Source organism: Wyeomyia smithii, chromosome 1 (genome assembly GCF_029784165.1).
Source record: "Wyeomyia smithii strain HCP4-BCI-WySm-NY-G18 chromosome 1, ASM2978416v1, whole genome shotgun sequence".
NCBI classification, from domain to species: Eukaryota; Metazoa; Arthropoda; class Insecta; order Diptera; family Culicidae; genus Wyeomyia; species Wyeomyia smithii.
In genome coordinates, this window is record NC_073694.1 from 195,036,424 (window position 1) to 195,324,781 (window position 288,358).

General features: G+C 38.9%; 5 protein-coding genes across 13 annotated transcripts; all 5 read left to right on the forward strand.

The window, feature by feature from the left end:
- Positions 1 to 368: 368 nt before the first annotated feature.
- On the forward strand, positions 369 to 51,253 carry LOC129717855 (prion-like-(Q/N-rich) domain-bearing protein 25). Of its 6 annotated transcripts, XM_055668078.1 has the most exons (10): positions 369 to 853; positions 920 to 979; positions 43,512 to 43,810; positions 43,879 to 43,996; positions 44,067 to 44,345; positions 44,442 to 44,681; positions 44,740 to 45,288; positions 50,480 to 50,521; positions 50,892 to 51,041; positions 51,113 to 51,253. In XM_055668078.1, exons 3-10 carry the CDS (start codon positions 43,700 to 43,702, stop codon positions 51,214 to 51,216), a joined length of 1,593 nt encoding a protein of 530 aa, XP_055524053.1. In that variant the 5' UTR covers positions 369 to 853; positions 920 to 979; positions 43,512 to 43,699; the 3' UTR covers positions 51,217 to 51,253. The 6 variants fall into 6 exon arrangements, with proteins under 6 accessions (XP_055524053.1, XP_055524052.1, XP_055524050.1 ...); XM_055668077.1 differs by having other exon boundaries at positions 369 to 979; XM_055668075.1 differs by lacking the exons at positions 369 to 853; positions 920 to 979 and adding an exon at positions 15,473 to 15,764.
- A 26,294-nt stretch (positions 51,254 to 77,547) lies between these two features.
- Positions 77,548 to 100,399, forward strand: LOC129725602 (uncharacterized). The gene is made up of 3 exons (XM_055681617.1): positions 77,548 to 77,990; positions 88,194 to 88,337; positions 99,057 to 100,399. Exons 1-3 carry the CDS (start codon positions 77,840 to 77,842, stop codon positions 99,374 to 99,376), a joined length of 615 nt encoding a protein of 204 aa, XP_055537592.1. The 5' UTR covers positions 77,548 to 77,839; the 3' UTR covers positions 99,377 to 100,399.
- A 1,085-nt stretch (positions 100,400 to 101,484) lies between these two features.
- LOC129727847 (serine/threonine-protein kinase greatwall) lies at positions 101,485 to 104,434 on the forward strand. Its single transcript, XM_055686070.1, has 6 exons — positions 101,485 to 101,808; positions 101,861 to 101,971; positions 102,031 to 102,897; positions 102,955 to 103,118; positions 103,187 to 103,282; positions 103,340 to 104,434. The coding sequence occupies exons 1-6, from the start codon at positions 101,701 to 101,703 to the stop codon at positions 104,268 to 104,270; spliced, it is 2,277 nt and encodes a 758-aa protein (XP_055542045.1). The 5' UTR covers positions 101,485 to 101,700; the 3' UTR covers positions 104,271 to 104,434.
- Positions 104,435 to 115,817: 11,383 nt separating this feature from the next.
- LOC129730383 (sodium-coupled monocarboxylate transporter 1-like) lies at positions 115,818 to 143,406 on the forward strand. Of its 2 annotated transcripts, none has more exons than XM_055689681.1 (4): positions 115,818 to 116,047; positions 141,367 to 141,731; positions 141,791 to 142,101; positions 142,164 to 143,406. In XM_055689681.1, the coding sequence occupies exons 1-4, from the start codon at positions 116,000 to 116,002 to the stop codon at positions 143,288 to 143,290; spliced, it is 1,851 nt and encodes a 616-aa protein (XP_055545656.1). In that variant the 5' UTR covers positions 115,818 to 115,999; the 3' UTR covers positions 143,291 to 143,406. The 2 variants fall into 2 exon arrangements, with proteins under 2 accessions (XP_055545656.1, XP_055545660.1); XM_055689685.1 differs by lacking the exon at positions 115,818 to 116,047 and adding an exon at positions 129,512 to 129,993.
- Positions 143,407 to 154,727: 11,321 nt separating this feature from the next.
- On the forward strand, positions 154,728 to 223,928 carry LOC129717947 (sodium-coupled monocarboxylate transporter 1). 3 transcript variants are annotated; one of them, XM_055668249.1, is made up of 5 exons: positions 154,728 to 155,226; positions 221,475 to 221,830; positions 221,901 to 222,211; positions 222,276 to 223,033; positions 223,095 to 223,928. In XM_055668249.1, exons 1-5 carry the CDS (start codon positions 155,224 to 155,226, stop codon positions 223,641 to 223,643), a joined length of 1,977 nt encoding a protein of 658 aa, XP_055524224.1. In that variant the 5' UTR covers positions 154,728 to 155,223; the 3' UTR covers positions 223,644 to 223,928. The 3 variants fall into 3 exon arrangements, with proteins under 3 accessions (XP_055524224.1, XP_055524225.1, XP_055524223.1); XM_055668250.1 differs by lacking the exon at positions 154,728 to 155,226 and adding an exon at positions 191,220 to 191,483; XM_055668248.1 differs by lacking the exon at positions 154,728 to 155,226 and adding an exon at positions 210,312 to 210,818.
- The last annotated feature ends 64,430 nt before the right edge of the window (positions 223,929 to 288,358 follow it).

Below are 288,358 nucleotides of genomic sequence, written 5' to 3' on the forward strand. Positions count from 1 at the left end.
GTTTCGATGGAGGCGCGTGGTCACTCGTCGCTAAACAAAACCACTTTGATTAGGCTCCTGCCACACCCGTTAAGGTTCCCGGGCTGGGCACCTCCTTCGTGAAAATGAACAATACCAAAGGAGCAGGTTGCAATCTAACAAACCGGCAGTCGAAAAACAATCGATGAACTTTTGTGGGCACGAGAGAACGAATGAAAGAAAGAGTGATAAATAAATTATCATTTACGATAGTCACTGTATTCGGTTTGCCGCGAGAGTAGGTACAATCAATAGGAGAGAGTAGTTATCGTACGGCTAGATTCCGTTGCCTGCGTGCCAGCTTGGTGGATATTCCGGGTTTTAGTCACTTTTTCGTCTAGTTTCGGAAAAACCGCTTGCCTGTCGATAATATAATACTGGCGCATCTGCATAATGACGAGCTTCAACGGTTAATATATTCTGCCGGTTTTATTCGAGATATGATAAATTATTGAAATAAAGCGGAAACAAGAAATTTGTCGTCGGTCTCGGGATTCTCTCCGGTTAGCCGAGATGTATTGAACGTGGAATACATACACTATCAATCAACGGAGCAGTCGCACGTTTGAAGCGGTAGAGTAATAACGTTATAGTTTTTCCACTAGTTCGTGGAAGGAAACCGAACGAAACTCGGTGGTTTTATTGGTATCAAATCGCGAGTGAAGCTAAACTAGAGTAAAGCTAATTTATAAGATTGGTGATAAAATCGTTACCGTCACATGAGAACAGTTTACCAGTGTCCAATAGCATAGATTGTGTTGTGAATATGGTGCTGAATGTAGTGTGGCTTTGATACAACTGATTGAAGTTACGATTCACGGTACAATTTACGGCTGTACGGTTCAGCGTGTGAAAAGTTATCAACTAGTAGAAAATTTATTTTTCATTTCATTGCGTGCAGAGTAGCATCTCCATAAATGATTACCTTGTTACACGGGAACTTACTGCTTTAGTGAAACAGGTGAGCTAGCATTTTGATTACATTGCAGTGTTTTTTTTTTCTTTTACACTTTCAATTGGAGAAGGACCTTGAAAATACTAAATTTCAACTCTCGCTAGCATTTGAAACTAGTAACATGATGTTTTTTTTTTTAAATTATTGATGGTCAAAGTTAGATATTTTGTGAATTATAGCACTTACTAACGAGTTAAGCTTAAAAATGCGATTAAAAAACTATGGCACGTTCTCCTATTTCCGTTCAGAATGATTGAGTATTTTGAAGAGTAGCATTACAAAAGTTTAACGTCACATCTAAATTAAAAATAGTCTAGTCTAATCGATCTGTCATTTAACGTGCATATGTAATGCCTTATATACTTCACACGTGTTTTTGTGTTTGCTTAAAATCTCCGAGACCATTTGTTTGATTTATAATATATTAAATCAAGGTTTCGGACAAAATTACCAACGAAATATTTTTATCAAAGTTAAAAAAAGTGCAAAAGTAAATGTTTTAGAACGTAGTTTTAGAGTTTATTCAGTACCCCCCCAGAGCTCATTCCCCCTTACCTTAACTTCATCAAAGTATGTTCAAGGCTGAATATGAAATATTGATGTTAAAAACTTTCGGAATGGTGACATGGCAGCTGTTATAGATAGGTACTTTGAATTTGCGCCAGACAACGCCCATGCAGGAATAAATGATGGGATGTGAAAATTTCATTCTCATTAGTTTGTGTAAACCGTGTACCGTAATTTCACTACTCACTCAGGAAACTATCTAATGTGTATTACTTTATTATTTTTTCCAGTGACAATATTTATCCTAGGTGAGGTTGAACAGCAACGTGTTCCGACATCTGACGCTTATACATACTATAAAATTGAAATCTGAAGAATTCTTTTACGATTTTACGATGCTTTTTCTTCATTTTGGTATCATTTTGCGCAACTTTCTAACGAGTTTTCTGTATACATGTTAAGTTATGTCTGAAACACCCAGCCTATATTGTTGCCGCAGTCGTTGGTATAAGATTACCCTATATAAAACAGTAACGTAAAATTTATGTCGAAGTTTTACTCTGCAGCGCAAATTGGTTCGTTGGTGTAAAAGAAAACTTATAATTCCTCAACACAGTGTTTATGTCTTCGGCAATATTGTTCAGCATAAAAATATCTTTTAAAAATGTATTCTGGTAGCTTTAATTTCTTTCCTACAGATGATGGTGACTTCCATTTTCTAAATATTTTTTTCTGACCTTTTAACATTTGTCATTCGGGTCCTATTTTCTGAATATGGTGCTAGATAATTTGTTTTTTTTTTTCGGGAAAGAGGTTTTTATCTTCAAATTGTAGGATTGACCGTTAATGAGATATAGTTATTTTAAATATTCATAAATCCGAAATTGCAGTAATTAAATATAACTAGTAATTAGGTACGTATGATCCACTTTCAGGTATTATTTTCTTTCTCTGGCATTCCGTCATAATGACAACTCTCCTACTCGCGTGTACTTCTCGTTAGTTGCGGAGGGACAAAAAATATTTCGAAAAGGGTATTGGACTACTTCGGCAGCGGTTTTCTTCGGCTGGTTATGCATTAGATTGCAAAGCTTACCAAAGCAGTGCGATCGGCTGTCGGAGCACGAACAGAAACCGGGTAGATGAAGAAAGCCTTTTCGTTTTCGAGCTTATTTTTTCAAGGACTCCTCCTAATCTAACAATTTTAGTCGAGCACTCCTACTCGCAAGCAGGAACTCGCGTACTCTGTCACAGTCGCTGAGTAGCAAGACAAAAGAGTTTTTGTGAGCCGGTGCAGCAGTAGACTTGAGAAGCAAAAGACTTGAGAAGCGTAGCATATATCGCGTTCTCAAGCAGAAAGTAGGCGAAAGTTTTTGTTTCTCGCTCGCTTTGCAACGCTGGTATCAACAAATGGTTGACAAAAGCTCTAGTGCAATTTTTTTCGATGTTTTTCTGGTAGTTTTTGATTTTTTTTATTGTTTTACTTTCGTTTCCATCTAAGGAGAGACAACTGGGTATAGATTTGCATCCACTTTGGGAACCACTCACTGATTGGTTGAAATCAAAAACCCCGAGTGCGTTAAAATTTATCATCAGGCTTGCTGGCAGTGTTGCTGAACAACATGTTTTGTTGTTTTGATTTTTATTTTTTATGATGTCACCTGTTATATTCTAAAATAATTTCAAGTGAACATTCAAAATAAAGTATAGAGCGTACAAATACGGGTGTAGTAAGAGATCCGACTTTGATCATCACTTATATCAATTACGGTTTTGCGTGAAGCATAAGAACAGCATACCGCTGCTCAATGTCGTGTGTAGTGCGAGCTTATTTCTACTTTTGAATCCGTTCTGGATTAAGTTTGAAATATACCTGTTGAAGCATATTGCTTGTGCGGAGAGTACAATGCAGTTGGGTCAATGAATGATTCATAATCATTGATGGATGACACTTTCGATTTCAAGTATATTAAAGATGCAGATTCTCCGCTAACCCACAGACGGTAAAACTGTCGCCTGCAGAAGGAATTGTGCATGATGGTGATAAAAAATTAAAAACATTCAAGCATTAAAAACATTCATGTATTTTCCGAGTGAATGGCATCACTTTCGAAAAATACAACAGTGATCATCGAGGTGGATGAGGAAGAAGAGTAAGAAGCCAGATGTCGCCCCTTAGGTTTCCATGTCGTTTCGACGTTTGTTGTAGTGTTTGTTTACGTTTTTTTTTTCATGCTCTTTTAGCCAATATTTGACATTTCAACTTATTTTAACATTTAGACATTTTTAGCAGAGTAGGCAGTGTGACTTTGTGCTCGTGTCCAAGTGAGTTTTAATACTTGCTTGCACATTTATTTTCGGTTGCACATAAACCCTACTAACAGTGCAATACACTTAAGTTAGATTTGAATTTTAATCCTGCATAACAACAACTGCATGGAAATTAAATTGCGTTGAAATTCGCGACGTGTCTGCTGCAACAGTTTGTTGCATTGTCCTTTGAAAGCAAAAATTCGACGTGAAAACTGAACTCATCGCGTCACATCATCGCCTTCATCGTTGAATACATCGTGCACTGCATGCATTGCATGCACTTGAACTCAATCGATCAGAGTGTGCGGTGCAAAAAAACTCAAACTATTGTGAGGAATCAGATTCAAGTTGATTTCAAATCTGGAAAAAGGTTACTCAATTCAACTTTGCACGAGTTTATGCCATCATTGATTTATTGTGTTTTTTTTTTATTATTTGGGTGCCCTCGAAAAAACACAAACTTTGACAAAACCATTACAGATTTTGCTCGAAGTTGCGCAAATTATTCATCCAGTTTCACTTTAAAAAAATCCCAAACACATACTTTGTTCGAAACCTTCTTTTTTTTCTTTACAATTTATAGACGTAAGATGTCCGAAATATAGTGTAAAGGTGATTTTTGGAGAAAATAAACCGAGAACTTCAGAAGACTGCTTTAAGCAGTGTAGAGCAGTGCTGATAAAAGTCATTTTCCTCAGCAAAATTCTTCGAAAATTACAGCCAATCATTTTCAATTTTCACTTCCAATGATCGCAGCGCTCTTTCAGATACACTAGATTTTCGTCCTAGTAACGTGCTGTTATACTCATATGAAATAGATCGCGCGCATCGTTCACGGTTACGGAATAAAATTTGACGACAAATCCAACCAAATGATCTTCACTTCAAAGCGAAAAAGAAAAACAAACAGTCGACTCAACCAAAATGAACCTCACCGAAACACTTTTTCACTGACACTGACCGATGCCTTGACAATCTTCGTTAACTGATAAACTGATTTTGATGTCTTGCTTTCGTCACATGAAATATGATGAGGTGTTTTGACAGTTCACTTCCATGCAAAAAGCGGGAAGGGAGAACTCTGAAAGGATTGTAAAAAAATAACGTTTATGGATGCTTTTTTTCACTTTCACTCAAGAGTGTCAACAAATATCAACCCTGGTGTAGAGTCAATCCTGTATCGGCTCGTGAAAAAACAAATTTTAGTGGTGCAATCGGGACTACGGAATCACGTATGATAGAGGAACTAAAACGATGCTGCTAATGATAAGTATAGTGCACATGCGGGAGGTAGTTTAAAAGTGATCTTTTTGTTACTTCCAAAATTGTACTTCATACATAGCAAGTGACAATTGAAAGGAGCTTGCATGGAAGCTTGTGTGCAGGTCCGAGTGGACAGACAGTGCTGTTTCAATGCATTGCAAATAAATATCTTACATTTTTTAATTTGCAACTTTTTTTTTATTATATCACTGCCAGACAGTGGGATCTAGAAAGGTTCCCACACACACACAAATAAACGGAGAAGTTTAGAAAAAATATCATGTTTGACCGGAAGTGTTGCCAAGTTGCCAATTTTTGTAATTTAACACTAAACTTGCATTTTTCGGCAAATGCAGTTAATTCATTTGAAATAAGACAGTTTCATCAGGTTACTCGGGAAATGGTACGTCAACAACACCTATCACTCCGACACACATTGGGACGAAATCAAAAATAGTAGGACATTGGTGTTTGTGACGAAACGCATGATTTTAGCTTTTCGATGTCTTCTAGAAAGTTCCTCAGATTTATGAGTACTTTATTTGGGTGGTAAAATTTTTTGTTCGCATATTGTAATAACATAATTTCACGTCCAATTTTTCTCAACCAATTTTATTCTGTACCAATTTCATAACATTTCCCTTTCGCACTCGCGAATCTGACTTAAACCAGACGTTTAAACAACTCGAATTTTGAATTTTTTAAAGTTACACATTTCAACACTTCGCTTATATTTCCGAGCACCTGTCAAATCACCAAACGTCCATGGCTTACTCATTTAGGGCACCGATTGTCCGATTAAAAAAAAAAAGTTGATTAAAAAATGCTCAAATTCCATAAAAGTTGCAACTTAATTTCCGAGAAAATAATTATGAATCCCCTTTGATCCCAGTACGACATATATACACAATTGGAGGGAATAAGTATCCGAAAAAAATGAAACTAAAAGTAGCTGCCAATATCTGCCTTTCCTCGAGTTATGATCTCTTGAAAATTGTGTCACAAAATTGCAAAAACAGACATAACTCCTCCAAATTAAGAGATAGCGATACACTTTCTTCTAAAAAAAATGTGGCAAATAAAAGCTTTATCACCTAAAAACTCATTTTAAGGGGGTGGTTAACTTTTATACCTTATAACTTTGTCAGGTTAAGAGATAGAATTTTTTAATCTTCTACAAAGTTGCTCGAAATAACTAGTTCTACAATGTGTCGGAAGTAAGTTTCCAGGTTCATCAAGAAATAAAAAAAGTTATTATTTTTATTTTGGTGTACATCCCCCTTAAACAAATAATTTTACCACCCATATAAATTACTCATAGAATTGAGGAACTTTCTAGAAGACATCGAAAAGCTAAAACCATGCGTTTCGTCACAAACGCCAATGTCCTACTGTTTTTGATTTCGTACCACTGTGCGACATAGGTAATATGAGCCACCATTAGAACAAAACAATATAAAACCAAACAACGGACACTGTTTCCAAAGCTGCAAAAACGTGATCAAAATTGTGTTGACCTAGAAAAACTGTAGCAGAGCTACAGTGTTTTCAGTAAAGTTGTTCCATTATTTGTAGTAGAAATTCCATTGTTTGTTGTAAAAGTTTCAATTTTGTGTTTTTTTTATAGGGGGGGGGGGGGGAGTTTGTAATGATTTATTTATGTACTAAAATATCTATTCAGAATTAGTATTGTGTGTTCTGCCACAAATGGTGACATTTCAACACAATTATATATATTTGTACGCTTTTTAGTATTATTGAATGTTATTAGCTTTCGCAGTTAAGATAATGTAATTGTAGGAAAATTATTAAACCTACTTGTCAAGAAAAAAAAAGGAATAAAGGGAATAAAACGAAACTTAAAATAAACTTAAAACTATCTTACTGACTATGAAGTGAGTTAATCGTTGCAATTGAGGATTGCAACGATTTTTGTCGGAATTTGTTAATAATTTGGCTTGACATATTTTCTAATGTTTCTTCATTAGTGAGCCTATGTAGCTCGTTCGTGCTAAACCAGGGAGGACGCTTCAAAATCATTTTCAAAAGTTTATTCTGAATCCTTTGAAGTGTCTTCTTCCTGGTTGTACAACAACTTGTCCAGATGGGAACTGCATATAACATTGCTGGCCTAAAAATTTGTTTGTAAATTACCAGTCTATTCTTGAGACAAAGTCTAGAATTCCTGTTGATAAGAGGATATAAACATTTGATGTACTTATTGCACTTTGACTGGATATTTTCAATGTGCTCCTTGAAAGTAAGATTCTTATCATAAATTAGCCCTGAGTATTTAACTTGATCAGATCAATTTAAGACCACACCGTTCATCTTAATAACGTGGTTATGGGTGGGTTTGAGAAATGAAACTCTTGGCTTATGAGGCAAAATAATTAACTGTGTTTTAGAAGCATTAGGGGAAATCTTCCATTTCTGCAAGTATGAAGAAAATATATCTAAACTTTTTTGTAGCCGACTGCATATAACACGAAGGCTTTTTCCTTTTGCGGAAATGCTTGTATCGTCACAAAACAAAGATTCCTCACAACCTGGTGGTAAATCAGGAAGATCAGAAGTAAAAATGTTATATAAGATTGGGCCCAAGATACTCCCCTGAGGCACACCAGCTCTAACAGGCAATCTTTTAGATTTACCATTTAGATAGTTAACCTGGAGAGTGCGGTCAGTTAAATAACTTTGTATCATTTTTGTAAGGTAAAGCGGAAAACTGAAATTTGACATTTAAGCTATTAAACCTTTATGCCAAACACTGTCGAATGCCTTTTCTATATCTAGAAGAGCAGCTCCAGTCGAATAGCCTTCAGATTTATTAGTTCGAATCATATTTGTTACTCTAAGTAACTGATGAGTAGTGGAATGTCCATGGCGAAAACCAAACTGCTCATTTGCAAAAATTGAGTTCTCATTATTATGTGTTATCATTCTATTAAGAATTATTCTTTCAAAAAGTTTGCTAATAGAGGAAAGTAAACTAATTGGTCGATAACTTGATGCCTCAGCTGGATTCTTTTTGGGTTTTAAAATTGGAGTGACTTTGGCATTTTTCCATTTCGTAGGAAAATGTGCTAGTGCAAAGCATCTGTTAAAAATTTTTACCAAGAAATTTAAAGAGTTTTCGGGAAGTCTTTTGATGAGGATATAGAGAATCCCATCATCTCCTGGTGCTTTCATGTTTTTGAATTTTTTGAGAATAGTTCGCACCTCATTCAAGTTTGTCTCCAATACCTCTTCGGAAAGAAATTCTTGGGTGGTGATCTGAACATACTTTTGGTTTACTTCATTTTCATTAGGACTTACTACGTTCAAATTGGAGTTATGAACACTCTCAAACTGCTGAGCAAGTTTTTGAGATTTTTGTTCATTCGTTAGAAAAATGCAATCACCATCTTTAAGGACTGGAATGGGCTTCGAAGGTTTCTTAAGAACTTTCGAAAGCTTCCAACTTCTCTCATGAAATTCTCATTTCGCAAGAGAGTGAATCTATGTTTAATTTCCTTTTGTAATTCTTGAAAAATAATTTTCAAAGCAGGATCACGAGATCTTTGGTATTGACGTCTCCGTATGTTCTTCAAACGTATAAGAAGTTGAAGTTCACTGTCAATAATTGGTGCATTGAGTTTCACTCGAGCCTTAGGAACTGATAAATTCCGGGCATTAAGTATTAAGCGGCTAAAATTATCTAATGCTCTGTCAATGTCAGCACTATTTTGTAAAATAATATCATCATTCAAATTTTCCTCGATCGTAGAACGATATCTATCCCAATTAGTCTTGTGATAATTAACTACAGATCTAGTGGGATTTAAAATAGTTTCATGGGAAATAGGAAATGTTATGGGAAGATGATCAGAATCAAAGTCAGCATGAGTTAATAAATCACTGCATGAATGACTCTGATTTGTTAGTACCAAATCAATTGTAGATGGATTCCTAATAGAAGAATAACATGTAGAACCATTTGGAAATAAAACTGAATAAAATCCAGCCGAGCAATCATTAAACAATATTTTCCCATTGGAATTGCTTTGAGCATTATTCCAAGATCGATATTTCGCATTAAAATCACCGATGATTAAAAATTTAGATTTATTTCTTGTGAGTTTTTGCAAATCTCCCTTGAAATAATTTTTTCGCTCACCAGTGCATTGTAAAGGCAAATACACTGCGGCTATAAATAAAATGCCAATACTTGTTTCAATTTCAATTCCCAAACTCTCGATAACTTTGGTTTCAAGATGGGGTAAAACACGATGTTTTATTCGACGGTGGATAACTATTGCAACTCCACCACCGGCAACATCAATTCTATCAAACCTATGAACTATAAAATTTGGGTTCTTTTTTAGTTTGATATTTGGCTTTAAAAGCGTTTCAGTCACAACTGCAATACGCACATCGTGGACTGTTAAAAAATTGAAAAATTCATCCTCTTCCGCTTTTAAAGAGCGAGCATTCCAATTTAGAAAATTTAAAATCATTGCTGAATTTCAATTTCATAACAATATTAGTTGTAAATTTTATACCTTCTTGAACAGCCTCGTACATCGAGTTACAGTTCAACAAAACGGACATTAGCTGCAGCATGGATTGTTGCAGGTATTCAATCTTTTCGGGAGTTGGATTACCTAAATCAATACTGGCTGATTTTTCAGCACCAAACACGAATGGTTTGTTACTGTTTGAATTTGAAATATTACCTGAAAGGACACTGGCATATGAACAGCCTGGTGTTGCCTGAACAGGATTATTTTTCTGAAATTTGTTATCTGAATTTAAATTATTACCTACAGACACACCTGCTAATGAAAGTGCTGGTGATGCCTGAACAGTACTGAAAATCTTTTGATTACCCACATTGACAATAGGTTGTTTAGAATTCCTACGTTGTCTAGAAGCAATAATTTTTGACCTTACAGGACAATTAAAGAAATTAGATTTGTGATTTCCCCCACAATTTACACATTTGAATTCAATTTTGTGATTAATCAACTCAAGAGTGAGATGAGTTTTACTATTCTCATTTTGGAGTATAGAAAATCACTTTGTTCGGCAAAACAAAAATTAATTGTTTCAACTGCCGCAAGAAAAGAAGAATTTTTTCTGTTCCTTAAAAACCAGAAAAATGCTAAGAATCATTTCTTGGGTTGTTCTTTGGGTTACAAAGTCAACAGGCTTCTTCAAATGAATATGCTTGTTTGGTATAAATTAAGAAAACTGTTCCCGTTGACATGTAATATCTCAAGATTGGCTCATATATCCTCGGAGTGATAGGTGTTCCTCACGTAAAATCGTTCGACGAGCACGATAAACTATTGAATTTTAAATAAAATTTGCTGCTTTGCCGAAAAATGCTCATTTAAATTTAAATAACAAATAAAATATATCTGGCAACACTTCCGGATAAAAATGATGATGTTTTTTTCTGGATTCCTTGGCTTTTTTTCTTCAAGAGTCACCTATCAGTACTTCTTCCCCAACTTTCAGTGAAATCTGTGATGATCGTGCCCATGTAATATGTAAGTGTACACTTCGTATGGAATGACATCATGGAAGTTACGTATGAAATTTACATTTAAATATAATATTTTTGGTGCTTTTTAAAGTTTTCCAAATATTTGACTTTTTAAATATTTTTTACGTTTTTGACCCGTTTTCGACGTTTTAGACTTTTTTGCGGTATTGGAGCGTTTTTGACGTTTGTTTTTTTTTTACGTTTCTCCAATCTTAAAATTTCATTGAACCTTTTATTGTTTTTTTTTTATATTTTTACGCTTCATGACGTTCATTGACGTTTCTTCGTTTTTTATTTAGGGGTTTCCTATGTGTTTTGGCATACTTTTCTCTTTTTTTCTTTTTCATCTCAACACGCTTTTTCAAGGTTATTGACGCTGAGATTCTTGATATTTTTGACATATTAGGCGTTTGTGACATTTTAATAAAAAACGAGGGACGTTCGAACTTTTTGAATTTTTTTTTTCATTTTTCAACTATTTCTGACAGTTGTGATAATTTAATGTTTTAGTGGTTTTCGTCATTCACTGCGTTTTCTTTTCAGACAAATCTTACATTTTGAATAATAAATACATTTTTGATATTCTTGATGCTTCTGGATGTTGTTAAAGGTTGTTCTAAAGTTTATGACACTTTTGAAAACATTTTTCCATCAGAAATTTTCGACTTGCTGCAACATTCAACATTTTTGAAAACTATGCTTTTTATAGTTTCGATACTTATTCAAGATTTTTAACATTTTAGTTTCTCAAAGCTCTTAACGCTTTTTGTTTTTTGGTGTCTTTAAAATCTTCGACTTTTTCTCAATAGTTTTTCAACGTTTTTTGGCGTTTCCTGGTGTAATGCTCTTCTAGAGCGCCATCCACCCCCTGGAATTCGGAACAATTTTCAAAAGCCAGTGGAGAAATCCGAGCTACCTGTAGCTTAACTCCTAAGTACAAACTCGACATAGAAGTTAATACATTTATCTAAGCTAACAAAATCAGTTCTAAATGCAAAATTAAGAAAATTGCTATTTATTGACACCACGAGAGTTTTTTCTCTTATTATTATGTACGCAATTAAGATCTTCCCTTTTTGCAACTCCTAATACCAAAGTAAGCTGTGGGTAGCAGTCGGGGCAGTCATCAACATCGCACGTTGTTTAACGGAGAGCAGCATTTCTGTATACTTTTTTTTTAAATCTCGGTGCGCTTCATCTGCCAAACATTTGCACGCAAAAGTATATGACGCTACAATAAAATCACTCGAGTGTCAAACCGTTACGTTTAAATATGTCCCAAGTAACAATTCTAAAGCTACTTGGTTTTCTAACAGTTTTATCACAGCAATGTATATTACCAACGGTTTTATGGCGGTTAAACCCGTTGCCAAAAATAGCAAGTCGTAATGAACACTGATAGCTGTCAATAAAACGCTAATAAAACTTCCAATAAAACCGGCAAAAGTCAATGCGATTTTGCTTTATTATTGGTTTTATTATTACTATCTATTGCCCCTTAAAACTACTCCAGCTTGTTGTCATATAACATAAAAAACCAGTTTTATTGCGGTCATTCAAATGCCCAGTTTTAACCTGTCAAACTTGTAAACAAATATATGCAGGCAATGATATACATACAGGTGAGGCAAAAGCGGCTGAGTTGGTTTAGTGTCATGCAGAATTCTGTCGCGGTCTCCGTAAGATGTGTGTAAAATGCTTTAGAGCATCTTGCAGCGCATTTGTGAACATTGATGACGTAGAACTCCAAAAATCTAATAAAGTAACACAGCAAACTTAGTACTTTTCGGTAGTTTTTTTTTTTAATTTTATCGCCAGTTTGTCTTGTTTTGGTGGCAAATAATTTCCTATATCGTTAAATTATGCGTCCTTAAAAATGAGGTAGGGGCAAGACACTATTGATATATTTCGAAATATATTCAATATTCAATTAAACTAAGTATGTATCGTTGCATTTTTCGTGCACCTTCCTATTTATATCAAAATTTGTTGATTCCTCATTATCGTCGGTCGATTCCTCATTATCGTCGGTGTGATGTCAGATTTTTCATAAAAATAAAGTTGTCTAGGCCTCAGGGATTTACCATATTTTTCTCTAATAATGCAGGCATCCAACCTTTGCCGCACCTTACAACATATATATCATTGAACTAGGCTTATTGCGGCTACGATTAATGCCAACTAATTACCAACCGCGCCATATTGATATTTTTGAAACTTTTTATAATCTTGAAAGGAAAACCGAATCGTCGTCTGACTAACAAATAAATTGAACGTCCAAAGTTGATTTTGATCTATCTCTGTATTGAAGAACACGGCTAGATTTTTTTCTGAAAAACTGAGCTGCAACAATCCAATTCATTTTTGCTAACAATGAGGTCATTTTTGTAAGCCCGTACTATTTTGATGGCGCATAAATTTTAAGCGCCTATGATCTCAAAATGCACGACAAAATTTCATGCGCATATGCTTGAGAGCTACAAAACCTACCAAAAACCCCTCCTTATTCCTTATCTTTCTACAATATCACCATCAAATAAAATCGATTGCACGATGATAACCAACACAGGTGAAACATTTCTCCCGCGACGAGAGATTTCCTTATTTAAAAAAGTGGCGTGATGTTCTGGTGTGTGTGCAGGAACGGCACAACAAATCAACTTATAACGGCTGTCAAGCAATGAAAAGTTGATTTGGACTTATTGTGGCAAGTAGCAGAGCGCAATAATGCAACCAAACTTATTGCGCTCTTAAAGAGGTAATGCCAGTTGCTTATAGTATGCGGTACTCTTTCCATGTGGTTTTAAAGCAGTTTTATTGCCATTTTTATAATTGATTCAATAAGCTTGGCAAGAGTGGGCCACCTGGCTGTAAAGCAAACTTATAGCGGTCATCTGGAGGTTCTGATAGTATTTTCAGTTTTAACAGCAATTTTGCGAAATTGGTCATGAAAACCGCTAAAAGAATGCAATACGACTTAAATTGTTACTTGGGGTATCAGCTTGATTCATCACACTTTAGATATGTTATAATCGACTTGCAGTTTGCTCCCTCTATTGACTAACAGCAAGACGTTAGTAACGCATCTTGTTACTCGTAAAACTTGTCTTTATTTGTAAATGGTCTTAAGTAACCTCAAAAATAGAAAAAAAAAACCTAGTGTAGGGACTTTCTCCCTTGTATGATTGTTTCTTTAAGTCAGTCATGATGCCCGTTGGCGCAAGTGTTAAAATCCACAAAAATGAGTATTAACGTCTTGATAGAATCACTTCTAATTCATATTTAGATCTACCACATTTGTGAACTCAGATACATGTAAATTATCAATCGCGCTCATTTTTTTAGTAAGCAGATAGCTCATTTAATAAGCACAGTTTTTTGTCGAAGTGAGTTTTGCTCGTACTTAAACACCGGAGCTGTGAGAGCACATTCTTGCAAATTATCGCGATTATTATCACGATCGCGAAAATTCGCGACTATGTATCAAACTATGTTCCGAGGAATTGAAAATTGAGCCCAAATAGGGTACGGCACCAATTTTTAGCAGCTTGTGCAGTCTCCTGTGTATTGAGATGAAATACTCGAAATGTATAAGGCGACATACAAACAAAACTATATGAATTTGTTAACTATTTCTTTTTTTTTCTGTCAGAACTTACTTTTTATATAATGAAACTGATTTGATAAACATTTATAATAATCCGTCAAAGTTTCCAATCGACTATTACAATCCCTTCGAACGTATGCTAAGCGATTTGCATCTGTTTTGCAGGGGGTTTTCTTCAGATTTTTCCTTTCAATTGGTGTTTATTCAAAAATTTTCTTTGATGAACGGTATTATGCTTGTAGAAAGGGTTTTCATTCCCGTCTTCGAAATTTTCGAATTTGAGGTCCGTTTTTCGCGACTGATGAAAATAGTGAACCCTGGTTAATCCATTCCTTACCCTAATTTGGAATGTTCGTGAAATTTGACATGTTTGACTACTTTATGATAAATCACAAATGTTGAGTTCTTCTCCGGTTATTCTTTAAAAAAACTTTGAGATCATCCAGCATCGAATTTCACCACCAGCAAAGCGATGCGTGGGTAATCATCGGGACAAAACAACGTGGCGTGACGATTGTAACGCATCGAAACAAGCACGTCATTGATATCGATTAAATCTATGACAGTTTTCTTTCGAGGTTTCGATATCAATTATTTATGCAATAGGTATTGGACGAATTTTAAAACTTCTCACTACACTGTACAAAAGTGCGCAGTTTCGTCGTTAACTAGGTTTATTTTACAATCCTCTCTAAACGTATAAAAGTGAAAAAATAAATTCTCACTCAGCATGTTGACAATAACGTTCTAATCACCGCCAGCTGAGGATTACCAGGCGATTTTAATCTGGAATTAACGGTAACTACACTCGAGACCGCTTCTAATGCATGGATGTTAGCAAGCAAATGCCGTACCGTCCGTGTTTGATTCATTGATGATTTAACGATCAAATAAATTTACTACCTCGTGCGTTTACGCTGTTGTTGTTTCCCTCAGGCAGAGAATGGCTGTCTGGTTGATTCGTCAAAAAACCGTAGGATTATCGAGCTGCTGGTTTCATTATACACAATTTCAGTCAACTAAAACGGTAGAGGTGGCTGCAGAATTCTTAACTACAGCAACTTATAGACTGTCGAACCATCGACGCTGACAAGAAGACTATGCGCCACTCGGGAAAATGGCACCCACCAATAAAAACAATGTCGAGCTGAAGGCAATTTGCTGGTTGTAATCATATTTATGTTGTGGTTTCTCCTGTTTACTCGGGAGTCGTTGGTTTGTGTTCGGGCTGAACATCGGGGTATCGGGTTTTTTTTCGCTTCTATTCGTTGTCTAGTTTTTCTTTCCTCGCGCGTGTTCGTGTGGAAGTGACTACTCATTTTCTGCTGGACGGTTATCCGCGTTTGATTGCCGTATTGTGTGTTCTAAACAGTTGAAGAGTTATCTTCCTGGCGCATGGCCGATATCGAATAGTAGACACAGGTGGAGCAATGTAACCAGCAGAGGTCGAGAAGGTTTTCCGCGCCCTGAATGAGCACCGCGGAACAATCGAACGACAGTCGCCGTGTTAATGCTGATTTACTTAAAGCCGCCCGAAACAATCGGTGTCCGTGTTACGCACGCAAAAGGTTTGTGCTTGTACATATTACTATTTGTTTCGTTGAAGTTATTTTTATCAATTCGAATTTGGAATACGTTCAGTTATCTTTTCGATCGCTCGATTGAGTTGTGATGATGTATGAAGTAGCGTTACACGCGGCACGGAAAAGAATTGTCAGCTCAGAGGATTTCAAATTTGTGATAGATAAAAAATCAATTCGAAAGCAGTAATCGTATGCCAGTGGGCAGCTGTTGGACACGCAAATGCCGTATTGTGTTGCCCTAAGTGTATGAATAATATTTGTTGTAATTACTGTAAACTGAGCCGTTTATCTATATAGTGCTATGTGAGTACCTACTCGATCTTTCACAGGATTTAATATCTTTAGTCCAATTTAATCAATGATAATGGAATTAATATCAGTTTAATTGAAGGGAATGCTGCCCCATTGTTCTCACTATTGGAGTTGCACCGCCTCCCTTTACATAAACCCTCACTGTCTTGCATCTAATCCGGATCAAAATTGGATTTGTGGTTCGCTTTTCGATGTAGGTAAAACAGATAAAAATTCATGTAAAAACTGAAGTCATTTTCGATTTACCCCCTCCCTTTTGTTTTTTTTTTCTTTGATAACCAACCTTGGCATATTGTCTTGAAAATTTGGGCAAAGCCTCTAACGGAAGGAGAAATGCGGTCGGAATGGATGTTCTTTTAGCGACGTTCATTAGTATCGCGTTTACGCGGAATCTTGCTTCGGTCGAAATGTGGCCAAAAAGTTGATTCTGTCCAAGAGAGCTATGGACCGGGAGGGATTACATACGCACGAATAAGAAGTCTCCAAATGGTGACGAACGGCGAAATACGGTGAGAATGTCACGGGCCCAGAAACTGTCCATCCAGATGCTGACGAAGCCTCATTGTCTCATCATGTATGATAAGAACTATGTCAAGGCGGTCTTCCGGCAGCTTTCGGGGATACTGTTCTTTACTGGCCAGCACAAGTTTGATGTTCCGGAGGATCTACTCATGTGGCACCTGGAGGGCGCCGTTCGAGACTATCGGGGCTGTAAACAAGAAGATCTACCTCAAGGAATATCTACGAAAGCGTCTGCTTTTTCTGTTGAAGCAACACGAGGGACCTGCGAGCTTCTGGCCGGATCTAGCTTCGTACCACTATTCAATATATGTTCTGGAGTTGTACGAAGCCTTTCGTACTCAAGAAGCCTATCGAAAAATACTGGACTATTATGAAGCAGGAACGTCGGAAGCATCACAAGGCGGCCAAATCTGAGGAGGACAGGAAGAAAAAGCTGCAGTCAAATGTTGTACAGAACCTAATGAGTGAAGTTAAGCGTAAGGTGCGAGCGTACGGTTATGGCATTAAAGTAGAATGAAATAAATATGTCAAAAGCTTACTAATTGGTTATACTCTATTGTATGGAAGTTTGAAAAGGATCGGCCAATTAGGTAATTTTATAAAGCGTTTTAATCAGTGTGCACTGTCAACACTCAACTCCTGCTTGGGTAGTGTTTGTTTCTGTTGTGGTAGTGTTTTGATAAAAGCGGCAAGTAAAAGGAAAGGAGCGGATATTAACAGTGATAATAGTTATGTGTTGTTGCGGAAAGTTGTTGCGGATGGCAGCGGCTGGTGGAAAAACCCACTCTGCTGAGTAGAAAATCGTCACGATGGAAACATGAAAAATCTGAAAATTTTTCACAGATGGCTCAAAAATAGGCACAAAAACTGGTGCAGGAATCTTCGATCGTGGAATTAATGTTTCAGTGGCAATGGGACACTGGCCAACAGTGTTTCAAGCACAGATTTTTGCAATCATTGAATGTGAGAATGTGTGTCTGACTAGAAAATACAAACATGCATTCGTATTTTCTCTGACAGTCAGGCAGCGCTAAAGGCAATTGATGCTTATAAATGTACATCCAAGATTGTCTGGGAATGGATTCTCACATTGCGTGGCATTGCTGGAAATGAATAGGCAGACGAACTTGCAAAACAAGGATCTAACTCACAGTTTATCGGCCCAGAACCTTTCTGCGGTATATCAAACTGTGCAGTGAAAATAGAGCTTAAACGCTGGGAGGAACAAAAGGTGATAACCAATTGGTTGGATGTCAAAAAGTGTTGCCAATTTAAAAAATTTATAACACCAAACGAGAATCATTCAAAAAAGCTCAACAAAAGAGCTCTTTGTACATACATCGACCTAGTAACGGGGCACTGTCCGAGTAGATATCATTTGAGAACATTGGCCGGGTTCAGGATGATATCTGTCGCTTGGTAATATGGAAAGCGAGACATCGGAACATCTGCTGTGCGGTTGTGGTGGATTATTTAAACGCAGATCAAGGTTTCTTGGCAGTGGCTGTTTACAGCCCAAAGATTATCTCCGGGCCTGAGAGTTAGTTTCCGGGTGTCAAGGTAAAAGTGAAATTGCTGCAAGCCAGCGAAATTATTCTCAACTCGTTCTGGAAACGACAAGTCATAAATTTGGACAGTTTGTTTTCAACTTCTTGCGCCTTATTAGGTTGTTTAGCTAAACTAGTTTTCTATATCATCTGTAAGAGCTGCGTTTTCTAAGCAAAACGTGATTTTCGAAAATTTTATAACGTTTTTCGGTTTTTAAATCACGAATTAAAACTGTCCGAAATTCGCTAGAAATCGCTACTATGACAGTTCGCTTACATACCAACTGTCATTCAAGCGATTCAGACCGATTTTCATACTTCATTTGAAAATCACGTTTTTTCAGAAAATTGCACTCATTTGGCTGAGACAAAAAATCGGAAATCCGTTAATAGCCAAAAAAACCAATCGCTGAAAAACTCAGACATTGTCACAAAACTCATCGAGATCGATAGGCTGTTGAGAATTGCTATTTTGTGCAAATTAATTTTTCTTTCTACAGAAGAAGAGTTGAACCCGAAATTTAAGTAGCCTAATTACTTTAATTTTGAAACCATTTTTTTGTATCTTTTCATCAACAAACAAGTCAACGAGAATACCCCCCTCTTTCCGCTTTCTAGATTTCTATGAGGATGAAACAAAAATCAACCTCTACTAAGGATGGTATAAAGAAAACCGGGATCAGTTTTCTCCTTCCCCTCCTTTGGCCGTCGACACCCGAACGTTCAACTCCTCCGCAATTGATTCCTCCTTTTTAGTGAGAAATTGAGGTCCATAATCTAATTCCTTCTCCATCACAAAAATGGATGAAGGCATTTCCTTTAAGCTAACTAAATTTTTTCATATTAAAAACCTTTTCACTTTTTAAATCTATTGTATTCGCGAACGGGCTCTTACATTTTATCGTCGAGGTTTCTCCTACGCGTTCATTTAAACGTCTATATCCGTTTCTATTTTTCGATTATTGTATTGAAGTCCTTGATTAGAGAGGCTCTGGCAGCATGGCTATCGTCAGCACATGTGAATTCTCTGGTTAGTAAAAATTTACATTCCAAGTGTTTTTTCATCAGTTTTTTTTTTGCTGAAACTAATGTGTTTGGTGTGAGTGGTTGCTGCAGGATGTAGAAGCGTTCAAATATGCAACAATTTCAATGGGTTCAGTAAGATAAGTGTATAAATTATCGTTTGAAGATAAATGACATTTCCCGTAGGGGAAAGAAGGTAAAGACGGACAGTATGGGTAAGATGGACTCTTTCGATATTTTACAAACTAGTATGCATTATGATTGTTGAGTGATGCAAATACCTACTTAGTAGTGTGACAATACTTTTGAGATGCAATGCTGGCTTTCAGCGAGCTAACTGCCAAGTTTGTAAACAAAACAAAAAATATTTTCGTGAACGCGCTTTCAAATGTAATTTTTATTCCACAAAATTCAAACATACAAACTTCACGACTTACTGTACACAACACTAATGTTCCGATAGAGAGCTACGATCGTTTAAAAAATTTGCAACCAGGACGGGCAAGACGGACACACTAAGATAGGGAAAGATGGACACACAGATTTTCCAAGAATTCTCACATGTAATATCGGTTGTGCACTACCGAGGTTTACCAAGTACACCCTCAAGAGAAATCAGCAGATATGGAACACTTAGAAGTTAAAACAGGCCATATGGGCAGTGAGTTTTTGTCTTCTTCTAGCTTACCCTACCAAATTGTTCAAGCAATGTATAGATAAACTCTAACAATGTAGAATGGTGTAAGTTTATCATCTAACACATAAAACACAAGAATACGTAACGCACTACATGTTTTTTTGCGAGAGTACACCTTTACCATCGTAGTGTCCATCTTACACACCCCAAGTGTCCGTCTTCCTCAACCATGTCAAATTTGTATGACTACGGCGATCTAAAACGCATTACCTAAGTAATTATTTAGGTTTAGCCTTATGGCGTCCGTATTTACCTACATAGGGGAGAGTATGCACTGGTAAACCTGCAGATCATTTTACAAACTGGTAGGGAAGGATACACGGTATGTGCTGTTCCATGTTTTCTGCTAAAATTTCATACATGAATTGATTTCTGAAACGTCTCGTAAAATGGTCTCAAGCCGTGTGAGGTCGTTTCTGTTTCGCTCAACCTGTGAATCGTCGCATCTCGGTGCTCCGGTTTTTTCACTTTTTGCTGATAACGTTCGTGGTTGTTGTAGATGCATGAACATGTGGATGATCTGCTTGGATGACTTAATGCGGTGAATGGCTGTAGAGAAGAGCGACACGTTTGTGCAAGCGCTGCAATTTTGTTGTAATAATTTATATCAGTTCATGTCTTCAGCCGCAGAAAGGAGCACATCTAGTCTCAATATTCATTTTGTTTTCTACGTTGAAAATTGAAAGTTGAAACCTACCGTGAGAGACTGAGAAAATCAGGTTTCCATGAAAATACGTACTTTGGTGAATTTAAACTAATTTTTTTTCTAAATATTTTCATGCTAAAATAAATATTTCATCGCGTAACGATTCAGGAGACCTTACTTCAAAAATGTAGATTTTAAAATTTGAAGAACGATTTTCTTATTTGATTTTTCATGAAAATACGGAGTTTTGTGATTTTGTACTGAAATAATTTGGAAACTCCAAAATTCACTCTCACATACCATACTTCATCTACTTGACATGATTTAATACATGGATCAATTGATACGTATGAAAATTCCCAGTGTTTGCTCAATCTGTTTGAAAAATTAGAATAAACACAGACATATTTGCGTTTCACAAAAACAGGGAGGGGTCCAGAGGGGTGGCACCTTTACCAAAACTTAGAGCAACTATTTCGCTTGAATAAAATTCCAAGTTTTCCCAAATAGACCGTTCCAGTGCTGAGAACGAGCATTTTCAAATCATCAAATCATGAATGTTGTTTTCCGACAGAATCATGACCTATGACTCATGATATCATGATGTCAACCCCGAATATCATGAGCTATGAAAAGCGTTTTCAAGAACGTGACTCATGGCTATTATAAGCGTAACACATCGCTATCGCATGGACTCATAGAATCATGAGTTATGACTCATGATACCATGGGTTGGACTCTGAATATCATGAGCTACTCAGAGCGTTTTTATAAATACGACTCATGATTGCTAAAAACGTAACACATATCTGTCAAACTGTGCGCCGGTATATTCAGTGATTGCAAGTTTAGAAACCGTGATTAATACCGTAGGTGGACTAGCGTATTTCATGTGCAAAACAAGGTTTTCGCGAGTGAACGTGTTGATAAAACATAAGACGAGTGTCCGGTTGCATAAATTTACTCAACACAGTATTATCAAGTGCGGTTGAAACTGAAACAACTGTGGCAGAGAACATACGATTGCTGCTAGAATTGATGGATAAGAAGCTGTGCGGCGAGTGTCATCTGCCTATTAATGATTTGAAACCAGTGTCCCGCGGTTTCTGCGATGCCTTTCGTCACATCGGCTGGCAATGTTGTGAAATTAACGGTCGTGCCCACAAGGATTTGTTCGCACAAGGGAAGGCAATGCTTATTTTTCCCGCCTCTAAAGATAAATTAGGCGGTAGAAGAATTCGTGCCTTTTTTGCCGAAAAACTAAATAATGTGCCGGTTGTGCCAACGAATGCTGTTCAATTTAAACAGCTATGTGTGTACCGTAGTTCTGCAAGCCGCGGCAGTAACTCGATCGATTTGAATGATCTTTCGGTTGCATCTATCACCCCCGCTCCCCAATCAGTTAGGTGGTGGTTGTATTCGCTTCGCATGAAGTGTTAACTGCAGATTGGTGAAATACCTGTGTGTTCTCCAACCAGGTTTTCTGACAAATTTCGCTAGCGGAAATTTGGAACTGTAAACTATCTTGACACATCACTAAAGTTGAGCATAATAAAGACTTGTTTTTTTTATGTGGAACTACATTTCTCAGGAAGATCGGCTACATTGGGGTGAAAATAAAAATATAAAAACGGAAAAGGGGACAAAATTTGTGTTTTTTAATGCTTATAAGCCGCTTAGTTTCCAACGCATTCCCGTCGTTTTTGTAGCAATCAATTGAAAATTATCCACGCATGAGCCCCTAAATACAGACAATTGTAATTTGATTATTTGAACTATTGTAGGTAGCGAACGGCTTCGGCAGTGGCTAAGATTGCTGCAGAAAACCTGCCGAAGCCTTTCGCTACCCTACTATTGAAAATTGTTATTGAAAAGTGTTAAAATTACAAGAAATAGAACAAAATTTATTAAAAAGTCTTGAAAAAGCAATCAGTTTACTAATGAAGGATGGGTGCTAACTATGTAGCAGCGGGCAGCAGCGATAGCGAGTACCAGTAGCGGTAGTAGTAGCAGCGTCAGCGGTAAGTGTAACGGTATTACCTTTTCTAGTAAAAAGCTGCTTATGTGCGCTAGCGACAATTCTTCCAGTGAAAAACTGCCGTATTTTGGCAACACACAAACGGGGGTGTTGGTAATCAAAATCTGTCTGTCGTCAAATTTTTAGTCCGAAAACAGCTTTTAATGTCAGTAATAGCACAGAGATGGGATCAGCATCATATCCTAAATTGAATTAAAAAACTAATTGTCCTTTTGAGGATGAACTAGTCAATTAAAAAGTTAAAACTTTGTCGTTCATACATTACACCTTCATCAAAATGTTGGTGTGCCTTGATATAGACGATTGCAAATTTGATATGATCTTCATGTCTCAGTACGAGTTCGAAATTTAAATGTGCACCAAGGAACAAATAACTGAGTGACCAATTTTTTTATAAGTAGACCCTGTTGATGTTTTTCACAATAATGCGAAGGAGCCCAGTTTAAAGCAACCATGATGTTCAACATATTGATTTCTGACAGAATTTGAGGCGACATTTTGACGACAACTTATAAACATTTAAGCATCTGATAGGAACAGTTTTTAACACATTTACACAGTTTACCTAAGTATAATCGATCCGCTGCATCACGCCACGCCATTTCGATGCGTCTTGAAACAATTATTTTTGGCTGATCGTGCTCGTGAGTAGGGGAGTGCACGCGAGTAAGACCGTAAGTAGGAGTGTGTGTCCATGGTTTCGGGAGCGAAGAAAACTCGCAAGCGTCAACAGTGTGAAAGAACGAGTGACAGTTCGAATGGTGGAGGTACTCCATTGTGTGTGTGATTTCGGTAGCGGTGAGAACACTACTTGGAGTATCGCATGCTTGTTTAGAGCGAGTTTAGCAACACTGGAGCATACAACCATAAACCATTTGTAGTTTAAAAAACTTTAAAACAAGTTGTTTTCCTTGTTTTGTGTTGCAAAATAATTTTTTTGTTATATTATATGTAACTTTTATCGGTAAAATAAAACTGTTATCTGCAACTTTTCTGAAGAAGTCACACCGATTAAACAAACCGTTCTGTCTCTAAAAATATTTTTTAACCATCCATAAGACAATCCACGGATGACGTTTCACTGCTTGTACGTTTGTAATTGTTTTTTCAAGTTGCAAAACCAAAACACAACCAAACACAAAATCTTTTAATGCCGAAAAAAAAATCTAAAGTGATATTTTATTATTGGGTAAAGGTTTGTCACAAACCATACTGGAGCAACCGATCGTTTGTTTTTCGTGCTTTTCGATCCGGGTTGCATCCAAGTTGCGACCGTTCGAACATACCTAAGGCTGTCAAAAGTTGAAAACTAACTGAAATCAACTGACCGCACCTGTCTCGTCGATTGTCTTAGCAACATCCATAAATTACGTAACGCTAAAAACCCAATTTTTGGACCCCCACCCCATATGTAACGAAAAGTAACGCCAAAACCTACCCCCCATAAAAATTACGTAACGCTGTAGAAGAATATGCCAAATAAAAATGCTCATATTTGGAAAGTCTCCCCATGGATTTTTTGTTACGTAAGGCTGATCTTACCTCCCCCTTCCCTATATAACAAATCGTAATGCCAAAAAATATATCCCCTCTCCCTCCTATAGGTATTACGTAATTTATGGATGCCGCCAAATTATTCGTGACCAAAAACAAAAAATAATAATAGCACAAAATGACATCTTCAGCCCATAAGAACATCTATGCACAAGGCAAATGCAATGCTATGCAAATGACATTTAAAAAAAATAGATGAGAAACATTTTGTGTTCTCTAATGTCATCGATAAAGATTTACAGTACTTTTTTCAGAAAAAATGAAATCCGTTAGGAAAAACGATCAAAAATGGTTGAAATGTTATTATAAATTGATTAGGGTATCGAACGTCTTTGGCAGGTTTTTGCATAATACTGCTGCAGAAAAGCTGCCAAAGAAAACTTATTAATTTATGTTTTACTTTGTTTTGCCGTGCAAATCATAAATAGCACTGACTGTCGAACTTGTTACTACAAACGCAAATCCTCAAACCCGTAACGGTTTGGCATCTAAGACCGTGAACAAAATCTGATCTTTTACGAGTTTTAGTTTTAAGTTGAAAAATTGTAATTTCAATAATGCATAATCATGAATCAAGTTCCAACTTATCAGAGTGATGAATCCAATTCAAAGTTAATGAACTTTATCCTAAGTTTAATAAATTTTTATTGTAGTTTCATGCAATAAATTACTGACTTCATAAACTAAAACACGAATTCAAATATAATGTCTAATTTCATTCGTGGAACGCTAGATCACATGAATTATATTTTCAGTTTCGTGATCGATAAATCATGACATTAAGATTTAATGAACCAAAGTGAAGTTTCATAAATTAAATGTACACATGTTAGTGACCTTTAAGAGAAGATTAATATTCGTATTAGGAATATGTTCTGTAAATGGTCAGGAATGCTGAAAAACCGTCGAGATGGCGGGGCTTAGAGCCTTATACAATTTTCTGCATTTACATGTTTTCAACTGTGTGATATTTATAGGAGAAACCAGAAACGTTTCTAATTTTGTTGTCATCGCGTGTCGTATTTTTATCAACACATTCATGAATATTTTTCGTGACAAAGTTCTAAAATAAAATATACTTTTCGTGACCAACTCCCAAACATTGGTATTTAATTTTTTTTATTTCGCCGATAAAATTTCGAAATGATTGAACGTGTACATATTAGCAATAACATAGAACAAGTTGAATTTGCGATGAATGCCAAAAGCTATTTTCAAATGCAATCCCATTTTCATGGAGAAAGTATGTCGCCTACCCCCTTAAATTTCGCGCGCCTTCCCAAAAATTAGGTTTAGGATAGTATTCGTAAAATTATAAATATTTTAGAAACACCAAAAATGAAATTTGTTTTTTTTAAGCGTCTGTCGGTTAATGGATAACTCTTGTTGTAATTTTGTTACAAAATATATGAAAATTATCAAGAAAATCTTCTGAATCATATTATGGTGTAATTTTATAATACATGTACTACTTTCGTCAAGCATTGCCTCCATTTTAATGAGCCAACAACCTTTAGCTGCTCGTCACCAATTCTTGGTGACTTTCGTAAAAAAGATGCATCCCTTTTAATAACGGTTATGGATCATTTCTTTATTCTTCAATAAACATCAATTAATACGGGGACTCTTTTGAGACTAATCGAACGTTAGTTTCAAGAAATATGTGACCTTATTAATTTCAACTAATCGTTTCGAAGCTTCTTGATTAAAAAGGATAGTTACTAAAATTCCGCGAAATTTTTGAAAAGATCACATATTCATAACAACATTTGACATATTCTTTACGAAAGTCACGGTGACTAAAAAGTAACATTTGTTGATTGAAGCCCGATGTTCACTTTTTCTGATATTTATTTAAACTAGAAGAGATGATTACCAAAATCACTGCGACAATGTTAATAACATAAAAGTTTTTTTTCAAAAGGTCACAAATTCTATTGAACGAAACTTTTGACAAATATTCTCTCACAGAAGTCACAGTGACTAACAGGGGAAACTATTCCTATGAAGGTCACCATGAAGTTATCAGAAAAATTTAAATGTACCTTTTAATGATTTAGTGACTATTCTAAGACAACATACCATTTGTACTTCAAATTATCACCGTGACTACTTAATGGAAAAAAAATTTCGTTTCACAAGTGGAATAATTTTGCCTGTGACCCTTCAAAGAAGAATAAATAAATTCTAGTTCAATTATCACAGAGACAAAATAAAAGAAAAATTTGTTTTATAATCATAGCGCTAGTGGTTAGAGGTTACTCGCGTACAAAAACTATTTCCATATTATTTTTAAAACATTCGGAGGATAATTGTAGGAAAAAAGTCTTATTTTATTTGTGACTCTCGTGCGGATTGGGCAATTTCGTGAATCGGATCGCACAAATCATGATTTCATGAAACTAGCCCAATCAATCATGAGTTCAATTCATGGTTTCCTAAATCAAAGCAAGGTTTTATAAATCGAACACCCGATTCAATGAGTCAAATGCTATATGCCCTGACTCGCAACTCATGATTTCATAAATCAAAATCATGGTTCCAGTAGCCAAAGCAAGAATTCATAAATCGAACACCCGATTCCTGGAGTCAAATGCTAAATTGCATGACTCGTGGCTCATGATTTCACGAGTTCAGCTTATAATTTCATGGGTTAGAATAAGCCAAAGCAAAAATTTATAAAGCAAACACTCGATTCCCGGAGCCAAATGCTATATTTTATGACTTGCATTTCATGATTTCATAAATCACAATCATGGTTCCATGAGTCAAAGGGAGATTTCATAAATTGAACGCCCGATTTCATGAGTCGAATGAGTCAAATATCATGACCCATAAATCATGGTTTCAATCCAAATTGCTCATGATGTCAGCAAAACAGTAACGCACGGGGTGCGTTACGAACAATTGGCTCTTGATTCCATGAGTCTTTACTCATGGTGTATATTCATACCATGAAAATACATCCTAATCATGAAATCATGAGTCATTTTGCCCGTTAGCAAGATTTTATTTCTACCCGTGTACGGGTTAATCTCACATTATATGTACATGATCATATCTATATTGTTATAATAATCCAATTAAATCATGATCATATTATTATCAAAGTGAATCCTGATCAAAAACCCACCTTACTAACAAAAACTCCCTTCCGTGGTGTTTGTACGGATGCAGAGGTATACTCGGTCTCTAATAAAGCAAAGACTACATTCTCTAATGTTTATTTCATATTGTAGGTTTCGTGCGGCACTGGCCCAAATCAAAATTCATATTTCCAAGAGGAAGTGGATTATTAAACTAGCGTTTAAAATTACCTTTATCACATTCACGAAAAGAATGAGCAAATTAAAATCTCGTTTTTACCATCGTTGAAGCATGTTTTTTATTTGAGTTCCAAAGACACATCAGCTTATAACTCAGGATGTTTTGAGAATTTTGAGTTAAGTCTTCGTGAAAAACTTAACTGTACTTGGTATTGTTTGACATCAAAATTTTAAAATGGAAAAATTTTGAGTTGGCCCGGTGTTGACCACCGACGATATCCCCACCTGACTGTGAGGAAAATCGGGCCATTGAATGATGCACAGTAAGAAGAAATTACCACTTCCAGTCGATAAGAGATTAAACATAGATTGATTAGAAGATAGAAGCACCTGGCGACGATGGAATTTTTAACATACTAATCAAACATCTTCCCGAGAGCACAATAGAATTTTTAGTAAAAATTTTCAATTGCATATTTCACCAAATTTCGGAAAAATGCAAAATTACTCCTATTTTAAAGCCGGATAAGCATCCAGCTGAGGTTTCAAGTTATCGACCAATCAGTTTGCTTTCTTCAATAAGTAAACTGTTAGAGAGAATTATTCTTAACAGGATGATGTCACGCATCAATGAAAATTAAATTTTTGCAGATGAACAGTTGTGATTTTGCCATGGGCATTCCAGTACTCATCAATTGCTCAGAGTTACTAATATGATACGAGCTAACAAAGCTGAAGGTTATTCCACTGGAACTACTCTTTTAGACATAGAAAAAGCATTCGACAGTGTTTGGCATAAAGGTTCTCTCTGAGATCTTTCTGATTTGCCTGCAGGATGCACAAAATCATTGTCCTGCGATGACACAAGCATTTCCGTAAAAGGAAAAAGTCTTCGTGTCATGAGCAATCGATCGCAGAAAAGTTTTGATATTTTTTCTTCCTACTTGCAATAGTGGAAATTTTTTTCCTATGCTTCTGAAACTCAAATAATAATTTTTCCCCATAAGACCAGGGCTTCTTTCCTCAAGCCAAACAATAATCAAGTTGTCAAGATTAATGTTGCTATTTTAAGCAGGTCTGACAAGGTTAAGCACTTGGGACTAATTTACAATAAAAAAACTTATTTTCAAAGAGCACATTGAGAGTATACAAGCAAAGTGCATCAAAAATACGAGATGTTTATGTTTGTTTCTTCCAAGCTTTCTATCAATCTGTCAATGAAATGCAACTTCAATAATTTTGATCAAACCGTATAGCATGATGATAACATTACTGTCAAACATGCAGAATTGAGATAGGGCTGCCATTTCCTTGGCAATGATCTATGGGACTGAGTTAAACACCAGCAATCTAACAGCACGGAATGTCGGAAATATTTACCCTTGTCCGTGCCATCAAATAATTACCACTATCCACTATTCACCATTATCGCACGTGCAAAGCTAGATTTGTGTATTCGCCATTTGTCGACTCTATCCGATAAAACACTGTTCTTTTCTTCATCCGCGCAAGTCTTATGGGTGTCCTTGCTTCAACCGAAGAAACACCCATCATTGTCAGGCAGGAACGACCGTGTGACAGCCTGAGGGTGAATGGATTAACTACTGCCTTATTCGAGTTATCATCTTCCACTAAACTCAAACCTGGTTCGTTTGTGGAGCTGAGTTGAAGGATGGTCATTCTCCCTAGTAATTAGTCCCAAGAACATTTCGTCGGATTTGCATTTGTAGCTAACCTGCCTGCCCGCTTAGTTTCCCCACTGTGTCAATTGAGCACAATTAGGGTATGAGCAGTTATGATGGCGAGATTAGCATCAGATTCTAGGCGAATATATTTGCCTAAGTAATTCATTCTACTATTTATTACCAGCGAATGGTTATTTTTGGAAGAAACCGTGCAAGTTTTTGCTCGATATTCCGGAATTTCGGCTGAGTGCAGGCTGAATTCTTATTAAAAATTCAAACTAGTTTCCACAAAATATTATATGCGGAGTGACGTAGAAACTATTATTAGGTATAGTTCTATGCATTGTAAGCATTTATTGCGTCAGGCAGTGTTTTCTAAATTTAGGACAATTTTGGTACCGTAGAAGAGTGACGCGTTTAACCAACGTGAGGTAGGATGGATCTCCGCTTTCGCTCCTTTGTAAAACGGGTGATTTAATAAACGAGCGGCAAAAGTTTTGTCATTCAATAGGCCTTTTAAAACGATTTATAACTCGTCTAATCTTATTTGCGGGATCTCGTTCGGCGACTTTTCACTAACGAATGCTCAAAACCAAGCAGAAAACCGAATAGCTAACTCTCCTATTCCAACGAATTGCCCCAGAAAACATTCACATGCTTCGTACTGGTTTTTCCCATGAAAAAGACTTTCGCTGCAATTCTTCTTTCTTGTCCGCATGAGTGTATGAGTAGAAAATAGCGCATAGTTTATGATTCGAATTTTATTGCCTCGCGTCCGGTGTGTGGCGACCTCCAGCGACAGGGTTATTCCACCCATGTGCTCGACATTCTGACTCGGAAGGGACGAAAAGATCGTGGTACGGGGGGAAGGTGTTGCATTGTACGATAGGCATAATTACATAAAAGTCCACTTTTGCTACCACATGCACATACAGTTAGCATCAAGAATGTTGATTACCGTGCAAACAAATTATGTGTTCTGCACTGGATCAGTGAAAAAAAAAAACTGGATTGAATAAGGGTTTTGTCCTCCTTTGTACTTGCCGGCGTCAGACGTGATAGAGGGTTTTTATGCATGTCCTGATGGAAGCAGCTTAGAAGTGCTTAGGACACCCAGCTCTTCACGGTTGTTTTCCTTTGCAAAATTTACATGCATGCTTATATTCGGAGCGACCGGAACGGATTTGCAGTTGTTATGCCTGCGGCAATCGTGAATGAGGCGTTCGATTTAGTGATATTTTGACAGCGAAGGATCACGTGCGCGTCGTCGTTCCGATCTGACTTTTTGTTAAGGATTTTCGGGCGGTTTGTGAGAAAAAGTTTACGATGCATTAGAACAGTTGATTGGGTGAGAGAAACGGAAAAGTAATGCACTGGCTGGCTGTGATTTGCTTGGCTCAGCTTTACTTACTCAGCCATGATTTATCTCCGATTGAAGCCGTCGTTATCTGCGTCCGGAACAAACATTACGACGATGGTACTATTAGTAAGTTAAACTTGAACACAAATCTCACCAGTCATCAATCCCACAGCATCGAACTCTTATCAGCTTAATCCAGAGGCATGTTGGTTACACCTGCGAGAATTTCGCACAGGTGATTGGACATATTAAACACAAAGTCGTGAGCCCCATTGCCGCCGAAGCAGCTGGGATAATCTGTACAAACTGTCCCTCATTTACTGATAACGGAGTGCTTCATTCATTCGATAACGTCCGAACGACGGTGATGAGTGGAGCAATTATCGAACTTGTTATGTTATTTATTCGGCCAGTATCGAGCAGGTGTTCGGAACAGTGAGTCGGTTCCCGGTTGTAAAAAGACATAAAACGAAGTATGAACCGTTCACTCAAGTGGTTACTAGTGATTCTAATTGTGAAAGGTATTTCCGGTTACGAAGTGGAAAACCATTGGCAAACATTCTAAGCTGCATGAGTTTTCGGATGCGGTGTGAGGTTCAATTGGATAGAGCCTGTCATATTCTTATCATTATTCATCACGATTGTTTGCTGTTATTGACATTTCGTGTATCATTCTGACTAGCTATACGCTGCTGGTTTGGTAATATTTCTTCACATGGAAATTAGTTTGTGTCAATTGTGCATGTAGTTGCTGAGTAATACGAGTTTTTTCGAGATAAAATCTGATTTTTCTCTGCCGGGAATGGGTTAACGTTCATGGTTTCAACTGCAGAGTACCGGATCAGTCATGCCCAACAGTAACCAACAACCAACAGTAACTACATCAAAACTGATCGAGAGTGTCGGGCTCCGTCGGGTGTTTATTTGGTGATAGTAATAATGTGGGTCGAAGAATTTAATGGCCTAATATTGTACAGCAGCTATGTGAGTCGAGAAGTTAGGAGACGGAAAGCTGCCTTTGCGGTTTCGCTAACCTGAGTGCTGGTGCTGCTGTAGAGGTTCGGCTATAAGCTTTGGAAGTGAAAAATAGGTTTTTGGAAAAAAAAATCTTTATTATAATGATTTTTCAACTCTCCGATACCATTGCGGTTGCCGCCTTTTTCATAAGAAGTAGTATTTTGATTCGGCAAATATGTACGTCCTCATTAGCGTTGAATCTCCTTTCTGCAAATCCCTTCTCGTGCATATTCCACAATACTGATGCTACAACCTTTTCTGCTGCATTCTTCCACGTCGTCCGAACGTTGTGAAATTTCATCATTTCTCGATTGAAGTTTGGTGCTAAATAAAAATTAAAAAAAAAAACTTCTAAGAGAGCCATCTCTTAGAAAATCCCTATATTTTCAGTCAATCAGTTATTACCATGCTAAATGTGTTTTTGAGACTAGAAAATCCGATCGTCGCGTGTTTGAAGTGAACAGATAGGATTAGCTGATAACAGCTGGATGGTTGAAAGTATTTTTTCGTTTCTCTGAATCCCAATACAACTGGGAGCGAATTGAAGAAAAGATTCAGTTCACAGTCTAGTCGGAACTGAATCTTAAAAGTACGATTTTTTGTTGAATTGGAACGTTTTGAAACTCGAATTACTCGATAGAGTAATTCCTCTAGGTTCTGGAAATGTTTGGTTTAGTGTTGACAGTAGACCAATGCCCTAACAATAGGTTCTTTTCTGGAAATTCGTCCCAATATTTCACATAGAATAGTAAATCTGTGACTATAAACTGTACTAAGATCCTGTTCTGTTTCGGGCACTTTAAACTAATTGACAAGAAACAATTTTCTTTCTCTATTAATTTTGACAACCGCACCAGTCGATGATATTTTCCGAATATTCAGCAATCGAAGCAAAGGTTGCTGAATGCCGATTAAGCAGAACGAATTGCTGGATTTTCTAGTACACATCGAGCTTGCTGAAATTTCAGTTTTTCCTGATATTCCCTGAGTTTCCAGGTTTTTTTTAGGTTTTATATTGTTATTCGTGTTTGTGTGTATGCCTTTCCACCCTTCCTTTTAACGCATACTGTCCCGAGCCTTGTTACCTTCTGCCAATATTATCGCCAATTATAATTCTTAAATATACTCAACATGAGAAGATTTTAAAGTTTTTCCTTTAAGAGTACACCCAAAACGAACGGAAAAGATATTGTTACTTTTGAGCATTTTTTTTGACTTTTTGTATCTTATAACCGCCCATTATTTCCTTCTCTCACTTATATACAGAATCTCTCCCGTAGGGTTCCAGACGAATCGAATGGTGGACTCAGATTTTTTGGTTCATTTTTTTTTACAATACGGTATGTGGGAGCACCGTGCGTTTTTAAAAAAAAATTCGCACCTTCATTATTCCTCCCATCAAACGATGAACAACTCGGGAGTCAACATCCTTGGCACATTTGTTCCACATTTTGGTCATCTGAGTCGTGCCCCGAGCCGTTTTATCCATTTTTCTAAAGCTTCCGCTTCTTAATTGCTCAAGATCTTTCGATGGGCGGGAACTTCGGGCAGTTGGGTTGATTTATGTTTTTATCGATGAAATCTACGTTATTGCGATACCATACCGTACTGCGATACCACTGAATGACTTCTCGGCTGTAGTGGCAAATCGCCAAATGTGTCCAAAACTTCACCTTCATCAGCTTCACTGCAAGGTAGTAAGCGATTTTTTAGCCATTTTTGTACAGCTACAGAGTCCATCCTCTTATTCGTCACGAACACTTTGGTCTGTGCTTCGCAGCTGCATGTCCCTTGCCGAATCATCAGTCTTTTGGCAAATATTTCCGTAAAAGAAAACTTAAACTTCGCAGGAACATCTTCTTGTGCCGCCACTATGTAGAATTTTTGGCCAAGAACTTTGGCACTGAACACCGTGAAATTTATATTACAGAGAGTGGGCGCCTGGTAGCGGTCACTTTCCGTGTCGCTGCAACACAATAAGTGATTCCGGATTCTAACTAGACAGAACTTTAGGGTATCGTACTACTTTGACAGCGGTTTGCTTCGGCTGGTTTTGCATTAGACGATACCTTACACGTTCCTTATACTTTACAAATACTTCGCCCACTGTTGGCTGTCGGTGCACGAAGCAAAACCGAGTAGATGAAGAAAGCATTATAGTTTTCGAGAATCATTCGAGCAATTTTACTCGCAAGCAGGAACTCGCGTACTCTTCTACAGTCGCTGATTAGTAAGACTAAAGAGTTTGTGCGTGCCGGTGCACATAAGCTGCTGCTCTGGCGAAAGCATGAAGAATAAAGAGTATTTCAAAACCGTGTGTCTCGTTCTCAAGCAGAAGGGGAGTGAAAGGTTTTGTTTCTCGCTTGCTTTGCAACGCCTCGCACTTCTATTATTAGCAATACCGCTATTGAGCAGTGGCATGCTTATTGTTTATCCGTGCTTTTGTGTAATGTGATTTTACCCTTCCTTTTACACGCTTACTGCTCTACTTTATCACGGCCTGTTCCTCTTGCCAAGTACCGCTACTTATAAATTCTCTGGCGATGTTTCGTTGTGCGTTCTTCTGGTCAGTTTTATTTATAAGACCATTAAAATTCGTCGTAAAGGAAAGGTAAGTGGTTGGGAAGCCTGAGTTTAAATACACGCTTAAGTACATTTTGACATCGAATGGCCTGATTCTACTAAGATTCGAACCCACGATCATCCGTTTGACAAAGTGGACTCTGTGATCTTGCGACTACACAGCTCCATAAATTGTGTATCTAAATAATATAGAAAATTTTTTGGTAACCTTTTGTGTTAAAATCATGTTTGAAGATTTTGGAGTACAGTCATACCTCGATATAAGGCAACCTCGATATAACGTAACTCGATATAACGTAACTTTTTAAAATGTATAGAAATTGAAAATAAATGATACAGCAACTGTTTTTGGGCTATAAATTGCTTCAAAAAATGTTTGTAGTAAGTTTTGAAGCCAATGAATTTCAAATGGGCATAAAAAAAAAGTTGCCTTATATCGAGGTATGACTGTAGTAGTTTCCTTTACAAAGATAATTTCAGCTTATTCTTATTTTACAGTTTTTTTTAGTATATCTGGACACTGAGTTAATTCAAAGCTCTTTTTACTTGTTTATTTCTTCAAACAAATCAATTACACTGTGTGTATCGAATATCGAAATAAAAAATTGAGTTAGTTGTTTATAGGACACGACCGCAAGTAACGTAGAATTATGACAGTCTGTCTTATGTCAATGCATGTTTTGGAACAGGTTTGGGAATACACTCGATTGGAGTTAAGCAAATAATAGTGAGGAATGGTGAATGTCAGCGATAATTCTCTTTCATCTCTCTTTTTTCATTAGTTGATTGATAAACTTAAAGAGAAGCATTCATTTTGGATTACCATTTACCGATTAGCAGGTTCCAATGGCTGACACTACCGGACAGATCTGGAAATTACTAACATGTCCAGACATGTTCAGCAATGCGGTGCAGTGCTGTGGTCCGCCGGCTGGTCCGTCTGCTGTGGTATGTCGCATTCGAACGAATCGCCTGCTCAGCTTAGCTGCGCTAAAATCAGCTGCTGCTCTGCCGGCTGCCGGTTGCGTCAGTTTCCAATAAAAGTCAACCGTCCTTTTGCTTCAGTGAACGATTATACAATGAAGACTAAATTTCTCCATACTAACTTTTATACGTGACTACTGAGAGTTAAACTTCCGGTAGACGTATCTTTATGGACTAGAGCGAATAAAACAACACCAAGAACAACAAATTGGTTGTAAAGTCAAATCGTTTATATACTCTAGCGCCGGCAGTTCTGGGGAAGAAGGCCATGTTTCAGCTCTGATTTGTCGAAACATGCGTTTAACAAGTCTCTACATTTTCAATAGACCAAAATTTAGCATCACAAAATCACAATTTTTCGAATTATGGTAGACGCACAGCTGATTTTCGAATCAATTTCTGTAAGAACTAAGGAATTTGGCTACAGACTGACTGAAAGAGGACAATTTTATTTTCATTGTTTTTGGGTTTTTCAATTTGTACCCTTATATATGTTGCCGTAAGACGTAATTCTACGTCAAAAAAAAAAAAACAAATATTGAAACAGTTTTACATACTACCATAATAGATGGCTAATTACAATGAAATTATTATCAATTTTTGACAAAATTGATTGCAATCGTCAATTGCTACGATTAACTCCTTTTTATTACCATTTCACTTTGTTGACGAGTAGGTTTATATCTCTTCGAAAGATAAGTCCTAATTGCGAAGACAAACCCATTTTAACAATTATTTAGTTCAATATTGGTGCGTCAGTCAATATTTCGCATGAAATACTTAAGTTACAATCATGTAGAAAATCAGTGGAAATGGAAAGAACCAGAGAAAAAGGCTGTTAATGTAAGGTTCCCAAGTAACAATTTAAGTCGTATTGCATTCTTTTAGCGGTTTCCATGACCAATTTCGCAAAATTGCTGTTAAAACTAAAAATGCTATCAGAACCTCCTGATAACCGCTATAAGTTTGCTTTACAGCCAGGTGGCCCACCCTCGCCAAGCTTATTGAATCAATTATAAGAATGGCAATAAAACTGCTTTAAAACCACATGGAAAGAGTACCGCATACTATAAGCAGCTGGCATTACCTCTTTAAGAGCGCATTAAGTTTGGTTGCATTATTGCGCTCTGCTACTTGCCACAATAAGTCCAAATTAACTTTTCATTGCTTGACAGCAACCGCAATAAGTTGATTTGTTGTGCCGTTCCTGCACACACACCAGAACATCACGCCACTTTTTTTTTAATAAGGAAATCTCTCGTCGCGGGAGAAATGTTTCACCTGTGTTGGTTATCATCGTGCAATCGATTTTATTTGATGGTGATATTGTAGAAAGATAAGGAATAAGGAGGGGTTTTTGGTAGGTTTTGTAGCTCTCAAGCATATGCGCATGAAATTTTGTCGTGCATTTTGAGATCATAGGCGCTTAAAATTTATGCGCCATCAAAATAGTACGGGCTTACAAAAATGACCTCATTGTTAGCAAAAATGAATTGGATTGTTTCAGCTCAGTTTTTCAGAAAAAAATCTTGCCGTGTTCTTCAATACAGAGATAGATCAAAATCAACTTTGGATATTCAATTTATTAGTTAGTCAGACGACGATTCGATTTTCGTTTCAAGATTATAAAAAGTTTCAAAAATATCAATATGGCGCGGTTGGTAATTAGTTGGCATTAATCGTAGCCGCAATAAGCCTAGTTCAATGATATATATGATGTAAGGTGCGGCAAAGGTTGGATGCCTGTATTATTAGAGAAAAATATGGTAAACCCCTAGGGCCTAGACAACTTTATTTTTATGACTGATAACTGACTTGATAACTGACTTAACTTAGTTTAATTGTATATTGAATAGATTTCGAAATATATCAATAGTGTCTTGCCCCTATCTTATTTTTAAGGACGCATAATTTAACGACATAGGAAATTATTTTCAACCAAAACAAGAGAAACTGGCGATAAAATTTAAAAAAAAAAACTACCGAAAAGTACTAAGTTTGCTGTGTTACTTTATTAGATTTTTGGAGTTCTACGTCATCAATGTTCACAAATGCGCTGCAAGATGCTCTACAGCATTTTACACACATCTTACGGAGACCGCGACAGAATTCTGCATGACACTAAACCAACTCAGCCGCTTTTGCCTCACCTGTATGTATATCATTGCCTGCATATATTTGTTTACAAGTTTGACAGGTTAAAACTGGGCATTTGAATGACCGCAATAAAACTGGTTTCTATGTTATATGACAGCAAGCTGGAGTGGTTTTATGGGGCAATGGATAGTAATAATAAAACCAATAATAAAGCAAAATCGCATTGACTCGTGCCGGTTTTATTGGAAGTTTTATTAGAGTTTTATTGACAGCTATCAGTGTTCATTACGACTTGCTATTTTTGGCAACGGGTTTAACCGCCATAAAACCGTTGATAATATTCATTGCTGTGATAAAACCGTTAGAAAACCAAGTAGCTATAGAATTGTTACTTGGGTTGTTACAGCGTCGAAAAAGCCAAAGAACTGTGGATTGTGAACTGTAAGCTGCATTCTTTTAGTTGGTAACAAGAAATTTTTATCTTGCTAGATTGCATTTTTAATTTGGTGAATTTTTTGAAGGTTATTGGTTTGTTTTGATCAAAAACTATAATTGCTATAATCATTTCATACCAGCCGAAGATGTTCGGAAAATGTTGAGATTTAAACAAAATTCAATGATTTCGACGTTCATTATACCGTACTGCATCAAATTTCGAACATTTAAGCTTTGATTGAATTTCTTGCACTGAAAATTAACGAAAATATAATTTTCTCGTCAATCTTAAAGGTTTAGCATGTTGGTTATTTTATTGTTGTTGCAATTAAGTGCTATTTTTATGGATTTATGTTTTCTTTACGAAATTAACGAGAATTCAGAACTCGGCTTTGATTCAAATTCCGAACACTTCAATGTAATCACAAAGAAACCGTCTCAACACTGACTGTCACTTTTTTCAACGCCTGCTGGTTCCCTGGAAGTGGTCCTACAGTAAAGAGCTATACATCACTGGATGAAGGACATTCTAAGGAACGAAATGGTATATACTGCCGTGAGATGACAATGTGACGTAGATCCAAGTGATCAGTTTTTCAGTATGGCCCAAAAACGAATAAATTTTTTGTCACTTTTGTATTGAAATGAGTGCCAACGTCACTTTGTATTTTTTTTTTATTTTATGCGTATTTTTTACGTATGACTAAGTAACAACGAAAAGGATGATACCAAAAGATAGGTCTTCGAATAATGAACAAATTGGCATAAAAACCTATACACGAAAAAATGGCACTTACGTCACTTTGTCACCTCACGGCAGTATAGTAATCATACCTTCGATTACTTTAGCTATAATAATGTGATTTTTATTCAAAAGTATTCGAAGTTTGAATCGTAACGGTAATTATTTTACAAATCCAAAGGTTTCTGATTCAAATAGAATGTGTGGGTATGCTAAAGCAAGGAGCTGCGTAAGGTTACAGAGTTCGCTTCGACAAGCGGGTTGTCTTCAGATTCCTACCCACTAACCCTGAATTCTACAAAACATCGATGGATTCTTCCTGGCAAAATAAGTCCCTTCTTATAAGAAACATGGACGGAGGGACACATGGTGGAAATCTTTACAGGGAATTATGATAGGCGATTTTTTGTATCGTACATTCGGTATAGTAGAGCAGTAAGCGCTAAAAATAAAGATACCTAGGCAATAGTTTACACACACGTACGGATAAACAACAAACAAATCGCTTACTCTTAACAGATTTATGTTACTAATAATAAAAGTGTGGAATACAGTAGACACCCGGACAATATCACAATAGATCAATATTTCTGATCGCAGTGAGAAGTTCATACAACGAAAAAGTGAACACACCCTGTTTTCCCGGAGTGGACTCATCACTGCGACCAGAGATATTTGATCTATTGTGATATTGCCCAGGTGTTTTCAGTACTCGGCAGTGCGCACTTCTTATTATGATGGTATCACTATTGAAGTAGATAGGTGACACATTTATCATATCAGCATCTTTTCATATCACCAATTTTTGATTTCCTGGAGAAAGACTTCACCTAATCTTTCTCTCTGGCCAGGTTTATTCTAAGAGGGACTTATTATGCCATGAGAAAGGAGTGTTATCGACACCTCGTTTCGCGTGCCAAAATCGCCTATTACAATTCTCTGATGGATAAGAAGGTCTCATTATGTCAGGAGGAATAAGTTTGTCAATAAATAATAAATAAATTTTTCTGGCAGTTAAAAGATAAAGCGATGTGGTGAAGCTTCATCACATCGCTTTATGATGAATAATTATCGCCAATAAATCTTTTGGCTTCGTACTTTCTGAAGAATATTCGTTGATCGATTTTGAGCATAAACACAAACAAACGAAATCCTTTTCTCCTTTCTTCTTTTATGATAAGGCGATTGCTTGCCTAATTTCTCTATTCCATCATTTTGCATGTAAGCTGTCACGTCAGCTACTATAACTGTTGTCAACGACACGTCTACGTAAACACAGTGGAGCAGAAAATTGTGAATCTTACAACTACTACAGTGAATGAAGGCGCTGCTTATTGCTTTCAAAGTGAAATAGCAGCTGAACTAAAAGAGTTAGATGCTTGGTGTCAGTGAACAACTTGTAGAGTAGCCTTCAGCGTTTGATTAGGTTAAAAATAAAACCCATGTTCATCACACATTTCAGATGTGTTCAGACGTCATACCGATCAAACAAACCGCTATGGCCCTAAAAATATTTGTAATCATAAATACCTTCCCAAAATAGCATTTTCAGTAGCTTCTCAAAAATGAGTCGTGCTCCAAAAAATTAAACCAATAGCATAAAATGACATTTTTTGCCAATAGAAACGTCTATGCAAAGTTCCAGCCAAATTAAAAATGACAATTTAAATGAAATATTAAAGCTGGGACATTTTTTGTGGAACTGCTCAGTATTAAAAAACCTATCGCTTTGTTAGTATCACACATGCTAGTGTTGTATGTACTCATTATTCTCACTAAACATAAAAAAACAGTAGTGGCGTACTAGTTGTAGCATCAATCGATTATGATATATGGACATATATGGACATAACATGTGTATCCACTTGGTCTCAGTAGACAGGTTACTACGTTAATCGCGCGATGTACAATGAATATTTTGAAACTCAGCTTGGAAAACAGCTACAATTGATGGGTTAACACTGATGCTCACCAAATTTTTTTCTTGCATCTTATAGAACTTTTTCTCAGCTTTCCAATGCTGGTCTCAGATCGAAAATCGGTAGTTGCGAACACGGTCAAAATCGTATTTTTCTGATATAATCCAAGATGGCGGCCAAATTCAAGATGGCGGCCTAAATTATGATCACTTCAAATGAAAGCCCTATCATTTCTCTCTACAGAAAAGTGCTACTTGTAGTACTTTACATTACGAATTTTAGAGATATAGCTCAAATAATACATCAAGAATTGCAAAAATTTCAACTTTTCTGAAAACTGTTTCGCCCCTTGGTGACCAAGGGGTCAACAAATTCGATCAAACAAAAATGGCATTATCATTTTTTCTCTATTTCTAATAACTATGTGCATTTATATCAAATTTGAAAGACCTTGTGCACCTAGTGGCCTAGTTTCAGCGAGAATTGCTCAGTAGTTAAATTTTGGCCATATGTGTAGAAGGGTTTTTTTTATCAAAAAGGGTTCTCTATTACCTCTTGAATAGGGTGGCGACTACCGGGAAAAACCGGGAGAATCAGGGAATATCAGAAGGTTTAATTTTTCGATCAGGGAAATCAGGGGATTTGAAAAGTCATCAGGGAAAATTTCAGAGGCTTGGGATTGTTTTACAAAGTTAGTTCTGAATTGAATTTATTTCAGAGCATTCGATGTGGACGCTCACCAGCAACCCTACAACAACACTCAATAATAATTAGGTTACTAAATTTGCTTTTTCCGACGCGAAAACGAGAGTACCAATCAATGCCAAATGAGTTCAGAATCTGCAAAAAATAATCGATCTTTTTTTGATTGACTGAAACTATGTACTCGTACTTGGTTCAGCAAACTAAGTATTTGCTCTTGGTAGAAGTATTTTCCAGAAAAGTAAATTTCAAGAAGAACGTATCCATTCTAGCACAGGCTTCATTTAACCCTATTCCCGCGGAGTGTTAGGGTTTTTCCTCGCTAAATGACCTTCAAACTCTTCTTACTCAGCAACCACATGCACAATTTGCACAAACTTGAAGATCTGATCTGAGTTCCAAAAATTTCAAGTATATTTGTTAAACTGCAATCACAGTTCAAATTTCAGTTGAATTCCCGCGGGGAATGCACGGGAATTTTTTGTTGTACAGTAAAACTTTCTGCGAATGAATTGCAAGGAACTGATGATACCTTGTACAGGGCTCGTAGTGACCAAAATATCAAGGAAAAGTCACTTTAAATTTTTCGAAATGTATCCAAATAAGTACTAACAAGTCATTCAGTAGTGCGCGCATTTTATGCTAATTACTACATTTTTTCGTTAAAACCAGTGGTTAGACGAGATTTTTTTCCAGTTTCTTGCACTTCATCATCATCACGTTTACAATTCCTTCAGAACTATTGACACACCTTCTAATATCGCCTGAGCAAGCTTCACTATCGCCATTGTCATATTCCAGTAATCAAAAATGGTGATTACTTTCTTGCAATCAATTGACAGAAGACTCAAAGACTTGCTCAATAGTTTGAATGTGTTCATAACTCGGAATATAGTGAGTCCAATTAAAGACGAAGTCACACATTGATCTTTCAAACTAAATTTCTATTTTTTAACAACGGCTTTTACCCGTTCACACATAAGTTCATCAAGTAGACAGTATGTGCAGTAGGGAAAGCGAAAAATAAGCGAACTGGAAATATGATCACACGTTGATGTTATCAAATTTCTATTAATTGGATTTAATTGGAACTAGCTTCAATGAGATTAAATCTATCATTAAAATTTTGAAAAATACAAAAGCACCTGGTGACATTCTAATTAAAGTTCTTTTTGAGAAACTCTCAGAAATTGTTTCAATATGAATATTTAGCCAAATTATGGAAAAATGCCAAAAATACTCCAATTTTAAAGCCGGATAAGGATCCAGCTGAGGTTTCAAGTTGTCGACCAATCAATTTATGATGATACGAGTTAATAAATTCGAAGGTTATTCACGTGGAGCTGCTCTTCTATACTCAGAAAAAGCATTCGACAGTGTTCAGAATAAAGGTTTGATTGCGAAATTGTTAATTTCTTATTTTCTAATTTTTACAGTCAAGATTTTAAAATAATTATTCAACTGATCCAACCAGAATTCCAAATCTGATTGATTTTCTTGTCGAAATAGGTGTGTCACAAAATAGTTAATTGCCCCTCAGAATTTTAGTGCCCTTAGACGTTTCAGAAATGCTTCAAGTCTTCAAAGACCTCCATAAAGTTTTCCCGTAAGTAAACGTAAAAACGACGAACACAGCGAGTAATTACCCTGCGGCCTTTTGACGCACTTCTGCGTTTACCAGAAGCACCAAATGAATAGGAATGGTTAAGAAACTATAATTTATAGGGTACTTTTTTGAACTTTGGGACAACTTTTTTTCTCTGTTGTCATACAATGCAATTTTTATTTTCAATTTTATCAAACTGGACGTGTTTCTCAACAAAAATATATTTTTGTTCAAGATTCAAGTTAGTAAAAGCGAAGCTAAACTGTTTTAATTACTGGTGCGAATTTTGGCAGGAACCAGTTTAAGTCTGATACGTTTTAGTTTTGTGATTTAGGTGAAAAAACCTATGATAGGGAAAAAAATTTGGATCAGGGAGAATCAGGGAATATCAGGGAATTTAATTGTGGAAATTGAGCCGCCACCCTGTTAAAGAATTTTAAGTGAGTTCGCTAACCTGTATATAGGCTTTTTATGTTCTGAGTTTTATGAAAAAACTACAGATTAATGAATTGCTGCAGTTACGGCAAGCTTTGAGTTCTTCTGTTTTAACCTTTCCGGCATTTTATCTCGTTTCTTGACGAAAATCACGAAACCAACCGTACAAATAAAATAGTACTATCGATCAGTCTTGAAACATTTTGTTCTTCATGGTTTTGCTACCCTAGCAGCAGAGCACCAATCTGACATGCTAGCGAAAGGCTCAAGGTCATGCTTAGAGATAGTACCGGGTACCGGTGGAGCCGAAGTTCTTGGCCACAGCACCGTTGGTATTTCCCGCACCATAGCCAGACGTATGGCGGAGTTAGCGTGTCAGGATCCCATAAAATTCACCGAAACGGCCGCATTCACTAAATTTATTGCCTTTTTCCTTCGCGTTCTCTTAGCATTCCGGATGAACAAAAAAAAAATCTTTCACTTTCCCAATCACCCAAATCCGCACGGAATAATAGTGCCGCACGTGGTTTCTGACAAAGTGTTCTTTTTTTTCCTCCTCCAGGATCCCGCAGTGTGCTGTGGCCATGCATCATTGGGTCGGACGACTGCAGTAAGGTGCCCAGGGCGCAGTGCTCAATTTACGGTTTTTGCCAGTGTCCAGCGGGCCATGTGTTTTCCACCGATGTTACGCGCTGCTTGCCCGAATCGCTCTACGGGGTAGCGTGCGAGGAAGCGGTGCAGTGTTCTCATATGCTTACCGGTGCCAAGTGCGATGGTGGCTTCTGTACCTGTGACACCGATTACACCTACGTTCGTGGACGATGCCGTCAGCTGGCAAACCTGCACGAACCCTGCACTGATGTGAGTTTTTATTTGATTTCATTCCAACGACGGAACGAAGCTTTCTTCTAATTTGTTTCCTCTTCTAGGACATTGACTGTTTCTTCAGCTACAATCGCGAAGCAGTTGTTTGTCGGAATAATGCTTGCGAGTGCGCACTAGGTTTCTACGAAAGAAGTACAAATGTGTGCCGCCGACGAGTTTCTCGTGAGTACACACTAGACCATTTATTTCCGAGTACAATTGTATGCAATCGACACATTCGGTCCCATTTCAGTCGGCGACGCTTGTCTGGTGAATGAAGACTGCAGTGGAGATGAAGTGGAGTGTCTGGCCGATAAATGCACATCCACCGCAGAATCCAAAACATTTCGCGATGTCGGTATTCAGGTTAGATCACTGGAAAAAGTGGAGACGAAAGAGGCTTCTTGGAATAGTCAACAACAGCAGCAAACTAGTAATAGCCGACAGAGCAGTTTCAGTGAAGAGCATGGAGGTCGCAGGGATAGCAGCACCAGTGGATCCACCGCTAAGAGATTTGATACCACCGCAGCATGTATGTTACGGCCACTCATCGTTCGTAAAACATCTTAAATTAACAAACCACGAATCAAACATGAACGTGATTAAATACTGTCAATTATTTTCGCAGTTGGAGATTCTTGTGCGGAGGAAATGAAGGAGTGCACCGGCTTGCGCTATTCGGTGTGCAAAGTGGGGCAATGTCACTGCCGGGAAGGTTTCTACAACGTTGATGGTGCTTGCAAGGCGGAACTTGGAGAACACGTTGATTTCGCAGAAGATTGTGGAGGTGGAAACTTTTCTCCGGAAGGTAGATGCGTGTGCGCGAACAATCAATTTTACAACTATCATATGAGAACATGCTTAAAAGGTAAAGATAATTTGGTTTAAAAGTCGAAGCTGATTAATTGACGGTGCCGCGTTTGTAGGTGTCCTCGGTATTAACACATCCTGCACGGCTAGCAGTCAGTGTTCACCGTACGGTGAAGCGTACTGTACTTCCGCACCGCCGAAGCGTTGCACCTGCTATCCGTACGCCGAATACGATGCAAAGCGGCAGATGTGCGTACGTAAGACCGGTTACGAGCAGTACTGCGAAGCAGATCAACATTGTCCGCTGGCAAATGCTGAGTGTAGTGAGGAAAATACGTGCGTTTGCAAGACCAACTATTTCTATGTCAACGAGCGTTGCAAGGCAGCGAAGGGTGGCAGCTGTGATGCCGCGGATGACTGCGGATTCGATAAGGCAAAATGCGAACCGGAAGCCGAATCTGAATCGAAACAGTGCGACTGCATAAAGGGACACATCTATCATGATCAAACCTGTTTGAAGGAAGCGGAAGAGTACGAGGAGGAATGTGTTACTAACGAACAGTGCAGGCCGCTACTGGGGTCTCTAGCCAAATGTATGGACAACAAGTGCAAGTGCGATGAGAGTGGCACGCACTACAAGGATGGACAGTGCCAGGTCAAGAAGAGTGAGTATTGATGTTTTTTGCGCTGTAATCACAAACAGCTGTATATTTCCGTTGCTTTTTTAACGACAAAAAAAAAACATCTATGATGCAGATACTTGAAACAATAGAACCACCGGTTCAAAAATGTTGTTCAAGTGGCTGAGTACTTTAGGGTGATGATCTGTTGTGAAGGAATTTTCTCACGACGTAGCACTACTGCAAAAACATCATATCAAGAAGACTGGGAACTCTGCCTGAGATTGAGCGACAGTTTCGGTAGTGCAGTCTTTTGAGTAAAAGTGGAACTGACGCATGCTAGTGTGTGCTGGCGATGCGAGCGCAAGCCGAACCCACAGACTGGACCACCACATACGCACACTCTGTCTTCGCAGCGATGTAATTGGCCCTGACGACTCTGTTGATATTGGTTTGGTTTTTACTTGCGAAAGTGAAGGAGGGAAATACTTTTGCTTTTGTTTTCACACATAAATTGAAAATTGCATATGATAGTTCGCGTAGGTGCGAACAGCCTTGAAAATATCTTTTACTTGTGTCAGGGCCAATTACCAGCACTTTCATAGCAACCTTCCACCTTTAATAGATGGAGTGCGCTGTTTGATTTGACGCTTGTCGTTTATATGGGATAGATCCAGAGATGCCAGTCTTCTTGATATGATATTTTTGACTACTGTATATGTGAGTATTTTGTAGCAGAAGGGTTTATATTCATTTTAGACCGACTGGGGCCAATTCAAAAGGTAACACCCTGATGTTTTTGGGGTAGTTATTGTGTCGATATATAACTACACACTGGATCCAAGTTCAGCTTTCGGTAGACTACAGGTAGCCCTTCGGAACCAAAAAAACACAGTAAAAGAGTTCAAATTTTAAAAGCGGTCTGGGAGCTTCCGGTTTTCTCTAAATTATTTCAGGGTGATTAACTATGAGAAAAAGGTTCTTTTATCCGAAACATGGTTCATGGTGGTCACCAAGTGATCCTTCGGAAGATTCGGAACTACCATAAGAAAGATCCACTTTCAAAGGTGGTCCTGGAACTTTCCTTTTTTCCGAAACCTCTCCTGGGTAGTCAACAAGACGAAAATGAGCAAGTGACCTATAGGTGAATCAAATCAAAGAGAATGAATTGGAAGCTTACATGTGAGCAAGTTGAAAAATTGCCTGTCGTAGCTAGACTCCATAACGCCCTCTCTAAAGATCACACTAATGGACTTGGCCGCCTAAAAAATGAAAATGGTAAATTCACAACAAATTCTCAGGAAACACTTAGTGTCATGATGGATACACACTTTCCAGGACTTCTATATAGCTCATCCTAGCTCAATTCATGACGAGGGTGATGCTCATGGATGAGCCAGTGTAACATTTACGAAGTCAAGAGTTGAATGGGCAGTGCATTCTTCAAAGCCTTTAAAATCGCCAGAGCCAGATGAGATTTATCCAGTGCTTTTACAAAATAAGCAAGGGTTTTATAGTCCACTTTCTAGTGGAGATGTTCAGGGCTAGCATGATACTAAGCTACATTCCTGGTAAATGGCGAGAAGTCCAAGTCATATTTATTCCTAAGGCTGGAAAACGTGACAGGACAAGTCCCAAAGCATACAGACCAATCAGTCTAACTTATGTCATTTTGAAAATGATGGGAAAAATCATTGACCTACATATCAAACTATTATATCCGAACAGTAGACCACTGAGTAAATACCAGTTTGCCTATCAATCTGGTGAATCAACTGAAACAGCACTTCACACAGAAAAGTCTTTTGATGCCAAAGAAATCTCACTGTCCGCATTTCTAGACATTGAGGGAGCATTCGGAAATATTTCCCACGAATCTATAAAGAAAGCGTTGCGAAAACGTGGTTTCGACATGTGCATTGAACAGTTACTATATTAGCAAACCGGTTAAAGAGCAAAGCCTTGGTGCTACATTCCGATTCGGAACTCGACCTTCTGTTTATTATACACAGACTTCGCAGCCAACTGTTAAGTGTACAGGACAATTGCGGGGCCAGCGCTACGATCCTACTAACACTAACAGTCTCTCCCGAGCCGAGACTCGAACCTACGACAACTGGCTTGTTAGGCCAGCATCGTATCTCGAGACCAACTGGGAGCGAACCGGTTAATCACAGCCAAATTAGATAGATCAACTTTAACGATAGAACCTACAAGAGGTTATCCGCAAGGAGGGGTTTTATCTCCTTTATTCGGGTCTCTCGTAGTCGATGATCTTCTTAACTACTTAACAAACCTAGGATACGAAGTCATCGGGTTTGCTGATGACATTACTATCTCCATCAGGGGTAAATGAGGATCTACTCTAACTAATAGAAGGCAATCCACCCTAAACTACACACTCAAATGGTGCAAGCTGGAAGGACTAAACGTTAATCTCTCTAAAACAGTCTAAATCCCATTTACAAGAAAGAAAAAGTATAATATGGCAACTTTTAAGGTGGAAGAAACACAGTTGGTGCTAACTGTGTTTCTCCCACCTTAAAGGTTGCCATATTATACTTTTTCTTTCTTGTAAATGGGATTTAGACTGTTTTAGGAAGATTGACGAACTAAGTACCTTGGTGTAAAGCTCGACCATAAGCTCAACTGGAACGACCATCTAGAGTATGCAATCTCAAAAGCAAACAACGCTCTTTGGGGTTGCAGCGATGCATTTGGCAAAAAGTGGGGACTCAAGCCGAGGATGATTCACTGGATATACTCGGTAATAGTGAGACCCAGAGTAACTTATGTTTCGCTAGTGTGGTGGCCCAAAACTACACAGATATCAGCTCAGAAGAAGCTGGATGAGCTACAACGTCTGGCATGCTTATCAACAACAGGACCAATGGCCAGTGCACCATACAAAGCATCAATATGTACAACTTGATGCTGAAAAAGGTGCTCTAAGGCTCAAACGTGTTGAAATTTTTCAGGAAGGGGTTTCCTAAGGATCATTTACGAATCCTCAAAAATTTCCAACTGAACATCTTAGTAACCCTGAATGAAGACTAGATGGACTCTAGGACTAACTTCCTTTTCTTTCAAAGTGATTGAATCCAACCGCAGCGAATGGGAAGAAGGAGCTCCTAAAGTTCGTCCATAATCAGTCATATTTTATACAGATGTCTCTAAAATGGACGAGTCTACAAGCGCTGGGGTCACTGGACCAGGAATCATATCAATTCCAATGGGGCAGTGGCCCACAGTTTTTCAAGCTGAAATAAATGCTATTTTAACATGCACAAATATTTGCTCAGCAAGGAAATATAAGTTTGCCAAGATCTGTATTTGCTCAGATAGTCAAGCGGCCCTCAATGCATTAAAAGCATACACATGTCAGTCGAATTTGGTATGGGATTGGATTCAATCCCTACGACAACTAACTGCAACAAACGTTGTTAATCTATCTAGCCGATCTATTAGCAAGAATTGGTTCTTCAACTGCATTCATCGGGCCGGAGCCATTCTGTGAGGTATCTTCATCCTGTTTGAAATCTGAGCTCAGAGGCTGGGAATCAGTGATGATTGATGCCCACTGGAGGGAGGGAGTTTACGCGGTTTTGTTACGCGGATTCCGGAGCTTACGCGGTATTTTTTACTCACGCGGATTCGGTAATTTTTTCACTCGGATTCGGGAATTTACGCGGATTGGGTATTTTCTTCACTCGGATTCAAGAATTTACGCTGATTCCGGAGTTAACGCCGTTCTTATACGCGGATTCGGGAATTTGCGCGATTTTTTTTACGAGGATTCAGTAATATCTTCACTCGGATTCCGGAATTAACGCGGATTCGGTAATTTCTTTACTCGGATTCCGGAATTTTCATTCTGTCGACTTTGTTAGGGAAAGAAGCATTGTGCGACCAATCGACATTTGCGTTTCGACAAGCCTTGACAATTTTCAATAGTACAATCGTTCGAACAATCAGATTACAACTTTCTGCATTTGGACGGGTGCCTAGATGGTTTTCCAATCGTTTGCTGCAAAAATTACGGAAATCAGTTAGAAACTGACTGAGTATACAACGTTTGAATTTGGACAATTTTCGTGACGCTCTCGATGTTTTCGGTTTTCGAAATTGGATCCTTGTATTGAAATTGGTCCCTTGTATATGTTGCCGTAAGACGTAATTCTACGTCAAAACAATACTACTTGAAAAACGCGATACCTCAATCGATCAGTTTACCAGAATAGCATACTGCCCCTTTATCACTGCCTGCTATTTTATTGGAACTTGATTCATTGCCTCTATTTTTAAATAATGGTTACATTTCTTCAATACTAAGTATGTTTCCGGCTTCTTCAATGTTTCCCATAATCTGCCTGTTGATTTTGGTTTTTTCCTCTGCCAATTCTAGTGCACAGCAGTGGAGCGCTCAAACAATTTTGGTCGCATTCGTTCTGCTGCAACCCATTTTTAATGAATGCTGACAAATGACTGCCGAAATCATAATGTCACGCTTCTTGCCAAGAGGAATCGTTCATCCTCGTTTTGTCGTTGAAGATGATCGAGATCGACAAAGTGACAATTTTCTTCTAAGGTCTGCTCTCAATATTGCCATGGACTGTAACTCACTGTCCACATTCACCTGCGGTTGCGAAGACTTGCACTTCATTGATTTGATTGTGATCAGTTTTGACGTTTCTTTTCGTCGCGGTGGGAGACAAGTAAATATATAGCAGAGCAGAGGTGCCAGCTGATTTGAAAAAAAAAAAAATTGTACAGGAATGTTTGAAAATGGAGAAAAATGTTTTATATGGATGGTGTTTTATAAGTATTTCAGTTGAAAAGTTATTCATATTTTGCAGTTATTAAATATGCGATGATTTGTTATTATGTGAAGAAAAGTGACGGTGGTGGCGGCGCACAGGATTACCTAAAATTACCGAAAACAATAAAAAAAAGATATTTTATGTTATAATTGATTGTGAAATGTTGGCTGTGCAGAAGGGACTGTAAAACAAAAGAAATTATTTTCAATTTCAAACATATTAATTTAAGTTGAATTATTACTAATTACGCTGGTCAAAACAGGTGTACTCCAAAAGCTCAAGTAGAAAAAAAGAAAGATTATAGCTACTCAACTATTCCTGTGAATTTTGGTGTCCCTAGCCATTACCGTTTTTTCAAAGACCTAAATGAGTTTCCTCGTTAACATAACGTTCTTTTGTTTTCCACCACTGATTAGAATTCCGCCGTCGTAGACGTTTTAGAAAACCAAATCCAAACGGTACGTTTTTGCTACGGTTATATAGCATGGTTGATTTTGTCGTTAATTGTTTTTCAGTTCAAAGATGCAGTGCTTCTGCAATTGTCGTGGTTCAACAATTATAAAATTGGCTCAAATTGATCAGACGTCTTTTTAATAAATTATTTTGTATTCTCGAAGCGTGTAAATACTTCGCATGTAATTCGATTCAATATATAAACTTAGGGCTAAAAAACTCAAGTTAATTTTATCAATAAATAACAGATTTTTAGTTTTGTTCAACGTATACCTGACAACAGTCGTACACGCTCAATGATGTTCAATGCAAATATCCAACAACAAAAAATGAACCGAATTTTCAACTTTCTTTTTTCATTCTCTCCCAATTAAGCTTTGAACGAGCGTTGCGATCGATCCAGCCAATGTTACGTCGAAGAGGGTGACGAAAATGTGGAGTGCCGGAACTCGTCCTGCCAGTGCAAATTTGACTTTACCACGGACGTAGAACGGCAGCGCTGTGTCAAACCAAGCCGAGGAAAAAGTAAGTTAGCATGATTTCCACACAAAAAATTTTTGAGTGTCGAGAAACATCAAACTTTTACACTCTTTTAGATGCTTCTGGGCGACCCAGTCCGCTGAAGGTAATCACCCTCGCACTGACTGGTGCGGCGATTCTAATCACAGGATCAGCTCTACGGGATGCGTATTACATGTAGATTTTTTTCCGTGCTAAATAGATTTCAATCAGTTGCCTTGCATTAGCAATAATGATATTGAGATTGGGAAACGGTTAGACTGCGAGAGTTGGTGTTGAGTTTATTGTAACGGATTGAAGAAAAAAAAGCAATTCACTACGCTACCCATCGCATTGGCTGCATACGTATAGTTTTAGAGGACGCAGCAAACACGAGCTACCAAGAAGTTATATTACTCGAGTAGTATGCAGCAGGCACGATTACCAACTAAGTTGTTAGACTGCACCTGTAGATATATCTTTCAATATTCGCAATATCAGTTAAATACAATCGAAGCTAATTGTAAAGACATTGAACAATGAGACTATACATATCTGACATAACATAATATGATAAGCCTTTCTATGAATAAAAGCAATAATTAAATAATTTTGTTTGAAACTAATTTTTGGGTGTATCAAAAAACAGGTATTATTAGTAAAAGGCGGCCATGGTATCTGTTTAAAGTTTGGGTTGTTGATTGAAATTGATTACTCACTTTACTCGCTACTCTTCTCCTTTTTTATGCTCTTAGTTTGTCCTTGTCTATGTATTCTGGTAAACTAAGAAAAATAACATCCTTTCGTGTTACTGATAATTGTTGCAGTGATAATGTCCAAGTTACATTCTGTCATGAATGTGTTATTATTATGGTGGTTTGAAACAAAGTTTATTGCTTGTTTCATATATTTTGGCACATTCACTGATTCGTTTTCTTGTGGAAATTAACATAAAATTCCAATTTGTAGAGCTGTCTCGCAAGCCTATCTTAAGAATAAAATAAAAGTTCAAAAACACCGTAAAATTTGGCAACACTGCTAAACAATAGTGAAGTTTGTAAGCTTTTTGTGCTTTCACATTCGATGAACTGTGAACACAATTTTCGTCTTAAAACTGCTCATCAACTGTGAGCAAGCTTTTTTGTTTACTACCAAAGCTTTAGTATCTCTACCTTCGTTACAGTATGACAACAGGTCTAAAATTTAGGATTTTTCCGTAACCTGAAGGGATGACCCATATGTATTTTCGACGTAGCTTGTTATTTCGCTCGAAGAAATAATACGACGCATTCATCGTTCAGGTATACTATACACTCGCTTGATAATTGAAACTTATAAAAATAAATCTGGTGGTAATTTTGTTAGTTCAGTATATACTAAAAGCTTCTAGGTTCAAATTATACATGAGGCCTTACCTTTTCGTATAGTTAGTGTTGTGATGGGATAGTTGTATGAATATGGCTATAGAAATAGCTGATTAACACTACTCTCCATGTAATCGGAAGCCTAAATATAACACCATGATGATGTCACGCAGGTGTCGCTTTTTAAGTTTCAAGCTGAGAAAGTAGAAATGAAAAATACTAAATAAATTAGATTACTGTCTCGCGATGTCCTCCATCTGATTAAAACCGGGTGACTTCACGGTGAAAGTTATTCTCCTTTGCTTTGCTAGGCGAACCAAAGTCCAAACAAATTTCAATAGCCGAAAGGTTAAAAGGCCCGTTCGGATGTCCTCTACATTGCGCGCTGAAAATAGAACCGCGCGGTAAAATATGCAACGCATCGCCTGAGTGGCAGTTTTCGGACCTCTTTGCCCACTATCCTCTGACGACGTCATCGTCTTCCGCTAAGTTACGGCTTAGCGAAGGTGTGCGTATGTGTGTATTAATGACTCCTTAGCCTGTTGGACATCAAGGTCATTATACGACGTCACACAGCGGGCATGCAGAACGGTCGCCATTAGAAGGGATGATAAATGGATTTCGCTCCGCGACAAGCAAGCAGTGGACTTCCACAATCACCATCATTATTTGATTTGCATTCGCGCCAAAACGATTACCTCCAGCAGTTTAAGTTAATTGTATGGTTTCGGCATAAATGACTTGCGGCGAGGAAGGATTAGGTCGAAGAAGCTAAATACCTGCCCGCACTCCCACTCTTACGCTTTTACGATGACTTACATATACTAATATGCCAAAAATATATTTTATCTCTCTTTGAGTTTTTTCTAGCCTACCATTCATACTACAATACAAGGAACAATTGGAACTCTTTTTTATTCAATCCGGTTCAAATCGAGCCTTCAAATAATTTCGCTAAGAAACTGTCAATGAATTGTTCATTGCGCTTATGCAGTGTTCTTCGTAAATGAAAAACTAAGGGGGCTTCGTAGCCGCAAGGTACCAAAGTCCGCTTGGACAAACGAGTAGATGTTGGTCCGAATCTTAGTAGAATCAAGGCCATTCGTTGCAATAAAACTCGCCAGAGGAACACAGAGAGCAGTCATACACCTCTCCAGGGAATTGTAATTGACGATAATATTGGCGAGAGGCAGCGAGGTCACTTACTCTCAACAGAGATAATGCTAATAATAAAAAGCAAAGCCTTTGTGCTACATTCCGATTCGGAACTTGACCTTCTGTTTATTTATACACAGACTTTGCAGCTGACTGTTTAAGGTGTACAGGACAATTGCGGGGCTAGCGCTACGATCCTACTGATACTAACAGTCTCTCCCGAGCCGAGACTCGAACCTACGATGACTGGCTTGTTAGGCCAGCATCGTTTCTCGAGACCATTTGGGAGATACAATGCTAATAATAGAAGTGGAGAATAAAGCAAACACCTGGGCGATATAACAAAAGATCAATGTTTCTGGTCGCAGTGATGAGTTCATTTAGGAAAGAAGAGAATGAATTCGCATATCGAAATTAATAGAGTTACGCAAGTACACTGTTTTTAAAGTCATTCTTTAAAGCCATTCTTTTACTTCGCCTCTGAACCATGGTTCTAGAAAGATTTCATCGCAAGTGTTGAGTATGTCCTAAGTGTGAGGTTTAATAACGTTTGCAGTAAAAAAAGGACTTTTTTCGGATAGCGGTAAACAAATAACTAAGACAAAAAATTGAGTTTGATGAATTTCCGATGGGAGGTAATTATGTTAGCCTACCTGCAAAACAAGTCTACACTCTTGCGAGCTGCCTACCGGCAGATAACCGGAACAATCGCCATGGCGAACGACAACATGCGAGTAGGCATGTATTTGAGTTCTTTCTTCGTTTTATTTATCAATTTCTCCTCGGTTTACGCGACAAAATTGTTGGAGTAGATCTTACGCTTCAGGTTTGCCCGGAAATCCTCGATGGGACGCAACCTGAATACGTTGGGCGGGCTCGCCACCTTGGGTACCACATAGATATTCATTTAATGTTGTGTCTGAATTTAAGACTTTGGTATAACCAGGACTGCTTTTAGATCTAGAATAGGTTAATATTAAAAACTGTCTGTACGATTTTATCGAAGACCAGTGAATAAATATAAATAAATATAAATGCTCCATCTCCTCCAACGATTGCTTCGAGTAATAGGCCGATGCCAGATGCGCCCAAAACACCGCGTCTTCGGCGTTGTGGTAGTATTTCTTGGTGAACGACGCAACTTACGGCAGGCACTTTGTGACATAAATTCCCCCGTTCACGGCCAGTCCGGAGCAAAAGGAGAGTGGCATCCTCTTCTCACTAATTTACTTCTTTCGTGGAGGAAGTAAAATACGAAGTGCCCTGCCAGTCGTTGCCATCCAGGGTGAGAAATGGCTTGTCATCACCGCCACATCGCGATTTGCCGGGAAAATATACCTGACCATCTTATTCGGGCGTCATCGCTTGCAGCTTCGAGACCAACGGACGCTGCTTCCTGGCATGTAAGTCCATTATCGCCAGGACCTTTTTCATCGTTTGGCCGGTTGCATCGACCTCCCGGTCAAGCGCACGCAATGATGTAGCCACTTTTCTCTCGGTCTTCTTCTCCAGCATCCTTCCCGCTGCCGCTGCGTTATTGCCTGAAATAAATTACAATAGAGGTTAGTGATTATTTCGGTAAAGTGTTATGAAATACATAATTGTGTATTTAATTTCATTATACTTTGAAATTTCTAGGTATGACGACCAATGATGAATCACGTTGAACTAGAATAAAATATGATGGAGCTAAGTGGTGGTTAAGTACGGTTGAGTAAAGGCGTATATATATATATATATATATATATATATATATATATATATATATATATATATATATATATATATATATATACCCAACGCAAACGGGGAACATTTTATTACTTTAGGGCTATTTTTTATAACTTATTATGTCTTATGACTGCGCATTATACACAAAGAGTAACAAACAAAAAGTAATAAAAATTATGACGGCCACACGCTTGTATGTGTTTCTGCAGGAGAACATACAGCCAAGCACCGCAATGCATGTGTTGACAAGACTTCACTCGCTGCATTTGTATTGATGCAACGATCAGGTTCATTTTTGTCCCCTTCATCCACACATAATCATAATCTCAACCGTCAACCTCAAATGTCTAATTAGAAACACTTTCGTTTCGTCCCCCAGTGTTTACTTAAAATGGAAAAATGTAATACTGTCTGACCAGAGTTGCCGAAGTTGCGAATATTGTCTGGATAGGCACGATTATTGTATTTTCAAACAGGTGCAAATGAGTTTCCATGAACCAATGAGTATGTGTTCTAGATATCTTGCAGGAAAGCGAATGTTTTTGTTTTCCTCTAACGCAGTTTACAGATCGTGATGTCATTTCGAGACGCATTTCAATACTTTGAAATCATCAACGTTTGCATACTCTATGACGGGGAAAATGCTGCTTGGCAGCTCTTGTCATATTTTTTCACTACTCCGTATGCGAACTAATACACGCACACCGGATGAATTAGAGATTGAAGAAACTTGTAACATGTGCAACATATGCGACGGTGTGTGATTTTTTTTTTGCTTGAGATGGAAAGGGAGCAGTTTTCGACAGAAAAAATCTTGCATGTGGTTGAAACGACCATTATTAGATAGTCGTACTCCCGTAACACGTGCTAAATATATGGCAGTATGTGTTGTTACTTGACTGGGGAAGAATTTTATTGCCTTTTTAGTAATAGGTTTGTTACCCAAAAGGCAATTTTGCGCTATTGCTTCTAGAGTAATAAGGAAAAGTTTTGCGTGTATATATATATATCAAAACTTAAACTAAAATAGTGAAGCATGATGACGAATAAAAATCACGAAAAAATCGGTCATAACACAGAACATCTTGTTGGGGTTTAAAACGAGTTTTATTTTCCAAAGTCAGTGCTCACAATTGACTAGCATTCATTAGTAGCTCGAGATTCGGGGATCCGAGACAAACTCATATTCTGGAAAACCCTCTGTAACTCTTTTTTCGCTGATCCACTGTTGAAATTTAATAGTTTGGTAGTGGCAGCTTTTCTGGCCGGAATAGGCAATAGTCATGCTGTCCTAGAAAAGGCAATAAATTTAATGTTGCATGATCTCAGAAGTAACGAGAGTTTCGCTTTTCAGTCTTACCAGATAAGGACCTTATAGGTATAGCATTGCTGCCCAGAAATTTGATTAAAAAAACGGGAATATCTGCCCCTTTCACTGTTTCTCTCGATGAAAGATTAGGGTTCCGTAGTAAAATCGGCTTACTACATTAGCATGTGTTAAGGAGCTTGCATGAATGACATAGCTTTTTTAGGTGAAATAATTTTATTTATATCAGGATTAACATTGTCACTGTTAATAACGTTGATTACAGGTTTCTTTCCCACTTGGTGTTCATCGATCCATTCCAAATGAAACTAATGTCTGTTTTAATTGACAGAATGACTGGCGCAAAGTATGACTCCTTCTTTTCCTTCAGTGTGTAATTTGAATTACCACCACATCACGTCATTTGATGATGCTTTTCAAATGCGTGAGCAGCGTTTTTTAGTCAATCAAATTATATTATACATACAGTGGAAGGGCAAACCTGAGGCAAAGAACTGGCTTCTTACTCTGATTCATCTCCCACCTCTGTGATCCCTGTTTTATTTTTCGCAGTGATGTCATTCACAATTTCACCTGTAGGCGGTAAATTTTCCGTTTCAGGGTTATTGCTGATTGTGGTTCATTTATTGACCACAGCGTTGTTAAACTCGCTCGCAAAAAGCATGCGATACTCCAAGTGGCGTTCACGCCGCTACCAAAATCTCACACTAGAGATACTCCCGTCGTACTGTTTCTCGTTCTCTTTTACTTTTTCCATTTCACACTACCGAGCGTTGATGCTTGCGAGTTTTCTCGGGTAATGTAAGCCGTAAATGATTTCATCGCCATGAGATTCAAAGTACGGCAATCCAAATCGATTTGCACATTTATACAACTCACAGTTAAAGGTTTCGTAGACGGGGTTCGAAGCCAGGCTATTTTTCGAAAGCCTAAAATAAACGTCGATAAAGTAAATCAATATGAGCTTTCGTTTTTTTTTTATTTTCCGCTAGGAATATCAGGGAGTCGACAGGAGTCCTCCCCAGCGTCCGTCGGCAAAGTTTAACGCCTGGCGCCCTCAACCCGCCCATTACCAACAACCGTCATCGACCAATTTCCAATTAGACAGCTCCTTGTTGACGACCAAGTGGTAGCTAAGCGACCATCCTCGTCGTCGTGGGACCCAGCAAGAAACCAGCAAACAGGTTAGATTTAAAAATACCGCATGTGCGATAAAGTTTTACTGGGTCGATAAAGCAGGGAAGCCAGAAATAAGAAAGCCTACCGTTCCGCTTTAGACCTATTTACGTACGAATGTGTTAGTGCCACTCGTCGAGGAAAATATTTACAAATCGCTGTTTTGTTTGCAATGCTATGTTTTCAGCAGCTGGACAAATAATCAATTGAACACTTATTGTGAGTTCTAAACTCGTTTCTGAATAAATTTTTCATTCGTGATCATGAATCGGAAAGAGCTGCTAAACATAATCGACCAAAAATGGTAAAAAGTGATAATAAGTCGAAGCAACGAGCTGCGATGATTTACAGTTTGGAGGAAACAAAAGCAACTCTACACGGGTTTACATGTTTACTAGTGTCCGTAGGTGAAAAGTCTTTTATCTCTATTGGTACCGTCCTGTAGATTTTCTTAGATTTTCGCTTTGACATTAGTTAGTTGTTTTACCTGCCCTGCCCTGAGAGGATTAGCCGGGCCGGTACAAAACACGCTTTCCCGCAGTACAAACATTTGTCGGTACTGGCGCTTAAGCGGGGAAGTTTTCAAAGGGTAGTCACGGAGGAGAGCCTATCGTTTTGCGGGCACAGTGATAGTTACCGGTAGGTAATATCGGTCCGGGGACGAAGGTTGCTCGCCTCGTCTTCTATAACATAGACCTATTTACGTAAAAATATGTTAGTGCCAATTGGTGAGAAAAATATATATAAATCGCTACACGCAAAACTTTTCCTTATTACTTTAAGAGCAATAGCGCAAAATTACCTTTTAGGTAACAAATCCATTACTTAAAAAGCAATAAAATTCTTCCCCAGTTAAGTAACAACACATACTGTCATATATTTAGCACGTGTTATGAGAGTACGACTATCTAATAATGGTCGTTTAAACGTTTTTTCTGTCGAAAAATGCTCCCTTTCCACCTCAAGTCAAAAAAAATCACACACCGTCGCATAAGTTGCACATATTACAAGTTTTTTCAATCTCCAATTCATCCGGTGGGCGTGTATTAGTTCGCTCGTTGTATGCATACGGAGTAGCGAAAAAATATGACAAGAGCTGCCAAGCAACATTTTCCCCGTCATAGAGTATACAAACGTTGATGATTTCAAAGACTTGAAATGCGCCTTAAAATGACAATACGATCTGTAAACTGCGTTAGAGAAAAATAAAAACATTCGCTTTCTTGCAAGCTATTTACAGCACATAATCATTGGTTCATGGAAACTCATTTAGACCTGTTTGAAAATGCAAAACTCGTGCCCATCCAGAACAATGTTCGCAACTTCGGCAACTCTAGTCAGACAGTATTACATATTTCCATTTCAAGTAAACACTGGGGGACGAAACGAAAGTGTTTCTAATTGGACATTTGAGGTTGACGGTTGAGATTCTGATTATGTGTGGATGAAGGGAGACAAAAGTGAACCAGATCGTTGCAACAATACAAATGCAGCGAGTGAAGTCTTGTCAACACATGCATTGCGTTGCTTGGCTGTATGTTCTCCTGCAGAAACACATACAAGCGTGTGCCCGTCATAATTTTTGTTACTTTTCGGTTATTACTATTTGTGTATAATGCGCAGTCATAAGACACAAAAAGTAATAAAAAATTGCCCAAAAGTAATAAAATATTCCCCGTTTGCGTTGGGTGTAGTTTGTTTGCTTGCTACGTTTTTGGCAGCTGGACAAATATTCAGCTGATCACTTATTATATGTTTTGAACTTGGTTCTGAATGAACTTTTCATTCATGACCAAGAATCGTAAAAAAATTGCTGAACATAATCGACCAAAAATGGCAGAAAGTGATAAAAAAAAAATTGAACAACGAGGTGCGATGATTTACAGTTAAACAAAAAACAAAAACAACTTTACACGGCTTATACACGTTTACTAGTGTACGGAGTTCCCCATCTCTTTGAGACTCGGAAGCTGTAGCAAAAAACATTTGTTATCAGTTGGACATCGGGCCTCGTTCTATAGATGAGTATGAAAATGCTCGAAACCGGTCGACTCTAAAAAGGTAAATTTCATAATTTGTCCTTAATATTAAGTAAGAGCAATAAGTGTTGTTGTCTGGTCACGTTTACGTATCCTTTCTATCAGTGTTGTACTAGTGTGTGTATGTGAAAAGTCACTTATCTCTATAATAGGGGCCATAGTAAACATGTCATCCAGCAACTTTGGCGATTAACTTTGGCTTTCAGCTGAATATTATTTTTTTCCTTTTCAAGCACTATATTTATTTCTTTTTCAAGCACTTTCAAGCACTTCAAAATCAATGCAAGAGTACTCGTGTAGATTTTAAATAACCTAACAAGTGCTCGAGAAGAAAAGAAAAGATTTTCAATTGAAAGTGTAACTTCCCTTCAGGCCGGAGGTGGACAGCCAGCTATTCCTGATCGTGATGTCTTGGCGAGCTACATGTTCCTTATATACGTTTTCCTCAAATCCAGCCATATCCTAATCTAATCCTACTCCCTTTCGCCTACATCAAACAAAACGGCAAGAACGGGACTGGCCCCGGTTACGCTAAAAACACTTGGCGATAAGAGAATATCCCAGCAGGAAGATCACCATTTTGGAAACTTTCAGTAGTGGATTGCATTCAGTGAGGTGAACATAGGTGGAAAGTGCTAAGTATCTGTGAAGACAATTACAGACCAAACAGAATTAAGGGTGTTCCGACTCTCGATCTACATGTTTTCGGGCTCGACATTGCTGAGAATTTGCTGTCTCATACTAATGGACTGTAAACAGGTAAGGCAAATGGTTTAAAGTGTCCTTCTTTTGTCAACATTGATGACGTAGAAGTCCAAAAATCAATGATCGGGACATTTTTCCAAGAATTTTTCACAAGTTATGACAGTTCACGGCTAAAAGGGCCTTCCTGTGCCAATCAACAATACGGAATACAATTTCAAATGGCATTTGCTTCTTTTTTTTTTATCTATTTTTCGCTACATATACAGACGAATGTCTTCTCTTTTCTCATCTATATATACCTCATTGGTCTTATACGGACTAATGCGTCGTAAAAAATTACGTAACGCTAAATTTCGGAGCCCTCCTCATTTATGTAACAATAAGTACCGTTCTATATAATCGTCCCCCCTCCCTCAAAATGCTGTATATCCTAACCCCCTCCAAATTTTCAATTTTGAGCAAACTTCGCAATTACGTAACTGTCTCAAATACCCCCCCCCCCTTCTCCACCTTCCCCCCAATGTTACAATAAGTAACGCAGACTCAAGCACTTTTTTTGCACCGCACACTCTGATCGATTGAGTTTAAATGCGTGCAATGCATGCAGTGCACGATGTATCCAACGATGCAGGCGCTGATGTGACGCGATGAGATTTGTTTTTAGATCGAATTTATGCTTTCAAAGGACAATGCAACAAACTTTTGCAGCAGACGCGGCGCGAATTTTATCGCAATTCGATTTTCATGCAATTGTTGTTATGCAGGATTCAAACTCGAATCTAACTCAAGTGTAATGCACTGTTAGTAGGGTTTACGTGCAAACCGAAAATAAATGTGCAAGCAAGTTTTAAAACTCACTTGGATACGAGTGCAAAGTCACACTGCCTACTCTGGTAATAAGAGTTTGGACTCATTTTTTGAGGTTAAAACTGATTTCTCTCCGCCGGGAATGGGTTAACAAAGTGTTGCCATATTTTCTGCTTTTCTCTTTGCGCATCTGTACATAACACCGTCTATAGTACACAACATGATGGCGGACAATGATGTATGACGAAGTTTACACCGGTTTTGCCCTAGAGCTCAAACTGGAACAAAAATGGAATATAATAGCTTTTTAACCATTCCTGTGAAGTTTGGTGCCCTTAGCGAAGATAATTTTTCAGAGATTTTATTGAGTTTTCCCGTAGGCAAGCGTAGAAGCGACAACCCTGGCGAGCAATTACTTTGCGGCCTTCTACCCTTACTAGGTGCAATAAAACTTACTGTAGTGATTGAAAGCTATAATATTTCATTATTTTCCAGCTTTAGAGCAACTTTCAACATTACAACAATTCGAATTGGATTTCAATTGCGCGAATTTCGAAGCACACTGCTTATCGTACTGTTGAGCTTTGACCATAGAGCTATTTGTGTAAAACTTGTTACTCAGAGGGTTGTGGAAATGGATAATTCAAAAGCAATCTATTGCCTTTCGAAGCCCTGACATCCTCCATACCGGACTTGCACTTTGCCAGCTGGGCAGGGCTTGCACGTTAGAATGCAATTTATTTCCAAGCTCAATATTACACAGTTGTACTACGGTCAACCCCCTTCCAATATGGTGAAGGTGCAACCTTGCCTCGCTAGATACAGGTGCGAGCATTGTGCATATCAAGATTATTCAAATAGAGATAGAACTGGTTGGTCAAGACTGTCGAAAGGTCATACATGTTGGATTCCTCAGGAATGTAATTTAGGTGAAATCCGCACGCAAGTGTATGCATGGAAACTAGACGCAAGGTCATTTAAATACCATCTGTGTAGTCCTGCGGCGACTTGAATGCCTCCAAATGTATGCAAAGATAGTAAGTCCTGTAAGCTATCATTCAGAAGAGCGTTCCTTATTCACTTTTCGCCGAAGGTTTATAACAGAAAGAAGGCTAAAATCAAGTTATCCATTTTAATTTTTAGCTGAAAACTTCTAGTTATCAGCTCAACCGTTAGTTCCAGCGTGCTTAAAACTTGACATATGCGAATTCAGTCGGCACAACTCTACTGAGGCAAATAATATCCGACCCATTAAATGTTAACGACAAATCGTCCATCTAGTTAATTACCATGGGCTAACCTTTACGTGATAGTCCAAAGTTTCACTGCAGCACTGGAAGCCACCATAAACCGCAACCAACAGGCGACGACGGACGCCGACCGGCAGGCACATGATGGGTTTTCACGTACTGGCCGTTTGGAACTCTTCCGGTGCCGCACTTTCAGTGTTCTTGTGCTGGGCAGGACAGTACGAACAATGCCTTCGTTAAATTAGGAATGTCACGCTTGGTTGGTGTTTGCCTGCTGAATTATCCGCATATGATAAAAATTTAATATGGTTAGGATATGCTTTTTATCTTTACTGGATATAATAAAAAATTCTCAATTTTTATATTGAAGATTTACTCATTTTCGTGCATTCAAATAGAAAAGCACCTCTATTTCTTGCCTCACGTTAACAGTCCCTACTTCATGGGCTGAAAAGTCTTTGGTCTAGTAATGGGAAAATGATTTCATGGACAAAATTGTTTTATATTTAATGTCATTATATTTAAAATTTTTAGTCACATTTCGTAACCAGTTTTGTAGTGTTGCACGTCAAGTCCTTAAAAAAAACGTTTTTTTTTTCAGCTCTACCTATTTTTTTGAGGAGTTAAATCTAGCACGTACGGATGATGTGGAACCATGTTTGTATCGCAATTTCTTCAGATTATCGGTTTTATCTCGATCAAAATGAGTTAAAGCGTTGTTTTGAAGGAAGCAAAAATTCTTCTCTGGTGCGCTTAATTCGTCAAAACTTTGACACGATGGTCATTTGTTAAGAAACGCGGCACAGCTTTTTCATGTATTCATCATTCATGAATGATATCACTAATGCGTTCCTTTGAGATGCACATGTTCTTAACTAGCGCGCTCAATTTTAAAGTAATTTAGTAAAATTCCATAAGCAAAGCTTCTCAAAAACCGAAAATTACTTTTTGCATGGCAACCATAACAACAAAGGTAGAGTAACAGCAACTAAAAATGAGTTAATAACATGTCATGAAATGTTGACAGCATTCTAGTTAGAGTTGGTACAATCAGGCAACTCCAAAGAGCAGAGCATCACAATATATTTCTTACTATTCACTAACATGAAACGTATCCCGCGAGGAAATATGATAAGCAAAAGTAGCCCAGTAGCCTAGTACACGATGAACAGAAGAAAAAAAGACTGGTGCTTGATCATTGTTTTTTGCGTTTTGACTGAAGGTTTGCATGGAAAAAAATTGCTGAGAAACTTTTATTTATTGAAATAAAACTAAATAAAAAAGGTTAAAAACAGACTATTACCAGTTTGAGTAACATTGTACTCAACTGCTGAATGACTTGTTAAGCGTACTTAAGCTTTTAAGAACCTTCTTAACATCAGAAGACATTGAGTAATTTAGACCTAAAATTTTCTAAACAAGCTGATAGTAAAGTGAACACCCGATTCATACACTAATAAAACATAAATGCTCATGATAACAACAAGCCAGCATTATTTGTTAGCGGGCAAAACTCTGATAGGAGAAAATGGCGGAAATTGCCTGCTGACTAATCTACGGGCATTCAACGCTAGAAAAACGTTGACAATGCTAGGCTTACAGTGACGAACAGTAGCACAACTCACAAGGACTGTAGGCTAATTTTACGACTCCATTCTCGAGCTGCCCATATGAAGTAACTGCAATCTCATCCAAACAGTACCCTGTAATGTTCCTATTTCCATTTCCATTCCCATGCCATGACTGTGTCTTTGGGCGGTACGTGCCTCAGAAGCGCAGCAGTGCTTTCTGTGCTAGACCAAAGAAGGAAAAGGCTATGGGGCACCTTTTGGGGCGTAACTTTATATAGCCACAACACGCAACTGGTGTATTCGCATTACATACCGCCAAAACGTGTGGTAAGTTCTAGGAGTCCTATAACCGAGCCCGCTGTGTAGTCGGAACAAACTCATTTTTAGTGTCACCGATAATCTAAGAAAAGGTTGGTTTTGACAGCCAAAAAACTGACGAGGTGTGTAATATTAGTTTTGATATTTGTTTCGCTAGCGATTGAAATTTTCAATCAGTTGTCGATATCAACCGCTTTTTTGTAATGTGAGAAAGAAAAAAAATATAGCAAAGCGTAAGCGATTCATAAATTTTCCATTATTCAAACTTCGATCATGTTTTTTTTTTTTTTATAAACTCTAATATTTATTTAGGCCCAACCGCAAAGCATAACGGGGCCGAATATCTTTTGGAGTAGGGAAAAGCCAGCTTGAGTAGAGCCTGTATCCCGACTGCTCCTCCTCAAACAGGCATAAAAACCCTCTCATCTTTTCTCTTTTATAAATACAATTTAAAAATACATATCATTTAGACCTACGGCTAACAATAACAATAATAAATAAAGTTCTTCTCTGTATGAGTAAATATCAATTCTTAATACTATTCGTTAAGGTGTGATCTATATCTTTAGAAATCAAAACTTATATCTATGTTTGGTGGATCATGTCTCTCAGAAAGAAGCGATGATTCTTGTGTCTCTAAAAAGATCAATAAAAGAAAAAAAAAAAGGAACAGAATTAGTGTGAAACTTTTTGATGGAGGTTGTGTTGGAAAAATAAGAAGAAGAAGCAAGGAGATAATCAAATTCGATACTTGATATCTCTTAAAAAGTCATAAATAGGTATTACAAGCGCTGGGTTGCGGCTAGCAAGCGCATCCCGTACTTGCATTGTAAATGTCACTTTCTGTTTTCGGAGAGAATCAATAAGCTTGGTCCTTGCTCTGTGGTACTTAGGGCATACGAAGACTATATGATCTATATCTTCGTACCCTCCACATTCGCACAGATTACTATCGACTAAGTTTATTCGATAAAGGTGTGCGTTTGCAACATAGTGATTGGACATTAGGCGCGAAATAACTCGAATGAAATCTCGAGTTAAATCTAACCCTTTGAACCAAGCTTTTGTAGACACTTTGGGCGAAATCGAGTGCATCCATCGCCCAAGATCGTCTTTATCCCATTTTTCCTGCCAGTTTGCCAGGGCCAGTTGTCGAGGCAGGTGAAAATACTCGGTATAGATGATCGGTCTATCAAATATATCTCCTTCTATGGCACCCCTTTTCGCTAATAAATCAGCTTCCTCATTGCCTGGGATTGAGCAATGAGAGGGGACCCACACAAAGCAGATAATGAAAGACCGATCAACCAGCACTTCTAATATCCGTCTAATTTCCGGAAGGAAATAGGACGGGTGCTTGACCGGTTTAATCGATCGGAGAGCTTCGATAGAACTGAGGCTGTCCGAGAAGATGAAATAATTGCCTGGTGTCTTGAGCTCGATAATTCGCAGCGAATTGTGTATGGCAGCTAATTCAGCTACATATATGGAGCAAGGCTGTGCCAGTTTGCGGGATATGTGATGATCTGTGTTAAAAACGCCATATCCGGATTGTCCATCCATCACAGATCCGTCCGTGAAAAAGGAGTTCTGTACTGGGAGGTGGCCGAATTTTGCCGAAAATATTGATGGCACAACTGTTGGTTTAAGGTGTTCGGGAATTCCATGGATTTCTTGTTTCATCGTCAAATCAAATACAACAGAAGAATTGTTGAGCGATGTTGAAATCTCACGGGATGGAGCAACAACCGAAGGGTTTATCTCCATGGTCATGAACCGCTGGTATACTGACATACAGGGTTTCTGAACAACTTCCAAACACCTCTCATAGTTCTCGATTATCATTGGGTTTGCTATCTCCGATCTGATGAGGAAACGAAGAGCCAACTCGAATAGCCTCTCTTTGAGTGGTAGTACTCCCGCAATGACCTCTAGGGACATGGTATGTGTCGATTGCATGCAGCCTAGAGCGATACGCAAACAACGGTATTGTATCCTCTCTAGCTTCAGCATGTGTGAGGCTGCGACTCCTCTGAAGCATATGCTGCCGTATTCTATTACGGGGAGAATAGTGGTTTGGTAGAGTCGTATTAAATCCTCTGGATGCGCTCCCCATGATGTTCCTGTTACCATCCGAAGAAAATTAATTCTCGGTTGGCATCTTTGCTTCAGGTAATTGGCATGTTTTTCCCATGTGCACTTAGAGTCATACCATACTCCTAGATACTTGAAGCTAGGTGACTGAGTGATGGGTATTCCGGACAGAACTAGCTCGAAGCGAGGTGGTGGTCGCTTTTTTGAAAAGACTACCATCTCCGTTTTTTCAAGCGAGAATTCGATTCCAAGACAACTGGCCCAACCGGTCAGATTATCTAGCGTATTTTGCAGGCTGTTTTTCATGTCTACAGCTAGAGTCGCCGTGACTGATACAACGCAGTCGTCAGCTAACTGGCGCATTGTACAGCCGTCCGTCAAGCATGTGTCGATGTCACTGATGTAGAAGTTGTACAACAGCGGACTCAGACAAGAGCCTTGGGGGAGACCCATGTAGCTTGTTCGTGTTATTGTTGAAGAACCGTGGTTGAAAAGTAAATGCTTTTCAGACAGCAGGTTGATCAAAAAGTTTGTTAATATAGGGGAGAATCCTCTCTGATGCAGTTTCTCGGAAAGAATTTCGATTGAAACTGAATCAAATGCGCCTGTGATATCCAGGAAAACCGAGGTCATTTGTTGTTTGCTGCCAAGAGCCATTTCCGCTTCTGTGGCTAGCAATGCCAGGCAATCGTTAGGGCCCTTGCCCCTACGGAAGCCGAACTGAGTCTCTGATAGTTGGTTACTTCGATCATGTTGTCAACGCTACTGCCATAAAAAGCAAAGGCTTGGTGCTACATTCCGTATCGGAATTCGACCTTCTGTTTTACAATACACAGACTTCGCAGCCGACTGTTAACTGTACAGGACAATTGCGGGGCTAGCGCTACGATCCTACTGACACTAACAGTCTCTCCCGAGCCGGGACTCGAACATACGACGACTGGCTTGTTAGGCCAGCATCGTACCTCGAGACCAGCTGGGAGATCGGTACTGCCATAGACGTCATATAATTCAAATGAAAATTATTACGACTGTCAACAGAACGATTTTAATCGACAATTTTTCATTTGACTGGAACTCTGCACAGATAGGCTATTCTGTCATTTCGTGCTATTAGATTTTTTTGAAACACAATTTAAAAATGTTTTTAGAGCCAGAATGGTATGTTTAATTCATAGAATGTCTTCTGCAATATTAGTAGTTTTGTCCCTTGGAAGGAAATAAACACTAAGGAAAAATATTTCAAGAAAAAAAAAATTGGGCTCAAAAATATAATTTTTAATGGTTTTAAAGGCTCATCTATTAGTAATGGAATAAATTGATAAAATACTGAAAATGATGGAAATCTGCAATGACGAGAGATTGAACAAAATTTTACTATTGCATATACTAATGGCGTTTCGAAGGACCCCAAAAGCATTTGAATGTAAAATAGTTAAGATTTTTCTGCCACTCCCCTAACATTGCGGACAGTGGTGAAACTCAATTTTATCCACAGTACTGCAAAAAGGTATTTTTTCTTCGCATGTATTAAAATTTAATTTTTATCTACATATTGCATGACTAATACCTAATAGATCCATGCTAGTTTTGTGACAGTTTGTTCGATATTCGTTTTATAAAATGACTGCAAACCAATACGAGAGCTGTATGAAGGTGATCCACAATCTCCAATGCGCTTTTATATGATTTTTTATCTCTGCGCCTGCGAGACTTCTAGTCGACCCGGACAGTCGAAATGCCAACACGTGGACTAACTCGATTAAAAGGCCTTTCCGTTCTTTGTTTCCGTAGACCGATTGCTTCTTGGTTCGGGGACCGCAGAAATGCTAACACGTGTACGAATCGGCACAATTCAACATCTCTAACCTTGAAGGTGGATTTTTCAGGGGTTTCTATTCCTGCGAAATAAAACTCGGAAGATTGTTTCCAAGAAGCGGAAAAAGGGCATGTCAGACCTTTTAGATTTTATTAGATGACTTATCGAAATTATTTATTTTTTTCACGGTTGCAATACAACAATGACATTTAATATTTTTAACATTTTTACTATACCTTTCATTTTTCGTATTTTACTTCGTGATGCGTTGCACGTGTTCTCTTTTGTTCCGTGTTCCTTAGGTGAAAACTTTATTCAATAAAGATCACTAAAGCCTCTGGCGTAGCGTGGTGGGGGCAGTCCGCCCCGGGTGAGAGTATTTTAATGCGTATCACCTTTAAAAGAGTGAGGTCCGCGAAAATGATTATCGCTTGTCATACGTGTCATCTTGAAGAGGTGACACCCACGAAAACTGTATACATTTTCTCCTATTGGTTGCGAAATAATTTTATTAAAATTTAGGGGGGTGACACCCAAAATTTTCCACCCCGGGTGTCGCCTAGTCACGCTACGCCACTGACTTAAGCCATTTTAAACTGTCTGTAATAACTAACCTTTGTGCTCACTTTTACGGAACTAGTGTTTACTGAGTTAACCATTGCTAGTCTAACTTTTAATATAACGTCTTCTGTGATTTGTTAAATAGTTAACAGACTCAAATCGTTTATATACTATAGTGTCGGCTGTGTTGGGGAAGAAAGGTAATGATTGGTTGTTTAGTTTTTTATAAACTGACACTGGGAGTTTCGCTTAATGTTTGGCCTTGTTTTCATCTCTGATTGGTCGAAATATGCGTTTAAATGAAAATGTTCTTCTCTTTTCAATATACAATAGTTAGCAGCACTAAATCACACTTCTCCGGATTTTCTCGGACGTCCAGCTAATTTTCTAACAGAACACAACGGATTCCATTGAAAACTGACTGAGTTCAAGGTTTGTAATTAGGCAATTTCGTAACGCTCTCGATGTTTTTCAATTTACACCCCTGCTGTTCAATTTACACCTCTGCTGTAAGACGTAACTCCACGTCAGAATATTACAGGAAAGGAATAGTTAATATACACCATAAATAATACACCTTCGAAGCTTTATGTCCAAAGTATAATCTCTAGATGAGGAAGAAAGTACTTTTTTCCTGTGTGGGCTCATCACTGCGACCAGAGATCAGATCTATTGTGATATTGCCCAAGTGTTTTCTGTACTCCTCACTTCATATAATTGGCTGTATCACTATTGAAGTAAGTGATAAGCTCTCATTCATATCCGTGCTTGTGTGTAAGTTTTACCTTTCCGTTTCAAGCTTACTACTCTACTATACCGAGCCTCTGTCCCTCCTAACAATATCGCCTAATTACAATTCCCTGGAGAGAATTTTCATACGTTACTCACACTAGTTTTATAATAACAGGGACTTATTTTTGTTAGACGGAGAGTCAACAGAGGTACTGTAGAATTCAGATTGAAGGAAAGGTAGGTACTTGGTGGGAAGCCTGAGAATAAACCCATGCTAAAGTCCATTGGCAACCACCAAATGGCCTGATTATACTAAGATTCGAACCCACGACCATCCGCTTACCAAGGCGGACTCTGTAACCTTGCGGCTACGGAGCTCCCCCAGGAAAGTACTTACTTACTTTACTTTGTTGGCCGACGGGTCGATTACCGGGCCAACAAATTAGAGATTAGAGCTTCTTCTGTTTTGGACAGCGCTTCTCCAGCCACCTCGTACACCAGTAGATCGTGCATCTTCTGCTACCGCGCACATCCACCGTGTGCGAGGCCTACCAAGGAGTCGACGACCTCTATTTGGTTTTCTGTTGAAGTTTTGGCATGTTTGGCGTCGCTCAAAAACTCCGAGCACTTGTCGATCAGCTTCTTTCAGCGTCCATTCTTCATGCCCTTAAAGAGCCACCGGAAGGATCAGTGTCCTATACAGCGCTAGTTTTGTGCGAGTTTGCAAACTATTGAACCTTAGCTGGTTACGTAGTTCGTAGAAGACCCAATTCACAGCTGCAACTTCATGTTTCAGCCCCTTCAAATCGTTTTCCATCAATTTCCATTTCAGCACTAATACCATGGGTACACCCATGCTCCCTGCTAGCTGCCATGTACTTTGTTTTGGCAGAGTTAATGCTGAGTCCTAACCTCGTCGTTTCTCCCTTGCAAAGTCTGAAGGCCTCCTCCGGTCGATACATTAATCGCCTTGTTATCCTCCTCCTGTGTTGGTGGCTCCACAACTTTTTCGTTGCTCATAACCCTCATCCTGTCCTTGTTTTGCTTATCTTGCCCCTCTTCGTTCAATAGCGTCTGACTTCCAGCTGGCTGCCGCCGTCGGTCTACTCACATGTCTATTGCACAGAGTTTCTTTTCTCCTGAATTCGACCATCGAACCTCCTGAATCGCTGCTATTTCGACAACCCCGCTGCAGTTCTGAAGCAAGCAAACCAGCTTGCACGGGTTCATTGAAGATCGGCGCATTCCAAGTACCCAATTTCTAATCGTTTACCGTTTTCTGTGTCCGTGTTTGTAGCCTAGATCTTTGCCGATTGTTCCGTTCCAGATTTCTAATTTCGTTGTTTGTGGTTAGGAGAGGTTTAGGTATGCTATCCTACTGATGGGTCAGCCATCTAAGGTGGGGATGGCAGGATACAGCATTTCATGGTTCAGCCGCTCGCTCCGAGCTAGACGCTGTTGTACGTCGCCCGTAACATGGGGACACAGCCGCGTAAGATCCCACTTCCCAGTCAGCATACGACCAAAGTTTCCACTGGGGTTGGTTACCCGATCTATGCTAAGGTCACTCGAATCCCGGTCGGCACTTGTTTGAGGGTAGGAGTTGCTGGACAGAAATCAATGACCACATAGGGGTCCAATAAGGCGAAATGTGGAACTTAATTCCATAGCGCCTTTCACCTTTATCCTAGATTGAAAATGTCTTCGGAACAATTATTGTTTGTATGAATGACCGGCATAATCGCAAATTGTCAAAAAATATGAAAAATTTACTATACTAAAAATAAAAAAAAACTTTTTTGTGTTAAGAGATAGAAGAATAGTTTATTCAACAAGGTTGTAAAAAATATGAAACTTTCTTGAACAAATGAATATCTTATCTTTTTTCGGTACAAAGTTATAAAGTGTATTATATGGGACTTACTTAAAATTTAGTTTTTTGTACTTAACTTTTGTTAGTTGCATTTTACACGAACGTGTTGTTCGGAGGAATTGTTAGATCACACAAAACATATATTTTTGTCAGAGACTATATATCTCTAGGACTTTTCCTTATAAAGTTATATCATTATTAAGCTTATTTTTTCGATAATTTCAAGAACGTATAGGTTAAAAAGGGGCAACTGGAGTCATGATTTCAATACTTTTCCCTAAAGTTAAGCTGAAGTACTATAAACTTCTTCAGGTTCCATTTGCCCAATTCCTCATATGGGTGAATTAGTACGGCGTGCATATGTTACAGTAGGTTTTCATACACTACCCGTCATAAGTTTGGAATCGCTTTACTGAGTATTGCAACACCCAGTTTGAATATTGCAACACCTCCCGAAAAGTTTAGCATCACCTGGAATAGGCGGATATCGCGTGTTTTTGACAACCTAGAAATTTGTGGTTTTCAGCCAGTTTTCAGCAAGCTTGTTCAGAAGGTCAAAGGCTACTGTATGGTAGCCAATTCAGTGTGAAATTTTACCGCTATGTGACGCTAGTGGGCACACAATGTGTCGTAACTAATTAACTAAACTTTACTAATCTCACGATTTCGACCTGTTAGAAAGTTGCGGTGTTTAGCAAACTTGTTCAGGATGCTAAAGGCTTCTACATGGTAGACAATTCAATACTGAATCACCCCGCTATGCGGCGCTAAGGTGTATGCAGATTTTCGTAATTAGACTTCAACTTATCGCGTGATTATTACTACCCACAAAGTTGCGATCTTCGGCTAGTGCCACCAGTTTTGGTCAGGAAGTCGAAACACAGTATAACGCCGCATGTGTGTTCCAAACTATTCCATCGATTCTATTTTCTTTACATTCAGTGTCAACACAAATCAAAAACACCCAGTGTTCTAAATGAAACACGACTTCGACAACTTCGGCAAACAACAGGGCGAATGTTTTTGACTTCGTGAATACATTTCGGGTGTCTGCTCGTTGGATGGGGCTTACACGCGCCTTCTCGAACGCGTCATGTACTGAAGTCACAACCACTCAGCTTGCATATAAGCTGACGGCGTTGCGTGTTCGGTCTTCAGCTTGCAGCTTGGGTGTTCAAATCCCTATTCATCGGATTAGAGGCATATCTACTGCAGCTGTTTGCAGCCGAGGTAATCAATTTAGTCGCGATATCGTCAATTTTCCCCATTGTAGAACGGGTTGTGAATGTTGGTGATCAAACGTGTCAACATACCAACACAGTCGCATGGTACATGTTGTAACCTCCTCAAATGAAAGCACTTCTATATAATCAACAAACACAAGCTTACGTATTGTGTGAAGTGATCAAACTGTCAACATTCAAATTGATTCCACTTCGTCATGTGTAAACAATAGATGCTTATAGAATTGCGTAAATAAAACTGTTACAGAATATTGCAACTATCTAAACAGTGTTTAAGATAGAGTAAGTTGAAAACACTAAAAACTTTATGCACACTAGCAGCACATTAAAAAAAATCCGAACTAAACTGTAAGCCAACCAGAAACTCTTGATCTTTTGAGTAACTTTGCTGAAAATCGCAACTCTCTAAATGATGGGATTATTGAGCTGAATTACGTTCAAAACACGCGAAACTACATGCACACTAGCGCGGCGTTGAGGCTGAATTCCGCACTATACTGTCTGCCAATTACAAGCCCTTGACCTCCTGAGCAACTTTGCTGAAGACGGCAATTCGCTAGGTTTCCAGAATCAAAAGATAGAGTTACATAAATCTGCCTATTTTAAGTGATGCTAAACTTTTCGAGGTGTTGCAATATTCAAATTGGGTGTTGCAGTACTTAGTAAAGCGATTCCAAACTTATGACGGGTAGTGTATATCAAAAATACTAACTTTTTTGTGTTGAGAGATAGAGGAATGGTTTATTCGGCGAAGTTTTAGAACGTGAAAAAATATGAAACTTTGCTAAACAAACAAAATTCCTATCTTCATCGTTACAGAGTAAATTCTATGAAAGTTACTTAAAAGTTAGTATTTTGTACCTAAAAATGTAACTAACTTTTGTTAGTTACATTTTACAAGAAAACTTTGTTCTAAAGAAGCGTTAGGGCATTTGGCACGTTTTTGTTGAAGGTCACACATCTCCAGAACTTATCCTTACAAAGTTGTAACACATTTCAACATATTTTTTCGATAACTTTAACAACGTATAGAATAAAGATTAGGTCGATTGGGACGGATGGAACCTATAACAGTTCTGAGCACTCGAGCTAAACTTCAAGAAAAAGTATTGACATCATGATTCTGCTTGCCCCTTTTTACTTTTTACGTTCTTAAAGTTATCGAAGTTTTAACGTTCTCAAACTTATCGGAAAAATAAGCTAAAACATGCTATAACGTTGTAAGGAAAAGTCCTGGAGATGTGTGGCCTTCAACAAAAACGTGTTTTGTATGTCCAAATGCTTCTTCAGAATAACGTTTTCTCGCAAAATGTAACAAACAAAAGTTAAGTGCAAAAAATTAACTTTTAAGTAACTTTGACAAAAAATACTATGTAACTCTGTACCCAAAAAATTTTTATTAGTTCAGCAAAGTTTCATATTTTTTCACGTTTTAAAACTTTGTCGAAAAATTATTCCTTTATATCTTAATACAAAAAAGTTAGTACTTTTGATATATGAAAACCTACTGTAACATATGCTCGCCGTACTCTTATATGGGTGAATTGGGACAAATGAAACCTAAAGGAGTTTATAGTACTTCAGCTTAACTTTAGGGGAAAGTATTGACATCTTCCACTTGCCCCTTTTTAACCTATACGTTGTTGAAGTTATCGAAAAAATAGCTAAAATATGATATAACTTTGTAGGGAAAAGTGCTGGAGATTTATGGTCTTTGACAAAAATGTGTGTTTTGTGAGTCCTAACAGTTCCACCGTACAACACTTTCGTGTAAAATGCAACTAACAAAAGTTAAGTAAAAAAAACTAACTTTTAAGTAAGTTCCATGTAATATACTTTATAACCTTGTACCGAAAAAAGATAGGATTTTCGTTTGTTCAACAAAGTTTCATATTTTTAAGTTTTCTACAATTTTGCTGAATAAACTATTCTTCTATCTCTTAACACAAAAAAGTTATTTTTCTTATTTTTAGTATAGTAAACATTCCATATTTTTTGACAATTTACGATTATGCGGGTCATTCATGCAAACAATTGTTCCGAAGACACTTTCAAGCTAGGATGAAGGTGAAAGGCGCTAAAGAATTAGGTTCCACTTTTTGCCTTATAGGACCACTGTGCATTGGGGTTGCAAGTTTTACGTGTCCCGCCGTTCACAAACATAAAATCTTTTAAGTTCTTAAACAACAAGACTTTGAATCAGTTTGAGCTTTCGCCTACATTTTATGATATTGGCTGAATTCGTACAAATTTATTCAATTAATATATCGTTCATCGATTTCGGCGATTTGTTCCTGAATTAATTGTTATAGTTGTTTAACTGACACGATCAAGAAAAGCTTTAAGTATGAAAAGTTATTGAAGAAGGAGCAAAACTATTCCCTGATGAAGCGTTTTTTAGCAGTGGAAAGCGACAAAATCACTTGCTAAAATAGATTTTCGATTTGGCTATGGAGATACATTTTCAATCACTCTTATTGGACCTCAGCTTCATAAGAATTGCTGCTAAAGCGCTTATTCAGCAACGAAATATTTCTTAGGTTATAGAGCTTTATTGACAAATTCGAAACATTTATTCGCCAATTTGCAAAATTGTCGGTAAAGCTGTCCGCGAAAGAGGAGTAGCTTTTACATACCATGCTCGTTGAATGTCAGTCACAGCAGCACCTTCATGGGTAACTTGGTGTGTGAACTGAAGTTCAACTCAGCGCTCACTTCCTTCGTGGGGTAAGTAAAATGCGAAGTGCCCTGCCAGTCGTTGCCGTCCAGAGTGAGAAAGGTCTCGTCGTCCATCATCACCACCACATCGCGATTCGCCGGAAAAATCGACCTGACCATCTTATTCAGATGACTGTATGACTGTATGGAAAAAAAGACTTAAAAAGACCTAATTTGGAATATTCTAGAACTGGCTTCTAAAACGACGATCTTAAACTTAATTTTTGTTAGGGTGGTTAATTTTTTTTGACTGGGGTGGTTTCAAAAACTATTAAAATTAAATTTATTGTTATTGAATTGGAAGAAGCAATCTTAGTAGAAAACTTGTCTTTAACATTGTAATACTCGTGCAATAACTGGAAACGTTTTTATTTAAATAAAAAAATACAAAGAGTAAAATGTTGTAAATCTAAATGAATGTAGTAGATTTCAATTTTATATGAATCTTAGTTTATATGAATCCCATATCCAATACGGTTCGGTTGTAGTCATACGTTAAGCCGTCTTCTTTTTAATATGAAACCATTTCTATAGTTGAAGCAATTGTTTAGTTGTAAGCCAGCATCTCCGATGTTTCGCAAGCAAATTTGTTTTTTTTTTCGAAAAAAAATCATTGTCAGAAACGTTCACCGTATATAGATGTATACTAGAAGCAGGAAACTTTCTTGAGCAGCATTGATGTCACTGCTTTGCAACTGTTCGGTTATCATATCTTTCTCAAAATGTAAAATTTTCTTAGCATAATGGCATTAATAATACCTCGCTGCTCAAAATACCGAAGGGACATTAACCTCCTGTTAGGCTTTCGTTTTACAGAGTTCGTGGATCCTCGAAGCATTTCCTCTTTTATGCAGTAAGAAACTGCAAAAAAGTTGCATTCTACTTTATCAAGTCAAAATGCTAACATTATTAAAAAACTGACTTCCTTCATAATTGACATTCCTGCATAATAATATATGTTACTTACCCTCCGTCCTTTCACTCGCTCCAGCAAGCCAGACATAACAGAAAAAAAGAACTAACGTTCAAGCTCAATATTTAGTGTCGTGCGAATCGCTCGAATCCCCCTTGTTCGCTCGATAAATAAACAGCCAAAATTCATGAGCTCCGAAATTGCGGCATCAAATAAAAACAACAACCGTAACGCGGGGGTGATTTCTCGAAACATGGAAACGAATGATGGGTAATGTGAATTGGTGCATAAATATAGTGAGGAGTACGGAAAATCGACAAAACTTCCGTGTCACTCACTGACAAAACCAGTACGGGATTGCTCGATACTTGCATTTCAAATACTGTGCAAGAATTGTTTATGATCATTTAAATGGGAAATAAATTTCATGCAACGAAAGTCAAACCACTGGTCAATCTGCGGAATTTCGCGTAAATTTCACACCATGAAGCGGGTGCACGGTAACTGGTACGAATGTCCCGAACAATGCGTCTTCGTAAATATCCAATCTGCTCGTCGCAATAATCAGCCACGCACAAGGCAAGGTTGAGTTGACAAGCTCGGTGTGAAAGTACCTATACCTCAACTAGAATGGAGGTTAACAGGGAGAGAATGCCGTCCTGCTGCTGCTCTGGTCAGTATTGTGAGCATTCCAATGGGCCATTATTGACCACTCTCGAGTAGGCAGCCTACGAGACGGTATGGGGATATTCTCACAAGGATATGTATGAACTTGTAAGAAAGGCTGCCTGTCGCGTTGCAGCACGCGGTAGAAACAAAATGAGAGCGAAAAATATGGTTTTTAACACGCAAACCTTCCGCCAGTAGCGTGCATACGAATTTTACGTTTTCGCTAGGAACGGAACCCTGCAATCGGGATGTTTGTGAAATGTTCTAACTTGGCGTTCAAACACAAGTTTGGTAGATTTTTCTTCTGAATTTAACTGCTAAATTCTAAAATGAGCGTTAAAGGTGAGGAGATGCTTCTAGACAAATTTTAAGAAAAAAATCTCGTTCTTCTATACCGCTCAGTACCGTCTTGCGTTGACGATTTCAGGCACTTGTAGCTCCTGCCGACGAACAAGTCTGAGCTCATTTTAAAACAGCTTTTGCTGCGGCACGGACGCGAAAGGATTTTGCACTGCTAGTAATTAGTCGCTAAAATCGGAGTGGATTATGTTTTTCATAATTTATCCAGAAATTCACAAGGACGAGTAAGTTCGGTTTTACAACACCTGGAAGAGACTGCAGTGACAGCCAAGTATATCGTCGATATCGAAAGTTTTGTGATTTTTCACACGGAAACAGAAGAAAAAAAAGTTCCACTTTGCTGTGTTCTCGTTGGATACGTCAAGTAGCGAAATACTAAAAATAAAAAAGAAGTGAAAAATGGGAGCCCTGAAGAAAATGACACGTTGTGGTAGCATAAGTACCTTGTTTGCTGTGCTAATAGTGCTGTTCGGCGTCAGTTCGTCGGCCTTAACCACTTTCGGAAAGACAAATACAAATCAACAGGCACCACCGCCAACGCGGCCTCCAGGTATTTCTATCGTACTTTCGGGAATAAAAATTCCTTAAAAAGCCCTGCTGTGTCAAGTTTCAACTCATTTTCAAAATTATAAACTTTCATATTGCTTAGTAATTGTTCAACATTTGTGCAACATGTTTTACCCAATAAATTCGTACAGTTTAAGACGGATCATGATAGATTTTATACCCTCTCTAGCAATACCAAAGCCGATCGAATACTCCTAGTACCGCCAATCCTCTGCCCAGTCAAGAAGCTTTTCGCTTCAAAGTTGCCATCGATTAAAAGAGCCGGCTTGACCAGAGTTGTGTATAAGCAACGAAATGTACGGGGACATAAGCATAATGAGCACACGGAGGCGAAACGTTCACCCATTAATTTCACAAAACAATCAAAAAGCATATTTAACTAGAAATGTGAAACATTGTTACTGATCAATTTACAACATTACAACATTTAAAACTGTTTCCAAACGAAACACATCTTTATTTACTTTGGTATCGTACCATTTAAATTTTAATAAATAAAAATGATACTAAATTCGAAAATACCAGTGATGAAATAAAAATCTAGCATTCCTATTCAGAAGACTGCGAACTACCACTGAATTCGTTTACAGTCACTGTATGTTCCACAAATCAAGTCAATTTAGTTATGGCGTGATCATTAGAGTGTATCACACTTTTAAATATATTAGGGACTTCCAATCTTATTGTAAAACTACTCTCCTAGTGTGGCACATTAGTTTGTATTGGTAAAAGCAAAACCTTGGTGATACATTCAGATTCAGAACTTGACGTTACGTTTTTGTATCAGATTTCTTGTAAAATTAATGATAATTATGTTATGAGAAGATAAAAACATCAGATAAATCATTTGTCTATTAGAGTCTTTTCGATTGTTTCAATGAAAAAAATCTTTTGCATGAAAATTTTAACTTTATCAAATAACTTTGTTATTTCTAAATATAGCGTTTTACAATCATCAGCAAAAATATAATTCCAATAAAACCGCGTAATTTTTTAGAAGGTCATAAAAATATAGAAAATCATGGGAAAGAGTTATAATGAAAAATATGAATTTTTAGTCACAGTTATTTGTTCTCTTTGCTATCTTCTTCATCGGTTGTTTCAAATTTCCTTGTAGAGTTTATGAAGCTTCTGGAACCCTTATGAGCGGCTGTTGTAATAAGAGTATAAATAAACTGTTGATAATTTTAAAAAAATTCTCGGTTGAGTCGCGGGAGAAAAAAGACAAACAAAGTTTGAATAACTCGGAAAAATTGTAAAAAAAAATTTCGAGCGTCTTAACAGAATCGCTTCATATCATTAAGAAGAGAAAAATTCAGTTAGTTTCTATTTCTACTCTTATATTTCGTATTTATTTTTATAACGATTTTTGATTCACTTTAGATGACGTCATGTGTTGAACTTTGACCAAAAATTCATATTTTTCATTCTAACTCTTTCCCATGATTTTCTATATTTTTATGACCTTCTAAAAAATTACGCGATTTCATTGGATTTATATTTTTGCTAAAGATTGTAAAATGCTATGTTTAGAAATAACATAGTTATTTGATGAAGTTAGAATTTTCATACAAACTGTTTTTTTTTTTTTAAATTGAAACAATGGAAAAGACTTCATTAGACAAATGATTTTATAATCTTTTGAAAGTAGAATAGACGTGCTTTCAGAACATCAAAAAGTAATTTGCGTATTTTTGTGTACGGCCGTGTAATTTGAAATTAAACTAACCCTAGAAAAACCGTTAACGGTTGAATACCTTTTTTTATTTTGAATCATAGCTAGATCAAATGTTCAGCAAAAAAGTGTATTTCTGTTTGGCTAATAATTTTCTAGAAGGTATAAAATATGTAGAAAATCCAGGAAAAAATTATATTTAAAATTATGATTTGAGTGAACTTTGCATATAAAACTTTTTATATCTTTTTTAACATATGAGATAGAAATCCGACACCTTCGACAAAGTTGCTACTAAAACTATTTGCCACAACTTTTTCGAAGACACTAGCTGTCTATCTCACTGTCCTGAAAAAATAAATGTTCCATATCACTTCTAGGTGAATTAATCACAAAATCGTACATTTTAAAAGAAGCACAATAAAATACATAGAAACTTTTCCGAATAAAGTAGGGGAGGAGTACCAGTTATGGCATGAACCAGCCTATGGAGTTTAAATGGACTATTGCCATAACTGGTACCATTGCACTTATGCGATATATCCATAACTGGTGCACTTGCCAGTTTAGCGTATCACGCAGATGTGTTCAAAAACCAATTTTTCAATATGTCGGAAACAAAAAATAATATATTCTAGTAGCTTCCCATCTGTACCATTTTGTACCGTTCACCAATGTTTCACGCTCGGGCCCACTGTATGCAGTGTAAAACGATCAGTTAGAAACTCGGTTGTGGAAAGTCGAAAAATTTGATTTGATTAGTACAACGCATGCCTGCATCATGAAAATCACGTTGAAGAGAAATCGGGATCTAGGTCCGGTCCATAATGGGTTAATCAAATCAATGGGAATGCCTTTGCAAAAGTGTAATAAATTGAAATATAGCAAATTCTTATTGGATTGCTACTTACAGAGAACGGCCCAAATATAAATCCATATTTTTGATAAAAATTTGATTTATATTGGGGGAATTTTCCATTGTGCCGATCACTGTGTTAGTTACAAAGGTAATTTGAGCGTAAAAGCGTTTGGGAAATTCTCGCTGAAACCAGGCTAGTGACACGAGGTCTTTGATAATTGATTGTTTTGTGTCAGTTTTAATAGAGTCAGTAAAAAAATAACAATTGCACTCAAACTTGTTCCAGTTGGTTGACCTCACGTCTATAAAAATAGTTTTCAAAGAGCTCGTGTATGGTTTCAGCGAGTAAAAACACTTTTCGGTGATTCTGAACTCAATTTGGAATCATTTTCTCTTTTGTCCTTTTCTGGCCTTTAGAAGCATTTTTCGGCGATTCTGAGCTCAATTTGGGATCAGGTTTTTTCTGCCTTTTCTGACCTTTAAAAACACTTTTTGGTGATTCTGAGCTCCATTTGGGATCATTTTCTTTTTTGGCCTTTTCTGGCCTTAGAAGCATTTTTTGGCGATTCTGAGCTCAATTTGAAATCATATTTGTTTTGGCCTTTTCTGACCTTTAAAAGCACTATTTGGGAATTCTGAGTTCAATTTGGGATCATTTTATTATTTGGCCTTTTCTGACCTTTAAAAGCACTATTTGGGGTTTCTGAGCCTTTTCTGGCATTTAAAAGCACTTTTCGGCGATTCTGAGCTCAATTTGGGATCATTTTCTTTGTTGGCCTTTTCTGACCTTTAGCACTAGTTGGGGATTCGGAGCTCAATTTGGGATCATGTTTTTTTCGGCCTTTTCTGACCTTTAAAAGCACTTTTTGGCGATTCTGAGTTCCACTTGGGATCACTTTCTATTTTGACCTTAGAAGCACTTTTTGGCGATTCTGAGCTCAATTTGGGATCATATTTGTTTCGGCCTTTTCTGACCTTTAAAAGCACTTTTTTGTGATTCTGAGCTCAATTCAGGAACATGTTCTTTTTTGGCCTTTTCTGGCCTTTAAAAGCACTTTTCGGTGATTCTGAACTCAATTAGGGATGATGTTCTACCTTGGTCTTTTCTGGCCATTTCAGCGATTTTGAGCGCAATTTGGGGTCATGTTTTATTTTGGCTTTTTTTGACCTTCAAAAGCATTTTTAGCGTTTCTGAGCTCAATTTGGGATCATTTCCTGTTTTGGTCTTTTCTGGCCTTTAAAACCACTTTTCAGTGTTTCTGAGCTCAATTTTCTGTCCTTCAAAAGCACTCTTCGGCGATTCTAAGCATATAATTCCTGCAGAAGGGTGTACTTTTAACCTAATTCCTTTAGTCGTCGTACACGTATCTCGTGAAGGGGGGGAGGGGGGTTTAGTCTGCGTTACTTATTGTTACGTAGGGGGGAGGGTAGGGGGGATAGTAGAGACAGTTACGTAACTGTGATGTTTGCTCGAAACTGAAAATTTCGGAGAGGGGCCTGATCAGCGTTACGTAATTTTAGGGGGATGGGGGAGTCATGACGAACGTTACCTATCGTTACATAGGGGGGAGGGGGTCTGAAATCTATATTTTTAGCGTTACGTAATTTGTGTACGACGCCTTATGAGCATCTTCCGGTGAAACTTTTTTCTTATGGTAATTTAATAATTTAATGTACCCTACACTAAAGAAAGGCTCAACAGAAAGTATCGCGTGGCTTTGTTGACATTCATTCATTCTCTTGTTAGCTCCAAAAATAACCTCTCAACTTCGAACGTAAGCCGAGAGTAATTATTTTACGATTTGAGCAGTTTCTGAATATAAGATTTTGAAGAGCCTGTTTACCCCACTAAACCCTTTTCCAAAAACCTCAAATTCTGCAAGCTATTGCATTAGTGCATAAACAAACATAGCCTGAAAATGATAGCTCAAGGGAAGAACAACGACACAAACGGAGTTTCGCTTCTCGCACAATGGGCTCGAAATGATGGTCAATAACATGTTATAGAAAAAATGGATTTTCTCAGGCATCTTTATAACGGCGCATTTTTTGAATATATTTAATTAAAGCTCTTGAGTTGCACTACAAAACGTATTATTTGGGTTTTAAGCTTAGATCTGTTGGCAAGAGAAAAACTTCTGTGAAAGTTATCTCCTTTTTTTTAAATGCGAATATCTCATCATGTAGCCTTGATAGCAACTTCCAATAACTCTCATTTTGTTCCCTTTATAGAGTAGGATTAACATGCCAATTTTTATGACAATCGATTCAGTTTACACAAAGTTATAACAATTTTACGTTTTAAGCAATTTTTGGACATCAATTTTGGACGTGCTTTTTTACCCCACTTGCCCCTTTCTAAATAATATGGCATTATGCAAAACATTGTTCTATTATATAGAAAAACAAACCCTGGAAGTTTTAGTCAGAGCGGAGAACCTCGATCCAAGACCTGGTTGCGGTCTTCGCGAACTGGCTTTTAAAAGCACTGTTTGGTGATTCTGAGCTCAATTTCTTTTTCTTTTTTGGCCTTTTCTGGCATTAGGGAGCACTTCTCGGCGATTCTGATCATTTTCTATTTATGCCTTTTCTGGCCATTAGAAGCATTTCTGGATGATTCTAAGCTCAATTCGGGATCATTTTCTTTTTTGACCTCTTCTGGCCTCAGGAAGCACTTTTTGGCAATTCTAAGCTCAATTTAGGATCATTTTCTTTTTTGGGCTTTCTGGACTTGAAAAGGAGTTTTCGGCGATTCTGAGCTCAATTTGGGATCATTTTCTATGATGGCCTTTTCTGGCCTTAGGAAGCTCATTTTGACGATTCTGAGCTCAATTTGAGTTTATTATTTATTTTGACCTTTTCTGGCCTTGGGAAGCGCTTCTTGGTGCTTTTGAGCTCAATTCGGGATCATTTTCTATTTTGGCCTTAAGAAGCACTTTTCGGCGTTTCTGAGCCTAATCAGGGATCATTTTCTTTTTTGGCCTTTTCTGTCTTTAAGAAGCTTTTTTTGGCGATTCTGAGCTCAATTTGGGCTCATTCTTTATTTTGGTCTTTTCTTGTCCTTAGAAGCACTTTACCGTATTTAGGATGCCGGTTTTACTAATAAGTTCTGGATCATAAGGCTCGGGCTCTGTAATCTCCTCTTCTCGACTTTTTCTTTAGCAGTCAAAATTTTAAAAATTCGGAATACATTTCCAGTTTCTGCATGTTTTATATAAAGTTTCTTGTTTCGAATTACTATTTGTTCTTTCATTGCATTGTGGTTTATATTTCTAATTTATTTGGTTTTGACCTTGGAATTGTGTGTATTGTTTTCGGAACTTTTAATTATACTTTCCGAGTTCTAGAAAATAAACATGGATTCAATCTTTTTGACTTTCATTTCAGCACTTTTGCTAATGGTTATACAGAATTCAAATTTTCATTTCAGATTGATGAAAAAACAGACTGTAGACTAAGGATTTCATATGGTTTCAATGTTGAATGGGATTTAAAAGTTTGACGACTTTTATGAAGCAATTAAACATTAGAGAGAGGCATTCAAATTCACAAAGGAATGGTTAATAAGCTTTAATCTTTTAAGGGCAACTTGTTCGAAAAGGGATATTTATGTGTATTATATTGGTAGAAAGTAGTGAAAAAAATAAGAAAAATGCTCTGTACAGTTCAAATTATTGGACGTTACTGTTGTGAGCAATTTATCTTATTATTATTGATATTTATCTTTACAATTTGTCATTAAATCCTCTTCCGCCAAAATGTCATTTTAAAGAGGAGTGATAGATCTTTCATTTGAAGTAGAAAAAAAATCCACCATCTTATATTTGATTAGAAAAACGTGTATTTGAGCAAGTACGCAACCGCCGGTTTTAAATTTGACACCAGGATTGGGAAGCTGAAAAAATGCTTCAAGAAACATTTATAAAATCAAATGAGGCGAATGGTGGTGTTCATAGGCGCCAAGGGGAGGATTTTCAAAATATTCCAATTTTCAAATTCGATAGAACTTTTAGTATTATGTATTAGAGATGGTCGGGTTTCAGGTTTTTAAATCCGAAACCCGAACCGGACCCGCACCCGTCGGGTTCGGGTTTGAAAATTTTTGAAGGTGTCGGGTACGGGCTGGGTTCGGGTTTGGTGAAAAAAAATATTTCAGGTTTGAAAATGTCGGGTTTAGGTCTGAAAACCCGAAACCCGGCTATATTCTGACAAAATCCAAAATGGCGGCACATTTTTTTTTTACTTCAAACGAAAGCCCAATCATTCCTCTATAGATCAGTAAACAGATCACGATCGTACTGCTGGATTAAGGATTAATGGCAAGCTTGAGAATACAAATAATAACGTAGATCACTGAACAAATGGCCTGATTCCACTAGAATTCAAATCCACTACTACGCACTTAATAAAATAATACTGTTGTCTTGTGACAAAGAAAAACATTGTTAGTCCTACGTCACCATTTCATACAACCTTTAGGGCAATATACACCTTGTATTTTTAACACGAAGAAATCAAAAAACTACACAATCACAAGGCGTAGCACAGTGGTTTAAAACGCGAAAAACGTGATCGTCAGCCTTTTGAGTAGAAAAATGCTATTTAAACGCTAAAGTGTATTCGACAAAGTTTTCGTAGTTCTTAAAAAGCATCTTTTGATGTAAATAGATTTTTGATTAGTTCACCTAAAAGTGAGATAAAAAATTTATTTTTTTGTTTACTTATCAAATCAAAACGAAGTCTTCAGCAAAGTTGTAGACAATTTTATTTAGAAAAGCTCTACTGAAGACACTTTGGTTCTACCTCTTGAAAATCGACCACATACAGGTAATTTTATACACAGACATTCTAAAAGATTCTGAAAATCGAAAAATACTAAATAACTCTTTCTGATGTGTTTTAGAGGCCTACAATGTTCTAGATATTTCTTCATATTTAAAAACACATCATTCTGCCGAACATAACTTGGGCACATTTTCAAATTTTTCATAGGGTTTAGAAATTTCTCTAAAAGCTGCAAAAAACTGCAAAACCAAATTTCATTTTGAAAAAGTGCATTTTTTCATCTTAAATGTTCTAAACCCTATGAAAAAGTTGAAAATGTGCCCAAGTTATGTTCGGCAGAATGATGTGTTTTTTAAATATGAAGAAATATCTAGAACATTGTAGGCCTCTAAAAGTACATCTGAAAAAGTTATTTAGTATTTTTTGATTTTCAGAATCTTTTAGAATGTCTGTGTATAAAATTGCCTGTATGTGGTCGATTTTCAAGAGGTAGAACCAAAGTGTCTTCAGTAAAGTTTTTCTACATAAAATTGTCTACAACTTTGCTGAAGACTTCGTTTTGATTTGATAAGAAAACAAAAAAAATTGTTTATCTCATTTTTAGGTGAATTAACCTAAAATCTATTTACATCAAAAGATGCCTCTCAAGATCTACAAAAACTTTGTCGAAAACACTTTAGCGTGTAAATAGTATTTTTATACTTAAAAGGCTGACGATAACGTTTTTTGCGTTTTAAACCACTATGCGTCGGTGCAAAAGCCATACTCCATTGGTCAGTCATTTATGGTTAAGTGAGGTAACAATTTTCCAAGCTGACCTGTCTAGTGGGGGTAAACTTTTAACAAAGGTTGTTGACTACAGCGTCACCAAGGCTCATATCGTTGCCGTTAAACCCAATCAAACGAAACAAGTTTAAACGCCGCCTTTTGGAGTACTCGTGTCTTTTCTGTTCAGTCCAAAATGAATGTGTTTAGTGGAGTGCTTTAAAAATGCCTAGTAAACTCCCGCCCGCTATCGGCGGTCAGTATGAGCAAGCGTACTTCCGGTTGCAAACACGACGAATGGATTTCATTCGCAAAGATAAGGTGGTATAACGGTATTCAACGGAATCACGCAAAACCTTAACCTACATCGGGGGACCGGGAAGAGCCTCGCTGGGGCTGCGTTTATCGACTATCAGGCGTACATTAATCGTGGCGGTTATTTTCATGCTATTTTTTAAACACGCTTATTCCACTCTACATACCTTCGAAGCCTATTAATTAAACTGCCCACCAGGGCTAGAGTTCAGATGTCGGAGAGATCCACTCGCAGTAGAATTTCCCGTTTGAAATATTAGTATGTGTGTTTGTACATGAAATGAGTCCTGCAGGGACTGTGGTGTGCATGTGAGCAATAACATATTCTGATTTGCGTTACCTGATAAGACTCAACGCCCAGTGCGGGTCCTTTCTTTTGCGCTTCCTAACGGTTAACTAACTTGACCCGGAGGATGAATACTAATGAGCTTAAATTTTCTTTGGAGGACAAATTGGAGCGTTCGTGCTAATTGGAGGTTTTTTATGCGGTTGCCTTGGAATGTACTGGGCCCAGGTTTCGCGTTAGTAGTGTCGCTGCAGCTCTAGCGGAAATATTTTCATCAAGTGCAAGCAATTACTGCCAGTTTCGTTCAAACTGTAGCCACCGGTTTTATATTCGGCGAGCTGCTGACGACTTATTGAGCAGGTAAAATTGTGCGAAAAACCAGTGGTGGCACGTGTTTCGAGGACGTTTTCGCTTTTCTCGCTAGTTTGTTTCTGTCATATAGGCGGAGAATATTTTGCATTTTTTTTTCTAGATTCAAGCTGAACATGTTTTATTCATATTTGGATTCTCCAGAAGTCGTGCAGTTTTGAATAGGGACAACTATGTTCAATCAACTGATTGAGCAACCTTAGAGGGGGAAATTCACGAGCAGTTTCATGGTAAATAAGTGATCATAACCTGGGTCGTAGAATAGGAGTGAGAAAAGAAATGGCACCAACACGTTATGTGCTAGCCGATTTTTCATTTTCTCTAGCTAATGAAAGTCAGAAGGAGCGCTCTTGCCCGATCATTTGCTACAAAACTGACAATCAATAACTTGAACAGCGTTTTACCAAATGCTAGAAAGGCAACCTTATGACTCGGATATCTTCCACGAATATTGATGTTGTATGATTGAGAGTGTGGTTAGGTGAATGATTGTCTAAGCGAAATTGGAAAAAAATCTAAAAACACTTACAGAACATTTCTTTGAATGATCTTTGCAGAGAGGTTTGATACCATGAAGATTAGGACTTTCATTGGCCACCATTTTCTTGTTCAATTTGACCACCAGCGAATAAAGGATAGATATCAGCTCAGCGCAATTACTGCTGACCGTCAAGTCAAGGCTTGGTCGGTTGCATGTTTGCAATGAACGTTGCTGAAATTGGCATCGCGAACCATAATTAGCAGGTCGGAACATCCAGCGGTTTGAGTTGAATTGATGGTGCCTAGACATGAATAATAACGTCATGCATTCGCAGTGATTTATTGCTTGCATTCTAACGGCGAAAACGACTATTTATCAAACTAATTCGATCAAAAGCAAATTTTCCCCCTTAACCCACACTCCACACATTTTGGGACACTCCTATAATTAAGATGTTGTTAGACAGGGCACTTTGAGTATGTAGTTCATAAAACATGTTGCAAAATTGACGGCGTACACGAGCATTATAAACTTTCTTATCACAAGATCCGATTTTTTACAAGGGCTATTTTGCCTGTAAATATTTCCTTCTAGTGTTACTTTTATTGTGGCAATGTAATCTCACTTGCTTCCTTTTTTTCCTACTTCCAGTGAAGGCAAAGGAGTGCACCAGTCACGCGGAGTGCACGGCGATACAGAACACGAGCTGTGTTATGGCTGCAGATGATCGCATGCGATGCCTCTGTGGAGACTTCGAGGCGCCTGACAACGGCTATTGCCAGGCCAAATTCAAAGGTGAGGCCTGTCGAAAATTAGGTGCCTTCAAGCGTGCACCCGTCGATGCTTGAACCGCTCAGGGCAGACAGGAAATTCGCGAAATTGCTACGAGCCAACAGCTACCAATTCTATTTAGGCTAGGGTAACTTTTTCACCACCCTCGGCAATGGGTGCCGCTTCGAAAGCACTAATGTTCTATAAATATACAAATGCTACCGTTTGCATGGAAAAGAAAGAACCGAAAATTTCAGTTTTTCATGTTAGTATTTAACGGCGTTGCCGTGGGAAAAATTGTTGGTTCTTAAACCATTGAATGTTCAAGAAATCCGTCATATTCCAACACTATAAAATACATAATTGTCAATTGTTCGTTAAAATGGAAAGCTCTACCCAGGTCCGTTTTGAGGTTTAATTTTTTCTATTTCCAACTGGTCTCACAATCGAATAGATTAACGACACAATATAACATTACCATAAACATTGGTACTACATCTAGTAATACCTACCTATCAACAGATAGGCACGAAATAAATCAATTGGTCATGCTGTTCACGTCATTCAATAGTTGCTTTCTCTCGTTAGCCTTTATTATGGGGTAAGCGGATTGAGTATTTGAATATGCATTAACTGAGCCTAGTTTGTTCAACATTTCATGGCAAATTACAGTTCGTCGAAAACAAAACCAGCGCTCTTCGTTTTGGACTGTTAGTAAAATTTCCGTCAGATTGTCTAACCAACTTTTGGCGTGTAATAGTGTGTTGTATTTAGTTTTTTTTCTCTGTACCTCGTAATGGCGAAAGCTTTTCACGCATCATAATGACATTAATCATCCATTTGACAAATCTGCTTACGTCAGTTCCCCGAAACTGTCGTCTACAGTATGGTTCGCATAGTACGAACGCACATTATATCGTACAAAAGAACATTCTTGATGCTTTTGTTCGGCACGCGCTGTTTAAGTGCCGAAAAAGGATATTAAAGAACTAAATTTCGAAAAATTGTTAGCGGATTTGAAAAAATGTGTTCAGTACATTATGCTGAATCTTCAAAACAGTTTGTTCTGTTTTTCCTCGTAAAAAATACAAGGGAAAAGTAAATAAAAGAGTTGTTTCCTTTTACTTGTTCCTCCTATCACGGCATATTGTTGACGTGCTTTGCTTTGGCTTATTTCATTTTACCTCTGAAAATTAATACATAATGTAAATTTTTGATTGAAGTTAAAAGGCACTTCTGTAGAAGGTTTTTTTACAGTCATTGCCAAAATTTTAACAGAAAATTGTTTGCCTTATTTTCAATCTGATTCACACCTTGTAAAGAGTACCATTGAATCGTTACAAATCTTTATACTTGCGCAGCAAAATGTCAATCTCTCCCAAATAATCAATTTATGGATTACTGAAGAATTCACCTTGACAAATTGATAACGCACATTTTGCCAGATACCAGAAATTTTTCTCACTACATATGGCAGAAAAAATCACAAGAAGGTTGTATGCAAAGCCACGACCGCAAGGTTGAAGTAGAATACTTTTACAAGAAAGATAACCCGCGCGTGTCAGTCATTTTTTCTAGTGAATAAACGTTGACTGTTCATTGGCAGTATTGTAATTTCTTTTTGTCTGATATTTTGGATGAAGTTCATTAAATATTTTTAAATTTTGTGCAAATGAGAAGTTGAAGTGCTGCCGAATTGTAATATGCACATTTAATACGACATCATTAAACGGGAACGGAACAAAGGCTACGGTTATGCAGAACGCGAATGCCGGCGCGATGCGATTCGCCTTACCGTGGTGAAATGTACAGCTCTTTTTAAGGCGAAGTAGAGCTATACATTTCAACAGATTTCGTCTTGCCGAATCGCATCGTGCCGTTATTTGCGTTCTGCATGACCGTAGCCAAACACTAAGCGACGCAAACACGTAACAATAATCAGAGTATGCATGTAGATGAAGATAATTAACTTTGGATTATAGCGCAAAACGAGAAAATATTAACTCTTCAAATAATCATTTGTGTTCTCCAAATTTCAGTTGTTCAATTGAATATCCGATGAAATGTTTGTTTATTATCTGATGAAGCTCTTATATAGGCCAAATGATGCATTCCCAATTTACTAGGTCCATAACTCTGCCGACCATGCTTGCGAAAGCGCGGTATAACGACCAATCAGAGGTCGAATTATGTTTTGCCAAGGCTTAAGAATTTTCAATAGTACAATATTTCGAATGATAAAATTGCAATTTCATGCATTTGGTTGGAATCTTAGAAGATTTTCTAATCGATTGCTGCAAAAAACGAAGGAAATCCATCGAAAACTAACCGATTTATTAGCATTGGAAATTTTTCTCACTATTTTCAGTTTTAGATTTTCATTTCACATCCTTATGTAGCCGAACTTCCTAAGAGAAGTATTCTACTTCAAAATTAAATCTTTATTAATTCATTTGTTGTCTTTATAAGGACAGTTTTTCAATTTATCATAGGATGTAGTGTTTATCTTACATCTCTGTGTTACCTTGACAGTGAGGACTAAGGCGCTAAGGTGTTTTCACATTGATAACTAGACACGGCTTTACTGGAGGATGTGTTGGCAAATTCATCTACCGCTAATACCGCCGCTATCATACGAAAGCGCGTCGTTTCATGTGGGGAATATCAACAACGAAAAATGACGCGCGTCTAAGCATAACCCGAACTGTTTCGCTGTGCTGCTTCCATTTACTTCCACATCAGTCTCAGGGAAGTACCGGCTGCGTCTATCGTTGAGGCTGTCACTATACTGCTATTGGTACCAAAAGCTATTAACTCTTCAAATAAGTGTTTTATTTGTTCTCAAAAGAACAATTGTTCAATTCAAAATCGGATTTACGCAATCGCATCTCTGTAATATTACCGACAATAATATTCTTCTGAACAAAATGATACAACTTTCCCATTAGGCCTCTGCCATAATAGACGCGAAAAGCGACGCGAACCGATTCGCTCGGCTGTAGGTTAATGTACAGCCATCAGTAGAGGTGTACATTAACCTACGGCCGAGCGAATCGGTTCGCGCCGCTTTTCGCGTCTACTATGGCAGAGGCCTTACAGAAAGTTGCTGGCTGATGTATTCACTTCATGCAAGCCTGCTGCTGATGCTTCCCGCTACCACACTGAAACAGCATTTTAGTGAAGGGAGTGTCGTTGCATCAGCTGACCCTGCTACTATCGATGCTGATATACCCCCTGCAACAGCTACGCTATGCATAGCCATGCCACAGTTGTGGCCGCTATTGGTATCCGCTGTACCTGCATCTGCTGGCCCTGCTACTATCGATGGTGAGATCCGCTGAAACTGCTACGCTTATCCACAGCCATGCCACAGTTGTGGCCGCTATCCGCTATCGATGGTACCCACTGCTCGCTCCCGCTGCTGCTAAGGGAGGACTGCTGTCGTCGCTGTTCAGAACTATTATGAGCGGCTTCGACTAAAATAGGCTCTTATATAGGGATGAAAATAGGAATGAATTATTTTTCGTACGTGGTGGAATGATATAACTTGAAAAATATGTGTCACTTCATTCCGGCTCAGAGCGATCATTTGATAAGCTCCACCTCTTTTTTCAGTTTCTATAGTTTTTCCTCAGTTTCGTAGCACGGATGCACAAAAATGATTTCTTGTCGAGCCGGACCGATGGCACTCTCATTGAAGCAACAAAATAACATGTTTTGTGTCGTGTTGTGCAGCTGGGTTGAAGAAAATGTTCCCGTCCCCGTGTCGCATGTAAGCAGATTATTGCGTTCAGTAGACAGTAGATAGTGTATCCAGCGAATAAACACCGATGGTGCTCTCACACACGCAACGGTTTTAACCCGTATCCAGAGTTGCCATTTTCACAGATTTTTCTGTAAAATCACAGATTTTTTCCCTTTTTCAAATCACAGAATCTGTGATCACAGATGACAGATATTTTTGGAAAATCATAGATTTTCACAGATTTTTCCCATAAATGCCGGAAATAACAAATTACCTACATTTTTCTACAGGTCAAACTCATTAATTCGAAGGTACGATTTTCCGGAAGCTCGAATAACCATCCGTGTAACCGTTTGCGCTGCCCCTACAGTGGGGGGTTTACTAAATAAAGTTAAAATTAGACAACTACAACAGAATTAAAATTGCATCCCGCACAGAATGTCTGCTTGTGTTGATGCCAGAAAATTATAAACCTTCAATTATTTTTTTATTTGCCTTGAAAAAGGCATGTTGCGGTTCAAAATCGGTTGCTAATTACAACCTTTGAGCTGCCCTAATATTGGGGGAATTAAGATACACGGACAATATGCACTGTGGAAGCTGTTTCACATTCAGTAAATTAGACGGGTGCGACAAATTTGAATTGCTAGGATGCAACACAGAATGCTTGCTTGCGTTGACAAAAATTATTACCTTTCAATGACTCGTTTATTTGCCTTAAAAAAGGCATTTTGATTTCCGAAATTGGATTTCCTGATGGCAATCATCATGCTGCCCCAACACGGGGGGAATAATGGCTGTCTGGCGACACACGCTGAGAAAAACCGCGCTGCTCCTGAGACGTGGTGACCAACCACAGGGCTAGTGCTGCTGCTAAGGAAGGACGACTGCTGTTGTCGCTGTCTAGAACTATTATGAGCGGCTCCGGCTGAAACAGGCTCTTATATAGGCCAAATAGCATGTTTTCAATTGCAAGGTATATGATCCTGTCGACCGTGCTTGGGAAGCAAGCATATAACGACCAATCAGAGGTCGAATTTTTCGTTTTGACAAGGCTGGACTATTTTCAATAGTACAATAGTGTGAATAATAACATTACAATTATCTTATTTTGGGAAGAATCTTAGAAGATTTTCCAATCTATTGCTGCAAGAACGAAGGAAATCCATCGAATACTAACCGATTTATTAGTATTTGAAATTGGACATATTTTTCACTTTTTTCGGTTTTAGATTTTCATTTCACATTCCTATGTAGCCGAACTTCCTGAGAGAAGTATTCTACTTCAAAAAAATGCGAAAATGTTCTTGGGGGCCATCCACATACCACGTAGACAGATTTTCAACGATTTTGACACCCCCTCCCCCTCCGTGGACAACTGCCCATATAAATTCTAAAAAAATTGTATGGACCGTGGACATTAGCCAACCCCCCCCCCCTCCAAGCTGTCCACTTGGTATGTGAATAGCCCCTTGTTAGTATTAGGTTAGTTTGCATAACTAATGACCTGTTTTTCTGGACAGTGGATTTGTTTACATTTATTTTCAAGAACATCGCAATCGGTCAGTGAAAATGTACGTCAAAGTGATTACAAGTTTACTGTTCGCCCAAAAGACACCAAAAGAGATTGCCGAGGCACGATATCGCTCGCTTAGCCTTAGGGCTAATAGCGGTCTCGATCAACTAAAATAGTTGAGAGAATTCGTTATCGATATTGTTTTTGGCACATTTTGCATGTGTAGGACAAGCACAACGATACACCGTGCCCCAGTGCTGAGTCGAGCAAATTTTCAGCTCGAAAAGTTCCTCGACGCGATCGGGAATCGAACCCAATATCACAACCGTGTGGGAGAGCTAGCCGACCGACATCGCTAACCACAGAGCCACTGGGACCACACCAAGATTGCCGAGGCGTTGGATGTCATTTGGCCACAATTTATCTAGAAGTCGCTACAGGATGACCTCAAGCAGCGAAAACCGGGAAGTGGACGTCCTCGGTTTACACGCACGCAAATCGTGATCAATTCGGTCCGTGCAAGAATTGTTTGAAACCTGGATGACTTGCACGCTTCTTCCAGAGTTAGAGTGAAACGCCATTTGATCACGGAGTGAATAAAAGAAACTACAAGTGACTCGTTCGAAGAAAATGTTACCTTTGCTAAAAAGAAAAAAAAAAAGATAATCCTGTTCTCCAATGAAAAGCTGATCAGCATCGAAGCAGTGTCCAACAGCCGTACAGACAGGTTAATTCCAGCGAACAAAGTTGAGGATGTTTCTGAGAAAACTGGTGTCCGACGGTTTGAAAATACCGCCCTTTTCCATTAATATTGGTGGTAAAACCAATACCGAAGTGTATACCGGTATTTTGATGGGCCGAGTGCATTCCTGGGTGAAGGCCTCTGAGGATCAATACGTTGTGCTACAAGGCCTCCTAGTAGCCCGGACCTTAACTCGTTGGACTGTTTGATTTAGACGTATGTTGAAGCAAGAACCTGCAAAACATCTAATCTATCTAATCTATTGAAAAAATCGATTTCGGATTTTAACAACTGTAAGTGGTTTTAAGACATACCCTACCGTCAAGAAATCAAGACACAGGGAGGCCAGGTCATTTTTCAAATATCTTCCCACTCTACAAAACAATGTCTTTATACAAAGGAAATCTCTAAACACGGTCTCTGTTGAAAGCTTACAAATCTTCCAGTGACACATTAAATCGAGTGCGGTTAATCAACCATGTCTTCACATCTGGCATCCCTGTCATGACACGTAAAGCCAGCAGCGGAAATGTCACTTTGCTTACTATCAGGGTTATATTCCCCAAAAGCCAGCAACAGTAATGTCACTCTGTGCACTACTTGCCAGTTAGTGAAAATTTAAAACAAATATAATTTTTCAATTGAAAAATCAAAGAGAACTCGTAGAGATCTTAGACAAATTACGTAATGCCTACTGAAAGGTCGGTTTTCGATTAGTATAAGAAAAAGCAGGTATTTTTTCAAATTAAAACCCGCATATTCTGTTATCTAAAACATACACTGTATCACTTATGAACAAGGAAAGACCAGACAGTAATAAAAATTACACTAAACTAACGAAACAGTAACTAAAAAAAACAATTATAACAAAAACATTACAATATCAGCATGAAAGCTTAGATTAACATTTGCTACGTTTACCCTTCCCTCGTTACATTTCATCACAAAACTGCAAACCCCCCCCCCCCCCCTTCGAAGGCTACGTCATTAATAGCGGGACAAATATGCAGTTGAATACTCATTATGTGTTTTAAACTTGTTTCTGAATAAATTTTTTCATTCGTGATCAGACATCGGAAGAAGCTACTGACCATAATGGATCGAAAATGGTGAAAAGTGATAATAGTCGAAGCAACGAGATGCGATGTTCTACAGTTTGGAGAAAACAAAAGTAACTTTACACGGGTTTACACGTTCACTAGTGTGCGTAGGTGAAAAGTCACTTATCACTATGTGTTTCATCCAATGTGCATGAAAGAAAGGTGAGGAAAAGGTATGTTTCAAGTATTGGTAAAGCTACGTCACTATTTGGCATGGACTGTGGGTAGAGGGGAACGTGCAACTGTTAGTGACCCGCACAATTAATAACAATAAGCGGATGATAATCCATATGGTTTAACGATACCACATACAGTCGAAACTATTCCCCAAACTAGTTATTAAGCACGTTTAATGGTTATTGATTATGCGGGGAGTTTCCTCCTCACCTTCCTTTTATGTTCAATGTGTTTCATCAATAAATATATCTGGCAAAACTGTGCTGCCAACCCTAATAAATAGGAACCATGAACGGACGATAATCTATATGGATTAACGATAACCCAGACAGTTCGGACTATACCCCGAATAGGCTGTTAAGCATGTTGTTATGGTTATTGATTATGCGGGAATTGGGTTGTTTAGCTATATCAGTTTTTTATATCATCTGAAAAATCTGCGTTTTTCTAGTAAAACGAGGTTTAAAAAAAAAATTCTATCATTGTCCTTCGCTGTTTAAATCACGGTTTAAAACTGCTCGAATTCGCTACAATGACAGTTCGGCCATGTACCAAATGTCTTTGTAGCGATTTAGAGGAAATTGTTATTCTTTATTTAAAAATCAAAAGATAATGATATAAAGTTTTAAAAAAAATACGTTTTGCTCAGAAAATTACACTCTTTCAGATGATATATAGAAACGGAAATCCGTGAATAGCTAAACAACCCAATTCATTAGAAATCCCAAGACTGGCGTGTGCAGAGAAATTCGCGTAGTACGAACTACACACTTAAAATTTACTGCCGGGTCTTGGTAATTTTTGCCAAGAACGGCACCACTGAGTGCTCGGTTTAAGAAATAATGACAGCTGTCACATTTTTTCGTAAATCTCTGTTCAACTTAACTGAAATGATATGAAAAACCGAAGTGTAAGACAATTGATTTTGTGCTGTTACTGAAACGCAAAGCCACACGCTTGGCCGTTTTTACTCTAAATTGAGTAAAATTTGACTCAATTTCGTTAAAAGTAGATCTACCCTAAACAGAGTAACCATGTAGTCGCTCATTTTTGAATGGCATGGATAAATATCAAAAACTGAGTACTACTTAAAGCAAAGCAAAGCTTTGGTGCCACATTCCGATTCGGAACTTGATCTTCTGTTTATTTATACACAGACTTCGCAGCCGACTCTATAGTGTACAACACAATTGCGGGGCTAGCGCTACGATCCTACTGACACTAACAGTCACTAACACTAACACTGACACTGACACTAACTCTCCCCAGCCGAGACTCGAGCCTACAACGACTGGCTTGTTAGGCCAGCATCGTACCTTGAGACCATCTGGGAGATAACTGAGTAATACTTACTCATTACAAATACAGCATGAATTAGTCAAACTGAGTAACTGTTACTCACAACACAAAATGAACTACTCGAATGGTACCACACTCTGAATAAAATCACTGTTTGAGTTGTTTTTGAAGGCAGTGTACCTTCGCAGGCCTGCATTTGTCTCGTTCCTACTCGAAAAATGCTGCATTGATTTGTAAATAACTTTTTGAAAGTTCCTTATGAGATTTTCTTCGGGGCTCGATAAAGCCGAGAACAAAGAAATTCATTTTGTCCATTATTTATCAAGCAGTTTGATAGAACGAGGTACGGAGTAGTGTGGGGCAACGTGTACCACAAAAAAACGCCAGTGTTACGTATGTCTTATGTATGTGGTACAACTGTTGCGTTATGCGTTTCACACATTTATTGTGTGATTTCTGGGCAACATTTGTGCGAATCGGGAAGACACAATGATTGTATAAGACTTCAACTTTTGCGTGAACGTTGACTGGTTTGTTAAACCGGCATCGTACCTCGGGACCAGCTAGGGGTGTCGTATTCATATCAATTGTTTTTATTTTTAACAGCTCATTAATACTCCCAAACCGATAAACCGGAAAAAAATTAACACCTTGTAAACAAACCTCCCTGAGCTGTCAAAAAGGTAATAATCACTTTTTTGAGCAATGATCATTGCACGATGACGTCATTTGGCAGTTCCGGAAGCTAAATTTTGCGGACCTAGATTTGTTTTCGATGGAGCTGAAATGTGTTCGATAATAGTTGTCAATGATAGTTTCTAATGAAAAAATCACACACACTTAACTGCGTAATGTTCTCTCGGTAAAGTAAAATACCGAATTACCTGAAAACATTTTAGTTAACCGTTGTTCAGTAAGAAAATTACTGAGAAATCGGAAACCGTAAGTGTTTACCGGAATACCGTAAATTTTTATACCGAAAAAATCCGTAAAACCGAAAATTTCCGAGTTCGGTAGACTAAAATCACATACATAAGACATACGTAACACTAGCGTTTTTTTCTGGTACACGTTGCCCCATAGTACTCCGTACCTCCTCCTGTCCAACTGCTGGACAAATAATGAACAAAATGAATTTTCTTTTTCTCGGCTTTTTCGAGCCCCAAAAAAAAATCTCATAAGGAACTGTCAAAAAGTTGTTTACAAAATCAATGCATTTTACGAGTAGGAACGAGACAAATGCAAGGCTGCTCAGGTACACTGCCTTAAAAAACAACTCAAACAGTGATTTTATTCAGAGTGTGGTACCGTTCGAGTAGTTGTACCAACCAGTTTTGTACCAACTTTTCTGGAAGATTTCTTCCTGAGTGTTACGTATGTCTTATGTATGTGGTAAAATACTGAACCTCGGAACCCTGGCATCATTTAACCGAGATTTCGTCCAACAAAAAAAAAACCGTACTGAGATTCCGAAAAATTGAACTGTCAAAATAATGAGTGCTTCATTCATTATGGATCATTATGGAGAAATCTGCAAAGTTCAGATTAACTAAAATATTGATCAATCTAATCAATTTTGTAGGTTACCAACTCGCTCGCAGGATGAAAGTTGCAGAGTGATAGATGTTACTTTATTTCCTGGAAGCAATACAACACTCCAGTTTTCACCAAAGCTGTGTTTAGTTGATCAGTTGACTTAGTAATTAATAAATTAATTTGTATATTTAATCGTCTTAATCATATTCTGGGTTATCTGACGAACAAATACCGCAAAATACGTACCTCTGTAAATTTTACCGAAGTTCTCGTAATACTTTGACAGTTGAACATTACCGAGAATCTCGGTAAAGTTGACAGGTTTTTGATTATTGCTTTTACAGAATCTCGGTGTTTTGATGTATTACCGAGATTTTTACTGAGATCTCAGCTGTTGAAATCTCGGTAATCTATTTTACCGTACTCGGTGACAAAATCTAAGTGTGCAGTCTTCGTAAGAACGAAGCTGTCGAAAAAGTGAGGTTAGGCCGCTCCTAGTAATGATCTATAGCTATAAAAGCAAGAACATATTGCGGCGTGCTCACGTGTGACTCATTTTTGTCTCTAAAAGAATAAGCCCATCTCAATTTGTTTATTTTCAACTGATACTATATACTTTCGATTTCAGGTCTCCGTCACCTGTGCGCGGACACCTTGCAATGCGACATCGGGATGATATGTGCGGTGGAGAACGTAACCAAAACTACGACACTGGTGACCAGTAAGACGTTCATGACGAGCAGCATGATGAACAACAATAACAGCAACTACAAGCTTTGTCTCTGTGATAAAGAGCTTGGTTACTATGAAGATAAGCATGACATTCGCCACTGCAATGGAGCCGTGTCCTTGCTCATATCAGGACCTCTAGTCCCAGCGTTGCTTCTCGTAATTATTTCTTCGATGCTTAGAAAACTGCTTAACCACCCTGGCGGAGAGAGCATGTAAGCGTAGTCGATGTCGCTAGGGCGTCCTACAACCTTCAGCAGCTAATCACTATAAATTTTCCAACAACCTCTAGATATAGTAACCTTTTATGATTCAATGTATCTCGTGTTATAAAAATCCAACATGCTGTGCAACTTTTTTGCCTTAAAAGAACCAAGCCAGGTCATTGAATTTCACTGAAATTTCCGTATAAAACTAAGCCCATTAAAGTTTACAATCGCGTTAGAATAAAGTTCGGAGAAATAAAAATGCGTTTGCCATCGCTATGAATCTAACTTTAAGAGTAATACATGGTAGCTTTCGTCGGTGATCATTTGTTCTACGCACGATCGCAATGATATACTCGTACTCTATGATATAATGAATCGCCTGGGATGCATATCAATAATTGCTATATTTTATTTTAATATTTAGGTTTGTGATTTAACAAATGAATACGCGAGTAACTCGTGCGACTATGTACAGCTTCTATGTTATACTAATTCGTCTCGTTTTTTTTTTGAATGTTTTTTGATGTAAGTTCTGTATTTTGCTGGTTTTTAAGCACCAAAAAAGTTGGTTTTTAGGCACCACCTTAAAAGCTTAAAATTGTAATATCTCAGTTAAAAAATAGGTAAAATATAACACTCATAGATGAATGTTCTTTTGCAAATGCAGCTACGCTGAAACTAAAATTAAAAACTTTGTTTAATAGGATGTTATTCTGCAACACTAAAGCTACTGTATGCACTAAAAAAAAGGAAAAAAAAACACTCATTCATTCCCCGATGTTTATTAATGTAGATTGTAAGACATACATTATTTTTCCCTGCTATTCGGAAGGAAACGTGAAATTCATTTTTTGCATGAATATATAGTATTAGAAACATCACTAGGAATGAACTCTGAAAACTTTATATGACAGATCATCGCTACAATAATCTCAATCTCGTACGAAATTCGGAGATAAGGCAAACAAGGAAGGTTATTATATATCAAAAAAATATTCTATATTACAAAATGTATTTTCAATAAATAATTTCAGACCAAAATAAGCGTTTTCATTCCATATTTCTGAACTTGAAGATCTTAAGAAGACTCATATACTGCAATTTTTTTTCAATGAAACTCAGTATCAAAACTTCCATAAAACATTACCATTCGCTCAAATGATGCCTTTTAGTATTTCAAAACTAATCCTCTTATATTTTTCTTTGGAGCTTGATACTATTGAAAAACAAGATGACAAACTTCAAAATACATATTTTATCCCATCGCGTCGAACACAAATAGGATTGTTTAGCTAAACTAGTTTTTATACCTAATCTAAAAAACTGCGTTTTCTAAACAAAAAGTGATTTTTAAAAAAATAAATAAAATTGTTTGTTGGGCGAACAACCCAATTGAGTGCGTTTCATCATTTTGGCTCTCATGTTAACAATTTCAAAAACTGTCAGTGGTGGATTTCGCATTGTGACGTGCATATTAGTTGGGATATAACTTGAGAATAGTGCTAAGGCTGCAAGTATGTCGCCATAGTATTTATTAGAACTTCAACCGTGTTGTTCGATTCAGTTTGTTTTTTTTTTAAGGTTTACGTTGTTGAGGATTTGCTGTTTAATGCTGACGAAGATTTTCTAGTGTCGATGTCAAAATTCAATTTCACAGAACCATTTTCCATTAAGTTTTACAGAACAATATTCAAAACCTGAACCACTCTCCTCATTCATTTATGTTACATAATGTATAAACGGTACCTCCATTGGCTGCATGCTGAATCCCATGTCAGCTTGCTTCTCGCGCTCCTCGCGTTAGTTATTTAGCAGGTTCGGCAGACACACGAATGAAGCACCAGTATCACTATTTTCCTTCTCTTATATATTTTGTTTTGCGTTACATTTATCTGCTATGTGCATTTAGCTGTATCTCTTCAATTTAGTAGTTAGAATAAATTTCAACATATACGTCAGCACATGTTCCTACAACCATTTTATACAGTTGACCACAACAATTTATGCTGGCTAGAAATCGCAGAAAATTACCGAGCCTGTTTCAATACACGTATTTATCAAGCGTCACGCAAACGTCACTCGAAGTGTTTTGTTATCCTTTTAAATGGTTTCAGTGACAGCCGCGAAGAAGAACACAACAACGACGAAAGCGAAAAGCCAACTGATTTTTGGAACGTGTGCATTCTGTGATAAAATTAAGACCCTATATCTGGTGATAATTATAATATATTTGCTAAATGAAATTATTCGGTGCCATCAGAGGGAAAGGCTGATTGTATGCGACAAAGGCGAAGATTATAACCGGCGTTACGAACAATATATAATTTAACGGTCATGGGAGAACATCATACCACTCCGAAGAAAAAATCTGTCTGCATGGAGAACGATGCAATCTTTAAAACTTTAGAGAAACTCACCGCCCCAGTCAGCAACAGTCCGAAGGTATAATTAGACACTTTTGTTAATTCAAAAGCTAATAACGAATTGTTTCCAGATACCAACCATCAAAGATTTCTGCATTTTAAAACCTATAAGCCGCGGTGCGTTTGGGAAAGTTTTCCTAGGCTACAAAAAGAATGATGAAAACAAGCTGTTTGCCATTAAGGTACCGAGTGCTAATTTAAATGTTGATTTGCGTTTCTAATCATAACATTTCCCTTACAGGTAATGCGCAAATCAGAGATGATCAACAAAAACATGATCTCTCAGGTCATTACAGAACGCAATGCTCTAGCCCTTTCTCATAGCCCATTCTGTGTGACACTGTACTACTCGCTGCAATCGATCTCGTCGGTGTTCCTTGTGATGGAATATATGGTGGGCGGAGATTTGAAGTCCCTTCTAGCTATGTACGGCTTTTTCGAGGAACCAGCGGCCCGTTTTTATGCGGCCGAGATTTGCCTAGCACTGCAGTACTTGCACGGACACGGCATCGTACATCGTGACATCAAACCGGACAATATGCTAATCTCGGCCAATGGGCACGTGAAACTTACGGATTTTGGCTTGAGTCGCATCGAAATGAGCCGTGATTTGGAGATTTCCGATTTGATCAATTGTTCGCCGAATCTGAATGCTCGCACACCTGGTCAGCTGCTTTCGCTTACATCGCATCTATCGTTTGGGTCGCATGAAAAGCGCCAGAATGAACAACTCGATAAGGAGCGTCTGCAGCGATCATCCGAGAATGAATCGGAATGTTCGTTTTCCAACTCACGACAGAACGAGAGCAAAATGTCTGGCGTGAGTCCATTCTTTTCAGCGGAGCAGAATGCCAGTCTGGTGGAGGGTCTTAATAAGGGTGATAGAGGGTCTGATTTGACATCATCGTATTATACGTGCAGTTCTAGCATTGATGGGAAAATAAGCAGCGGGAGCTATGAGTCTATTGGTGATGGTAATATTCAAATCACATTTGGCAGTCAGAGGGAGGAGCTGGTTAGTAAGGGCAAAGAAAACTTCGATGGTAATAAGGTTAAAAATGCAGAAAAATTTGGACAACAATTCAAAGATTCGTTTGAGTTTCTAGCGGTAACATAATATTGCGATTAGAAAACGTATTTGATTATAAAAAAAATATTTCTTTAGGCTCCCTGCCACAGGTTTAAAACGGCCATCAGCAACGATTCAGGCGTTTCGAGCCGTAAGAGCGATATATCGAACATCCCTGCGGAATTGTCCTCTATTGAGAGAGTAGAATGTTCCAACAACAGCAACAAAGATGACTACACGTGTTCTGATTTTTCACGCAGGTGTGTTTTCAGGCGCCACTTAAGAGCTTAAATAATTTACTAAGCACCGGTTCCTTCTTTCGTTACAGTATGAGCAACATTAATGAATCCAGCAATTCGAGACACGACTGCCATTCGCCTATTAAGAACGGTTCACGTTGCTTCAAGAGGCCGGAATATTTTAGGTGAGTGTATTTTCTCTAAATTTTATTATAATTTTAATCTTTTCTATGATTGCTCAGAGGAATCAAACGAAAGCGGCATCTGGTTAGCCGGGTGGACTCACTGACATCCGATCCGGACGGCAGTACGACTAGTACCGGTCTAACGCAGGAAATTGACGTTATGGACATCGGGAGTAGCACGCCGAAAAAGCGTAAGGCAACCTCCCCGATCAAAGGCGTTTTGAAGGTGCGCTCACTGTCGGACGATGAAATGCCAGTTAACGGACATTTGGGAAATGTGATGTTCTCAACGCCGGTCTCCTCGCAAAAGATTCGCCGCGAAGGAGGCCCTCTCGAGAAGTTGAAAAGTACTCGTTTTACTCTTCCGTCTTCGGTTGATAAGCCGCACAAGGTGCAGGCATTCCTTAAAATCAATGACGAATCCGTGATGTCTCCAATCTGTACTGGTATTTCCCTGACCAACAATGTAGAAAATACACCCAAAACCGTAAAGACACCATACCGTACTCCGAAATCGGTAAGACGAGCACCGCTCGGTTCGGATGAACGGATCCTGGGAACGCCAGATTATCTCGCACCGGAGCTTCTGCTCCAGCAGGGCCATGGCCCTGCCGTGGACTGGTGGGCACTGGGAGTATGTTTGTACGAGTTCATGACCGGTGTTCCTCCCTTCAACGACGAAACACCCCAGAAAGTGTTTGAAAACATCCTTAGTCGAAACATCGAGTGGCCCCAGGGCGATGAGTCGCTCTCGAACGAGGCTGTCGAAACCGTTGAGCAGTTACTAGAGATGGACCCACTAAAGAGACCCCAGGCTTCGCAGATGATGGACATGGCCTTTTTCGAATCGATTGAGTGGGACAACCTAGAAGCGACCAGTCCACCGTTTATTCCTAACCCAGACGATCCACAGGATACCGGTTACTTCGAGGCGCGCAATGTTATGCAGCATCTGAAGCTCTCTAATTTCGATATGGAGTCATACTAACTAGCAGCCGGACACTGGGGGTCGCGTGGAGACTATTGGTACTTTCGTTAATAATTTAGTGTGTATGAACATTGATTATAGAACAATCGGAAAAAAATGAAAGCTCACAATATTTTACTAGTAAGGCATATAAGGACATCATTATAAGTTGTTTTTATTATTAGAGATAAATTTGTGATAAATAAATGTCTAGTTGGTATGTGATGTGTTGTAGTTATTGTTGATTGTATTTTCTATCAACATTGTTCAAAAGTTCCTATCTGTTTTGATCGAAAATAATACTTTAATACCTTAGAGCACTACAGCGGGCAAACAATTTGAGCACTAAATGATATTTTAAGGTAAACATTTGTGTATTTTTAGAGACAATGGTGTCAAATATCGCAATCGTCGTAGATGGTGTTTTGCGAAAGTTTCTTTTGGCAGCATAAAAAAATGAATAATCTGAATTTGGAATGCATTTTCGGTTGAAAAACAACATGCATGTCGAGTCGAGTCTGATGGTAAATTATTGTAGCGAGTTTACAGCGGTAAAATTTCGCAACTAAACTTTTCCGGATTTTTTAACCAGCATTAAATTGCAAAACATTTTTTCTCAAGTCTGATTGTATGATGGAAAATACTTCAAACCATGAAGGTCGCTAGAATCATTCAAACGACGGCTACATTATTTTCTATTTTCACTCCAACTGCAAACTGCCCCGCAGTCGTTGATAGAGTCAGTAAGATCACTAAATGAAAAGCTTTTCATTCGGATGAAGGAAAATGTCCGTTTTGCGTAGTGAATGGATTACAGATCGTTATCGTTCCTGGAACGTAATGTGCTGCAGATAGGAAAAGGAAATCAGAAGTGGGTTAATCTTGATAAAAATTCAACATTTCTGCAGTGTGCTTACAGTGATGATGATGCGTTTGTTGAAAAAGTCATACCCGTAAGCATATGCTGCTTACGAAGAGACTGTTTTGATGATGCATTAAACTCAACGATTCATTGCATAGTTTTAATATTTTTATCGCCCTGGAAACAGTTCAATTTGAATCGATTCAATGGCATCAAACCTAATACGTTTAGAAACGATATGAACAATGTAAAAGACATACCTGATGTTTGAAACAAATGTATTAAAAAAATTTTATGTCATAATCGGTACTAAATCCAAGGTTTTGAGGATCGAATTAATTTATGTGGCGGGCGTTGAAAATAAATCAGATTTTATTATCGCTTAGTTTTATTATACTTACTGTTGAACTCCCATAATTCGAAGTAATTTCGCTTTTCAGTAAGCTTTCGAAAATCGATGCGACAGCTTTATCGAGGTACAATGTAGAGAAATGCAAATAGAAAAAAAAACTTCCTGATTTCAATTTTTTAAATTTCTGTTGCTAGTGAATAGAATGCTGTTGTTGTTAATAATAAAATTGGCATTTGTTTAAAGGTGTCAACTATATTCAAACTCAATAAAGTCATCGATGAGTTTTGCCATCAGTTTCAACATGGGGTCGTCCACATTCAAGTGGACACAAAAATCGTTATTTTAGATCCCCGTCCACCCTCGTGAACAAGCGTGGACATTCACCAAACCTTCTCCTTCTCCCCTTTTTGTCCACGTGGACTTTTGGAAAAATCAAAAAACTGTTCATTTCTGTGGTTTTATTTAGTGAATCAAAAAATGTTAGCAAAAAAATAACAAAAAAATTAAAAGCAACCCAAAACCGCCTAGACCATTAAAGCCATAAATAAAAAGAATCCCATCAAAATTCAGCATGAACGAATAGCTCGTCTGTCGCTCAGCTGTCACCAGCGAATTTTCACTTGCGTTCCCCAATACAACATTTTGCTCGCCTCGTTTACTTTAATAAGCGCCTATGCTTTGAATGATTGAAAACACTTTAAAACGTAAAAAAAAACAACAACAACACACTATATTTAAAAATTCACTCATAAAAGATTTTGACCAAAAACAAAACGGATTCAATATGGTAAAAAGCTTTTGTAGAAGCCGGAAAGACAAAATCTTCTCTGCAAAGTGGAAGAGTTAAAAAAATACGCAACATACTGATTGACAACATTTCGACTACAGAAAATAAGAAATAAGTAATTTTAATTTCAGGAAAACGGGTTAATCATAAAAAAAGGAAAACCCGAACACATTGAGCTCTAATTTATCTTACGTCAGGAAAAGGCCAAAAACTACTATCCAAAATTTATTCAAAAATTAACGTCAAAAAACTTTAAAACGTCTCTAAAAACTAGTAAGAAAGCATACAAAACATCCCTGATAATCAGAAGTAGTCGAGAAGAAAATAATGCTGAATATAACTACCTTCGAGTGACTAAACACACGTTAAGGAAAACAGAACAAAAATTCAGTTATAATTTTTTAAACCTTTTCTAAACAAAAAATATCTGACTTTAATCCAATAAACGAAAATTACTTCTAAAAACAGTTATGACCAAAAACGAAAATGATATGAAGAATAAAATTTACATGTGATAAACAAATGGAAATCGATTGTCGTTTCCAAAATTTTAATGCATATAATCGCACGCATTGGAACAAACCAAAAAATAGGACGCGACCTAAAAAGCTTGACAATATAACCATCTCAAACACATCTCCAAGTACGATCAGAAATTTACATTATCAAAAGTCTGCCAAAATGCCTATAAACGTAAAACAGCGGAGAGGCCCCAACTGAATTGAATTCCGAATTAAATAGAAAACTGTTCGAAGAGGGAGAAAAACGCCTCTAAAACAGAAAAAAACAGCTTAAACATGAATCTCAAATTAGTATCTAATAACTTAAAATGCAACTATAAACCAGAAATAAATAACAAAACTCAAGGAAAAACGATATCAAGTTTAATTCAAAATGCATAAAAACTCTAGTAAGTGTAGCTTGAAACATCTGAAAACACTTTCTCCAAATGTAAAAGATGAGTGCTGAATTTAGTTCAAAATGATTAAAAAACGTCACTGATCTCTAAACTGGTCAGTGCGTACCAGTAGTACACTCGTGTGCTAGTTGGCATAAAATAGACCTAAGTGTGGTCCAAAGCAGAATGCCCATAACTCCTATCCCTACCTCCACGTGGTATCGTCTGGGATACGAGCAACCAAGGGAAGATCGGTAACCCGGTGGGAACTTGGTTTTATGCTGACAGAGAAGGGGGAGCCGCTTGCCTGAGCGTCTGTTCCTCATGTTAGGGGCGGCTCAAACAGCGTCTGATCCGGAGCGGACGGCTGGCTTACGAAATGCGGTGTCTCGCCTGTTACACCCAAGACGGCAACCCCATCGCGAGACTAGACATCCGCCCTAGTAGCACACTGCCCTCACGAAGGAAGACCCGATGTAGAGAAAGAAGCGTTCCAGCTGTGCTTAGGAGAAACTCTACAATAGCTGCCCGCGTAGAGACATCAAGATCATCATCGGGGACATGAACACTCAGATCGGTAGGGAAGACATATACAAGCCGGTGGTTGGCCCTCACAGCCTACGCACCATGACAAACGACAACGGCCAGCGTTGCGTCAACTTCACAGCTTCCCGAGGACTTGCAGTGCGAAGCAGCTTGTTTCCCCGAAAGGGCATCTACAAAACCACCTGAGGATCACCTGACCGACGTACAGCAAACCAAATTGACCATGTTCGACGGCCGGTTCTTCTCGAACATTTGGCTTGGACCACTACCTAGTTGCGGTAACTTTGCGCTCAAAACTGTCGACCTTATACCACGCGTGAAACCGCCGAATCCCGCGGCTTAATATCAAGCAGCTCCAGGACCCCCAGACTACGGAGGAACAGCTCGAAGTGGTACTACCCACGGCAGAGAGGCTCGGCGCATCGCCTCTCGAATACGGCTGGGGCAGCATACGCACAGCTATCGGGGAGACCGCAACGACGACATTGGGAGTGGAAGCACCGAGCGGCAGAAACGACTGGTAGGACGAGGAGTGCGAGACAGCGATGAATGAGAAGAACCGGACCTGGGCGATATACCTGGGCAGGTCAACGAGAAAGAACAAGGCCAATTATAAAGGGCACGCAATGACATGACCATGATTCTCAGACAAAAGGTCGTAGGACTACGGTATTTTTCTATATGTTTTATCTAATAGTGCATTTTTATTTGCTGAGACATTAGAGCGCTTTGAAAAATAACTAAAATAAATAAAATATATGAATGAAACCTTATCTATATTGGCACCTCCATTTCGCAGATAATCGAATTAGAAAAACATTTGTTCGTAGGGCGTCGTACACAAACTACGTAACGCATGAAAGGGGAGGAGGGGTAGTTGAGACCGTTACGTAACTGTGACGTTTGCTCAAAATTGGAAATTTAGAAGGGGGGGTCTGAAATCTAGGTTTTTAGCGTTACGTAATATGTGTACGACGCCTAGCTTGTAATGACAAGACAAATATTTGAATTAGCGAATTCGGTAGATTCTTCCTTTATCAGTAAACAGCAAATACGAACCTATTCGATATTCAGAACGATTCACTGCACCGGCCGCTGTCCAAAAATGAACACTAAAAAAATATGCTTATTTGCAAGGCTTTCTTCGCTATCAGCAACGTTTTGTAAAAGAGAAAATTCAACTAGCCACTTCAATTACAACACTTTGAGGCACCAAACGGTGCCAGTTGTCGATGATTGTTGTTTTCTGGTTATTCCGGGCAGAATTTCAGCCATTTAAGTACTTTTGCAATAACCATGTACTACTAACAGCCACCAGTATTACGGGTGAAACCGGCACTATTTTGCTTTCCTCCTTTCAACGGCTAGCACCTAGCGTCCGTACTTCACTGATATGGTTTTAGTATGAAAATGATGGGGTGAAATGTTCAAATGTACCTTTTATATCAAGGTTTGGTCAAGGTTTGATCAATTGGAAACAGGGAAGAGTTAAGGAGAGAAGAGAATGGCAAGGGAATTAAAAAAGAAAATTAAAAAAGAAGAAAAAAAGAAACAGAAAGTGACAACAACAAATCGTTTACAAAGTCAGATCAGTTGTATCCGTTAGTGTCGGCTGTGCTTGGGAAGAGAGGTGGTGATTGGCTGCTCGGTATGATTTAGACAATCGATGTTATTTACCAATTTTTCAATAGTGTATCTCAAACAATAGGTAGTTTTTGTCACATAAATTTAACCGTGAAAGAATTTCTGATCGATTGTTGCCAAAACCTCGATAACCTGATTTTTAAAAGACTAAAATACAAGCGCTTAAAACCTGACCGCTTTTCTCTGTTTTTTCCTGGTTGAAATATTAGATTTTCAAATTCAGGTACCTAACTGTCGGATTTCTCCATTTTTGATCACTTATTCAAATAAGTTTTAACTGGTCACTTCACAACGCGTCAACTCTTGTTCACGTCTGTCTCAAAAACTGAACCGGATTGCCGGATTTTCTGAAGGACTTTTGATGGTTAAGAAGAAACCCAAAGGACACTCAATGGTCAAGAAGAAATACAGTGCTGCCACCTTGAAAAGTTTCGTTTATGAGTTTATTCATACTCGCATATGAGCGAGACGATTGAATGCCGTCAACGCGACTTGCTATTCATTCACTTTCACACGATTGATTTATTCAATCGGAGGGCCGATACACGCTTATCGAAAACGTTTAATCCTAATTTATTACGCAGATTTTTTAAAACATTTTATCGTACCTCTTTTTTAATTAACCGCCCTATATATTATCCGCAATATTATCTACATCTTTCTCCTCTTCTACTCTAGCTAATTCTAGCGAACAGGGTATTACCAGTATCTATCTTGTAATATTTATATATTTTGGTTCCGTTTGCATTTCGAATCCACGTTATTGTTGGTCAAGAAAAAAAAAGCGGCTTTCTATAGGCCTGGATTTCAAGCAATGTTCTGTTTTTTCGAGCAGTTGTAAAGATTTTAGAAAGAAGAAAGAAAAGAGCCCCTGGCATCTCTGCGAGCTGATGACAGGTCTTGTTGTGATATTTTCTGAGCACGATATCAGAATAAGCTTTTTTAAAAGTTATACTTGAAAAATATGATTAAACCGATCATAAGCCTCACGTTGAAAATATTGTTGATCGCTTTGCGTAGGAAATTAAATAAATATACCTCCGCTCTGGGACGTAGTGCAACAAGCAAAAACTAGATTTCCAAGAAAATTTGGTCAAGATTTTGCTCGCAGTCGCAAAAATGTTATGTACAACATTGGAAAAATGAAGGTAGAAGGATTAGTCTATCAAATGACGAAATAGGTACCTACGTACTGGAAGATTTGCAAAGCTAAACGCCTTTCTCGCGATCAATCAGTAGGCCGGAAAAAGAATTTCGTGATTATACCTAAACAAAACAAGGTGAAAAAATCGTTCCAAAAATGTTGCATTACAGAGAAGAAACCCATAGAGGTTATGTCGTTTGTTGACATGAATTTATTCCAATCCTAAAACTAGAGGAAGCTCTTTTCAACAGACACGCCCGACTGCTAAGAGCGAGAAAAACATTTTTCATGATGGTACTGGATTAAATGATATAAAGGAGCACCGTGGCTATGATGTGGACGTTTTTCTCTCATTTTTTTGTACCAACAATGCTGAGGTAAGTGGATTGACGATTTATATGTGTCGATTGTTCAAATACCTGCCACAACGATCTTGTTTGAAAGCTATCTGTCTACCCTTTCCACGCTGGGTAAATCCCCTTCCTCTAGCACCTCTCAGTTTCGATCTCAAGGTACAGTTAAGCTTTCTTTCGTCTTCATGCTTTTTCGCCAAAGATACTGCATATTTAGTCGTTGCTCTGGTCATTTTCCTGTAGAAATATAACATAATATTCATGTTGTGCATTACTTCATCTGATTTCTACTAATAACAAAAAATTTAACATTAAAATTATATTCTTCACTTTCAATTTTGTTCAAATACAAAACACATATTTATATCTTTTATCGTTCATTCATATTATTATAAATTCCAGATATTAACTACCAGTTCGTTCAGATAGTTCACTCTATTTTAAACCGTAATATCGCACCAACCCGGTTGAGGATTGAAATTTCTTCTCTTGGCTCATTGGATCGAATGAATGTGGAACGCATCAACCCTCACGAAGATCGGAATATGTCAGGTGATTCATTGAGTCATATCCTCAGAAGCATTGGGTCGAACGTTCCTCATGGAACGCACCAAACCTCTCAAGGATTGGATTATGTCCTGCGACCCACCGGGTCCAACGCTCTTTACAGAACGTACCAACCCGCTCGAGGATTGGATTTTCTCGACTAACCCACTGGGTCGAACGTTCTTTATGGAACGCACCAAACCTCTCAAGGATTGGATTGTGTCCTGCGACCCACCGGGTCCAACGCTCTTTACAGAACGTACCAACCCGCTCGAGGATTGGATTTTCTCGACTAACCCACTGGGTCGAACGTTCTTTATGGAACGCACCAAACCTCTCAAGGATTGGATTGTGTCCTGCGACCCACCGGGTCCAACGCTCTCTACGGAACGTACCAACCCGCTCAAGGGTTGGATTTTCTAGTCTGACCCACTGGGTCTACCGTACCGTACTGGATCTCATGGATTGGATTATGTCCTTCGCCAGGTCAATTCAAAACATATGTAGATCGCAGCTTTGAACTGTTTGTTTGTCAATTATCCGGTAAAGAAAAAAAAAACTAACGTCTAAATCTAGTGCGTATTTTTTGGCACATATTATTTTACATATAATTCATTCACAAATTTCATACAATCAATATTATTATTCACATATAGGTGATCAACAGTAGTACATTAAACAACGGCCCAATTTCGTAACTAGTAACTTTTATTTCACAAACGATTATAACTGCATTCTATCCACGCCATTTTAAGGACACGTTTCACAAGTTAAATCGCCATTTTTTTGCAGTCCGCACTTTACTTTTGTGGCCGAAAAAATCCTTTTAGTTTATTTAAACCCAGTAATTACTTTTTGTTGGGAGCGATTTGGTTATCCTAGACTTTGCCATTGTCGGATTTCTCCATTTTTGATCACTTATTCAAATAAGTTTTAACTGGTCACTTCACAACGCGTCAACTCTTGTTCACGTCTGTCTCAAAACTGATCCGGATTACCGGATTTCCAAAGGACTTTTGATGGTTAAGAAGAAACCCAAAGGACACTCAATGTTCAAGAAGGGATAAAGTGCTGCCACCTTGAAAAGTTTAGTTTATGAGTTTATTCATACTCGCATATGAGCGAGACGATTGAATGCCGTCAACGCGACTTGCTATTCATTCACTTTCACACGATTGATTTATTCAATCGTAGGGCCGATACACGCTTATCGAAAACGTTTAATCCTAATTTATTACGCAGATTTTTTAAAACATTTTATCGTACCTCTGTTTTAATTAACCTCCCTATATATTATCCGCAATATTATCTACACTAACTTCCAGATAGACGTAGTCCTACATCAAAACATTACGGACTGCCGAACGAGCTCTTCAAACATGGGAGGGAGGCGCTGGCTAGAGCGCTGCAATGGGTCATTTCCAGGCTTTGGGAGGAGGAAAAACTGCCATCTACAAGAAGGGCGACAAGCTGAAGTGCCGCAACTACCGCGGTATCTCGCTTATCATTGCCGCCTACAAAATACTCTCAGAGATCCTATTCCGTCGTCTATCACCTTAAAACCACTTGGTTCGTGGGCCAGCCCCAAGTGGGTTTCACAGAGGGTTAAGACAAGATGATGGACTTTCCTGTTTGCTGTTTAACATCGCCCTTGATGCACACTTAATTCATCTCGGCAAACTTCCCAACAGCTGATCGAGCTTGGCGAACTTTTCAACAAATATCAGCAATATATTTCGACGAACATTCAGCAAATATATCGATTTACCGTGAACCAGCAAGTAATGACATCTCGCCTGCCGAAGTTCATGAAAATGCTACCGAAAACTTGTAAAACAGTTCGCTGAATTTATCAGCTGTTGAGTTCTCGGCAACAAAATCTAAGTGTGTGATTTTCACAAGGTCTGTTCAGCTGACTTTGACATCATAACACGTAACTTTGCGACTGAAAGCCGAAGCCGGAAGAATCGAACCTCGAATAAATGCGTCGAAAACGAAATACATGCGAGCGAGAGGTCCAAGGAGAACAACATCAGTCTCAAGTCTCTGTAGACGGCGATAAGCTTAAGATGGTCGACGAGTTCGTGTATTTGGGGTCACTGGTGACCGTCGACAATAACAACAGCAAAGAGATCCAGAGACGCATCCTGGCTGGAAATCGTGCCTACTTGCAGTTGACACTGCACAAAACCCTGATAAGACCGGTAGTCCTCCACGAAATCGAGACAACAACGCTTCCCGCGGTGAACTTCAACGCCTGCTGCGGATTATCTACGGTGGAGTACAGACGGACGACGGAGAATGGCGACGGCGCATGAACCACGAGCTGCACGCGCTATTTGAAGAGAACCCCCTTGTTCACGTCGTAAGGATGCCGGACGCCAACCCTGCGAAATCACTTTTCTTCAGTAACCCCTCGGCGCCAGAAATAGAGGGGCGTAGCGTACACGATGGCTCGACCAGATCGAGGGAGACTTGCGGGTGAAAAGATGCCTGGGGAACTGGCGAAACACAGCCTAAAACCGAGCAACATGGCGACAACTTCTTGATAGAACACGAGCCACAACGGCTCTCGTCTGATTAGCAAGTAATTAAGATCTCTAGAAAAAACAACAAGGGAAACAATGGTTTGTTACGCTTTGGCCTCTTCAAAGAATTAATTTATTAATTTAAACCAAATTTAAGATCATTTCCTTAGTTTTTTTGCATTTCAAGAGCGTTCCTAAGCATTTTCAGTTAGTTCGGAATACCTCATTTCCTTTATACGTTTTCTAAAGGCTTTTCAACATAATTTCAGACGACTTTTTTATCTATTTCTTCTTTACCTGCGAAAAATTTTACAGTCCTTTTCAGTTAATATATGATCAGTAGAATCACTGACCTACGGCACTAACAGTCTCTTCCGAGCCAAGCCTGGAACCTACGACGACTGGCTTGTTAGGCTAGCATCGTACCTCGAGACCAGCTGGGAGGTGACATATAAACAAGGTCATATACCATTCAATATGAGTATTTCTGGATTCGAGATGATGCCCAAAGGACCAGGAATCAACTCCAGACGGCATTGCGAAACTCAAGATGGTGACTTCCAGTTTCCGGCAAACAGTCAAAGTTGACCAAATATTTCATATGAATACTTTTAGAATCGGGATAATGTCCAGGAACCTGAAAACGGTACCAGACGGACGAGTTTTCTGGTTAATCGTTTGTTTCTGGGCATCATCCTGATTCTGGAAATACCTATATTCGAAGGTTATTGACCTTGTTTTAATTGATTGTTTCTATGGCCGATGTCTGTTCGGGGAAGGTCATTTTAAGGTTATACAGGCGCAAGAAAACGAAATTGAAAACGAGACGAAGTAGAGATGGAGAAATCTCATTGTTAGAAAGCTTTAAAACTCATCAAAAGGGCTAAACTAGGAAAACGCTGATTTTATTCATAAATGCACAGATTTAATGCAATGTTGTTGGGGAACTATAAAATTTGTTTCATCCTACTAAAATTTATGGTATTGAACTTGTTTTTCAGTTTCATTTAAGTTGCGATTTTCATTGTCTGCATTTTGCTAGTGAGTAACGCTAACTTCGGAAATCGACTCGTTTTAATTTTTCTACTGGTTATAGAAATATAGACAATAGAAACTTCTCACCAATTTTTGGCACATGTTCTATTATTGTGTCATAAGTTTACAGTCACACAAAATCTTTCGAAGAACCCTGTCGTTACTATTACTTATTTTACGCAACCGAAACTGAGACCGAATTTCGACTCAGTTCGTTTCGTTTCGACACCCAAACTTTGTAATGTCGCACAGCCTTACTGTAGTGCAACAAAACCAACAAAACATAAAATAGAACAGCACGCGTGCGAATGCCGAATGCTTACAGCTTAATCAGAGCCGCACAAGAGAAAATAACCTCACGTGTCATATTAGTGAGTAGCGAAATAATTTGATTCATGTGTTAGCTCCGATGAAAAGCTTCCGTGAGGAAGCTAGAGACATATACGAGTTTTCTACTAAATGGGTTTGATGAATGATGCGCCATCACGTCGGGAATCAAGTGTATCAACATGTTCAAATTAAATGTTCTGTAGGACAGCGCGAATAAAGCGACAGATTAGCATGAAACGACAGTATTTGGTAATACAGATTCCCCTGTAGTATTTCAACGAACGTTATAACGAACAGTAGTGTACGCCTAATGGAAGTTTTGGCTAACTACTGACGATTACAATACATAGCCGACAAGCGAGGTTTTGCACAATGCACCGATAGCGTCTATTATTATTATGCCGAACGCTATCAATTAGTTATCATTTCCATAGAGATCATTTTCAACGATTTGTCGTCGTGATGCTCCGAGTTTTACTCTGACTGCCCTGGCGGCTCAGATTTAGCAAACTTCGGCGCATGTTTCAGTTATGAACATATACTCTTACCGGTGGGTTCGATTCGGTCTTTTCGTGGAATCGCGCGCGCGGTGCAAAAGAGATTTGTTAGCACATTCCTATTTGTGCCGCTTGAGATGAAATTGTGAGTCGGCGGGTGAATATTTCATAATATGTTTAGTAATATTCAGTGAGCGTTTTGGTTTATGTAAGGCTCATAGAAAGAAAATGTTGGACGGTAGCTATTCTGTGTATCAGTTTTGTAATGTATTTCTGGTAAGTGATCTGCTCAATTAGATTGTTGAACGTCATTTCCATAGAATTTTGTTCAATAGAAGTTAATTTGGCTGTTATCAAATCAACCCTCTAGTGCCCAAGCCCTCTGGATCCTTAAGGCGGACGTCAGTAAAACCACTATAAATATTTAATAAACACTTTAAAATGTTTGTAAAGATTTATAGTGAAGTTACCGAAGTCTATCTGAAGACGACTTGGGCACTAGAGGGTTAATATCCGAGCAGTGAGTGCCTAAAAAACGTGCAGAATCTAGAAGCACATGCTGAACAGGAACCATGAAACAGGTTAGAGGAAGAAAATTTGCACCTGGACAGGTCTGTTGCTAACAGCTGAGCAAGTAATTATTGGTAAAAGCAGCCGAAGATCGCTATGACAACCTTCTTCATTTCCATTTCTAACAGATTGGCTTGAATATATTAGCCATCGCGAATTATGGTTTATTCTGCTTTGTTCTGGTGTCGGATTCAGTCGACTCGAAATTCTGTCAAATTCTGATGTATTCACTCAACTGAAATGCTTTACTGTTATTGTTCACCTCAATTTTAAAGTTCTAGCTACGTTTACCCGAAGGGCACCAAGCACGCAAACTAAGTCGAAATTTATCCCTCCAGCTACCACTCATTACTTAGTTTGCTATCATGAAAGTTGTTGGAGGTTAAGCCATCACCATGTTCTTTTTCTCTGCGAACTGCCAGTTTATGAACAAAAATAAATTTAACATAGCACCACAATAAACCAAATTTTCAAAACGTGAACTTTTAACCAATTTCCCGTTGGTGATTGATCTTCAATATGCCATAAGGTTGGTACAAATTGTGCACGTAATTGCTGAGTAATAAGATTCTGAAAGTTATATTTTAGGGTTAAAAGGGATTTCTCTCTACGAGAAGAGGGTTAACAGCCGCATGTTCCAGTTCGAAAGTTAGTCCATTGTATTCCATCACTCAACCCGATTATCATGCTTACATCCGTGCTGACAGTTCAGTAAGAACTCAAAACACCGGAAACTTACTATAACTCAATTATCGTTACTGCCACCGTTTTTGTTGTTTTGCCAATCGATATCGACAGACATTGTAATCAGATGGCTGTATAGATCAACATTGTTTTCATATATTTAAAAAGCTAATTTACCTCTCAGGATGCCGACAGTATCGAAGCGTGCAGTAACTGATATGACCGGGATTGCAGCTCGACAATCGAGATGGAATTCCCTGCTTCACTTTTCCTGTAGGACCCATTGTGTTTGGCAAATACTTAAGTTATCACTTCCAACGCCCCTGGAGGCTATTATCAGCACAGGAGGGCGACAGGATTTCACTGCCTCACGGCAGTTCTAATCAGCAGCCACCAACAACGTGAATACTGCTGAAAGCATATTTACTTCAACCTGTATGATTAGTGCCTCATCAACCATTTGTTTGAGACAGGTAGACGGCAACAGGCGGCCGTTCGGTTACTCAACCGAATTAGACCTGGTTCGGGAAACAATGGAAATCGCAGAAATCTTCAACTTTATAGGTTTTCCATCATTGCATTCTCGGGTGGAACAGGTATTTATTAGTGATTTATGTTCCCCGAATGACGCCAGAGTGCCTCACTTGCGTTCGTCACATTTACCTGCCTATACGGGGAAGCAATGAAAATAAATAAATAGACCGCAAGCTCTAATAAGTTTGTGGGAGAACGGAGAACTTCCGACTGAATCTGCCTTTACAGCGAAATGATCGTGCAACTTCTAGCCCAATGGGTCAGTGTGCTGCAAGCTTGAGTTAGAGGTGTCCAGTTCTATGCAGGGTCATATGAAAAATGGACATTTTTTCAATATTGAACAAAAATGATGACTATCAGAAAAGTTCAACATGTTCGCTAAACAAAGTTATATTAGAAATAAGGCCTGGAAAATTGATAAAAGTACTGTTCGATCGCAGTGACAGGAATTTTTAAATAACCTCTGGATTTTATTTGCTGCCGGAACTAATACGTTGAACTCAGACTCATTTTCAGCAAGTGATGCCATACACAACTCAATCTGTAAATTTCATAATTTAAATTTCATAATTGTTGAATGAATGACACAAACTTACAACAATATTTACATTTTTTGGCGCTAAAATTGTTCAAAAAATTAGCCTTATTCATGATTTCTTGTTCAACAAAAAGCCCATTTCTGTGATACTCACAGATTTTGGTTTGGATAACCAGTGATAATAAAAAACACAGTGGCGTCGACTGGGGGGTCTGGAGGGTGCGGAGCGCACCCAGATACACACTTTCGAGGGTGCAAAATGAGCCGAAAATATCAGTCAAAATTTTTATGAAACTCGCTTACATTACTAAGTACATAACCATTCGGCGTACACCAACTAAAGGGTGATTGATTTTTTAGGAATTTGGTTTTTCTTTAAAAAAGTAGGAGGGTGGTATTCAAGACACGACCGCATGACGTTAACTACCGTATTCTTATATATAAAAAAAAAAATTCCATTGAAGCAAATAGTAGAGGGAATTGCAACGCTTCTTTTACAAAACTTCTGTAACAAAATTTCGAGGCACCAAAAGGTACCAGTTGCCGATTATTCTCGTTTACTGGTTAGTCCGTCCATAATTCCAGCCATTTAAGTGTTTTGCAGTAGCCATTTACTACTAAAAGCCACCAGCATAACGGGTGAAACCGGCACGAGATGACCGGTACTATTTTGTCTTTCCTCCTTTCAGCTGCTAACACCTAGCGCTGTCGTGAAATTAACATCAACACAAACATGCATTTTTGCAAGGTTTTTTTCCGCTAGCAGCAGCAATTGTAAAACATAAAATTCAACTAACCGCTTCTATTATAAAACTGCGAGGCACCAAAAGGTGCCAGTTGCCGATTTCTTGTTCACTGGTTTCCGTCCAGAATTCCAGCCATTCTAGTATTTTGCAGTAGCCACCAGCATCACGGTTCTTTTAGCTGCTAACACCGAGCGTCCGTATGTATCCGGTACGGTTTAATAATGAAACTGATGGGGTGAAATGTTCGAATGATACGTTTTATACCAAGGCTTCGTCAGATAATTAGAAAGAAGGAGGGGCTACATAGATGATGGAATGGTAGAGACAAATGTTTCTTGAAAGCTGCGCCGGCCGCTGTCACCAACATTAACACCAACACAAACATGCATTTTTGCAAGGTTTTTTCCGCTAGCAGCAGCATTTGGTGAAACAGAAAATTCAATTAGCCGCTTCTGTACCAAAATTTCGAGGCACCAAAAGGTGCCAGTTGATGATTATATTGTTGTTTTTTGGTTATTCCGTCCAGAATTCCAGCCATTTAGGTGTTTTGCAGTAGCCATTTACTACTAAAAGCCACCAGCATAACGGGTGAAACCGGCACGAGATGACCGGTACTATTTTGTCTTTCCTCCTTTCAGCTGCTAACACCTAGCGCTGTCGTGAAAATAACATCAACATAAACATGCATTTTGCAAGGTTTTTTTCCGCTAGCAGCAGTAATTGTAAAACATAAAATTCAACTAACCGCTTCTATTATAAAGCTGCGAGGCACCAAAAGGTGCCAGTTGCCGATTTCTTGTTTACTGGTTTCCGTCCAGAATTCCAGCCATTTTAGTATTTTGCAGTAGCCACCAGCATCACCGGTCAAACCGGCACGAGATGACCGGTACTATTTAGTTTTTCCTCCTTTTAGCTGCTAACACCGAGCGTCCGTATGTATCCGGTACGGTTTAATAATGAAACTGATGTGGTGAAATGTTCGAACATTACGTTTTATACCAAGGCTTCGTCAGATAATTAGAAAGAAGGAGGGGCTACATAGATGATGGAATGGTAGAGACAAATGTTTCTTGAAAGCTGCGCCGGCCGCTGTCGTAATATTAACACCAACACAAACATGCATTTTTGCAAGGTTTTTTCCGCTAGCAGTAGCATTTGGTGAAACAGATAATTCAATTAGCCGCTTCTGTACCAAAATTTCGAGGCACCAAAAGGTGCCAGTTGCCGATTATAGTTTCCTGGTTAGTCCGTCCAGAATTCCAGCCATTTAAGTGTTTTGCAGTAGCCATTTACTACTTAAAGCCACCAGCATAACGGGTGAAACCGGCACGAGATGACCGGTACTATTTTGTCTTTCCTCCTTTCAGCTGCTATCACCTAGCGTCCGCATGTCACTGGTGCGGTTTTGGAATCAGAATGATGGGGCGCCGGCCGCTGTCGTAAAATTAACACCAACAAAAAGATGCATATTTGCAAGGTTTTTTCCGCTGGCAGCAGCATAAACATCGGAAACAGAAAGAGACAACAACAATAACAACAAAGTCAGATCGATTGTATCCGTTAGTGTCGACTGTGCTTGGGAAGAGAGGTAGTGATTGGCTGCGCGGTATGATTTAGACAATCGATATTAATTACCAATTTTTCAATAGTGTATCTCAAACAAAAGTTTGTTTTTGTTACATAAAGTTAACCGTAAAAGAATTTCTGATCGATTGATGCCAAAACCTCGAAAACCTGATTATAGATGACTGCAAAATAAGCGCTCAAAACCTGACCACTTTTCTCTGGTTTTCCCTGGTTGAATTACTAGATTTTCAAATTCAGGGGCCTAACTTCGATATAGACGTTAGTCAACGTCAAAAAACGCATTAAAATTACAAAACTGTATGAAATCTTTGTTTTGGCCGATAAATTGGTTTATGCCATTTACTTTTTAAAGATAATTTCATTCAAATGTTGGCCACGGCTACGTTTTAAATGGTCCATAAGAAAAGTCCAATTATGGCTCACTTTTTCGAGAATTTCGGCTGGTATCTCGCGAATAACGCGTGTAATGTTGTCTTCCAAGGCTGGAATTGTTGTTGGTTTATCCGCATAGACGAGAGACTTAACGTCGCCCCACAAAAAATAATCTAGCGGTGTTGAATCGTATGATCTAGGCGGCCAATTCACCGGTCCATTTCGTGAGATGAATTGCTTACTGAACTCATTCCGCAATATGTCCATTGATTCGCGCGATGTGTGGCACGTTGCTCCGTCTTGCTGAAACCACATGTCAACAAGACCCATCTCTTCCATTTCTGGCAAAAATAATCAGAAATCATCCCGCGATAGCGAGCGCCAATGACCGTAACGTTGCGATTTTGATCATCTTTGAAGAAGTACGGACCAATGATGCATCCAGCGTGTAAACCGCACCAAACCGTGCATTTTTCTGGGTGCATTGGCGATTCTCGTATTGCCTCTAGTTGCTATTCGATCCAAATACGGCAATTTTGCTTATTAACATACCCATTTAACCAGAAATGAGCTTCGTCACTGAACACAATTTTTCGGTAAAAAAGTGGATTTTCGGCAAATTTTTCTAAGGCCCATTCACCAAAAATTAGATGCTGCGGCAAGTCGTTCGGCTTCAATTCTTGTACGAGGTGTATTTTGTAAGGCTTTACACCAAGATCCTTTCGTAAAATCTTCCATGTAGTCGAATAACACAAGCCCAATTACTGCGAACGGCGTCGAATTGACATTTCACGGTCTTTCACTACACTGGCTGATACGGCAGCAATATTTTCTTCTTTACGCACTCCAATACGGGTTTATGTCCATCAGAGTAAAGCTGGTTTGAAATTTCGTCACAATAGCTTGAATAGCTTGCTCAGTAGGTCGATTATGACGACCATAAAATGGTCGTAATGCGCGAAAAACATTTTTCACAGAGGACAAATTTGGGTAATAAAATTCGATTACTCGTAAGCGTAACTGAGTACATTAGACTTTGACAGCTGTCAGAATTCCCACGTGAACTGTCAAATCTGAATACACGAAAAAACAAATAGCAAAAAAATCACCCTTTACTTATTTTCTAGGTACATTAACATCCAACCTGTCAGCACCAACTTTTAGTATATTCTCTCTTTTTCTTACTCCCACTTAGTACGAGATTACTAAGGAAATTTTTTTTGTCATTATAACTTACGTCATATTTTTTTTCATTTTGGACGAGGAAGAAGAAGAAGAAAGTAGTGAAAGAGCTGAAGAATTGCAAGGCAGCTGGTAAAAACGGCATTCAAGCCTTTAAAGTCGGGAGCGAACAGCTATATTGTGCTTTACATCGGGTCATGCTGAGAGTGTGGCCTGATGAAGAATTACCCTCGAACTGGTTGGAGGGTCTCATATCTCCAACTACAAGAAAGGCCACCGCCTGGACTGTAGTAGTTATCAGGGCATAACCCTTCTCAACACCGTTTACAGAATTCACTCCGTATTCTGTTCCATAGACGGAGACCTTTTCCGGAGACCTATGTTGGCGATTACCAATGTGGTTTTCAAGGGGGACGCTCCACCATGGAACAATTGTTCACCCTGCGAGAGATTCTCGATAAATTTCAAGGATTCCAGCTTGCAGACTCATCATCAGGCCCGAATTTGAGGGGGGGCCAAGGGGGCAAATGCCCCGGATCTTTCGACACAAGTGCCCCCCTAGGTCTGGGCCAGACGTTAAGACAAAGTGGAGACCTTTTTTTTTGCTCACCTTCCAGCGAAACGTTAAGTCACTTCAAAATTTAAAATTTTCTTACCTCTAATTTCTTCAAGAAAAGAGGGCCCCACGAAAAAATCTGCCCCGGGCCCCCCAGCACCTAAATCCGGTCCTGCTAACCATCTGTTCATTGACTTTAGGGCAGCGTACGATACAGTTAGTTATTATTATTTTCAACTAGTTGGCATAAAATAAACCCCAGTGTGGTCCAAAGCAGAATGCTTAGCAACTTATATCCCTATCTTCACGTGGTACCGATTGGGATACGAGCAACCAAGGGAAGAACGGTGAACCGGTGGGAACTTGGTCGTATTCTTCTAGGGAAGGAGGAGTTGTTCTCTTTGGAGAGCAGCTTGCCTGAGCGTCTGATTCTCAGGTTCGGGGCGGCTCTAACAGCGTCTAATCCGGAGCGGACGGCTGAACTATGAAATACGGTATCTCGTCAGCTATACCCAATACGGCAGCCCGTCGCGAGACTAGGCATCGCAGCCCTAGTAAGGCAGCATGCTGAAATAAATATACTACGAACAGTCCAGAGAATGATACGAATCGGAACAATAGGTATAGACTTAGGCAAACGAAAAAGGACAGTGATTGAAAACTTGATACTTAGCTCTGCTCAAACCGGCATGCGCCGGGTTCTTGGCCAGAGAGCTACGGAAGGCAAAAGTGGAAGTGGTAGCCAAACAAGAGGTGCGTTGACTTAAAACCGGAGAACGTGAATTCCGGGCGGTTGATCCGGCATGGGCACTTCTTTCAAGTACCATATCTATTACAATGGCGGCGACAGAGAGGAACAGGGCGTCGATTTCGTGCTACTAGGAAAACAAATAAAGCGTGTCATTAGGTGGAGGCCTTTTAATGACCGTCTATGCGTATTGAGGATCAAGAACAGATTCTTCAATAACAGCCTTATCAACGTGAACGCGCCGACAAACAATAAAATCGACGACAGAGCTCCTTGAGAAAACGTATGGAGAGGGCCCACAACACGACATAAAGATTGTCGGATGAGAGGAGTTCTTTCGTCCCGTTATTGGTAGGGAAAGCCTCACTCTACCACCAAAGACAACGGCTTGAGATCAGCGAACTTCGCCACGGCGTCCAATTTGCGCGTCTGAATATTTGGAAGCACACCTGGACACACACCAATGGTTCTTTCGAAACGCATCGACACGAATCACTATCTTGTGGTAGGTAGGATTCGCGCCTGGCTGTCCGACGTATTTAAATCGAGATCGGCGAGGAAGATACGTCTGGACATCCAAAGGCTATCAGCGGAGGAAGTTGCTGGAGAGTATACTCGGAAAGTTGATAGACCGATAGGTGAACCAGCTGGAGTGGACCTGACCGAGCTGTGGAAGCACATCCATGATGCGGTCAGCGAAGCAGCGTAATAACCTCTCGCTTGCTCAGTGGGTTTTGGGTGAGGGAAGTGTCATGCAACCTTTGGAAACGAGCCCACATCTAGTCTTCATTCACCACTTCCTAGTTCATTTGACACCGAAAACATCAAGAAACAAACCAAGTTACAGGGGTGAACCACTAGGCCAATATGCTGCCACACGACTCCGACAAACCGAGAGACTTTTGTAAAACACCCAAGCGACAATTAAATTTGGAAACGTCGAAACGAAATAAAATGCCAGATGTGAAACTCAGGGAAATCTCGCGCTTTAAAACAATCGATAGATTGACATGAGCTATTTCCCCCGTCCCGACATGTTGTTTCTTAATCTAAGTTACTTCTAGACCTTGTTTACCGATCTTTTTGAACTGGTTAACACTATAAGATCAAGTTTTACACCAGTTAAGTCTTTTCAACAAATTCACATTTTTGACATATTCAACAATTAACACTTTTAAAACATTTTAATTACATAATAGTACAATTTTCTAATTTATCGCTGCGACAACTTCCAGTATTTCACACATAGCGTAAACCTCATGTACGGTAAAAGAGTTATGCACGCACCTCTAAATCGTTAGCTGTTTTAATCGAAAGAAAACCCTCTTAGAATTTCTACGTCGTCTTATATGTGAATTGTCATTTCCGAATCGGGAGTGCAACGAACATTCCCGAGTTGTAATAAACTGTTCAGTAGACCTCTCATTCCTTTTGACCCATCCTCTGGATCCGAATACCTTGGTCACTTCCTCAATGCATCTGTGAACGAAGCCTTATGAGTGACCCTCCGTACCAGACGCGGCGCGACAGACTTGGAGGGATATCACTCAACTCTGTTGAAGTAGTAATAGTGATACCATTGACGAGCTTTCCTATATGGGTGATCCCTTCGTACTAGACGTTAAAAGACAGACTTGGAGGGATATCACTCGTATAGATGTTCTCTGAATCCAGGGTAGGATCTGGGAAGTGGGGACTTTAAACGAGCATTTCTGATGAATGATGAAGATGAAGTTTCAATTGTGGCAGAGCCAGCACACGCAATTTAACCGAAGGTTACAAGCGCGAGAAGTCATAGGTATGACAACTGAAGCCACGCGTAGTGGGTTGTTCGATGTCACGTGTCTAGAGGTGCCGGAAGAGAAGAACGGGGCCTACGCCAACACGTTAGTAGTAGATAATCATGTGACGCGCCCGATGCGTGAGCAACACCGAGAGGCAAGAGCTGCCGAAAATAAGCTTCACCGCCGTAAGAAACGTGAGCACTACGATCGCGTCCTTATGGAGGCGAGGAATTGCTTCACCAGGCACGACACGAGGAGCATCTATAGTACGTGTACGATTCACGGAATCAGGAACTGAACTGTGCCAGTACTTGCAATGTGTAATGACAGGGAGGGGAACCTGATTACCGATAAATCGCAGATGACCAGGTGTTGGAAGCAACATTTTGAAGTGGTTTTGAACGGTGAGGAAGGTAGGTATGAGAGTCGTCGAGGGGAACAGGATGGAAATTGGGGAGGACGGACAAGTTCAGCAACATTGGAAGAGGTGAAGAATGCTTGCAAAGAGTTGATGACACAAATCACAAAACCTCTGGGAAGGATGGCTTACCGGCCGAACTTTTCAAAGTCGAGAGCGTCTGTGTAGTGCAATTCACCAGGTTATCCTAAGGGTATGGTCTGAGGAAAAACTACCTACAGACTGGTTGGAAGGACTCATATGCCTTATCTACAAGAAGGGTCATAGACTCGATTGCAGTTATTATCGAGGCATAACCCTCCTCACTTCTTTCCCGTATCCTGTTCCAGCGACTGAGGCCTTTGCAGAAAGCCTTTGTTGGAGAATACCAATGCGGTTTTTGAGTGGGACGATCTACAACGGACCAGATGTGTACCTTGAGACGGATCCTCGACAACTTTCGAGAACACAAGTTGCAGACATACCATCTGTTTATTGATTTTAAGGCGGCGTACGATACAGGGAAACGCAACGGTGGTGCTGCGGCGGAGATGGATGGGGATACTTTCGAATTGGTTGACGAATTTGTTTATCTTGGTACTCTTGTGACATGTTGCAACGAGGTGAGCCGCGAGGTGAGAAACGGATTGCGGCGTCAAATAGAGCTTATTACAGATTACGTAGCCAGCTTAGGACCCGTGGCTTGCAGATTAATTCGAAATCTGCGCTCTATAGGAGTCTGATCCTTCCGGTGGTGCTTTACGAATATGAATCGTAGACGTGAAAAGAGGCCGATCGACGAGCGCTTGGGGTCTTCGAGCGTAGAATCCTGCGTTCAATACTCGGAGGCAAACTAGAAATTGAGGTGTGGCGGAGGCGCATGAATCACTGTACGAGGTATACCAGCTCGCTGATTTTGTCAACCTGATGAAACACGGAAAGGTACAGTACCCCCCGTATCAGCCACGTATCACGACTGACGGATGGACGACCGGTAAAGATAACATTTAATAGAGAACCGGATAGAGGGTGACGACTTCGGGGCAGACCTCGCACGCGCTGGATGTGCGCTGTCGACGAGGATGCCAGAGCAGCTGGTGTAAGGGAAGACTGGAGAGGAGCAGCCCAAGACCGAGTTCGGTGGAGGCGTGTTTTGGATTCGGCATAGGATCTCAACGATCTGTCGCCATAGAAGTAAAAGTAAAGTAAGTAACCATAGTCGAATTAAGAGGGGAAGGGCCAGTAAGAGCATGGCCTCCGGGCCCCCACAAAAGTTTACTCTCCATGACTCATGGCTAAATACAAAAATATTAAAAACACAAATAAAATTGTGGCACCTTAAATAAACCAAAATACAAATAAATTTAACACAATCCTTCAATAGCTTTTTTTTTAATTTAAATCTTTTTCATTGAAGGTGCACATTGTACGGAAAAAAAAGTTGAGCTCTTGTTTTTTGCATCTATAAGGATATTTATTCGAGAATAAGTCTACTGACCATTATGGGACATTTACTCTATTTCAGTTGTTTTAGGGCAAACTAACCAAAAAATGGGTACCAGATTCGCTGGTACCAGAATCAATGAGTGATAGATGGAAAATGTAGGGAGTTTGACAACTACACGTGCCCCTTGATCTAGTCCTCGAACCCCCACAAGCATCGTTGCCAGGCATCCAGATTTATCTGGATTATTGTAAAGCACGATTTTGAACAAATAGTATAAACACAATTCAAGAGCAAACTGAATATTTATTTCACTTTTATTTTCTCTGAGGCTCTGGGTTCCCAGACCTTTTGCTCGGCGAGGGACTTTTTCAAGCCAAAATATTTTACGGAGCACCTATATTTTACAAACGATGTTGCTCATTGTGCATTGATGCATAAATGTCAGCTCTAGCGAGAACGTGCCTGTCTCAATCTTCTCGGGGTGCTAACTAGGATACAAGTCTGTGATAAAAGTAACCTAAGTGAAGATCCGGCGGTGTGTAGCACATATTTTGCATGAAGAGATAACCGAAAACACGCATGGCACTCCCCAATGGTTAAGCCTGCTCTTAGACTGATCTTATTCTGGTAGATGGACGGCTTTTTTAAGTCATCGGTGTGCTGTACTTTTGAGACCCAAACATCGTAGGGGACCTATTAACTGATGAGACACTTGTGACATTGTGTTATAAACTACATTTCGTGGTTGAACGATGATGAAAAGAGAGTTGTCGGCAGAAACGGGAGAGATATTGAGGAGGCTGAACAAGCTGCGTAACCGTCAGGCTCGGATGAGGCCAAAAAAGCTAATTAAGAATTAAAAGACCACAAACGACTGCATCCTTGCCGAATTTTTTAAGGTCCGAAGTGAGCAGCTGTTTTATTGCCACAAATAGAACCTATTACAAAAAGTTCAAGTGGAAAATGGGCAGAATAAAAATTGCGGTTGATTTTACTTTTATCAAAAACGTCGTGGAGCACATAAGGTGAAACGTCATTGAATCCAAAAATAGCCGACTTCGAGTCACCACTTCGAATTTTCGAAAGCAAAGCAATAGTTAATGCGTTCCCTGTGAAAATATTATTTTATGTTTGCTGTGGTGAAGCAAACATAAAATAGAATTTTCATTGGGAACGCAATGAGTATTTCCGAGTCTTTTGAAAATTCGAAGTGGTGACTCAATGAGGTTTCACCTTAATGCAGGATTTGGGAATCCCTCCTCTAAGGCCTTGTATTACATGTGCATTGATTACAAATTTGGTTCTAGTCAATCGCAGGCCAATTTTAGATCAATCATCTCCCAGATGGTCTCGAGGTACGGTGCTGGCCTAACAAGCCAGTCGTCGTAGGTTCGAGTCTCGGCTCGGGAGAGACTGTTAGTGTCAGTAGGATCGTAGCGCTAGCCCCGCAATTGTCCTGAACACTTCAAACAGTCGGCTGCGAAGTATGTGTATAAATAAACTAAGGCTTTGCTTTTTACTGCCCTAAAGCTAATTAGACAAGCGGATTAGCGATGGTTTTGGCCACTTTTTTCCTGACTGATCAGCGTTTTGTAGTCAAAGCTGACATAGGTTTCATCGTCCATTATTACGCACACAGATTTTCCACAAAGCAGTTGATCATACAACTTTTGCGCTCTTGGTTCGACGGATGCGGCTTGTTTTGACTTCGCTTCGGTTTTTTCTTCTTCTCATGTGTCTCTAGACCTAATCTTACTTTGGCACATTAGAGGGTACTAAGAGGTGACACAACTTTTTCAGCCACATCCCGAACTGAGGCGCTCTTCGTACTGGTGTAAGCAAGCAAGACTTTCCGGCCCAAAGTTCCATCGACCGGACCTGGTCTCCGCCCAGATTTCGGCTTGTTCTGAAAGCTGCAATCATCACCATATTTCCGAAGCGCGTTTCGAACCGCTCCCATGCTTAAACCTTTCATTTTCGTCAATTGACTCAGCGAAACGTCAGGGGTAGCACACCATTTGTACAAAAAATATAATTCTAGATGCCCAGATACGCAAATTTGTAATCCAAGATGACAGCTTCTGATGTCTGAAATGCAACCAAACAACATCCGAAACGTGTATTTGAAGAATTTTGAAAAAAATACAACACGTCCAGATGGTAACCCGTATTGAAAAAATAACAAATAATCGTAATTTTCTATCATTAATCATTACTAAATGGTTGGTACTCCTTGATTGTTCAAACAGTTCCCTCCATTTTCTCTATCTCGGCTGGCGCAAATCTAGAAATAATACACAAACGCTTTGTGGCGAAACTAACTCCCGCCCAAATTAAATTCGCTAATATTTTCCTTCAGCGGTTATCACCAACCTTGTACGAAAATATGTAGTCCCTGTCGGCCGCCCTTGCTGGTCGTTCATCATCTGGAAGCACTTATTGTCAGACCATCCGTCCCGTTTTGACATCCCTAGCTGGGCGAGTTGCGCGAGTCGGTGTCGGCGGCGGTCGGCGCGTGTCTTAACCGCGACTGTCCACGAAACCTATATAGCGCCGAGAGGTGGATTTAATTGTTTCAGTTCTTCGTAGAATTCGGCCGCGAAAGTCTGCGCGGCTAGTTGGCGGTTGTTCAGGAACAGGCAGTATTCGCTACAATTTGCTACTTGGCAGCTTCTAGCCGTCGACAGGCCACTTTACTTCACCGTCGCGTCGCGTGTTATCATTGAAGTTGTGATTTTTTCCATATTACCGTATCGGTTGAACAGGGGCCATTGTTTAAGGAAGCGTTTCACATGGGGTCTAACCCGCATCATACATATGTTTAGGCGTTATCAGTTATCATCAGTGCGAGCGTTCATTACCGGGTTTGTGGGCGACCGACCGTCGTTCACTATCAAAGCGGTTTAGACGAAAGTGTCGGTGCTCCCGCGGCGGGCGCGGCAGGTGGAAACTTGTAGTTCAAGAAAAAACTGTGATTTTGATGAGTCTGTGGTGACATATTTGATCGAAACAGCAAAACAAAACAAAAATCGGAAGAAGAAGCTGACCGTGCTCGGAGAGAGTGCGGTAAAATGCTGGTAATTTCAACGCTGTCTAGTTTGGTTGGGTATTGTTGATACATCTGGTTGTTACATTAGTCACAGCATGTTTTTTTGACGTCGGTCACTTCGGGGGCATTGGTGCTGGTGTCGTTGATCTGTTTAGCAAAGGTTGGCACTTTCGGCAGGTAGATATGTAGTGGAATTGCGCGGCGCGTCAAGACCTCAGCCAAAAACGACGCCTAGTGTGGGGTGTTGGGTGTTGTATAAGCACGTGTAGCTTATCATTTGGATGTGCCCATAGCTGAGCTCGCCGCCACCCGTCGCGGGGAGAATGAGTTGAATGTGCATTCACCAGATTGTCTGTGATGTCCCCCTTTGTTTAGCAATCGTCGTTTGGCTTACTATTAGTGTGGTCAGTCTAGTCTAGGAATGATGATACTTACTTATCAATATACCGGATGCCTCGCATGTTCTTGCTGTCCGCTAAATCATGTTTATCGGTGACAATTGACACTATGTGAGGCCTTGGGGTTTTGGGTTTTTGCGGCCCATAAACATGTGATCGCATTTTTGAAATGATGTCAGTTTCGCAATTGGTCTGAGCAGAGCAGGACGACAAAAAGAGTTTGTTTTTTGTTTACTTCTAAGAAGAGCTGCAATGTATCTAAAGACGTGAGTGATAAGTACACTAGAAAAATAAATATCCTCATAATGCATTACATAGTTTCGCTTAAGCTGATGTTGTTGAAACTGTAATGGAGCTTAAACAAGAAAAAAAAAACAACTTAGATGAGCTAATCTTTCCCGGTAGTGATAGTGATTTCGTAATCATTTACCATCACAAAGATGATTTTTTCGTTGAATTTTTGGCAGAAATGTGAACATGGATAAATCTAAAAATATATGATACCCGCTACTAGAACTCAATAGAAAAGACGCTGTTATTTAAAATTATTTTTTGCTGACTCAATATAGGAAATGACTTCTTCATTTACCTTTCCCCGCTATTATCATAAAGTGAGCAACAACAATTTTTGTTACATTGAAATACACGAAAGTGTAGCTGCTTTATTGATAATTTTTTTGTACTTGCTTATAGCGTTTCTATACATAAATAAAAAGAAAGGATAAAAAAACACTCACAGTTCTAATAAAAGAGAATTCAACATATTGTCAATTTCGTTGAAATTATTTGTACACGTTTGTAAACGGCGCTTTTTGGTTTCTAGTTTCCAAGCAGAGAAAATACTTGTGTAAATTTTTGTGTTTAGAAAGGAGATTTGATATTTAGGTCGTATGAGGTAGGAGTAATATTTCTGTGTCGACGTAATCAAAGAAAATCGGATCGGTTTGAATCTTGGTCTTATCGATACCACGTCGGCATCGAGCGCCGAGAATCCATACCAGCTGTATTGATACTCTACCCGCTACTTGAACAGGTCTATGAAAAGCTGCCTTTTTTCGCGATCTATACAATACGTTAAATAGACCTGATGGGATCACATGGGTCAGACTTACTTGTTCCATACATACCCACTTTAATAGCATAGGCGCGTCTACGGTCGGATTTGAAATCTAGGGCAGGACAAAATGTTTGGCTTTATATTTTTTAAAGCCAGACATTTGACATTTGAACTTGTTTGAAAATTAGCGTCGGAAATTTAGTTTTGAATTCTCAAGAAAATATTAAGTTCTAAATTTCCTCAAAGAATTTCAAATAGGCCATCCACAATGTAGAAGATTCCTTGGAAATCGTTCTTCGGTTACATCAAATCCGGGAAACTCGTATTTCGATATCATGTCTTCCTGATCCAATTCATCACAGTGAATCGAATTCGAAACCCCCTCCTCAGCTTCGTCTTCAGAATCTGAGCTTCCGTAACTTCTTAAATATTCAAGTACAGACATTTCAATCAAAAAACTATTCGCGCACGTGAACCCTTGAAACAACAATATTAAAGACTGTTTTGTTTTGATATCAACGTGAAAATACAGAACTGTTAACATAGCCAAACGATCACAGCAACCTGTGACTCTTATGCGTTGATTCTTGTTCAAAAGATCAAGAATAAATGCATGTCAGTATTCACACAAGGTTTGGAGTGTTGTTTCAAACATATTTTATAAGATTTTTTTTTGTAAAAGTATTCTTTTATGGTTATTTCAAGCGTTAGGATGTATACACGGTAATTTCACTTTGAAATTGACTCTTTGAAAAAGGAAAAATGACAGTGCGTTGAACTACGCTTTTCTCGCCTGCACGTATTTGTAAGTGGGACTGATATGCATTTATAGGCAGAATAGTCCATGAAATTATCGAAGCTTTAGACCAGTGGTTACTAAGGCTGGAGGGAAGTTTTGTGTGGAAGAGCCCGGAAATAAACCCATACTTAAAAGTCCTTTTGCCAACGAATCTCGCGAACTAATCAACTAAATGGAACCATATTTGGCAGGTGAATGTTTTTAGTGGTAACAAATATGTTCCATAATCGACCTCAAGCAACATTTTGGATATTGTTTTTGGCACATTTTGCATGTGTAGGAGAAGTACAACGATACATCGTGCCCCAGTGCTGAGTCGAGAAAATTTCCAGCTCAAAAAGATCCTTGACATCGCTAACCACAGAGCCACGGGGACCACAAGAAAGATACACAGAAGCTGAATTCGACCACAGATCCCATTTTGAATTCTAATATGGCGACTTCCGGCTACGGAAAACCAGCGGCAAACGACCAAATACCACCCAATATGGGTATTTTCGGAATCGTAATGATGCACTGGAGCCACAAATCGACACAGACACCATTATGAATTGTAGGATGGCAACTTGTGGTTTCTGAAAACAGCCAAAAATGGCCGATTCCCGTCTAACCTGAGTATCTCCGGATCTAGAATGATACACAGCAGCTGATATCGAAAATGATCAAATTACACCCAATATGGGTGTTTTTTCAACCAGAATGACGCTCAGAGGCCAGAAATTATTTTAAATACCATTTTGAAATCAATTTTGTTCAAATCGGTTGTGTAGTTTTCGAGATAATGATGTTTCATGATTTTTACATTTTGAAACATAACCTCTAAACTAAAAATCCGATTACAATGAAATTTAATAGGGTCTTATGGGACAAAGAGACCTTTCATTTGCAATTAATTTCATGAAAATCGGTCCAGCCATCTCTGAGAAAAGTGAGTGAGAATAAAAATCTGCACATACACACACATACACACACACATACAGAAAAGGCTCAGCTCGTCGAGCTGAGTCGAGTGATATATGCCATTCGGCCCTTTGGAGCACTTTTATACTTTCGGTTTTGCAAGTGATTGCTATACCTTTCTAGGAGAAAGGCAAAAAGGTTTAAAAATACTGATAGGTCATGGAAAATAGGTTTTCGCGCATGTGTGAGTAACCACTAACAGTCTTGCTTTAATAAAAAATTTTTTTTTGCTTGTTGAAAATTGTCCTAAATGGGCATAACAATAGTTTAAAAATACTGATAGGTGATGGGAGATAAGTTTTCACGCATCTTTGAGCGACCTCTTGTATCAATTGAAAAATTTTTTTTTTGCTTCTGAAACATTTCTTAATGGGCATAAGAAAGGTTTAAAAATACTGATAGGTTATGGAAAATAGGTTTTCGCGCATCTTTGAGTAACCATTAACATCTTTGCATAAATTAGAAATATTTTTTTTTTTTGCTTCGATATAACGTAATTCGATGTAACGTAACGAAAATAAAAATAAAGTTGCCTTAAATCGAGGTATGACTGTATTTGTTTTTTTTAAGCTTCATATTTTTCGGAGGAAAAAATGCTGCCTACAACTTTGCTGAAGACATTATACCAATCAAACAAACCGTTCTGACTCTAAAAGAATCGTAATCATCAATACCTTTTCTACATAACATTTTTACATTTTTACATAGCAGTAATGAAAATGAGACGAGTATAACGCAATCGTCGTTTAATTTGGGTCTGCACAACTTCTGATGTGTAACAGATTGCTACTAAACCTGAATCCTCTTAACCTGTAATGAAATAATGATTAGGTTTCTAGGAGAAAACAGGCACATGGTTATTATGCCGTTTTCGTTTTCGCGGTGTAGCTACACTCAAACGACACTTTTGACACCGTAATCGTTCATTTGACTTTCTGGACTACACTTTTTCTGTCTCTGACTACCCTTTTTCTGTCCCGGACAACACCCGAAAAAAGCAGAGTGTACTGTAGAAAGTTACCAACACATTCACACGTATCTGTCAAAACTGGTTTGTTCTGGTTCGCATCCCACGTGGTAAGGTGTCAGGTAATTTTTTTTTCAGCGCATTTGCGAGATGGACATATGAAATGGAAACGAGACAAAATGACGACGGCGATAATAACCAACACAAAACGAATTGACAGTTATCCCATTATTACGCATACCAATGCAACTACACTGAAAATATTTTATTTGAAACTGCAAAGTATAGTCCGGAAAAAGTGTAGCTACACCTCGAAAACGGATTCGACATTAGAAGCGATTCGCTCGTTATTTTTGTCTCTCCTATACGTAAATCGTTAGGGGAAGAAAGGATAGCAACAGGAGAATATCATGTCGTTTGAGTAGTGTACAATTAAATGAATGTTTCAATTACCTCGTGGAAAAGATAAAAGGAGAAACCGCACAATGGTTGTCAATTAGGTTGTTTAGCTGTATCAGTTTTTTATATCATCTGAAAGATCTGCATTTTCTAAGTAAAACGTGATTTAATTTTTTTTCTATCGTCCTTCGCTTTCTAAATCACGATTTTAAACTGCTCAAAATCTGCTCCAAAATGCTACAATGACAGTTCGTCCATATACCAACTGTCATTGTAGCGATTTTAAGCGAATTTTCATTCTTCATTTAAAAATCGAAGGATAATGGTATAAAGTTTTAAAAAATCACGTTTTGCTCAGAAAATTACACTCTTTCAGATGATATATAAAAACCGGAAATCCGTTAATAGCTAAACAACCCAATTGTCGTATATGGTTGTTGTGCAACTTTTAGCTTAGATAACACTTGAATGTTCTATCAATTTAACAATTTAAGTATGGATACATGTAATGTTGTAATTGGTTTAAAAGCTTTATTTTATTATATATAAAAGATATTTAACAAAACAAACATAATTAGTGATAACAACTGTTATGCAAAAACTATTATTTATTGTTTAATTTTCTCCGTTTTGAAAGTATTTTTTGTTTTTTTCATCCCTCCGAAATTTTTGCTCTCGAGTTCTAATCTTCGTATTCGTCACTTGCAGCTTTGCTTTAACCAGCATATTTATGTATTTACTAGCTGACCCGGCAAACTTTGTTTATATCGTTTGAAATTATTGGTTTTATCGGAATGACAATATACTCGACTTTTGCCTTTAGTACATCACCTCTATTCCGGAAACACTCATATTGGGTGGTATTCAGTTATTTTCGTTGTTTTCCAGAAACTGAAAGTGGTCATCTTCGAATTTAAAATGGTGTCCAGGGTCAATGCTTGGCTTCTTTACATCATTTCGATTACGGACATATCCATATGTAGTAGTATTCGGTTATTTCCGTTATTTCCCAGAAGTTACCATTTTACAATTCAAACTGGTGTCTGAGTTAAATTCTGGATCCGGTGATTCTCATATTGGGTGGTATTTGGTCAATTCAGGCTATTTTTCAGAAACCGTAAGTCGCCATCTAGGATTTTAAAATGGCATTTGGAGGCAACTTCTGGCCTCTGATCGTCATTCTGGTTAAAGAAACACCCATATTTGGTGGTATTTGGTCATTTTCGGCAGTTTTCCAGTCACCGAAAGTCGCCATTTTACAACTCAAAATGTTGTCGGAGGTCGACCATCGTACAAACCGTGGAACACCACCCATGGATTGCCTCATACATAGGCGAACTTTATTATTATAAAATATTCGGCCGAATCCATTCCACAATAATATGTGCATTTTTTTCAGTGTACCCATTAGGGTAATATTATTGTCAAAAGTTACTCTTCTTCGCATGTCGTGTAGAACAAAATCAGAAATGGCGCACCTAGCGGTCGAAAAGGTGACTAACGCTTCTGTCATTTTCAATTTGTCTTCATAATTTCACGTAAGTGAACTATATTGGTATTTAAGATATTTGGTGGAAGAGACTGCTTCAGCAGAGGTTGAGTTGAGCGAGAGTAGAAGAGCATTCAAAAGCATTTAAAAAAAATAAATTTATTAGTCAAATGAGTATGAATAGATGAGAGCTATTCGCTTTGTGTAACTCTGGCGAAAAACTTCATATACCGAGTTGTGCACATTGAGAACCACGTGTTGGGGTGCACACTACTGACAAGAAACATATCGTAATAAGGAAAGCAAAGAGAGTGCACCAGCACCGATACTTTGTTATTCGCATACTGACGATGATATCAACGCATCTTAGGCTTGCTTTGTATGTATTCAAAGTCGCTAGAGCTAATTTTTTCATCGCTGTTACATAGGTTCTCATAAATAAGTCGTGATTAAAAAAAATAACCAGTAGAACAAAATGGCTTGTTTTGCCCATAGAAATAGTTTGAATAAAATCAAAAATTACAATTGAAAAAAAATATTAAGAACTGGGATATTTGTGGAATATGGCAAATGAGATAGGACTGTCATTCGAGCGTTTCTATGTAAGCTTTAATAACTTGGCAACATAAGGCCGAGCGTTGTCATGCAGTAAACTCATTTATCCGTGCTCCTGCTAGTATTGTGGCCATTTTTCGCGCAGTGCCCGGCTTAATCGCATCAATTAAAAGCAATACCGTTTGAGAGCAAGTAATAAATAACACTGACCAGGTCCCACAAAATACACCGCAGCGTGTGTATTTTACTGAGCCGATGACGTAAAAGCTTGGCAGGTTTGATGTAATGTAAACGATTGCACTCGAGCGATCGCAACGATTCTACCAAATGTTGGTTGCTTGCAGGCGTAACTCGGCTACTCCACGTCGTGCATTCACCGTGATATACCGCGATGATTCTGCGTGATTTCAAATATCACATGCTAATGCACCATGCTACCATTTCCGTAAGCATTGATGATACTTACTTGCTCCGGTAAGCAAACAGTTGAACGCAATCAAACGTTCATTTGGATTCATAATTTTGGGTCACTGGCAATAATATCTCAAAGATGCAAGTTGAATGCAAGTGAACTTGAATACAACAAATACTGTCGTGTTTTAAGCATTCAGTCTTCCTCTATGGTATTCGGAACTCTAAAAAGCGAAAAACAATCAGCAGCGTGGAAATAATTGAAATATACTCGATTCACTCAACGCTTGAATCTGAAGCGTTGCTATCGAAGCAAAGCTTCCGAATGATGCGAATGCAACCGTGAGCTGATTAGTGTCTTGTTTCAGTTTCTTTCGTTATCAGTGTATACGTATGAATTTTTTTTAGAAGCACACTTCTAAAAAAATGTTGTCAGGCTTCTCTCAGGTTCTTCGGCAGTGGTTTCCTTGTGTAGGTTTCTGCATAAGACTGTTGCAGAAAACCTGCCGAACCGACGAATTAAGGGACGATCCATTAATGATGTCACGCAAAATTTGGGAAAAATTAACTCCCCCCCTCCCCCTTGTCACAAGCTGTCACAACTTCCTTGACCCCCCCCCCCCCTAAATTACGTCACGTTTTTGAAACCCCCCTGTAAATAATGATGAAAGATCGAGAAATTTGTTAGGAATGCATTTTTTCTTAATGAGAACGATTTTACTGAAAGAAAAACTGAAACTAAAAGGAAAAGAAGATTATAGAAGATAACTAGAAAAGGATGCTGTTGATGGAGACGCATATCGACGACACAGAAAGCCGAGACAGTAACTGCAGCATCATTGCTGATTTTTGAAAGACCATCAATATTTAGTTCCTCTTCTTCAATCAATTCGCAATCCAAATCTTCTCCACATGTTACAAAAGCCAAGCGTTTTTATTTACGTTTTGTCACAATTTTTGTATTGATTGGATTGAGAGACACTAAAAATTAATGAAATTGCGCTGTCATTCATAAACGAACATGCACAGTAAAACAGAGTTAACGAACATTATGCTCTTTAACGTGAAAACAAATTGTCATTTATTTTATCTAAAGCAAATCCTAAGCAAAAAATGCGATCGTATAACTATAAATGAATAGGCGGGGGCCTAGAGTGATCCACTCACAACCAACCCAACTAGTCTAGATTCTAGATTCATTCTAGATTCAGCCGACACCGGGAGATTTTATGAGGCGAAAAATCTCTGGGATCACGCCTTCCATCACATGAGGAAGTGAAGCCGTTGGCGCCGGTCCGTTAATCAACGCACAGTGGGGAATCGCTGGCCATCGACCAAAAAATGAAAATGCGAATTTCATTTCAATTATATTTTTCTTATAGTTGTATATTATTGAAGTGTCAGAATCCAAATTTTAGAGCATTACGATAAAATATGAATTTTCTATGATTTTTCAAAGTGTACTGAATCAGTGTTTTTTGGCGTTTTTCTTGAAAAAAATTCAATGTTGCGAAATTTGCTGGAGCCTCAAGGGTAACTTGTATCTTGATGACGTCTATGGAAAAGTTGTCTGTAAAATAATGGAGAATATATCCTCATCATTGGATGATGTCTAATATCATTGTAATACTATTTTTTTAATAAAACACCGTTTTCAGTTTAGACGGCAGGGTTTGGCACTATTGGCACTAGTTTTAAAAGATAGCTTGGAGAAAATTCTTTCAAAAACATCTAGTCCGATCCTGCGCAGAGTAGCGCAGAGTACCCATCTTTTGAAGAGAAACAACAAGTGTTCGGCACATATCGAATTTTAAAAATGTAAATTTAAATTGCGCACTGCAAACAGTCAATAGAATAACAAATGGCTCATATAAGTCTGATAATAACAACGTTTTCAAACATATTTCAGTATGATTAATCATACTGTTTGCATATTTACAAGTTTAAGCCATCAATATTACAATATTCAACACAGTATCAAAAACTAAACATTGTTTATGTTTCGTTTCACCTGCACTGAGTACCAAAATCATAATTTAAGTTTGTATCATACCAGTCACATGTAAAAACAATCGTGTAAACACAAACCATGAAATAATCAATCGGCTGCTAATTTCTACAGAACAAATTGTGAATTATTATTCTGACGTTAGAAACTGCATTTTGAAAGCTCTCCTTGAAGATATTAAAACTATATTAAAAATGAACACAAAAATGAAGATGAAGGTGGAAGTGAATTAAAAGAAGGTGGAAGTGAATAAAAGAAGAATAAAAAGACGCAATGTAATATAGTCACTTTGAAAAAAACCAAGTCATAAGTAATTTTCATAACGAAGCATGTTTTTCAATTGATATTTTTTTATTTTCTCAACTGAATAATATTTTTATATTTTTTCATGGCATATGAAAGTCTTTCAAGCATCATGCATTTTTTTCCAAAAAATTGAAACCGACGTAAAATTTTCCTCATATAATATACATAAAAACATAACGTCAAAAATACACAGTCTCATGCAAAAATAACATCAAATTCGGACTCAGTGTCCCAAAATTAAATAAAAACCATGTATTTTCCATGATATGAAGACATTTCTTTGCTTGGCCAGCATTTGTACGGAGTCGCCCCGCTGTGCAACGGGTCGTAAGTTAGGGTCCTGAGTGGAGCCGCCTCCCTGGGCGTCGGTGATTGGCACAACAAAAGTGGCGGAACTAGACCGACGGAAAATAAGCGAGAATAAAAAAACTATAAATGAATGATGCAAATAACATAAATAGTTCTGAGTAGAACTCTGTGGTTAGGTATGTGACTTTTTTATTTATTTTTATTTTTTGAGTTTAAATGTTATGTCACACTCAAAATAACCCCCTCTCCCCCATATGTCACAAAATGTCACAATAACTGAAACCCCCTCCCCCCTCTAAACGCGTGACATCATTAATGGATGGTCCCTAATAGAATAAAAATTAAACCGTTTCAATATCTATAAGCTGTAAGCAGTACCTCTTTAACCCATTCCCAGAGGGTGATGGCAATATGGCATTATTTGACATTCAAACTTTGATTCAAGTTAAACAGTTATACTTGAAAATTTACCCGATGAAAGTATTCAGTATAAGTTAAAGAAGAGATTGATCTTTAATATGCAATACAGTTTGTGTCAATTGTGCATATATTTGATGAGTAAGATGAGTTTGAAGTTCATTTGTTGAGGTAAAAACTGAATTCTCTCCGCCGGGTTAGGGTTGAGAGTGACATTAAACTTGAGTATGTAGTGTCTAATTTAATCTTTTCACAATAAAAGCAGTTCTGAATTTTGAGAAGATAAGGCAGTTAACAAAAACATTTTTTAAATAGAAAAAATGTATTTAATCAGTTTAGCTCATTTGTTGAAAATATGATTCTGTCTGTGTTCTTTAATAATAGAAACATTGAAATTCACATTGAATGTTAATTTTTTATTGGCCGATAATTATGATTTTTAATTGAAGGTCATTAAAATTCTCAGCAACATCAGTGCCACATTGTAATCACAGTAATAAACAAGCAATTTGCGATAAGTCTTTTAGGTTAGGATTTGAAAACCCATACAGACTATTAAATTAAACACTCGACCATCTTTGTTTTTGGATTACGAAACGACGTATGATTCACTCAAATTTTTCCTGTTTTACTACTCTAATATATCGACACTAGTTTTCTTGCCAATTATCGAGCTGGAGAAACTGAGTGTGCTTCTGGTCAGTTTTATTATGAATTTGTTTTGGCAAAAGGAAGTGACACTGAGTGGCCTGCTTCTACTAAGATTCGGGCCAAGGGACTCCGTTTTCGTGCAGAAACGCAGCCCCCCTAACATCTGCAATTGGTTCGGTGCCGGATTAGCCTCTAGTTACGTGGGCTAAGCTAAAGACAAGGCAGAAGCTAGTTCTGGAATGATTTTGGAACTTTTTTTTCTAATAGTTTTATTATCCAGCATGATCAGTACAGAACTTGTCATTTTTTCACCAAATTAATTTCGCAGATTATTTGGATTTAGTTGATTTATGATTGACTCAAGATTTAAACTGTGTTGCAGTTGTATTATATATACCTAAAATGTCAATTTTCCCTAACAAAAATAAGCATAACTATTACATTCACATAGCATAGTTATCTGTATCTTCAACTGGGCCTTTTCTACAGCTACGTCATTCACGTGAGTCAGCCAACCAAAAAGGGGATTGAACCAAACATTTTTCGGCCATTTCATCAATCATAGTTTTACCAGAGAAACGCTGTATCAATTTTTATCGCATTCCTCAGTCGACGCATTTCAGACGTACCTACAATCATTTATTTACTCTTTCTATTATTTTCTGTCAATTTCAGCAACGCCAGCTAGAAGAATCGACCGTCAACAACCTGTGGAACTACCTGGTGTTCGTGGCTTTCGTAGTAATCTCGGCGCTGATTCCAATCCGGAAGCGACTATGCAGTCGGAAGGTGAAGACGAAGGAGGACTACGCCTTTGGGGCCGGCCGTATCTCCATGCTGGCGATGATGCTGTCCATCACCCGCGGGACACTGGGCGTCATCTCTGTACTGGGCTATCCCAGTGAGTTCTTCTATCACGGCACTGCAATGTGGGAGACGCTGTACGGAATGGTCACGGCTTATCCGATCGTGTGTATGGTCTTCATTCCGGTGTACTTCGATCTGGGCATTACCTCCGTGTATCAGTATTTGGAGCTAAGGTAGAGAATGTTTAGGTTGTGATAATTTTAAATCTAAATCACGACTATTTCCGTGACAGGTTTAATAGTCGGCTGGTTCGATGCCTTGCTTCGGGGACGTACATCATGCGGTCATTGTTCAGTCTAGGAATAACGATCTACACTCCGACTGTGGCGTTGAACACCATCATCGGAGTTCCGTACTGGGTGTCGTTGATGTGCATCACTTGTATCAGTATTTTCTTCAACGCTCTTGGTGGTATGAAAGCCGCCGTTGCTGCGGATGTGATTCAGAGTCTAAGCATGACTGCCATGCTGGTTGGAATTGTTATTTACTGTACTATAGCGACTGGAGGCATGGGACGGATGTTTGAAATTGCAGCCGAAAATGGTTTCTTCCTCTTTATAATACTCAACTAAACATAAGACTAATCAGTTCGTTTGCAATTTTAGATCGCATCAATTTGTTCAATTTCGCAGCAGATCTCCACCTGCGAGTAACAACAACATCGGCCTGGTTAAGTGAACTTTTCACTTCACTTAGTTTACTGGGCTGTCAGCAAAACTTCGTCCAGCGCTACTTAAGCATGCCTACGCTGTGTAAAATTAGAAAAACTATGCTGGTGAACATCCCACTGGTAGTGATTCTGTTTTCCCTACCATGGCTGGTTGGAGTAGGCATATATGCGCTTTATTACACGTGCGACCCATGGAAGGCAGGATATACTGAGAAGATGGATCAAATATTGCCCTACTTCATAGTGGATTATTTTGCCAATGTACCAGGAGTGTGGGGTTTATTCGTGGGAACATTGTTCAATGGGGCGCTTACTTTCAACATTTCCAGCCTCAACTCGCTCGCCATTGTAACGTGGGAGGATTTCCTCTCGATTATTCCGGGACTGAAAAGCAGAAAAGATGGCTTTCAACTGACTGTGATAAAAGTGGTTGGCTCGGTTTACGCGGTAATTATAATGGGCATAGGGTTCCTCGTAGGATTATTATCAGGCGTTATAGAAATGTCGGTGCTGGTGCTTTCAGCCACGTCCGGCCCTTTACTGGGTGTTTTCATCCTCGCGATGTTTGTACCGTTCGCTAATTGGAAAGGGGCTGCATTGGGGATGATTCTCTCGCACGCGGTAACAATCTGGATTGTCACGGGACGTTTATTGTACGTGGAAGTCAACGATTCTCTACTTTCAACCTCGATCGAAGGTTGCGAGAGGCAGTTTGTGCTCAGTTACAATGTAACATCTTATGTTTTAACCGATGAGCTTAGGCCATCGTCTACATCGCTTGAGGAATCATTGCTGTACCGGATATATTCTGTATCCTACATGTACTACAGTGTGTTTGGCACCATCTTGACTGTCTCTGTAGGTATAGTGTTTAGCTTAGCAACGTGGAGCAAACTGGACGAGTATAACACCAAGATGCTCCATCCGGCTGTGCGGTGGATCCACTCCAGATCTCCATTCGGTGGCAAACGCTTCGGGTCGTTTGATCTGAATAAAAAGGTCAAACCTCACTCTGTAACAGTCAGTACTGTTAGTGCGGAGCGGATTCACGTAAAAAGTTGACTTTTTGCTTTTTTTTTAAGATTAGTACGTATGACAACGAATAAATTGTAAATTATCTTAGTTTCATGTGATAGATTGTACAAAAATAATAAATTGAATCGAGGAATTATGGTCTAGTTTTTTATTTCATTATTTCATACATGAAGTGTTGCGATGACAAGTACATAAAAACTAGGCGAAAAAACGTTCTTGGTGGAGATTTCTTTGAGTAGTGTAGGTTACAATAAATGCCCGGTTTCCTACCTTTCTCTTTTCTATTAGTTAGTAAATATTTTAATTATAATCGATGGTGAAAGGAATAAATTTCCTGCGAATATTGCACACGATTGTACGGGTCGACAGTTAGATACTAATGCCAAAACTTGCACAAAATGTATCGTTGTACTGCCAAGCCAGCTGAAATTGGAGCCAGTAATGATTCGTTGCCTGCCTTATTTGCGTCTAAGGTTAATCTTGAACGCAATATCAATGCCAATACCAATGAGCTTGGAAAATACTGTACCGCAAACTGGGGTGACTATGATCACTTTTTTAAATATATTTTAAATATTTTAAGAATATACTGAATACAAAATTGTTTGATATTTTTGAAATGAGTACGGGCATGCATTGAGCAAGATCCAGTTACTACTTCAACAGTTTAGTGATAATTCTGCTGTTTTTAGAATTTGAGATGTTTTTTCACATTCAACGTGAACAGTTTCTGTTGACGAATGTCCAAAATTCATACACAATTTTTAGAATATATATATGAACGGATGTCCACGGAGAGAAGAGTGGTCCCAAATCACCAAAACCTAGTCCACGTTGAATATCAGTTATCCAATAGTCCAAAGCTGCATGTTACGTGACGTCTTGGGTTGTCATTAAGAAGAAACATGTAGTACGCTGTTGGAATTATTAAGACTCAACATTGCCTTTGAGGAGAAATTTACCAAAACAATAGAAAAACGCTGTGATAATATTTTTTTGTCTTGAAAACTAATCTGAGAACAAAATTAAAGAACTTCACTTATCGCAGCTTGTTGTTTCGTCCCGACTTGAACCGATTGCGATTGTTTTTAGGCAATAAAAATAGCTCGCAATCCAGTTCATTTTCAAATAATATTATAGAGTGAAAAACATTTTTTTTAAATAGCAAGAAATGCATGAATAACATTATTGTACACATATATAGACACAATCGGTGAAGATTACGACAAATCCCAAGCTATACGAGTACTTTTTTAACACAAATTCAAAAAATGGGGAGAGTGTTCAAAGTCACCCCGCTGATCAAAGTCACCTTAGTTAACAGTATCAAAAAATCTTTTATATTAACCACACTGTTGACAATTACTTCTTATTTTGTTTTAAGAAAGCTATTATCATTTTAAAACATTATTTACGCACGTAATTTTTTTAAAATTGTAAGACAGGTCAAGAAAATGTTTAAAGGTAAGGGCAGGATTCGAAAAAAGACTGTGCTACGACGCTATACTGACGACTCTTTTCCCTTTTTACCCTAACAGCCTCATGAATAATATACAGCTGAGAAGCTCACACAAGGCAACGAAACTGTCTTGTGTTGCACACGAGAGCTCATTCTTGCGCATGTATTTTGTTCGTTCGGACATGACATCCTAGTTTGTTCATTTTGAGGATGCCCTATTGGCTTGGCTTGCGCTGTTGAAAGCCTGCTGATCGGCTGCTGCTGTCATCGACTCGCACTCCTTCTTTTCTCCTTTTTCTTAGGTCGGTGCTATAGTAAATTTGAAGCAAACTGTTTCATATGTGTTTCTATTGTTGATGTTCTTCGCCACGTGAGAAAAAACATGTTTCGTGCTATTACGCTTTTATTTTAGCATCGGCCTTATTTTCGAGAATCATAATCACTTGAAATCCCGCTCGGATTCGTACCAAAGAATGTCGGGGATCATAGGCTGTCCTAAGCGACAACTTGGAAGAACCAACAGACATAAAGAGCTGAAAAATAACAGCCCGTTTGGCATTGCATGTGTGTGCTGTCGTCAGTGGCTGTCGGGTTATGTACCGAACGTACGGGGAGCAGGGAGAGCTGTGCAATACAATGAGAGCCGAATTTGTTTAAAATTTGCTGTAACTGTCTTACAGTCATACTCAGAAGCTTGGGTGAGGGGCAGTTCACATTCCACGTGGACAGAAAAATCGTCATTTTTAAAATGAAATGAAAGAATGAAAGCATACAAAAGAAACGCTGAGAAATATCTCTAAAATTAAAAAAAAAAGTCGAAAAAAAAGAATTTTCAATATGACTTCAAGCGACTAGAACACGTTGAAAGGAAAAATTAAAATTCCAAAATCGCACCAAAGATAAGAAGAACCGAAAACGAAAAGTTTTTTTTTGTCCATATTTATTCCAAAAATAGGAACAAAACAGTTTAAAAAACAGTTTAAACCGACAATGAAAATGACCCTAAATTTGGTTGAACTAATAATACAAGAGGAAAAGGCCAAAAAGAAAATGATTCAAATTTAGCTTTATTTTTACTGAAATTCAACAATAAAAACCATATACTGCAATTTCAGCAATCTAAAAGTGTACTGAAAAAACAGCCTCCTTTTGCAAAAACTCCTTCTGCTTTACTAACATCCAGTAATCTTTTTCAATTGCTAAACATTCGCACAGGAGGAGGTGAAAAAGGCGATTAGTGAGCTGAAAAACGGCAAGGCCGCTGGGAAGGACGGTATCCCGGCCGAACTTCTAAAAGCGGGAAGCGAGCGGCTGTACTATGCGGTCCAACAGATAATACTAAGAATCTGGGAGGACGAACTTAATGCCGAACGACTGGTTGGAAGGCCTCATATGCTCTATCTATAAGAAGGGCCATCGATTGGATTGTGGCAACTGTCTAGGGATAACGTTGCTCAACTCCGCATATAAAGTGCTCTCCCGTATCCTGTTCTTCAGATTGAGACCGTTAACGGAATCCTTTGTTGGCGAATACCAAGCTGGTTTTCGACAAAATCGTGCGTGCGGATAGCTGGCGAGACATCAGCCGCTTTCGTAACGTTGGATGGACTGAAGCAGGGGGATGCGCTCTCCAACCTACTGTTTAACATCGCTCTTGAGGGTGCAGTACGAAGAGCAAACGTCGAAAGAAACGGTACGATCATCACGAAATCTCACATGCTTCTTGGTTTTGCGGACGACGTCGATATCATCGGTATCAACCGTAAGGCCGTGGAGGAGGCTTTCGTACCTTTTAATAGAGAAGCAGCGAGATTGGGACTTATCATTAACTCTGCCAAAACGAAGTACATGGTAGCTGGCAGAGAGCATGGGAGTCCCCGTGGTGTTGGTGCTGAGGTGGAGATAGATGGGGAATGATTTGAAGTGGTTGACGAACTCGTTTATCTTGGTACGCTTGTGACATGTGACAACGATATGAGCCGTGAAGTGAAACGACGAGTTGCAGCTGCGAACAGGGCTTTCTACGGACTGCGTAACCAGCTAAGGTCCCGTAGTTTGCAAACTCGCACAAAACTAGCGCTGTATAGGACGCTGATACTCCCGGTGGCCCTTTACGGACATGAAGCATGGACGCTGAAGGAGGCTGATCGACGAGTGCTCGGAGTTTTTGAGCGTAAAGTTCTGCGATCGATACTTGGCGGTGAACTGGAAGACGGAGTGTGGCGCAGACGCATGAATCACGAGTTGTACCAGGTATACAAACATACTGATATAGTGAAGATAATACAGCGGGGCAGGTTTCAGTGGGCTGGACATGTAGCGAGGATGCCTGACGAGAGAGCTGCCAAAACTATCTTCAGTAGAGAACCAGGAAGAGGCCGTCGACTTCGTGGTAGGCCTCGCACGCGGTGGATGTGCGCGGTGGAAGAAGATGCACGATCTGCTGGTGTACGGGGAGACTGGAGAACGGCTGCCCAAGACAGAAGAAGCTGGACATCTCTAATTCGATCGGCCCTGGACCCGTGAACGGTCCGTTAGCCAAAAAAAGTAAAGTAAGTAAAGTAAGTAAACATTCGGTATCTGTCATCGACTGCTTCGTACTGCGGCTGTCAAAATGAAGAAAAAAATGGTTTGCTGTCAATTTGTTTAATGCGCGTAGATTTGACGGGAAGAAATTTATTTGAAAAATGGGTCCGGACCTCGAAGAAGTGTTTCAGAACCTAAAAGTCGACTGTTGCGACGTAAAGAATCTGCTTGGTGAGTAAAATAGTTAATTATTTCCGTATTTTCAATTCGCTGTACGGTAGAGGGCATTGGCATATGTTCCTCGGGCTTCGGCGGCACATTTTACAATAAAAATGTTCATATTTGTACAATAAGGGTAGGATGAAATAAATTTAAAAAAAAATCAATTTTAAACGTGTTTCCAAATCCATGTAAAGAGTTCCCACTCAACTGATATTTCAGTAATCTGCAGGACCTTTGCTGAATTCTATCAGCAAAGTACTGTCAAAATATGCGGCGTCCGACATTGCTGAATGGTCGGCAACGCATTGAATTATACTAAAAATTCAGTAAAAGTCTGTCAAACATGGATGACATTTCATATTGCTGAAAATTTAGTAAAGTCCGGTCAAACAGAATGACATTTCACATTGCTGAAACGTTCAGTAATTTTTCATTGCTGAATGGATTACTGAAGTTTAAGCGTAGCAAAACTCAGTGAGTTTACCAAGAGGCTCTTGTGGCTGTCAAACTCTATACATTTTCCATCTACCACTCATTCATTCTGGTACCCACTGGTACCCTAAAACTAGTGCAATAGAGTAAAGGTCTCAAATTGTCGGTAAACTTATTCTCGAATGAATATCATTTTAGATGGAAAAAACAAGAACTCAAAATTTGTTTTGAGTACAATGTGCACTTTGAATGAATAAGATAGGTTTTGTTAGCATTTGAAATGAAATATTGACGCCGTAATGAATTGAATGATTGGTAGGCAAAATGTTGACGTTTATAGTCCCCTGGAGTTTACTGAACTGAAAAAAAGTTTAGTGTGCTGAAAACCAATAATCGATTCAATGATTCACGAAAATACAGCAAAACTATTTGCTGAACACAAAACAGTTAATGAATGTTTCCTGGAAATCAGCGAGCAAATCAATGTGTCAAATTTTTCACGACAAGCTGTCATTAATAAAATCCGCCAAACTGCTACGAAGCTCATACAGGATCAAAGATAAGTTACTGATAGCCGGTACGGGACCATAGCTAAATTACTGTTGAGCTAGATTAAACGTAAAAGTAAATATGATAAATGCACATGTATTTATAGTTCAACCACAGACTAACAGACGTAACACTGGATCCTAGTTCCATCGCCACAAAAAACGTTCATTTCAAATTTTCAATCGAATAACAGTCATCGCGCGAAAACGTCGTCTGGGGCGCTGTCATGCAATCTCGTACATATTTTGTAGTTCCCCATTTGACACATGCAGTAACGCTGGCGCTGATGTCGATATACATGACGCAGCGCGAACACGACAGCAGATGGTGCTAGTGTTACTAACGTAAAGTACTGGAATCCTCCAAACGATGATTTTATTGAAAATTTGTTCGAAGTGTTGTCTGTTAGTCTGTGGTTCAACAGTAATTTGGTTATGATGCTGTGGCTGTGGGTGGGTAAAAGGTGACGGATCAGGGAAACATGGTTTTTTTACTCTAACTGGTTAACCAGTAGAATATACTTTGCTTAGCTGAATGTGCAGCAAAATTTTATTGCTGATTTTTCAGTAATTGAATTCAAGTTTGCTGAAAAATGAAAAGTTCTTGAATAAAACGTACCGAACGTTGATTTTTGAACATTGTTTCTCGACTTCTACGTCATCACTGTTAACAAAAAAGAAGCCCTTTAAACCCGAGACTCAAACCATCTTCGTACCTTTTTATATTCCATTGTTACGGCTCGGCAAAATCCAGCAAAATTTTGCTGGTTTCCAGTAAAATCAAATGAGTGTGTAATGTGTACTAAGAATTCAGCAATTCGTGTTGCTATACTGACATTTAGCAATCCCTCCTTCGGTTGCTGAATATTCGGCACATGTCGTCGACTGATGCGCATCGCGGCTGTCAAAATAAAACAAGGTATTTATCCTCAATTTGTTTGATTAGTGCACGTAAAAAGTTGTGATGTTGGAAAAAATTTATTGCAGATATGGCTCGGAGCTCGAAAAAGAGTTGCAGGGCGTGAAAGCCGACCGTTGAGACGTGATGGAAATATTTGGAAAATTTGAGTGGAAAAATTAATTATTGTGGTTTGGTTTCTATCAGTTTAGTGGAGGGCCATCGGATAGAATTCGACATAAGGGCGGAAGTCAAATAAATAAGAAAGAAAAAAGTCAACTTCCTACCCGTATGAAGAATTCCCGGGCGGACATTTGCTGAATTCTATCAAGAAAGTACAGTCAAAATATTCGATAGCCGACATTGCTGAACGTTCGGTCACAGACTAACAGTCATAACACGTCGAACAATTTTTTTTAATAAAATCATCGTTTGGAGGATTCCAGTACTTTACGTTAGTAACACTAGCACCATCTGCTGTCGTGTTCGCGCTGCGTCATGTATTTCGACATCAGCGCCAGCGTTACTGCATGTGTCAAATGGGGAACTACAAAATATGTACGAGATTGCATGACAGCGCCCCAGACGACGTTTTCGCGCGATGACTGTTATTCGATTGAAAATTTGAAATGAACGTTTTTTGCAGCGATGGAGCTAGGTTCCAGTGTTACGTCTGTTAGTCTGTGGTTCGGTAATGCTTTAAGCAATGCTAGGAATTCAGTAAAAGTTCGTCACGTTAATGACATTTCACATTACTGAAAGTTCAGCAAGGTACCGTCAAACAGAATGACGTTTCACATTGCTCAAGCTCAAACCATAGACAAACAGACGTGCCACTCAATGACGATTCCATCGTCCAAGAAAAGAACATCGATCCTGATCGAGTATAAATAAACAAGTTCCGTATCGGAATGTAGCACCAAGGCTTTGCTTTATATTTTTTCTAGAGCCGCAATTTTATTTCCTTCAACTTTGCTGGAGACACAATTTTAATCAGATAAGTCGTTTTTCTGATATAGAAATTTTTATCTATCAGTTACCATTTTGAAGCAGCAGTCGCGAATCGACATGAAGAACTGGTATCATAAAATGACCTCTTTATCAAAAAATGGAAATGGCATGCCAAAAAAATATTGTTCAGCCCATTTTCTGTGGTGTCGGTATACGCAAAGAAAGACTCCGTTTTTACGAATATTAGATAGTAGACAGACTTGGATGGTGGTTCATAAGTGTAACGGTTCAAACAAAGACGATGATTTTTCAGGATTTTTTTCGAAGAAGTACGTCTGTTTTTCTGCGCTGAAACGTTCAGTAATATTTTATTGCTAGAATGACTTCCAGTGTCGCAAATTTTGGGAGAGTTTACTGAATTTCAACAAAAAAAAGTTTGATGCGAACAACTAGCAATACTATCGAGATTTCAAATATTTTGTGTCATAATTTCAGTTAGGTTAAACCTAGATTTATGAAAAAATATGGCAGCTGCTATTTTCTCAACCGAGTACTCTATGTGTAAATTCTTAGTATGTGCATTCTATTAATAGAATTCTAGATAAACATTTCAAAAGGTCCTATCTGCTTTCATCGTTTTTCCGGAGCGTCTTTTCATTTTGGTAATGGTTCAGTCACAGACTAACAGACGTAACACTGGAACCTAACTCCATCGCCACAAAAACCGTTCATTTCAAATTTTCAATCGAATAACAGTCATCGCGTGAAAACGTCGTCTGGGGCGCTGTCATGCAATTTCATACATATTTTGTAGTTCCCCATTTGACACCAGCAGTAACGCTGGCGCTGGTGTCGATATACATGACGCAGCGCGAACACGACAGCAGATGGTGCTAGTGTTACTAACGTAAAGTACTGGAATCCTCCAAACGATGATTTTATTGAGAATTTGTTCGACGTGTTATGTCTGTTAGTCTGTGATTGGAGCAAAAAAATCGGATCATGAAAAAGGCCTAACGGCACTTTAGGTGCGTATTTTCAACATTTTCTCCGTATTTTCAATTTCCAATTATTTAAAAAAGACTTTTAGGTTTTTTCCGAATTTTGTTCAGGCAATTAGAGAACTCGAGCACCGGGGATCTTATTCTTTGCGTTTTTTTTGCCAATTACTACTTTGACCATGATCTTGCTCGCGGTGTTTGAGTCAAAGATCATTTGCAAAAATTATTGGTAATAATTTAAACTCTAACTCTAATTTGGAAATTATATTCGAGTGGGTCCTAAAGCTATACCAGTTTTTATATATCATTAGAAAAAGCCGCTCTTTCTGAGCAAAACGCGATTTTCAAAAAATGTTTATCGTTTTCCTTCGATTTTTAAATGAAGAATAAAAAAATGCTCGAAAGGTCTTAGATGACGTTTCGCCCTTGTACGGTATATGAGAGAACTGTCATTGAAGGCTCTTCGAGCACTTTTTTATTCTTCATTTAAAACCCGAAGAAAAACGATAAACATTTTTTAAGAAGCACGTTTTGCTCAGAAAATTGCACTCTATCAGGTGAATTAGAAAGCCGTTTAAAACATTAGGACCCAATTAGTAAACATTTATGTAGAAGAAAAGAAACGTAATATTTATAAGAAAGAAAAACTCTATATTTACATTATAAGTTGTTTATTATTTTGCTGCTCTATATGTTTGACTGTAACCTCACGAATGTTTGTATTCACTTTGAACAGCCCACGCTACTTTAAATTTGAAACTTTAGATATTTGCATGCATGTCTACTTATAACCGATTTCCGAATTTGTATATACCTTAAATCCATCAGCAAGTATTTTCTGTCCCAAACAGTAAATTAACTGCAATTGATGTCTGCTACCAGAAAGCGTTACATTACGTTAGCTGGCGTTTGTTTAGTAAAAACGCGGCCTGCGTTACTGTTCAGATGATGCACAACACCGATGGCGCTACTGTTGCATAACTGTCGGGCGTATCTTCTACTCAGTGAGCAGCGTGGCCACTTCTGTTCGACACTTTTTTTATTTTTACATATACAGTAAGGTCGGTTTTTACGCGGGTTGCTTTCCTCCATTACTCAAAAACGGTACAAGATATCGACCTCATTTCAATCACGTTTTCCGTTTTAGGCCACAAGTAATCATATATCAGTTTTCAGAAAAATTCACAATTTTTGGTGTAAATACTCAAAATTTAAAATATTGAATTTTGGTCTCATATTCTCATATCATATCTCATATCATATTCAAACGAGGTTTTAACGTTTTAGGACGGTTTTCTTTGTTATATTTGCAACTCAAAAAAGTCGTTTTTTATGCGGGCCCATACAAATTTGGAACGCATCCCCCGCGTAAAAAACGACCTTAGTGTATAACTTATATGTCACTTAACTTTTTAGTGCCCAAGTTATTTTTCAGACGGACCTCGGTAAAATCACTATGGATCTTTATTAACATTTTTTGAGTATTTTTTGAAGCTTTTTATAGGTTCAACTGAAGCGTGTCTAAAGGCGGCACTGGGCACTAGAGGTTTAATGGCGTAGCAAACCTACAGGTACTAGGCGACCCTAGCAAGCGATTAAAAAGAACTTGCTAATAGAGTCGAAAGGCACTCGCTTCCACTAGGTTACCACTCTAAAAATAGTAAACTAGTTCGATGACTGTGACCGATATCGTTTGTTTACAAACAATCAATTACCACGAGGTTTGTTCAAGCGTATCCACTTGAAAAGAGAAAGAATATTGTCGAATTTATCAGAAACAAGTTCCAGTGCTGTGGCTTGGCTACTGCTTGCTGATAACAGCTGGATACTGTTTGAATGGCATTTATAACTTTAAAGCTTAATAGAATTGAGTTTGGCGGGTCAACTAATCTAATCTGTGGTTATTATTCCACGGACTCACGAGACCAGTCCGTTCTTTTTTACTTCGTCACCCGTGTTAACTGGTAAACAACGTGTCTCCCAAGCGGCACGTGTCTTCTACCTTGAGGTAGGTCTGCCAGCATTATTACAGCGCAGCATAGTGTGATAGACAAAGCACCAGTTCCAATTGTGGGTACCTCGTGGCCTTGGCATTGGCATTGGTGGCTCCAGTACTGGACGGACGGTACGAAATGACATTATCTACCAGTTCGATTTTTGCCTGCGTGCAGATGTTGAGTTTGGTGGGTGCAACTTCGATTCGACATTCGAAGCCTTGGATTGAACAACAGCCGACAGCACCCCTGGTGCTGAATAAGGTGTAAATTTGGGGAGCATGTTACTTAGAAGGTCTACGTGTGAACGTATGTTTGGTTTTCTTGTTTTGATTCAACCAATCGACGTGAGCACGGGGAAGGCTGCTGTGCAACGTGCAAAGGTAGGGTGGAACGATCGATTGTGTTCTATAGAATAAAATAAAATTAAAACGCGTGTTCTGTTAAAAGTGGTCTAGCAGTGGGTAAACTTTAAAGTTGGAAATATACGCGTAGAAGAGATTTTTGATCAAATGTAGCCCTCTATCAGCCTCTAAAATATTGCCAACAAGGAACCTCAATTCTTTTCAATGATTTCCAGTCCATTCTTCTTTAAGAATTCAATTACTGCATTCCAACTGAGGATATAGTTTTTTCAAATCTCAAATTGGTTATTGTTCGGTGCGCGACTCGCAACTAAAATTCTTCCTGAAATCATTCCTGGCGTGAATGATTGAGGATATTATACTAATGTAAACTGTCTACGCCATCGCGATACTTATTATATTCTCGAGTACAAACTGCGGTAATTAACGAATTGATCACGAATCACTAAATTGCAGCTGGTAGCAGCAGCGGACGTGGATGAGTCCTCTATGTGTTCATTATTGGACAAATTAAAAGTCTCACGTTGTTGCGCACAAGCCAAACAGTCAGCGATAATGACCCACTGCAGGAGGTTTGATTCAAGCAATAAAGATTTTCTTATTGCTGGACAAAAAATTAGTACTATCAATATCTATACATTTTAAACACTGATTCGATTGGTTGTGGATAATCCTATGTAAACCTGTTTTTATCAATGCAAAAATCTAACTATGGAAAGTTATCAGCAGCTGTCGCTTCCGCGGCGTGCGTACGTGACACACCAAATGCTGTCCAGCGAAAGCCACCGCCTAGAAGCACCGAGCACAACAACACAGCCAAACAAAACAACGACCGCCTGTTTTAGTATCGACAGATGGTTTGAAAACATTTCTTTCATAATCGAATCACTGCATCGTTGGCTCGGTCAGCTGTTGGAACTGCATCTGTATTGAACGCTCGCGCGTAAACGACAGCGTTCGGTCCATTGTTTTCGAATGCCTGTGGTGCTCCCACTGGCAAGGCGACGACCGACGCTGCCGTGCGATCGCCCATCGTTTCCCAAATGCGTCCTATCGCTCAGCCCAGAGCACCGTCGTAGATGAGTGGAAAATAGGCCGCGAAATGGATTACGATGAACTGCCACACCAGTCAGCCAGGCTAGTCCGGGGGTGCTGCAGTAGAACCTGCGACCGACGCCGTCCAGTCACGCTGTAGACCTGCGCTGGAAAACACGTTCGTCGCCTGTCGTAGACCGGAGATTTGGTTCGACTGCTATCAGTTGCCGGTTCTGTGTGCATTGTACGTTTCGTATGAGTTTAATTTCGTCCGAAAAAAAAATACTGGTTTTCGTTCTTTCTCTGCATAGTGCGACAGTGATAAAGTGTGCCATAAAACTTGGCTCTACGGTAGAAGTAAAAAAAACAATACAATATAAGGGTTAAACGTGGAAAGTTGAACGTTGACGGGTGTGCAAAGAATTCGTCCGCTATTAGCAACACGTGCGTCTGGTGCTTGCTGGCTGCCGTTGACGGACGACGGGGAGAAACCTATTAAGGCCAAGGAGCCGAACAATTATCAGACAGAATGGTGAGTACCGAAACTAATTTTTATTCCGACCGAGCCGAGTTGCAGAATACCAGGGAAACCATTAGCGGTTCATTGATTACTAGAGGCGAGAGAGCAATGAATGAGATCGCTGCCATTCAAGTGTTGTGACCTTAGAACTATGGGCATTATCGAACAAAAAAAAAAGGTGTATCGTTCGATTAGAACCGACGTAAAAAGCCATTAATTTTATATTATTTTATAGTTGAAAGAGAGATAAAAGGATTTACGTTAATTCCTTGCTACTACTTAATTTTGTATAAAGTAGTACTATATGGCTTGACCTTCTACTGCTACAGATGCTCAAATACAGACACTTGTAAAGTGTTTTATCTGACGGGCACAAGACAGTAACAAATCTGCCACCAACTAGTCAAGCTGATCTGTAGAGCATAAGACAATTAATTAGTGTTGAGAACATACAATATATTAGTAACGATGTTCACTGGTAAACTTAATGGGAAAACCTCCTAGTGATGGTTAGAAAAAAAAAGCGGTCAATCTTGTTTTCAAAGAGTCCGTCTCGTTGTTCGTAAACTGTGGAAGAAACCAAGGTAACTCTACTGTGGGGGGTATTTTTGAGAATTGAACTAACAATATAGATAGAGCTTTTAAGTTTTTGATTGCCAGTGACGATATTTCAGCAGAAAACATTGTGAATTTATTATATATCACATAAAGAAAACCCTCCTTAAATTAAACATTTGTTCCACAAAATCAACGACAGAACAAATGTACAAAAATTAAACTTTAATCTGGTTTTGTTACTGAATTGCGAAATGTATGTGAAGCGTCACAAAACGATGGTAATATTTGGGCTTAGCAAAACAAAACAAAATAATAATAAAATAAATATAATAATAAACTTTACTTGCATGCGAAGTTTACATAACAAGATAAGCGGCATATTTCTATCAGTACTCACCAGTTAAAATTGTTCGCAATCGCAATTACCGATTGTAGAAACTTTAGTACAAATAAAAGATTAGATAAAATAAGTTATTCAAATCCCTCTAAATAAAATTTTGTAATGCTAATAACTGTGGTTTATAATTCTTTTGAATTTATGCCGTACAGCGAAAGAAAGCTGACGACAATTTTTGAGAATTTATATAAATAAAAACACTGCACAAAGCCAGAATTGAAAATTGTTCAACGCTTCGTACACAGAAGCCGCGATATTTAAAATTTAATCGCACAAAATGAGTAATTTCTTAACGAAAAAACACAATATAAAACCAGTTGAGCTGCTGGTTTATAAATTTTTATTTCACCTTTAACTACAACCAAAAAACATCGTCTAGCAGTTGAATCACCAACTTCTCTTTTTCTGTCAACTAGATTTTTTACAATTTTTTAAGAAATGTTTAGTTGAGTGGAAAAAAAATATCATTTATTTCCCTAGGAGTAGAAAATGAACTCATAAAGCTTCAAAATGAAACTTGTTGGCTTGTTTTAACCTCTGATTGGTCGAAATCTGCCATCAAAAAAGGCTCTCCATTTTTCGATGGTACAATAGTTACCATCGAAAAATCACAGTTTTCTGCATTTCTAATTTTACAATAAATTACTGCTAGAATGAAGGAAATCTGTTGTAAATTGACTGAGTTATGAGTATTTTAAATGGGACAATTTTCATGACGTGAGCATCGGGATCTGGATTATATAAGTCCAAGACCAATCACTCCCTCTATCCCCAGCACAACCGACACCTAAGTACACAAACGATCCTTATGAACAATTTTGCGACAAGTATTTTCTCTGTTGACTATGTCCTCGGAACTTCGCCTCCACTGACTGATATAAAAGGAAGCAAACAGGAATTTAGTGCTGGAGCATCCGTCTTCCTGATGGCTGTAATGGAATATTAAGTAGCTACAGAAGTGCTGAAAATTACATAAAATGCTACCGAGATAACAAGAAAACAAGAATAATTTCACGTCATATGCAAATGGAAATCCGCAATGTCGAAAAAGTAAACAAACTTGCCGGGTGACACACCAATGGCACTTCTTAGCGCCCTAAAATCTGTCAATTAAAATAGCTAACATTTTTCTGTCATGACATATTGTTGTATCCTTGGTGCTCGGTGTAAATTTTTCGATCGCGGCTAGTAAGGCGTCGTACACGAATTACGTAACGCTTAAAATCTAGATTTCAGACCCCCTCTCTTCCTATGTAACGATAAAAAACGTTCGATATGACTCCCCCCCACCTTAAATTACGTAATGCTGATCAACCTGACCCCCCTCCAAATTTTCAATTTCGAGCCAACATATCTCTGTCTCTGTTAAATCTCTGCAAAAATTTTCATTTTGAACTTTTGATGTCAGACGATGCCAAATACGCTAAGGCTTTATTCAACAAAGGCTTGTTTCAAAATTCACAAAAAAAAACTGAGTTACCGTGCTGGATCGAAATCCGTACACCTAAGCACATGATAATCTTCGACGGTCAATATAAAATCAAGCAATCACATATTGCTTCAAACTGACATGTTTACTTATAGGTCTACTTATATTTTATCACTATTTTCAAACAAAATGATAAAAATCACTCTGAAACTCGAAAAAGTCATCTTTAAATAGAGCATGTTTTGAATCGAAATCCGTACACAGTTTCTTGTCTGAATCAAAACCCGTACACTTTTGAATCAAAATCCGCACACACGCGATATAGACTGAATCAAAATCCATACAGCAATTATTCGAAATCCGTATAGATATAAAAGTACATAAATGAACATCTTTTATCTTTAAATTCACGAATAAATATATATTGGGGATCAATTGGTTCCGAATATTTCACACGGTTTTCTAATTTTTTATATCAGCTGAAATAGTGCAATTTTCGTCGCGTTTCGTTGCGGCTCCCTTTATTGTAGTAACCGGAACGCCGGAATCTCTCGAAGCTTCCCGGTACGACTTTCCTTTGCGCACCTTAGTCACAGCTTCTTCGAAATTGTTTGCCGTGTATTTCTACTTGTTTTCTTTCATTATATGCTGAAAACAAGAAGAAAGTTTAATAATATATGCATGATACACAAGCTGTACGGATTTCGATTCAAGCAATTAACAAGGATTAAAATCCGTACGGCACAGTTTTTGTTGAATAAACACAGTTTACACTATTTACCAAACAATATACAGGTCGAAAATGACAAAGACTTACCTTTTCCATCAATTTCAAAAAGATTCACAGAGTAAAACACTTATATTCCACATGAAAAACGTTTTCACCTGGAGAACGTTTCCTTAGTAAATTCTTCAACGATACAACGAAATGACAACTGAAACCGATTCACGATTGATTTTTTATTTTTAATATTTTTATTTCATGGCCTACTGGCGTATAGTTTAATTTAACAGAAGGCCAACAGCTCAACGGACATGTACATGTAACTATCATATGAATTTTCATTTTTATAATGCTTAAAACTGAAGAAAAACATCGAGGTGTACGGATTTCGATCCAGCACAGTATAAGCTGATGTGTCTTTGGAATTCAAATCAAAAGCATGCTCCGAAGATAGTAAAAAAGAGATTTTAAATTGCTCATAGGTTTCATGGATGTGATAAAGGTAATTTTAAACGTTTATTTTTCAAACCCGTTTCTCTTGGAACCAAGGTTGCATATTCAATTTTTGGGTACTTTTTCACAGCGTGCCGATAGCTCGCTCCACAAGTACAATTTTGAGAAACAACGTAAGAACAAACTTGTAGTTTCTAGGTAGTACTACAAGTTTGTCGAATAGTGCAAGGCTCTAACTCTTGAACCTGAAGTGAGAGAGCGCATATTCAGCCAATATTCGCGGTGAATATTATAATATTCACCGCGAATATTGGTTGAACACCCCAATATGGGCTCTCTTATTTTAGGCATAAGGGATAAAGGACTACCTTCTTCGACAAACTTGTAGCATTACTTAAGGACTGCAAGTTTGTCATACATCATGATTCAAAATTATACTTGTAGAGCGAATTATCGGCACCAATTGAATGGAATTGACACCCAAAAATTGAATATGCAACCTTGCTTGGAACTATGAGTTTCATGTCAGTGCCGCACGAAACCTACAATGAGGAAGGAATGTTAGAATGTAGTCTTTGCTTTGTTCGAGACCTTGTGTACATCTCCATCCCTACAAAGACCACGACAGGGAGTTTTTGTTAGTGGGATGTGTTTTTGATCACTTCACTTGATAAGTTGATAAGTCTTGACCAGGCATGCCAATGATTCATTTTATTTTTTTACTGCCTGCTAAGGGTTTTCTTCCCTGTTGCTGTTTGTTCGTGTTACCTATTGTGCAGGCAGTCCTAGAATCACATTAGGAACGTATTGGTAACAGAGCATCACAGAAGGAAACGAAAAATGTACTCCGTGTTTCGATTCGGCATTATTTGGAGGATGTCTTCGGGGTTGCGGGTAACTAGACGGAAACGGTAGAGTCGCAATTTATTTTATCTATCGAGTGTCTTTTTTTGCCAAGATCAACACTGTCATAGAGGGACGCTTTTGGATGTCATCAAAAAAGTGTCATCGCTCAGTACATTTTTTCCCCCTGGTCTTGACCATGATTTAATTGGATTAATGTAACATTATAGATAAGATTATGTATATATAATGTGTAAAATAAATTTGGGTTGACGCTGAAATCTCGGTCCATAGTTGAAATTTTCAAATTTTCAACGCATTAGACGCAAAAAATAATAGAAGGAAATACGAAAAGTATATGAAAAATTGTCCGATATGACATATCAATAGTTGTTGCTGTGCTTCTTTCTGCGGCTGAAAACATGAATTGAAATAAGTTATTACAACAGCATTGCAGCGCTTGCACAGACGTGTTGCTCTTTTCTACAACTATTCACCGCATAAAGCCATCCAAATAGATCATTCACACATTTACGCATCTACCACAACCACGAAGTGAAAAAATCGGAGCACCGAGGTACGATGTTTCACAGGTCGAGCGAAACAGAAACGACCCTTCACGGCCATAGATCAATTTTAGAGACGTTGCAGAACTCTATTTATGAATGAAATTTTAACAGAAAACATGAAACTGCTGTCATAACGCACGTAAAAGCAACATCAACATCAGCAAATACCGTGTATCCTACGCTATCAGTTCGTAAAATTGTGAAATGTCACCTATCTTCATAAGCATAAGAATGTATGATGAAGATGAGAAAAAAACAGCAGGATTGCAATATAATCCAATTTCCACTTTCAGTGTGGCGTAAGACAGAGCTCGAATATCAACAAACGAAATAGAAACAATATTTTGTACTTCTTAATGCATCCTTTGAAACTGTCGCATATTCGAGCACCTTTACAGCTTACAGCAACCTCTTACACCAAATTCACTAGTTTTTGCAAAAAAAAAACTAATGACAAAACACTTGAGATGTAAACTTTTACTAAGCAGACAGTTCACAGGTGGTGACGATAGCCGTGCTGCCAGAACCACCTTTTTTTGCGCTATGCATCCGCTGCGTATTTAAATGTGTATTTCAATTTGCTCTCCTATCCTTTAATGTTGCTGTAAGATGTATTTCTGCGTCAAAAAACTCATATTCCTAACTAAATCAATCTGCTAATCCAAGGAATAGATTTTACTTAGTCCACTTTGAAATTGCCATGAAGTAAGTAGTGATGTCCGATTTTTTCAACTAATCGATTAATTGTTAGTCGATTATTTTGTTCGTGTCCGCTAATCGAACTCGATTAGCTGACGCAAGATATTCGATTAATCGAGATAATCGATTACCTGATTGCGTGACCCCTACGTTCAAAAATAAAATGTTAGTGCTGACCAACAGTCAGTTACCAATAAACTTGATCTCTAGATTTTACTAACAAATCTGTCAGAAAGCTATAGAAATATTCCGTGGCCTACCTCTTGATTTTAATGTACGAAGTTGGTTTATCAAACAAGCCTATGATCGAATCTCTACTGCAAATTCTGTGTAAAATAGTGTTACACCTGAACTTTGTTTTTTTTTGCAGCAAAAAATATTGTACAATTTTACAACATATTAATACTTTCTTTAAGAGACTTTTTGGCTATACGGTTTGAAATCACATTATTTTATACATTTATTAATTCAATTAGCTTAATTCTTTATGAATCCTCGAGAAAGTATTTTTCCGATTCAATTAGTTCTTCAGTTTTGCAATTGTGCATTCGTTTGCAAGTGATTTTGCTGTACAAAAAACTTTACACTAGATTTAAGTGATCGAATCCTATATCCTAAACATTAGGCAAACGAATCAATAAATAGGAACCACTATATAAATTTACTTATTAACGTTTGGAACGCGAGAAAAGAAACATTTATTTCAAAAATGCTAAACATCCGAATGACAATGAATGGCTCTAGACACCCTGTGACGTGAGTAGGTGCCGTCAATGGAACCATGCATCCTCTCCTATCGACTGTTAGATTAGGAACATTTCTAGGTGAGGTCTTGGGAGCCGATATCGCAGCTTTGTAATAGTTTGACCGGCTATGCTGAATAGACTTCTGAAGGAACGGATGTTCCTAGAACTGGCATGTATTTCATCGATATTTTATAAAGCGTTGGAATCTGTCCTTGAATTCGGTTCCATACTGGGTCAGAATTTCTTGGTGCCAAATCGCCATGCAAATACTGCCGTAACCCCCCGGGTAATCCAACCATATGGTTGATGTTTTTGTATCTTGATGCTTCTCTAGCAAGAGTACCGTGGGCAACCCACAGGTCAGTACTTGGTTCGATGTTGACTGGTTCAGGTTGCTGCTCACTGCCTAGTGATTTTTTGCATCATATTAACTAAAATTATATTCAATGTGACATATGATCATACAAAGAAAAGCAACATTTTTCGTCATACCCACCAATCCAAGAAGTCGTTTTAGATGTGTTCAGTGTTCAGCTCTCAAAAATCTGCCAGAGATAATTGGCATATTTTGTTAGCCTGACTTGCTTCCTGTTGTTGTACATCTGAGTGATGACAAAAGCAAAAATATTTCATTTCTTCATTTTCGCATGCAAAAACAAACAATTTATCAGCAACACCGTCAACGCGAATTCGTTCGGTTCTTGCATGCGAAAAAGAGGGAAGGAAATATTTTAGCTCTGGCCAGGGTTGATATTTGTTGACACTCTTGAGTGAAAGTGAAAAAAAGCATCCATAAACGTTATTTTTTTTTCAATCCTTTCAGAGTTCTCCTTTCCCGCTTTTTGCATGAAAGTGAACTGTCAAAACACCTCCTTATATTTCATGCGATGAAAGCAAGACAACAAAATCAGTTTATCAGTTAACGAAGATTGTCAAGGCATCGGTCAGTGTCAGTGAAAAAGTGTTTCGGTGAGGTTCGTTTTGGTTGAGTGGACTGTTTGTTTTTCTTTTTCACTTGGAAGTGAAGATCATTTGGTTGGATTTGTCGTCAAATTTTATTCCGTAACCGTGAACAATGCGCGCGATCTATTTCATCTGAGTATAACAGCACGTTACTAGGACGAAAATCTAGTGTATCTGAAAGAGTGCTGCGATCATTGGAAGTGAAAATTGAAAATGATTGGCTGTAATTTTCGAAGAATTTTGCTGGTGAAAATGACTTTTATCAACACTGGCTCTGGCACTCACACAAATTTTAACAATCGCTCATGTGAGTTCGCGTAAATGCGAACAGCCCTTAAAATCTTTTTTAACTTCGTAATCGCGACGCCAAGAGTTTTGTTTGTGAACACGCAAAAAAGAAGTTTAGTTTTCGTTCGTGCGCGCATTTTTATAATCTTCAATGAAATATTAACGTCGCAGCACTAAATCGAATCATGACTTTTGTTGCGCGCGACTTTTCGCTGCGACTTTAAATATCCTTACGTGGGAAGTAGTGCGCTGTATAGCACATCAGATAACTACAATTTTCAACTAAATGGATAGTATAAAATAAGTGAGAACAGAGGTTTAGAAATCTCTTGTGTTTTCGTCACCGCTGGCACAACCAATTTTCCCATTTTTGGACAAAGTTGAACTATAATCGAACAATAATCGGGGTCAACTATTCAATTATTCAATAATCGAAAAGTCGGTTAATCGATTGAAAATTAATCGAGTATTTTTGCAAATAATCGATTAACTCGATTAATCGAGAAGTAATCGGACATCACTAGAAGTAAGAACCTCAAAAACTTACTTAAAAGCTCTTAAGTTGATATAGGCTAATCGCTCCTATATTCATCTCAACACCTATATTCATCTCATCACTCCTTTTTGTCCGCTTTGTCATCAAATTTTACCACGTTTTTTTAAGTAGCACTTTCAACCACGAAACAAAATGAGGGATTAATATAGGTGTTGAGACAAATACAGGAGCGATTACCTTAATACACCAACTACACTCAAAAATTCGTTTATTTCAATTCTCTGCCTCAAAAAAGCAGGTTCATCGCATTGCTCAACACAGCTAAAACAGGGTTCGCCCAATCGCCAACCAAAGTTTTTTTTTATTTATTTATTCGTTTTTTTAACATCAGAACAATATCGGTCCCCATGAATGTTGGGTGAGGAAAACCTCACTTGAAGTGGTCCTCAAATGTGCGTAAAAACCTCATTATCTTTTAATCTAAAACATACTCTATAATACTAGAACATAACAATACATATAATGATTACAGCAAATTATTGGAAACTAATCTACGGCGATACATTACTGCAGCTTCGTCGAAGTTAAACATTTCACGAAAATCATTGAATTGGCGAATCATAGACGAGATGGGGGAGTTTGCGGCGTACTCTGTTGGCTGGAAATCTACTTGCAGCATAGCTCTGGGTCGTAACGTTCTTGATGGCGCATAGAATCCGATTTCTGCTAAAAGGTCCGGAGCAGCGAATTCTGCAGTTATCAGCTTACTCACAAATACAGCTTGTGATACTCGGTGGCGTTGATCTAGTGTTTTTATGCCCAAAAGGGATACAAATAACATATTTTGATACAAATTTGTATTTTTCCATATGCTTCTGACATCATTAATTAATCTGAACGAGATACCATAACAAACCCTGAAATGAAGTTGTTCTGAACCAAATCTACAAATATTTCGTCTCTATCAAACCATGTTTTTAGTAACAATGGTTGTTATCAACCTGTTCTATATGCTATCATATTTTGTTAGAAAACTGATACGTTACTAACAAAGTTTGATATGGGTTTGATACTAGTAGAATAATTTTTTGTTATAATTTCTGTTATTTTAACACCTAACGGGATCAAATTGAAAACACAGCCTGATAGGTTTTACGCATAACAAACTAACAGCATCTGTTTCATTTTTGTTTTATCCTTCTGATCGGGTACTTAGGTTACCAATGCTGTACGAAATCAACGTCAACCTAGTAAACTTATCACGACGGCAGGCAGCTGCATTCTTTTACGAAAACCATTAACAGTAGAGTGCCAGTATATCAGAGTGGTGAGACTGTCAAAATTGTAATATAACTTATCTGTCAGTTTCATTCCAATCGAGAAAACTACCTACTAAACTTGTGTGGAGGAAAGAGAGAATATATTTAGTGTTACAGGCTCTTTGCCAAAATTACATTACAAATAAATTGATGACATGTCGTCACTCTATGATACAGGCACTCTAATGACCAATATGATGAATTAGCGGGGCATTGTGCGAAGAATGTTTGAGCAGCGTTCCATCGTGCAGGTCATCAATTGGCAAAACCATCGCTTGAAACAGATCTAGCAGCCAAACCGGCCGAAGAAAGTGTTTCATCTTTTAATTTCGTCCGAAAAGATCTCTCGCTGCCATCGTGGTGTAGATTTATCTCCAGCTTTGTCCGAAAATACAGGAAAATATACTGTCTTTATTTATGACTTTTGAAGAAGCCGCTGTTTTGGCTGAAGCTAAGCATTGCATTCATTTTTTGTGCTAAAAACTCACTTATTTTCAAACGTAATAAATATCAGGTATAGTGCCGTTTACCAGTATCAACTGAAAAATAAAAACCTGAAATGAAATATTCAAGTATACACGTCAAGAAGAGCAAAAGAAATACTTTTTACTGACCTTGCGAAAAATAAGGGTGAACTTTAATCTCTAATATGTTTTTTTGCCGTGTTGAAAAGATAACGGCTCAGACAATGCTTAGATCTTTCGTCGGAAGCTCCAGTAATTTGCTACTTCTAGAACAGTTCGATGTGGTGGACGCTTCGATTACCTACCAATGGAAGTGCTCATTCGGACTCCACCTTAAAAAAATCCCATACTTTCAGCTGAGTGAAGAAGCGGATGAACCGCAGAAGAGTTCTGCTCCTATGAAGTGATAAGACGATCCAAGTCTTGCAAGTTCATCGGGTTTTTCGTTTCCGTCGATTCCACAGTGACCAGAAAACCAATATAAATTTACTTCATTATTATAACTTAATCTTTGAAGTGATTGAAAACACTCCCAAACATGTAAATGCCACAGACTTCAGTGCATTCAAAGATTCTTAACTGTCAAACATGATGCAAGTGTTTGGGTGTCAGCATTTTCTGCGTAGACATACAAAATTTTAGAATTGCTTGAGTTTTAGCTTGGAAGACACTTGGCTACCAGACCATTGGGATTGAAAGGCCTACTGCTGGGCCAGTTACCCCTGCTTTTATACTTACACTTACCTTTAAATAAATGCAAAAGGTTATTTTTCTGTATCTGCTTTTTCAACTCCATACTCCATACGTAAGAAATACGACCTCTATTAAAAGCCACTCATGAAGAGACCTACTTAAAGCTTGTTCTCATTTAGTAAAGAGAGGATCACTTGATTTACTTACGTATGACACGGGCACCTTTCTTCGGCTCAGACTAAAAATACCAACATATTGGGTGAATAACAAACACGCACGTTATATAATATCGTTTTTTGTGACTTACAAATCATGAACGTGTATGCAATAATCTATCAGAATACAATCTTTTGTAGTTAGGATTACTTTCCTCCCGACCGGAGTGGCCGCAAACGCCAGCGGCGATTGAGGGCACTTTTTCGCGTTCAATCCTCTTCTCGGATTCTCGGAAACCAACTTTGAATCTATCTGATCGGCGCGGAACTTGAAACTTCACCCGACGGACGCAGCATGACACGAGTGCCACAGAAACTATGCAGCATAATCGCTTCGGACCATCTGTTTTGCTGTGGGTCCACACACAGTCGATTAACCGGTATGCTGGTCCATGGGTGGAAATTTCCACCCGTCCGCTCTGGTTGGCCAGCAGCAATGCGAACAGAGTTTGCGAACATAACGCAAGGGGCTCTTTGTCGCCGGACAGCCAAGTAGAGTTATCCTCGCTTGAGGTCAATTGCCTCGCGCACTAAGCTCGTTATGCATCTCGCGTGAGGTACGACTTGGAACCAGTTTTCTGTTTACCACCTTCTGGAGGGTTTAACCGTGCGCTTCTCTCACCCGACTAGGCGTAATCGGAGAAGTTAATTACTGCGATTTTGGTGCTGATTGCACGTTCTATGCTAAAACCGCACTCGATTGATAAGCACTTCCTGTCAATGGTCAACTAAAAAAGTTACGCGAAAGACTTCAATAACAGGAGCATCAGTTCAGAGCAATTTGTTTATTTTTTTTTTTCGAAACGTTAGATGGGAGTGTGTTAAGTTTCAGCAACTGGTATTTTTCATCTCTGTTAACTCTCACGGACACTAGGTACTGGGTCCCTAGGAACACAAAGTACAACGCTATCCCCTAAAGTTCAATTGGCATGTTTATCAGTATCACGCGTACGACGAACCGGTTGGGTGCTGACTAGATTATGAGCATCGCGTTCCGCGGGCATGAATTGCCTCCAAGCGGACAGAGTGCATAAATATCGCAGAAAGCAGTGCTGCTGACTGGCGCCGCCGGTAGGAAGCCGATCGGAAATGGTTTATGTGCATCAAGCAGCTGATTAGAGAAAAATGTCACTGAAGAGAGGGAATTCCAATGTTTTTCTTTCTTTTCAAAAGAAGTGAGAAATTAATATGGTACTTTTCACATAATGTTAGCAATAAACTTATTACAATAGAAAAAATAGCACTTCGACTGTTTATAGTGATGGTAAACTGAATAATGTTGTTTACGATTTTTTACACACTTTGAAGAATCTCATGACAGCTAGATTTATGACAGACAAACTATTTTACTGCGCAATAATAATTATTTCGCAGCAGTACACGAACCTGAGGATGTACACAGAGAAAAGTAAAATGGCAGGGCTTCCCATATAACCATCACAGATCGAATATAATATTTTATCACTAGAATGAAGAACTTTTTATTGTTGGAAAAATCTGTTGTCACATATGTTTGATTCACATCACAGCTTCAGTCGACCATTTAAAAGTTTACGATAATTAACATTGCTGTTGTGCAGCTTTGTAAAATTACCGTTAGATTTTATAGTGGTAGGATTCTATTTAGAAATTTCGTTCTCCATATCTTCAAATCCTATTGTCTCGCCTTACCCTAACAAAACAATACTCGTTAAAATTAAAGACCTGCTGTTGTCCCGACTAATTTGTTGTCATAAATCTCGTAAAGTTGTGATGCAAAAAAAAGAATATCGTTTTAATAAATATTGACAATCTTATTCTTAGTTGATGCAGATTGAAGATCATGTAACGATAATCAACCAGTTAGCTTGTTTTGCTATTTTCGGATTGCAGGCCTGCCCATCTGCAACACGTGAACACTCTCTTAAACGATAAGCATGGTAATTATCAGGAACTGGAAAATGATAATAACTGTCAGCTAATCAATCAGTCACGAAACTGTCGGGTGCTGATTTTGTCCGAACAATCTACACTTTTGATCTGGTATTTCAAGCAGAGAGAAAAAAAAGTGACCGAACAACCTAATCCAGCCGATGAGTCAGAGTTTGTTTTCCTTTCGAGCTAGCAGGAAATGTCGCACGCAGCCGTTTTACGGTTTCGATCGTGTCCTCCTGAAAGCGCAAAACGGTTATGTCGCTATGCGCGTCGTTTGTCGACCCGACCCGATCTGCATCTTCTAGTTCAGTCTATAGTTTAGGTACGTCACTTTTGCAGCTGGATAATCGCAGTCGCACCACAACAACGCGTGATGACGCTGGCCATAAACGCACAACAGAACCGGTCAGCAAGAGGTCGTCGTCATCGTCGTTGCCATCCGCATTTAGATGTTGATGCCGGTGCGGAGGATTGGCGAAGTTTGCGATTGATAGATTGCTAGAGGTTGACTACTAGACACCTGCTTGCTAGTCGAGCGTTACCGTATTCGTATATCTGTTTGCAAGTTTTTTTTTCTATCTGAGATCAACAGTTTTCGACAGAACCGGTAACTGGTTCTGATGATATAACTGATTGTGGAAATCAAGACTTCGTTTCTGCTCTTAACTATAGTATAAACAATAAAATATCCATTAACATAGTCTGCTTTAAATATCTCCCATTGATGGAGAAGATTCGTTGATTCTGCGTTTTGTCGTTTTTTTTGCCAGACAAAAGAAACAGGAATTCTGCAGGTTTGGTTTTTACACACCAGCTCACGACGGATGAGATTGGTTCAGTTCGAACACATCAGCAACATGAAAACGGGGATTTTTTGTGTACGCTAAAGTCGAATCATTCAAAACAAATTATCCTGTTCGCGTGATTTATACTCGAGGGGCCGTCGCTAAACCACGTGGTCATGTTTTAGTCAATTCGAATCGAGGAAATGCTCATCACGAAAACCACAATTCTTAGAAGGGTTCTAATCAGTCAAGTGAATAAAGGTGGAGGACACTTACTTTCTAGGAAAACATGCTTCCGCATAGTCCGAGACAAATTAGTGCTTTTATAATCTTATATGCATCTCCGTTCGACCAGAAATTAGGAACTTGGTTTCCGGGAAAACAGGGAAACGTTTCTTGTCATTTCTCTGAATTGTTATGTGAAGAACAAAAGAGAGGGTAAAATTTAAGCAGGAATATGTTCTAGACTTTGTAATTGATCATTTTATTTATTTGAATTATTACGTGACACAGAAAGCTGCTTAGCAGTGGCGTAGCCAAAGACTTTTGAGTTTCAAAGTCTCCCAGAGCCTTCGATCTTCAATTTTTTTTTCAATATTAGAGTTCTCTATTATTGTTTATCAGAATGCCAATGAAATATATGGGAAAAATTCTACCTTTGCGTTTCGGTGAGCAGTACGGTATAAAAACTTCGTCTTCTTGAAAGAAGTCCTGATGCAAATTTTAGTTCAATCGGGTTTCGGGCTGTGAGCCATAAAGCGGTCAGAGTTTCACTTTGAAAAATGGACATTATGTGTCGCTGTGAAATAATGAAATAGTCGAAATCGATTTTTTTTTTGAAACTATGAGTCTTGAGAAAAAAAATTGATATCTAGTGTCGTCTCAAAAAGAAAATTTCTCCATTTTGACATCTTGAAGTCGATTTTTTAAAGAGAATGTCTAAGAGACAGCACGATAGCATCCATTTCTCAGACATTTGGTATAAAAAAATCTATATCGGAAATTAATCCGATTACAGAGCCTATGTCAACCTTCAAGACCTTTGTTAGGGATCTGTAATACGTAAGTCCTAGTCCGTGCGTGGAAAATAACGACTGCCCGGAATCAAGTCGGTTGCCAGATTGATTTTTTTTAATCAAATTCTACTTAAACCTAATCGCTACCATGCGGATGTCGTTACTTCTTCTTCGGGGAACAAGGCGTCTAGTATCAGCAAAGGAATATCTGTTTTCCAGACTACACAACAGGAGGCTGCTTCAAATGTTTGTCTGGCTGTTGGAATGGAATTTTGTGACTATATCTGGTTATGGAACGGAAGCTGAGGCACGATTGAGCTGTAATTTTCATGGCGATGTTTTTCGAGAAGACAAAACTTTTGATACCTATCGCTAAACGAAACGTCGATTTCCATTGGCACCCCACTTTTTATGTCATGCGATAAACAACAATTCGAATGCTGTTCTAGAATTGACCATTGACTGAACTACGCAATGGTTTATATAAACAGCCCGCGCGTTGCACGGTAAGCGGTATCGCTAAAGATAGCAAGAAAACACTTCGGCTTTCACGTTGTTCTCTCCTTTTCTCTCTCTCTCTCTCTCTTCAATATTATCCCGCAATAATATCTCTATTCTCTCTTCAATATTTGTTTGTTGAAAAAAATAGTCAAGGGAATAAAAAAATATATAAATTTTAAACAGCAGTGTTGCCAGATACGTTCTTATTGCATTTGGAAAATTAACTAAATTTTTCAGCAAATGAGTGTGCTTTGAATTATAATTTGATAATAAGGTTATAACGATGTGGCTCAAAAGATCAAAAACTATCTTACCAGGTAATTTTATGGGTCACCTGAGTATAATGGCCTTTTTAAAATAGGGCCAGTGATGAGTATGAATGTAGACTGAATGGCATCTCATGACAACTATGGCATTCCCTACAAGGTATCCGAAACGTCACGTACATACAAACCGGGAAGTCGGAGCTCCTGATGTCCGTCCCGGCTCAACGATATTTCAAGCTTGATTTTTTTCAATTTTTGAATGTGCTTGTCTGACTAGCAAATACAGACATGCCAAAATTTGTGTTTTCTCTGACAGTCAGGCACCGTTAAAAGCACTTGAAAAAAGCATTCGTATTATTGAAAGAGCCGATCTAACTCATAGTTAATCGTTTCAAAACCGGTATATCACACCTACGATATATCAAACTGTGCAGTGAAAATGGAGCTTAAACGCTATGAGAAACAAAAGGTGATAACTAATTAGTTGGATGTCAACAAGTATTCCCAATCTAAAAGATTTATAACATTAAACGTAAATCAATCAAAAAAGCTCTTAGAGCTCAACAAAAGAGCGATTTTCGTCATACGTTGGCCTAGTAATGGGGCACTGTCCGAGAAGATATCATTTAAAAAACATTGGCCGGGTTCAGGATGATATCTGTGTCAAACGCAGATCAAGGATTCTTTGTAGTGGCAGTTCACAACCCAAAGAGATTTGGTCTTTTAATCCCGGAAAGGTTATTGGCTTCATATACAATATTTTTCTTGACTGAGAGGGTGCCGATTCAGGTACCTGATCGCTGAACAATAGTGGTCATTGTATTTTGCAAGGGGACTTGTATAGCAATTGACTGGGATATACTACAAAAGTTCACATCAATGGACAACGTAATTCTAATTCCCTAACAAAAAAAAAGATATTACGAGAAAAAACTCGAGTTACAGCATTTCAAGCAGAGAAAATTATCTCTGGTTTCGATGGGTCGCCTTCTATAATATTTTTTATATATCCCGATATGATATGTCAATGAAAATTCGAGAAATTTTATTTTGAAGACAACTTGTCGAGTAATAAAATAAATAATTGAGAATTGATTGGCAGTGTTGCCAGACATTTAGTTTTTTCATTTGAAAAATTTTATTGCGTTTTCCGGCTAATGGGCATATTTTGATGTTCAATTTCAAAATTCTATTATGATTTTAAGAAAATTTTACATGAAAAACAGTTACCATTCAAAGGTCACATGAGTAAATCTCGAGTTACAACATATTTTAAAATATGAAGTGAAATTTACTTTGATTTGCTTACAATTTCTATTCCTATTTTGCTAATATCTCGGAACCTCTTTTGAATGGAGGATATTCTGGATGATTGCTCCAAAGAATTTAATAAAATAGAAATTATAAATTTTGACCGAAAGTGTTGTTACTCGCTTGGACATCAATTGAAAACAGTTTTTTTCTTATTAATTTGTACTTTTGAGCTAAATTAGTGAGTGTTACCCCACAGCAGGGAGGGGGGGGGGGTTATGGCATGACCCCCAGGATCCCACATTTCGAGGGCCTCTACAAAAGTTCACTTCCAACAAAAACTTTCGTGACACTGGAATTCAGACAAAACTGGCAAAATTCTTCTATAACCTTTTTATTTTCGTATGACATGCTCCCTTAGTCCAGCCCTGCTTTACTCTTTAGGTTCCGCAGTTTACATTTGCCCGGCGAAAGACTTGCAGGGCGGCAAAGTACCTCTAACGGATTTTCGGATCTCTGCTAGGGCACTAAAGAAATAAAACAAAGCTGTCATTAGCGGTGGTGGTCACCGAAGGTGGTCTTCCAGGATTACTTTCAGCTGCTCCTGCAGCTCGAAGTATCCGCCAGTCACTGCAACGGTGCTCTGCGAGGCAGGGTTTTCCTGCATCTTGACATTTAGCCGGGGGTAGCCAATAGTGTAGCTAACCCTACCAGGTGAGCAAACACCAAACAAACAATCGAATAACAGACCAGCGGAACAACCTTCGCTGATCGAGGCTAAACTCAATATCCCGCGATGGCTGGCTTTGCTGCCGACCAGAAAAAAAAACCTGCAGAGACTTCGGAGTCAGCATTCAGCTCACCACTTTTATACAGCTAGAGGGAAATGGCGACCTATCTAACCCTAACCATTTATCCACAAACATGACATAAAAATTATCGAACCTGAGACATTAAAATCAACCAAGTGGTACACGTCTTGGAGTTGTCTACTCACTCTAATCATCGGGTCGTTGACGTCATATACAGTGTGTCTAGAAGGTTGTCGTAATCACTGTCTAGACCTTAGAATGCGTTGAGGTGCGTAGATTTGAAGTTGACCTAGTAATCACGGATTGCAAAGTTTTTGCTCAAAAACTGCTTGGATGACATTCCGACGATTGATTAAAGTTTCGATTCCAATCAACAACGGTCTCTATATGAAAGCAAGACATACGGGTGCGTCTAGGGACGATAACGTAACATGCATCGGGTAAACTTATGCTAAACTGATTCCATTCTAGAAATACACACCTCTTCATAATGCGACCATACACTCGAAGCGAATTCGAGAATGGATCTGACTAGAGAACAGGACAAAGTGCGTAGGCCCAACGGATCGGTGAATCAGTTCTAACTTTCAAAATACAGCCCAGTCGGCGGTTGGTCTCTACGATAAATGAGTGTAGTGCGTTTAAAGGTCAGCTGGTGATCTAACAGAACACCTTGATCCGTAATTTAATCGACACGATTCAGAACAATTCCGTCGATTGAATAGCTGAACAGAATAGGATTCTTCAAACGCCAGTATGAGACAACACAGCATTTCGCTATACCAATCACAAGGTGATTGAGTAGGCACCATTTGGTGAAACTGTCGAGCATATCTTGTAGAAGGTAACAATCGTCTAGCTTATGGATCACGAGGTAAATTTTCAAATCATCCGTATAGATTAGCACACACACCCGATTGGTGAAATCAATAAGAAATCATTGAAGAACAGAGCGAAACAAGAACAGAGGTCTCAGATTGCTTCCTTGAGTAACACCACATTGCGGACTGAATGTTGTCGATTCAGCTGACCCTATCTTGACGTATAACTTTCGGATTGTCAGTTAAGACTTAAACCAATCACAGAGAGAAGCAGAGGCGTCGAAGGCATCGAATATTTCATGGTTCACCGTGTCAAAAGCACTTTTGATGTCCGTATATATCGCGTCAATTTGGACATCACTGTCCATATTACTGATACTCACGCTGAAACTAACACAGGTTTCGAGAGAGACCACCGACTCGATTTCAGTAATTATCGAGGCATAACACTCCTCAATACTGTTTGCAAGATTCTCTCCCGCATTCTGTTTAGTAAATTGAGACCATTTCAGGAAGTCTTTGACGGAGAGTACCAGTGTTCACCTTGCATCAAATCTTTTCAAATTCAGAGAAAACTTGCAGACTCATCATCTATTTATAGACTTCAAGGCGGTATACGATTCATTCAGTTGCCACGAACTATGGCAAATTATACTTGAACACGGTTTTCCAAGTTTTCCAGTTCGCTTATTTTTCGCTTTCCCTGCTGCACACATTGTCTGCCTTAATGAACTTGAAGTCGAAAAGTTGGCAGAGTTTTGAAGCGGTAGCTAACGGCACGAATCGGGTCGTTAGAACCATAAAGTCGCCTGCGTGATGCCAAATGAATAAAATTTATTAGGTCTTTCAGGAGCGTATAAATCTAGCTGAGCCAGAATATTTAGGCAATCGATGTGACCAGTCAGTAACATCGATATAAAGACGGCCTGAGCGGTTTCTCGTCGATGTTCCAAGGGTTGCATGCCAAGAAGTCAACGATTTTCATACGGTGGTAAGCTCAGTGGATCCCGCCATGGGAGAAAGCGAAGCGCATAGTGGATGAATGTCTTCTGCACCATTTCTATTCTATGTGACCAATTTGCGTGGAAAGGACTCTACAGAACTACAAAACTGGCCCCTTGGATTGATCTCACAAGGGAACAATAAAGTAATTTGAGGTATAACGGATCACGAAATTCATCGGCAATCTTGAATATAAATCTCAATTGCCAGTTAGCCTTAGCAATAATGCTGTCGTGATGGTTTTTGAAGGTCAATTCACTATGCAAAATGTAACCTAGATCTTTTACACAGTCTGCGCGGAGATGACGGTGGCTTGCTATGGTATATTCATACATGATTTGCGAACGTTTTCTACTGAATGAAATTGTGTGGCACTTTTCTATACTTAACGTTAAGCAGTTTGTTTCGCATCAATTCGCAAACGTGTCCAAATGTTCCTGAAGCTTCATGCAATCACGTAAACATTTATTTCTTCAAACAGTTTGGTATTATCAGCATAAAACAGCCGACAGTTAGGAGGCAACTGTAGAGCAGCATCGTTGATGAAAATCGAGAAATGTAGTGGGCCTTACTTAAACTCGTAACTTGTTCATAGTTTTTGATAATTTGCGATTATGCGGGTCATTCATACAAACAATTGTTCCAAAGACACTTTTAAGCTAGGATGAAGGTGAATGGCGCTATGGAATTAAGTTCCACTTTTTGCCTTATTGGACCACTGTGCAGCGGGGTCACTTTCGTATTCAAGATTTCTTGTTATAGTTCTATTCAAGCATTTCCATTTGCCAATTTTGCCAATATTTTCAGTAAAATTTACTTACAACTCTTTTAACCCAAACATAGGGTATAAAGGTTAAGATAGAAAATGCTTGAAAATATGTAAATGCAGTTCAAGATTTTAAATAGAAAAGAATTTACATATTGTTTAAGTAAGCAGAGTCTAATTTGCTTCACTTCATCTTAAGACAAAGAAATATACTAAACGTTGCTTTAATATTTATGGTGCCAGTATCAGTGATGTTAGTAATACGTTATATGTACGGGATTTGTAAGGATACAGAATCGGTTTTGACAAGCGGATGGTCGGGGAATCAAAACTTAGTTGAATACAGGTCATTTGGATAACGAACACATTCCGTTGACACCTCTTCAGACAATTATAATTGGTGGTGATATTGGCAAGAGTAACGCGGCTCGGAGCAATAAACGTAAACAGGATAAAAACAAACGGAGCAGATTTTGTTACTTTTACGATGACTTTAACTTTTGCAAAATATACGACGGTGCGTGTTGTTATTTGGCTTGAGTTGAATGTTATATGCAACAAATTTGTTACAAAAGGGAGAAGATTTCGTTATTGCTTGTAATGCAACAAGTAAACATTTTGCGATGTTTCAATGCAACTTACACTATAAATTTCTACTAAGGCTGTGCGAAAATTCGAGGTTCCCGAAACTAAACGATTTTTTTTTCGAAATTCTTCAAAAAATGACCAGAATTTTTAAATTTTAAGTAAATATTTGTATTGATTCATATTTAAACAGAAGGCTTAGAGATATTATGAGTTTATTTAAGTGAAAAATTTTCAAGAATATTACGGAAATCAGGAAAATTATGGTTAACTATAGATTTTTTCAAACATTATAAGGTCAAAGCTTTGAAGCATTTCCGGACCTTAACTAGAGTTTATAACAGTAGAAAAATTGGTTCAGAAATCATAATTTGTATCTATTTATTAAAAAAATGTGTTCTCGATTTTGATAAATTTCGGTTAATTTCGTGAAATTCTAAATTTCGCGAAATTTCGCACACCCTTAATTTCTACATATTTTCGTTCGTAGAAGGAGACGTTATTTTATATTCATTGTTTAAACCTTACATTTCCAAGAGGATTGACTTTTTCGCTTGCTTGTGTATGATTGCTGTATTAGGTAATAAAGTTTTTGCGGTCAAAAAACGATTTAGATTATCCGATTGGTAGTGGAAAACACATTTTCCGAATGATTAGTCATGTAAGTCGGCATGGCTCGAGTCCATGATGATTTTATTTTGTAATTTGTTCCACATTTCATTGCAGAAATCAATTCTTCCTTTCATCTCGATATTTTTTTTGGTTTCCATCTTAATGACAACGTGATTTAGGAACGATCCCATCGTTCGACTGCCACTGCGCAGTAAATACTGCTTAGGTCACATGATGATTCGGGACTCTCTCCGAATTTGCATTTGCATCATGATTTTTAATTCTGCACTTCCATAGGCTTTCGCGTAAGCAACAACACTCCACTGACCCTGGGCAACCGGTCCGATTGATTGGGACGTGTCACGTGCATTACTCCCACCTGGTAGATGGCCACACGGTAGAGCAACTGGTTGCCATGCCAAGGGCGAACCATCGGTTTGCCAATATTATGCTGCTTGGAACGTGTTTCGGTGCTCGCTCACGTGCGTCACACACAGCCGCGAAGGCGAGTCCCGATTGACGTATGTTTTTATGCTTTTTATACGATTTACGAAAGTTGTCAGACTAGAAAACGATCATTTGAGAATATATCAGCTTACAACCTTTTCCTTTTGCGTTTTCTCACGCTCGCGGAGGCTTCATCGAAATGATGATTTTGCATTAATTTTGGTGGGGAATTCCCATCGGTGGGGATTCCATGGCGGGCCACATTTTAGCCATGTCAGCTTTCAACCTTCCTTACATGGTAAACTGAACAATCTGACTTTGAATAATTACAAATTTAGTTTTTATGTTTTGCGAATGGAAGGTCGTTTTATACGGTCGAAATCTTCCGGCAGACTCTAAAAAAAAAAACGGATGATAACGGCTTTCGGGCTCGGCTCCGATTTATCTCACAGCCTGTATTTACTGATCGGATTTTACTGGATTGGACCGGAACGTACAAGGTTTTTTTTGGCAATTTAGCTCTAATGATTCAGATCTCTAGGAATGACAAAGAAGATGTAGGTTTAATCTTGTTGCCGAAACAAAAACAGAAGCACAAGTATTTCTCGATGCTGATAGCTTTGCTATCAAAGAGAAGCATTATCAAAGTTGTCACCGAACCCGAACCCGTTCTAAATGGTTTGATTAATCACCTTTGCAACAACGAGCTGGTCCGTGTGACTCATGCACTGAATCGATGCATGAAACCAACTGTGGATACACTTTTGGGGAAATTGCTTTCCGGGCAACCACAATTGTCAGTGAACATAGAATGGTTTTGAAACAAAATCGCAAAGCAGCGCGATGGTTTTGGTAGACTCATTAACATTATATCCACAATATAGGATGACTAACTGAAACCGATGTCAACCTTGGGTAGCAAAGCTCCCATCAGTTTTCGTTCGCATCACTTACCTGTCAGGGCTCGCATTATCACTCGACGGAGTACATGTTGAGCATGTATAATCCCCTTGTTCTTCGTTTCGTTGTTCATGATAACGATGCGCCAAAAATTTCAATCGCTTTGAATCGCTCCTCTCGAATCCCAGCTTAGTTCTCCTAGCAGCGTTCAGATTCTACCCATAATGAAATGACTCATCACATATGCTGCGATAGTATACAATTTTCAATCAACATTATTTGAAAGATCACAAATATTTCCTCTCCAGCTTCAAGGTTTTTACAAATGCGGTCGCATTCACCATGACAAAATGAATCGCGCTATTTGAAGTCAGTAAAACGTTTCTTTCGAGTCGAATACCCAATAATCCTTTACGTTCCAATGGAAAACTCACAATTAAATAAAAAATAATGTGCAAACCAGAAACCTTGAATGGTTTTACCAATCAATGTCGTGCGGATGTTCTTTTAAAATATAGAAGGTGATGCATTACAGTAAAACAATTTTCTATAAAGGTTTTTTTTTTTTCATTTATCGGAGCCGAAGATGAATTAATGTGGTCGCCAGTCCATACAACGTAAATTATCCGACTACAGAGAGTTCAGCGTTGCTTTATTCGATTTGCCCTTCGCCACTTATCTTGGTCAGACCCAGCCAATCTGCCCAGTAAAGAAAGCCGCTGTAAACTTATCGCCTTGGCGGCGCTTAATTCCAGACGTACTAATTTGCAGAGGATTATTGCGTTTGATCTGATTCAGGGGAATCTTCACAGTCCTTCATTGTTATGTAATGTGTCGTTTTATGTTCCTACTCGACGATTGCGTGAGCGTGACTTGAAGCCTATATGAGTATTGCGGTCTTCTCGGTGATATTTATAGGCGGCAATCTTAGCGACTATCATTCGAGGAATTCGCCCTACAAACTGCTCTATGTAGTAATACGTCAACCTTACGGTCGTGGCTTTGCACACAACCGTTCTTCGTTTCACTGAAGAAAGTATTGCCGCTGCACCTAACGCTGACGCTGCTACCGTCACTACCGCTACTGGAACCCGAAAATATTACCTCTTCAATTAAGTATTTTATTTGACCTCAAAGGGACAATGTTTTGTTCAATTTAATATCGGATATGATGGAGTTGTTGTGATGAGACAAACAAATGAAGGTAAATAGTTGAAGTTGTCCGTATGAATTTTCATCGAAGAAGCCTGACTCATCCTGTTCTGGCACCACTGAACGGAGTTAAAACTATTCAAGTTTCTTTATATTTCGTAGGATTTTGGCTTACGGAGACAGTGTATAATCTGTGTGAGGTGTTTTCTTTATAATCGACTCCGTTTATTGACGTTGGGCTACGTGAGTGCATACGCATAATGCGTTAGAAAGTACAATATAAATAAAATATCCCTCTTCCCTTTTTCTAACATAGTTTGCTTTAGTTACTGAAAAACACAGAATATTAATGTTCTGAGAAGTTTTGTTTATTGCAGCGGTTTGATTAATTCTAATCGATGTATACCGACAATAGAATAAACATCGCAAGCGAGTTAAAGAATTTCATCGACAACTTGTGAGTCTGATTTATTCTCTAAACGTAGGATGAAAGTTGCAGAAAGAGCTGCAGTAGTAACTCTATTAACATGAGTTGTTTTCACCTGAGGAGTATTAGTGTGGTTTGCGAAAGTTTAGAATATTAATTCCACTGCTAATTGGGATCTTGTGCTTTAATTTTTCGATTTTTATATGTATATCTGTATATAAGATAAGACAGAATCGACGAGAAACGCAAAACGAACGTCTGCGTCAGTAGGAATGATTAGGACGGTCGTGCATAATGCTTCAATGTAAACGCTTCTTCAATCTGGCAGAGTTTTGTTTATCTATGGGTTTTTGGAGTGGAGATACTTCGCGAGGTATACCCAGAAAGTTATCCATGTCTCACGGTGGCCGTTCAGCTGGGGGCTGCTTGTGCGTTTCTTCTATATAAATACTATATGAAGCGCGTTTGTTTTCTTGTTCGCGCGCAATACACAGTGACAAAATAACGCAATCTTCCATTCCACCGCAGCCGTGGAGATGCAGAGCTGAACTCGGTTTGGTTCAATGGTTCAGTTTAGTGCTCACGTGCTGCTTTTATATAAGCGCATCGCAAATTGAAGTAGTGAATAATCTAATGACTACGCGATGTATACACCCAACGCGAACGGGGAATATTTTATTACTTTAGGGCAATTTTTTATTACTTATTGTGTCTTATGACTGCGCATTATACACAAATAGTAATAACCGAAAAGTAACAAAAATTATGACGGGCACACGCTTGTATATGTTTCTGCAGGAGAACATACAACCAAGCACCGCTGTGCATGTGTTAGCAAGACTTCACTCGCTGCATTTGTATTGATGCAACGATCAGATTCATTTTTGCTCCCTTCATTCACACATAATGAGAATCTCACCCGTCAACCTCAAATGTCTAATTAGAAACACTTTCGTTTCGTCCCCCAGTGTTTACAAGAAATGAATATATGTTATACTTTCTGAACAGAGTTGCCGAAGTTGCGAATATTGTTCTGGGTGGGCACGAGTTATGTATTTTCAAACAGGTGCAAATGAGTTTCCATCAACCAATGAGTATGTGTTTTGGATAGCTTGCAAGAAAGCGAATGTTTTTGTTTTTCTCTAACGCAGTTTACAGATCGTGATGTCATTTAAAGACGCATTTCAAGTCTTTGAAATCATCAACGTTTGCATACTCTATGACGGGGAAAATGCTGCTTGGCAGCTCTTGTCATATTCTTCCTCTACTCCGGATGCATACAACGAACGAACTAATACACGCTCACCGGATGAATTGGAGATTGAAGAAACTTGTAACATGTGCAACATATGCGACGGTGTGTGATTTTTTTTTTACTTGAGATGGAAAGGGACCAGTTTTTGACAGAAAAAATCTTGCATGTGGTTGAAACGACCATTATTAGATAGTCGTATTCCCGTAACACGTGCTAAATATATGACAGTATGTGTTGTTACTTGACTGGGGAAGAATTTTATTGCCTTTTTAGTAATAGGTTTGTTACCTAAGAAGCAATTTTGCGCTATTGCTTCTAAGGTAATAAGGAAAAGTTTTGCGTGTAGTATTAAAGAACCGCGTTCGCTAGAGTGAGTTTCTTGAGGAATATTGCGCTTTTGGTAATAGACAAATATTCAAGCACATAGATGCTCCTAGTGGCGACTGGTCTTCGCGCGTGCCGCTCACCTAGATTTGCGATGGTTGAGTAAAAAAAATAATTCATCGTTCGCCTTCGTAATGAGTTAACTTCGCGCGCAACATTGTTCGATTAGAACATTTACCATAGTAACATATATCTTTGTTTTCCTTCGCATTCATGGAGATGCAGAGGTCTCCGACAGCAACGACTGTTACACTTTCTTCCTTACAACAACCATACTCACCCTAACGATCGTAAGGACGTGGCCGGATCGCTATCGTTGTATACGTTGTATACAAAGCGGTAGTTACTGAATTGTTGTACACTGAAGATGGCAAATTAATTGCAAGTAGCCATATACGTGTTTCATTGCACAACTTCACTAGCTCAGATTGATCACGGAGAACCAACTACGAAATGATCTCAAGCTCAAGCCCAATTTAATATCGGATATGATGCTGATCAGATATTTGTGCTATCCCCGACAGTGGTAATAACACAGTGGGAAGCTAAAAATTTAATGAAAGACAGGTTTTGTCTGCTAACATCCCAAAAATGTTTGTGTGTTGCCAAAATACAGCAAAGCTCTTCACTAGAGGATGTACCTGCCGCTGACGCTGATACAAAATTTATTGCTATTGGTCTCCGCTGCCGCTACTGCTGCTACCCGCCGCTACTTAGTTAGGACCTTTCTAGTAGCCATACACTAGTAAGCTGATTGGTTTGAGCAGAGACAGCCTCTTAGATAGCCCAAAGAATGCATTCCCGGTTTAATAGGTATATAATTCTGTCGACCGTGCTAGGAAAAGCAAACATTAAGCGACCAACTAGAGGTTGAAATGTGCCTTCCAACAAGGCTTGGAAAACTGCGAGACTTACAAGCATTTGAAAAGAGATAAATTTCGTCCCCTTTTCCATTTTTAGATTTACACTAAATTTTTTTTTTACGCGATTGTCTTTAACAGAATTTTATTTTACACGTTTTTTTTACACGTGGCGGATAATTTGATCAAAACGACGTGATCTTTTTTTACACGAATTGGTGAAAATTACGTAATTTTTTTTACAGGATCCTTTTTTTGCGAGGACGCATCAATCGCGTAAAAAAAAAGAATCCAGTGCACGTTTTACACCCCTGCACAGTGGGGAATCGCTGGCCATGAGCCAAAAAATTTTTTTTTCGTTAGCTGTTTTATAATATTTTTCCTTTATTGCTATAACATTCAAGTGTCTAAATCCAAAATTTGGGGGCAATATCATGAAATTTGAATTTTTTATGACTTTTCAGAGCTTGGCGAACTGACGTTTTTTGTCTTTTTTTGAAAAAAAGTACATTACTTTGAAACGCTCTGTAGCTTCAATGATAACTTGGATTTTTTTGACGTCAAAGAAAAAGTTGTTGTAAATATTGTGCAAAACAAACCCTTTTCATTAGATATTGTAAAATTTGGTCATAATAGGCCTGACACTAGAAAAAATGAAAAAAACGTGATTTTTAGTAGAAAAGTAGCTTAGAAGTTTAGTTGCCGCAGTTTGCCACGGTTGTGACTACATTCAAAATTTAGGTAAAAACGTAAGCTTTTAAATGCATACTGTCCGCTGCTGCGCAAAACTGCGCAAATTGTCACTTTAGTGAAAAAAGCGATAGCAGTTTTTTTAATTTTTTTTTTTGAGGTTGAAATGTCATCCGAATTAATTTTAATCTTAACCATGATACCCCATTAATAGGAATTTATGATATCGAACTCAATCCGTAAGAACAAAATAAAAATTTAGGCAAAAATTACAAAATTTATCAATTAAGAGTTATTAAACAAGTGTTAAATGAGAAAATAGTAAACAATGAAATTTTAATAATGTCAAACTTTATCACTTTCTGCAAATTTAAAACATTATTAAAAACATTCAGTCCTTTTCAATTTATGATCATGAAATTCGCTAAACTGATTGAAGTGATAAATACTAGCAGCAAATTTATACCATCGAACTCCGGCTAACAATAGCCCGTTTGAAGATTGCTTTTGCAACGCACTCGTTTGCATACAAAAGTAAAGCACACATTTTGCTTTATGAGAAAAAAAAACAATAAAAAATCGTCGCCCTCCGCATCTTTTCGTATTCATTTAGAACGTTGTGTCATTCCAGTGTCTTGGTTTTCAAATTCATAAATTCGTTGAATTTTATTATGGAGCCTTCAACTTCAGCTGCACCACCTAATTCAGTGTCTAGTAAGTTGTCAATTCATGGTGTTATACATGTATTTAAATGTCCTCTTTCAACCACAGAAACCGAATTAGGAAGATAACATATATATATATATATATATATATATATATATATATATATATATATATATATATATATATATATATATATATGTTATCTTCCTAATTCGGTTTCTGTGGTTGAAAGAGGACATTTAAATACATGTATAACACCATGAATTGACAACTTACTAGACACTGAATTAGGTGGTGCAGCTGAAGTTGAAGGCTCCATAATAAAATTCAACGAATTTATGAATTTGAAAACCAAGACACTGGAATGACACAACGTTCTAAATGAATACGAAAAGATGCGGAGGGCGACGATTTTTTATTGTTTTTTTTTCTCATAAAGCAAAATGTGTGCTTTACTTTTGTATGCAAACGAGTGCGTTGCAAAAGCAATCTTCAAACGGGCTATTGTTAGCCGGAGTTCGATGGTATAAATTTGCTGCTAGTATTTATCACTTCAATCAGTTTAGCGAATTTCATGATCATAAATTGAAAAGGACTGAATGTTTTTAATAATGTTTTAAATTTGCAGAAAGTGATAAAGTTTGACATTATTAAAATTTCATTGTTTACTATTTTCTCATTTAACACTTGTTTAATAACTCTTAATTGATAAATTTTGTAATTTTTGCCTAAATTTTTATTTTGTTCTTACGGATTGAGTTCGATATCATAAATTCCTATTAATGGGGTATCATGGTTAAGATTAAAATTAATTCGGATGACATTTCAACCTCAAAAAAAAAAAATTAAAAAAACTGCTATCGCTTTTTTCACTAAAGTGACAATTTGCGCAGTTTTGCGCAGCAGCGGACAGTATGCATTTAAAAGCTTACGTTTTTACCTAAATTTTGAATGTAGTCACAACCGTGGCAAACTGCGGCAACTAAACTTCTAAGCTACTTTTCTACTAAAAATCACGTTTTTTTCATTTTTTCTAGTGTCAGGCCTATTATGACCAAATTTTACAATATCTAATGAAAAGGGTTTGTTTTGCACAATATTTACAACAACTTTTTCTTTGACGTCAAAAAAATCCAAGTTATCATTGAAGCTACAGAGCGTTTCAAAGTAATGTACTTTTTTCCAAAAAAAGACAAAAAACGTCAGTTCGCCAAGCTCTGAAAAGTCATAAAAAATTCAAATTTCATGATATTGCGCCCAAATTTTGGATTTAGACACTTGAATGTTATAGCAATAAAGGAAAAATATTATAAAACAGCTAACGAAAAAAAAATTTTTTGGCTCATGGCCAGCGATTCCCCACTGTGCAGGGGTGTAAAACGTGCACTGGATTCTTTTTTTTTACGCGATTGATGCGTCCTCGCAAAAAAAGGATCCTGTAAAAAAAATTACGTAATTTTCACCAATTCGTGTAAAAAAAGATCACGTCGTTTTGATCAAATTATCCGCCACGTGTAAAAAAAACGTGTAAAATAAAATTCTGTTAAAGACAATCGCGTAAAAAAAGAATTCAGTGTAAATCTAAAAATGGAAAAGGGGACGAAATTTATCTCTTTTCAAATGCTTGTAAGTCTCGCAGTTTTCCAAGCCTTGTTGGAAGGCACATTTCGACCTCTAGTTGGTCGCTTAATGTTTGCTTTTCCTAGCACGGTCGACAGAATTATATACCTATTAAACCGGGAATGCATTCTTTGGGCTATCTAAGAGGCTGTCTCTGCTCAAACCAATCAGCTTACTAGTGTATGGCTACTAGAAAGGTCCTAACTAAGTAGCGGCGGGTAGCAGCAGTAGCGGCAGCGGAGACCAATAGCAATAAATTTTGTATCAGCGTCAGCGGCAGGTACATCCTCTAGTGAAGAGCTTTGCTGTATTTTGGCAACACACAAACATTTTTGGGATGTTGAATTTTATTATGGAGCCTTCAACTTCAGCTGCACCACCTAATTCAGTGTCTAGTAAGTTGTCAATTCATGGTGTTATACATGTATTTAAATGTCCTCTTTCAACCACAGAAACCGAATTAGGAAGATAACATATATATATATATATATATATATATATATATATATATATATATATATATATATATATATATATATATATATATATATATATATATATATATATATATATATATTATATATATTATATATATATATATATATATATATATATATATATATATATATATATATATATATATATATATATATATATATTATATATATTATATATATATATATATATATATATATATATATATATATATATATATATATATATATATATATATATATATATATATATATATATATATATATATATATATATATATATATATATATATATATATATATATATATATATATATATATAGAACAATGAAACAACGAAAATAACTAGAAGAAATGAAAATTGCAGCGAAAGACATTTTTCCTGCTGATAAGTATAATGAACTTCAAATTTTCTGGGAACAATTCAACACGAGATTTAAGCGATCACAGCGGAAGTGATGATGCTGATGATGATTTTTTCAATTTGTAATTAGTTTGTATTAATTATGTTGTTTTAGTTTATTCAAAAAAATGTATATATTTAGGCAATATTTGTTCAGCTCGAGGGGTCGTCCATAAATTACGTATTTTTTTCAATGGGGAGGACGCCCGGTGGCACTACTTGTGGTCAAAGATCATATAATTCTATAATACAGAAAAAAAAGAGCCAAAAAATATTAAAATTTGGATTTCGTGCTTTATGGACGACCCAAAACAAAAAATGGATGCCAAATTCGTGTTCAGCGCCCCAAAATTATGTAAATGCCATGTAAATGCAAATGCGTCACATTTTCAAGTAACAAATTTGTTTCAAGAAGGAAAATTTTACTCTTGAAACGATGAGAACAAATTCTGCGTGTATTTTTCATTATAAGTATAATATATAAGTAATCGCCATTACATGCAGAGAGCAAATAAAACGTTTGACGTCACTTTTGATTTCAAGATGGCGACTTTCGCTCTCTGGAACGGCGTCGTACACAAACGCAAAAAAGGGGAAGAGTTTGAGTAACTTTGAACTTATTGATACATATAGGGGTGATTAAGGGTAAAAATTCGATGAAAGCTGAGTAAAATTGTGCAAAATGCCCAGATTGTTACCAACATTTGTAGGTATTGAAGCCAGTCAGTGTTTGATGCCATTTTATAATTGAAGATGGTGACTCACACTCTTGGAAATGCTGTGATGAGCTGATATTTTCTCGAATACTTTTCAAAATTATTATTTACAGAACTGAGTGACACATTTTAATCAGCAAATTTGTGTCTGACGCCAAGATAAAACCACAAACTAAAAGACATAACACTTCGAACAAATTTTCAATATAATCATCATTCGGATAATACCTGTACTTTATGTTAGTAACATCAGCCCCATCCACGCTAGCATACGTGCAAGTGTCAAATTGGGAACCACAAAATATGTATGAGATTGCATGACAGCGCCCCAGACGAGGTTATCGTCCGATGACTTCAGTTCGATTGGAAATTTGAAATGATCGTTTTTTTTGTGGCGAAGGAGCTAGGTTCCACTGTTACGTCTGTTAGGCTGCCATGTAACTTTCAGTTTCTGGAAAACTAAAATTGCTTGAATATCCGCATTTTTGTGAGCGAAGGTACGCCTAGAGACTGGAAAATAAAGTGTAAGATATTAAGAAGGATGGTGAAGACAATTTTTCACACTCATTGGAAATCGGGAAAGTATGAACTTAAGCCCTTTCGATATTTTTGGTAAATGAATTTGGTAAATTTTTGTGATCGCGTTTTGTGCGCATTTTTGGAATTTTATGAAATATTTTCTTATGGGGTATGAGAAACCAACAAAATGAAACATTTTATCATTTATATTGCCATAGGACTAGAAATCACTTGAAATCATTTGAAAGTCGACCACAATAGGATAGTTATTATGTCTAGAGAATTATATACAAATACAATGATAGACCTTAGTTAAGCTACGCTCGATAAAAAACCTTGGAGCACTAACAAAACAATTAGAAATATTCTTTTATCAGGATACTTATTTGTTGTAGTGGTCCCCGTGGTTCTGTGGTTAGCGATGTCGGTCGGCTAGCTCTTCCACACGGTTGTGATATCGGGTTCGATTCCCGATCAGGCCGAGGAACTTTTCGAGCTGGAAATTTTCTCGACTCAGCACTGGGGCACGGTGTATCGTTGTACTTATCCCACAACATGCAAAATGTGCCGAAAACAATATCGATAACGAATTCTCTCAACTAATCTAGTTGATCGAGACCGCATTAGCCCCCAGGCTAGCGTGCGATATTGTTTTTGTTATTTGTTGTAGTGGTAGTACATTTCAGTCACTTTTATTGGAGGGACGCCTGTCACATACGCACAAGACGGCATCAGTGGATGTAAACGAAAAAGGCGTAAAACTAAGGTTTTCGTATAATCTAGGAGACTTCATCTGCGTTTTTTTTTTTGAAAAATTATACGGAGTGTTCAATTTACAAGGTACAATAGTACAACGTAAGAAATAATTCAGATTAATAATTCACGTTTATTCTGGCGAAAGGTTTGAAAGAAGAAAAGCTCTGAAATCACTCAATCGCAGCAAAAATTGGTCGATCTGAGAAAGTTGTACGGAATTTCTTAAAAAAGGGTCTGAAATATGGGATAAAACGACCTACAAAGGGAACACTACAGTTACTTTGCGTCAGAATTTGGTGTTTCAGTAATGAAAAGACATATTGCGCGCATCTTGAACGAGTCACCAACCCAAACATCAAATGGAAGAAACTGCAAGGGAAGCCGAAACTGATCGCCACCCATAAGCAGAACCGTCTCTATTTCGCCCGGAAATACATGAAATGGAAACTAGAATGTCGAAATGTTGTGTTTTCCGACGAAAAAAAGTTTAATTTAGATGGCTTGAACTGTTAAAGTTGCTATTGGCCCGATTAAAGTCAACAGAATATGCCGACGGGACGCGGTATATTTTTCCAAATCTGTATCATATTTCCAGTTCGCTAATTTTTCGCTTTCCCTACTTCACATACTGTCTCATTAGAACTCGTCTGAAGAAGCTCCATTCTAGGGTACCAATTCTATTTAACTCATCAAATTGTATTCCACATTTAACTTTGTTTTGGTGCCAACTTAAACACTAACGGATATTTATGAAAGAAGACACAGAACTTATCGTTCTTAAAGTAGTAAAAATAACTTACTTACCGACCGGTTTCAGGGCGTGGTCCAACTCAAAGTTGGCCAACGCCCCGTGGATGGCTAACCACTTACCTGAGCCAGTCAGTAAAAAAGATAATTTTTCTACTGCAAAAACCATCTTGTCTCATAAACACACATCCCATATTGTGTTTAAAAACAAGTATGTTATTGCGTATAAGAGGGAATTCTGCAGATTTACGTTCCCGGTTGTGCAGTGTCATGTATGTTTTACATGTTGTACCTGAAAAAAAAAAGAAACAAACGTTGAAGATATTCACGTTTGATATCAAACCTGTGGCAAATAAAACGGCAAAAAAGAGTTAAGATGCGTATCGGTGCCAGAGACCAAATACTCATTTGTCATCGCGCATAAAAAAGAAAGATCCACAATGGAGACATTCAACCAGATCATTCATTTGAAATCTTTCAATTATGTCAATCGGTTGCTGAATTACAAGAGTATCTGTTTATTAAATTTTAACACTTTTTAAGGGGCTGTGGAACCGGCATGTTATTGTTTTGTTTTCAACACGCTAGCGTGTGAGTGAATAAAACAGCATATCGTCGTTTCTGTTCTCTCACGTACAACCTTGGTAACCGAAAGCTGTCAGACGGGCAACAGTTTCTGAATAATACACGCACTAGTGTAGTGTAAATATTTGTTGCTATCGAACGTATAAAGTTGCCGGTCCTCTGATAGTCTCGGGTTCTTATTAATATTTGTCAAATCAGTAGAACCATTAAATATGAAACGTCAGTGTAGTTGCAGTTCCTGTGGTAAACATCATAAACCGGAGATAATGTATTTACGTTACTGCACATATGTGTGAGTGAACGGATGTCAGAAGGAGACATTTACTTTATGACCTGATTCATAGTTCCAAACAAGCTTTTTTAGGCTTCAATTACCGATTATGCTGAATATGGACTACTGAAGTCTACTTGAACTAGATTATCAGCGACATCTTCACCCCAAAATAAGTTTCAATGGAATACTAATAACAGGTTCATCCGGTCACTTCCAAATTAATAAAAAAGTTTGATAATTTTCCTAAAATTAGTTGAATTGATTAGCGATGTTAGTTTATTATATAGTTTGAAGACATTATTCAAAAACAAATAACACGTGATTCGATAACTAAGATAACCTAGAAAGGGTAAGCATTGTTCCAATATACAGTATTACATTTCAGAATTTGTTTGTTTATTTTCGAAAAAGAGCTGAAGAGTTATGAAGAGTAATTTACACAACCTCAAAAAGCACTTATAAGTCAAGGTTAAGGTTTCATAGAAAATTAACAAACAAAACAATTACCGAACTAATAGTTGAAGTTCATTAAGCAGACAGTATGTGAGTAGAGGAAGAACGAAAAATAATCGAACTGGAAATATGATACAGATTTGGAAAAATATACCGCATCCCGACGGGATGCGGTATATTTTTCCAAATCTGTATCATATTTCCAGTTCGCTTATTTTTCGTTCTTCCTCTACTCACATACTGTCTGCTTAATGAACTTGCGTGTTAACGGGAAAAAGCCGTTGTTAAAAATAGAAATTCAGTTCGAAAAAATAATAGTTGAAGGTTCAGTCAAAAATGATTGAATCTGACAAAAAAACTCGGTGATTACAATGTTGTTTTCCTCGATTGCCGCACTTTTTTTTTCTAGAGTTTTCAACAAAACAACAACAAGTCGCGAACGAACAGTTTCGTGTTTTGTTCGTTTGATTAACGTCAGAATTTGGCTAATGCTCGGTAAAACTAACAAGTTGTTGCTCAGCAGATGTTATTAGACTAGACAGCATGTTTATTCTTAATTGATTCAATTACCAAACAATTGAAAACATCGCTCAGCTAACTCTAATAGAAAACTTTTTTTTTCTAATCCATCATTGAATTCGAAACAAAACAGTAAAACTAAAAAAAAATACTCGCAAATGGTAATAATTACTAGAACCAATCAATCGATTGTGATGTGTATCGAATCATCCGTAAATGGGAATTTGCCTTTCGGCTCTCAATAACTAAAATCTCGGTTTCTCACCCTGCAACCGCCTGTTCACGATTGCAACATTCCTAAATTTTTCATCGTACCTTTTGAAGATATTAGAGAATAAATATTATTTTTGTACTTTTTAAAAGTTTTTTTTTATTTTCAAAATTTTCTTACCAGTCCATATACTTTCTTATCAATGCTAAGAGGTAACAAACAGAACATATTAAGTCATCAACAACATAAAAATATGGAAATAAACTCCCTAACTTCTAATTCACACTTTGGGAAAAAGTACGGTTTAACAAAGTTTCTCAGATTTTCTTCAGATTCCTAAAAATCATTGTTAAAATTGATTCTCCGTTTTCAAGCTAGCTCTCGAATTCTTTCACTCTCCTAGCGTGAGGAGAGGAACTCTTGCAGTAATCGCCAATCAGATAAATGTACCTCCTGCTGATAAGCGCCAGACAAGAGGCAAATCTCGCGTGCCCCCAACCAATCCGCGGGCTCGCTCAAGGGGTTGATCGGACTTGATGTATACCTACCGGGCTAGGGCTCATTCTTGCTACCTCAGCTAGGCACTACGTATGTATGTATATGTGAATACATCGCCCAGCATTTGTTTACCGCAAGTTGCGGCTCGAACGGGAGGCTCGCTTGGTTCGCGTGCGGGACGCGACTGATTATATATAAAAGACTGGTTCTGCTGGGCTGGGACGAGGTTTCAATTGACGAAAAGAGTCGAGGTTGGGTCCTTGGCTGGAACCGTTTCGAATCCATTCTGCATCGGCTAGCGGCGAACGACGGTGGTCCCTACACTTGCGTGCGCGAATCACGAGAGGTGTTGCTCGGTTTGATCAGGTGTCTGGGAAAGTTTGTTATTTGATGCAGAGGTGTTTGATCAAGTGCTTTGTGAAGTAGACGAACGTTGAAGAAGAACTTATTGTGTAGTGCCTTCTTTGAGTTTCTTGTTTTCGGGAGAAAAATAATTTTAAGCCAAGGTGCGTATAAACAGGAAAGAGTGACTCAGCTTTATTTATTGTACATTTTTAGTTTTTTAAACATGAAGATATTCTGTGAAATCAATCAATGTAATTCAAAAAATGGAACAAGTAAAGTGTGCTAAGAAATAATAGAAGAATCGATTACCCAAAGCTAATCGATGCTGAAACATTTCCGGAAATATTTCTATTCTACTGAATTATTTCACGAGAGATGATAAATAGTTTCGTCCCGAATCAGAAGAAATCTTTTGACGATAAAAAGCAGTTCACATATCTTGCAATATAGTCAAACTTTTACGAATGATAATAAATCTTTTGGTGTGTTAGACTCATATTTATTATAAATTGCTCATAATAATCACATTGACGCAGACTATCTCTCTAAGGTTAACGGTTTCTGTATACAGTCAATATAACTGATATAAGGAGACGAAAAATATTTCGTTTTGCTTTTTCTCATCTTAAAACAAGCTTTTCACAAGCGTAAAACCAAAGAAGCACCATAATGACCGAGTTTAATGTGATAACAATGACTCTTTGTTGCGCGGTGGAAGTGTACAAGGTGGAATTATATCCTTAATTATTATTTGAACAAATGATACCTAAGCTGATTCATGTTATTGACTGCTTAATCTCGCATAGATCCGGTCAACATGCTCAATTTAACCTAAAAATGCCACCATAGTTAAGTGCAAAATGCTTCAAATTTTCTACTCGATGATAAAAGTTGCAAAGGTTTTCAGAAAGGTAGTTATTATTTTCCAATCTGACTGCGTTTGTAAAATTCGAATCAATTAATAACAAATTACTAATATTGAGATGTTCCATTTAATACCGCAGGAGTAATTCCATTTTACTAAGACGCTCAAAAAGAAATTCATTTGAAAATCGAGGATGTTGCTTTACAGTGACTAAACAGCCTTGAAAGTTATTAGTTTCCTACTCAAAGTGTAGTATTTTTCTCACCGGTATTGTTAATAGATAGAGATAAAGTTTGGTTAATATCTACGGATCGAACGGAAAATGATTTTATTGTTTGATCTTATACACCGGTAGTTACAAGCAATAATTTTAATTTGTTTTCATGTTTCTTAAAATAATAGGGGTATTTTTCAAGACGCGATCGCACGTCGGTATTTTTTTATTCCATCAAAACAGATATTAGACGGAATTGTAACGCTAGTATTTCTTGCAATTTTATCCTACAGTTCTTTACTAAATGCTGAAACGTTGAAGCGATATGAAAATTCTTTTATCAGCGCCTCCACTCCATACTTATTCGAATCAGAAAAACTTTCGTTCCTAGCTTTACTGATGACACGAGATGATTACAGTTCTCTTATTGCTCTCCGCACTCTCTGCACATGCAAGCAAACTAGACATAACGGTCATAAACATACGCTTTATACCGGCACACGCACAGATATTATTAGCGACCAAATGGCTCCGGACATGTTCAGCAATGCTGTGCTAGCCAGCGGACTGGTCCATTTGCTGCCAAATGCTGCGATCGAATGAGTTGCCTGCCCAGCTACTGCTTTGCTGGCTTAAAATAAAAGAAAAAACCTAAATTAATCCACCTAGCGGTCAGACCCAGCCTTTCTCATTCAAACTTTTATTTGCTTAAATAGATTTACATGAACGCTTCAATCCAATAAATCTATATTCACTCTTTAGGTTCCAAAATATTGATGTTATAATCTATACATGTAAATATGCAGTCCGGTCTGTTTGTCTGTCTGTCTGATCCATATAGGCTCGAAAACTACCGAGCCGATCGACGTGAAAATTTGTATGTAGGGGTGTTTGGTGCCGATAAAGGTTCCTATGATAGTTCGAGACCCCTCCCTTTTCTGGAAGGAAGGGGTTCCATACAAATGAAACACAAATTTCTGCACATCTCGAGAACTAATCAACTAAATGGAACCAAATTTGGCAGGTAAATGTTTTTAGTGGTTAAAAATATGTCCATGAAGGTTCGACACCCCTCCCTCTTCTGGAAGGGAGGGGTTTCATACATATGATACACAAATTTCTGCACATCTCCATATTTGGCAGGGTAATGTTTTTAGTGGTAACAAATTTGTTCCATAATCGACCTCAGGCAACATTTTGGATTGCAAGATGGCAAATTCTGGTTTCTGGAAAACAGCCAGAAATGGCCGATTTCCACCAAATATAATAATATCCGGATCTAGAATGCTGCACAGGAGCTAAAATCGATCGAAATTGTCTTCAAATGCCATTATGAAATCCAAAATGGCGACTTCCGGTTTCGGAAAAACAGCGGCAAACGACCAAATACCACCCAATATGGGTATTTCCGGAACCGTAATGATGCACTGGAGCCACAAATCGCCTTCAGACAACATTACGAATTGTAACGAAAAGAAAGATGCACAGAAGCTAAAAATTGATTACAGACACAATCTTGAATTTCTAGATGGTGACTTCCGGTGTCTGGCAAACAGCCGGAAACGACTAAATACCATTCAATATGAATGTTTTCGGAACCAGAATTACGCCCAGATGACAGAAATTGATTTCACAGGCAATTTTAAAGTCCAAAATGATGACTTTCGGTTTCTGAAAAACAGCCCAAAGTGACCAAATAACACCCAATATGAGTATCTCTGGAGCCAGAATGTTGCAAGAAGCCAAAAATTGACCTCAGACACCATTATGAAATGTAGGATGGCAACTTCTGGTTTCTGGAAAACAAACAAAAATGGCCGATTTCCGTCTAACATGAATATCTCTGGATCTAGAATGATACACAGCAGCTGAAATCGACCACAAACCCCATTTTGGATTCTAGGTTGGCGACTTTCAGCTCCTGGGAAACAGCCTAAAACTTTCTTCAACCAGAATGACGCTCAGAGGCCAGAAATTATCTTAAATACCATTTTGAAATCCAAAATGGCGACTTCCGGTTTATGAAAAACAGCCTAAAATAACCAAATACCATCCAATATGAGTATCTCTGGAACCATAATGATGCAATGAGCTAACAATTGACCTCAGGCACCATTTTGAATTGCTAAATGGCAACTTCTAGGAAACAGTCGAAAATGACCGAATAATATTCAATATGGATATTTCCGTAATCGAGATGATGCATAGAAACCAAACATTGACCCTGGAAACCATTTTGATTTTAAAAACGACCACTTTTAGTTTCTGGAAAACAACCAAAATAACTAAATACCTCCCAATATGGGTATTTCCGGTGTTAGATTGATGCCAGAAAATCTGCTGAAAATGACCGAATACCACCCAATATGAATATATTCAGAATTGAGGCGATGTACAGTAGCCAAAAGTCGAAGATGTTGTCATTTCGATAAAACCAATCATTTTGAACGATTTTTTATTTGACTTTGATCATATCCTATGGCCGATTCGTCGTGCATTTGCAGACTTTAAACCCATCGCAAGGAATCAATGAATTTGGAACGTTCAAATAGTACGATACCACATTTAAATTATATTTAGGCCACATATATCGATCAAAGCAGGTATAGTTTTAAATAGTCTTTGAATTTCTTTTCTTTCCATAACTTCTGAGCCACATATCAAATTATCATGAAGTTTGTTATTTGTAAGTTTAAGAAATGACTCGTTCGTGTGACACTAGTTATGTTCAAATAAGTCATGTAATCTTTGAGATAATAGACTTTCGTTGTTTTATTAACAATTTAACACATAACGGTTACTTAAGTTCGATTATAATCAAATGAGATGGGAACGTGTAGGGCAGCCAAACTTTGAAACCACGTGTTCAATCATAATTCATCAGTTAACCCTTAACTAGCCCGCTCATCTGATAATAATATTAATCAAATCGGTTATGTAGTTTCTGAGATAATGATGTTTCGTGATTTTCACATTTCGGTACATTACAAACGAAGTTACAGTCCGATTACAGTAAAATTCAATAGGGTATTATGAGGCAGCTAGACTTTGAATTTAACACTAATATTGTGGAAATCGGGTCAGCCATCTCTGAGAAAAGTGAGTGAGTCGAAGTAGTCTCCGGAATATGTTCCTTTTCATAGCTGGATTTCACATTTTTAATCATAACAGGCAAAGTAATAGTCCGATTGCAAAACAAATCAATAGGGTCTTATGGGGCAACTATACCTTCCATTTGACACTGATTCCATGAAAATCGGTTCAGCCATCTCTGAGAAACATGAGTGAGATTAAACAGTCTTCAAAACACGTTTCTTTACATAACTTTTGAACCACAAGTTCAATCTTGATGAAATTCAAAAGTTAAAGGTTTTTCAGGTAGTCCGTTCATTTGAAACCAATTTTGTCCAAATCGGTTGTGTAGTTTTCGAGATAATGATGTTTCATGATTTTTACATTTTGATACATAACCTCCTAATTAAAAATCCGATTACAATGAAATTTAATAGGGTCTTATGGGAAAATTAGACCTTTCATTTGCAATTAATTTCATGAAAATCGGTCCAGCCATCTCTGAGAAAAGTGAGTGAGAATAAAAATCTGCACATACACACACACACATACACACACACACACACACACACATACACACACACACACATACAGAAAATTCTCAGCTCGTCAAGCTGAGTCGAGTGATATATGCCATTCGGCTCTTTGGAGCACTTTTATACTTTCGGTTTTGCAAGTGATTGCTATACCTTTCTAGGAGAAAGGCAATAATAGTTATTTTATGATGAAATTCGACGAAAATTTCGTTCAATTTCGGGAATTTCGAAATTTTGCACAGCCTCAATTTGGACTTAACGTTTTTGATTTATTTTTAAATAAACTGCTTACTTAACCTACTATGTACAACCTTAATTCTAAAACTCGCAAATGACCGCAACTCTCGTAATATTTAAAACAGTATTGCTCGAAGTTTACTGCCAAGGTATCCAGGTTTGCGAGCTCGTCCGTTGCGTAGATGATTTGTTTGTCGACAGCCATTCGATTCCTCAGGCACAGTTTGGAGGTTCTGTTCGATATAACTAGTACTACTTTTAAATCTTGAATAAGTTCAAATCAAAGACTGTCTATACGATACCATCGAAGACCAAAACAGGAAGGTTGTGGGCAAAGCCACGACCGCAAGGTTGAAGTAGAATACTTTTACAAGAAAGATAACCCGGCTGCTTGCGTGTCAGTCATTTTTTCTAGTGAATAAACGTTGACTAATCAGATCATTCGAATTCTGCGCTTCAACAAGGATTGACCATTTTCAATAATATAGTAAGTTGCTTGTCATGGTTGGGGCTTGTTTTAAAATTTTGATTGTGCAAAAAATGGATTATTATGCAGAAAATGAAAGTTTCGGCTGTCGTGTTCATAACTGAATGAAAAGATAATTCAGTACATTCTGAGACACAGAAATAGAGTAAAATTTATAACTTTTACAAATTTAAAAATGCGAATTAACTCATTAGAAAATATTAACTCTTCAATCAAGTTTTCATTTCTTCCTGAAAAGGACAATTTGTTGTTCAATTTAGTATCGGATAAGATGCCGATTACATCTTTGCGTTATCACTGTCAGTGCTAACAAAGTTTTCGTTGTGATAATAATAATAATATAACAGTGAAAAGCTGATATAACACTCAAAACTATACGGCTCACGTGTTGTCAAAATGAGTCAACTTTTCATTGAATGCATTTACTATTGCCCACTATCGCACAGAGACTGCATTTCACTAAAGTGCCTCACTGCATCAGCCGCTATCGATGCTGAGATCCGCTGCACTTTCCATTGCTACGCCACAGGTGTGGCCGCTTTCCACCATCGCTGATATCCACTGCACTGCTAGTGCTGCTGCTAAGGGAGCAGCGTTGCCAGGTCATTTATTTTAAATCTTGAAAAGGCAAAAAAAAAATCTGGAAGTCATTTCGTGGGGTGAAAGGTAAATTCTTCGGATAAAAGTCTTGGGGTACGTAAAATTTGAGGTGACAAAATTGCAAAATTTCGCGCCAAATTTGAAGTGATGACCTTTTTGCGGAACAGAGAAAATAAAATCTGGATAAAATCTGGATCATTCATGAAAAATCTGGATAATTGGACATCAAATCTGTCTACCTTGATACATGTTCAAAAATCTGGATAATCCAGCTAAATCTGGATACCTGGCAACGCTGTAAGGGAGGACGACTGCTGTTGTCGCTGTCTAGAACTATTATGAGCGGCTTCGGCTGAAACAGGCTCTTATATAGGCCAAATAGCATGTTTTAAATTGCAAGGTATATGATTCTGTCGACCGTGCTTGGGAAGCAATCATATAACGACCAATCAGAGGTTGAATTTTTCGCTTTGACAAGGGTTGATTATTTTCAATAGTACAATAGTGTGAATAATAAAATTACAATTATCTTCTTTTGGGAAGAATCTTAGAAGATTTTCCAATCTATTGCTGTAAGAACGAAGGAAATCCATCGAATACTAACCGATTTATTAGCATTTGAAATTGGACATATTTTTCACTTTTTTCGGTTTTAGATTTTCATTTCACATCGCTATGTAGCCGAACTTCCTGAGAGAAGTATTCTACTTCAAAAAATAAAAAGAGGGTACAGATGGGAAGATTATATTTGTTCACTGTTTTAGCTACCATGTGAGCTAGCCTAAAGATCAAATGATTGTCCAGAGTGAGTCCAAGGTAAACCACCTCGTTAGACCACTCAATGAGGGAGCGACCGTCAGCAGACACAAGTCTGAGCGATCTTCAAGGTAGGAACAAAACGTCCTGGGTTTTAGCCGCATTGATCACATATTTTTCCGTGTACATGATCGCAGTTTCTTGCGCAAATTTGGATAATACACTACCTCCAGAAAGAGGTGGGATGTTCAAGGTGTAGAAGTTGTAAAGGAGTGGGCTCAAGATGCTACCTTGAGGCACTCTTGCGTCAATCGGTGAATGAGAGCAGGCGGCTCTGGATTGACTTTTGAAATAGCTTGAAGAAGGCAGAGAGTAGGCTGATTTCGCTTTAGCTCTTGGGAACAGAACGATCTTTTATAAAATTATACGAGAATCATAAACTTGGTAGTTTTAGCTTATTTGACTGAAACAGAAACTTTTGTTTAATAATTCTATTGGCATTTTACTATTTGTCGAAATTCATGGTAAATTTTATAATAATCAAAACACAGAAATATACTAGAATGCTGACACTTCATTAATTTGTTCTCGGCATTGCGTTCTGATCTGAAAAAAAAAACAATTCAAGCAATTGATGAGTGTTGTGGAGCATAGGATTCATCCATGCGGAACATAGGCTCAATTTCTTCGAATGAGTCCAATTGCCAGTTAGTAGAGTGCCTGGTAAGGGTCGTCCGAAGCGCTCGCAACAGTATTTTTTTCGGATTCGCAAGGCATAAAATCCGTCGACTAGCTTGAGCATGATAAAGACAATCCAAAAACAATATTATAGTCAGAATTATGGCGGAACGACGGCAAAATGAAAAAGTGCTCTCCCACCAAGACGACGCTCCCGCTCATTTGGCTCAGGTTATGACTGATAATTTGAAGAAATTGCATTATGAGCTGGTTCCCCACCCTCAGTTTTCGTCAGATTCAGTTCCGAATGATTATTTCCTTCTTTTCCTGTTAAAAATCCTGCCTCTTAGGAAAGCGATTCCACTCGAATGAAAAGGTGAGTTAGAAAACTAACGACTTTTTGAACGACTTGACATGCAGCAATACAAAACTTGTCTCGAAATGTTAGAGGACTCTATTTTTTTTTGTTCATTTAATTATGGTGACTAACGTGTGTCATTAGTTAATTTTAGATGACTCTAGATGGAGACTTTATCGAAAAATATAACATTCTTTAAGTAAAAAAGTAATTTTTCTCATGAGAAGGAAAAATACTTGCCAGTAAACGCAATGAATCACGAAAATCTGTTTTTTTTTCTCTGTGTGGACTCATCACTGCGACCAGAGACATTTTGATCTATTGTGATATTGCCCAGGTGTTTTCTGTACTCCGCACTTCATATTATTGGCAGTATCACTATTGAAGTGAATGATACGCTTTTTTTAATTCATATCCGTGCTTGTGTGTGAGAGTTTACCCTTTCATTTCAAGCTTACTGCTCTACTATACCGAGCCCCTTTCTATCCTACCAATATTGCCAAATTACAATTGTCTGAACTGAGGCTACACCTAACGTTCCTCTCTGGCCAGGTTTATTTTAAGAGGGACTTATTATATTAAGAGGAAAGAGTCTTATCGAAACCTCGTTCCTCGTGCCAATATCGCCAATTACAATTCCCTGTAGAGGGTAAATATTTCTGAAATCAGTTTTATTATAAGAAGGACTTATTTTGTCAAGAGATCGAACCTCGTTCCGCCTACCAACACCGCGTCACAATCACAATTCCCTGAAGAGGCACTCAATGCTTCACCTCTGGTCAGGTTTATTATAAGTAGGACTTATATTTTTGTCAAGAGGAAGGAGTCGTATCGAAACCTCGTTCCTCCAGTCGTTCCCTGAAGAGATATTATACGTTACTCAGAACAGTTTTATTATAAGAGGGACTTTTTGTTAGGATGAAATTCAGCAAAGGTACTATAGAATTCAGCTTGAAGGAAGGGTATGTAGTAGAGAGCCTGAGAATGAACCCATGTTAAAGTCTTTTGACAACCAAATGGCCTGATTCTACTAAGACTCGAACCCACGACCACTCGCTTATCAAAGCGGACTTGCATCCCCTCAGTGTTAACAATTAAACGGCGGAAATCGTTTCATATTTTCCGTTGTGACGACACTCTAGACATACATGTTTAATGCAGGGTAAACAGGAAAGAAAAAATCTCCTTGATCAAAAAATGAACTTTGTTTTCAGCCTGCAGCATTTTGTATTCTGTAACAGCTCATATTTACTATTTTTCGCATCTTTACATATTTCATTATTTTCTGAGTTGGGGCTCTGATGATAAAAAAAAATGTTTGTTACCTTTATTTCTAACTATTTTTATATTTTATTGTGACGAGAGCGTGATGTCAACACTGATCGCAGACAGTTTTCATTCATGACAACTGATTTGAGGAAAAAATCCGAACCTGAGAGCGGGCTTGTCGTTTTTCCTCAGAGAACCACTAGCGTATAGGAAAAGAGCAAATGAATGAGGTAACTTACCATTGGAGAAAGTGCCGGCTGATGTATCTACAACTGATGCTGCCCGCTTCCACACAAAGACAGCTGGCCTTGCCACTATCGCTTCTGATTCCAGCTGCCACTCCTCTGCTATCCGCTGCCACTGCTGATGCTAAGTAACGACTGTCGTAGTCGCTGTCGAGAAATAATATGACTAGTTTGGGCTGAATCAGGCTCTTAGAAAGGCAAAATAACACCTTTTCGATTTACTAGGTCTATAATTCCGTCGATCGTGCTTGGAAAAGTAAGCATTAAGCGAACAATCAGCATTAACATTTAAAATTGGACAATTTTTTTGCTTAATCCATTTTGAAAGTTTCATTTGACATCTCTATGGAAAGTAGATTACGTTTGCTTTGAGCATGAGCATGAGCATGAGCATGATTGACCGCCCGCGGTTGCTACTCCGTTATTGCCAGATCAGCTGTAATATTTTTTTTTTTAGTATATTTCTTGCCAAACGGTCCGCGATGTAGCCTTTGCTACTCGTAGCCATCAGCTATTTATCAATCCCGAGTACTTCCGAAGAAACGACTGCACGTCGGCCGACGCGATTCTTTAGAGGGTATACATTGTGTTTTCGTTAATCGCGATATTTATCGACCGGACGAAATCTTCGGTTAAACAGTCACAGTGAGACATGAACAAGTATCTGGGTATAGCCCTCGAAATCACTATATTCTAAAAACGTTCATATAAGTAAAATGCTCCCGAGCCGGAAACGCAGTTTACATCGAAGCACTATGCACGACCGCTCTATTCCCTCCTACCGACGCAGAAACTCGGGGACACGACTTTTCACGCCGATTCTATCTTAGTTGTCGATGCGAATGTTGCCTATTAAATAAAAAAAAAAATGGCAAAGTTTCATGCATGCAAAGCCTTAATAATTTAAAAATGCAAATTTCCATATTGACCAATACATGGTCTTAAGTTTGTTAACAAAATGCCGACCTAGTCATGTTTGGAACATTGTATACAAAACATATACAGCCCAAAAGCTAGAAAAATCGGAAAAGTGCAGCATAAGATTTCATGTATTATCACTGCACCATACTCCCAGCTTCCATAAACCACACCATTGCTCTCGAGGTGAGAACATGTTTGCTAATAAAACCCTACTTGAAGCCTGACCGTGCAAAACCGTGGTAGATGACGGATTCAAAGTATACTATGCGTCATATTGGCTCATTACTAAGTTGAGCTACCCATTACCTTATAATGGGTGTGATACTGTTGGAAAGATAGAAAAATGGCAAAGCTTGGTGCATCTAAAACATTAAGTGCAAACATCAGGTGTAGATGTACATACTAATCAAAAGTCTTGAAATTATTGACAGGACGAAACCAATCATGATTATTTCAGGCTGACTAAATAATCCTCGAAAGTCAAACTCGACTCCATTGAATTTTCTATTACCTGTCATGCGAGAGTCAGTGCGTTTAAAAATTCATGGTACACGACACATCAGTAAATACAACTTAATTAATCTATTCTACCATAATTTCTAATAAACAACACTATTACACAAAACCACACGAAAAAAGTCTCCAGAAAAACATCTTAATTGCACTCTGTTTTCTATTTGGACAATCGAAACTGTAACAGTTAAACATTCATAACGGCCACAATCAAAACGGCACGCTACGTCGTTCCTCAAACTGGCAACTACGTGGTATCCGGTGGATCATCACATGATGTAAACCATATTCGAACGCGGCCCAATTAGGAAAAAAAAAATAAAATTCCAAAAGCGAATCGTGTATGTCGTATCGAGCCCGTTGATAAGTTAACCTACCTTTTACTTGTGGGAGAATAAAGTAAAACATTTCAAGACTCATCGCGCAAACAAAAAAAAAACCCTACTCGCAGCCGAAAAGCTACCACACCTCGTGCACCCAACAGATCACACATTCACGCTTCTGCCAAAGTCCAAAGCCCGCTAAAAACCACTACACACATAGCCTTACATTCATGAAATGTTTGATACAAAAAACATATACTCATCTGTTTTAGTTTGGTTATGCCTATGCCAGCGAAACAAACGCCGACTAGCACAGCGCAACGCTATTCTCTCCGCTCTCCAGGAAGTGCCGTTCTCTTCGTTCACACCACCATATGCACTCCATTATCGCACGTTAATAATGAACCGCTTGTTAGCGCGACGCACGAAGTAGGCACTCACACTCACGCAACCTAACTGGCCTAACAATTTTTTATTTGATTTCGTGGATAAATTATAACTTCCACGCATAGAACACTGTGTTTTTCACAAAACCTCCACTTTTCTCACTTAAACAAAGCATCACAGATCACAACTGTACACTTTTTAGCATGTTTGGCCCCTCATTTCACTTACAAATCAATAACTTTAACGAATTGCTTTCGGGGCACGTATTATCGGTTAGTCGTGTTGCCAGCTCCTCTATCAATGATAGGAAATGATTGCTACAAAAAAACTAAAGTCACTAGTCGCACCTGCTAAGGTTGGGGATAAGACCTATGATGATCTGGTAAAGGTGTTGAAAGAGCACTATAGCCAGAAAATTCTGACATCTCTATGGAAAGTAGATTACGTTTGCTTTGAAAACTCAAACTCAAGTTGTCTCTGTTGTATGATTCACCACTCTTGTTTCGCTCAGTTGTGGTGTAAGCAGTGAGTTAGTAAGTGAGTTAATTTTGTTTGCGAGCAGCAGAAACACCGCACAAAGCAGAAGAGAGAAGCGTGGTGCAGAACATTACTAAATTCAGCGCTCACACCGGTGAAGAAGTACATATTTGTATTCAGTCAATTTTCAACTGATTTCTTCGTTCTTGCAGCAGCCAATAGAAAAATTTATCCGCCCAAATGCAAAAAAAATTAAGGGGGAGCTGTGCAATGCAATGACAGCCGAATCAGTTGAAAACTTGCTGTCTATGATAGCAGTCTTTTCCAGAAGCTTGCTTATAGGTCTACTTATGTTTCATCTCTATTCTCAATCAAAAAGGTGAAACTTCAAAAATCATGTTTAAATAGAACATGTTTTGAACCGAAGTACGCACATTTTTGTCTGAATCGAAATCCGTACAGATATAGAAGTACAAAAATGAACATCATTTTGACGAATGACCAATATATGGTTAAATCTTCGTTAAAGAAATGAATAAATAAACAAATGAACATCATTTAGTTTTTAAATCAACTTTAAATATTCGAAAGAAAGTATTTCTAGAGTGAATAAAACAAATTGAAATAAAAACATAAAATTTCTCTTGACTATTAGCTATGACGCGCCATTTGTTGAACATGACTGCCAAAGCTAATGGTTTATTGACGTAGAATGAATTACTAAAGTCGCAACAGGGAGTTACCCTGTACACACTTAAAATTGGGCGGCGAAACCCTTACAGGGCGGTAATGTACCTCAATTGAATTTTCAGCTTTCTGCTAGTGCATGAGCATGAGCATGATTGACTGTCCGCGGTTGCTATTCCGTTATTGCCAGATCAGCTGTAATTACATAGAGAACCAACGGATGATGCTTGGGACAAACATGAATTTTCAGCTTTCTGCTAGATCGCTAAAAAAGGAAAATAAACAAAAAACTTATCAGTTTATTGCTCCTTCTTTGGTGGTGGCTCCTATTTTGGTGATAAATTCCGTATGGAGACGGCCGGTGCTTCTTACAAACTGCTCTGGCAGCTAGCAGCATCCACCAGCAGCTGCAACGATGGTCTTCGGCGGAATGGTGTCTTCTCTGTTCTTGGCACTTAGCCGGGGGTAGCCGGATTGGCAAAGGGTTTCTTTGCTCTCTCTCTAGCCGGCGAGCAAACACCAAAACTTGTAGCACTTGACGCGTGCCAGCTGCACAACCTTCGTTGGACTAAAGCAATTAAAACAATAACAAAATAACAAATAACAAAATAACAAATCATAAACATGACAACGTGGTCCCCGTGGCTCTGTGGTTAGCGATGTCGGTCGGCTAGCTCTCTCACACGGTTGTGATATCGGGTTCGATTCCCGATCGAGTCGAGGATCTTTTCGAGCTGGAAATTTTCTCGACTCAGCACTGGGGCACGGTATATCGTTGTACTTATCCTACACATACAAAATGTGCCAAAAACAATATCGATAACGAATTCTCTCAACTAATCTCTAGTTGATCGAGACCGCTATAAGCCCCAAGGCTAAGCGTGCGATATTGTTAAACATGACAAAAAATTATTAAACCTAACTAACGCGACAATATCGTTCGCAAACGAAAAACAAAACAAACGAATTAAAACTAATTTACATGAACGATATTCATGTTGCACAGTTATTTTTACATATATATTAGGCTGTCCCAAAAAAATCGATGTTGAAAAAGTTAGGGTGCTCAGCCCTAAATTGAAAGATAATGTTATTTATAGCATTTTTGTAGAACATTTCGACTTTCTAAAAGGTCGTTTTCAGGTTGCCCAAACGTGATTTATGAAAAAATGACTTTTTCAAGCTTCAAAACCACTGTTTTGGACTCAATTTTTTAAATCTGTTCAATTCCTAAATTTTTCCATATATTTTTTTATTTTTGTGGGGTTGTTTTTAAATATTTTGCATGGTTTGGTTCAGCATCGCATTCAATTATTTGACTCACAAAATAGTGAATTTTCTTTATAATTTTCAAAACACGTATGAAATTTTTTTTTGATCAAAAACTGAAATTTTTAATGCAAAGCGGAATTCAAGACGGAAATTTACATGGAAAAAGATCCTTGATATCTTATCGGGGGGCTGAGATATCGGCGTTTTTACATGTGATGGAAAACTATGCATTTTCCCAAAAATGCCACTGAAGCTCAATATCTCCATTACACAGTGTTTTATTTTGCCGTTTGTGCGTATAATTTTCTAAATAGTGATTCAAATGTTGATTATAGTCATGAGGTATGTTCGGAGAAGTTTCAGGATATTCAAAAATGCATCTTTTAATGTAGAATGAAAGGTGATTAATCCACATATATGTGAGATAAAATATGTACTTTTTAATTAATAGACGCAAGGTGTCTTCGACAAAGTTTCAGGTTATCTTAAAACAAGAAACTTTACCGAATACATCATGTTTCTATCTCTTACATATTACGAGCAACATTGAGTTTTTTATTAGAAGGTACCAATAATCACAATTTTCGTTCTAACTTTTTTCGCAGATTTTTCCAAATTTTGAAACCTTCTACTAAGTTATCAGCCATCCAAAAATGCATTTGTTTCCTGAACATTGTTATTTTTTTTTCTCCCAAAATAAAACAGTTATTTAACATATTTGTTAAAATGCATAGTTTTCCATCACATAGAAAAAAGCCAATATCTCAGCTCCCCGATAAGATATCAAGTATCTTTTTTCATGTATATTTTCGTGGTAAATCCCGCTTTGCAATGAAAATTTCAGTTCTTGCTCAAAAATTTGTTTCATTTGTGTTTTGAAGGGTTTTATCTAAAAATTATTAGAAAAGTTATTTTTTTTGTGATGTTTAATAGGCTCTGGGAGTCAAAAAACTGAATACAATGCTGAACCAAACCAGGCAAAACATTCAAAAATAACCCAACAAAAAAAATGTACGAAAAAATGTAGGAATCGGACAGAATTGAAAAAAGTGCAAATAGTGGGCTTGTAGCTTAAAAAAGTCATTTTTTCATAAATCACGTTTGGGCAACCTGAAAACAATTTTTTAGAAAGTCGAAATGTTCTACAAAAATGTTATGAATGACATTATCTTTCAATTTAAGGCTGAGCACCTTGACTTTTTCAACATCGATTTTTTTGGGACACCCTGATATACACGCTCTTGCAGCGGAACGCAAAATCAGGGAAATTTTCAATTCGATGCTGAAATTGTAACCGCACAAGTTAGAAAGTGAATATGAGGTTTTCAAAAATTTATATTAGATTATCTATCAGGTTTCTACTTAATGCAAGTGAACGGGGGTTTACAAAATGAAAATCAAAAAATTTAAATGTCTTAAGCTTCTGTCGCCCTGAAGGATTCATTTATGTATGTCTTATTCAAAATAGAAAACTAGTCGAGTACCTATTTATCTTTGTTTTCTTCCATAATAAGCTGAAAACATGAGAGAACGTTCAATAATAACTATACCTATGCATGATACACATGCTTTACGGATTTCGATTCAAGCGATTGACCAGGTTCAAAAGCCGTACGGTTTTTGATGTTTTTGATAAATAAATATGATTTAACAGACAATATACAGCTGAAAAATGTTATAGACTTACCTTTTCAATCGATTACAAAAGGTTCACCGAGTAAAATACTTATATTCCACTTAAGAACGTTGCTATCTGAAGACCGTTTCCTCAGCAAATTCTCTAACGACGCGACGAAATGACAACTGGAACCGAGACACGATTGATTTTCCATTTTTAATATTTTTATTTCATGGCCTACTGGCACATAGTTCTCTTAACCAGAAAGGCGTCAGTCGAGCAAGCATGTATATGTAACTATCATATGGGTTTCCATAAAAGGAATAAAACTGAAGAAAAACAATGAAAGTGTACGGATTTTGATGATACTGTACGGATTCTGATAATATAAGTGCTCATTAGAACTATGAATCATTAAGCAAGAGTTATATTTGTTATTACAACAAGTTCAAGTGTTGATTTTCCTCTTTTAATTTAGCGCTAGCATTGTAACTTGCAATCAAACTATTAAAATTGGTTAAGTAGTTCTTTGAGAACCTTGCGGTCGTGTCTTTGCACACATCCCTTGTTTTTTGATAGATACTAGTGTTCCGCAAAGTTCAGAGCTTCGAAGTCTGTTTTAAGGTTCCTGCTTCAAAAGAAACCTATAGTAGACTGAGAAGACCCTATTTCATGGAATAATAAACTGATTTAGTTCGAAAATATGAACAAATACCCAACTCGAATACATTTAAAGTGATATTTCATATGAACAACATACTGTTAATGTACGATGTACGACACATTCTTAAATCATTGAAGTTAGCCGCCTAATTAGATGTACACTCACGCTTTATAACTGATTATACCCGTGGTTTTTACGTACTAACAAATTTAATCGACAAAAAGTGTCATAACGGCTCAGCACACACGGCTGCTAATCGACTTGTTGCTGCTAATTCACTCTACCTGACGTTTAGAACCAGTAACGCCATTTGTACGATTTCAACAATCCAGTCTGAAAATAAACTCGACTACTAACCTTGGCAACCCTGCCCAGAACACGTCCGGACACCAATTATAAACTATAGATGATCTCTATCACACACCACAGTAAGCAAACCGGAATTGTGCAACAGGAAAACTTTTTGTTACCTTCGATCGACACTAACCAACCATTGACACGGGGGGCAGTTGCACAACCGTTTGGAAAAACAAATTCAGATAATTGCTGCCGGGTCCACTCGAGCAGTTTATACGTGTTGACGTAGTTCGGTTTACAGTGTAGCGATGCGTAGAGAACGGAAAGGAATGTTACGATAAGTATCAGTACAGTTTCTCAGTAGACTCATTCTGAAAATCGTGACATTCTCTTGGTCTGAAGCTGACTTAGAACTACGGTCACTGTTTTCGTGCTGTCATACACGGAATCAATGGCACGCTTTCGCCACCGCACGTGTATTGCCAATATTTTAACGTCAATCTGGACGACTGTAGTATTCTGTTTACAATAGTAGCAAAGTACACTTTCATTACGATGAATGATATGTTTATTCAACTGTTTGAACCAGTGGTAGATACGCGTGCAAACTTGTTAAATAGAACGTTTATTTGTCCAGTATCTCCGAAGAAAACGATTGGAGACTTTTTTAATTTGAAGCAAACAAGGGGACCTGACAACAGCCATGAAAACGATAACCATCCTTCTTTTTTGAGGTATGAGTCGGAAAATTCCAAATCCGAATATTTCATTCAGATTTCAAGTTTAGTTAGTGAATTAAGTAATATGGCACAAAAATGCGTAGAACAATAAATCTACGTAACTTTACTTTGAACGATAGTGACGCTGTAAGTGCAACTGTGGCCACTCTTCTCTCTGGTATCTACCAGCAGTAAAGCATCGGTCGCATCATTTTCCCACGAAGCGAAAGTCGCTAAAACTAAGCTTTCGGGAAACAAACAGTCATTCTGCGAATGCACAACAATCGGTTAATCACCGTCGTTCTTGATCTCACCGCTGGTGCAGTGATATAACTTCTTAATCTGGTCCGATCGTCCACAGTGATTACGGGATCATGCCGCTGACATCTGCCGCAGTTTGCGCTAAGGACGAACGGTCAAGAGATTCTTATCGCTACAATGCGGTAAAACCAAACCATCGTCTTCTCTTAAAAATTCCCATGGATGACGTAACAATTAAAAATAAGTGTGCCACTGATTTTGACGGCCAACGCGGAGCCACTTGAGTTTGCTTCTGACAAATTCCACCACTTTCACCCATTAGCGTCCGAGTGTCAGAGCTGCGTACCAAAACGTGACCAACATTCACGCGTCAGATTCGTCCGAAAATTGGAAAAACAAAACAATCCGTAGTAGGCATACGCGCGCACCAGAAACGGTTTTCATTCACACCCGACTTGTGTGACAGTGCCTGCAGGAAGGTAAGACGTGCCAATAATGAAACTTCAATTAGCGAACCGACGCTAACTAGTAGAACAAACCGACGGATGGCTTCTAGAGCAGCAGCGTGCGGCATCATGATAAACCATTATAAACCTTTTAGCAGTTCTTCCATTCGGTTTGTTTGACTAACGCTGCGCGTACTGCAAACCCTGACATTCAGATGCAAATGTACTTGAGAGCGGTGCAACTGGTTTTCGACTAATAGTAAATTTGAAAGTTGGCTTTCCTTATCACCGTGACCAGTAGTGAAAATATTTATTGTCTAAAAAACTATTTGAATGATAAACCAAATTATTGGTTTCTAATTTGGTTAACTTTAAAAGCTGCTAAACGTTGAGTTTATATAGGGTTGTTATTAAATTGAGTTTTTTGTGACGCTATTATTTACAACTTTGCTGACGATACTATTTCTCTAAAGTTCAAGAATGAATATTTAGATTTTGAGACGCCACTTACGTTTGCTGTGAAATACAAAAGTGAAATGATCTCTTACTGGTACCAAACACAGTACCTACGAAATAACTGAATTAATTTTCCAAAATCCGCTGATTAACAACTACCAAACTACAGCTTATCCACCTAGCATGGTAGTTAACGTGCAAAAATTCTATATTAGTTTATTTTGTATGAGTGTCTGCTTACCGTTGCAGCTCCTCCCACCTGTAATAAACCTGTACAGAGCTATTCACCGGTTTCATTAAGCCATAACGTCTGGTATATCGTAGGTCCGGGTAGAATCTCTCCTCCCAGGTGGTAATTCCCTGCTAACCGCCAGTGAAATTGGCTCGTCGCACATTTGTAGCGTTTTTGTTTCCGCTGTCTGCAGATAGAAACAAATGGCTCACGATATGTCACAGTGACAGTCGATAGCATTGTTCGGATGATTCCCCGGCTGGCTACGGGCTGATGCGATACTGCTGCAATCGTGCCTCTGGCTGACGCTGGTGCCATTAATTTGCAACCCTTCGTTTTCCGTATGACGAGTATAAAAATAACAAGAATCACGTGCATTTTCCGAAGTGTACGGTCAACATCGTCACCGGTGACAACGGTGGTACGGGAAAACTCAATCCTTTCCCCACAAAGGGTGGCTCAGTGCTTCAGGAAACAAATTGCATCGACGATCAGTTTCAACTTCTTGCAGAGTGGTGTGGAAGTTAATGCCTAATTTTGCGACATAAGTTTAAGCTTTTTACTTCGAAGAAACTGTGATCAAATAAAAATTCGCTTGATGTTGAAATAAGTAACGGCAGCGTCATTATTTAGAAAAATAGCAGCAGAACAATTAGAGACAATTGAACGTAATTTTTCTCACCTCCGGCTAAGACAAGTCGTCGTCGTCGTCGTGTGGGGCAAAGTTGTTTACAGTTCCGTCAACATACTGCACATTGCAGTGTGGAGAAGATTTGTCCGGTTTGGAACTCGTGCACGCGTCAGCGAGTGGTGGCTTAGTATTTTCTTGCGTGTCACTAATCAATTTGTGCTGAAAACGGCCAGTGATTAGAGGAGGCTTAAAGGAGACTGGTGATGAATTATTTTGTAAGTAATACACTTTGGAAAAATGGAAAAGCTACTGTCATAGGCAGCGCACAAATGTGATCATGTTTAAGTTTTGGTGTCCACTTCTGATGCAGGGTACAATTAGTACAGTATTTTCTGATTGAATTGTTTTGACGTAGGACTACGTCTAACCGCACTATATCGAGATACATTCTGCGGAAACTAAAACCAAGGTGTAACGTTGGAATGAAAGATTTCAAACTGTAATACTGATGTAACCACATGATGGATTACAATAATCGATATGTCGTTGGATTGATAAAATGATGAACAATTTTATGATTCTTCAGTTATCATTATCATTTCATTGTTAAACAGTGAATATTTCATAAAAGTTTCAAGGTCGAGTTTTCACGAACAATGTACCAATCACATGCGAGCACTCCTGGCACAGACTTCATGAGTAGACACCAACTGCCTTCTGTGATATCCTGTATAGCACTGCCAAAAAAAATCGACAGAATCTCCCCGTCCCAATAGGTCAACTAATGTTCGCTTCCATGAGCCTAGACTATTTTGATGTCTTGAAAGTGAAGCTTTTTCGGAAAGTTCGTAACCACCTCCACTATCAAACAGTTTTACGTTCTGCTGTTAGAATGTTACTAAAACTGATGTCTTGAAGGAAAACATGCTGGCACAGGCAATAGTACTGCACCGAGCAATGTATGAATAGAGCGCTGGTCATTCGTCGTCTATCAGTGCAGTAGAACTCGATATTCATTTGTGTGCAGCCAAGCCAAGTGAAGACTACATTGCCGCTGTCGACGCACAGTGGGGCGTGTTGGGTTAACGCGTAGGTATCGTTTTGTGATCTGGAACACAATCGAATTGCCGTTTGAATTGTCTTCTTCTTCTTCTTCTTCTTGTTTCGTAGTGTAGCAAATATCAGAATTCAATATGATTATTCGGATGCCACAAAATACATTCCGCCTCCGGGAACAACAAAATTCTGTACGTGTTGGTAGAGGCCGATAGCAGGGTATATAAATTAGGTTCATTGTACAGATAAAATGCGTTGTTTATTTTTGAACTCTACACTCTGTATTACTCATGCCCTTTTTTAATTTTCTGTGAATATACATTTTTGTTTAAAACTGTAATTTTTCATTATTATTTTTTCCACGAACTTGTAACTGCAGGAAATTTTTTTTATGTGACGTCTCTGCCGCTTGGTGAACGGATAATGAGCCATCGTTCACAAGACAAATAAATATTGTTTAATCTAATTTAATTAATTTAAATTAAATTAATTAGTACTGCTTATATCATGATCATAATATAACCGGCACATGTTCCGGTCATATCCTAGGAACCGTTTTACCGATTCCGGTCATCCGCTTCGGCTACAGAAAAAAGCATAACACCCCTCTTTTTAAGGATGTTAAGCTTAAATTGATTTAAATAATCAAGAAAACTAAGAAATGTGATTAAACATAATCGCTCGGTTTTGGCACATGTGTGCCAAAATCGAACCGTGCCAGAAGTCAAACGAGCTCAAATCAAACAGAGCCTCAAAAGAAAATATAAAACTATTGTAGTCCTACGTCAACTATGCGGTCGTGTCTTGGATACCACCCTCCTACTATTTTTTTTTTTTAAGAAGAACAATAACTGAGTTGATGAATTAGTTTAATTACATAAATTCAGTTGTCACGAAAAAGATAATAGAACATTTCATGCATCACTTGATCGGAATGTCCTCCCTCTAATCTTCCTAATTAATCGCGATCTCCCGAAAAAGATACCGAGGTAGAGTACAAAGTGCCATCCAGTGTTGCTAATAAAACTGCACAATCCGCCGCCGTCTGTCACACAGAACGATTTGCCAAGCTATCAATCAAAAACGTATTTTGAGTGCTGCGCTGATTGCACACTTAAACGCTGCTGATTGCCGGTCGGAAACAGCTGTTCGTTCGGGTGGAGTGTCACGGCTGCGGGCTACACCCCAACCAGCCGAACGGTATTGTATTAATAGCGCCGCCGCCAGTTGACGAAACGAGCTCGGGCGAACCAGTTTGGCTTAAGGGCTATTCCCACTGCTTCCGTTCCGGGACCGGGCCGGGACCGGGCCGTGGCTGTTCCGCGTGTCGTCCGGGCTCGTTTGAGATTGATTGCATGCGTTCTTATGAACTCATTCACACCGACGCACCGTGCCCAGACCGGGGCAGCGTTGAGTTGCTGTGGTGCTGCCGCAGTGCGAGAGAAAAACTATCGTTGCCGACGATACTTTGTGTTGGCCGGAGAGTGCACGGGAGGCACTCGGGTGGATGCGTGCATGTTGTAGTGACATATTTCGCGCGGAGTGAGCTGCGGTATGAAAAAAAGAGAAAGACGTTCTTTCACATACACACATCAACATTTCTCAGCCAGAGCGCAGCGCGGGCACGGTTCAAGCACGGCGCAGTGTGAATGCATGAAAAGTCCCGGACGAGCCCGGTCCCGGCCCGGTCCCTGAACGGAAGCAGTGGGAATAGCCCTTTAACCTGTCCGCGCACTACGGCCGTGAAGTTTGTTCGCACGCGCAAGCGAATGAACTTCGCCGATGCCGTCGCTTCCAGAGAGACATTGTAGGCAGCAGTGCAGCAACGACGGCGAGTGAATCATAGCCGGCTTTGTGTACGTACAGCGGCGATGGTCTGTCTGGCAAGTTGTTGCTACGGTTGGCAGACAGAACGAATGGTTCGAAAATTTCCCAATAGATGGTGACTGGCTGCGTCAGTGGTTTTGCTTTTGGGCGAATATGCCTAACGACCAGAACATGATTTTTTTTTCAATAGTTGTATACCAAAAAAAAAAAGTTTTCATTCCAAAAAGTCAGAAAAAAATGTTAGGTCATTATTCCATCTTAAAAATAATCGCGTATCAGTCCTACCAAATGTTTTTCTTGAGTATGGCCTTTTTTTTCAATTTATAATCAAATATTTGGTGTTGTTTTTTACGCTACTTGTTGTAAGAGAATCATCACTAATAAACAAATTTATTTTAAAGAAATTTAATTTCGAAGCAATTCTAAACAAAAATTATTTTTAGTGCCTACTGGAACTGCAACTTTTTCTAGTGGCTCCTTCCAGAAGCGCAAGTTGGCTTTGTCAACTGAAATTGGAAACTTCCCTCTCCCAATAACATTTTACCAACCTGAAAAACATACGAGTCATGATGTTAGAGGAAGAAGGGGGGGTGCTCGTCTCTCGTAGCATTTATTCACGAAATCATAACCCCCCTGTGAAAACGTAGCATTAGATGACACCTCCCCCCCCCCCCTACCATCACTCATACATTTGTGACAGCATTTCATACGATATTGACTATGCTCTATATAATTGTCTTCTGCTTTGCAGAATTTGTTGTTTTCTATAGGAAACACAAAAAATATTCAAGAGTTCGCCAAAAAAATCACTGCACTTACCATCCTTGAAAACAAACAAGTATCTTGTAATTTTCACTATTAAAAGGCTTGCGTTGATAATACAAGTGATTTATATGCAGGAAGAGCTTTCAGAAGATTGCTGAATGCCACAGATAAAAAATTTCAACAGCTCTTGCTGCTAAGCTTTATGTTATGTTTTAATGTATTTATTTGTATTTTTGGTGGTTTTCTGTAAAAAATGGCCTTTCAAAAAATGCCACGCCGATTCCAAGCCAACCCCTCAGTATGCTCCCTAAGGAAAGAACTTACCCTATGCATCATATCCAAGACATTACCCATATTTTGCTTTTTCATCGACGACTTCAAAGTCGAGGTAGGTAATGGCAGAAACGTCATATCAAGAAGACTGGGAACTCTGCCTGAGATTGAGCGACAGTTTTGCCAGCGCAGTCTTTTGAGTAAAAGTGGAACTGACGCATGCTGGCGATGTGAATGCCAACCGAACGCACAGCTTGGACCACCACAAACGCATACTCTGTCTTCGCAGCGATGTAATTACCAGCACTTTCATAGCCAACTTCCACCTTCAATAGATGAGATCGATCCAGAGATGCCAGCCTTCTTGATTTGATGTTTTTGGTAATGGGTAGACGCTTTTCTCCTTCCACTCTATCATAGAAGCTATCTTTGCACATAAATTTGTGCCCATATTCAAAATACTTGAAAAAAATTCGATTGTTCTGTGAGACTATGAGACTGGTACCTATGCGATTACATATTTTGATACTCGATTGCCTAGGAAATCCCTTATCAGTCTCTACCTTATTTTTCATAGCAATTAGACAAAAAAATGCAATGCAAGTTATTATAAAATTTTATTTCATTATATCATGTCGGAAAAATTGTAATGAATTACCCTACAGGGTGCGCCATAATTACAGCAACAAGAAACAGCTGTTTTTGGGAAGCAGGAGGAAACTTTTGAAACAAAAATACTTTATTGAGTAAAAACAATCAAAAACAATAACAAGTGTTTCCATACAAACCATAGAAAAAACAGGCTCTTTCGCACACATAAACAACAAAAAGGCTCGTGCGATTCAAAAATCTTCTTGCCCAAACCATTCGTCGCGAACACCTGACGACGCTCTTCATCGACGAGAAACTTTTCACAGTCAAGCAAGCCCACAACCCACAAAACGACCAAGTGTTCGCACGAACATTAGGAGATGCTGATTCAATTGGAAGAACGATCCTTCGCCCGTCTCACCTTTCTCTTTTCTGCCAAAAATGTAATTACCGGCCCTCTGTTTCTTGTTGCAAATTTTATGGCGCACCCTGTAGACAGTTGAAATAGTCGATGTCAAACCCTAAGTTTTATCGAAATCAAAAATATTCGCTACAGATTTCAGCAATTGCAATACGTTTTATTTATGTTGAAGAGTTGTGGAAGATTTTGTGTGGAAGAACACACAACACCTTTTTCCTTATAAAAAAAATAATGGCCCGTAGCTCTCAGCAGTTTTTATAACGAAGAAAATTGTTGTTTGGTTTGACAAAGAAACACCTAACTGAAAGTTTTCAAAATAATACAATATTAGAATGTAGAATCGCAAATTTCCTTCAGTTCAATTCTGAGATTTAATCCTAAGATTATTCAAATCATTTCGTACATACTCACCATTAAGACGAGAGCCGTGGTGGATCGTGCTGCATAAAGGAGTTGTTGCCATGTTTTCCGGTTCTGGGTTGTGTTTCGCTAGTTTCCTAGGCGTCTCATCACCCGCATGTCTCTTTCTATCTGGTCGAGCGATCGTGCACGCTACGAGTCCCTATTTCTGGTGCCGGTAGAGTTACTAAAGAGTAACGATTTCATAAGCTAGTCATCCCGCATCCTCACGACGTTATCGGCCCATCGCAGCCTATTGACTTTCGCCAGGTGTGCAATTGGGTTCATCCAAGCAGCACATACTGCTCATGGTCCATACACCTTCGTCATTCTCTGTCGTCCATCTGTACTCCACCTGTAGATAGCCCACAGTTTCTTTCGTTCGAATACTCCAAGGGCTTTCAAGTCCTCCGCGAGAAGCGTTGTTGCCTCGATTACCGGTCTTAACGGGGTTTTGTACAGCGTCAACTTCGTGCGTCGTTGCATTCTAATAGATCAAAGTGTGTTCTGAAGTGAAAAGTAGGCACGATTTCCAGCCTGGATGCGTCCCTGGATCTCTTTGGTGTTATTGTCGACGAACATCAAGCTCATCGCCGTTTACAGAGACTTGAGTCGAGAGGCTGCTATTATATTCCGTATTAATCCGCTGTCCAATTCGTCCGGCTTCGGTTTCAGTCGGTGTACCTAGGTTCACTTACACCGTCGCAAAGTTACGTGTTATGATGTCAAGGTCATCCGCAAAGCCCAGAAGCTGAACTGACCTTGTGAAAATCGTGCCCCTGAAGGACGATGTTGAACAGCAAACAGGAAAGCCCATTACTTTATCCTAAACCTCTGCGCGGGACTCGAGAATATCCCCAAAACACGCATGTAGCACAGCACTTGCACCATGATCAATCGCGTCTGTTTATCCGGGAATTAATTGTTGTGCGTGATTCGCCATAGCTGTTCTCAGTCGACTGTATTATACGCTGCCGTGAAGTCAAAGAAGATGTGCTGTGTGATCTGGTTCGTCCGGCCCCTATAAAGATGTTGACCTACGATCCTCGTGATCAAAGGTGATAGACGGCGGAACAGGATCCGCGAGAGTATTTGGTAGGAGCTAGATGCCGCGGTAGTTGCGGCACTCCAATGTGTCGCCCTTTTCGTAAATGAGGCAGACGATTTCATCCATCCACTCGTCTGACAGCTTCTCCTTGTCTCAAATCCTGAAAATGACCCAGTGCAGTGCCGTAACCAGCGCCTCTCTATCATGCTTAAAGAGCTCGTTCGACAGTACGGCTTTGCCGGCGGATTTGTTGTTCTTCAGCTTCCCGATCCACAGTGGTGCGAGAGCTCGAAAATGTGAACTTAATTTATTTGCTCTCCAAATAATGGTTTTATTGACATACTATCTTCCAAAGATATTTAGTATATAAAAAGGCTCAAATCTTGACAAAAAGTTTTAGTTCGAAACTCAACCGCTAGTGGCGCTGCAAAATCTAACTTTTTAGTCTTACACTTCAGAGAAATGGTGTCTTCAGCGAAGTTATAGATGAAGTTCTTACAAAAACTTTGTCGAAGATACTTTTCTTCTAACTCTTTTTGTTTTGGATATATAACATTTCTTGTTAGACTAGTCTTTAAAATTAGTTTTTTTCGAATATACAAAAAACTGTAACATTTAGAAGGTTATATGGTTCTACATATATTTGTATATCATTAAAACACACAACTTTGTAGAAGACACAAAATAGATAGCTTCCACACAAATCGAGTTAATGCCAAAAATGTTAAAAAAGCATCATTTTTTGTACACACCATGAACACAAAAAAAAGCAAAAACTAGCAGACGAAACCTGCATAGAATGAAATATTATCATAATCACTCTACAAAATCACTTTGATCGCTCTACAAAATCACTTGCCGTTGTCGTTTGTCTCGGTGCGCAGGCTTGGCGGGCCGATCGCTAGTTTGTACATTTTTTCCCTTTCAATCTGAGCGCTCATGTCCCCGATGACGATCTTGATGCTTCGATGCAAACAACTATCGTAGAGTTTCTCCAATTGATCCTTAGTGATGGCAGTGCATGTTGAGAACGGTGTAATTATAATATATTATAACCTCATGTGCACTGAAACGAAATACTGGAAGGTGAAATATAAACATAAATATATCAACTTGTTCAATATCTGTTTCTCTGACAGCACTCACTTGTTGTCAGGTTATTTATTTATTTAAATCATCTGACGTGAAGTCTTAATGAATGTTAAAAGAGTCATTAAAAGTTTCTACAATTAATTATCCTATGTTTAAAAATATGACTAGGCTCACCATACTCAAATAAACTACACTTTACACTCTACACTGGTGAAAGTTCTTACACTAAACGCAGCAGATTCATAATAACCAAAGTTTGTACGATGGTATTGGTTTACAAGCATAGAAGAGGGCCTCAGCATTCGTTGAGATGCACGAAAATTCATCATGGACATCAGCTTCGGGGAATCCAGTTTAGCCTTCAAAATCTTGACGATTAATACAGCCTGCTGTAACTTACGGTGGCGTTCTAGAGTGTCAAGTCCAAGTAGGCGACAACGGTTCGGATAGGGTGGTAGGTTAGTAGGATCACGCCATGAATCGTCTTTGTACACGCCCAAGGCGCAGGTTCCATGAAAGCTGGTGCGGAGCTCAGACCACACTAACGTTTTCAAATAACGGGCGCACTAGCGAACAATACAGTGCTTTCATACAGTGAGGGTCCTTGAAGTCACGCCCAACTTCAGCGATGAATGCCAATTGCCTCCGCATATAAAGTGCTCTTCCGTATCCTGTTCTTCAGATTGAGACCGTTAACGGAAGCCTTTGTTGGCGAATACCAGGCTGGTTTTCGACAGGGGCGTTCCACGACGGATCAAATCTTCACCCTGCGACAGATCCTCGATAAGTTTCGGGAGTACAACTTACCGACACACCATCTGTTTGTGGACTTCAGGGCGGCATACGACTCAGTGAAAAGAAACGAGCTGTGGCAGAGGGTCTCCTACGAAAGGCAGAAAATCAAAAGGCAGAATCACGAAAGGCAGAATCACGAAAAGCAGAATTACGAAAGGCAGAATATTTCATAAAGCAGAATAACGAATGGCAGAATCTCAAAGAGCACGAATGGCAGCATCAAAAAATGGTCTATTTTCTTTTTAACAACACACACTCGCGGCCTTTGGCCGACTCTATTGTCCAAGTGTATGCTGTCCTTACTCGCTACCGCTCGTTCGGACTTAACTAAGGGAAAGAAAACTTGTTTGAATAATCCTAGAAAACCAGTAGATCAGTTGTTTGTATGCAAGAGGCCGCCGCTTACGACGGCGGGTCGGCGGCAGGCTCGGACCGCGGGAACCACGGCGGCTTTGTGCCGCCTCAGTTCCTTGTCCTCGATTATGCGTCTTCGCCGCATGAATTGTTTTATGTTAATTATAACCAACAAGCCGTTGAGACTAGTGTAAGTTATACCTAACATCAAAAAATAACTCTCCGCGATGCCGTGAGAGTCTTAAAGACCTGAGTCAAACCAGTTTGCGCGTTTCGGATCTAATAATTAGGCTTGATTTGCACCTCCCATAAAACTGGTCATCAAATAATAAATGTAGAGTAACAGCTTTGGTACCGTGACCAGGATTCGCACTTGGCTATCGTAAGTCAGGTTCTGCTACCAGTGATTCTGCCTTTCGTGCCCTTCGAAATTCTGCCTTTTGAAATATTCTGCCTTTCGTGTACGGTCATAGAGTTCTGCCTTTCATGATTCTGCCTTTCGTGCTTCTGCCTTTCGTGATTCTGCCTTCTGTGGCGAACCCGTGGCAGATCATGCTGGAACACGGTTTCCCTACGAAACTAATAAAGCTGAGTCGTATGACACTGGAGGGATCAAAATCGTGCGTGCGGGTAGCTGGCGAGACATCAGCCGCGTTCGTAACGTTGGATGGACTAAAACAGGGGGATGCGCTCTCCAACCTACTGTTTAACATCGCTCTTGAGGGTGCAGTACGAAGAGCAAACGTCGAAAGAAACGGTACGATCATCACGAAATCTCACATGCTTCTTGGTTTTGCGGACGACATCGATATCATCGGTATCAACCGTAAGGCCGTGGAGGAGGCCTTCGTACCTTTTATGAGGGAAGCAGCGAGATTGGGGCTTGTCATTAACTCTGCCAAAACGAAGTACATGGTAGCTGAGGTGGAGATAGATGGGGAACGATTTGAAGTGGTTGACGAATTCGTTTATCTTGGTACGCTTGTGACATGTGACAACGATATGAGCCGTGAAGTGAAACGACGAGTTGCAGCTGCGAACAGGGCTTTCTACGGACTGCGTAACCAGCTAAGGTCCCGTAGCTTGCAAACTCGCACAAAACTAGCGCTGTATAGGACGCTGATACTCCCGGTGGCCCTTTACGGACATGAAACATGGACGCTGAAGGAAGCTGATCGACGAGTTTTTGAGCGTAAAGTTCTGCGATCGATACTTGGCGGTAAACTAGAAAATGGAGTGTGGCGCAGACGCATGAATCACGAGTTGTACCAGGTATACAAACATGCTGATATAGTGAAGGTAATACAGTGGGGCAGGCTTCAGTGGGCTGGACATGTAGCCAGGATGCCTGACGAGAGAGCCGCCAAAACTATCTTCAGTAGAGAACCAGGAAGAGGCCGTCGACTCCGTGGTAGGCCTCGCACGCGGTGGATGTGCGCAGTGGAAGAAGATGCACGATCTGCTGGTGTACGGGGAGACTGGAGAACGGCTGCCCAAGACAGAAGAAGCTGGACATCTCTAATTCGTTCGGCCCTAGACCGGTGAACGGTCCGTTAGCCAACAAAGTAAAGTAAGTAAGCCAATTGCCTGCTTGCCTTCGAAATAACTGCAGCGCGATTAAAGAAGGTAATAAAAATTTCATTGACTGGCAACATCTTGACGTCGGGGGATGTGTGTGAGATAATTTCTATTTTCTATCTTAAAAAGAAATACCAATCAATGATAAGTATTATACGGACTCACAAAAGCGTTTGAACGAACGACTTGGATCGTCCAAAATTGTTGAAATACCTGGAAAAATAAACAGTATTTAAGATTCGCGCACTAACGCCATACTTGTGAGGTTATCACAACAATACTGTTTTGGTAAACAATTCTCTTTCCAGTCGTTTCACCAATAGCAATAGAGAAGAATCAACTATGGAAGAACAACCATGTTGTCAGTTAGATTCATTTGTTATGTTCTACTCAGTTGCGCGGGCAGTGCAACCAGTTTAGCAGATAGATAGATAATTGCTAAGTAGTTTATATATCGGTTTTTGACTTAGTTCATTTAGAAATTGAAATATATTTATCGTTTTCCAAACAGTAATAAAGTGAGTTATACTTATTTTCAACTATTAGTGGTTAACTAAAGATATGAGTGGTCAACTTATTTCAACCAAAATTAAACGAATTACAGCTCGGACTGTAAAAAAATATTTTTCATTTGTTCTTCAGATTAAAAATATTCTCGTTAAAATTCATTGATCGGTTCCACAAGCGCAATTATTAAACTGTCTGTTTTTTTCTGTTCGCTTTATTTTCCAGATGTCCCGCGGATTCACCGACCTGCTGTGGGACTACGCAGTGTTCGCGGTGTTCATAGTCTTCTCGACGCTGGTACCGCTGTGGGGTCGCTTCTTCGGCAAAAAGGAAAAAACCAAGGCCGACTATGTATTCGGCGTTGGAACGATCTCGATGGGCGCCATGATGCTATCGATCGCACGGGGGACACTCGGGGTGCGTTCGTTTCTCGGTTATCCCAGCGAACTGTTCTATCGAGGGTCAGCCATGTGGGAAACGCTTTACGGTATGGTGACTGCCTATCCGATCGTGTGCTTCGTGTTTATTCCGGTTTACTTTAACCTTGGGGTGACCTCGGTGTATCAGTATTTGGATTTAAGGTATTGAATAACATTTAATGCATGCAGCAGCTGATCTTCTAATTGATGTATTCATTATTTAATCCAACAGATTCAACAGCCGTCTGGTCCGGTGTCTAGCATCGGGGACATACATTATTCGATCTCTGCTCAACTTAGGTGTTACGGTGTATACACCGACCGTTGCACTGAACACCGTGATCGGCATCCCGTACTGGGTTTCGCTTGTTGGAATTTCAGTTATCAGTATTATTTTCAACTTACTAGGAGGACTGAAAGCTGCCATTATGGCCGATGTAATACAGGGAATAACTATGATCCTGATATCCATAGGCATTATTATACAATCCATGGTGACGGTTGGTGGTTTCGGGGAAATATTCACGATCCCAGCGGAGCATGGTAAAATTTACAATAATTTTCTTTCAACAGATTTAAAAGTAATCATCATTTTTTTTTTTCGCAGGCCGCTTGAATTTCTTCAACTTCACGGGTGACTTCACGATCCGCGTGGACACGACGTCAGCCTGGTTGGGGCAGCTGTTCATGTCGTTAAGCATCTTCGGATGCCAGCAGAACTTTGTGCAGCGTTATCTAAGCATGAACACATTCAAGGATGTTCGCCGTACACTGCTGAGCAACATTCCGGTTGTGATCGCTTTGTTTTCACTCGCCTGGATTGTCGGAATGGGTGTTTTTTCCGTTTACGCCAACTGCGATCCAATGGCCGCTGGCTACACAAACAAGATGGATGAAATACTACCCTTTTTCGTCGAAGATAAGTTCTCCTATCTGCCCGGTGTGATGGGAATTTTTATGGCTTCACTCTTCAATGGGGCCCTGAGCTTGAACGTATCCAACTTGAACTCACTGGCTACGGTTACCTGGGAGGACTTCCTGTCACAGTTGCCACGGTTCAAAGGCATAGGTGATAAGCAACAGTTGAACATAATCAAGTTCATTGGTTCAGTCTACGGGGTGATGGTGATGGGAGTTGGTTTTACTGTAGGTCTGCTATCCGGAGTGATTGAAAGCAGCATGCTGATGACCTCGGCCACATCAGGACCACTACTGGGAGTGTTTCTATTGGCGATGTTGATTCCCGTGGCAAATTGGAAAGGAGCAGCTTGCGGAATGGTTATTTCCCATATCATCACTTTATGGATAACTTTTGGCGGCCTGACTGTCGACAAGGAAACGATTCTAATGCCAACGTCGATTGAGGTAAGTAAAAATGAAACTTAGTTGATGTAGAGAATTGATTAAAATTCCGTTTCCTCGACAGGGCTGTACAAATGAAACTTTCTCATCCGGAATTTTGAAACCAACCAAATCATGGCTACTCTCTAATACTCCGCTGGAAATTGAGTCTGATTTTTCGTACTTGGATACGCTCCGTGAAGCTCAATCATCGGGATCAGCAGGATTCCTGGATACACTCTACTCGGTGTCTTACATGTATTACAGTTTGATCGGCACCTTTATTACGGTTCTCGTCGGAACACTCGTCAGCTATATGACCAGTCACAGGGACGATGCGTACGACCACAAGTTGCTGCATCCGGCAGTTCACCGTTTAAGTTTGATGCTACCCGGCAAGAAGCGACGTTATGTGAACAATTCCGACATTCGGCCGAAGATACTTAAGCCCGCCAAGGTGCCGGTAGATAAACTGGAACAGGATAACCTAGGATTCGAAAGTTCGCCGAACGATGCTAAGCTGGGAGTATTTGTGGTTAATCTGACCAGTAACGAGAAAGTCGGCGAGAGTCAACGTGTTCCAGTCGAGGTGTACCGGAAGCTGGACGAAAATCTTATCGAGGTTAGGACGTGAGGTCGGCAGCATAAAACTAAACACTTCATTATGTTTATCAATTGCTCGTTATAAGACCAGTAGAACGTGAAAGACTGTGATAAGACGTAAGCTATGTAAGATGTTTACAAGAAGACTTCCATTACGCAGGACGCAGCTGATAGTATTACTACAGCCAGGGTAGATAATATATTCCTAGAGTTAGCGCAAGCGAGTCCGTTTCCACTGAATGAATCGTGTCTATTTTTAAACTTATCCATTAGGTAATATTATTTAGTAATAAACGGCAAGAACAGTAAACGATGAGATGAGTTTATTTTATTCTCTTACAACATGGAAACAAACTTTAAGCTCACTCCTAATCCCATGTTTCGTTTTTCGGGTACGACAATCTATTTATTGATTATTGCACTAGGATATTGTTATGAACGAATCACAAATAACAATCACATGGGCTACGAAAAATAGACAACTGTATTTGAGTTCTGTTGAATTGGTTATTTAGATCGCGTGAAATTTGCTTCGAGGTATGGATAATACATTTTTTGCTTCTGTTATACGACAGAAAGACCATGAACGTTAATTGTTGCGAAATTTACATTATTTTTTAATTTCTCACGCCATTACTCTGATTGAAACTATCTTCTTCAAGTGTCAGAGACTCCTACGCAAAGGTTTAAAGAATCGCACATCTTGTGGTACGGGTCGGACTCGATTATCCGGAATTTTGAAAAATATTTCACTCCGGATAACCGAATTCTCCGGATGATCAAGCCATACCGTTTCATTTTTCCTCATCGAGAACAGTCAGGTTGTTGATAAGAAGGATATTGTACTCGGTAAATAAATCGAAATCTGTCTCCCAGCTGGTCCCGAGGTACGATGCTGGCCTAACAAGCCAGTCGTCGTATATTCGAGTTTTGTCAGTAGGATCGTAGCGCTAGCCCCGCAATTGTCCTGTACAAGTGTACACTTGACAGTTGGCTGCGAAGTCTGTGTATAGTAAAAAACAGAAGGTCGAGTTCCGATACGGAATGTAGCATCAATACTTTGCTTTGCTTTAAATAAACCGAAATAAAACATAAAAATTATCCAGTGACTGTATGTCGATGTTTGTCAAATAATGAAAATTTATTCAGTAAAAGATGGATCAATCGTGTCACCTCTATGCTGACCTGTGTAAGGGAGTTTCTGTTTTAAATTCATTTGAAGAGCATCTGAGCAGAGTTACTATTTAAATTCGCATACAACTGTGAAAGAGTTGTGTACAATAAAAAATGGGAAAAATTCCAAAATTCACGTGAAAAAACTGCATGAATTTCGAGCTTAACTTGAAAATAAAAAAAAACAAGTAAATTCCAAAACCCGCGTGAATTCTGAACCAATTTGAGATTTCAATCTGGGATCATTTTCTATTTTGTCCTTTTCTGGCCTTAGAAGGCACTTTTTGGCGATTCTGAGCTCAATTTGGGATCATTTTTTATTTTGGCCTTTTCTGGCCTTAGGAAGCACTTTTCGGTGATTCTGAGCTCAATTTGGGATCATTTTCTATTTTGGCCTTTTCTGGCCTTAGAAAGCACTTTTTGGCAATTCTGAGCTCAATTTGGGATCATTTCCTATTTTGTCCTTTTCTGGCCTTAGGAAGCACTTTTCGGTGATTCTGAGCTCAATTTGGGATCATTTTCTATTTCGGCCTTCTCTGGCCTTAGAAAGCACTTTTTGGCGATTCTTAGCTCAATTTGGGATCATTTTCTATTTTGGCCTTTTCTGACCTTAGGAAGCACTTTTCGGTGATTCTGAGCTCAATTTGGGATCATTTTCTATTTTGGCCTTTTCTTGCCTTAGAAAGCACTTTTTGGCGATTGTGAGCTAAATTTGGGATCATTTTCTATTTTGGCCTTTTCTTGCCTTATAAAGTACTTTTTGGCGATTCTGAGCTCAATTTGGGATCATTTTCTATTTTGGCCTTTTCTGGCCTTGGGAAGCACTTTTTGGCGATTCTGAGCTAAATTTGGGATCATTTTCTGGGATGGCCTTTTCTGGCCTTTGGAAACGCTTTTTGGCGTTTCTGAGCTCAATTTGGGATCATTTTCTATTTTGGCCTTTTCTGGCCTTAGGAAGCACTTTTTGGCGATTCTGAGCTCAATTTGGGACCATTTTCTATTTTGGCCTTTTCTGGCCTTATGAAGTACTTTTTGGCAATTCTGAGCTCAATTTTGGATCATTTTCTATTTTGGCCTTTTCTGGCCTTAGCAAGCACTTTTTGGCGATTCTGAGCTCAATTTGGGATCATTTTCTATTTTGGCCGATTCTGAGCTCAATTTGGGTTAATTTTTTATTTTGGTCTTTCCTGACCTTAGGAAGCACTTTTTGGCAATCCTGAGCTCAATTTGGGATCATTTTCTTTTTTGGCCTTTTCTGGCCTTAGGAAGCTTTTTTTGGCGATTCTGTGCTCAATTTGGGATCATTTTCTTTTTGGCCTTTTCTGGCCTTAGGAAGCACTTTTTGGCAATTCTGAGCTCAATTTGGGATCATTTTATATTTCGGCCTTTTCTGGCCTTAGAAAGCACTCTTTGGCGATTCTGAGCTCAATTTGGGATCATTTTCTATTTTGGCCTTTTCTGGCCTTAGGAAGAACTTTTTGGCGATTCCTAGCTCAATTTGGGATCATTTTCTATTTTGTCCTTTTCTGGCCTTAGAAAGCACATTTAGGTGATTCTGAGCTCAATTTGGAATCATTTTCTATTTTGGCCTTTTCTGGCCTTAGGAAGCACTTTTTGGCGATTATGAGCGCAATCTGGGATCATTTTCTGTTTTGGCATTTTCTGGCCTTAAGAAGCACTTTTTGGCGATTCTGAGCTCAATTTGGGATCATTTTCTATTTTGGCCTTTTCTGGCCTTAGGAAGCACTTTTCGGTGATTCTGAGTTTAGTTTGGAATCATTTTATATTTTGGCCTTTTCTGGCCTTTGAAGCACTTTTCGGCGATTCTGAGCTCAATTTGGGATCATTTTCTATTTTGGCCTTTCCTGGCCTTTAGAAGCTCTTTTTGGCGATTCTGAGCTACATTTGGGATCATTTTCTATTTTGGCTTTTTCTGGCCTTCAGAAGCACTTTTTGGCGATTCTGAGCTCAATTTGGGATCATTTTCTATTATCGCCTTTCCTGGCCTTTAGAAGCACTTTTTGGCGATTCTGAGCTCAATTTGGGATCATTTTCTATGTTGGCCTTTTCTGGCCTTAGGAAGCTTTTTTTGGCGATTCTGTGCTCAATTTGGGATCATTTTCTATTTTGGCCTTTTCTGGCCTTAGGAAGCACTTTTTGGCAATTCTGAGCTCAATTTGGGATCATTTTATATTTCGGCCTTTTCTGGTCTTAGAAAGCACTTTTCGGTGATTCTGAGCTCAATTTGGGATCATTTTCTATTTTGGCCTTTTCTGGCCTTAGGAAGCACTCTTTGGCGATTCTGAGCTCAATTTGGGATCATTTTCTATTTTGGCCTTTTCTGGCCTTAGGAAGAACTTTTTGGCGATTCCTAGCTCAATTTGGGATCATTTTCTATTTTGTCCTTTTCTGGCCTTAGAAAGCACATTTAGGTGATTCTGAGCTCAATTTCTATTTTCTATTTTGGCCTTTTCTGGCCTTAGGAAGCACTTTTTGGCGATTATGAGCGCAATCTGGGATCATTTTCTGTTTTGGCATTTTCTGGCCTTAGGAAGCACTTTTTGGCGATTTTGAGCTCAATTTGGGATCATTTTCTATTATGGCCTTTTCTGGCCTTAGGAAGCACTTTTCGGTGATTCTGAGTTTAGTTTGGAATCATTTTATATTTTGGCCTTTTCTGGCCTTTGAAGCACTTTTCGGCGATTCTGAGCTCAATTTGGGATCATTTTCTATTTTGGCCTTTCCTGGCCTTTAGAAGCTCTTTTTGGCGATTCTGAGCTACATTTGGGATCATTTTCTATTTTGGCTTTTTCTGGCCTTCAGAAGCACTTTTTGGCGATTCTGAGCTCAATTTGGGATCATTTTCTATTATCGCCTTTCCTGGCCTTTAGAAGCACTTTTTGGCGATTCTGAGCTCAATTTGGGATCATCTTCTATTTTTGCCTTTTCTGGCCTTTGAAGCACTTTTCGGCGATTCTGAGCTCAATTTGGGATCATTTTCTATTTTGGCCTTTTCTGGCCTTAGGAAGAACTTTTTGGCAATTCTGAGCTCAATTTGGGATCATTTTCTATTTTGTCCTTTTCTGGCCTTAGGAAGCACTTTTCGGTGATTCTGAGCTCAATTTGGGATCATTTTCTATTTTGGCCTTTTCTGGCCTTAGAAAGCACTCTTTGGCGATTCTGAGCTCAATTTGGGATCATTTTCTATTTTGGCCTTTTCTGGCCTTAGGAAGAACTTTTTGGCGATTCCTAGCTCAATTTGGGATCATTTTCTATTTTGTCCTTTTCTGGCCTTAGAAAGCACATTTAGGTGATTCTGAGCTCAATTTGGGATCATTTTCTATTTTGACCTTTTCTGGCCTTAGGAAGCACTTTTTGGCGATTATGAGCGCAATCTAGGATCATTTTCTATTTTGGCATTTTCTGGCCTTAAGAAGCACTTTTTGGCGATTTTGAGCTCAATTTGGGATCATTTTCTATTTTGGCCTTTTCTGGCCTTAGGAAGAACTTTTTGGCAATTCTGAGCTCAATTTGGGATCATTTTCTATTTTGTCCTTTTCTGGCCTTAGGAAGCACTTTTCGGTGATTCTGAGCTCAATTTGGGATCATTTTCTATTTTGGCCTTTTCTGGCCTTAGAAAGCACTCTTTGGCGATTCTGAGCTCAATTTGGGATCATTTTCTATTTTGGCCTTTTCTGGCCTTAGGAAGAACTTTTTGGCGATTCTGTGCTCAATTTGGGATCATTTTCTATTTTGTCCTTTTCTGGCCTTAGAAAGCACATTTAGGTGATTCTGAGCTCAATTTGGGATCATTTTCTATTTTGACCTTTTCTGGCCTTAGGAAGCACTTTTTGGCGATTATGAGCGCAATCTAGGATCATTTTCTGTTTTGGCATTTTCTGGCCTTTGAAGCACTTTTCGGCGATTCTGAGCTCAATTTGGGATCATTTTCTATTTTGGCCTTTCCTGGCCTTTAGAAGCTCTTTTTGGCGATTCTGAGCTACATTTGGGATCATTTTCTATTTTGGCTTTTTCTGGCCTTCAGAAGCACTTTTTGGCGATTCTGAGCTCAATTTGGGATCATTTTCTACTATCGCCTTTCCTGGCCTTTAGAAGCACTTTTTGGCGATTCTGAGCTCAATTTGGGATCATCTTATATTGTTGCCTTTTCTGGCCTTTGAAGCACTTTTCGGCGATTCTGAGCTCAATTTGGGATCATTTTCTATTTTGGCCTTTTCTGGCCTTAGGAAGAACTTTTTGGCAATTCTGAGCTCAATTTGGGATCATTTTCTATTTCGGCCTTTTCTGGCCTTAGGAAGCACTTTTTGGCGATTCTGAGCTCAATTTGGGATCATTTTCTATTTTGTCCTTTTCTGGCCTTAGAAAGCACTTTTCGGTGAATCTGAGCTCAATTTGGGATCATTTTTTATTTTGTCCTTTTCTGGCCTTAGGAAGCACTTTTTGGTGATTCTGAGCTCAATTTGGGATCATTTTCTATTTTGGCCTTTTCTGGCCTTAGGAAGCACTTTTTGGCGATTATGAGCGCAATCTGGGATCATTTTCTATTTTGGCCTTTTCTGTCCTTAGGAAGCACTTTTTGGCGATTCTGAGCTCAATTTGGGATCATTTTCTGGGATGGCATTTTCTGGCCTTAGGAAGCACTTTTTGACGATTTTGAGCTCAATTTGGGATCATTTTCTATTTTGGCATTTTCTGGCCTTAGAAAGCACTTGTAGGTGATTCTGAGCTCAATTCGGGATCATTTTCTATTCTGTCCTTTTCTGGCCTTAGAGAGCACTTTAAGGTGATTCTGAGCTCAATTTGGGATCATTTTCTATTTTGGCCTTTTCTGGCCTTAGGAAGCACTTTTTGGTGATTCTGAGCTCAATTTGGGATCATTTTCTATTTTGGCCTTTTCTGGCCTTAGGAAGCACTTTTTGGCGATTATGAGCGCAATCTGGGATCATTTTCTATTTTGTCCTTTTCTGGCCTTAGGAAGCACTTTTTGGCAATTCTGAGCTCAATTTGGGATCATTTTCTATTTTGACCTTTTCTGGCCTTGGAAAGCACTTTTTGGCGATTCTGAGCTCAATTTGAGATCATTTTCTATTTTGGCATTTTCTGGCCTTAGGAAGCTCTTTTTGGCGATTCTGTGCTCAATTTGGGATCATTTTCTATTTTGGCCTTTTCTGGCCTTAGGAAGCACTTTTTGGTGATTCTGAGCTCAATTTGGGATCATTTTATATTTCGGCCTTTTCTGGCCTTAGGAAGCACTTTTTGGCGATTCTGAGCTCAATTTGGGATCATTTTCTATTTTGACCTTTTCTGGCCTTGGAAAGCACTTTTTGGCGATTCTGAGCTCAATTTGAGATCATTTTCTGGGATGGCATTTTCTGGCCTTAGGAAGCTCTTTTTGGCGATTCTGTGCTCAATTTGGGATCATTTTCTATTTTGGCCTTTTCTGGCCTTAGGAAGCACTTTTTGGTGATTCTGAGCTCAATTTGGGATCATTTTATATTTCGGCCTTTTCTGGCCTTAGGAAGCACTTTTTGGCGATTCTGAGCTCAATTTGGGATCATTTTCTATTATGTCCTTTTCCGGCCTTAGAAAGCACTTTTCGGTGATTCTGAGCTCAATTTGGGATCATTTTCTATTTTGGCCTTTTCTGGCCTTAGGAAGCACTTTTTGGCAATTCTGAGCTCAATTTGGGATCATTTTCTATTTTGTCCTTTTCTGGCCTTAGGAAGCACTTTTTGGCAATTCTGAGCTCAATTTGGGATCATTTTCTTTTTTGGCCTTTTCTGGCCTTAGGAAGCACTTTTCGGTGATTCTGAGTTTAGTTTGGAATCATTTTATATTTTGGCCTTTTCTGGCCTTAGGAAGCACTTTTTGGCAATTCTGAGCTCAATTTGGGATCATTTTATATTTCGGCCTTTTCTGGCCTTAGAAAGCACTTTTCGGTGATTCTGAGCTCAATTTGGGATCATTTTCTATTTTGGCCTTTTCTGGCCTTAGAAAGCACTCTTTGGCGATTCTGAGCTCAATTTGGGATCATTTTCTATTTTGGCCTTTTCTGGCCTTAGAAAGCACTTTTTGGCGATTCCTAGCTCAATTTGGGATCATTTTCTATATTGTCCTTTTCTGGCCTTAGAAAGCACATTTAGGTGATTCTGAGCTCAATTTGGGATCATTTTCTATTTTGGCCTTTTCTGGCCTTAGGAAGCACTTTTTGGCGATTCTGAGCGCAATCTGGGATCATTTTCTGTTTTGGCATTTTCTGGCCTTAAGAAGCACTTTTTGGCGATTTTGAGCTCAATTTGGGATCATTTTCTATTTTGGCCTTTTCTGGCCTTAGGAAGCACTTTTCGGTGATTCTGAGTTTAGTTTGGAATCATTTTCTATTTTGGCCTTTTCTGGCCTTAGGAAGCACTTTTTGGCGATTATGAGCGCAATCTGGGATCATTTTCTATTTTGGCCTTTTCTGGCCTTAGGAAGCACTTTTTGGCGATTCTGAGCTCAATTTGGGATCATTTTCTGGGATGGCATTTTCTGGCCTTAGGAAGCACTTTTTGACGATTTTGAGCTCAATTTGGGATCATTTTCTATTTTGGCCTTTTCTGGCCTTAGAAAGCACTTTCCGGTGATTCTGAGCTCAATTTGGGATCATTTTCTATTTTGGCATTTTCTAGCCTTAGAAAGCACTTGTAGGTGATTCTGAGCTCAATTCGGGATCATTTTCTATTTTGGCCTTCTCTGGCCTTAGAGAGCACTTTTAGGTGATTCTGAGCTCAATTTGGGATCATTTTCTATTTTGGCCTTTTCTGGCCTTAGGAAGCACTTTTTGGTGATTCTGAGCTCAATTTGGGATCATTTTCTATTTTGGCCTTTTCTGGCCTTAGGAAGCACTTTTTGGCGTTTATGAGCGCAATCTGGGATCATTTTCTATTTTGTCCTTTTCTGGTCTTAGGAAGCACTTTTTGGCAATTCTGAGCTCAATTTGGGATCATTTTCTATTTTGACCTTTTCTGGCCTTGGAAAGCACTTTTTGGCGATTCTGAGCTCAATTTGAGATCATTTTCTATTTTGGCATTTTCTGGCCTTAGGAAGCTTTTTTTGGCGATTCTGTGCTCAATTTGGGATCATTTTCTATTTTGGCCTTTTCTGGCCTTAGGAAGCACTTTTTGGCAATTCTGAGCTCAATTTGGGATCATTTTCTATTTTGGCCTTTTTTGGCCTTAGGAAGTACTTTTTGGCAATCCTGAGCTCAATATGGGATCATTTTCTATTTTGGCCTTTTCTGGCCTTAGGAAGCACTTTTTGGCAATTCTGAGCTCAATTTGGGATCATTTTATATTTCGGCCTTTTCTGGCCTTAGGAAGCACTTTTTGGCGATTCTGAGCTCAATTTGGGATCATTTTCTATTTTGTCCTTTTCTGGCCTTAGAAAGCACTTTCCGGTGATTCTGAGCTCAATTTGGGATCATTTTCTATTTTGGCCTTTTCTGGCCTTAGAAAGCACTTTTTGGCAATTCTGAGCTCAATTTGGGATCATTTCCTATTATGTCCTTTTCTGGCCTTAGAAAGCACTTTTTGGCGATTGTGAGTCAAATTTGGGATCATTTTCTATTATGGCCTTTTCTGGCCTTATAAAGTACTTTTTGGCGATTCTGAGCTCAATTTGGGATCATTTTCTATTTTGGCCTTTTCTGGCCTTAGCAAGCACTTTTTGGCGATTCTGAGCTCAATTTGGGATCATTTTCTATTTTGGCCGATTCTGAGCTCAATTTGGGATAATTTTTTATTTTGGCCTTTCCTGGCCTTAGGAAGCACTTTTTGGCAATCCTGAGCTCAATTTGGGATCATTTTCTTTTTTGGCCTTTTCTGGCCTTAGGAAGCTTTTTTTGGCGGTTCTGTGCTCAATTTGGGATCATTTTCTATTTTGGCCTTTTCTGGCCTTAGGAAGCACTTTTTGGCAATTCTGAGCTCAATTTGGGATCATTTTATATTTCGGCCTTTTCTGGCCTTAGAAAGCACTCTTTGGCGATTCTGAGCTCAATTTGGGATCATTTTCTATTTTGGCCTTTTCTGGCCTTATAAAGTACATTTTAGAAAGCACTCTTTGGCGATTCTGAGCTCAATTTGGGATCATTTTCTATTTTGGCCTTTTCTGGCCTTAGGAAGAACTTTTTGGCGATTCCTAGCTCAATTTGGGATCATTTTCTATTTTGTCCTTTTCTGGCCTTAGAAAGCACATTTAGGTGATTCTGAGCTCAATTTGGGATCATTTTCTATTTTGGCCTTTTCTGGCCTTAGGAAGCACTTTTTGGCGATTATGAGCGCAATCTGGGATCATTTTCTGTTTTGGCATTTTCTGGCCTTAGGAAGCACTTTTTTGCGATTCTGAGCTCAATTTGGGATCATTTTCTATTTTGGCTTTTTCTGGCCTTAGGAAGCACTTTTTGGCAATTCTGAGCTCAATTTGGGATCATTTTCTATTTTAGCCTTTTCTGGCCTTAGGAAGCACTTTTTGGCGATTCTGAGCTCAATTTGGGATCATTTTCTATTTTGGCCTTTTCTGGCCTTAGGAAGCACTTTTCGGTGATTCTGAGCTCAATTTGGGATCATTTTCTATTTTGGCCTTTTCTGGCCTTAGGAAGCATTTTTTGGCGATCCTGAGCTCAATTTGGGATCATTTTATATTTTGGCCTTTTCTGGCCTTAGGAAGCACTTTTTGGCGATTCTGAGCTCAATTTGGGATCATTTTCTATTTTGGCCTTTTCTGGCCTTAGGAAGCACTTTTTGGCAATTCTGAGCTCAATTTGGGATCATTTTCTATTTTAGCCTTTTCTGGCCTTAGGAAGCACTTTTTGGTGATTCTGAGCTCAATTTGGGATCATTTTCTATTTTGGCCTTTTCTGGCCTTAGAAAGCACTTTTTGGCGATTCTGAGCTCAATTCGGGATCATTTTCTATTTTGGCCTTTTCTGGCCTTAGAAAGCACTTTTTGGTGATTCTGAGCTCAATTTGGGATCATTTTCTATTTTGGCCTTTTCTGGCCTTAGAAAGCACTTTTTTGCGATTCTGAGCTCAATTTGGGATCATTTTCTATTTTGGCTTTTTCTGGCCTTAGGAAGCACTTTTTGGCAATTCTGAGCTCAATTTGGGATCATTTTCTATTTTAGCCTTTTCTGGCCTTAGGAAGCACTTTTTGGTGATTCTGAGCTCAATTTGGGATCATTTTCTATTCTGGCCTTTTCTGGCCTTAGGAAGCACTTTTTGGTGATTCTGAGCTCAATTTGGGATCATTTTCTATTTTGGCCTTTTCTGGCCTTAGGAAGCACTCTTTGGTGATTCTGAGCTAAATTTGGGATCATTTTCTATTTTGTCCTTATCTGGCCTTAGGAAGCACTTTTCGGTGATTCTGAGCTCAATTTGGGATCATTTTCTATTTTGGCCTTTTCTGGCCTTAGGAAGCACTTTTTGGTGATTCTGAGCTCAATTTGGGATCATTTTCTATTTTGGCCTTTTCTGGCCTTAGGAAGCACTTTTTGGTGATTCTGAGCTCAATTTGGGATCAATTTCTATTTTGGCCTTTTCTGGCCTTAGGAAGCACTCTTTGGTGATTCTGAGCTAAATTTGGGATCATTTTCTATTTTGGCCTTCTCTGGCCTTAGGAAGCACTTTTTTGCGATTCTGAGCTCAATTTGGGATCATTTTCTATTTTGGCTTTTTCTGGCCTTAGGAAGCACTTTTTTGCGATTCTAAGCTCAATTTGGGATCATTTTCTATTTTGGCCTTTTCTGGCCTTAGGAAGCACTTTTTGGCAATTCTGAGCTCAATTTGGGATCATTTTCTATTTTAGCCTTTTCTGGCCTTAGGAAGCACTTTTTGGTGATTCTGAGCTCAATTTGGGATCATTTTCTATTTTGGCCTTTTCTGGCCTTAGGAAGCACTTTTTGGCGATTCTGTGCTCAATTTGGGATCATTTTCTATTTTGGCCTTTTCTGGCCTAAGGAAGCACTTCTTGGCGATTCTGAGCTCAATTTGGGATCATTTTCTATTTTGGCCTTTTCTGGCCTTAGGAAGCACTTTTTGGCAATTCTGAGCTCAACTTGGGATCATTTTCTATTTTATCCTTTTCTGGCCTTAGGAAGCACTTTTTGGTGATTCTGAGCTCAATTTGGGATCATTTTCTATTTTGGCCTTTTCTGGCCTTAGGAAGCACTTTTTGGCGATTCTGAGCTCAATTTGGGATCATTTTCTATTTTGGCCTTTTCTGGCCTTAGTAAGCACTTTTTGGCGATTCTGAGCTCAATTTGGGATCATTTTTTATTATGGCCTTTTCTGGCCTTAGGAAGCACTTTTAGGCAATTCTGAGCTCAATTTGGGATCATTTTTTATTTTGGCCTTTTCTGGCCTTAGGAAGCACTTTTTGGCAATTCTGAGCTCAATCTGGGATCATTTTCTATTTTGTCCTTTTCTGGCCTTAGGAAGCACTTTTCGGTGATTCTGAGCTCAATTTGAGATCATTTTCTATTTTGGCCTTTTTTGGCCTTAGAAAGCACTTTTTGGCGATTCTGAGCTCAATTCGGGATCATTTTCTATTTTGGCCTTTTCTGGCCTTAGAAAGCACTTTTCGGTGATTCTGAGCTCAATTTGGGATAATTTTCTATTTTGGCCTTTTCTGGCCTTAGGAAGCACTTTTTGGTGATTCTGAGCTCAATTTGGGATCATTTTCTATTTTGGCCTTTTCTGGTCTTAGGAAGCACTTTTTTGCGATTCTGAGCTCAATTTGGGATCATTTTCTATTTTGGCCTTTTCTGGCCTTAGGAAGCACTTTTTGGCAATTCTGAGCTCAATTTGGGATCATTTTCTATTTTGGCCTTTTCTGGCCTTAGGAAGCACTTTTTGGTGATTCTGAGCTCAATTTGGGATCATTTTTTATTTTGGCCTTTTCTGGCCTTAGGAAGCACTTTTTGGTGATTCTGAGCTCAATTTGGGATCATTTTCTATTTTGGCCTTTTCTGGCCTTAGAAAGCACTTTTTGGCGATTCTGAGCTCAATTCGGGATCATTTTCTATTTTGGCCTTTTCTGGCCTTAGAAAACACTTTTCGGTGATTCTGAGCTCAATTTGGGATCATTTTCTATTTTGGCCTTTTCTGGCCTTAGGAAGCACTTTTTGGCAATTCTGAGCTCAATTTGGGATCATTTTCTATTTTAGCCTTTTCTGGCCTTAGGAAGCACTTTTCGGTGATTCTGAGCTCAATTTGGGATCATTTTCTATTTTGGCCTTCTCTGGCCTTAGAAAGCACTTTTTGGCGATTCTTAGCTCAATTTGGGATCATTTTCTATTTTGGCCTGTTCTGACCTTAGGAAGCACTTTTCGGTGATTCTGAACTCAATTTAGGATCATTTTCTATTTTGGCCTTTTCTGGCCTTAGAAAGCACTTTTTGGCGATTGTGAGCTAAATTTGGGATCATTTTCTATTTTGGCCTTTTCTGGCCTTATAAAGTACTTTTTGGCGATTCTGAGCTCAATTTGGGATCATTTTCTATTTTGGCCTTTTCTGGCCTTGGGAAGCACTTTTTGGCGATTCTGAGCTAAATTTGGGATCATTTTCTGGGATGGCATTTTCTGGCCTTTGGAAACGCTTTTTAGCGTTTCTGAGCTCAATTTGGGATCATTTTCTATTTTGGCCTTTTCTGGCCTTAGGAAGCACTTTTTGGCGATTCTGAGCTCAATTTGGGATCGTTTTCTATTTTGGCCTTTTCTGGCCTTATAAAGTACTTTTTGGCGATTCTGAGCTCAATTTGGGATCATTTTCTATTTTGGCCTTTTCTGGCCTTAGCAAGCACTTTTTGGCGAATCTGAGCTCAATTTGGGATCATTTTCTATTATGGCCGATTCTGAGCTCAATTTGGGATAATTTTTTATTTTGGCCTTTCCTGGCCTTAGGAAGCACTTTTTGGCAATTCTGAGCTCAATTTGGGATCATTTTCTTTTTTTGCCTTTTCTGGCCTTAGGAAGCACTTTTCGGTGATTCTGAGTTTAGTTTGGAATCATTTTATATTTTGGCCTTTTCTGGCCTTAGGAAGCACTTTTTGGCAATTCTGAGCTCAATTTGGGATCATTTTCTATTTTGTCCTTTTCTGGCCTTAGAAAGCACTTTTCGGTGATTCTGAGCTCAATTTGGGATCATTTTCTATTTTGGCCTTTTCTGGCCTTAGAAAGCACTCTTTGGCGATTCTGAGCTCAATTTGGGATCATTTTCTATTTTGGCCTTTTCTGGCCTTAGAAAGCACTTTTTGGCGATTCCTAGCTCAATTTGGGATCATTTTCTATTTTGTCCTTTTCTGGCCTTAGAAAGCACATTTAGGTGATTCTGAGCTCAATTTGAGATCATTTTCTATTTTGGCCTTTTCTGGCCTTAGGAAGCACTTTTTGGCGATTATGAGCGCAATCTGGGATCATTTTCTGTTTTGGCATTTTCTGGCCTTAAGAAGCACTTTTTGGCGATTTTGAGCTCAATTTGGGATCATTTTCTATTTTGGCCTTTTCTGGGCTTAGGAAGCACTTTTCGGTGATTCTGAGTTTAGTTTGGAATCATTTTCTATTTTGGCCTTTTCTGGCCTTAGGAAGCACTTTTTGGCGATTATGAGCGCAATCTGGGATCATTTTCTATTTTGGCCTTTTCTGGCCTTAGGAAGCACTTTTTGGCGATTCTGAGCTCAATTTGGGATCATTTTCTGGGATGGCATTTTCTGGCCTTTGGAAGCACTTTTTGACGATTTTGAGCTCAATTTGGGATCATTTTCTATTTTGGCCTTTTCTGGCCTTAGAAAGCACTTTCCGGTGATTCTGAGCTCAATTTGGGATCATTTTCTATTTTGGCATTTTCTGGCCTTAGAAAGCACTTGTAGGTGATTCTGAGCTCAATTTGGGATCATTTTCTATTTTGGCCTTTTCTGGCCTTAGGAAGCACTTTTTGGTGATTCTGAGCTCAATTTGGGATCATTTTCTATTTTGGCCTTTTCTGGCCTTAGGAAGCACTTTTTGGCGTTTATGAGCGCAATCTGGGATCATTTTCTATTTTGTCCTTTTCTGGTCTTAGGAAGCACTTTTTGGCAATTCTGAGCTCAATTTGGGATCATTTTCTATTTTGACCTTTTCTGGCCTTGGAAAGCACTTTTTGGCGATTCTGAGCTCAATTTGGGATCATTTTCTATTTTGGCCTTTTCTGGCCTTAGGAAGCACTTTTTGGCGTTTATGAGCGCAATCTGGGATCATTTTCTATTTTGTCCTTTTCTGGTCTTAGGAAGCACTTTTTGGCGATTCTGAGCTCAATTTGGGATCATTTTCTGGGATGGCATTTTCTGGCCTTTGGAAGCACTTTTTGACGATTTTGAGCTCAATTTGGGATCATTTTCTATTTTGGCCTTTTCTGGCCTTAGAAAGCACTTTCCGGTGATTCTGAGCTCAATTTGGGATCATTTTCTATTTTGGCATTTTCTGGCCTTAGGAAGCACTTTTTGGTGATTCTGAGCTCAATTTGGGATCATTTTCTATTTTGGCCTTTTCTGGCCTTAGGAAGCACTCTTTGGTGATTCTGAGCTAAATTTGGGATCATTTTCTATTTTGTCCTTATCTGGCCTTAGGAAGCACTTTTCGGTGATTCTGAGCTCAATTTAGGATCATTTTCTATTTTGGCCTTTTCTGGCCTTAGGAAGCACTTTTTGGTGATTCTGAGCTCAATTTGGGATCATTTTCTATTTTGGCCTTTTCTGGCCTTAGGAAGCACTTTTTGGTGATTCTGAGCTCAATTTGGGATCAATTTCTATTTTGGCCTTTTCTGGCCTTAGGAAGCACTCTTTGGTGATTCTGAGCTAAATTTGGGATCATTTTCTATTTTGGCCTTCTCTGGCCTTAGGAAGCACTTTTTTGCGATTCTGAGCTCAATTTGGGATCATTTTCTATTTTGGCTTTTTCTGGCCTTAGGAAGCACTTTTTTGCGATTCTAAGCTCAATTTGGGATCATTTTCTATTTTGGCCTTTTCTGGCCTTAGGAAGCACTTTTTGGCAATTCTGAGCTCAATTTGGGATCATTTTCTATTTTAGCCTTTTCTGGCCTTAGGAAGCACTTTTTGGTGATTCTGAGCTCAATGTGGGATCATTTTCTATTTTGGCCTTTTCTGGCCTTAGGAAGCACTTTTTGGCGATTCTGTGCTCAATTTGGGATCATTTTCTATTTTGGCCTTTTCTGGCCTAAGGAAGCACTTCTTGGCGATTCTGAGCTCAATTTGGGATCATTTTCTATTTTGGCCTTTTCTGGCCTTAGGAAGCACTTTTTGGCAATTCTGAGCTCAACTTGGGATCATTTTCTATTTTATCCTTTTCTGGCCTTAGGAAGCACTTTTTGGTGATTCTGAGCTCAATTTGGGATCATTTTCTATTTTGGCCTTTTCTGGCCTTAGGAAGCACTTTTTGGCGATTCTGAGCTCAATTTGGGATCATTTTCTATTTTGGCCTTTTCTGGCCTTAGTAAGCACTTTTTGGCGATTCTGAGCTCAATTTGGGATCATTTTTTATTATGGCCTTTTCTGGCCTTAGGAAGCACTTTTAGGCAATTCTGAGCTCAATTTGGGATCATTTTTTATTTTGGCCTTTTCTGGCCTTAGGAAGCACTTTTTGGCAATTCTGAGCTCAATCTGGGATCATTTTCTATTTTGTCCTTTTCTGGCCTTAGGAAGCACTTTTCGGTGATTCTGAGCTCAATTTGAGATCATTTTCTATTTTGGCCTTTTTTGGCCTTAGAAAGCACTTTTTGGCGATTCTGAGCTCAATTCGGGATCATTTTCTATTTTGGCCTTTTCTGGCCTTAGAAAGCACTTTTCGGTGATTCTGAGCTCAATTTGGGATAATTTTCTATTTTGGCCTTTTCTGGCCTTAGGAAGCACTTTTTGGTGATTCTGAGCTCAATTTGGGATCATTTTCTATTTTGGCCTTTTCTGGTCTTAGGAAGCACTTTTTTGCGATTCTGAGCTCAATTTGGGATCATTTTCTATTTTGGCCTTTTCTGGCCTTAGGAAGCACTTTTTGGCAATTCTGAGCTCAATTTGGGATCATTTTCTATTTTGGCCTTTTCTGGCCTTAGGAAGCACTTTTTGGTGATTCTGAGCTCAATTTGGGATCATTTTTTATTTTGGCCTTTTCTGGCCTTAGGAAGCACTTTTTGGTGATTCTGAGCTCAATTTGGGATCATTTTCTATTTTGGCCTTTTCTGGCCTTAGAAAGCACTGTTTGGCGATTCTGAGCTCAATTCGGGATCATTTTCTATTTTGGCCTTTTCTGGCCTTAGAAAACACTTTTCGGTGATTCTGAGCTCAATTTGGGATCATTTTCTATTTTGGCCTTTTCTGGCCTTAGGAAGCACTTTTTGGCAATTCTGAGCTCAATTTGGGATCATTTTCTATTTTAGCCTTTTCTGGCCTTAGGAAGCACTTTTCGGTGATTCTGAGCTCAATTTGGGATCATTTTCTATTTTGGCCTTCTCTGGCCTTAGAAAGCACTTTTTGGCGATTCTTAGCTCAATTTGGGATCATTTTCTATTTTGGCCTGTTCTGACCTTAGGAAGCACTTTTCGGTGATTCTGAACTCAATTTAGGATCATTTTCTATTTTGGCCTTTTCTGGCCTTAGAAAGCACTTTTTGGCGATTGTGAGCTAAATTTGGGATCATTTTCTATTTTGGCCTTTTCTGGCCTTATAAAGTACTTTTTGGCGATTCTGAGCTCAATTTGGGATCATTTTCTATTTTGGCCTTTTCTGGCCTTGGGAAGCTATTTTTGGCGATTCTGAGCTAAATTTGGGATCATTTTCTGGGATGGCATTTTCTGGCCTTTGGAAACGCTTTTTAGCGTTTCTGAGCTCAATTTGGGATCATTTTCTATTTTGGCCTTTTCTGGCCTTAGGAAGCACTTTTTGGCGATTCTGAGCTCAATTTGGGATCGTTTTCTATTTTGGCCTTTTCTGGCCTTATAAAGTACTTTTTGGCGATTCTGAGCTCAATTTGGGATCATTTTCTATTTTGGCCTTTTCTGGCCTTAGCAAGCACTTTTTGGCGAATCTGAGCTCAATTTGGGATCATTTTCTATTATGGCCGATTCTGAGCTCAATTTGGGATAATTTTTTATTTTGGCCTTTCCTGGCCTTAGGAAGCACTTTTTGGCGATTCTGAGCTCAATTTGGGATCATTTTCTATTTTGGCCTTTTCTGGCCTTAGAAAGCACTTTTTGGCGATTCCTAGCTCAATTTGGGATCATTTTCTATTTTGTCCTTTTCTGGCCTTAGAAAGCACATTTAGGTGATTCTGAGCTCAATTTGGGATCATTTTCTATTTTGGCCTTTTCTGGCCTTAGGAAGCACTTTTTGGCGATTATGAGCGCAATCTGGGATCATTTTCTGTTTTGGCATTTTCTGGCCTTAAGAAGCACTTTTTGGCGATTTTGAGCTCAATTTGGGATCATTTTCTATTTTGGCCTTTTCTGGGCTTAGGAAGCACTTTTTGGCGATTCTGAGCTCAATTTGGGATCATTTTCTGGGATGGCATTTTCTGGCCTTTGGAAGCACTTTTTGACGATTTTGAGCTCAATTTGGGATCATTTTCTATTTTGGCCTTTTCTGGCCTTAGAAAGCACTTTCCGGTGATTCTGAGCTCAATTTGGGATCATTTTCTATTTTGGCATTTTCTGGCCTTAGAAAGCACTTGTAGGTGATTCTGAGCTCAATTCGGGATCATTTTCTATTTTGGCCTTTTCTGGCCTTAGAGAGCACTTTTAGGTGATTCTGAGCTCAATTTGGGATCATTTTCTATTTTGGCCTTTTCTGGCCTTAGGAAGCACTTTTTGGTGATTCTGAGTTTAGTTTGGAATCATTTTCTATTTTGGCCTTTTCTGGCCTTAGGAAGCACTTTTTGGCGATTATGAGCGCAATCTGGGATCATTTTCTATTTTGGCCTTTTCTGGCCTTAGGAAGCACTTTTTGGCGATTCTGAGCTCAATTTGGGATCATTTTCTGGGATGGCATTTTCTGGCCTTTGGAAGCACTTTTTGACGATTTTGAGCTCAATTTGGGATCATTTTCTATTTTGGCCTTTTCTGGCCTTAGAAAGCACTTTCCGGTGATTCTGAGCTCAATTTGGGATCATTTTCTATTTTGGCATTTTCTGGCCTTAGAAAGCACTTGTAGGTGATTCTGAGCTCAATTCGGGATCATTTTCTATTTTGGCCTTTTCTGGCCTTAGAGAGCACTTTTAGGTGATTCTGAGCTCAATTTGGGATCATTTTCTATTTTGGCCTTTTCTGGCCTTAGGAAGCACTTTTTGGTGATTCTGAGTTTAGTTTGGAATCATTTTCTATTTTGGCCTTTTCTGGCCTTAGGAAGCACTTTTTGGCGTTTATGAGCGCAATCTGGGATCATTTTCTATTTTGTCCTTTTCTGGTCTTAGGAAGCACTTTTTGGCAATTCTGAGCTCAATTTGGGATCATTTTCTATTTTGACCTTTTCTGGCCTTGGAAAGCACTTTTTGGCGATTCTGAGCTCAATTTGAGATCATTTTCTATTTTGGCATTTTCTGGCCTTAGGAAGCTTTTTTTGGCGATTCTGTGCTCAATTTGGGATCATTTTCTATTTTGGCCTTTTCTGGCCTTAGGAAGCACTTTTTGGCAATTCTGAGCTCAATTTGGGATCATTTTCTATTTTGGCCTTTTTTGGCCTTAGGAAGTACTTTTTGGCAATCCTGAGCTCAATATGGGATCATTTTCTATTTTGGCCTTTTCTGGCCTTAGGAAGCACTTTTTGGCAATTCTGAGCTCAATTTGGGATCATTTTATATTTCGGCCTTTTCTGGCCTTAGGAAGCACTTTTTGGCGATTCTGAGCTCAATTTGGGATCATTTTCTATTTTGTCCTTTTCTGGCCTTAGAAAGCACTTTCCGGTGATTCTGAGCTCAATTTGGGATCATTTTCTATTTTGGCCTTTTCTGGCCTTAGAAAGCACTTTTTGGCAATTCTGAGCTCAATTTGGGATCATTTCCTATTATGTCCTTTTCTGGCCTTAGAAAGCACTTTTTGGCGATTGTGAGTCAAATTTGGGATCATTTTCTATTATGGCCTTTTCTGGCCTTATAAAGTACTTTTTGGCGATTCTGAGCTCAATTTGGGATCATTTTCTATTTTGGCCTTTTCTGGCCTTAGCAAGCACTTTTTGGCGATTCTGAGCTCAATTTGGGATCATTTTCTATTTTGGCCGATTCTGAGCTCAATTTGGGATAATTTTTTATTTTGGCCTTTCCTGGCCTTAGGAAGCACTTTTTGGCAATCCTGAGCTCAATTTGGGATCATTTTCTTTTTTGGCCTTTTCTGGCCTTAGGAAGCTTTTTTTGGCGGTTCTGTGCTCAATTTGGGATCATTTTCTATTTTGGCCTTTTCTGGCCTTAGGAAGCACTTTTTGGCAATTCTGAGCTCAATTTGGGATCATTTTATATTTCGGCCTTTTCTGGCCTTAGAAAGCACTCTTTGGCGATTCTGAGCTCAATTTGGGATCATTTTCTATTTTGGCCTTTTCTGGCCTTAGAAAGCACTCTTTGGCGATTCTGAGCTCAATTTGGGATCATTTTCTATTTTGGCCTTTTCTGGCCTTAGGAAGAACTTTTTGGCGATTCCTAGCTCAATTTGGGATCATTTTCTATTTTGTCCTTTTCTGGCCTTAGAAAGCACATTTAGGTGATTCTGAGCTCAATTTGGGATCATTTTCTATTTTGGCCTTTTCTGGCCTTAGGAAGCACTTTTTGGCGATTATGAGCGCAATCTGGGATCATTTTCTGTTTTGGCATTTTCTGGCCTTAGGAAGCACTTTTTTGCGATTCTGAGCTCAATTTGGGATCATTTTCTATTTTGGCTTTTTCTGGCCTTAGGAAGCACTTTTTGGCAATTCTGAGCTCAATTTGGGATCATTTTCTATTTTAGCCTTTTCTGGCCTTAGGAAGCACTTTTTGGCGATTCTGAGCTCAATTTGGGATCATTTTCTATTTTGGCCTTTTCTGGCCTTAGGAAGCACTTTTCGGTGATTCTGAGCTCAATTTGGGATCATTTTCTATTTTGGCCTTTTCTGGCCTTAGGAAGCATTTTTTGGCGATCCTGAGCTCAATTTGGGATCATTTTCTATTTTGGCCTTTTCTGGCCTTAGGAAGCACTTTTTGGCGATTCTGAGCTCAATTTGGGATCATTTTCTATTTTGGCCTTTTCTGGCCTTAGGAAGCACTTTTTGGCAATTCTGAGCTCAATTTGGGATCATTTTCTATTTTAGCCTTTTCTGACCTTAGGAAGCACTTTTTGGTGATTCTGAGCTCAATTTGGGATCATTTTCTATTTTGGCCTTTTCTGGCCTTAGAAAGCACTTTTTGGCGATTCTGAGCTCAATTCGGGATCATTTTCTATTTTGGCCTTTTCTGGCCTTAGAAAGCACTTTTTGGTGATTCTGAGCTCAATTTGGGATCATTTTCTATTTTGGCCTTTTCTGGCCTTAGAAAGCACTTTTTTGCGATTCTGAGCTCAATTTGGGATCATTTTCTATTTTGGCTTTTTCTGGCCTTAGGAAGCACTTTTTGGCAATTCTGAGCTCAATTTGGGATCATTTTCTATTTTAGCCTTTTCTGGCCTTAGGAAGCACTTTTTGGTGATTCTGAGCTCAATTTGGGATCATTTTCTATTTTGGCCTTTTCTGGCCTTAGGAAGCACTTTTTGGTGATTCTGAGCTCAATTTGGGATCATTTTCTATTTTGGCCTTTTCTGGCCTTAGGAAGCACTTTTTGGCAATTCTGAGCTCAACTTGGGATCATTTTCTATTTTATCCTTTTCTGGCCTTAGGAAGCACTTTTTGGTGATTCTGAGCTCAATTTGGGATCATTTTCTATTTTGGCCTTTTCTGGCCTTAGGAAGCACTTTTTGGTGATTCTGAGCTCAATTTGGGATCATTTTCTATTTTGGCCTTTTCTGGCCTTAGGAAGCACTTTTTGGTGATTCTGAGCTCAATTTGGGATCAATTTCTATTTTGGCCTTTTCTGGCCTTAGGAAGCACTTTTAGGCAATTCTGAGCTCAATTTGGGATCATTTTTTATTTTGGCCTTTTCTGGCCTTAGGAAGCACTTTTTGGCAATTCTGAGCTCAATCTGGGATCATTTTCTATTTTGTCCTTTTCTGGCCTTAGGAAGCACTTTTCGGTGATTCTGAGCTCAATTTGAGATCATTTTCTATTTTGGCCTTTTTTGGCCTTAGAAAGCACTTTTTGGCGATTCTGAGCTCAATTCGGGATCATTTTCTATTTTGGCCTTTTCTGGCCTTAGAAAGCACTTTTCGGTGATTCTGAGCTCAATTTGGGATAATTTTCTATTTTGGCCTTTTCTGGCCTTAGGAAGCACTTTTTGGTGATTCTGAGCTCAATTTGGGATCATTTTCTATTTGGCCTTTTCTGGCCTTAGGAAGCACTTTTTTGCGATTCTGAGCTCAATTTGGGATCATTTTCTATTTTGGCCTTTTCTGGCCTTAGGAAGCACTTTTTGGCAATTCTGAGCTCAATTTGGGATCATTTTCTATTTTGGCCTTTTCTGGCCTTAGGAAGCACTTTTTGGTGATTCTGAGCTCAATTTGGGATCATTTTCTATTTTGGCCTTTTCTGGCCTTAGGAAGCACTTTTTGGTGATTCTGAGCTAAATTTGGGATCATTTTCTATTTTGTCCTTATCTGGCCTTATAAAGCACTTTTCGGTGATTCTGAGTTCAATTTGGGATCATTTTCTATTTTGGCCTTCTCTGGCCTTAGAAAGCACTTTTTGGCGATTCTGAGCTCAATTCGGGATCATTTTCTATTTTGGCCTTTTCTGGCCTTAGAAAGCACTTTTCGGTGATTCTGAGCTCAATTTGGGATAATTTTCTATTTTGGCCTTTTCTGGCCTTAGGAAGCACTTTTTGGTGATTCTGAGCTCAATTTGGGATCATTTTCTATTTGGCCTTTTCAGGCCTTAGGAAGCACTTTTTTGCGATTCTGAGCTCAATTTGGGATCATTTTCTATTTTGGCCTTTTCTGGCCTTAGGAAGCACTTTTTGGCAATTCTGAGCTCAATTTGGGATCATTTTCTATTTTGGCCTTTTCTGGCCTTAGGAAGCACTTTTTGGTGATTCTGAGCTCAATTTGGGATCATTTTCTATTTTGGCCTTTTCTGGCCTTAGGAAGCACTTTTTGGTGATTCTGAGCTAAATTTGGGATCATTTTCTATTTTGTCCTTATCTGGCCTTATAAAGCACTTTTCGGTGATTCTGAGTTCAATTTGGGATCATTTTCTATTTTGGCCTTCTCTGGCCTTAGGAAGCACTTTTTTGCGATTCTGAGCTCAATTTGGGATCATTTTCTATTTTGGCTTTTTCTGGCCTTAGGAAGCACTTTTTGGCAATTCTGAGCTCAATTTGGAATCATTTTCTATTTTAGCCTTTTCTGGCCTTAGAAAGCACTTTTTGGCGATTCTGAGCTCAATTCGGGATCATTTTCTATTTTGGCCTTTTCTGGCCTTAGGAAGCAGTTTTCGGTGATTCTGAGCTCAATTTGGGATCATTTTCTATTTTGGCCTTTTCTGGCCTTAGGAAGCACTTTTTGGTGATTCTGAGCTCAATTTGGGATCATTTTCTATTTGGCCTTTTCTGGCCTTAGGAAGCACTTTTTTGCGATTCTGAGCTCAATCTGGGATCATTTTCTATTTTGTCCTTTTCTGGCCTTAGGAAGCACTTTTCGGTGATTCTGAGCTCAATTTGAGATCATTTTCTATTTTGGCCTTTTCTGGCCTTAGAAAGCACTTTTTGGCGATTCTGAGCTCAATTCGGGATCATTTTCTATTTTGGCCTTTTCTGGCCTTAGAAAGCACTTTTCGGTGATTCTGAGCTCAATTTGGGATAATTTTCTATTTTGGCCTTTTCTGGCCTTAGGAAGCACTTTTTGGTGATTCTGAGCTCAATTTGGGATCATTTTCTATTTTGGCCTTTTCTGGTCTTAGGAAGCACTTTTTTGCGATTCTGAGCTCAATTTGGGATCATTTTCTATTTTGGCCTTTTCTGGCCTTAGGAAGCACTTTTTGGCAATTCTGAGCTCAATTTGGGATCATTTTCTATTTTGGCCTTTTCTGGCCTTAGGAAGCACTTTTTGGTGATTCTGTGCTCAATTTGGGATCATTTTTTATTTTGGCCTTTTCTGGCCTTAGGAAGCACTTTTTGGTGATTCTGAGCTCAATTTGGGATCATTTTCTATTTTGGCCTTTTCTGGCCTTAGAAAGCACTTTTTGGCGATTCTGAGCTCAATTCGGGATCATTTTCTATTTTGGCCTTTTCTGGCCATAGAAAACACTTTTCGGTGATTCTGAGCTCAATTTGGGATCATTTTCTATTTTGGCCTTTTCTGGCCTTAGGAAGCACTTTTTGGTGATTCTGAGCTCAATTTGGGATCATTTTTTATTTTGGCCTTTTCTGGCCTTAGGAAGCACTTTTTGGCAATTCTGAGCTCAATTTTGGATCATTTTCTATTTTGTCCTTTTCTGGCCTTAGGAAGCACTTTTCGGTGATCCTGAGCTCAATTTGGGATCATTTTTTATTTTGGCCTTTTCTGGCCTTAGGAAGCACTTTTTGGTGATTCTGAGCTCAATTTGGGATAATTTTCTATTTTGGCCTTTTCTGGCCTTAGAAAGCACTTTTTGGCGATTCTGAGCTCAATTCGGGATCATTTTCTATTTTGGCCTTTTCTGGCCATAGAAAACACTTTTCGGTGATTCTGAGCTCAATTTGGGATCATTTTCTATTTTGGCCTTTTCTGGCCTTAGGAAGCACTTTTTGGTGATTCTGAGCTCAATTTGGGATCATTTTCTATTTTGGCCTTTTCTGGCCTTAGGAAGCACTTTTTGGCGATTCTGAGCTCAATTTTGGATCATTTTCTATTTTGTCCTTTTCTGGCCTTAGGAAGCACTTTTCGGTGATTCTGAGCTCAATTTGGGATCATTTTCTATTTTGGCCTTTTCTGGCCTTAGAAAGCACTTTTTGGCGATTCTGAGCTCAATTCGGGATCATTTTCTAATTTGGCCTTTTATGGCCTTAGAAAGCACTTTTCGGTGATTCTGAGCTCAATTTGGGATCATTTTCTATTTTGGCCTTTTCTGGCCTTAGGAAGCACTTTTTGGTGATTCTGAGCTCAATTTGGGATCATTTTCTATTTTGGCCTTTTCTGGCCTTAGGAAGCACTTTTTGGTGATTCTGAGCTCAATTTGGGATCATTTTCTATTTTGGCCTTTTCTGGCCTTAGGAAGCACTTTTTGGCAATTCTGAGCTCAATTTTGGATCATTTTCTATTTTGTCCTTTTCTGGCCTTAGGAAGCACTTTTCGGTGATCCTGAGCTCAATTTGGGATCATTTTCTATTTTGGCCTTTTCTGGCCTTAGAAAGCACTTTTTGGCGATTCTGAGCTCAATTCGGGATCATTTTCTATTTTGGCCTTTTCTGGCCTTAGGAAGCACTTTTCGGTGATTCTGAGCTAAATTTGGGATCATTTTCTATTTTGTCCTTATCTGGCCTTATAAAGCACTTTTCGGTGATTCTGAGCTCAATTTGGGATCATTTTCTATTTTGGCCTTTTCTGGCCTTAGAAAGCACTTTTTGGCGATTCTGAGCTCAATTCGGGATCATTTTCTAATTTGGCCTTTTATGGCCTTAGAAAGCACTTTTCGGTGATTCTGAGCTCAATTTGGGATCATTTTCTATTTTGGCCTTTTCTGGCCTTAGGAAGCACTTTTTGGTGATTCTGAGCTCAATTTGGGATCATTTTCTATTTTGGCCTTTTCTGGCCTTAGGAAGCACTTTTTGGTGATTCTGAGCTCAATTTGGGATCATTTTCTATTTTGGCCTTTTCTGGCCTTAGGAAGCACTTTTTGGCAATTCTGAGCTCAATTTTGGATCATTTTCTATTTTGTCCTTTTCTGGCCTTAGGAAGCACTTTTCGGTGATCCTGAGCTCAATTTGGGATCATTTTCTATTTTGGCCTTTTCTGGCCTTAGAAAGCACTTTTTGGCGATTCTGAGCTCAATTCGGGATCATTTTCTATTTTGGCCTTTTCTGGCCTTAGGAAGCACTTTTCGGTGATTCTGAGCTAAATTTGGGATCATTTTCTATTTTGTCCTTATCTGGCCTTATAAAGCACTTTTCGGTGATTCTGATTGGGATTGGGATCATTTTCTATTTTGGCCTTCTCTGGCCTTAGGAAGCACTTTTTTGCGATTCTGAGCTCAATTTGGGATCATTTTCTATTTTGGCCTTTTCTGGCCTTAGGAAGCACTTTTTTGCGATTCTGAGCGAAATTTGGGATCATTTACTATTTTGGCCTTTTCTGGCCTTAGGAAGCACTTTTTGGCAATTCTGAGCTCAATTTGGGATCATTTTCTATTTTGGCCTTTTCTGGCCTTATAAAGCACTTTTCGGTGATTCTGAGTTCAATTTGGGATCATTTTCTATTTTGGCCTTTTCTGGCCTTAGAAAGCACCTTTTAGCGATTCTGAGCTCAATTTGGGATCATTTTCTATTTTGGCCTTTTCTGGCCTTAGGAAGCACTTTTTGGCAATTCTGAGCTCAATTTTGGATCATTTTCTATTTTGTCCTTTTCTGGCCTTAGGAAGCACTTTTCGGTGATTCTGAGCTCAATTTGGGATCATTTTCTATTTTGGCCTTTTCTGGCCTTAGAAATCACTTTTTGGCGATTCTGAGCTCAATTCGGGATCATTTTCTATTTTGGCCTTTTCTGGCCTTAGAAAGCACTTTTCGGTGATTCTGAGCTCAATTTGGGATCATTTTCTATTTTGGCCTTTTCTTGCCTTAGGAAGCAGTTTTCGGTGATTCTGAGCTCAATTTGGGATCATTTTCTATTTTGGCCTTTTCTGGCCTTAGGAAGCACTTTTCGGTGATTCTGAGCTAAATTTGGGATCATTTTATATTTTGTCCTAATCTGGCCTTATAAAGCACTTTTCGGTGATTCTGAGTTCAATTTGGGATCATTTTCTATTTTGGCCTTCTCTGGCCTTAGAAAGCACTTTTTTGCGATTCTGAGTTCAATTTGGGATCATTTTCTATTTTGGCCTTTTCTGGCCTTAGGAAGCACTTTTTTGCGATTCTGAGCTTAATTTGGGATCATTTTCTATTTTGGCCTTATCTGGCCTTAGGAAGCACTTTTTAGCAATTCTGAGCTCAATTTGGGATCATTTTCTATTTTGGCCTTTTCTGGCCTTAGTAAGCACTTTTTGGTGATTCTGAGCTCAATTTGGGATCATTTTCTTTTTGGTGATTCTGAGCTCAATTTGGGATCATTTTCTATTTTGTCCTTATCTGGCCTTATAAAGCACTTTTCGATGATTCTGAGCTCAATTTGGGATCATTTTCTATTTTGGCCTTTTCTGGCCTTAGGAAGCACCTTTTAGCGATTCTGAGCTCAATTTGGGATCATTTTCTATTTTGGCCTTTTCTGGCCTTAGGAAGCTCTTTTCGGTGATTCTGAGCTCAATTTGAGATCATTTTCTATTTTGGCCTTTTCTGGCCTTAGAAAGCACTTTTTGGCGATTCTGAGCTCAATTCGGGATCATTTTCTATTTTGGCCTTTTCTGGCCTTAGGAAGCACTTTTCGGTGATTCTGAGCTCAATTTGGGATCATTTTCTATTTTGACCTTTTCTGGCCTTAGGAAGCACTTTTTGGTGATTCTGAGCTCAATTTGGGATCATTTTCTATTTTGGCCTTTTCTGGCCTTAGGAAGCACTTTTTTGCGATTCTGAGCTCAATTTTGGATCATTTTCTATTTTGGCCTTTTCTGGCCTTAGGAAGCACTTTTTGGCAATTCTGAGCTCAATTTGGGATCATTTTCTATTTTGGCCTTTTCTGGCCTTAGGAAGCACTTTTTGGTGATTCTGAGCTCAATTTGGGATCATTTTCTATTTTGGCCTTTTCTGGCCTTAGGAAGCACTTTTTGGTGATTCTGAGCTAAATTTGGGATCATTTTCTATTTTGTCCTTATCTGGCCTTATAAAGCACTTTTCGGTGATTCTGAGCTCAATTTGGGATCATTTTCTATTTTGGCCTTCTCTGGCCTTAGGAAGCACTTTTTTGCGATTCTGAGCTCAATTTGGGATCATTTTCTATTTTGGCCTTTTCTGGCCTTAGGAAGCACTTTTTTGCGATTCTGAGCGAAATTTGGGATCATTTACTATTTTGGCCTTTTCTGGCCTTAGGAAGCACTTTTTGGCAATTCTGAGCTCAATTTGGGATCATTTTCTATTTTGGCCTTTTCTGGCCTTATAAAGCACTTTTCGGTGATTCTGAGTTCAATTTGGGATCATTTTCTATTTTGGCCTTTTCTGGCCTTAGAAAGCACCTTTTAGCGATTCTGAGCTCAATTTGGGATCATTTTCTATTTTGGCCTTTTCTGGCCTTAGGAAGCACTTTTTGGCAATTCTGAGCTCAATTTTGGATCATTTTCTATTTTGTCCTTTTCTGGCCTTAGGAAGCACTTTTCGGTGATTCTGAGCTCAATTTGGGATCATTTTCTATTTTGGCCTTTTCTGGCCTTAGAAAGCACTTTTTGGCGATTCTGAGCTCAATTCGGGATCATTTTCTATTTTGGCCTTTTCTGGCCTTAGAAAGCACTTTTCGGTGATTCTGAGCTCATTTTGGGATCATTTTCTATTTTGGCCTTTTCTTGCCTTAGGAAGCAGTTTTCGGTGATTCTGAGCTCAATTTGGGATCATTTTCTATTTTGGCCTTTTCTGGCCTTAGGAAGCACTTTTCGGTGATTCTGAGCTAAATTTGGGATCATTTTCTATTTTGTCCTTATCTGGCCTTATAAAGCACTTTTCGGTGATTCTGAGTTCAATTTGGGATCATTTTCTATTTTGGCCTTCTCTGGCCTTAGGAAGCACTTTTTTGCGATTCTGAGCTCAATTTGGGATCATTTTCTATTTTGGCCTTTTCTGGCCTTAGGAAGCACTTTTTTGCGATTCTGAGCTTAATTTGGGATCATTTTCTATTTTGGCCTTATCTGGCCTTAGGAAGCACTTTTTAGCAATTCTGAGCTCAATTTGGGATCATTTTCTATTTTGGCCTTTTCTGGCCTTAGGAAGCACTTTTTGGCAATTCTGAGCTCAATTTGGGATCATTTTCTATTTTGGCCTTTTCTGGCCTTAGGAAGCACTTTTTGGTGATTCTGAGCTCAATTTGGGATCATTTTCTTTTTGGTGATTCTGAGCTAAATTTGGGATCATTTTCTATTTTGTCCTTATCTGGCCTTATAAAGCACTTTTCGGTGATTCTGAGCTCAATTTGGGATCATTTTCTATTTTGGCCTTTTCTGGCCTTAGGAAGCACCTCTTAGCGATTCTGAGCTCAATTTGGGATCATTTTCTATTTTGGCCTTTTCTGGCCTTAGGAAGCACTTTTTAGCAATTCTGAGCTCAATTTGGGATCATTTTCTATTTTGGCCTTTTCTGGCCTTAGGAAGCACTTTTTGGTGATTCTGAGCTCAATTTGGGATCATTTTCTTTTTGGTGATTCTGAGCTAAATTTGGGATCATTTTCTATTTTGTCCTTATCTGGCCTTATAAAGCACTTTTCGGTGATTCTGAGCTCAATTTGGGATCATTTTCTATTTTGGCCTTTTCTGGCCTTAGGAAGCACCTTTTAGCGATTCTGAGCTCAATTTGGGATCATTTTCTATTTTGGCCTTTTCTGGCCTTAGGAAGCACTTTTTGGCAATTCTGAGCTCAATTTGGGATCATTTTCTATTTTGGCCTTTTCTGGCCTTAGGAAGCACTTTTCGGTGATTCTGAGCTCAATTCGAGATCATTTTCTATTTTGGCCTTTTCTGGCCTTAGAAAGCACTTTTTGGCGATTCTGAGCTCAATTCGGGATCATTTTCTATTTTGGCCTTTTCTGGCCTTAGGAAGCAGTTTTCGGTGATTCTGAGCTCAATTTGGGATCATTTTCTATTTTGGCCTTTTCTGGCCTTAGGAAGCACTTTTTGGTGATTCTGAGCTCAATTTGGGATCATTTTCTATTTGGCCTTTTCTGGCCTTAGGAAGCACTTTTTTGCGATTCTGAGCTCAATTTGGGATCATTTTCTATTTTGGCCTTTTCTGGCCTTAGGAAGCACTTTTTGGCAATTCTGAGCTCAATTTGGGATCATTTTCTATTTTGGCCTTTTCTGGCCTTAGGAAGCACTTTTTGGTGATTCTGAGCTCAATTTGGGATCATTTTCTATTTTGGCCTTTTCTGGCCTTAGGAAGCACTTTTTGGTGATTCTGAGCTAAATTTGGGATCATTTTCTATTTTGTCCTTTTCTGGCCTTAGGAAGCACTTTTCGGTGATTCTGAGTTCAATTTGGGATCATTTTCTATTTTGGCCTTCTCTGGCCTTAGGAAGCACTTTTTTGCGATTCTGAGCTCAATTTGGGATCATTTTCTATTTTGGCTTTTTCTGGCCTTAGGAAGCACTTTTTGGCAATTCTGAGCTCAATTTGGAATCATTTTCTATTTTAGCCTTTTCTGGCCTTAGAAAGCACTTTTTGGCGATTCTGAGCTCAATTCGGGATCATTTTCTATTTTGGCCTTTTCTGGCCTTAGGAAGCAGTTTTCGGTGATTCTGAGCTCAATTTGGGATCATTTTCTATTTTGGCCTTTTCTGGCCTTAGGAAGCACTTTTTGGTGATTCTGAGCTCAATTTGGGATCATTTTCTATTTGGCCTTTTCTGGCCTTAGGAAGCACTTTTTTGCGATTCTGAGCTCAATTTGGGATCATTTTCTATTTTGGCCTTTTCTGGCCTTAGGAAGCACTTTTTGGCAATTCTGAGCTCAATTTGGGATCATTTTCTATTTTGGCCTTTTCTGGCCTTATAAAGCACTTTTCGGTGATTCTGAGTTCAATTTGGGATCATTTTCTATTTTGGCCTTTTCTGGCCTTAGAAAGCACCTTTTAGCGATTCTGAGCTCAATTTGGGATCATTTTCTATTTTGGCCTTTTCTGGCCTTAGGAAGCACTTTTTGGCAATTCTGAGCTCAATTTTGGATCATTTTCTATTTTGTCCTTTTCTGGCCTTAGGAAGCACTTTTCGGTGATTCTGAGCTCAATTTGGGATCATTTTCTATTTTGGCCTTTTCTGGCCTTAGAAATCACTTTTTGGCGATTCTGAGCTCAATTCGGGATCATTTTCTATTTTGGCCTTTTCTGGCCTTAGAAAGCACTTTTCGGTGATTCTGAGCTCAATTTGGGATCATTTTCTATTTTGGCCTTTTCTTGCCTTAGGAAGCAGTTTTCGGTGATTCTGAGCTCAATTTGGGATCATTTTCTATTTTGGCCTTTTCTGGCCTTAGGAAGCACTTTTTGGTGATTCTGAGCTCAATTTGGGATCATTTTCTTTTTGGTGATTCTGAGCTAAATTTGGGATCATTTTCTATTTTGTCCTTATCTGGCCTTATAAAGCACTTTTCGGTGATTCTGAGCTCAATTTGGGATCATTTTCTATTTTGGCCTTTTCTGGCCTTAGGAAGCACCTTTTAGCGATTCTGAGCTAAATTTGGGATCATTTTCTATTTTGTCCTAATCTGGCCTTATAAAGCACTTTTCGGTGATTCTGAGTTCAATTTGGGATCATTTTCTATTTTGGCCTTCTCTGGCCTTAGAAAGCACTTTTTTGCGATTCTGAGTTCAATTTGGGATCATTTTCTATTTTGGCCTTTTCTGGCCTTAGGAAGCACTTTTTTGCGATTCTGAGCTTAATTTGGGATCATTTTCTATTTTGGCCTTATCTGGCCTTAGGAAGCACTTTTTAGCAATTCTGAGCTCAATTTGGGATCATTTTCTATTTTGGCCTTTTCTGGCCTTAGTAAGCACTTTTTGGTGATTCTGAGCTCAATTTGGGATCATTTTCTTTTTGGTGATTCTGAGCTCAATTTGGGATCATTTTCTATTTTGTCCTTATCTGGCCTTATAAAGCACTTTTCGATGATTCTGAGCTCAATTTGGGATCATTTTCTATTTTGGCCTTTTCTGGCCTTAGGAAGCACCTTTTAGCGATTCTGAGCTCAATTTGGGATCATTTTCTATTTTGGCCTTTTCTGGCCTTAGGAAGCTCTTTTCGGTGATTCTGAGCTCAATTTGAGATCATTTTCTATTTTGGCCTTTTCTGGCCTTAGAAAGCACTTTTTGGCGATTCTGAGCTCAATTCGGGATCATTTTCTATTTTGGCCTTTTCTGGCCTTAGGAAGCACTTTTCGGTGATTCTGAGCTCAATTTGGGATCATTTTCTATTTTGACCTTTTCTGGCCTTAGGAAGCACTTTTTGGTGATTCTGAGCTCAATTTGGGATCATTTTCTATTTTGGCCTTTTCTGGCCTTAGGAAGCACTTTTTTGCGATTCTGAGCTCAATTTTGGATCATTTTCTATTTTGGCCTTTTCTGGCCTTAGGAAGCACTTTTTGGCAATTCTGAGCTCAATTTGGGATCATTTTCTATTTTGGCCTTTTCTGGCCTTAGGAAGCACTTTTTGGTGATTCTGAGCTCAATTTGGGATCATTTTCTATTTTGGCCTTTTCTGGCCTTAGGAAGCACTTTTTGGTGATTCTGAGCTAAATTTGGGATCATTTTCTATTTTGTCCTTATCTGGCCTTATAAAGCACTTTTCGGTGATTCTGAGCTCAATTTGGGATCATTTTCTATTTTGGCCTTCTCTGGCCTTAGGAAGCACTTTTTTGCGATTCTGAGCTCAATTTGGGATCATTTTCTATTTTGGCCTTTTCTGGCCTTAGGAAGCACTTTTTTGCGATTCTGAGCGAAATTTGGGATCATTTACTATTTTGGCCTTTTCTGGCCTTAGGAAGCACTTTTTGGCAATTCTGAGCTCAATTTGGGATCATTTTCTATTTTGGCCTTTTCTGGCCTTATAAAGCACTTTTCGGTGATTCTGAGTTCAATTTGGGATCATTTTCTATTTTGGCCTTTTCTGGCCTTAGAAAGCACCTTTTAGCGATTCTGAGCTCAATTTGGGATCATTTTCTATTTTGGCCTTTTCTGGCCTTTGGAAGCACTTTTTGGCAATTCTGAGCTCAATTTTGGATCATTTTCTATTTTGTCCTTTTCTGGCCTTAGGAAGCACTTTTCGGTGATTCTGAGCTCAATTTGGGATCATTTTCTATTTTGGCCTTTTCTGGCCTTAGGAAGCACTTTTTGGCGATTCTGAGCTCAATTCGGGATCATTTTCTATTTTGGCCTTTTCTGGCCTTAGAAAGCACTTTTCGGTGATTCTGAGCTCAATTTGGGATCATTTTCTATTTTGGCCTTTTCTTGCCTTAGGAAGCAGTTTTCGGTGATTCTGAGCTCAATTTGGGATCATTTTCTATTTTGGCCTTTTCTGGCCTTAGGAAGCACTTTTCGGTGATTCTGAGCTAAATTTGGGATCATTTTCTATTTTGTCCTTATCTGGCCTTATAAAGCACTTTTCGGTGATTCTGAGTTCAATTTGGGATCATTTTCTATTTTGGCCTTCTCTGGCCTTAGGAAGCACTTTTTTGCGATTCTGAGCTCAATTTGGGATCATTTTCTATTTTGGCCTTTTCTGGCCTTAGGAAGCACTTTTTTGCGATTCTGAGCTTAATTTGGGATCATTTTCTATTTTGGCCTTATCTGGCCTTAGGAAGCACTTTTTAGCAATTCTGAGCTCAATTTGGGATCATTTTCTATTTTGGCCTTTTCTGGCCTTAGGAAGCACTTTTTGGCAATTCTGAGCTCAATTTGGGATCATTTTCTATTTTGGCCTTTTCTGGCCTTAGGAAGCACTTTTTGGTGATTCTGAGCTCAATTTGGGATCATTTTCTTTTTGGTGATTCTGAGCTAAATTTGGGATCATTTTCTATTTTGTCCTTATCTGGCCTTATAAAGCACTTTTCGGTGATTCTGAGCTCAATTTGGGATCATTTTCTATTTTGGCCTTTTCTGGCCTTAGGAAGCACCTCTTAGCGATTCTGAGCTCAATTTGGGATCATTTTCTATTTTGGCCTTTTCTGGCCTTAGGAAGCACTTTTTAGCAATTCTGAGCTCAATTTGGGATCATTTTCTATTTTGGCCTTTTCTGGCCTTAGGAAGCACTTTTTGGTGATTCTGAGCTCAATTTGGGATCATTTTCTTTTTGGTGATTCTGAGCTAAATTTGGGATCATTTTCTATTTTGTCCTTATCTGGCCTTATAAAGCACTTTTCGGTGATTCTGAGCTCAATTTGGGATCATTTTCTATTTTGGCCTTTTCTGGCCTTAGGAAGCACCTTTTAGCGATTCTGAGCTCAATTTGGGATCATTTTCTATTTTGGCCTTTTCTGGCCTTAGGAAGCACTTTTTGGCAATTCTGAGCTCAATTTGGGATCATTTTCTATTTTGGCCTTTTCTGGCCTTAGGAAGCACTTTTCGGTGATTCTGAGCTCAATTCGAGATCATTTTCTATTTTGGCCTTTTCTGGCCTTAGAAAGCACTTTTTGGCGATTCTGAGCTCAATTCGGGATCATTTTCTATTTTGGCCTTTTCTGGCCTTAGGAAGCAGTTTTCGGTGATTCTGAGCTCAATTTGGGATCATTTTCTATTTTGGCCTTTTCTGGCCTTAGGAAGCACTTTTTGGTGATTCTGAGCTCAATTTGGGATCATTTTCTATTTGGCCTTTTCTGGCCTTAGGAAGCACTTTTTTGCGATTCTGAGCTCAATTTGGGATCATTTTCTATTTTGGCCTTTTCTGGCCTTAGGAAGCACTTTTTGGCAATTCTGAGCTCAATTTGGGATCATTTTCTATTTTGGCCTTTTCTGGCCTTAGGAAGCACTTTTTGGTGATTCTGAGCTCAATTTGGGATCATTTTCTATTTTGGCCTTTTCTGGCCTTAGGAAGCACTTTTTGGTGATTCTGAGCTAAATTTGGGATCATTTTCTATTTTGTCCTTTTCTGGCCTTAGGAAGCACTTTTCGGTGATTCTGAGTTCAATTTGGGATCATTTTCTATTTTGGCCTTCTCTGGCCTTAGGAAGCACTTTTTTGCGATTCTGAGCTCAATTTGGGATCATTTTCTATTTTGGCTTTTTCTGGCCTTAGGAAGCACTTTTTGGCAATTCTGAGCTCAATTTGGAATCATTTTCTATTTAAGCCTTTTCTGGCCTTAGAAAGCACTTTTTGGCGATTCTGAGCTCAATTCGGGATCATTTTCTATTTTGGCCTTTTCTGGCCTTAGGAAGCAGTTTTCGGTGATTCTGAGCTCAATTTGGGATCATTTTCTATTTTGGCCTTTTCTGGCCTTAGGAAGCACTTTTTGGTGATTCTGAGCTCAATTTGGGATCATTTTCTATTTGGCCTTTTCTGGCCTTAGGAAGCACTTTTTTGCGATTCTGAGCTCAATTTGGGATCATTTTCTATTTTGGCCTTTTCTGGCCTTAGGAAGCACTTTTTGGCAATTCTGAGCTCAATTTGGGATCATTTTCTATTTTGGCCTTTTCTGGCCTTAGGAAGCACTTTTTGGTGATTCTGAGCTCAATTTGGGATCATTTTCTATTTTGGCCTTTTCTGGCCTTAGGAAGCACTTTTTGGTGATTCTGAGCTAAATTTGGGATCATTTTCTATTTTGTCCTTATCTGGCCTTATAAAGCACTTTTCGGTGATACTGAGTTCAATTTGGGATCATTTTCTATTTTGGCCTTCTCTGGCCTTAGGAAGCACTTTTTGCGATTCTGAGCTCAATTTGGGATCATTTTCTATTTTGGCTTTTTCTGGCCTTAGGAAGCACTTTTTGGCAATTCTGAGCTCAATTTGGAATCATTTTCTATTTTAGCCTTTTCTGGCCTTAGGAAACACTTTTTGGTGATTCTGAGCTCAATTTGGGATCATTTTCTATTTTGGCCTTTTCTGGCCTTAGGAAGCACTTTTCGGTGATTCTGAGCTCAATTTGGGATCATTTTCTATTTTGGCGTTTTCTGGCCTTAGGAAGCACTTTTTGGCGATTCTGAGCTAAATTTGGGATCATTTTCTATTTTGGCCTTTTCTGGCCTTGGGAAGCACTTTTTGGCGATTCTGAGCTCAATTTGGGATCATATTCTATTTTAGCCTTTTCTGGCCTTAGAAAGCACTTTTTGGCGATTCTGAGCTCAATTCGGGATCATTTTCTATTTTGGCCTTTTCTGGCCTTAGAAAGCACTTTTCGGTGATTCTGAGCTTAATTTGGGATCATTTTCTATTTTGGCCTTTTCTGGCCTTAGGAAGCACTTTTCGGCGATCTTGACCTTTATTTACGATCATTTTCGGTTTTGTTTCTGATTTTGATCTCTTTTTAGGGTCATTTTCTGTTTTGGCATATTCTGGCCTTAGGAAGCTGTTGTCGGTGATTCTGAGCTCAATTTGGGATCATTTTCATTTTGGCTTTTTCTGGCCTTTAGAGATTAGATTTGGATTGGATCTGAATTGGATTTAGATTTGAATTGGATGTGGATGGGATGTAAATTTTATTCGGATTCGATGTGGATTGGATGTGAAGTGGATTATGATTAGATGTGGATTACTTTTAAATTGAATTTGGTTAAATTCGGTTTGGATTTTGGATTGGATTTGGAATTGTTTTGGTTGAACTTTTTCTGAATTATTGTTGGATTTAATTTAGATTTTGATTGGGTATGTCTGGCCTGGAATTCAGATTAGATTATTATGCTTCGGATTTCGGATTCAAATGATTTTGACTGGCCAACAATCATATTAGGAGAAAAAGTGAATGAGATTTGGATTATTTCTTGTGTTGGATATAGCTTGGATTTGGTGCAAATGAATTCAATTATTTTACGTTCCCTTCAATACCAACTGAAAACATTGATGGTTTTTCGTTCACTAATTGTAGGAAACTGGATGTTTCGAATACTATATTTTCGATATCTTCGAATGCAAGCGGTTTAGATGGCATCCCATTAAGGTTTATTATTATCATCCTACCATCTGTGTCTACACCATTAACGTACCTTTTACCTCTAACTCTGACTTGAATAAGTTCCGTCCTAACCCCCAACCCCAACCCAAGGGTCCGTTTTAGGACCACTCTTCTTTTCATTGTTTATAAATGATCTACCATTAGTTTTAAAAGTTTGCTCCATGCATATGTTTGATAATGGTGTACAATTATGTCTTGGTTCGACTGGTTCAAATTTAGTTAACGTAGCACAACTTCTTAATTCTGATCTTGAACATGTTTCACAATGGTTCTTGAGCAATTTCTCCATAAATTAATCGAAAACCAAAGCGTTGTTCATTTCTCGACGACAAAGTCATACAATCTTACCTGATCTGTTTATAAACAATGAAAGGATAAACTATGTTGAAAAAGCACCGAATCTTGCAGTGATCTCTCCATTTAACCTCGAATGGAACTCTTAAATGATTGAGGAAAAGCTTATGCAGTCTTAAGACATTTGAGACTCACAGCAAGAATGCTGCCTGTTTCGACAACACTTGAACTGTTTAAGTCTCTTGTGCTGTCCCATTTTTCCTTTGGTTCTCTCTAGTTAGATGATGTATTTTCTTTCCAAAAATGTTGATGATGGTTTCACCTCAAACCTGGACCGAATTGTCTCTCAACGTATTAAGATAATTAAGGCAGAAGCAGCTTTTGGTTGCTATCTGACTATTTCGAATGTTAACTGTTTCGAGAATCTCTAAATACAGTGAAAGCTGGTCGAGGTCTATAGACTCCATTATATAATCTCAATTAGAGCCTGGTACAAACCATCGTTACTCATAAGTAACTCTCAATAAGTTGAGTACTTCCGAAAGAAAACAATTTACTTGAACCTAAAGAGCAATGTAGAAAAAAAGAATGAAAAATGAGCTCGTGTTGAAACCCATTTGAAGTACACTTAGAGTTATGTAAATGTAATTCCTACATTATCAGCCCTCACTCCAGCTGACGTCATATTCCCCGAAGCCGCTGCTTGTCCTACTTCATAAATCTTCTCAAAGCAAAGTGGTTGCATTTTACAGTCTCAAGTAGTCAGCATCATGGCACTGCACGGAAAGACACCGGAACAGGGTTTGTTCTCCACTGAGAGAACGAGATGGAAGCACTCGACCAACCTTCAGAAGAAATAATAAAAAATATTTTACAGTCCATGCAACCCCAAGCGAAAGAGAGCGAGATCCCGGCAGCCGAAACATACTTTGCATTCAAATGCCAACCGACCCTGGCTGTGGCTGCGGTCTCGAAATGTAGTGTTTATTCAGGCTATATGAAATAATGCTCATAGATGTGCTCACTGATGCGAGCGGGATGATGATGATGATGATGAGTCTGTTGCATTTTAATGGGAAGCTAAGTGGTTCTGTTATTACGAGGTTTTCATTTAATAAGAGCAAAATTTTTCGCTTTCTTTTCGGCCTTCCAATCTAGGCCAGCAACGGAGAGAGACACAGAGAGTTGCCATTTGGGCTAGTTATCTTTTCCGATGGAAAGTTGTGGGACAGAGTGAATGTTCGACCGACCCAGTTGAATGCCATCCTTAGAAATTTTAATTAATTTTTTTGCAGGTTTTGAAACATAGTCGAAATTGTTTAATGTTAGGCTGTAGGGGCGCTCGGTGCGATGTCGAAGGCACGGACTACCACGCGTCTCCGTTGTGGATTTTCAGTGGAGAAAATGTTGTTTTCTGATTTTGTTTTGTGTATCACAGTGAAACTAAAAATGTCCTTGATTTTCAATCAAATAATGCACTTAAAACTCAATTGCTTACTTTTGGCACTGGAGCTGATACGTAAAAAAACTTTTCCCAGAAACACGAACAGCTAAAACCACTTTGATTTATATATCGTCTTGTATTTATCCGAAGTGTTTGGGAACGGAGATTAACTCGAAAAGTGGCCTCCGTCGACTACCTGGAAATAATTTTAATTTTATTGCACCCACATGCCGTCCAGCACAATTTCCTCCTCCACACACACACTAGAGTTTTTCTGAGCAAAGTCTCACCGACAATTCAACCGAACCGGTCAGCGACTGGTAGCAACCGGATGAAATTAAATTAATCCCTGCTGCGTTTTTCATGATTTACTGGTAGTTTTCTATCGGCGGTTACCTTTATTCAAATGATCGCGAAACTGGGTGAATAAGTACAAAATTTACAGGCGCAAACGGAAAGGAAATCCTTTTCAGGCGATGCATGATTGTGTATGTTAATATTGAAAATAATGTTTTTATTTTAACTACAGTTGTCATGACGGGATGATTGCATAATATTAAAAATAATTTTATATTCTTATTATAGTTTTCATTACGTGAAGTAAGAGAAGACATTATCTCATAGCAATATTTTCCTAGGAAGCTGATAATTCTTCATTTTAAATATTTTTTAAGATACTATCTTTCAAAATAAATAAAGTTAGGAAATACAATAACATTAAAACAAGACAAAGTCCCGTTCATCTCGTGCTGGGCTTTAATTCGCGACATGTCAAATTCTTCTTCTGCTGTGTAATGGAAATTATGTCGATTTGGCCGCTCCAGTATAGTTAACCTTACGGTCACGTCTCATACACAACGTTTTCAATTTTTTTTGTGCATCCATGACCTCATGCCATTTGACGCAATCCACCTCAATCGGTATGTACGAAACTTTGGGAAGCTCGTTCGGTTAAGAAGCCAGTTCTGCCCAAACCATCCTTGGCGAGCTTTCGCGTTGCTATTCAAAACAACGACGGACGTAATCATCACAAGCGCATTCCTTCTGTCTAACCTCATTGTCCGCAAATTGACCTGCAAATGCTCAAAGCGAACGAACGAACGACCGAATGGATGCCACTTTTCTCGCGGGTAGAAAAATTAGGCAAAATATGATAGGAAAAGCAAAACACGCCGTGTTGTATTTTTTCGGCAGGCAAAGGTGTGTAAAAATAGCGACCCGCGCGTGAGCCAACACTTGATGCAGACGAAAGAACCTATCCGCTGTTTACTTTTTCGCGCGATAAATAAACCGTGTTTTATTTTCAACTTGCGAAGACACATTGCCCCTGCATATGAATAGTTGGTTTATTTTTATACCTTGTCAAGAGAAGACAACCGGCAGGCGGACTCTGTTAGAAAGCTACCAAAAAACCCACAGGAAGCTGAATGATCACAACTATTCGGAAATCGCAGCACTAAGAAATCTCAATTAACTACATTACCAGCTGGGCTGCGTTTCAACTTTCTCGAACAAAATCAGCTGTCATCTCGAGAGTCCTTCTCCCAATTTTGCAAAGGTTGCAAATCACCATTTGAGAGTCAGCTAATGGCAATCAATTAAGGAAAACCGAGTATTCGTGTAATTGTATGTCGTTTTTAGAGAGTGGTGGAGGGCGTCTAGCTAGAGTCACCGGAGGACTTGGTTAGTCAGAAAGTCTCATAATAATAGCAAATTCGGTGCGACCAGTAGAGGGTGCAGTGGCGGATTTTGGCAACCATTCAGCTGACCATGCTTAAGTGATGATCTCGCGGTGTTGAATATGTTTCAATAAATTTACCTCCCTGCGGGAGAGGCGAACTTGAGTTGCTGCTCCGGAGAAGGCACCCACAATAAGTGCAAAAAAACTAGATTTTTATTTTGTTTGGAGTACACAAAGACGGTGTATTAAAAATAAATTTCTTAGCAGCTTAACAAACCGGTGAAGTCCACATTGAATCTTAAGGGAAAAGTTTTTAGTATTTTGGACGTGATTAATAAACTTTTTCGAGCTTAAAATCTTAAGTCTACCGTGCAAACAATGCCAATGTCACCGAGTTTAGCTTAAATATATTTTGTGTGACTCACAGCGAACCTATTAATACTTGTCCGGTCACTAATGACCCTCCGAGCTGCGGACTAGGGCGGGACTGATGATGGTGGGAAAACGCAGGTTGCTCGTGTGCGCTCTATTTGCGCTCGGTGGATGTCCGAGAGGACGTACGGGTACAGTGTTTTCTAGAGCCGGGCTCTTCTTACTCGAAGAAGTATTACTCAGCGCGCGAAAACCGATGACGGCATTGTGACGGTGTTGCAGCATGTCGTTGCTAATGCGACTCACCGTCCGCGCGGGAATGCCAAAAATATCCACCATCACGGTGTATTTTCCTTGTTCGGAGCCTGTCGGAACGTTAATCATCTGGTTTAGATTGTTCGAGGGTACGTGCAGTTGGTGATGCGCTAAGTGGAGACATTATTCCGCAATTAATTACCACCTGGGGTCGCAAAAGTTAGCAGGTTAGGGAAATTTTGACTGAGCTGGGCTTGCCAGTTTCGGTTACGATCTGTTAACTATCAAGTATAAGCATTATTTTACCGCTCGGCTTACGACCGTCAGCTAGCGTTACAGGCAAAAAAACAACTTGTTAGAGATTTCTCAGTGGTCAAGATCACCGTCTACATTGCAGCGAAGTGAATAATTTTTAAGTTCATCACAAGGAATTAGATTCTCTCTGTAAATTTTTCAAATGTATTTTTCACAACAATTTGTGGAAAATTCATGTCCACCATTAGTGGATCAGAAGTTAAATCAACAGAAGAAAAGCGCCTTTTTTTTCTAGATCTTATGAAATAGTTTGAAAACTGCGAAAAAATTTGAAAATATTAACGAGTTTCAAATTTTCAAATATGTTTCAAAAGTTTCGTAGAAAAAGACGGGTAAAATCATTAGTAAAACCTGTTTAGAAACTTTTGATGTTTTCAGGAAACATTTAGAGTTGTTTTCAGTTTTCAAGGTCCCATTTCTGCTTACTTTACTTTTACTATAGCTCCACCACCAAATCTAGAATACTCAGCATAGCTCGATCTTGGGCTAGTCTTCTCCAATCACTCTCAACACCCACCGATCGGGCGTTTTTGTTCACAATACAATAATATAACCAGTGTGGAGTCCTCTGTCCAACTCTCCGCTATATATGTTTATTGGTTGGCATTCATGCCACGTGTTCAGTCTACTTGACACACCTCGTGGTTCATGCGCCTGCACTGCCAGAAGAATTAGCATCCTATAGAACGCGAATTTCGTGCAGACATGCAGTCAGCGGAATCTCACTACAGAAACATTGAAATGTTCTGTTTAGGAATCTTTTTCACTTTGCGATTTATATCGTTACTCTGCCTGTGGCCTCTTTCTGTCGGAACCAATAAAGTTAACACACTTCATGATAAGCAACTCATGCAGCCATACGCAACAGACAGGACTAGACAGATGAAACTGGAAGAGGAATCCAACCTCGACAGCCATTAGCTGGAAGATGACCTTCGGTTTCGTTACTAATCCCTAGTTCGCCTTGCGGGAAAACGGGAAGCCTGACGCAGACGCAGCCAAATGATAAGGGGAAACCTAAGCAAATTCGTGATGCTGTCAAACGACCCTTCCAATCACAACAGCGGTGAATGAAGAAATCCAACCAGTCGACCAAACCGACCACTCAGATCACGACGGTCACTGAACCAGCATCGCCAAGCACAAGCGCTAAGGGCCCGATCAGTAAAAAGCCTCCGGACTTGGTATGCCACCTGCACCGCAATAAAGGTCAGTGGCATCCTGGAGGAAAATGCTGGAGACCCCAATCAACTATCTAACTTTCTTACTTACCTTGGAACAGCTAAGGGCATCTTCATCGGTGGATTTTTGGAACAATTTTATTTACTAGATTTACCCCAGCAAAACCTGAATAGAAGTAACTTATATGTGCCAACTTCGCATTTCATGCATCGGTGTTGTGTATCTTGTTGTTTTAAACCACTGACATTTGCCACTCTGTCAACAATCCAATACCACATGCTATGAATTTCCCGTTCGACTTGTTTTAATATCAAGCGAAGGGAAATTCGAAAATTTTTAAGCACATTAAAAGATTACTTTGGCAAGACTTAGCCTTATGGATTTGACCGTTTGAGTCAAATGTCAGTGACATTTTTTCAGGATGGATTGGATCGAATATTTTTTTCTGCAAGTTGTGATTTGGAAGATAACGGAAAAAGTTTGTTGTGGAATGTTTTAGTTTGTTTATTCACCCGCACGCACGCAAAACGCTTATATGAAAATAACTGGAGATGAGGTATTTAATTAAAATATGACATGTTATACCCACTGACATTCCTGTCACGAACGTCGTTCTCGTTCATTTTGCTTTGAGCCGTTTATCTGTGGCTCTATGGCTCTGTTATATGTCAAAGGGTCTAAGTGCTTTCGCGACAGCCAAATAAGCTCCGTTCATGCAAGATCAGCTGTTGCTGCAAGTGATGTGTAGGAATGCGAAAACCAAAAAAACGTTTGTTCTGTTTTATACGTTTTATGGATTTTGTGCAAAACATAAACGGTCACGTTCAAACATGTTTCAACACGTTTCGGATAACCTTGAATTCAATATAGTGAGAAGCACGTAACAAATCCGTGTAGCAACCTATGCGGCACATTGAACGGAGCTTAAGACCAGGTTTTCAACACTAGCGTCACCATCATTGGTGGCGGCTTCAGGAAACAGTCACCTTGACATAGGTTTGATTTCACCCACCAATTAGTATTTCTGAGTAACGTGCAAAGGGTTTGAGAATGTTTTTTCTTTCCCGTTCCAAAAACTGACGAAAATAGATCAAAACGTATACCAGTTTTAAAATTTTTCAGTTTAAAACTGGTATGAAACAAAACTTACAACATCGGCGCAGCAGTGAATTTAAGTTTGTTCAAAAAAATAGAACAAACAACGGTTTGGACCATCGCTGAAGATGCCCTTACAACTGTTCGCGACACAATTCTGGACAGCATTACGAACCAGGGGAATGTAGCTACCGGCTAAAACACAAACCACTACAACTTGACTGTGCTGATAACGACACCGTTAGGAGCAATTTTGCTGAACAGAATTGTTGAATTTGTTCCCATTACGGAGTTTATCCAAAGGGATTTAGTTGCCATAGGGGTAGAAGTAACAACGACTGATGGCAAACAAGAGATGATTGTTGTGGGGAACTTGGATCTTATACCACCATCCAAAGTCGCAGCGCTTGTGCTCTGGTAGAAAGAAAAATTCTACAACCTTTGTCGGGAAGCCTCCAACGAATGCCTGTAGTTAGAGCATCCCTAAATACAACTAAATACTGAATACTCAATACAACGCTGAGCCACGTATAGTCAAAAGAAGATCCAGAGTTTGATTCTGCCAGCACATTCGTGCTCTATCTGAGGCAACGCGACAACAAAATACGATGTCCAAAAAACATAGAGATGGTTCTGGGTAGTTAAAAATTCTGGTCGTTCGTGGAATTTTTAATCAGCTGAAGTCACATTTTCTGAATAGCTGGCAGAATATCGAGAAAATGTGGGAAAAAACACAAAACATTACCCAAAGCACGCAGACCTATAAATCTGACATCGGATAACTACAAACATATGGAGAGTGCCCAAAACATGATATAAAGATCGTCATCGGGGACGCAAACACACAGATTGGACGGACGCAGTTCTCCCGTCCTTTTATTGGTAAACACAGACTCCGTGCTACCAATAATGAGAATGACCTGGGGTTGGTGAACTTCGCCGCAGCCAAAGGTATGGCAATCCGTGCACGGTAGGATATCCTGCGTTACATGCTCTGAGATCGATTATATTCCAGTTGACGTTCGGCATTTCTCAGACGTCATCGATGTGCGGTTCTTCCGAGGCCTAAACATCGACTTAGATCACCATCTCGTGGTAGGATTCACACCCGGCTAGTCAACGTATGCGAGTTGAATGAATTAGGTTCGTGAAATTGCCTTTTCTGACCACTGTGCAACGTAGACTGGAGGCACATCCGCGATACAGCGCGAGCGGTTCGGTGCGGAGTGTCAAGAGATAACGGACGAGAAAAACCGGACCCGTGCCTACACCTTGGTGGCAGCAAATCATGTGATATGCCAGATGAAGCTAGAGTGCCCGGAAAGGGACTCATTCAACGCAAGAAACGCAAGCATTGTGAACGAGAAGTTTCTATAAAGTAGTAAATGGAATCCGGAACCAAACTGAGAAAATCGTGCCTTATGCAACGATAGAGAAGAGAACTTGATAACCGATGAGACGCTGGTGTCCATTCATTAAAAACTTCATTTCGAGCTGTTGTTGAATAGCAAAGAGGATATAGCCGTCAACAGAAACAGGAGAGAACTAGACAAAGACGGACAAGCTGTAGATCGTTTGAGCTTGGACGAGATCAGGGAAGCTAGTAAAGAGCAGCGGGAAAGGACACCTTCCTAGCCCAATTTTTCAAAGCCGGGACTATGCAATCCATCGGCTCATTTAAAAGTTAGGGCCGAAGACAAATTACCAGCGGACTTGTTTGACGAACTCATATACCCAGTCTTTGAAAAGAGCAACCAACACGATTGCAGTAATTATCCAGGCAAAACCCTCCTCAATTCTGCTTACAAACTCTCTCAAACCCCTTAAGACCGTTGCAGGAAAACTTTGTTGGAGAGTACCAGTGTGATTTCCGGGAAGGGTGATCTACAATGGACCAAATATTCACCATACGTCAAATATTTGACAAGTTCAGGGAATTAAACTCGCTGTTTATGGACTTCAAGGCGTCATACGATTCAGTTAGGCGCAACAAATTATGGTAGGTTACGTTTGAATACGGTTTTCCAACAAAACTGATTAACAAGCTGATTCGTGTCACCTTTGACTAATTTTCATCATTGGTCAGGAAGGCGGGTGTAATTACGGACATGTTCCTGGCGTTGGACTCTCGAACCTGTTCTTAAATATTGCGTGCGGAAAGCTGGCGTGCAAAGAAGCGGTACTATTATCCCGAAGTCTTATATCCTTCTTGATTTTGCGCATGATGTTGATATCGTCGGTACTAACCGCAGAGCATACGTGTGTTTTGAGCGGAAAGTAGCGATGGGATTAACATCGGCTCCAACAAAACAAAGTATATGGTGGCTGGTAGAGAGTGTGGAAGTTCGTCGACTCTTGATATTCACGAATTTGTTTACCTCAATACTCTTTTCACGTGTTATATGATGCTAACCGCGAAGTGAAACAACAGATAACAGCCGCGAACACAACCTTCACGATTTACGTAACCAGCTGAGATCCCGCAACATGCGTGTTCGCACAATATTTGTGCTCTACTCCTGTAGAGCTGATTCTCCCAGTGGTCATGAGTGTTGGTCGATGAAGGAGGCCTACCGCCGAGCACTTGAAGTCTTCAAGCGTCGAATTCTGCGTTCAATACTTGGCGGAAAACTGAAGAATGAAATGTGGCAAAGGCTCCTGAATCATGAGATGTACCAAGCATACCAAAATGCGGATGAGCATTAGCATGAGCATGATTGACCGCCCGCGGTTGCTACTCCGTTATTGCCAGATCAGCTGTAATTACACAGAGAACCAATGGATGATGCTTGGGATTAACATTCATCCTCAATGTGTAAAAACTGGTGACCATAATCTTTATATGAGGCAATACTAGCGCCGGCCGCATCCTAATGCAGGACAAAGAAGGAGTGTGTATGGGAATATGTTGACGTGATACTCGCTTTATTGGAAGCCAAGAACACCTCTGCACTTCCACGAGAAATCACTGGGATGTTGGAGAAAAGGGTTAGGTTTGCAGGAGGTTCGTTTTGGTAAACGATGCGCTGAGTTCTAATACCGGGTTCATAATAACAAATAGCGCGCGTACGAGTTTATTATATCTTCTACGGAAATCATAACACGATCCGAACTCATTCCGGTTGATGATGTAACACCGCAAAAGTAAAGCGCACGCGAGGATACCGGACCTATAACCTAATCAAGACAGATTCCAATATTCGAAAATATGTTTATGAAGTCATTATGCAACTCCCGAAACGTATCTCTCATTGATTTATCTTAGCTGACTACACAATGTTACGAAGCAACCAGATATGCATTACCAAAAACAAGAAAAAAGTAAATATATAGACCCTCAACACATACTACAAGCGGTCAGCAAGAGAGTTTCAAAAACGGCCTATTGCTTGGCCATCGCCGTTCGAATCGAACGAAAAACAAGAAAAAGAAAAAATAAAGATGTGTGCGTTGACAGACGAGTCGCGTATAATCCTGATATTAATTGCAAATAATTGCGATATTTGGTGGCGATTAATTACAATGTTTTGTCGCGATTAATTATTTACGATATTTATCGAACGAACGGAACCTACTCTGAATCACTGCGTGCTGTAATAGAACCTGCGGGTGGACAGTCTGCGAATAAATGGTTTGGTACACCTCGGAAGTCACAACACACCGAAAATCTATATTTGAGCAAAGCTCACCTGGGCCGAAAACACGTTTACCCCGGAAAGTTATGCGCGACCGCTCTTTTCCCTCTTACCGACGCATACGCGCGGAGACACGGTATTTAGCGTTGATTACCACTTACTTCTTGAATAATAAAGCGAAGATACCAACTGAGTATGAAAAACTGGCAAAGTTTCATGCATTCATAGCTAGAAAATTTTTAAAAATGCAAATATGCATATCTAACAAGACCGAGTACTAATTAGATTTAACAAAATGCCAATACAATCGCAATCAAAATTTATTTGCCATGCTGACCGACAAGATTTCTACTTAATTAAATTAAAAATTGTCTATGTGTTTCAGTATTTACTCAAAAGCTAGAAAAATTATACAACTATAAAACTGCTCAAAATTTTCGTAACAGCGTCTCCGTTCACCTGAGGAAATAATATCAACAATGAAGACTGACGCGCAACTGTTTCGACGCAGTTAGCGCCGCATCGACCCAATCGGTAGATTAAAAAAATTCAAAACCGGCTTCCACGAAGCCGCGGTCACAAGCAGTGATGCCACAAACACAGACCAATCTGTGCAAAACAAAATTCCCACACAAGTATATGTACATACAGAACTGCAAACGCGCCCTTCAAAATACAGGCCGATGTTAGGCCGATGCCACACTGCAAATGCTTCCTTTCTCACGAGAGGAGAAAAAACAACAATGAAAACTGACGCGCGTTAAAACACATCCCGAACTGTTTCGACGCAGTCACCCGAACAGCAACGGCCCCAGTACGCAGTGTACCCACTGTAAGCGATTGAGTGAGAAAATTCCAAAACCGGCATCTAAGAAACCGCGAAACCGCGATAACAATCAGAGATGCCACATATGTAAATTTAAATTTATCTGTGAATTATAAATTTCTCATCCATACAGTTTACAGTTTACAGATTTGTAAAGCCACATAGATTCCTACGATTTTCTACGAAATTTACAAATTTTTATACAGACTTTTATACTGGAAATCTGTAAAACATTTTCGATGTTCAATATACAGAAATGTAGCATCCCCACAAAAGGAATTGTGAAAAGCAGAAAAAAAACATTGGTTCCCTTTTGCCATGCAAATCAAACAAAAAAATAAACACAGGCAAAACGTCACCAACACTAATACTTATCTTTTAATTCTCGCGTCCTCTCTGAACCATCATGCTGGTGCGAGAACGTGCCGCACGCAAGAGCAACCTTGCACTTACTCACACACACTTATGGCAAGGCAAGGGCTGGCGGGAAACGTGCTCCGCCACCGAAAAAGAAATGCAGCTCTCACAAATTAGCCACAAAATTGCACGAATCTTTCACGGATTTCAACATTGACGTCACTAACACCGATAATACGAAACCGCCACATTTCGTATTACCTTTTACTCCACCCTTTGCACTTAAAATATAACGATTACGCGACGGGAAGGCCAAATAAAATACGTCGACATTATTGCACTATCCTCAACCGTACACGACAACCCTCGGAACACTTCATCGCGATTTAAATCAAACACTTGGAATTCACACCGAAACAACAGCGGCCTTCATTCAATAAACGTAGACACATCCCTTTTCCGGATAGAAAATAAATCTCATAAAAAATTGAAAAAACGATGAAAAATTCCGAAGAGAAACATTTTCACGTCCGTTCTTGATCACAGCTTGCTTCGATCTACCAAGCATACCAAAATGCGGATATCAATAAACTGATTTTATACGATACACGGTGCTCCGACAGACCGTTATTTAAAAAAAATGCACCAAAGGATCTCAGTACACCATTCAATTCGTTATGACGTCCTGAATCACTGGTCAAAATTTCAATATCGTTGTACGATACATTTTTGAGTAATTCCCTTTTGATGGTTGTAAAGTACAAGAAAGTGATATAAAAACGAATAAATACTTATTGTAAAGCACGTTTCTAACCACCATTTAATGAGATAACTTCCAAAATATTTTACACGATTTCATATTTCACACATTCCAAGAATCATACTTCATGACATTTACAATTGTTGGAAAGATAATCGTGATAATCGTCTTCAGTAAAATTGTCTCATGAAACAAGGTCCTAATTTTGGCGTTTTACGTTTGCCGATCAATTTACAGTTTGCTGCGAGGGATTGAACGTAAGATCCTTCACTCAAAAACACCAAAGTTTCGCCGATCAGCATCTTTCAGTGGAGCGGGCAATGTATGCAGTTTGCGAGGATGCGAAAATGAACGGGAATAGAAGGTGTGACTTTTAGGCTTAGAAAAAAATTTCCCTCGTCCAGACGGGACTCGAACCCGCAATCTCCGCAATCGCAACGGAGCATACATGCATTGCATACATTGCCCGCTTTACTAAAACTTAAAATGTAAGTCATATGACAAAAATGAAATTAGTTCGTAAAGTAAATCTTTCAGTGTCCAACCCTCATGGCCTTAAAGGGCCGCTGGGAGAACCAGTGTTTTTTAGAGTGCGAGTTTGCAGGCTGAAGAACGTTAGCTGAGTTTGCAATCCATGTTTGCGGTCGCTATCTTACGGCTTAATATCATTGTTGCCGGTCACTAGTGTACCCACGTGAATGAAATTGAGACGCTACTTTACTATTGACAATATTTCCGGATTTTAAATGAAGCATGCTCTAAATGTATCCTCTTCAAAGAGGTCGATTTGTATACGTTGAGCATACGTTGGCGATAAACCACACACGTTAAATAAATAGCTCCCATAATTCACGTTTGAGTATAACACAGTCGTGAATTGATCAACGGGTTATCCTCATGTGCATCCCCTTCATATACAAGCGGAATGGAGTGAGCAATTTAACATATGAGACTTTCTACACAAGAAATAAAAAAAATATTCTATTACCTTCACGCAAATGTGAAAACCAACCTCAAGAAGTCGAAAGAAAAACGCAAGCATGTTAATGAAAGAAAAATAAATGACTGGCAGGTCATATGGGGTGATCTAGTGTTAGTAAAAGCTGTCCTGGTGTGACTATACCAATTCAGAAACTCCAAAACATGTGGAGAGGGCCTATTGAAGGTGTGGAATTTCTAAGTGGAATGATTTCTGTAACCAAAAATGGGAATCATATATATGTATATGGGCTTTGAATTAAACTTGACGGCAGATTACATTTAATGACACATGATATTAGGCGTCACAAGTTATAATAGCACGGGCACATGAGAACCGCAGCGTGACAGACTGTGTGTTTTTTCGAATAATCTTGGAGAAGCGCAAGGGCACGTAAATAAGTCAGGGAAAAAATCGTTGACCAATAAATCTGGTGACATCACAAACACAAAATCTTTTGGAACATAAAATCCCGTAACGAAAAAACGGACAGGTGGGTACAAAGAAATATTCCGGCTGAAGATAAGCCCTATGAGATGGGCGGGTGTTGAAAAGAGAATATTTTGTAAATCGGATAAGATTACAGCATTTGTAAATCCGATGGGAAGAAGAAAAAAAATCAATTGAATGAAACGAATAACATTTTTTTTTGTGTAAATGAATATTGATTCTGTCTGACAATTACAAAATACCGAGATGTCTTTGTCAATTTGAAAAGAATACAAATGTTCATAATTTATATTTTTTTAGGAAACTTGATTGCACATTTTTAGTAGGGGAATATTATGCTTCACTTCACATAGACTAATCGAAAATAAGCATTTGTCAAGTAGAAGCGTAGGCTAAAGATATAATTAGATGAAATAACTCATCCACGAGTGCATGGCGAGTGGTATCACAGATCAGATATGCAAATAAAGAACCAAAAACGAGACCGAATCTCTTTATATTAAGCATCGACAACTAGCGGAGGAGAGGACGCATTTCACACTCAAAATGTCATTAACTTATACCACTTCTACCTGCTGGTGTTGATTTATTATTTCGGTCTCTCCTACCCTCATACAAAGCCAAAAAGCAAAAAGACTGTGCGAGCTCTCGCCGCTCTTTCGTCGAGAGAATTCGTTGTTCTCTCCGGTACTGGTATAGCGAGAGTGTCTTTTCATGATAACCGTACAGTAACACCCGCATACGTGCAACGTTTTTTTATGTGTATATTTTTTATTGGATTTCATTGTTGCCCAAGTTGAAAACCAATATATTCGGACTAATGACAATCGTTTTGTTTACATTGTACCTAATTTCCCAAGCAATACTGTGTAAAGCGCGTCTGATATGCACAACTCGCAATGTTAGGTGTAATAAACAGTATGAGAAAAAATCACAAGAAGGATGTATGCAAAGCCACGACCGCAAGGTTGAAGTAGAATACTTTTACAAGAAAGATAACCCGGCTGCTTGCGTGTCAGTCATTTTTTCTAGTAAATAAACGATGACCGTTCATTGGCAGTATTGTAATTTCTTTTTGTCTGCTATTTTGAATGAAGTTCATTGAATATTTTTAAATTTTGTGCAAATGAGAAGTTGAAGTGCTGCCGAATTGTAATATGCACATTTAATACGACATCATTAAACGGGAACGGAACAAAGGCTACGGTTATGCAGAACGCGAATGCCGGCGCGATGCGATTCGCCTTACCGTGGTGAAATGAACAGCTCTTTTTAAGGCGAAGTAGAGCTATACATTTCAACAGATTTCGTCTTGCCGAATCGCATCGCGCCGTTATTTGCGTTCTGCATGACCGTAGCTAAACACTAAGCGACGCAAACACGTAACAATAATCAGAGTATGCATGTAGATGAAGATAATTAACTTTGGATTATAGCGCAAAACGAGAAACAAAACGAGAATATCAACTCTTCAAATAATCATTTGTGTTCTTCAAATTTCAGTTGTTCAATTTAATATCCGATGAAATGTTTGTTTATTATCTGATGAAACTCTTATATAGGCCAAATGATGCATTCCCAATTTACTAGGTCCATAACTCTGCCGACCGTGCTTGGGAAAGCGCGGTATAACGACCAATCAGAGGTCGAATTTTGTGTTTTGACAAGGCTTAAGAGTTTTCAATAGTACAATAGTTCGAATGATAAAATTGCAATTTCATGCATTTGGTAGGAATCTTAGAAGATTTTCTAATCGATTGCTGCAAAAACGAAGGAAATCCATCGAAAACTAACCGATTTATCAGCATTTGAAATTTTTCTCACTTTTTCAGTTTTAGATTTTCATTTCACATCCCTATGTAGCCGAACTTCCTGAGAGAAGTATTCTAATTCAAAATTAAATCTTCATTAATTCATTTGCTGTCCTTATAAGGACAATTGTTCAATTTATCATAGGATGTAGTGTTTATCTTACATCTCTGTGTTACCTTGATGGTGAGGACTAAAGCGCACGGTCAACACAATGAGAAAGGTGTTTTCACATTGAAAACTAGACACGGCTTTACTGGAAATGCATCTGCCGCTAACACCACCGCTATCATACGAAAGCGCGTCGTTTCATGTGGGGAATATCAACAACGAAAAATGACGCGCGTCTAAGCATAACCCGAACTGTTTCGCCGTGCTGCTTACATTTACCTTTACATCGGCCTCAGGGAAGTACCGGCTGCATCTGCATCTACCGCTGAGGCTGTCACTATACTGCTATTGGTACCAAAAGCTATTAACTCTTCAAATAAGTGTTTTATTTGTTCTCAAAAGAACAATTGTTCAATTCAAAATCGGATTTACGCAATCGCATCTTTGTAATATTACCGACAATAATATTCTTCTGAACAAAATGATACAACTTTCCCATTTGGCCTCTGCCATAATAGACGCGAAAAGCGACACGAACCGATTCGCTCGACTGTAGGCTAATGTACAGCCATCAGTAGAGCTGTACATTAACCTACGGCCGAGCGAATCGGTTCGCGCCGCTTTTCGCGTCTACTATGGCAGAGGCCTTAGAGAAAGTTGCTGACTGATGTATTCACTTCATGCAAGCCTGCTGCTGATGCTTCCCGCTACCACACTGAAACAGCATTTTAGTGAAGGGAGTGTCGTTGCATCAGCTGACCCTGCTACTATCGATGCTGATATACCCCCTGCAACAGCTACGCTATGCATAGCCATGCCACAGTTGTGGCCGCTATACGCTGGCCCAACTGCTGAGCAACTGCAACGCTATCCGTAGCCATGCCACAGTTGTGGCCGCCATTGGTATCCGCTGTACCTGCATCTGCTGGCCCTGCTGCTATCGATGGTGAGATCCGCTGAAACTGCTACACTTATTCGCAGCCATGCCACAGTTGTGGCCGCTATCCGCTATCGATGGTACCCACTGCTCGCTCCCGCTGCTGCTAAGGGAGGACTGCTGTCGTCGCTGTTCAAAACTACTATGAGCGGCTTCGACTAAAACAGGCTCTTATATAGGGATGAAAATAGGAATGAATTATTTTACGTACGTGGTGGAATGATATAACTTGAAAAATATGTGTGACTTCATTCTGGTTCAGAGCGATCATTTGATAAGCTCCACCTCTTTTTTCAGTTTCTAAAGTTTTTCCTCAGTTTCATAGCACGGATGCACAAAAATGATTTCTTGTGAACATTCTGTCGAGCCGGACCGATAGCACTCTCATTGAAGCAACAAAATAACATGTTTTGTGTCGTGTTGTGCAGCTTGGTTGAAGAAAATGTTCCCGTCCCCATGTCGCATGTAAGCAGATTATTGCGTTCAGTAGACAGTAGATAGTGTATCCAGCGAATAAACACCGATGGTGCTCTCACACACGCAACGGTTTTAACCCGTATCTTATTGCGGTTTGTAACATCAAGCGATTTCGTTTGCTCGCTGTTGCGTGTTGCATCATGTTGCAACTTGGCAGCTGGGAGACGACGAAATTCTGTTTATGCTGATTGATTGAATCGACTTCATATTAGCTCTGCAAAGTCGAACTAACTGCTTTTGTGAATGCGTACTAACAGGGCAGTTTATTATTCAATGTCGGTTATGCTGATCGCAGCCTTTGCGCTGCCCCTACAGTGGGGGGTTTACTAAATAAAGTGAAAATTAGACAACTACAACAGAATTTGATTGCATCCGCACAGAATGTCTGCTTGTGTTGGTGCCAGAAAATTATTAACCTTCAATTATTTTTTTATTTGCCTTGAAAAAGCATGTTGCGGTTTTTTTATTTGCCTTGAAAAAAGCATGTTGCGGTGTTGCCTTGAAAAAAGCAAGTTGCATGGGACGTGGTGACCAACCACAGGGATAGTGCTGCTGCTAAGGAAGGACGACTGCTGTTGTCGCTGTCTAGAACTATTATGAGCGGTTCCGGCTGAAACAGCCTCTTATATAGGCCAAATAGCATGTTTTCAATTGCAAGGTATATGATCCTGTCGACCGTGCTTGGGAAGCAAGCATATAACGACCAATCAGAGGTCGAATTTTTCGTTTTGACAAGGCTTGACTAATTTCAATAGTACAATAGTGTGAATAATAAAATTACAATTATCTTATTTTGGGGAAGAATCTTAGAAGATTTTCCAATCTATTGCTGCATGAACGAAGGAAATCCATCGAATACTAACCGATTTATTAGCATTTGAAATTGGACATATTTTTCACTTTTTCGGTTTTAGATTTTCATTTCACATCCCTATGTAGCCGAACTTCCTGAGAAAAGTATTCTACTTCAAAAAAATATTGTCGTTCCTCGCGAAATTCGGTTTCCAATTCCAACGAAAATATTCAAGTAATTCGACTAACTGTCGCGAGGTGTACGATATACGAAAATTCATTCACCAATATTTGAACGGTTGAGAGATTTTTAGTTTATTTTTTTCTATTCATGTTGTTCGTGAATTGCTAGTGAGTTTCTGCTTAAAAAATCTCTCATCTCATCTCATCTAATCGCGGTCTCATCTTGATTTTGATTTTTTTTTTCTTCATCTATAGTTTATTTGACACGGCACAAATACAATTCAATGTTTAACGGCGCCAATTATATCTGGTAGCTTACTTTCTAAAGTATCTTAATAACTAAAAGCAAATTTTTATCCTCGCTGCCGACTACGAGCTGAAACTAAATCTAACTTAAAGCTAGAATATTTTGCATTAAAAGCACTGATTTGTTGTTTGATGGTTTTCTATCGCCATAGGTAAGCAGCCTATTGAATATGTTCCGCTGCTGGGCCAAGATATTACGGACTGGCATATTTGGTTGTTTCCATCGGGCCTTAAGAGTATCGTGCGGGTCTGATTGCTGTTTCCGGATCCGGGGTCTTAACGTGTTCTTGTCGTTTGGTTGGATGTAGGCGGAAGGGGATAGGACTAAACTGGGGCGTGGATGGATTTCAGGAAAACGTATATAAGGGACATGTAGGATAGGTCACGGCTCGCCAAGACATCACGAACAGGAACAGCCGGCTGCCTACCTTCGGCCTGCAGGGAAGCTATTAATCTAGACCTGGCGTCACGGTGTACAGGGCATGACCAAACAACGTGCTCTATGTCGTGATAACCTTCACCACAGGCACAGATACCACTCTCCCCGAGCCCAACACGACGGAGATGCGCGTCAAATCTATAGTGATTGGACATAAGCCGGGACATCACGCAAATGAAATCCCGACCTACATCCAACCCCTTGAACCACGGGTTCGTCGACACCTTGGGGATTATGGAATGTAACCACCTTCCCAGTTCCCCCTTGGTCCAAGAATTTTGCCAACTGATGATCGTATTCTGTCGTACAAATGCGAAAAATTCATTAAAGGCAATTGGTCTTTCATAAATATCACCGTTTGTTGCGCCCACCTTAGCCAAAGAGTCCGCTTTCTCATTACCCGGTATCGAGCAGTGAGAAGGGACCCACGCTAAGGTAATCTGAGTAGATTTTTCGGATAAAGCACTCAGATGTTCCCGTATTTTCCCCAGGAAATACGGAGAGTGCTTAACATCTTTCGTCGATCGGAGAGCCTCAATGGAACTGAGACTGTCTGTAAAGATGAAATAATGGTCCGTGGGCATTTTTTCGATAATCCCTAGGGTGTACTGAATTGCAGCTAATTCTGCGACGTAAACAGAAGCAGGATTATCGAGCTTATGGGAGACGGTTAAATTGTTATTGAAGATACCGAAGCCAGTGGACCCATCAAGAAGTGATCCGTCAGTGTAGTACATATTGTCGCAGTTGATGTTTCGATATTTATTGGAAAAAAATTTAGGGATCTGCTGCACGCGTAAATGATCCGGAATTCCACGAGTTTCTTCTATCATGGATGTATCGAAAAACACAGTAGAATCAGAAGTATTTGATAAGTCGACACGATTTGGAATATTCGAAGAAGGGTTAATATTTTGGGACATGTGATTGAAATACAATGTCATAAAACGGGTTTGAGAATTAAGTTCGATTAACCTTTCAAAATTTTCAATCACGGGACGGTTCAAGACCTCACATTTGATTAGAATACGAGAAGACAGGCTCCAGAAGCGGTTTTTCAATGGTAGTACTCCAGCTAAGATCTCCAAACTCATCGTATGGGTCGACTGCATGCAACCCAAGGCGATACGCAAACAACGATATTGTATTCGCTCCAGTTTGATCAAATGTGTGTTTGCTGCGGAGCGGAAGCAGAAACACCCGTACTCAATAACAGACAGTATCGTTGTTTGGTAAAGCCTTATAAGGTCTCCTGGGTGGGCTCCCCACCATTGTCCGGTTATTGTACGAAGAAAATTCACTCTTTGTTGACATTTTTTCATCAGATACCTCACGTGACAACCCCAGGTGCTTTTAGAGTCGAACCAGACACCAAGATATTTGTGTACCAAAACCTGAGAAATCGTTTTACCCATTAATTGTGTTTGAAGCTGAGCAGGTTCATGCTTCCTAGAAAAAACTACTATCTCAGTCTTCTCCGGAGAGAATTCGATACCTAGCTGTAAAGCCCAAGCAGACAAATTGTCCAAGGTATCTTGCAATGGTCCTTGCAAATCGGCAGCTTTGACTCCTGTAACAGAGATTACACTGTCGTCTGCAAGTTGTCTTATCGTGCATGAATTTGCCAGACATTCGTCGATGTCATTTACATAAAAGTTGTAAAGAAGGGGGCTTAAACATGAGCCCTGGGGAAGACCCATGTAGCTAATGCGAAAAGTTGTCAAATCGCCGTGCGTAAAATGCATGTGCTTTTCGGACAACAAATTGTGCAAAAAATTGTTCAAAATTGGAGAAAATCCTTGTCGGTGAAGTTTACCCGAAAGAATGTCAATAGAAACGGAATCAAAAGCCCCCTTAATGTCCAAGAACGCAGACGCCATTTGTTCTTTGCGAGCATACGCCAGCTGAATATCTGTTGAAAGCAACGCAAGACAATCATTCGTCCCTTTGGCACGGCGGAAGCCAAATTGAGTTTCTGAAAGCAGACCATTTGATTCGACCCAATGGTCTAAACGACGGAGTATCATTTTTTCCATCAATTTCCGGATACAGGATAGCATTGCAATCGGCCTATAAGAGTTGTGATCAGAAGCTGGTTTCCCTGGTTTTTGGATGGCGATCACCTTCACTTGCCTCCAATCCTGCGGTACAATGTTTTGCTCCAGGAACTTATTGAACAAGTTCAACAAGCGCCTCTTGGCATTGCCGGGTAGATTCTTCAACAAGTTGAATTTGATTCTATCTAACCCAGGCGCGTTATTGCTACAGGACAGGAGGGCAACTGAAAATTCTGCCATCGTAAAAGGTGATTCTATCGCGTCGTGGCCCGGAGACGCATCGCGAACAAAGTTTTGCGCAGGAACAGAGTCCGGACATACTTTCCTGGCAAAATTAAATATCCACCGACTTGAAGACTCCTCGCTTTCGTTGACCGTTACGCGATTCCGCATTCTTCGGGCTGTGTTCCAAAGAGTGCTCATCGATGTCTCCCTCGACGTCTCGTTCACGAACCGACGCCAATATCCGCGTTTCTTTGCTTTAGCCAAACTTTTAAGCTTGGTATTAAGCTCCGAATACCGTAAATAGTCGCCAGGTATACCTCCCTTCTGGTAGGCCTTAAACGCGTCGGATCTTTGCGTGTAGACATCGGAGCACTCTTGGTCCCACCACGGAGTGGGAGGCCGTTCTTTGATCGTTACGCCGGGATATTTCTTCGTTCAAGCCCGCGAGGAGGTTGTATTCTTCAAGTGGTGGATGATGTTGAATCAACTCGACCGCTTTTGAAATCATTTCCTCGTATAACTTCCAATCGACATTCCGTGTGAGGTCATACGGAATGTCAATTGGTCGCATGCGAGTCGACCCGTTATTAATTGAAATAAGAATAGGCAAATGGTCGCTACCGTGAGGATCGAGGATTACCTTCCATGTGCAATCCAACCGTAGCGACGTCGAACATAAGGATAGATCCAAAGCGCTTGGGCGCGCTGGAGGTTTCGGGATACGTGTCATTTCACCGTTGTTTAAAATAGTCATGTCGAAGTCATCGCAAAGGTTATAGATTAAAGAGGAGCGGTTATCATTGTATGGGGAACCCCAAGCCACGCCATGAGAGTTGAAGTCTCCCAAAATCAAACGTGGCGAGGGAAGAAGTTCTATTAAATCAAAGAGCAGCCGTTGCCCAACCTGTGCTCTGGGAGGAATATATATTGAGGCAATACAAAGCTCTTTACCTTGTATTGTCATTTGACATGCGACAACTTCGATGCCTGGAATCGAGGGGAGGTTAATACGATAGAAAGAATAGCACTTTTTAATCCCTAAAAGTACTCCTCCATATGGGGTGTCTCGATCAAGGCGAATAATATTAAAATCATGGAAGTTGAGATCAATATTTGAAGTAAGCCAAGTTTCACAAAGGGAAAATGCATCGCATTTGTTTTTATTTATCAAAACTTTAAATGAATCCATTTTTGGTAAAATACTTCTACAATTCCACTGTAAGACAGAGATAGAATCCTTCATATACGCAGTTGAATTAGGCATCGAAGGATACAATCGCTGCAAGGAGGGGCCATTGGGCAGTCAACTGCTTCAAAAATGATCTCACTGTTGGGAGGAATGCTGTAAGAAAAATTTTAATTGGATCGGGTACATTGAAAGTTTCAAAAATCCAGTCCACAATGTCAGAAAATTTCACTAATCCAGAGTTTGTTTCATCAACTGGATGTGCAAAAGGAACAACTGGGGTTTTAGATGTTCCTGGCAGTGCTGGGAACTCCTTCTGAGACTTTAAATTTGCAAGCCCAGGAGGAGTTTGCTTCGGTTTCTGCAGCACTGTTTGGTTTGTTCGTACTTTTCATTTCACTTTGGGAAATCTTAGGACCTTTACGGGGAAGTTTAGGAGAAGAAACATTTTTCCTCTTCCTAGACTCCCCAGGATTGGCATAAGATGTTCCCGCTGATGAATCGTCAGAATCGGTTTCATCGGAGGGCAACAGATCAAAGGGGTTCGATGTTATGGTAGAAGTGGTCACGGTCTTCTTCAGCATCTCAGCGTAAGAACGCTTTGAACGCTCCTTAAGTGACCGCTTGATTTTATCTCTGCGCTGCATGTACACCGGGCATGTGGAGGGTTCATGCTGGTTTTCCCCACAGTGAATACATTTTTCAGCATTAACACTGCAAGAATCTTCCGCATGAGTCTCCCCACACTTGCTACATCGTGCCTTATTGCAGCAGTAGGCGGCTGTGTGGCCTAACTGCTTGCAATTGGTGCAATTCATAACACGGGGTACATACATTCGCACAGGCAGACGAACCCGGTTAATCGAGACGTGGCTAGGGAGTGCAGATCCGGCAAACGTAACGCGAAACGAGTCTGACGGAGTGTAAACTTTTTTACCGCCGATGAGAGACATGGACCGCAATTGCTTACAATCCAAAATCTTCGCCTGTGTTTCAGTATTTTTGAAGCAACCGGTTGCGCTTTTAAGGATACACTCGACAGACAGACTCGAATCGGTTATGACACCGTCGATCTCCACGTCTCGTGCGGGTATGTAAACGCGATACTCGCGTGTGAAGAGCTCAGAGCAAGCGATAGCATTGGCCTGTGCCAGATCACTGACCACGACACGGAGCTTGTTAGGTCGGACCTTGGAAATTTCGGTCACGGCCTTGTACCCCTTCGTCAGGTCTTTTGAAATTTGCAGTAAGTTTAATCGCTTTGAATTCACTCCTGCCTTTGGACGAAAACAAACAGTATAGCTGCCCTGTTGAGATCCGTCCGGGTAAAGCCTGGAGCGAGGGGGGACTGGAGAATGAACAGGGGAGGGGGTAACAGAAGGGTCAGGGTCAGGGGGGTTCGGGGATGGTGGCACGGGAGGCGAGGGATCTATATCCATCGCGCTAAATGTAGCGCACTAGCGAACTAGCGCCGACAAGAACACGTACCTCTTTACTTCTTCCTTCCAGCAGTGGTTGTCCGATCGTTCGAAGCTGCACCCAAAGCAGCCAGCAGCACCAGTAGAGCAGCACCAATACAGCCACCAGCAGTGAGCCGGGTGTGAGATCACTCAGCACAGCGACACGGACTCGACTGTCAACTGATGGCCTTGAATAATACACTCTTTTGTTTGGCTATTCGTACACACGGACCGGATTGTAATAGAACGACCACTTTGCACGTCCGTTTCTGTCGAGTGTTCGACGCGGAATGGGAGATTTTGATTTTGTGGATTAAAGATCATCTGTTTGTCTGTTCATTAACGCAAAAAATATAGATTTCTGTTGCCTGTTCAAAATATTGGAGCGAACTGTTCAAACGATACACCGTAAAATCAATGTAGGATAGAACAGCGAAAAACGATTGCAAAAACGTGGGCTAGGCTTTGCATGTTCGAAGTTGCATATCTGTTTTGTGCAGGTAGGGTTACCCGATAAGAAATGGCGTAATCGAGACAACGGGATGATTAGAATTGAGCCGACGAAAAGGATGCAGAGAGGGTTAGACCTTAGAACCCTTAAGTGCAACACTCAAGAAAAATACTGACGACAACGAAGACGAATACAAGAAAGTCGATTCGACGCGGTTCTAGATTGAACCAGACCAGACACACGTGACATAAGGGGCGAAGACAATTCTGCCATAACTTCAACGCGAGAGTACCCGTTGTAACAGCAACATAGTTCCTCCTGCATTATCAAACGGGTCTACCGTTAAAATTATTTGAAACAGTTCACAGAAGAGAACCGGTCTTCAGAATGCCATCCTGAACTAAACCATGCAAAATATTCAAACAAAAAAAAACTTTCCAAGAATGAAAAAATATATGGAAAAATGTGCGAATTGAGAATTGCAAAAAGTGCAAAAAACGTCATTCCTTAAGGGTCCATATTGTAATTTCTCTCGCATCTAGTGAAAAGTTTCAGATGTAACATTTCAATCATGTATAGCGATGTAAAAATCGACATATATGTTTATGGTTTGTTATGAGCATCAAAAGTTTTACATAATATAATATAAAAAAGCTCGATAAGTTTGGAGTTGCAAATGGAATGGTGGAATAGCTAGATTCCTGCCTACGTTGTAGAACCGCTGTCAAGTTGGGCACGTCGCATTCCACTTGGTTTAGTAACAGTTCTGGTGTTCCCCAGGGTAGCATACTTTGACCGCTACTTTTTTCGCTGTTCATCAATGATGTTACAAAAGCTCTACCACCTGGCACACGATTGCTGTACGCGGAAAGAATTGAACGAGTTCAGATGCATATGAAGCACATACAACTTTAGAGCTTTTGCAAGTTCCGTCATTCTCGCTTCTGCTTTTGCGAAGCTGGTTGATTACTCAGGCCAAGTCAAGGGTTGAACTGCGTTAAAACAGCTTGGAATGTGTTTTGACGCGAGTCAGTTTTGATTGTTGATATTATTTCTCCAGTTCGGGTATAGAATCGGCCTAAGGCAATGAGAACGACCAGCTTCCTAAACGTAGAGGCGAGAATGACGGAACTTTCAAAAGCTGAATAGTCGTATGTGCTTCAAATGCAGAAGACAGTTTATGACTGCAGAATAGATAAGGTGGATGGGGGCTGCTATGAACACTGTCCTTATCAGGACAACCAAATCTACAATTGAATAGTTTATGATTTTTCTCCTTATAAATACATATAAAAGTTGAGAAAGTGTTGTAAAATCAGCGTTGCAAATTTCCTTTTTCATATTCATTGCTTCGAAACTTTTTAATACGCACAATACGCCAATTTTTGACTGTAACCGGATAATGTTTCTTGGTATACAAAATTAGCACGCAGTGGTTTTGCAGCTTATTCGTTAAGTTCAAAGCGAATAATACGGACGGTTAGTTGTATTCCGAAAATTGATGAAAATATTTGCGTGTGGAATACGTTCGTACCTGCCAAAAGCGTCGTCAGGAACAAGGAATTATTCTTGAGCATCTGTTGAAAAAACACTTGCGTTGACTATTAAAGCGGTGATGAAATTAAAACCAATGACATTAGCAAGTATCAATTAAGGACGTGGTAATTTTGTGTCTTCCACCCTCTTGCTTACTGTGTTGTATGTCAATGAATAATAGCTCATTATTGTCCTACGTCAATAATGCGATTGTGTGTCAGATATAACCTTCTATTTTTTTCATGAATCTCATTTGGTCAACTTTTCAACAATTTTTCAGAAATATAAACTATTTAATAATTTAATTTAAAAATTCTTCATTTTTGAGATAAAAGCTGACCTAGCAAAACAATAAAATTTTCTTCCCACTCCCCAAGTAACATTTGCCACTAAAAGTGAATGTTCCGTACTAAATGCTGGAATGGTTCAATTAGTGCAACCGCAAGAAAGAATTTCCTCAGCACCTGCAAGCAATAAACTCTCAACATTTCAAATCGCGTGAAATGAAATTCAAGATATTCCACCTAACATTTGACTAGGTGCTATTACTGCCTACCGACACCGAACAGAGTCAGCCGGTGGCCATGTTCTGGTCTAAAATGTTGCTTGGCTAATTAATTCGTTTATAATTAGTATTACGAGGAAAACGCATTTCATCGGCCATAAGTGCCGTGCACAGGGCTATGTTTCATTTTCCAAGCAGGTGATTAGTGTTGCACACCGAACGGGTATATTTGATGTTCACTAATACTCTTACACTCGGTGTGCATGCAGAACGATACCAACTGATAGAGAGCAAGTGAACAGAATAGTTTTTCCTTTCTTTCTCCCGAAATCTGTACGGTTTATAAACAAGCTACTGTCAGCGTTGTTGCTGATTTTGAGTGTCACGGACGTGGCATTTGAACGAATGCCGGATTCGACTGCCTCTCTCTGTCGATGGTTTGATAGTTGGAAAGGTCAACAAGAAAATTGTACCTGAACGTTTGAATTCGTTGAATACAGTATTTTATGCAACGGTCAGGTGTTGAAACGATTTTTGTGGCAACTGCAGCGTAAACTAATCCACATTTGAAAGTTCAGCTCTAAACAGCACCGTGCGAGCGAACGTCAATCATGCTCATGCTGCACATCGTCAACCAGTGTCGATTTGTCGCTTTAGCAAATAGTGGCGACCTTTTAGCAGGCACTATTCGGTGGAAAATTAAATCAAGCATCCTTCAGTTTGATACACACAACATTGTACGACCATCAAAATGGCCTGGCATGGACGAGTGACGATGTGGACAACGCCTCTCAACTTTGCATAACATGACCGGAAGAAACATTCGCTTGCGGTGTCACGACAACAAACAATCTGCGGGGAAAATTCAAATTTATTGGCACGACGTGTGGCCCAAATGTTCATCGCAGGCGTTTTAACACCGCGAAGGTGGTTCCTACGTCCCAATCGAATGTAAACTCCAATGGACGGACACACGAACCGACCGAGATCTTTATGACCTCCTGATTTGGCTCAGGGGTTTTGTAATTGTTTCACATATTTTACGCGCGGCACTTTAGTGGCGTCTGCTCTACTGCCGGGATGATGGTCCAGCTCTTCGTACACTCAACAATTCGAGGTCTTGCCGCAGACAAGGTTTGCGCTGATGGTATTTTTGTCTCCGCTGAGGGAAATCATATGGAGCACGTAAGAGTAACATCATCGATATAGTACCTAATATGTACCTTTAATATTCCATCAAACTACGTAAATAAAAGAAAAAAGTACTTTAATCTTTACGTCAGCGAACCAAACAAATTGTTGACTTTAAATTAATTTGATCATCATCATCAAATTTTCTAAAAAGTAGGAGGGTGGTATTCAAGACACGACCGCATGACGTTGGACTACGGTATTCTTATATTCCATTAAAACAAATAATAGAGAGAATTGCAACTCTAGTATTTGCTGCAATTTTATCTAACAGTGCATTTCTGGATGCTGAGACGTTAAAACGTTATAAATAATAATATATACTAAAAGAATGGATATCTTTTATTTAATCGCTGTCATTTCATACATATTCGAATCAACCCTTTGTTTGCTGCACTACCAAGACAATCATTTAATTGAGCGAATTGGTAAAATTTTCCTATCTAAGCAAAAAGCAAACTTTACGAAACTATCTGAAATTGGAGCCCAGAACGATTCAACCGAAAATTTTAAATTTGAAAATTGTTTGACATTTAATCGATAAAACTCATGCTAGGTTAGTTCCAGCCCAGCATATTACTTCATGTATTTGGAAAAAAAAAACGTTTGGTTCAATAACTCAATATAGCAAGAGCTCAATCACACGTTTTTCGGTAGTTGTTATCAAGGTTTGGGCGAGTGACAGGAAAATATCTTAACTTCTTCAGTTGTGATTTAGAGCATTTCTAATTGTTTTGTTATTTTTCACGATAGCGACAAGTTTGTTTCTTTCTCTGTGTGCGAGAAACAAAATCAAAACCGCGCACCGAGAAACAAAAACGAAAATTTAATGAATGCTCATTGAGAAAACTTGCAACTCTTTTTACCAATAACTTATGATACTCAAAAGAACCCGTTTTGATCTAAATCAAATTTCTAGTAAATAAGTGTTGATCATTCATAGGTAGTAATTTTTCCTCGATGAATAAAGACTGGCTGAAGAAGTTAAAATCGCTGCTGTAAAATCAAATTCACAACTGTATTCGTTAAGACGTTTTAATATTTTCAATGACAATAATAATCTTCGATAAACACCCGCTATAGTTATTCACACACATGCTATAACTATCTAAACACGCGTTAAAACTATTCATACACACGCTGTAGCTATAGCTATCCATACAC

Bases quoted from the DNA above. Each gene is read 5' to 3' on its own strand.
- LOC129717947 (XM_055668248.1), top strand. The intron at 222,212-222,275 runs GTAAAATTTACA...TTTTTTTCGCAG, and splicing joins CACGATCCCAGCGGAGCATG to GCCGCTTGAATTTCTTCAAC. The intron at 223,034-223,094 runs GTAAGTAAAAAT...TTTCCTCGACAG, and splicing joins TAATGCCAACGTCGATTGAG to GGCTGTACAAATGAAACTTT.
- LOC129730383 (XM_055689681.1), top strand. From the start codon at position 116,000: ATGTTGGACGGTAGCTATTCTGTGTATCAGTTTTGTAATGTATTTCTG. The intron at 116,048-141,366 runs GTAAGTGATCTG...TGTCAATTTCAG, and splicing joins AGTTTTGTAATGTATTTCTG to CAACGCCAGCTAGAAGAATC. The intron at 142,102-142,163 runs GTTTCTTCCTCT...TTGCAATTTTAG, and splicing joins TGAAATTGCAGCCGAAAATG to ATCGCATCAATTTGTTCAAT.
- LOC129725602 (XM_055681617.1), top strand. From the start codon at position 77,840: ATGGGAGCCCTGAAGAAAATGACACGTTGTGGTAGCATAAGTACCTTG. The intron at 77,991-88,193 runs GTATTTCTATCG...TCCTACTTCCAG, and splicing joins ACCGCCAACGCGGCCTCCAG to TGAAGGCAAAGGAGTGCACC. The intron at 88,338-99,056 runs GTGAGGCCTGTC...TTTCGATTTCAG, and splicing joins TTGCCAGGCCAAATTCAAAG to GTCTCCGTCACCTGTGCGCG.
- LOC129717855 (XM_055668073.1), top strand. From the start codon at position 30,438: ATGCACTGGCTGGCTGTGATTTGCTTGGCTCAGCTTTACTTACTCAGC. The intron at 30,556-43,511 runs GTAAGTTAAACT...TTCCTCCTCCAG, and splicing joins TTACGACGATGGTACTATTA to GATCCCGCAGTGTGCTGTGG. The intron at 51,042-51,112 runs GTAAGTTAGCAT...ACACTCTTTTAG, and splicing joins CAAACCAAGCCGAGGAAAAA to ATGCTTCTGGGCGACCCAGT.
- LOC129727847 (XM_055686070.1), top strand. From the start codon at position 101,701: ATGGGAGAACATCATACCACTCCGAAGAAAAAATCTGTCTGCATGGAG. The intron at 101,809-101,860 runs GTATAATTAGAC...AATTGTTTCCAG, and splicing joins CAGTCAGCAACAGTCCGAAG to ATACCAACCATCAAAGATTT. The intron at 103,119-103,186 runs GTGTGTTTTCAG...CTTTCGTTACAG, and splicing joins TGTTCTGATTTTTCACGCAG to TATGAGCAACATTAATGAAT.